At 34.0% G+C, this 273,189-nt stretch overlaps 7 protein-coding genes across 12 annotated transcripts; 3 read left to right on the top strand and 4 right to left on the bottom strand.

Annotated features, from left to right (window-relative positions):
- Positions 1-4,056: 4,056 nt before the first annotated feature.
- LOC105199877 (zinc finger protein 287) lies at positions 4,057-6,086 on the bottom strand. The gene is made up of 2 exons (XM_011167158.2): positions 5,154-6,086; positions 4,057-4,467 (listed from the first exon to the last, which is right to left on the bottom strand). Exons 1-2 carry the CDS (start codon positions 5,980-5,982, stop codon positions 4,187-4,189), a joined length of 1,110 nt encoding a protein of 369 aa, XP_011165460.2. The 5' UTR covers positions 5,983-6,086; the 3' UTR covers positions 4,057-4,186.
- Positions 6,087-18,722: 12,636 nt separating this feature from the next.
- Positions 18,723-24,928, bottom strand: LOC105199708 (zinc finger protein 699). The gene is made up of 4 exons (XM_011166909.3): positions 24,455-24,928; positions 23,516-23,649; positions 21,977-22,713; positions 18,723-21,329 (listed from the first exon to the last, which is right to left on the bottom strand). The coding sequence occupies exons 2-4, from the start codon at positions 23,618-23,620 to the stop codon at positions 20,948-20,950; spliced, it is 1,224 nt and encodes a 407-aa protein (XP_011165211.1). The 5' UTR covers positions 23,621-23,649; positions 24,455-24,928; the 3' UTR covers positions 18,723-20,947.
- Positions 24,929-25,687: 759 nt separating this feature from the next.
- LOC105199719 (exonuclease 3'-5' domain-containing protein 2) lies at positions 25,688-29,257 on the top strand. The gene is made up of 7 exons (XM_011166929.3): positions 25,688-26,551; positions 27,070-27,211; positions 27,293-27,592; positions 27,675-27,799; positions 27,876-28,294; positions 28,486-28,856; positions 28,941-29,257. The coding sequence occupies exons 1-7, from the start codon at positions 26,271-26,273 to the stop codon at positions 29,139-29,141; spliced, it is 1,839 nt and encodes a 612-aa protein (XP_011165231.1). The 5' UTR covers positions 25,688-26,270; the 3' UTR covers positions 29,142-29,257.
- A 47-nt stretch (positions 29,258-29,304) lies between these two features.
- LOC105199712 (mitochondrial import inner membrane translocase subunit Tim16) lies at positions 29,305-30,278 on the bottom strand. Its single transcript, XM_011166917.3, has one exon. It carries the CDS (start codon positions 29,957-29,959, stop codon positions 29,546-29,548), a length of 414 nt encoding a protein of 137 aa, XP_011165219.2. The 5' UTR covers positions 29,960-30,278; the 3' UTR covers positions 29,305-29,545.
- A 589-nt stretch (positions 30,279-30,867) lies between these two features.
- Positions 30,868-74,915, top strand: LOC105199727 (attractin-like protein 1). Of its 2 annotated transcripts, none has more exons than XM_011166941.3 (12): positions 30,868-31,814; positions 58,526-58,873; positions 60,449-60,630; positions 61,215-61,609; positions 61,914-62,512; positions 62,594-63,077; positions 63,428-63,836; positions 64,029-64,172; positions 64,273-64,422; positions 64,520-64,907; positions 65,108-65,345; positions 65,571-74,915. In XM_011166941.3, the coding sequence occupies exons 1-12, from the start codon at positions 31,390-31,392 to the stop codon at positions 65,814-65,816; spliced, it is 4,008 nt and encodes a 1,335-aa protein (XP_011165243.1). In that variant the 5' UTR covers positions 30,868-31,389; the 3' UTR covers positions 65,817-74,915. The 2 variants fall into 2 exon arrangements, with proteins under 2 accessions (XP_011165243.1, XP_011165248.1); XM_011166946.3 differs by having other exon boundaries at positions 30,869-31,814; positions 65,129-65,345.
- Positions 74,916-86,216: 11,301 nt separating this feature from the next.
- LOC105199739 (octopamine receptor Oamb) lies at positions 86,217-260,922 on the top strand. 5 transcript variants are annotated; one of them, XM_039458168.1, is made up of 12 exons: positions 86,217-86,615; positions 92,299-92,341; positions 235,861-236,339; positions 243,059-244,740; positions 251,384-251,521; positions 251,960-252,058; positions 252,197-252,324; positions 253,355-253,492; positions 255,010-255,292; positions 256,795-256,956; positions 258,083-258,396; positions 260,182-260,922. In XM_039458168.1, the coding sequence occupies exons 4-12, from the start codon at positions 244,480-244,482 to the stop codon at positions 260,294-260,296; spliced, it is 1,638 nt and encodes a 545-aa protein (XP_039314102.1). In that variant the 5' UTR covers positions 86,217-86,615; positions 92,299-92,341; positions 235,861-236,339; positions 243,059-244,479; the 3' UTR covers positions 260,297-260,922. The 5 variants fall into 5 exon arrangements, with proteins under 5 accessions (XP_039314102.1, XP_025990751.1, XP_025990750.1 ...); XM_026134966.2 differs by lacking the exon at positions 92,299-92,341; XM_026134965.2 differs by lacking the exons at positions 86,217-86,615; positions 92,299-92,341 and adding an exon at positions 106,597-108,400.
- Positions 260,923-264,922: 4,000 nt separating this feature from the next.
- LOC105193419 (facilitated trehalose transporter Tret1) lies at positions 264,923-270,650 on the bottom strand. Its single transcript, XM_026134976.2, has 6 exons — positions 270,314-270,650; positions 269,493-269,754; positions 267,684-267,844; positions 266,893-267,168; positions 266,101-266,345; positions 264,923-265,870 (listed from the first exon to the last, which is right to left on the bottom strand). The coding sequence occupies exons 1-6, from the start codon at positions 270,396-270,398 to the stop codon at positions 265,484-265,486; spliced, it is 1,416 nt and encodes a 471-aa protein (XP_025990761.1). The 5' UTR covers positions 270,399-270,650; the 3' UTR covers positions 264,923-265,483.
- Positions 270,651-273,189: the final 2,539 nt, after the last annotated feature.

Genomic DNA, 273,189 nt, shown 5'->3' with positions numbered 1-273,189 from the left:
CAAAATGATTATTTTATAAAATAATAGTTACGAAATGTATTATGCATCAATTACAAATCAGTATTTACAATTAAGTGATCTTTGGCAGTTCAAAAGAACAATCAACAAAAACTGCCCCTTACTATCAACATGACAGATAAAAAAATTTATGAAAATATATATTTTATATAAATCTAATTTAAAAACTGCCAAACTGTGTCAACAAATATCTAATATATATTAAAACATTGTCTTATTAACTGTATTAACTCTTTTGTTATAATTGCATAGAAGAATATTTAATATCATTAATTTTTAGAAATATAGGATTCGCAAAACAGATCAAATTATACTATGGAACTTTTTTGAAAATTCAAGAAGAAAATATTTGCAGCAAGATCATAAATTTTCGTCTGTTTATTTATTTGTTGCGTTGATATTGAGAGACCGTTTTCGTTAATTTAGACTATCAATTAATTGTAAATAACTGATGTATAACACATTTAATCAGTTTTGTAACTGTTATTCCGTAAAAATTTGTAATCTATTGAAAAACTAAATTATAAGCAAAAAACAGAAGCAACACAAATTCGAATTAAATATATAAAATATTTCTGAAGAAATCAATTACATCCCTTTTTTTAACTCTTCGATTCGATGAGTGAGCATATTATCCTTTCATACTTCCCTCGGAATCACAGATTCATACGTAACCGCGTAACATACCATAAAAACGTATTGTAATGAAAAAAAAGGCGGAAAAAGAGCACGGAGACAGAGACGCGTGTGCGTTTCCGAGGGCGAAAGGGCGCAACCCACCGTTCCTCTCCCTACGTCCTTTACAGTGCGTCGCATAAACGAGCAAGGGGATTCTCTATTACACGAGGGGTTGCAATCGGCGAGACTGGTGACGCCATCTTGAATTTAATCGCCGGGAAAATGGTGGTGGTCTCGAGGCAACGTTGACGGACGAATATCGTTGCCTGATTTAAATAACTGATTTAAAATATGAGCTCATACTCTTATATGAAAAATGAGATGCATAGATTTATCAAGAAAATATTGCAATTATTCTAGAATTTGTACAATATTATAATATTAACAAACATAACAAATACACTATAAATTATTAATAATTCCACCACTAATATTATAATTAATTATAAAAATATGTAAGATTAAGAGGACAAAACACAAATTGAATTATTATACACAACTTGAGCAATTTTTACAATAATAAAATACTGCTCATTTAATAATAAAAAAATTAATGCATTATAATTTTTATATTTTGTGTAAAGAGAATTTAAGAATATTTATTATCACTAAAATATAACAAACACGTATAAAATGAGTCCTAAATGAGATTAAACACTTATATGATTTATAAATATTTATTTCAACAATAAATCCCTCAAGTATATAACAAATACAATGTATAAAAATAATAAATATATATAAAATATGCATATTAAATATGCATTGTTAAAATATATTCAGTCTTTGAATATTTACACCTTACATATACAATTTTACATATATATTTACATATGTAACATATAAAAATACCACTACAGCTATCCTATTGAAGTCATATAAAAAGTTGTATATATATTATTTATTACTATTAGTTGTACAAGGCAAGATACGAGGAAAAAAGGACCTGGAAGACAAAAACGTCTTGACTGAAAAATTTAAGGCAATTGTGACAAAACATCCTTAAAATTGTTTAGAGTCATATTTGATAAAACAATAATTACCAAGATGATTGCCAACATGATTCGTTGAGAGAACATAACGCTAGAAGAAAATAAGAGAAAATATATATCACGTACATATTACGAGTATATACACTGTGTTATACAAATATATACACTGTATTTTGAAAGAGAAAGAGTAAAACATAAAATAGAAAAGTGTTTCTTAGGTTGGAATAAAATCGAAATGGATTTTTCTCTACGTTAAATTAGTTGCAAGTTAACTAAATTGCGAATGAAGATATAAGATAAATTAGATTATATAGAAATAAGCGAGTATAAAACAAAAGTTTTGTAAACCAATTGAAAAATAATAAAGACTATATGCGTAAACATTGTGCTAAATAAGTATTTGTATAATATTATTTGATGTCAAATTGGGTAAACCTCTGAATCAGTATAAAAACGATCGACTCGTAGTTCAGCAATTCGCGAATTTGATCCATGTATATCTCGAGTTTATATGAAATTGAGTGATGAAATGCAGAAATAAATGAGATAAATAATAAATTACAATCTGTTTCTCGAAAATTCATATTTTAAGATGAAAATGAACGTTAGATTGGATCACGATGAAATCGCAGTGACAGAAATGTGTTATCCGACTTATATTACTGTAAAATTCGGACATTACTTATCCTAACTTATATCTACATTCACAACTTATCTAATTTACAACGTTGCAAAATATTTGATTGTTCCCATTTTTCCTTTCTTTGTCGTAAAAATTTGTCGTAATAAACTCGGAGATTATTGAGTTTCTCGCGTGTCTAAATTCGCCATTTAATAAATCCTCTTTCTAACTGGCGTAAAACTTTTAGAAATTTTCTAAGTGTTGGAAAATATCCAGATAACGCATTTATTCGATGAACATTCTATTTAAATATTTGTCAAGAATAGTAAAGTATTCCAAAAATATATTAAAAGGTATTTTATAAATTTATAGAATACATAGAATAATGAAAATAGAACCGTAGTTATTAAATCATCGATCATTTAGAAATCAGATACTTATGCGAATATAACATATAATGATAGAAAAAAATAAGAATTTTAAAATATGTATATGCGTTTATCACACACATACATATAATAAAAATATAATTATAATTACAATTTATGTATATTTATATGTATTTGTACTATTTACGAAATATAAATTTATGACAAAAAAATATTTAAATTGTCATCCTATATCACAATTCTTTTTATTTTTAATATATATGTATGATAAAATATACTTTAACGTTCTTATCGTTTAATTCTACTTTATATTTCAAGATTTATTTTTACATTTGATCGATGATGTAATAATATTAGTAACTGACCTTACTAATATTATTACATATCAACTTGTACGGATAATATAAAATTGGATAAATATATTAAACTCGAGAAAAAAGGCCGATAACTATCAGAGCAGAAACTTAGTACTCAAATAGTATTTTTTATGTAATTTTATATACGTTTTCTGATTCTCCGAACTGCGCGGCGTTACTTTCAATCTTATAGATGTTTGTGAGCATCAAATATTATTACATTATCAGTTTAAACGATATATTGTGAGGACTCTCCGACAATTGCAATTTTCGACCAATGTTCTATTTGTATCAATAATAATTTGTTTAAAAATTAAAATTATATCAATTTGTGCTTCATTCATTTATATTTATACGCAACAATAATCCATGGCACGGCTATTTTGCGACTCCTTGCGGTAAATTGAAAGATGCAAATTCAATCCAAATACTAAGAAAGAATGTGATTTCGTCAATTTACAAGTATTTTTTTTTCTTTTTTTGCTTTAACAATTACTTAGTCTTGCAATCAAGATGGACGAAGCACTTTGTCTCTTGAGTTTCTGAATTTCTAATGAGACTCCGTGGAAGCTCACGACATTATTAAATATTTATCATCGAAATTCACGGTACAACGATTTAAAGAAGAATCCAAATCTTCTTCGGAAGCCATATGTATTTTTAATATTAAAAAAGATTAAAACTTGCGCTTCCTTAACTGCTGTATTATTAACACTAAGAAAGATTAAAGCATGTGCCATTAATTGGACTTAACTTTCATTTACTCGATATTTTCTTGTAATTATCAATTTAATATTCGTTATATTACTTTTCTCTAATTTAACAGCTGCGCTTCCAAGACCGAAAGTAACGGCGCGCAGTTAAAAAAATCAAAAAATATGTACAAAGCTATATTAAAAAAAACTTTTTTATAAACAAAAATATTCTGATATACATATACTTATATAGATGATTCTTTGATAATTTCAAAAAAGTATATTTAATGCGACGTAGAAGATTCATAAAATATTCTGTTGTATTCTGTGTTATCTGGATATAATAGTACGTGTTTATATTGTAAACATAACAAAAATTAAATTTGTTTATTGTCAAAGTGATCGCTGTACTCGATTTTCTATCGAAAATCCAACGTCAGATCTGATAGAAGTATGGCGAAAGTTCGGCAGTTTGTTGAAATGGATAACTTAAAGAAGCGATCATGCCTAACGCCGCCGTTGAAACGCGATACGAATCGCGTACCTCATGAGTCCTCATATGCTTCTTGAGATGATCCTTGCGCCCGAACCGTTTCTTGCAGAAGACGCAGGAGTAAGGTCGAACACCAGTGTGAATTCGTTTGTGCCGCGTCAATTCCTCGTTTCTGGTGAACCGTTTTCCGCAGGACTCAACGTCACACTTAAACGGTCTCTCACCTGGAATATACACGTTAATTCCTTACATTCCTACATATTATGTTCAAAACAAAATTTATTTTTTCGTACGACTGAATTTACTCGTAAAAATGATGTTTATTTGAGAATGATTCTCGATAATATTTTTTTCAAAAAAAAATTAAAAAACTAATCATGTACGTAATACAAATTCATTACGTAAAACAATAATTTATACAATTAATCAGAATGGCTGGATGTGAAAATTTTGTTCTCAAATAATCTCTTGAAAAACATCAATAAATATCTTTAAAATATGCAATTGTCCCCATAAAGATTATAGATATTTTTTAAAGTGTAAAAAAAATACAAAGATTAGATACAAAAGTTTCCACTATCTCCAGTGATTATACAGAAAGTAAAAAAAATATATGCAAAAATTTTACAATAATCAATCTTTATAAGAGTTCTTGTTTCTATTCCTCAAATACTTTTCATAATTAAAAAAATCTTCTAACTGCAATTTTGTAATATAAAAACGTAACTTGTCAAACTAAATTTAAAAACTCCATCTAACAAAACGTTATTAAAAAAAATGAATAAACAAAACTACATAAAAGTATCTTTTATCGTCTTTTAAGAAACATTTTCCAAGCTTGTTCTTTGTTCCTCTTGCTTAATTGAAACGGTATATAAATATATAAATTCTTTTGAAAAATTTTACTAACCAGTGTGTATGCGAATATGTCCGGTAAGCTGGCCACCGTTACTGAATGCCATGCTGCAGTGTGGGCAGCTGTGTTTCTTCGGCCGCATCTTCTTCATCTCTTTCGCGACAACGTCCTGTCGATGCACCAATTGCACCGCTTCTTCCATGGAATGATTGTAAAGGTTCAGAGGAAAGATTCCAGGATAAATTCCGGACTGAAATCCAGGCTGTACACCAGGATAGGAATGTATCCTGGAAACGTCTGGTATGCGTGATTCGGAGCTCCACGCTCCTGCGACATCTAAATTCGCAATCGTCATTGGATAAGCCCCAATAATCGAAGCAAAATCCTCCGACGGTCGAAATTCTTTGAGCGTCGACAGATAGCTCGACGAATTAGCGTCACTAGGACCGTCGAACTCGTCCGAGTCCCGAATGGGAATCATCGAATCCACTGGTTGCTGCGGCTGGAAGACACGTGAGTTGCTCCTCGCACCTTGCACGTGGCTGGCGGAGACGTCCTCATTTTCGAGGATTGGCGTGATTCTGGTCGCTACATCGTCGAGGGACTCGCTTCCCTTAATCCTCGTGCGACGATAATCGATTAAGGATGAAGAGGCCTCTGTTCTTGTTTCTTGGTTCAGGAAATTGCCGTCACAGTCGTCAGACGTTTCGGCGATGCTCGTCAAAGTTGTCGACGTTGTCGAGGACACGACCTGTTCGTCGTCTTCCTGCCTGCTGCATGACACGTTGTGGAGCGCGCCGTCAACGATGGCGATTCCGGAAGCTTTATTTATTTCTAAATCGTTCCATGGTCGGAATAAACCCGTGGTCTTCGGCTTGGACATTTTGAGAGGAATCAACGTTAACGTCGAGCACTTTGCTTTCTCTATCGCGTAAAACTTCACTGTCGTGCACGAACGGGACGATCGACACGACAGTAAGAGCTGTTCAATGGTAACTGAATACAAATCTAGGCTCACCCCGATCTTATACTTATAGAAATATCTCCCCCGGCCGATGGCCTTTTTGGGGGTCGAGCCAATCCACTTTAGGGATGGAGGAGGGAAGGTCCTTCGTAAAGCATCGGCTGCAGAAGGATGAAAGCATGGACGCCGTTGGCAGTAGGACCGTAGGTGGGTTTAGAGGGGCCTGTCGAGGGCTCGATGCGAGATACGCAGCCCCTTTGTAGAGAATTAATCGGTCGCTGCGGCCACGGGGCTCTCGCCCCTTTTGTCACGAGGGAGCACGAGTGCAGGCAGAGAGAGAGAAAGAGAGAGGGAGGGGAGGGGGAAGGGACGACACAAACGATCAGCGTGGAAAGTCAGCGCGGTTGGAGGAGCAGGCACAGCCGATGCAGAACCGATACGAACGATATCGAGGGGTCGCAAGGTTTACCATGGGCCCACCCCGTTCGCTCGAGCGTGTTGCTTTCTTCGAACTTTTCCGACGAGGCACGCCCGTGACACAAAATTTCGCATCGACGCCGATTGTTATTGGTCGCAGAAGGGTTGCAATCCCCGACAATTCTCGCACGAGCGTGGGAGATATTGCTAAAGATGAAACATTTCTCATCCAGTCGATGTTAACCCCAATGGTCATTGTCGTCATTTTTAATAATGCATGCTCTTATTCACTATACAATATAATGAATAACATTTAATAAACGATTTTTATTTACTCCATCAATGTGCTAGGTATTTTTAATATTAATAATGTGCACGCAGAAAAAAGTTTCTTCGAGTAAAAAAAATTTATGATTCAAAGAAATTTGTGTATTGTTATACGGTTAAAAAATATTTTTTTGATTTAAAAAAATTTTTTGCACGCTTCTTTAATTAGAAAAATAAAGAAGTAGTTTGAATATGCAATGCAAATGTTTTTTTTAAATAAAAGAAATATATTTTTAAAACCAGAAAAAAACAACTAAATTGTTTTTTATATTTCTGTCAGTACTTTCTTTGAATTAAATAATTATTCATCGAAATTAAACAAATAATTTGAATAAATAACTTATTTACTTTAATAAAAGCAAATAATGTTATTTCTCATAAATCAAATAAATTTTTATTTTTCTCAAAAGTATTTTTACTTCAACTTTGAAAAAAATTAAGATAAAGAAACGATGTCATCAATTTAAACATAACTTTTTTTCTAGGTGTAAAAAAATATATTAATATTAATTGTATAATTATAAATATTAATTATATTCACACAAATAGGTAAAAAACATCAACTAACAGTCAAAATTAAATGCCTAATATTACTTTATCTGTAAATCTTGGAAACATTTGCAACTTTTATAAATTGCGCGCCAAACACCTGTCGAACTGTAAAGTGTTGCAGCCAGTAATATCTTTATTAAATTGATATTATTTCTAGTCTCAGTTTGTATGATAGCGTTTCAAGTCCGACGGTGTTTGGCGGGCAATTTATAAAAACTGAAAATATAAGATTTATATCAAAGCTTTTTTACTTATTTGTGTGAATATACTTAAGCCGTTTAGTTCATTCATGCATACGTTATTAATATTATTGATAATATAAAAGAAAATTATAATAAAGGCAATTTTTACTTGTTATGTTATAAGATACAAATTAATAATAGACGCATTCAAATACATATTTATGAGTTGTATTGAATGTTTATATTTAATATGCGCTTGTTAATATATTATTATGTTTAAAGATCTCGCTTCGCAAGAGCACGTCATTGATTTATTGTAGCATTTGAGGAGGAGACAAAGAAATGAGAGAGTCGACCTTACTGCCTCAATAACAGATAGCCACCCCCGTTGATTCACTCACCCTCCTTTCAACTATCGGCTATTTCAATTCCATCGGTTGGCTCACTCTCGCTAACTGTGACGACACTCTTCTGTCAAAACGATATGTTTCTGTGAAATCGGCCGAATCGCTATTGATACCTTCGGCTCTCCTCTGCTCTCATCGTATTCATCACATCGTTGTTCTTTTTGCAAAGACCCTGTCACTTGAACTTTGCGCAATCGTACAATTTTCATAGTATAATGTATCACATAATTCTTATAATAATTTACAAGCTTTGTAAAATATGTATAAATGGAAATATGTATATATAAAACAGATCATCTCTCTGGAATTTTCTCTTTTTAATTAAGTTATTAATAAACGTAGCAAACGTTGTATGAAATTTATTTACTCAAAAATAAATAAATAAACGCAAGTTATGATGTGTATTAGTAAATTAAACTTCTTCTAAAATATACAGAAATATTAATTAATTACGAATATTAATTTTATATCCTCGGAAATATAGATTCGTCATGATTGTAGAGATGTTTATTTCAAATTTGTTTATAACTTGGATTTAAAAAAATCTTAAAAAAAAATTAATAATCTGTTACATTTATCTTTTTTCTTCTATGTCTTCTATTGTTTTTCTATTGTTTCTAAAATCTTTCAATGTAATAAGATAATTTATTACCGCACTTCCATGATTCAATGAGAAAGACTTCAATAATTAAAAACTAAAATTTTTGAATAACTTTTCTCCTTTCTTTATTTGCGTATGGTTTATTTGAATAGATGTCAACCCGATGATGGATTGATCAGACCTGAGAAGTTACTTGAATTTCCTTTTTACTAGCAGTTCCCGATTCGTCTTACTTATAGTGACGGATTTCACAACAGCCGGCTACTGTGTGTCAAGTTGAAGCTGCGTTTCTTGCGGTAATAAAAAAAAAAACCGCGAAGATACTGATTGTTGACTTAACGATCGTCCGTCGCGGGTTTCTGCTGATCAATGAAACTATTTCTACCTGCTTTCCGGAATCCGCGAACTATTTGCTGTATACGTGCAGACGTCAATATTTCTCAATGGATGTCATCAGTTGACATTTTATTACAAATATACGTTTACGCGAGATTGAATGATATTAGTTTTTCTCATAATATTGAATAACCTACGAATTCTATATAGACTCGTTCTTAAAAAAAAAAAAACAAGATAAACGATGCTGTTATCTAAATCATTTACTAATAGAGTTTACAAGCGTTCGATTCCATTTCGCTTTTATCAAACCAAATCTCTAATTTCAATCCAAAATCCAATATTAATCTCTCAATGTTTTGCAGCATACCATATGTCGGTGACTTCATCGAAAAACTAAGGAATAGCAGATATGGCTGTTTGAACGTTTTGTATTATATGAAACGGTATGTTAAGAGATCCATCAAACGAGCACATTTTGCAAGATAGTTTTACGCCTCATGCACTACAATTGCGAGAAATTGGTCTGCTCCGATTGAAATGGAAAAAAAAACATGAGCGATCGTGGGTGCATCTCTTTCGTTTCGTAATATCGTTTCCTGGCGTTTCATTGTATGTCCGTCAATGACCGATGATGGATCAGGCGACTACAAATATCGTACATTTCTGCCCAATCTCATCGAATTTATTGGGAGCACACTTTTTTTCGCAGATTGTTGCGGTTTAGAAAGATATTGTATTTACTGTAGTCGGCAAAAAACTCGGGTCGTACAAAAATATGGAGCATTGCGGCTGTCCGGCGGTCTTTGCACATGATATTTGATTATCGTACGCACTTCACAATGTCTTCTCATTGTTCTTGCAATTAAAGTGCAAAATATAAAACGCGTTAATATGCATAATTTTAATATTAATAGTCTCAATACTTATTTGCAGTGTTTTATTAGCTAGAATGTAGGCATTTATTCGCATCGCGTAAAATATAAAGTAAAAAAGAAAGAGAAACATATTTAAAATTGAACGTATTTATTCTAAACATTTATATTATAATTAAAAAATTATTGATACTTTGACATACTTATATACATATACGGGAAAAAAAGCCTATTGAGAAGATATTAACTCTAGAACGCCAGACTCTTTTTTTTGCTCACGCAGATGGCAGTCAGGATCTGTGAAATCCTGTCGGATGGTTTGATGTGCAATTCCGGTGTAAGTGTTATTAATTCGTAAATAGTTATTTTCCATGACAATTTCAAACAGAACAGAATAGAAACGTGTCATCAAAAGTTGAATTTCATTAATTTTAATTATTAAATTTACATTTCATTAATTAAAATTTTACTTTGATAGAAAGTTAGACTTTTTGACAGGATTTCTCAGACTCTTGACTAGCGTGCTAGAATTAATATTTGAGACTTCAGAAATCTTTTCTATTCTAATTGGAGTCTATCTTAATTAAGTTATAAATAATATAATTATGTATTATAATTATATATATTTAACAAATCAACATATTTGATGCTTTATGAAAAAAATGATTTTGCTAAAAGATTTCAAAATTTGACTGCGTGCAAGTCTCAAAATAATTTTGTTAGATCATAAAATAATTACAAAGATCGTTCAAGTATAAGGAATAATACTGCACAAATTTTAACATTCTAGCAACCAGCTTGAACATCCTATATAATTATATTTTGATGATCTAACAAAAAATTGTTTACAGATCTGTATCCAACTACTTACATTTTTAAATACTTTAGCAGAACTGTTCTTTTCGTATAATTACTCAAATAACAAAACGCACAAACCAGTGGATTCATGTGGATGCAAAGATAATTTCAACGATCTCTGAATAACATTTAAAGCGTTCACTAATGCAAGAAGAAATAATGTAAATATAAAATACATAAAAAAATATAAAAAGAAATGACAGATATACGAAATTTTGCCTCCAACCATTCGGTATGATACAGTAAAAACCGACGGAAATACAAACGGGTACACACGCACGGCAGCCCACGACACAAAGACAACTTGTCGCTGCGGTAAGGAGAAAAAAGCGGCATAAATCATTGGCGGGTACCCGACGATGAATCTCGCCGGGTTCATCCACGCGGAAGGGGCATAATCAAATTTCGCCCCTCCATGCGAGGGGCGGCAACTCTTGCGGTCGTGCACACTTTCAAGGCCTTTCTGTTTGCCAAGAGGGTGGGACCTGGTCGAGGGCTATTATGGGGCTCACCCTGGGCTCTCCGTGAATATTTCCCCCCCTGGAGAAGTATGGGGTGCGCTACTCCCAGAAAGTCATCCAGTCATTCGACCATCCAGCAGCAGCCACCAGACAATTGCGCGTGACGTGACGTGACGTGACGCGACACCACGCTCTTACGCCGAAGAAATGTTACTCTTCGTTAGCAAACAAATCACGTGCAAGAGAGCCTTAATTGTTTCTCATAAGGCAAATGTAGATGAGGAAGGTGAATAGAGTTTTCTTCTCATTAAACTTATCTTTTCTCATTAACATTTAATATACAAAGATGATTTTCTCGAGAAATATGTACGATTGTTTTAATTATTATTGTTATTCTTCGTCACGATCTATAAAGTATACTGCTCTTTATCCTTTTCACTTTTCCCGAGTACCGTGATACGATGCGTAACATGGTGTGTCATGATATGTCATACACATGAATTTTATTTCTGGGATGCTCATATATCATGTACATACAAATTCTGCATTTCATATATCTCTTTTAAAATTTACAGTACTTAAATTTTATAATAAGTATAATCTAATATATCGATTTTTCTGTGTGAAAAGCAAATCTTCACAAGAAACTTTTTAAATCTTATTATAAACGTCCGAGTTTAAATTATAAAAAAGAGAACAACTGGACAATGAAAATTAACATTACTTAATCTGGTGACATAGTTTTCGTAATTTGTTTCCGATTTTTTATTTGAAAAAAGCACGTTTTCTAATTCCTTAATGAGTAAAAATAAGGAACAAATAAAGGACAAATGTTTTTCCAGCGAAACGTTATAAATGGCCTTCAAAAAATTCGAGGTCTCAATTTAAAAAAGTCTTGCGCTCCGCAATAGATGAGTAAACTAAGGAAACAAGTGTTTCTCAGTGGTGGAACATTATAAATGATCTTGGAAAAACCTAGAAAAGTTCCTACAAATTGCACAATAGTTTTCTGTACATCTGTTCGACCAACATACATTTCGTAATTTCTTTTGTATAGAATTGTGAAAATTACCTTTTGCATCTCTCTCTAAGATGTTAAACTTTAACGGTCTGATATGAAGAGGAAGAAGAAGTAAACTGCAAAAAAGGATCAGGAGAACAAGAGAGAAAAGAAGAGACAGGAGATAACATTAATATTAGCTAGGGCTAAAGCAATCGTGACGCCTCCGTGCTAACATTCTCGCCGTCGATATCGATCGAAAAGTCGATGCGGTTTATCTCGCCGTCCATTAATCAAAGATCCAACTTCCGCGCGAGTGAATCCTGCGCCGTTCGAGAAGAGCTACAGGAGGAATAGATACTATAATAAAAGATCGTTCTGCCAGATGGCCCGTGCCCGGTACCAAAAGAGAGACTCTTTCTCCCTCTCCCTCGTCCTCACCCTCCTCCTGTCTTTTCTCTCGAGCATATTCCTCTTTCTTTGAGACCGACCTCAGTCTTTTCCTTCAGGATGAGCGGTCGTAAGCGGCCCGCTCCTGCGTTCATATTTTATCGAACATATGCGTGCATGATATAAAATCGTAATGTCTTCTTTTTTTATAATATTTCCGGAGAACCGTCTTGCATTCCCATCATATTACATATTTTTAACAAATTTATATGAAATGTGACAAATGTTTCATTTTGATGACAAGAACTATAATAGAAAATACTTTATTTTGCAAATATGATTGAACGCAAGATGTCACAAGGGCGTTATATATGGATCAGTATAATGAATATTCGTCCAATTGCGCTTTCTTTAAATATTACTTTCTTCATTTACTTTAAAAGTTATGTACTATATGGTAAAAAATTAAAATATTATTATTATATCGTATTATTATATTAATTCATTATATTATTATATTATTTAATAATATTTACATAATATAATTAATTAATATTACATTATTTTATCTCGTTAACAGGCGATGTACGTGTCACCCCTGTCACTTATAGCTGTTTCTATTTTGCACCATCACAAAACCGAATGTTTTCCATGCGAAAACATCAATGTTGAATTGAGAATACGCGCTCCCCGACGGCAACTGACGGTCATTTTGGCGCATGAATTGCACATTTGTGATAGAACAACCTTTTCGAAAAATGTTGGAAAGTTCCGTAAAAATTTGCTTCTCAGAATTTTCCGAAGGTCTCTTATAATGTTTCATCAGGAAATTACTTGTTTCCACAATTTGGAAAATACGTGCCTTTTCTTCAATAAGTGAAAAGAAAACTATAAAAATACAATATCTCATTACAGTTTAGGTAACAACTTATTACGACTTTATAAAGGATGAAGAAAAGAAATAATAACAATGATTATACTTTTGTGCAAAAGTACAGTTTTCAAATCTGCATATTAATATTAATTTTTGCCTAAAATATTCTTCTCGATCAACTTGCGGAATAAACTACTTGCTATATAAAGTACATTAGTTACTAAATGGAATTAAATTGAGAGATAGTCTCCAGACCTACGTTTCGAAATCTATTTTCAAGAACTGTCCATGGCGAATTACGTAATTCGTCACACAACGACCCTATGTCACTTTTAAACTTCTGATTTCAAATCCCGTGTATACGCACACCTCGACGCTTAGATGGAATGGACCATAGCGAATTAAAAAGCCAAACTTTTTCAGAGATGTCTGACGTCTTGCTAGCCGTTACTCTAAACGTAACAAAGCGTTGCTAAATACTATCTCGTATTCTATAATACGAAGAGCGACAGCGGGATCTGATAATCTTTTCGAGTTTGTAAAGAAATGATAAAATCATAAACAAACCACAAGAATAATCAGTGTTATCATTTATTCATAATAAATTATATTTTAAAAATAACATCCTGTGTGTAAACGTAAAAGTGTGTGATCGCCTTTATGTCTAATAAATCTTCTTAATAATCTCATAAAAATGTTTTATTGCTCTCTGTATAATAGATTCTAATTTTACTTTAATTTTGAAATTTATATATGTATTAATATATTATTTTAGAATTGAACGTATTACAATTTTCTTTTAAATACATTTTTCTTAAAATATTTTCATTCATGCTAGCAAATTTAGGAATTAGATCAAAATTTACTAAATAAAATAAAAGTTCTTTATGAGATTGAAAGAAATTGTTAGATGTAACGTTTAGAATGTTATTTAACGTAACTTATTTATTGAAACTTAATTTATTATAAATAAATGACAATATTAAAAGATTATTCTTGTGTTTTGTTAATTACTTAATATTTTCTTTTATTAGAATAGAACTAGCAATAGTTATGAAAATAATCACAAGCGCTATGATTGAAATATTCGTTAATAATAGCATTCGTCATTTTTACGAATTTGATTTTTAAATTTTGGAAACATATTTTTGAAGTGTACTTTTGATTTATGCAAAAAGTAAAAAATTGATTTTTTTTACCTGTTATACTAGACTATTCTCTTAATCATTCCAATACAATTGGATATCAATTAAAAGTGATAATAATCGTTTTCAATAATCGTTCTTCCGTTTTCAAATTTATTCCAATATTTGCGGACATTTTCGTAAACTTTTGAGTACCTCGTTTATGCGTCTTTAATCTAGACATTATTATGCAAAATATTAATAAAGAATAAAATAAAACCTTCAAAGGCGAGCTTTAATCGAAACTAACATGACTGCTTCAGAGCTCATTACTCCAAGTCTCGTATATGCTCAAAATATCTATTTCTCATTTTCGTTATTAATCACATTATCTTAGGTAATTTGAGAAACGCAACACTTCTCTTATCTAAGATAAAGACGAAGATAATATGCATTATAATAAACTAGATAAAGATAAGATAAAACTTTTTCCTTATCTAGATTATCATTTAGATAATTTTATATAGGTGATGGCAAGCACTGATCATACATTTCGTTAAAATATTTTATGCATTATCAATTCCATACTGTTTCATAATTAAAAACTGCATTTATCTTAATGTACGAACACTTCTTTATTCTGAAATTTTTTTATTCGCCCCTCACTTTCAGTATGAAATAGAGTAAATGCATCGAGAGACACAAGCATTAATCAAAAAGAAATAAAAAATTGTTTTTATATTTATGAAACAATAAAAATGAGTCATCGCTATTGGATGCCATGTGTATCTAATTTGTGCATCAGTGAAATTTACATAAATCCCCGGGTAACGAGAGCTCGATCAATCCGCGGGACCTTCCAATTTTCACCGTCTCGCAAGAACCGACGGCAATCGGATTACTACGCGCTTGAAACTTAAATTCGGCGAGACGAAAGTCAAGAGCATACAACGGGGTTGCACACGAGCCACGCCCCGTGGCTGCGAATCCTCCGGTACAAAACGATCGGATCTCTGTCTTGCCGAAACGACAGGGAAACGGCGAGAGAGACGTTGGCCGTGTGGCGGCCGCGGCGTATCAATTCGAGCTCCCCTTTTTCCACAAGTAAATTTGACGTTGGCCAAATAAACACATTGAGGCCGGCTACGTTTGAAGTGGTCCCCGTTGACAGTGGGCGACCCGTGAACATCGGCGCGATTGTTCCGCAGCGGGTTGCCGTCGTCGGCACCTTTTGGGCCCCCAGGCAGCGGGGGCGGGTTTTCCCTTCTCCCCCAGGTGCCCCTTACGCGCTGCCGGTTGACTTCTGGACGTTCCTTTCGTTTGTAAAAATCGAGATCATTCTGTGCGCGTTTCAGTCAGAGCATCGCGGCAATCTCAAAGGATCTCCATTATCGCCATTCGTTCGCACATGCATTCGTTCATTCATTCGCGGTCGTGTCCCTCTTCACAGTCCCGAGTCTCTATTATCGCCCGCACTTGTCACTCCGGTCGATATTCGAAAGCGAAAAATAGGCGAGTAATTCAATCCGCAACACACTGCCGCCAGTGTGCGAATAATTAGGAATCGCTTAAGCAGCCTTTCGAATAGCTTTCTATTGTTTTAGAAAAAGGATTACTGACTTGTTTGCGTAAAAAAAAATCTCGGAAAAATGCTATCTTTTAGACATTAAAATTAAAGAAAAATAGTCTAAAGACCAAGATTTAAGTTTTTAATAATGATCTGATTACGATTGATGTAAACTTTTTCAATTTCATGGAATGATTTCTAAAATCCCTCTACTTATTCAACATATATGCGTGTTTTAACCCTTCGTTGCAGTGTCCTCTGCAAAGAACGCCTCTTCTTCATCACAGTTTTTGCATGTTTTATGTACCAGTAAACGGAAATAGATTAAAAATTATAATTCATTTTAATTCATTTGAATACATTTTGGATTAAAAAATAGCAATTAAGTCATTTGAATCCTATATGGATTAAAATGGATTGAATAACCTGCAAAAACTCCTTTTAAATTGAAAGAAGAATGGAACTCACTTCATTTCAATCCCGTTTCATGAATTAAAATGGATTCAAGGAATTCTTGAACTTTAATTGGATAGAGATGGATCAGTATAGTCATTACCGAATTTAAATTCTTGATCCCTTTTATCCATTTCTATTCATTTTTAATTTTTTGAATCCATTTTTGTTTGCTGGAAATATATTATGATTTATTAATGTAACAAGTAAAAAAATGAGATAAAATTATAAGCAAATTGCAAAAAGTATAAATTATGGTCTAACTCAATAACGCAGCTGCCTACTTTGCTGACTCGTGGATAACTTTCAACGACATCACACCTAACGCATATGCTCGATTACGATTTCTGCATTCGAATGGCGCAATACAGGGGACACTCCGTCTTACTTCGCTACTATCGCCTATCTTGCTCCACCTTCCCCTGTTTGATAATTGATCTATATTACGTAATTGGCATCATTATGCTTCTAAGATTTGTGTATAAATATGAATAACAAAAATATGTAATTATTTTGCATTAACTATAAATTAAAAACAAAATATCAGTCAAAATTAGCATATTTTTTACAAACAATTCATGAGATGAAAATAATAATAAACATATATATCTTCAAAATCTCTATTAATTATTGTCGAGATCGCTGATATCAAATCTGCATTAAAATCTTAAATGACAGATTCAAAATAGCAACCAAAATGATTATCATCGAGACATATTGAATAATGATGTTAATAAAATTTTATACACAAATAAGTGAGATAAATAAATAAATAAATGTAAAAATAATTGAGGCAAAAAAAATGGTTTTAAGAAATGAAATCACGCTTATAGGATAGTTTTTGACTTCCTTTTTTCTTGTATTTCAAAAAGGTATTTAAAGTATCAAAAATTTTATATAAAAGTTTGATAACAGAAATGTCTATTTAACTATAACACATTAGCAACATATCGAAAAAAATTATTCAAACAAATTTACCTCTTTGTAATCCTTTATATGAAAGAATATCTATTACATATCTTTTGTATTTCTTATATTTTCAATAGTTCTCAAAATATAATATCAAAAAAGTCAAGTCTTTACATAAAGAATAATTTTGTCTTTTAAAACTTTTCCGACTCATATATTTCAATATAGCCGCCATATTGAATTCGCCAATTTAATTTTTAAAATTTTGACTTCCGATTTGTAACAAGCGATCCCAAAAATTCTCATTAAAATTCAGCAAAATACGTTCAATAGAAACATTTGTGCAACAAAGGATTAAGATAGAATAGGTACATTTAAATTAAACACATCAGAACAAAATCTAGCTTTGTAAATTTTTTGTGAAAAAAATAGAAACGTGTCTATTTTATTATGAAGATTGTATTTCTTTCTTTGTTATTTAAATAATTAAAAATAATTAAAAACTAATATCGTTAAACATTGTCGAGCTTAATTTTAAAAACACGGTTTTTTTGCGGTGACCACTGCTGCTCCCATAAAACTCATTTAAAAGCTGAATGACACAAGATTTATAAAGTTGAAATAAATCTAGTATTCAACATAAACGTTTTTCGAAATGTTATGTTGAAATATTATGTTTAAACAAAATAGCAGCTAATAAAAATCAAATATCGATTTATCAAAAATTTCGTTTGGATTTTCGGTTGCAAAAAAAGCATTATATAAAAATAAATCCTACTACTTAGAGTCAAAAACTAATTTATATAGTGTCTACAGAGAGTATGTAAAACTGCAAATCACTCGGTTAAGCCAGCTTCAACATATAATGGTCACGCGTTTTAAAAACGAGAATTTTAATAACAACCATTCTTAATTCTTTCTTAACGAAATTTAAATGACAAAGAGAAAAATACAATCTTCACAATGAAACAAATCCGACTTTTTAATCTCTTTCCATTTTCACATAAAAAATTCACAAAGTAAGGTTTAGCTTTAACGCGTCTAGGATGATCTATGTTTCCTTAAGATATGTAACAATACATTTTAAAGTAAATAAGCTAATTTTATATATTATATTATTTTATAAATTATATAATTACCAAAATTACTGACTCGCACAATACTCTTCCCTTTTATTTATTTTTATTATCGTCTTCCCATTATTTCGAAAATTCAAGCAGCAAAAATTACCTTTCTTTTTGGCAAGCAAAATAACTGTTTTCGACAAGTAACAAAAATTCTTACATGTATAGTATTTTTAATAAGAATATCCAGAAATATCAATAAGTTTAGACATGATATAATATTTGTTTATTGAATAGAATAATGTACACTATGTATGTTCTAAACTATTATTTCACGTATACAACATGCACACGTTAAAAAATATTAACCAGTGATGTAGTAAGGAAAGATAACGCCCGAAGCATTCCCTCTTCCCTGCCTCTTATGCTTTCTTTACTATACTGTTGATGGTAATCATTAATAAACTAATTATCAAATGTTTATTGATCTTAAGATCAATTTCTTTTCTTTTTGCTATAGTAGAAATAAGTTTCGTTTTGTAATGCGGACTTTGAGGTTTTACAATTTTATTTACTCCTCTTTTGCCCAAGCAGCAAAGATAAGGAGTTACTCACTCATGAAATCAGTTAAGCCATCCTTAAAATAAATCCATCCATCCATCCATTAAAATAAATTTGAAATCAGACATCAGTTAAAATTACTTCAACATATCAAATCTTTAAAAAATTAAATTGAAATCACATAATTAACCCTCAGTAGCATACTATATTCGATATTTTGCAACACATGGGTGTACATACGTCACCCGACCATTTTCAATTGTCTATATCTTGGTATCTAATGCATAGAATTTGAATTTTTTTTAAATCAATATGACAGAAGGTTAAAAAAAAACTAAATAGGTGTGAAAATCGAGAAGTTGAATATGTTCGAAATATTTAAAAGGGAAGGAGTAAACGATTTATGGGTATACGACATTCAATGTGTCAGCTGAGGGTTAAACATGAAATTCCAAATTTTTGTTTGTAACTAGTATTGCACCGTAAAATTTGCGTTCTTACTAAAACGACATACGAGTGAGATCACCCCTCTGTCCTCTTCGCCGCTACTAAATGTAATCATTAAAAATAAAAAAAAATGTAATTTTTCTCTAACACATAAATTTGATATTTACAGAAGTATATTTTTTCCTTCTTCTGATCTCATAATTAATCCTTAATCATATTGATAGAGTACCTTTGTACTCCATCAGTGTAATTTAAGATTAAAATTATATTTTAAACTTGTAATTACATACAAAGAAAATTCTATCGAGAAAATTTACTTATTACAATAATCTATAAAAATCAAAATTCCTGAAAATCTTATACATCTCAATTATATTCTGAAATAAGCGTCGTACCAGCAAATAAAATTTGCTGCGTAACAGCAAATAAAAATTATTTTGTCATGAAGAAAGTCACTTAGGCATAAACTAATAATTTGAAAAGAACACGTAGAGCAATTTATATTTGCATATTTAATATCTAATACCCGATTTCTTCACACCTCTCGATAGCTATCTTCCAGATAAAGATACTAAATAACTAAAAATTCATTTTCTTCATTGAAACCTCTGGTTAAATTTTTCTCTGGTGAAAATTTTTCTCAGAATTTTTCATGTAATTTTTCACAATTTCTTTATAATTTTATAACTTTCTCAAATTTTTTGTACAAATTGAAACATTTTTCAGAAATACTCAGAAAATTTATCTTTTCTCCGAATATTATAAAATATCCTAAAATTTCTAAAACTTTTTGTTCTATAATTTCTAATAAAATGTTATAAAATCTACAAAAATTAATAGTTAAAAGAAATTTATAACATGAGAAATCTTAGAATATTTCACAATTTGCATGTATGATAAATTCTGAGAGATGTAGACTTTTGGAATATTTCGAAGTATTTTTGAAAAATGTTTCAATTTGTATAAAAATTATGAAAAAAATTTTCATCAGAAATATGTTTAACGAATAGCTTATCATAATATTAGTTTTTGACACAAAATGTTAAAATTTTAATAGAAATTATAATATGCTCTAAAAAATATATTATAGATAAAGTAATCAAGAGGTAAAAAAATTGGGCATAAGGAGCAAACATCAAGTGTGTAAGTTTTCGTAGCATCACATTACTAAAGTTCCGTAGCGTTATACAATTACTAAAATGTATCCTATGAAAATAGGTAAGCTCTTTAAACATTATATGTAAAAACTTTGGACATGTAATGTTTAAAGAACTTATCAATTTGTATAGGATACATTTTAATAATTGTGTAACGCTACAGAACTTTAGTTATACAATGAACGTTATACAATGTAATGTTATACAATTACTAAAATGTGTCCTACACTATGTAATGTCACATGTGAAAACTTTTTAAAGAAGTGTTTAGGAGAAATATCAATGATAAAGTGTCAAAATAAAATGTGTCACTTATGTGTTACTATGCCGATACAGAATGCGTCTTTAAGTGTATGTTCAAAGTAGTTCTATTAATAAAGGCTTTTGAGCAAATTGGGCAAGGATACGCGCGTGACAAATGATGCTTTAAGTGCTCGCTGAACTGCACACTGTCCTTGAAGTTCTTCTTACATATGTTACATTTCAGATCTTCCCCAGAATCCTCCAAGTGAGTCCGTGTATGCATGTTAACTTCATCAATGTTGTCACACTGTTTCGAGCACACCCGACAAGTGAACTTCACTGGTTGGAGAATACCTATTTGATTCCCGGTTAAAGGATTCGGTACAGGTATTATATTTTTGGTTTGGTTTGTAATGTTACATGTAAAACCCTCTTCCTTTGCATGAGAATTTATGTGATTCCTGTAAGATCAATAATATTACAGTATAATAATAATAATAATAATAATAATAATAATAATAATAATAATATATTAATCTTAATTATCATTTATCATTACACAATGATTTATTAAGTAGTACAACAAAGCAAACTATTTTATAATTTTAATCTGGCCATCAGTTTGCAGAATTTGTAAAATTTCTCGGAAATGGCCTTACTTTTTCAAACTTTCGTCAAAAAATACTTTAGGTCTCAAGGCATAATGGGCCAAATTGATTAACTGTTAAGATATCAAAATCAATAAAATCTTTGAACAAACATAAAGCTGAGAGAGTCATTAAATTAAAGTCATCCAGTAAATTTTGAGCTTATAAAATTTATATAAAAATTATTAGGTCTTGAAATTTATTATTAGGCATCTTTATGTTTGACATTTTCATCAGTCCTAATTTCACTTATTATTGCTTTTATAAAAAAGTTTTCTCAATTATAACGATTTTTCGCTACACTACTAATATCCAATGCAAAGCGTTTATTACATTAATTAACTGTTTTGTATATTACATAACACATTATGTATTATTTGTAATGATGCTTTATACGTAATATTTACAATATAATTTTCTTAAAAAATTATTATTCTTTTTATAGAAATATATAAACTTACCTGTAAGATTCTGCTTGTGAAAAACCAATATTGCAGCTGAGACAGAAATAATCATATTGTTTAGGGGCTATTGGAGGTAGAGGAGAAACCTGAATGACGTTCTGTACACATATTTTAGGATGTTCTGCCAAACAATGCTGCTTAATACCATCCTTCACATCGAATACCATATGACACTGATGACATTTGTATGGATTTTGTGGATCGGTACTAACGTGCAGTCTTACATGCTTATCATATGCTAATTGATTAGTACATTCTGTCTGACATATATCACACTTAAAATGCTTTTTGACATGTTCTTGTAAAGATTGTGAATTAGGAAAAGTTTTATTACATTTGGTGCAAAGGAAATTCTTGATTTCTCCTGTCTGCACGATGTAATATTTATCACATACTTCACATTGAAATGCTGGTTTTGATTGATACATACATTTCTTCAATTTGCACAAACCCTGAGGACAGGGTTTCATACGCAACGACCGATGTTTTATTGCCGTACCACTTTCGTTCGTTCCTGTGTTTATCGTGCTCTTAAATTTGATCAAAGGCATTATTTTTTTACACTTCGGGGCTGGTTTGCCTCGTATCTTGTCAATTTGTATTATCAGACGATATGTCTTTGCATTTGCCTGAGAATTCCCATGTGTCATAGAAGTTGATAAAGTGGAACCGTTTATAGCTGTTACTTGATTCATTGACTGAGTGTCTTTATTTCCGCTAAACAAATCTTCGATCTGCAATATAACATAGGAATATAAATGTACATCTATGATTTATTAGCGTTTTCTAAATGTATGCTAACTAAATAAGTAAAAATAAATAAAGATGTGTTAATCAAGGTTTCTTGACACCAAATTGAATCAAATCAAATCATAATGAATTCATCGCAAGAAAAAACAAATCTTTCAAGCCAAAATTCTGATAGATAGAGGAAAGTATTAAAACATAATGGAGATTACTTTCATAATTAAATTATACTGGTATGATTCAATATTAAACGTTGAATTTCATAAAAAATAGTGGATTATTTATTTACACCTAATAGATAATAAAAAAGATTACTGTGTAATAGAATATTAATTACACAAGTTATTTTAAATATCATTTTCTAAAAGTGTCAAGGGTATGTAATCATGGTTGTGCTTAAATTAAATTAAAATAACATCACAGTATTAAATTGATAAATCAATTTAATAATATTAATGTCAACAAGCATTTATAAAATCTTCCCATCCTAAAATACTATAAAGAACTGTTCTGATTTAATTTAAAAACTGCATTTCAAAATTAAGAGTACCAAAGTGCATTTCAAAGAACTAGAAAATAATAAATATACATAAAATCACATATAAAATATTACTCAAGCACTAAGATCCGCTCTAATCATCTACCTTTTTCCAATTTTAATTGATTCTATTAAATTAAAAGTAAAAACAGTTTCATATACTATTCAAAGATATTAATTTCATATTCAATCAAATCTTATCTTATTCAATTTATGTTCAAAAAGTTTGCTATCTTTAAAAATAAGCTTACATTCTCTTGCATGGATGGACTCAGTGGTGGTGTCACTAAAGCAGGTGAATGTTCATCTAATTTCTTTCGTTTCAATGATACTTTCATTGGTGTTGCCTGTGACATATTCTTCGCCTTTTGTTCTTTCAAAGATTCTACAAATTACATATATATTACATTTTATTACAATATTAGACAATAAAAATTTTATTTTTGTAAAAATAAAGATATAGTTTAGAACAATTGTAAGATACTTCTATAAATGATCTTAATATAAACAGTTTTACTATCAAATTGTACTATGTATACAGTGGAATTTCATTAAAACCACAAACCAAAAAAAGATCGAAAGAAAACAAAATCTTAATGGGCTTAATAGATTTTTGATAAAAACAAGAAAAGTTGTCTAATAAAAATGACCATGGCAACCATTTGACTGTGTGTTGTAGTAAAGCTACCTGGAACTGGGAATGCTATCTATAGTAATTTATTGCTGCTCAATTTGCAACTTGTTTTGGTATCATTATGTTAGAATACAATAATCTGAATGGTCTCAAACAACATTCCACTCAATATTTTGTGACAACTTAATACCAATTAATAACTTTTATAGACTATATTATTTATATAGCTGTATGAAGACATATTTAGATATCTTGATCTTTTTACAGTTATCACTAATTGAAAATAACATTCATATTGTTAAAATCGTCACACAGTTACAAAAGTTTCCTAAATTGCTTAAAGCTAATAGACACACAAGCTGCAATTGAATCTAGCAATAATGCATTAGCATAGATAGAAGCCAATTCCATGCCATTATTTAGGCACTATGGCACTTGAGCCAGATTATCATAGTCATTTTTCTTCTTTCGACGACCTTTTAATAAATGGATAATGAAATATCTAAAGAATAGTTGTCAATATTTTTGTAAGATGTTCCTGACTGAGCTTACTAACCTCCTTTATCGAATAGAGTGGGAAATGTGGGAATGGCGGTGGTCTTCAAGTCTCCGGACGTGGTAAATTGATTCTTCTCAAAATGAAGCTCGCAAAGGTGCCGGATTTTCTTATCGCTGGACGCTAAATTGCAGTTACGAAGCCACTGACTTTTCCTCCCAGTATTCAACAAAGAAACTGAACGATTATACCAGAGCGTTGATCGTTATAGAGGAATCACTCACAGATCGTTCTCCGGGAAAGGAAAGAATCTAATCGGATTGCCCTTTATTCTCGTATTCTTAGTAGAAGAACAGTCGTTGACTACGCAGGATATCATTATACCACAGAAAAGATCTCACAAACGCTATCTCATCATCGGAGATTATGCATAAATAACTGTAAATAACGCTCATAACCTATAAACGAAATTGGAAATTGGTATTTGGAAATTTTGGAATAATAGAGTCCGCGCAGAAAGAAACAAGGAATTAGCAAGCGAAGTAGATGAGAAACCACACAAAAGTACAATATAAGGCCGCTATTTCATGTGTCGTGCGACAAGGCTTTCCAAGCTAGTTGATTGGTTACAGGACAAAGAGATCCAAGAATTTCTTTATTCCACAGCCAATCAACAGACTTGAAAAGACTTCTCGTACGATACATGAAAACTCGGCCTAAAGATATCTCAAGCGCGTATAATAATTATTGATATAATAGTCCCATAATATTAAAATAATATTAAAAAATATTGAATATTTTTGAAATATTATTTTAATATTATTTTAATTTTTAATAATATTTGTATAATATTCTAGGGAATACTCCAAATATAATGTGAATCAACTAAATTTAATATTTTATTTTTATAAATTAAGTTTATATAAAATTAAAAGAAATTTTGTTTTTTATGTGGGAATGCAATTTTTTATATTTTTTTTCTTTTACATAAATTTTTAGCTTGAAAATAAGATTAATAAATTAAAGTTTATATGTTTCAAAAATAACTAATTTAAAAATTAAAAATTAAACCATTTAAAATTATCTAAGTTAAATTAAAAGCCAATAACTTTTTGACTTTATTATTTAAATTTAACCTTTTAATTAATTATTATCTTACCAATTAAAAAAATTTTTCAGATTTACGAGCCAGTTGTCCAAATTTGAACTTTCGATTCGAGAATCTACACGTTATTCTCGACCGCAGGAATCGATTCTCAGGAATCGAAAGAGAGAAAGAAATTGAGATCGAAAGAGAAGTCATTGTACCGCACAAGTTCCGCGATACCGGCTGATACCGGCAGAATTTATTGGTGAGATAAACGTGCTTGAGCGCGAGTCGTTTAATTAGTCGTGCGTGATACCCGTAGCCGCGTACGCCGGTCGTCCTTTTAGCTGCGGGGTCCCTTGAACCTCGTTCGCGTTTCAATGGGATCGGAGCTGGTCACCGAAATGATTCTTTTATACGGAGCATTTTCGAGCAAGAGCGACCGCGACTTCAGATAATCGTAGATTTATCTAGTCGGATGATTCCGCGCCGTGTTGCGCCAAAGTTTTTTATATTAATGCTTTCGAGACGAATCTGAGAGTTTATCGCTGTGATCGATTAACGTACCGAACTGCTGCTGTCTGAAATCGTTGCAATCGTGTCGGGTCCGACTGATCTCGACGAGCGGTCAGACACTTTAGAATTGTAAAACACATAGACGACGAGTAGTTCGCGTGCGTGTGTGTAAATATATATCGCGTAACGCAGGAATTGTACATATAACGTTGATTTTTTATAATCGAATTTTTTGCGCGTCTTAAGCGTCTCTTTCCCCCTCCTTTTTGATTAATGATTCCCGCACGTAACAAAATGTTTCTCGTTTGCGTGACCGTGGGACTCGTCTTTCTGGCGTCGAAGTACCGCAACAACGTGCTTCGTAGCGTCAAACATCTATATAAAAATATAAAAAATCGAGATAGCAGTAATAAAGCCAAGCGCAATGAGCAAGATACCGATAGTAATAATAATGAGGGTATTCGTGACAAGAAGGAGATTAAACTTGTACTCGACAAGATTATTCTGGCAGACTCTCCGGAGAAATGCGATTACGCCGTACAGCGTATTCGTTGGTAAGCATTATTATTAATTTTATCGCTTTTCTAACAATATTCCCAGCACGAGCACAGGAATCCTAAGGCATTTCAACAGCTATACATCTTCGTGTCTCGTGATTTTCCACAACCAGTGGAAACTATTTTCATAATTGTTTACATTTTTTCTGAAGAGAACCGTACTCGTTGTATTTGAAAGACAACATATATTAGGTGTCCTTGGGATTCTCCAAGAAAGATCTAGATTTCGTATTATACTTACACTTGCTAGCAAAATAACAATCATTATTATATGAAAGAAAATATTTCTTAGAATTTTCTTTCTGCAATAAAATAAATTTAATAAGAGAATTTGTCTATACATTAGACAAATTTATTTTTCATTCTTATAATATAAATTTGCACTGCTGCTGCATTGATTGTTTCTCAAATTTATGAAGCATGTTTTTTAAGAAAAGTAATAATTAAAAAAGTAAACATTATTTATGATCTCTTTTTAGGGCAATGTTACTAATTTGTTGCACTTTTCTTTCTAGTGATCTGTCTGATGGTATCCTAGGTTTTGATTGCGAATGGGTCAAAGAAGGACCCGTCTCTTTGTTACAACTGGCTACTAACAATGGAGTAGTTGCTTTGTTTCGCATTGGGAAAATTGGCTATATTCCATTTAAACTCAAGGTAACACTTTGCGAAAAGTTTGTAACTAGAAATTGTCTGTAATTAGACAAAACACTGAGTTTCATGCAATATTTGTTTCAGGAATTATTAGCTACTAAGCACATTCTTAAAGTTGGAGTTTCTTCGTTTGAAGATGGACAGAAGCTTGTAAAAGACTATGGATGTAGAGTTAATGGAACTCTTGATTTAAGAACTTTAGCCGACAGTCTTAATTTACCAAGCCGGAAGAGTTTAGCTGCCATGTGCGAACAGTATCTTAACATTGAGATGGACAAACTAATAGAAGTCAGGTGCGGTGACTGGGATGCTAGCACCTTGTCTGACGATCAAGTTGCATATGCTGCTTGTGATGCGCTTGCATCTGTTATCATTTATCATAAAGTAAGAAAATTTGAAATGCCTTTTCTATATAGTTATTGTAACGATTGTAAGTTATACTTCTCATATCCGAATTTTATTGCAGATAATGGAAAAAAATAAAGAAAAGTATTCATTTTGGCAAAGATTAGGGATGTTCTTATATAATATATTAAGTAGTGATATAAATGTGCGGATTCATGGTGTACCTGCTACAACAGTCGATACGAGGTATGCAAATTTAATATAGTTAAAAAGTTTATGTACGTGAAAAAGAAATAAACAAATAAATATTCATCTGTTTAAGGTTCAAGGTTCAGCGATCACCAAAAGCGGACAGTGTTACTAATGATAATATTTTAAATACTAAGAATAAATCAGTAGCTAGAGTAGTAGATCAAAACACTAACAACGAACATAAGAATACGATACCTACAAGAATCAAACCTTTATATCATAATTGTTATTTACAAGCCCCCGATGGAGATATATTGTGTACATGCGATCGCAAGAAAGCGGAATGGTATATTACGAAAAATTTAGGGAAACTTGTGGAGACAGATCCATATACAGTGAGATTAAATTTCGAACCGTCCGGCCGAGCATTAGGAGAAGTTGGACAATATTATACACAAGTGAAGCTTAATCAATGTGTAGTCTGTGGATCCAACGAGAAATTCATTAGGAAAAATGTCGTACCGCGAGAATATCGGAAGTACTTTCCATGTGAGTATTTGAAAAAAAAATCATTTATTTGTATAATATATTAAAAATAACAAAAAAGATTTTTTCATTAATAACATGCCAGTATAAAAAAAATAATATAATAAAACAAATAACAATAGTAAAATAACAAATATAAAAATTTTTTCTTCCATGTATATTTATAATCTAAAATATTGAATGTACTTTTTCAGTGGTAATGAAGGCACATCAATCTCATGATGTATTGCTATTATGCCCTTCCTGTCATGAAATCAGCAATAACCATGATCTGCAGCTCAGAAGAAAGTTAGCAGACATGTGTGACGCACCATTAATTGGACCGATGACACACGTACGAGACAACTACTTGCACAACCGCCGGAAACTGCTTTCAGCTGTCAAGGCCTTGAAGGAAAAATTAACATTACCTCAACGGCAACGTGAAGAGTATGAGAAGTACATACTAGAGCACACAGGGCAGCAGAAAATTACACAAGATCTGCTTAACGCCTTGAACGAACAGCTGAAGAATGCGCTGACCCAGAAACCAATACCTACCAAGTATCAGCCACATGGCCTGAAGGTATAAATATTTTTTTAACTGTTAAGACAAATTTGTGAGATCTTTATACTCTTTGATTGAATCTTTATACTCTTTGTTCAACAGGTAGTACAATATTTTCAAATGCAAGAAAGTGGACTCATCGAGTTGGAACGTACGTGGAGAGAACATTTCCTCTACACAATGAATCCGAAGTACCTGCCAAGTTTATGGTCTGTACGTCACAATCAGGAGCGACTGACCATACGCCAGGCACAAAATAGAATTGATGCGGACGACGCAAAGGTGGCTGGATTAACGCAATAGCGCTAGAATTTGAACATGATAACTAAAAAGTCTCGTATAAGAGCGAGAACTTCTAAAGACTGTTATGTGAAATATATGAACCAATATATCTCCTGAATATATATACATAATATATACTTTTACTTTTATTTACCTCATGTAACATGATGCAACACACAAGTCATATTTCTCAGTACAAGAAACCTAAGTTTTATTCCCACAAAAGTCTTGGAATCGCTATGTACTCAAAATATACATTTCAGCTCAACATTTTCAAGATCATATTACATATTTACATAATGTTTGTGTTGGATTAAAATAACATCTCATGTTTTGAAACCATATTATAATCGATATCAGAAGCTATTATTTATTATGAAGTTATGTACACTTTATATAGAATTAATTTAGACTAGGGTCGAATCTCATGGCTGCCTGGGAGCTTCGTGACCGCTCGTCGAACCTTCTGGTGGTGGCGGTGTCGCCGTCCCTTTCTGATTTTTCACTTCCTCATCAATGCGCTCCTTGGCACGAACAATCTTGGATTGCAGGTAGAATGAGCCACCCTTTGATCGGTCATTAGCCTCCATGAGATGCTTGTAGTTTCGCTCGATCTGCTCCGTCTGGTCAAGACGCTCCACGTTCAAAATGCGAAGAGCCTCCTCCAGGGTGAGACCAGTCCTGGTGTTGGCGGCGACGTGCTGCGCACCCTGCCTGCCGCCGCCCGCCCGTCGCGCCGCCTCCTGGCTCGCCGCGATCTCCTGACGCAACGCGCGCGCAAACGCCTTGCCGACGACCTGCGTGCCCATCACGATGATCTGTATGAGGTACTTCGCCATGGCCTAACCTCACGTCACGCACGTTCGGCACCTCGACGCGCGGACGAACTGTCACGTCGGCGTTTTATAATTATCTGCCTCTTGCGTTTGAACGGTTGGCTCAGTCACCGTGTTCCAGGGTTATAGTCGTTTGCGCAATTCCGTACCCTTGATCACGCATCAACGACACGACGTCTCACCGGCCATGAGGAACTTAACCTAGTCGCTACGCATGGCAATCGTAACTTGCGCGCCTGTATCCTCAACGTTTAACAGGTCCGTTCCACAATATGTCGTATGTCGTTGTCGGACGTCGGGCGTGTATATTGGATCGCCATGTAAACCAATAGCAAGCTCAAATAATAATCCAGCGCGCATGCGTCCGACATGTCGCAAGTTGCAAGCCAACTTCAGCCAACTTCGCACAAGAGGGTTGGAGAAGAGTACTTATATGACATTTGTCGTAAGTACGTTCATTTCCATCAACATACATTAATTTTTAATCCGTTTGTTTATCCTTAGAATTAGAAAAAAATAAAAAAGAAGTTTAACCGAAATTAAAGTCTATTTATATTAACATAATATTAATGGACATACAACTGCGCTTACGATCACTTACGACTACATTTACTTTATTGTCCTCTACGATGCATATTTATAACAGCTTGGCTCTTCTCATCGCATGCTTATTGTCATAAGATTCGTAGTCAATAAAACGCGTCATCAGATTAGGATTAGAAATTCAAACTTTTCCTTTTCTTTTAATTGAACATATTTCATCTTTAAAGTAACATAAATGTCGAAAATTACTGTGATTTTGAGAAAAACAATAGCTTTATTTGCCCGATAGATTAAAAAAAAAATACATAAAAAACGTTTTTAAAAAACGTTTAAAAAATCCAAAATTTGATCGATAAAATATCAGCATCCTCTTTAATATAAGCTTGGATTTCTCAAAGTAGCAAGCCAGAGTAGCCGGACGACTGCGGACGACGACTCGCAGTCGCGGACGGACGGTGGCGGTCCCTCTCGAGAAAGTGATACCGTGCGACGGTGGTGGTGGTACTGGCAGCGGCGCTCGTCGCTCGCTCCCCCTCAAATTCGCCAGCAGGCAGCGTGTATGTGCTGGTCTGCTGGTGTGTGCCAGGACTGCGCCAGAGGCCAGGCGCCAGCGTGCGGCGCGTAGGCACGGCGTGCAGCGAGCGGAGCAGCGCGGAGCAGTAGCGAGTCGCCGTCGCGCGAGTTCGCCGTAGGGCGAGTCGAGTCGAGTCGAGTCGAGTCGAATCGAATCGAAGCGGGTCGCGCGAGGACAAGAGAACGGGACGAGCGAGAGCTTGATCCCGGTGTTCTGTCGTCGGTTCTTCGTACTCGTCGTCGTCGTCGTCCCGTATGCGCGTCCCTCGTCGGCGCGTCGCCGTCGGCCATTGTCCCTGACATGGAAGCCTATCAAAATGGCAGAGATCGTGCAGATGTTTTTGTTCCTATATAAGTCCAAGTACCGTCGGAAACGCCGTCGCGACAGCGACGGCGACGACGACGGTGGCGGCGGCGGTGGCGCGTGGCGCGGTCGCGACCGCGAGGAGGATCACGATCGGCGGTGGCGGTGTCGACGGTGCGGCCATGGCAGCGACAGCGGCAACGGCGGCGGCGGTAGCGCGACCGCGACGGTGCCGTGGGCGCCGTTCCTGCTTTGGGCGGCGCTCGTCTGCTGGGTGGTCCACGTAAGCGCCGCCGCCTCCGCCTCCTCGTCGTCGCCGACGCTGGACGCGGCCTGCGACCCCGACACCTGTGTCAACGGCGACTGTGTCAACGGCACCTGCGTGTGCCGCGAGGGCTGGCAGGGTGCGCACTGTCAATTCTGCGGCGGGAAAGTCAGGTAAGAGTTCATCCGTCAGCTTGGGAAACCGGGGGCTTGCGAATAATCTGTCTTGCTCCCTTCTCGAACTTTTCTGCCTCTATTTTTTATTTTTTATTTTTATTACGCTCCGCTCAGAGCGATGTTTCCGCGGCGCGCCGCGTGCCCCTTGGAGCGAAGCAATGTGCACTCCTCCGGGGGGGAACGGCGTCACCCGGATGCTCCGGGAAGAAACTACGTACGAACCCGTTTGCCTCTCGCACGCACATACATATGTACATACACGCGGCGGCGGCGGCGGCGGCGGTGTCGTCGTCGTCGTCGTCGTGTCAAGTGCAACGGGATCTCGCCGCTTTCTAGGTCGTCCTCGTCGCTTCGATCGCGCGTTCCGGGTGAGTGCGGGCGACGGAGGGATCCGTCCACCCCTCTCGTGCGATGTAATAAACCGACGTAAATAAACGCCTGCGTGCGTACGTGCGTTCGTGCGTGCGTACATGCGTACTTTCGGTCGCCTCCTCTTTCTCAAGAGGCGTACGTCCTCAGGAACACGCTCCTGTCGGCCGCGCCGCTCTCGACGGTCCTCCTCTCTCTCTCTCTCTCTCTCTCTCTCTCATTCTTTTTTCACACTTGCAATCGAATTTCTATTTGACCCGTCAAACGACTATTTGTTATCGTGTTTTGTTTGATCGCCACGAAAAGAGAAAGGAGATAGGTGTCTCAAGATAACGCACACGTCCAAAATCGGGACACGAGATATCTTCAAGATACGTTAAGGTCCTTGTACTTATGTAGATTAATTTTGATCTCGGTTTAACTAGAGATAGAAGACTTTCTATCTCTTTTTCTTAAAAAAAGATAAAAAGTAAGTTAAACCGAAATTAATTTACCCTGTTAAAAATTAATAGCGGAATTTAATGTAATATAACGGAAGCAATTTCAAGTAAGTATATTGAAATTACATTTAATGGCAACATTAAAATTACATTAAATGTTGTCAAGGTGTTAAATTTCATGTACACAAATATATTTTTAAGCTTCAGACACATTAAATTTAATAAACTCGTGTAACTTAAAAGTACATTGAATTTCATGATCTTTTTAACGGTGTACATTGATGCAACTGACACAGTGTATCATTTAAGCTTTTTCCGAATTTAAGCTTTTGTACACGTAGAAAGTAAGAATATAAAATAATAAAGTAAACTTAAAAACCGGGAAAGCCCAAAATTTGTTCATACATGTTACGAGTAATATAATTTTAAAAATTATAAAAAATCCTTTAATCCATTATTTAATCTAATTATCATAAAACTAAAGAATGATGTTGAATATTTGCATGCTAAATAAAAATACTTTTGTCTGGCTAGAATGAACAAATGACACACTGTGCGGCCCTAAGATTGTCCGCATAACACTGCCTGAGGACGTCTTTAAAGTATCTCAATGCACATCTTTATGTTGAGAGAACATTTTTTTAAATGAAAAAAAAAAAATACATTTTCTTAAAACCATATATGTTGATACAAGCATTTGTTTGTTCTGTTTAAATAAAAATATTTACTTTTAAGTAAATATAATTATTACCTTAAGTATATAATTTTGTATTTTAACATTTTTTTACATTTGAATAATTGTTTTACAAATAAATTATATACATTAGTATTATTAAACTTAATTAAATTATTTGCTGATTTACATAAATATTTCCATTAAAAAAATTTTTCACTTGACTGCAAATTAACAAGCTATTAGATTCCACCGAGTAAATAACTTTTTTATGTTAAGTAAAATTATTTATAAATATTGTTTCTCTCGGTGTAAGAGTATCTTGTGTTCCGGTTTTGGACACATTTGGAAATCATGTCGTTTGATCGTCGGGTTGATCGAACGGGTCATTGGTGACTCTGACCGAATGCCGTAAGAGGCGAGTCCGACAGTCTATCCAGATGAGGATTCGCGATTTGATTTGTGTGTCGGCTGACCAACCGACTGATCAATCAATCGTCGCCGGCGCTCAGCTCTCACTGTCGACGCGACGCGTCGGGGAAAGTGCTCTCCGTCGAGGATGCCGATTATGCCGCGCCGCGAATCTTCGCCCTGAAGAGGAAGAAAAATATTCCACCCTCGCACTCGCGGACGAAACATCGTGAAACTTGCTCATCGCGTTTGGAGATCATCCGCTTTCGTAGTAACTGTACGAGTATATGCGAATTCCAACGTTATCGCGAAAAGACATGGGGCGATCTTCCTTGCACTCGAGAAGGAAGAATCATTAGTTTCTCTTGACGTAACGAAGAATTTATCGCGTTTCGTTTTCCTATATTGATAGTGCGATCCAACGTTAAGTCGAGTTCCATCGCACTTCCACAAAATTTATAATCTAAACAAGAATAAAGTACATGTTTCTCCGACACGGAAATTTATTAATCTTGAATGTTTTTTTTTATAATATTAAATAAAATATAATATTTATATATTAATTCATAATATTTAAAAAATATATGTATATATTAATGTATTTTTATATTAAAATTTAATTGCAGTCCTTTAATATTTTAAGTTATCTATAAAACAAGTTGTTTTAAATGTTATAAAAATTAACGTTAAAAGAAATAAATTTGTTACATAATTCAATTAGAGTTATTTATATTTTAATTAAAAAAATTTTTTGAGGAACATGTATTTGTCGAGATAATATTTGTTTGCGTTTTATGAACAATAACGTTAAGAATAAGTATTTAGGACAAACCCGGATATTGATTCATTCAAATTTTTTGTAGGCTTTTACTATTTTCGCAATAACTAAAAAATTTTTCATATATTTGTATGTTGATAATAGTATTTTATATTTATATTTTTAGTTTTGTATTTTATATTTTAATAAAATAATTAAATTATTTTACATAGTAAATTTTTACACAAAAATTCAACAATCTCGGCTTTGCTTCGTTATATGTCCGATCATAAAGTATTTATTATAAACTGGAATTCCGTTTTGAAACTGACACTCGCGTTTTTTAAACGTTTGGAAATTGTTTTTCACGTCTGACCAGCGAGAAAATAGAATTCACAATTATACATTTGTTTCTTTTTTTTTACTAATCGAAAATTCATATTTATTTAGTTTTTATTTCTTCGTATTTTTTTTAGAAAGTGTAATCTGTATACATGTCAAAGACTAATAAATAATGGAATAAATGTACAAATTAATCTTTTCTCTACTATCATGGGTATTTCATGGATATTTCCGTCCGATTCTTGTTCGTATATATTTTACTCAACTTATGATTACTTTGGTTATTAAATTATATACTACATTGTCTAAAATAAAGTTTTGTTTTAAAAAGCTAAAAATACGTATATGTTTGTAAATTTTTAAAGGTTTTTTTAACCATTTTAAATCGGTGAAAAAACAAACAGATTCGAGATACTAAGAATGGTAGGAATTAGTTTCTACGCCGTTTTGAGCATGATATCGTAAGAATTAATAATAGTAAAAACGAAAATATAACAAGGTTCAGAAGATTAAAATTTAATAATTCAAATCAAGGAACTAAGAGAACCGCAAGATGTTGGTGAATATTCACATGTGCATATTACATTCATAATGTATTTATATACAATTTAACAAACGTTTCGATCTTCGAATTAAGTCGTCCTCAGTATCGCGCTAGTCAGCGGCAAACAAAAATTCAAGACAAAATGTACATACAACTTTGATCGTTGTCGTTACGTATCATTAGCAGAATCGCATATTGTGCATCCGAAAAATTGAACCATGTAATCAAAAGGTAAAAGTTATTACATATATGATACCCTGAATTTAAACGCTCGGTGGGAGAGTTAAAAGCATCGTCCATAAATGATGATAATTAAAAGAGACTCAGTTCTAATATTCGATGAAAATCAATAACAACTTAACGTGTGAATATGTTTACTGTTGAAATATAATAGAACGAGAGGTTACCTCTTTTTTTGCAATCATCCATCATGATCGGGTTATTTTTACTTAAATTTTAATTTTAATTAAAAAGTACATTAATACAACATACAAACTAATAATTTTTTAATTGAGAAATGAAAATTATCTGTTCAGAGGATCGCAAAAAAAAAACTAGATTACTACTCGTAGGTGAAGACAGACCCAGACATTTCATTCGTCTTCACATTACTTCAAAGTACTTTCACGTTTTGTGATTGCCGTACAATTATGAGAAGTTAACATATAAAACTCGAATAAAATGTCCTGGGCATTGGACAGATTTTACACTTGGACAACTCTTGACAGCTTCTGTTCAGAACCGCCGGATGTTCGTACGGAGTGGAAAATGTCAAAGGTACATTTCGTCCGATCGTCACGGCCCGTGAGCGTGCTCGGAGCGATCGGAGATATTCTGCGGATATATTCTTGGATATTCTTAGATACGTAATGAATATTGCGCGACGTGTGTCGGGAATATGTAGATATTAACGGATATATTCCGTACTTATTCCTCAGGCCCCTTCTTAAATGTTTATCTGATGCTCGAGGATGATTCAACGAATCACACGAACGTGTTTCGTCGAGTTCAGTCCAAATTCTCTTGAATATTTAATAGACGCTCGCATGCTTTGCGATGTTCGACTTCTCGATATATTTTAGCATTAGTGATGTTACCTAATAGCTTGAATAAATAAAGAGGAGACTTTCAGTTTCCAAGATTATAAGTAGCTCAAGAAAAAGTTGAAACTTTAATCGTTTAATTGTGGCGAAAGCATCTTGAATTACCAAGAATATTACAAGCTCAAAGTGTGCAAAAGCAATTCAAATGATTAGAAATAAAGGTCAATAAAGAGCAAAAATGTCTAAGACGTAAATATTAAGAGTATAATTGAACTTCAATCTTCTTGCATCATAAATTATATAAGATGTGGATGTACGTTTCGGGCTTATGTGCCCTTCTTTAGCATAAAATATTTAATCTTAAGATGAATAAGTATAACAATGGTTTTTCATCTTGAATTATTCGAAATTTAAAACATTTGAAATAACTATTTTCTTTTTTTCATACGTCGCTGCAGATAGTGTACATTAAATAAAGATGTTCGTGATAGCTACGAAATGTTGAAATAGTACCAATTAAATATACGGTTGATGTCATTAAAAATAATTAATACTTTTCTAAATATTTGGTATTATCAATCATACACTGACGAGAGAAAAAATAACTTAAAACAAAGAAATATAGAAATGATTTTTAATTGAGTATTTTTTTCTTTTAATGTTATTTCACTCAACATTTGATAATTATTACCAACCTTTTCAGCATAAGTACAATTAGAATACTTCGATTTTATCGATATTACATTTCGTATTACGCAGAAATTGCGGCAGAAGCACTTTCCTCCAGAGGTGAAAAATATATATGAATTCTCCGGTCCTCTTACCGGTTTGACGGTTTAGGTGAATATCAACTTTCGAGTTTCGCGATGTTTACCAGGAAAGTTCTCATCGAGGAGAACCGCTTAGTCAGTTGCACGCGAATACGATCGGACTTTCGCGTGAGATTTTCTACCCGTCTCGTCTCTGAGAAGCTAATCCCGGTTCGGAGCGTCGCGGTGTCGGTGACAATGATTAATAGACTTTGCGAACGTGAGAACAGATCGCAGAACCTCGTCATCTTCTATTTCACTTTACGTAACGGGTTACGATATGCAATTTCGATATCGCCGCGCGTAAAAGTTTTAACGACCAGTCGAAATACCCGCGAGGATCGAGTCGCGATGCGAACGATTTCAGATAAGCCATTAATATCTGCCGATACGTGCGTCATAAAAATGCATACAACAGGTTAGAGTGTTTTAGAAAAAAATTACTTTCTAAGGTATTTTTTTAAGCTGCTCTTCTTTTAACCTTCTGTGGTCCAGCCGAGGATTTTTCAAGACCCAGGCGAATTTTCAATTTTGAATTATTCTGCCTCAAATTCGGACACGTACAAAAAAAAAGTGAAAAACGTTTCGCGTCAAACAATTATAAAATTGTATTCTGGTTGGGTAGAAGAGTATACCAGAATTTTTACAGATTTTTTTCAGAACTCAAAAATTCTCTCTAAAACACCGTTAGGCACCAGTGACCCGATTAGACTAGGAAAGCAGCGTAGGAAAAAAACGCTGGACCACGAAAGACTAAGCTGAAGAATTCGGAAAGAATATAGGTTCGTGAAACAATCTCAATTGACATCAAATAAAACTCACAATTTGCAGATGATTTAATTCAAGAGAGAGAGAGAGAGAGAGAGAGAGCATACAATTACATGATAATTTACAATGAACATGCGGTTTTTCCGAACGTGTAGTATTAACTCGTTAACTCGTGCGTAGCGGAAAAGCAAAGCTTCGCTTCGAAATGACGAATTGTAATTAACGTGTAACTTCGAACGCCCATTTATCCGCCAATTATCGACAAACACCGCAAATCGATGAACAAATATACAAATAAAAGAAGCATGAGTGATGTTGTTCCCAGGGAATTTATTTCTTGTACATTTTAATGGATTAAGATTGCATAATGATAGGTGTAGCGAATTATAAAGATAATTTTTATCGCTTCGTAAGAAAAAGGCACTGATTTTTTTTTTCCAGTCGAGCACAGCATTCCCAACTATTAATTGATCGGTAAAAGCTACGTAGTAATAATTACTCGGTGATTTTCCGTCACACCTCGACCTTTACAATTCCGTCGTACAGGCTGTAAATTATATTCGGTGATTACACTTAATTTGATTTTCTTTCGGTGCGACGAATACATTGAGCGGTGTTCGTTTCACAGCATCGCGCCAACGACTTAGAAGCTATTAAGATAATTATTACGTATTATCTTTGAATCAATATCCTCGGAGTAATTTCATCTCATTTGGTAATTTAATGATTATAAGGATCTTCGGGAAATTCCGATAAACCTATATGTACGTAGGCTGCCGCCTATTTCATCTGTAAATTAACGTTAAATGTGAAAAAAAAGTACAAAGTCAACGTTTACCAGGCAATATCACGCTCGGTGCTATTTATCGTTGACAAACGTCGTTAGTAAACAAACTTCCTATCTCTATTACATGCAGTTAAACTTCCACTTGGAACATATCGTGTAATCCTAAAATTGTTCCACTTCGCTTGTGCTTTCCGAATAACTACGTCGCGGTCGGTAGCGACACGATAATATCGCGAAATTATTCATTAGTAATATCGCATTAAGCTACGAATTTAATTAGAGTCGTGCGTGCCCGCGAATGAACGGCGGTCCGAATTGTTTTAACCCGCTTGAACCGTCGACATTAATTTCGTATCTCTTCTCGTGATTTTCACGCCTCGCCTCGCGGCCGTTTCTATAATACAGCCCTGCACGAAGTATGGAATTTTGGCGACGTGCACGGAATATCAAAGTTAGTTCAAAATTTTTTACCTTTCGTGGCACAAATTCTTGTCAGATACAGACTCTTCGTCTCGGATTTTACCTACTTTGGCACGTTGTCTCATTTCTTTTTTAAATTACCTAAAAGAACCTCGAAGCCAACGAAAAAAGTACGTCGATTTTAAATGACATATTTGTAAAATTTTGGCAAACAATTTTCGAAGTTTTATAAAGAAGCAAATATTATTATTTTTTGAATTTTACTGCAAATAAGAAACGTTTTTATGTGTTGAAACTATTTGTGTTTCGTGCACGTTCTTGTTATATAATCGATATCTTTCATTATTCATTAAAAAGTTTTGTCGACTGAATGAACACATTATATTGTGTCATTCATTAAAAAAAAAAAAATCAATTACGAATAACTTTCCATTTTTATTAGACACTACAATGTTATTATTACGTATTATACTGAAATAACGTCAAAACTTTATAGTCATTGAAAAGAATACATCGATTTTAAATGACATACATGTCAAATTTTGGCAAACACAATTTTCGATTTTTATAAAGAGGCAAATATCAGTACTTATTAAATTTTATTGCAAATAAGAAACATCTAAAAGTTCGTATTTATGTGTTGAAACTATTTGTGGTTCGTGTACTTTCTTGTTATGTAATCGATATCTTTCATTATTCATTAAAAAGTTTGTCGACTAAAAAGATCAGTAACGAATATACTTTCCATCTTTATTAGATACTGCAATGTTATTATTTATATAAGAACATTCTTTTATCCAGTGACGTTACTGCGACGCGAGCTCGTTATAAATTTTCTTTGTAATAAGATTATTTCTAGTTAATGCTACGAATGTCTCTTGCGTCGTTCCTACTTTTGTCGTCAGTTGTAATTTTGTTGTCTTGCTCCTGAAGCTTGCACTTTGTCTCTCAATTTCCAACCTTATCCTGCGCGCATCGATTTTGTTATCGCGGGGAAGGCGTTTTGTTTCATACCACGTGTTACATTATGCATAACTCTACCTACTCATGCGCTATCTTCTCTACGAGCTCTCGCTCTTGTCCAAGCACGTGCAACGGCTTATGTACAAATATAGTAGCGCTGCATGTAGCGGGCTTAGGCGTGCTACGAGCACGATTAGTATCTCAGAAAGTACTAACAAGGGGCTCTAGGTATGTCTCTCGAAAACTTTGGAAAGTTTGATATTGAGATATAAAATTTAATATTGTCAAAGTGTAAGATTCAGATGCCAGTGGGTCAGAAAGTTGGAGTCACAAGGTTTTTGAAGTTGGAATGACTGCATGCGTGAGATATCACAACGAATGATCGAAGCTTCATAAAATCAATCTAACTCTTTCAAATTTGCAATTTTTATTAAATAGTACATATTTAAGAAATAATTAATGTATTTTGATTTGTTTAATAATTAATTTTACTTTATTTTTATAATAAATTATAAAGCAGAACAGAGAGAAAGAGAGAGATATTGGGACAAGTACTTCTTCTATATTTTAATATCGAACTTTCTAAAATTCGCGAGACATATATCTGGATCTCCCCTTGCTTAGAAAGATCAGAAAGTGCTTAAAATAAAAGTCGTAAATTGCAATAAGATGGAAGTTAATTTCGAATAAAGTAGCAAGACAGCTTAATCGAGTCAAAAGAATTTAATTTTCCTACGTAGTCCATTTATAAAGTGTCTTGTTCTAAAATTAATGTATCACGAGAGAAATTGATATGTCATGCTATGTATGTTTCGCTTTGTTATGCACGATACGATTCGTCACGCGGCTTAATTTTTTTCTTTAATAATATATGACGACTCATGGAATTGCCGCTCATTTGAATACTCACGCATAGCGATGTTGGAATTAATATTTAAACGTTCTGCCGTTGGCCATTTTTGATTGGCTATTTTATTAAATCCCACATATTTATATGAATTCTTAATAATACGGCAAATATGGGGGACACAGTAAAATTAGTTTTCTGCGATAGGTTTTGTATGTCCACCGTGTTTCCAACTTTCAACATTGACTCTTTATTATTAAATGTTAAATTAACCAAAGTCCGTTTGAAGTTAATTGGAAAAGTGTATGCTGTTCCAAAAAGCCAGTTCACTAAAAATATTATAACTTGCAATTGCATGTAAATTAATATATTGACAATAATAAGAATAATAAATATAAAAATATATATATTGCCCTTTTGTTGGTCTGTTTTAAACCTTCATGCGTTAATATTCAAGAGAAACAGTGGTAGTTCTAATGCATTCTATAGATTGATTGATATAATTGATACACACGCGATTATTTATTTAATTATATACAGAATGCTCTGACTTATCAAAGATATTTTATTTTAGAAACAGATTTTTTGATAGGTTTGACCTAAATTTTACTTTTAATTAATATTCCGTGTAGATTTGCATGAGATATTCTATCCAAAAAAGATCTTTTAATAAATAAAATATTTTTAGTACAAGAATTAATTATATCTTCTGTATGCGTGCGCGAGATGAATTCAGTAACACGAAACAAGTGAAGTTTGGATCAATATAAAGGCGGATAATTTACTTTATAACATAAATACATGATGAATTTTTTTTCCTATCTGTCACGAGAAAAGTAGCATTCTACAAACATCCCAGCAAGAATTATAGTGCAACTGCTATTGAATATTTTATAAAAATACAGTAATATATATTCAAGCTTCAACCGAATTGCATTTGTTATTTGCGTTATCTATGTATTTATTTTATCATTTACCTTCGTTCAATGTCATTCTGCTCGTTATCTATAAATATAAAGCGAGCTGATATATTTAGAAATACTTTGTCGGTACGATTCGCTGTAAGGCACCGACTATTATGAAATACGATACATGTCTAAACAAAAGGAAAAACTATTTTATTTATTTATTTTTTTTAAACCTACATGACAATGTTGAAACCGGATGTCTGGAGATGACGGGAATATGCTGCGAAAGTACAGATGATTATACCGCGCGTGTCGAGTCATTAAATTTTACGATGAGACGTACGCGTCGTCTCAACTTGTACCTAATAACGTATTAACATCTTACAATTGAATCATTTAGATAACTACAGATTCTTCAGAAGTTTTTTTTTTCATTTCTTCACAATTCATTCACGAAGCACTGGTCAAAAATTCGAAACTGGAGCCCAATGGACGCGGGTGGTTAAATTCCGTTTGCGAATTCTGTTTGAGCTTTGTCGGTTATAGTCATGTTCGTCAAAACTGTTACATCTCTCGCGAGGCGGATGGACTCCGGGCGAAATTGGAAAGCGTTCCAAATGTCACTTCGGCCATAAAGTCTTCCTTTCTGATCGCGACGCGAGCCTTTTGTCCATTGATACCCAATCTCCACATCTGTTCATAACGAAATCGATCAAGTTCCGAAATGAGCCCTGGGTACATAGCGCTGGGTTTTCAGCTGAGTTTCCTCTCGGATATTGCACTGAGCGAGGAACTGTATCCTTTCGCAGCTGGAAAATCGTTACTGCTAGACAAAACTTTCAGCGCAAGCTTTTATTTTATCGTAATTTCAAGTTTCGAAGTTTTTTTTTCCACTTGCATTAATTTATGATTTATAAACAAACAACAGAGACTAACTTTTCCACTATTCCCTCTGATGCGATTTGAGAAAGAGTTTTAATTAAAATCAGAGAAGGGACTGGCATAACGCATTCAGCAAATTCTTCATTTAGTATTTAGATTTTTCATCTTTTATCGACTTTTTTCGGCGGAATTATCCGCGCGCGCTAAAACAAAAACGCATTTTCTTTTTCACGGGGATTGGTATAAAAATAGAACGGCGATTCTTTTTCGATCGAGAAATGCGGGTTCGTTATTCCTCGTGGCCGCAGTATGCTAAATTAAATTATCGCCGCGAGCATTGTCACTCGTATTCTCTTTTTTTTTTGCCGCGTGGAATGCAGCCGATCTGCGCGGAAAAGTTACGTAGTTGCATTTCAATGCGTTTATTGATGCGTTCGAAGCGTATGTCAATACGTTTATCGACGAGTCTGTTACGTTTGTTCGTGCAACGAACCGACTCGCCGTTAATCCGAGTGCTTCCAGTTTAAATGGGAGATCATCTCCCTTTTTTTTTCATTCGAATGCAGGCGGGATCCTTCAAACGGCGTCGCTTTTTACGTCGTTTGTCGACTCCCATCTTACTCGACTCTTGACAAACATTGATGTTAAAGTCAAAGAGAACGAGATTAGTTGATGAATATTCCATGAGATTATTCTTCAAAACTTCACTGCGCTAAAAGGCGCATAATCTTTTTAAAAAACGAAAAAAAATATATTAGAGGAAAATAACGCTTTGCGATATTTTCAAGATACTTTTTGCTTTGGCATCTGCATTGAAAAATTTTTTGAAAAACTAAAATATAATTCGATATGACAAACTAAACATTGAGTTGATTCAACAATTAATCAATTGCCCAAAGAAAAAGTATAATTCATGTCGAATATAATTTTAAAAGCTCGGAAAAACTGGAGCTTTTAAATTTTTTCGCGGACTTTCTCGGCTCCTTTTTCAAGGGAAGCAAAATTTATTAGAAAAATTTACCTTCCTATAAGTTTTTGGAAAAATTTATTTACAACTAAGGAAATACGCGGAAAAATTGGAAAAATAGTTCTTTTCCGAAGTTTTACAATTATGTCAATCATTCAATTTTTTAAAATAAAAAATTAACTAAACTAATTTAATATTTAGTTGAAAATATTGAACTAAATATTTTAGTTCTTCAAGAAAATTTTTTTTTAGTGTGTTACAAAAACGTAATTCGTGTTCAAATCGATTGTATATTCAAGTTATGTATACATACAAGCAAAATTTTAAAAATAAAAATATAAAAAAATATATTTCAAAAATAGAACGCTAATAAAAATAAGTAAGATATAGAGGAGACTGGAGTTTATCGAATTGTGTTTCAAATAGGATCTCTTGAATTTAAATGGATATGGTCAAGTAGATTTGCGTGCTATTTATAATGTAAATCTTAAATCAATTATCTTTCAAAATTTTTTACACCTTTTACACAATAATTAAAAAAGATTTTCTATTTTTTTAAAAAAGTTTCGCACGATAGCTGAAAATACACGTTCATGTTATAATAACTCTTTGTCATAACATTCATAGAATAGACGTGATAGTGTATTTTCAGTGCAAAACTTGTTTCAAAAATAGAAAATCCTTGTTAATTACTGCGTAAAAGATGTAAAATTTTGAAAGGCAATTGAATTAAGATAATTAAGGAGAGTCGAATTCAAAAATATAAAAAATATTTTGTGATACCTTCCACGGTTTATAGTAAAATTTGTTCTAAAGTTTGAATATTCTCGTGTCTAATTCGGACCTTTTTTTAAGTGTCCAAATCGAACTTATCCAAAAACAGTCTTTTGGATGGCACTCGATTATCCACATCCACTAATTAATTTATTTTATATAAAATTTTCTGATTAGTGATACGGTAGAAAATGTATGTAGACCTCGACAGATAAATGGATGTATGCTGTCACATTGTGCGCTAACGGAGCTCTTTTGGAAATTTAAAAAAAAAAAACCATTTTGATTGATCACGCTGTCATGTAAGCTATTGCTTTAGAAGAAATGACGAAACAAACGCATCAAGTAGAAAAAAATAAAATATCAAAATCAAAGCACAGAAAAAAGCCAAATAATTCATAGAAGAAGCAAGATTTGCTACAACTTTATAGCACTGGTGACCATACCTAGTCCTAGAAATGTAAAATTAATAAAATATCATGAGTCATCAGATTCAGAATAAATTGAATCTATCGATTTCAATTGAAATTACATAAACTGTCACAAATTGTTTGTTCTGAATAAAATTTGCATTTGTGACTGTCAATTGTTTGTTTTTACTCAGTTAACAAAAAAATACATTAAAATCTTGAAAAAACTACAAAATTCTATCTAAAAATCGACAAAAATAGAGGATCGGAAAAAGCATATTTATATGCACTAGAGTTCAACCAAAGTGAAAAATAATCAAAATGATAGTCTGAAGCAAAAATGAAAGAGATTAAATTATCTTTTCAATAGCATCTTCAGTTTAACGATCGGACTTTATTTGCGCCTCATAAAGAGCGAAAACTGTAAATAAGTCCGATGTACCCTTCTCTCCCCTATAGTTAAAATCCCGAAAATAATAAGATTAATATTATTAAGATAATCTGCATTGCCATTCCGAATTTATTGTTCAACGATATAATAACGACGTCAATATTGCTCTGCATTGTTGCTCAAATTGCTGAGAGTCAAATACTCCAATATATCGTCCTCGCAATGCGTAATCGCAATACATAAATTCCAATCATGTCCAAATTACATACACAATCGAAATTCTGGAAACGGATTGTTAACATGTACAAAATATTAGTTATATATATAATTGGAATTCTAAAAAAAAAAATAGGATAATAACGTTATCAAGATAACGCTGTTATCAAGACATCGCCATTCCGAATTTGTTCTCCAGCGATGTGATCGCGGCATGCACGTTTGGCTGCGGATTGCTGGATATTGCTTAAATTGCTGGGAGTCAAATACTTCGATATCGGCCTCGCAATATGCGCGACAATTAAATGAGCGCACATTCCGCTGACGCGAAGCAACTTTTATTGCTTCTCGGGAAGGGGCATTTTTACCATGGAGAACTTGATTTTATCCGGCGCGCCGTTTATTTCGCTCACGAGTGCAATACGACACGGACCAGTTCACCGCGAGTGTCCAAATTGAGATCTCGAGCTCGGTTTCCGATGCTGATGAAAGATATACCTACGCGAAAAGGAACGTTATGCCGTTCATCTCGTTTCTTGTTCGCGCACGAGAATCAATGAAGGATCGATAACGCAGCGAGCTCTGCGGTTTCAATTCCGAACGACGAGCGTCCTAATCTCAAGTAAAAGGCTGATCCTCTTCCGGCGCTCCTCGCCGCCTATCCCCGCGAGCGAGAAGGAAATCTTTCACGCAGTTCTTATACGGAGACGTCATTATCCGGCGTCTGCTTCTGCGACGCGACGTCTGAATTACGCGCGCCGCGACCGCCGCGCCGGTCGACGCTAATAAAAACCGGATTGAAAACCGGTAGAATTTGCGATAATTTTTATGGACTAGCCTCTCTCGACGTCTGGTACGCGGTCGTGCCACCTTCGCAATTTTCACGACGTAAATTTCGCAAGACTCGTCGCGGAAAAATGAAAATGAGACACGGCGGGAACGTCCTCAAAAGAATTTCAAGTCGATGGCGTCCTTCCCATGAAAATTTAAGTAACTTTTACGGCGTGGCGCAACTTCTTAATCTACGATCTAAAGTGATCTACTTAAGATCCATTAAAGGGATGATAAAAGTGATGAGTAACTTGCTAATTAAGCCTTTGATGAAAATTTTGTGGATGGTGAATGTGAGTCACGCAAACAGTACAAATCCTCTTAATTTTTGATGACTTTGTGACGCCACTGCTAATAAAAATGAATGAAATTGAACGTATGTGCAAACGCACGAAAAGAGATTTGTTAGAACTAGAAGAACTTTACTGATTCAGCAGATTTATAGCCGTGATATACGGACTGTCAGTTTTCTATATTAAAATAGCAAAGCTGAATAAAAGCGATTATAATTAATCAAGTAGTAACGCAGCAAATTTGTTAATAGAACAAGTCAGCTTTCTGCAACGTCAATTAAATACATGGATTAAAATTATTAACAAAACGTATTACGACGACACATAATTATTGCTACACTGAAAGAACGATTTTGTTGAAAATATAAATATGAAAGTAATTATGTTGGCTCATTAAAATAATTACATTGATAATGCAACACAGAAATTATGTCTGAAAGCAATGAATAAATTGTAAGAGCAACTAATTTTCTGCTGCAATGAAAATTGCTAGTGTAACAAGTTTCTTCATTACAATGAAAGAACGATTTTGTTAATAATACAGATGTGCAAATAATTATGTTGGATCATTAAAATAATTGCATTGCAGTGAAAAAAGGATTTGGTAACTTCACCAAATTTGGTAATAATTTGCTAACTTGCTTTCAGATATAGTTTCTTCGTCGCATTATCAAATCTTCTTAGTTATAGATGTTGAACTCGTGCAGCAAGCTCTTTGCTGAATTACCCAATCTATTTTTCTTCCGTGCGAGATTGAGATTTTATGCAGAATTTGAAGTAATATTTCTATTTCGTATAAATACATGTCACAGGATTGAAACGTGTATGAACTTATTTTCAGATGTCACGTCAATTTTTTATTAGAGCATATTCCATTTCTGGAAAAGATTGGAAACCTTGTCACACTCATAAAATATATATTCGCACTTTATTATTTATGTCACGTTAATGGAACACTGTCGTAGAAAATGTCAGAAGACGAATTAAAAATAATGTAAGATATTAAAAATATTAACGGCTGTTATATTTAGTCTGTCACCTATTTTTTTATAATTGTTATGCTTTTCTGAATTTGCAAAGTTTTGCTGTTTCAATTGTAAGATGATCGAAACGCGTGTTCGCGTTAAAAATTTTATCTAGAGCTTAAAGTAAACGTGAGAAGTTGGCCTTTGAAATTGCACGATAAACAAACGACTGTAATGAAGTTGAGCTTGAAATACAATATAATGGCTTCACTTCATCACGTTACAACACTTTGCAGCAAACTCAACATTATCGCGCCGATGAAAAATTCTAGTTACGTAAGAGATCTTGTCGGGTCTGTTCTTTTCAGTTGCACCTTTCCCTGTGCGTTTGTTGCCTTTTCTCTTTAAACGAGCGCACATTCGTTATACACACAGAATATATTACAAAGCAAAAGAGGAACAAGACAGTTACGATATCTTTCCTCGCGCATATTCGAATCGGTCTGAGTAGATGGGTCCAACTCAATAAAACCTTGTGTTTTATTGCATTGAATCCATTAAAAAAAAACTCGTACAAAAATGAAATTATTTTTCCGATTTTTTAGAGAATTAAAAAAATTGTTCAATTTATTTTTAATCATAATATTTTCATTCTTCTTCAAATATTAATTATAATTTAAAAGATCTATTTTTTTATTTTTTTAAATAAATTTACAAAAAATTTATTATAAAGTAAATGTATGAAATTACGCCACTTTAAGCAAGAATTAATTTTTGACAAATTTTATATTTGAAAAAATATAAAATGTTATTAGGCAAGACTATGAATTTTACTTAAATTTAATATTGTAAATTAACTAAAACATATATAACAGTTAAAAATGAACAAAAATATTTTTATGTACAAAAGAATTAAAATCCAAAATTATTTCATTTTATTATTTCACCGGTTACATTTACGTAATAACAATTTAAAAATAAACTTGGGTGTGGATAATAGTTAAAAGTGACAGATTTTTGACATGGGTTTTCGAAAACCGCTTTTCACGAAAAATTACGTTTATTTACTTTGATGGGGTCATTACTTACACATTGACGACTGCTTTCCGATAATGTTTAGACACTTTCAGTCAGCTATGCTTTACTACGGGCACAAAAAGCTGCGAAATTTGGGTCAGTGACGTAATTCCATACATTTTACCTTACATAATAAACATTTTGAAAACTCATGCATGGCCATTTTTTGTAAAAAAATGAATTAAATAATAAATAATCGAATCCGAAGACTAGTCTGTTTGGCATGAATGCTTTTTATAGATAGCTTTTATAGACTAGATATATATACATTTATTATACTCATTAAGAAATTAAATCAAATAAGTTAAAGACAGATATTCGATTCAGATTAAATCAAATAAATTAAATTGAAATTAATTCATAATAGAATTGTCAATTGAATAGTGAATTTTGTTAATCATTAGTGGACTATAAAAAGTAAAACAAAACCCTAAAAATCCACTGGACTAGTCTTTAAAAAAAAAAAAAGAAACCAAGTTTTTTCAAACCCTGATTCGAATCCTATCTTTTCAATTCCGAATCGTTATGAGAAAGCTCTTGATGTTTTTCTCATGCTTGCGAAATTTAATATAGACAAATGAAATTTAATCGTTCGCGAGACTTCGTTGCATGACAGGTATGCATAACGTATGTCATCTTTTTTTACTCTCTTTTGTACTTTCCAATGACGTCTGCCTTTTTTTTTCTGTTTTATTGAGAGAGACAATCTTCTCCAGTAATTTCTTTATTTGAATACCTCTAATAAATTCTCCGAGTCATTCCGGTGCATGACGTGCAAATGGATGCAATTTAACGGCTGTGACATCGTTGTTCTGTCCTTCATCAATGCCGAATCGAAATCAAATTGTTTTCTTTTCTGCCAATCACGAGGCGACTTTAGTACGTGCTAAGTACTTCTCTTATTAAAGTAAAGATCTTTTTTAAAGATATCTCTCTCTCTCTCTCTCTCTCTTTTAATAATAATAATCGTCGGATTGACGAAATGAAACATGAGGTTAGCAGGACTACGTCAGTCACAGAGGTTTTTAGTGCTGAATAATAATTTTTAATTTTTACAATCTCCAACTTATTAAAACTGCGTGCTGCATATTACGTAATATTAATACTTTCGAAGCATCTATAAGATTTCCTCTTCTCCTCCCTGCCCGAAAAAACTGTAAAGAATTTTATTGCGAAAAAATAACACCTCAGCCAGGTGTTATTCGAACTTTTGGATCTCTCAGCATTCCGTGCGAGCGTCCTACTAATTCGATTACCAAGGTTTATTTTTAATTCTTTTAGTGCTATGAATACCTTTTAACAAATGGATGTTGCATGCGCGGAACACTCTATCCCTGTCCGTGATGTAGGTATTTCAGTTTCTATTTATTACTTTTACTTATTCTCTTAAGGCCGGACATGTTTACACGTGTACAACAATGAAAGGATTAATTCTCTCTCAATCCCGTTCTTAGGTCTTATTCGATCGTCCCACCTCCGTCAACCGTGTTGTTACGCAAACAAGAGATTCAAAAGGACTTTCATAGAGATTCATGGACAGTGTGTCTCATGGCAACACATTATTTTGAGTTCCCGTTCCGGATTTAGCTGTACTTTATTTTAATCTTCTCACCGTGACGAAGATTGGAAGTGCACTAAATGTAGTTATATTAATGTCGCGCACATTTCACGTTATCTTAATTTTATGAATTGGGACATCCGAGTCTCCTCCGAATACTAATAATTCACTGAATGATTAACGTATTTATCATTTCGCGTTTTATTCGGTCGAGCTGCACGTTCCGTGTTCAAAATTTCATGTTTCCAATTAAGCCGGAATCATTGTGATGCCGAGCAATATCTCTTATTGATGTCACTGACATTAATAACTCGCTAGTATACTAATGCTTTCTATGAACTGCTCGTTTTTACTCATTAATTTGTAATATCGTGACAGAGTCGCGTTTTCCGTAAGACTAATCAATATTGATTGATTGAGAGAGAGAGAGAGAGAGAGAGAGAGAGAGAGAGAGAGAGAGAGAGAGAGAGAGAGATATGCTTCCGCGATTATGTGTTTGCACAATTCGAAATTTTATACAGCCGGGAAGTAATTTAAAAATCGATTTTAAAGTCAATTTTTTTCTTCGTACTGGAAAGAGCAAATATTGATATATAGATATAAGGAAGCGAATTCATTCGCACGCGTTGATCGTATCTTTCAAATTCGCGCCGCTTGCATCGTTCGACTTGGAATAAAGAATGAACCGGCCGGGTCGTCGAACTTGACATCGAACATGATTCATCCAATTTTATTAATCATCATAAAGAAATGCGATGCTGCGTTCGCGAGAGCGGAACCACTTCTGATCGCGATGTTTACGAGGTGCTCTTAATAAGACGCGGAATTTCATCGCGCTCTTGTGCATCGCTCCGATAACGCTTTAAATCGCTGCGTTCGATAAGAATCTGAAGCACTTCGCGTCGATCCGCTTGTAATTCTTATCGTAGATAAGATAATAATCCCATTACAATTGTACAGATCGTATCTGTGCTATTGAGTTGTATCGTAAATCAATTCAAATCTAAAAATTGTTTTCTCTTTTTACCGAGCTCTCGCTCGTTTTCGTTTCGCTCACTTTCCCTCCCAGAGAAACAAATTTTTCTCTCACGAAGATTTAATCGGGCGCTTATCTTATCTTTCGAAATACCAAATATACGCGTTTGCCCCAATTACTTTACGCCGCGGAGAAGGAAGGTATTTGACCTCCTGTCAATCGGGGCTGGGTTATTTACGGCGATCCATCCGTTCTTTCATCTGCGCTTTAAATCAGCAGTCGCGTGCTTTATCGCGTACGATATGATAATTTCGCGTTCTGGCATTCATCCCGATGCTCACATTGCAATAAGCAGTGTGGCAATTTCAGCAATTGCGATAATGATACGCGCTGCGCAATCCTCGACGAAGGCGTAATCAACAATCTCACTTATCCCGCCTTTGTTTTTTCTTTCTTTTCGGTTGCATATCTATTAGAGGAGTCATTTATCAAAGTTTCTAGCGAAATCATATGATTAATTGCGTTGCATTTTAACATGGTGGAAAAACGTGAGCTCTTAATTCCGAGCGGTAAAATTTACTTTGCTTTGTCTTAATACAAAACGCGATTAAACATAAAAATTAAACGATTTTGTTCTAGCCGAGAGTTCATTAATAACGATAATACAAAGGTAGTAGGATGAGTTTTAAATTGAAACACAAAGATGACATTATTAGTCACATTGTTGTTGTAAGGTGTGAAAGTTGCATCTTTTTAATGACTACTCTCAAATTTTCAATCGTACCTACGCTTAGTTTTGACAGTTGGTTGTATTATTTGTGTCAGTATATTCTTTAACGATGGAAAAAAGTCGAATACGTTTTTGCGCGATTACGTATTTGAATCTAAGAGGGAAAACTAGAAAGGAAAATCAAAGTTGGATTCTATTTACGGTATTCTCTACTCCTTCATTTTCCATGATTATAAAGTTTGAGTTGCCAAGGCCATACAAGAGCGTTTGATGACGAGCATCTGAAAAGTGCAACGATTGAGCAAATGGTCGACAAAGTGCATTAAATTGTAGTGGATGACCGAAAGTCAGAAAGATAGCGGATACCGCAGGTACATCTTTTGATCATGTATTCAAAATGTTACACGATGATACGAGAAGGCTGATTACGCGCGATGGATACTGTGTATGTTGACATTGTATCAAAAATGTATTCACCACGACACGATTAAACTGCATGCATGAATCGTGTGCCACGGGAATAAAAAGATTTGTTAAAACAACTAAGAACTTTACTAATTTAACAGATCCGAGGCGGTAATATACGGATTGCCAGTTTTCCGTGTTAAAGTAGTAAAGTTTTATAGCTGAATAAAGTTAGCAATTACAACTAATTATATTTGTTAAAATAGCGCAGCAAATTTGTTAATATAGCGAAACAACTTTCTGCGAAAATCAATTAAATATACATATAGATTAAAGTTTTTAATGAAACTGTTAGCTAAAATGGCGCATACTTTTGCTGCTGTAATGAAGAAAACTTGTTACATTAACAATTTTTATTGTAGCAAAGAACTAATTGCCCTAACAATTCAGTCATTGTTTTCAGACATAATTTCTTTGTTGAACTATCAAATCTCCTTAGTTGTAGTCGAACTCGCGCAGCAACCTTTGCTGAATCACTCAATCTACTTCTTCCGTGTACTACGAATTGCTTCCGCATCTCCCGCATTCGCTTGATCTAACCCTTGCGACTCTTTTTGTTTTCATGAGGAAAAAAACTCGCGATCAATGATGAAGCGATCGTCGCCGTAAACGAGGATTTGACCAAACCTATTTTACTGACGGAATAAAGGGACGGAGAAAAGAAGATCCATTGAGCTATAAGGAGACTATATTGAAAAGTAAAATGGATTTTATCAAGAAATGCAAATGTTCCATTCTTAAGCTCTACTTATCAAACACATAGTTTGTATTTATAAATATATAATACTGAGATAATTCAGTTTGTCGTTGATAAATGGAGCGAATACTTTGCGCAAATGGTGAGCAATCGTCGTTCGCAACGCAATGAATTATTCATTGAAGGAACATAGAGAGAAACGAAACCTGCTTATAAAGAAACGTAAAAGTCTCGCGAGCCGCTTTTATGTCTAGCGTGCCCTTCATATTTATTATTACCGCGTCTTCTTTCTCACTACAAACCGTAGCGGCCTTGCTACTAAGCTTCCACGATAAAGTCTTGATCTTGAAAAGAAGACGAACTTCTCGGCCGCGAAAATGATTAGATAAAAAGGCATCCTACGCTTCGTGCTATCCTTGAAATTATTTTCAGAAGCAGAGCGTTTTAAAGATTACCCGACGGCCTCGACGCTATGATAACGGTTATTGTTCTTGATGATAATTCCCGGTTCGTTTGTCCGTGAGAAAAATGACTTCTTCGCACTCTGGGTAGATATACTTGAGGATGTACGTGTCACATCTCAAAACATTACCATAAATATAATGATTTCATAGATTGTTCTATTATTATGTTTGAATATTTGTGTAAAATTTGAACACAATTCTTTTTATCGTTTTAAAATGTTGTTTAATTTTTAGTTTACTTTTGATTCTTATATAAAATTGTATTTTATTATTATACTTATTAGCTTTGATGAGGAAATAGTTTTACGAATTAAATCAAAATTTTTATATATACTTACAATAAAAGTTTAATAATTCGCGCAAAAGTTTCTTTGGATCCATTCATTCGTTTAAAAGTTATTTATTTAAAACTGTAACAAGATATGGTCATTTCGTTGTATAAATCATTATAAGCCAAAGTTTTCGTTGTATTCTTTGCAATTGCTTTTAGGATCAAAATTCCGAAATCAATCGTATTCACGATCAACTTTTTGTCGTTTAAAAAGAAAAGAATAAAAGAAAAGAATAAGAAACCTGCAATTTTTTTATTTCGATAATTTTTACCTAATATTGTAGAACCCGAAATATCCTTAACACTCTGCACACGATTGGACAGAAATGTCTTGTGCTTGTTTCTTTTGAAATATTACGAACACCTGGCCAAATAGCGGTCCCATTCTCTCCGTAAAAAAAGTTTAACATCGAGGCAGGTGCGCGGCTGGTCTCAATTCGCACATGTCTTTTATCCGGGACGTTTTGGAGAACTGTCTAAGTCACAAATGACCCTATTATATATGATTGCTAGTTTTATATTTGTAAATTTTTTTCTTTATTTTCAACTAATTTTCGGCAATATATTGTAAAGATTTCACGAGCTATTGAAAAAGAATTTAAGTAATAATTCAAGCTGAAATACAAGAATCGTTGCTATTATATTTGCGTTGGTTGTTATAAATAATATTTAAAAATGTTTCTTACAATTATTTTAAAGTTTTTGCAACGTCATATTAATACAAAAATACATTATTTAAAATATAAGTGTAATGTGCCTTTAATTTATACCTAATCGTGCACATTAAACTTTATTTTCTATTGGATAATTTAATTTTTTGAAGCTCAATTTTTTTTTTTTTGTAGTTTGGAATATCAACTTTGAAGCATAAAAGTATTTGTCCTTACGTCCCTTTTGTTTCAAAGTTAAGAATTCTTATATAAAAACGTGCATTTCTCTAATTTTACCTATTATGATTAATTATAACATTTATATACTATTTTTTTTAATTAACCGTAAAAATACTGTTCAGAAATGTTAATGTATACACTCAGAGAAAAGTTTATTCGAGCTAAAAAATATTTGTTTGAATCAAAGAAAGTCGTGCAATGTAAATCTTTTTCTAAATGACAGAAACATATTTTTAACTAGGACAACTAAATTATTTTTTACATTCCTGTCAGCACTTTCTTTTAATTACAAAATTATTTGTTCAAATTAAACCAATAATTTAATTTACTTTAAAAAGGACTTAAAACATTATTTTTTGAAATCAAGTAAATTTTTATTTTACTCAAAGGTATTTTCACTTCAACTTGAAAAAAATCAATTAAAAAAGATGATTTCATCAATTTAAACGACTTTACTCTACATGTAAGAATTCCTAAAAAAATTTTTTAATATTTGCAAAAATAATGAAAATTAACGCAATCACGAATGATCCAGTCGTGCACAGAAAGGTTGTCTAATTACATGTGTACAGAGTGTTAATAGAAATTGTTTGCGGAATAATACGGTCAAGGGTAAGATCGCGGCTAATTGCGAGAATTACGCGCGTAATGCCACCGTGCGCATCGCTACGCGGTATAAATACACTCGACGGACGTCGTAGCTCAGCGTCGGCGTGGCATTACCGTTTCTCGTGTCAATCATTCGCGACAGCGGATGCGCCTTCACGAGAATCGTTCTTTTTATTCCTATGGCATATTGTTATTCCTTCATCGTCGCCGCGTCTTCCTCTCGTCGCCGGTGTTGCCCGTGGTCGCGAAAGCGTGTGCGCGTTACTAAAGCGCAGGTATTTTTTTTTTTTTCATTCCGCGATGTGTCGCGCTGCTAATCAACTGTGCTCTCTCAATTAAATTTCGTTGTGTTTTTCTTTAATCGCACGACACGCATTTCAGCGACGCGAATTGTACGGCGCTGTGCTTTCAATTACATTTAATGCCTCTTTGTCTTCGATCAATGACATCGCTCACTCCAACATTTGACATTTCTAATAAAATCTTGATTGATTGAACATCGCGAAACCGGTTTTGTTATTTTAGTATAGCACTCTGACATTTCACAAGCTCGTTATAGGATCTCGTTACGTGTCTCTTTTGTATTCCGAAATCAATCGGTAATTGAAGCCGGGACTAGAATTAATATTAATCTTTGGAATTGATGGTTAGCCCATCGCGTCCTATTAACACTTACAAAAATAATTTCGACAAATTTAAATCGAATGTACTGTCGTAAGACAATTTAACTTTATATCTCAAGATATAAAGTTAAATTGTCTTACGACAGTACATTCGATTTAAATTTGTCGAAATTATTTTTGTAAGTGTTAATAGGACGCGATGGACTAACCACGGAAGAAGGAAAAAGTTTAATTGAAAGTATTGCGAATACCATAGAAAAAATAAATAAAATGCTGTAAGAGATTCTAAAGTTTCTGTCTTTCGCATCTTAAAGATCTACAGGACATTTCTCAAAACATTAAGAAAATTATGAAAAAATTAGAAATTATTTTATATTGCATTTGAAAGCAGTAGTAGGAAAATATTGGCGGCAATTTTCTAGCTGCTTAAAAAATTATTTCGATGAGAAGTAGACGTATGCTTTAATATATAATTAATAATGAATATATAATTAATAATGAAGTAAGAAATAATGAAAAAAATCTGAATTTTTTTATTTAAGTACTTTGAATATTCAAGATGATTTATGTAAAGTTTCATTGCGATGCAGAGATCAGTTCTGTAAAATAAAATTTATTTATTTATTTACAAAACAATTAGAAAATCATAATAAAACTTTGAATAATTCGTCTCGAATATTTAAAGTATAACTTACACAAAAAAATCGAGATTTTTCTTAATGTTGTAAAAAATAATTTAATTTTTGAAAAAAATAGAGCAAATAAATTATAAAAATATATTATTAAATAAAAATGTAATTTTCTCACAACTTCATACGTATATAGTTTATTTGAAGTGTTAATGTTAAACATATTTCGAAATTTTATTTACTTTGTAGGGACTGTATGTTCGATATATCTTTAAAGGCTAAGAATTTTTTTTTTCATTTTTCTTTAGACACAAACTTTAAACTTATTACTTTTTCATATAGCCTCTCGTTTAATTACGCCACGCCCGTTTCCGTATCTTTACATTCGAGCGCGGAAACGAGCAGGTGACTTGCAGCTTTAAGATGCGCCGCACTTTCTCCAAACGTGTTGAGGACGTCGAACATCATTTTTCATCTTTCCGACTTCCGGTTCCGCCTCACACCTCCGCGCCCCCCCCCCCCCGTTCATTATCGCTTGCGAACGCGATCGTCGGATAAAAAAAAATAGGGAGTAATTAATGAAGTTAACGCGTTGGGATCTCGTTGACGATGATGTACTCGCTTGATGTTGCTCTTCCGTGTCGCGTTCGTTGCATCCGCCCTGATCTGCATGTCGATGCAACACGACGCAACGATGTATACGCAACCGCTCGGATTATTCGGATTACGCCCCATTATACTCTATTCGTGTTTACAAGCGCGATATTGATTGAATTGATTTTAATTTTATTACACATTGTCAACAAGAACGGAGCGTGAGACGGAGGAAGAGGATTCTAATCATTTAAGGTCATGGCACACAGAAAAAATCGAGCAATAAAATTCAAGCAGTAAGCAAATCAGCAAATCATAATGATAACAAATTCAAACTGTTGAATTCCTTACTACTTATGTTTTACTGCTTAAGTAAGCTTCTTTATGTGCCATAATATTTACATTTAGAACACGCATCCTCTCTTTTTATTCTCTCTTAAAAACAATGCGTAAAATATTAGGATTTCAAATTTCAACTGCATAGTTTAATGTTGAACTTTTCACGTATTTTCCAAGATGCGTCATCTCTCTTCTTCGCATTATATTATTATATTTATAACTTATATTTATAACTTATTTACAGTTACAGTTATTTTTAACTGTTCATTGTAAGCTCATTAGCGTAATTACATCGAATCAGGAAATAATTATAGTAGATAATTATAAAAGACTGTCTGAAATATGACTTTTACGTACATTTTAACGATGTATGTACATATGCTAAATGCGTCTGCACCTTGTGTGTGTGTGTGTGCGTGCGTGCGCGTATGTGTGTGTGTGTGCGCGCGCGCGCGCGTGTGTGTGGTAATATAATAATATACGATAATATGAAAATCAAGCTACATCATAAGAAACAAAATGTGATTTTTACATTACAATATATGATGTCATATTATCATTTTATATTATTATATTTTCTTGCATTTTTTATCATAGCACTGTAAACAGTGGTTACTTCATGACTTAGTGTTCCTTTGAATACGAAGATTCTATTTCCATCCAATGCTTCCCAGTATCGATGCTGATTTATCGCGTTACGTCAGTACGTTACTTTCCAAATATCGTAGAATAAAGAATCACTCGAAAAGTTGCAGGCCTTAATTTTCACTTTTTCAAATTTTACTTTTGAGATTTATAGAGTATGAAAACAATGTCAATCATATCGTCTGTAGTTCGCTAGATAAAGCAAAATAATTAAATTTAATTGTCTTGTGTCGTTTATCGCTCGTATAATCGTGTCTTGTTCTTCCCGTAGATTATCGGAGAGTATTGGGAGCATTCACGACGGCTTTGGCAACTACACGGCGGACGTGAGGTGCTCCTGGTTGATCGAGAGCGACCCGAACACGAAGATACGGATGCACGTGGAGCAATTCGCGACGGAATGCGGCTGGGACCATCTGTACATCTATGACGGTGATAGCGTCGAGGCGCCACTGTTGGCTGTCTTCTCCGGCCTGATGCACAAGGATAGCTATCACATACGCCGCGTGCCGGAAGTAATAGCGGGATCCGGTAGCGCGTTGCTGCACTTTTATTCCGATGTCGCGTACAATATGAGCGGCTTTAACATTACGTATAAACTCAACGCTTGCCCGAGCAGGTGAGCACGCCGCTGACTGCGGTTTCCCTAATGACCAGTCCTTTACATTTTTTCAGCTGTCTCGGAGTATCGTTTATTTCTTAAAAGTATATATTCGTATTAATTTATTGAGGTTTTCTCTCGTTGGATAAACATTGAGAAACAGTTTAACGTGTTTGCCAAATATTTTTATATTATAAATCAGTATGTTAAAAAAAGATTTGTTAAAACAACTAAGAACTTCAGTAAATTCACAGCCGTAATAGGCGGACAGCTAGCTTTCTTAAAGTAGCAAAGTTTTATAGCTTAATAAAATTAGCGGTTATAATTTATCATAAGTGTTAAAATAGCACAGCAAATTTATTAATACAGCGAGACAACTTTCTACGAAAATCAATGAAATATATGGATTAAAATTTGTAATAAAACTGCTAGCTAAGACGGCGCATACTTCTACGCTGCTACAATGAAGAAAGCTTGTTACGTTAACAATTTTTATTGCAGCAAAGAACTAATCGCTCTAACAATTCATTCATTGTTTTTAGACATAATTTGTTATCCTATCAAATCTCCTTAGTTATAGGTGTTAAACTCATGCAGCAAACTATAGCTTTACTGAATTATCCAATCTATTTTGTACCGTGAAGGTACAGGTATAATTATAATTGATATCTTTCTTCGCAACATGATTTTCGCGTGGTAGAGCAAACGGTAAAGCGGATCGTTTTTACAGAGTTGTCCACAAGATTGATGTAAATTGATAAATCGTAACACGTTGGCCGATCCTAAAATGCAACCATTACGCAATGGCTTGTAGCCAATAAAAGCATAATCCGAAACATTATTTATGTGCTTTGCAGCGCTGTGTACGTCTGGTCACATCCAAATATAAGTGACTTTACATCGCGCGTCTGTTGAAAATGAATAACGCGGTTTTGCAAGATACGCAAGGTCAATCTGAAAGACGCGGAATAAAACGAGAAGATTACGCGGAGAGTGGCAACCGTCGATAACTCGTAATTGGGTCGCTGTCGACTTAGGAACTTTATCGAGCTTCCTCTACGAGCAGGAAATAACGCGCAACCTTATCTGCGTCACGTTTGATAACATTACCTACCGAAGTCAAAAGACGACCTCTGACAGAAAAGCTGCTTGAGCCTTTATCCGGAAGAGCAAGAATCATTTTTGCGAGATACATCTAGCATTCAGTCACCGGTTGTCGATTTGATTTTGGATATACAAGAGAACGATCTTTCTATATCGATATTGTTTTATTGTATATAAGCTTCCCAGGAAAAATTTGATTCCAGTTCCGTTAGAGAAATCCATCAACCAAGCTACTTCGTGTCACGATATACGGTTTTCCAAAATTGTTTGCTTTTCTATGTCACAACCATTCGAATCGAGAGCAATTCTCTTTTTCTGTAGGGAGAAATTAATAGAGGCAAACATTTATTGTGTAATCGAGTAAATAGCGCACGAGAGCATTTGTATTTACTTAACGACACCGTTAGCATCACGGTAGCATCGCGTCACTTTAAGACAAGATTGATTCAATGATAACTCATGTACGTACGTGCGCCTCTCTTCTTATAGGTATTCCCACATCGACTGCTCCGGTCACGGTGTGTGTATCGAAGGCACATGTACCTGCGATGCCATGTGGACCGGTGAGGCCTGCGACGTGCAAGTATGCCCGAACAATTGCTCGTCGCACGATGGGCATGGCGAGTGTGATCGCGAGAGTCATCACTGCCGCTGTTATCACGGCTTTAAAGGTAAAGAGATAACGAGGACATATGTAATGATTCGGTAATTTGATGATAAGATGCTAGAGATTATACTCTACAAATATCCAAAAGTATAACTAAATTGTTATAGTATAACATTTCAAAGTGTACAAGTAACAGTTTTCGATAACTAAGAAATGCATAAGATTGATGCATGGAAGATTTACGACAAATTAATGCATATAAAAACTGTAATATAGTAAAATCAAGATAGAGTAGTAAATATGTTCGAGATGATGTCCTTCCGATTATCCAATGTAAGATAATAGCGCTATTCTAATAGCATTTAATATCGCGATCGATCACGATATCTGATCTACTATCATCTCTTACATATCCATAACAGTCATAATGAAAGTTTATCAGCGTTATAATGAATATTACATGATACATACTCGTTTAATATATCTCTCAGCACAAATAAAGTGCGTCTTCGCGATCTTGTCAGTGGTAATATTTTACAAGCCGTTACGATTAATTTTTTCCGAGCCATTCAAACTCAAAACACATAAATATAGGTTGAGATAACAAAAAAACATTAAAATAAATTCGTTTACGCGCATTCTGTGTAGGTGCAGACTGTAGCCAAAGAGGCGAGCATGGATTTTGGGAGAGTGTAACGTACAAGGATCTGCCACCGGAAGGCTCGGCCAGTCATTGTTCCATCGTTTGGAAGGATTCGCTCTACGTGGTCGGCGGCGAAAGTTTCCATCGTGCCAAGATGATATATGTATATGATTATAACGGCAATGTTTGGGAGACACCTCACGTTGAGGGTCGAGTGCCGTTACCGCGGTACGCGCACTCGTGCGTGCTATTCGGCGACAAGATATTCATGTACGGTGGCGTCGTGCAGAACTCCACCGTAACCAACGAAGTCTGGGCGTTCGACGTGTCCGCCAAGGTCTGGGAAAACGTTACCGTGCACGACAATTGCCACAACAAGACGATATGTGGTCCACTGAAGGTGCGAGATCTATTTAATTCGAAGAATATAATAATATACTTAAGAGATTAATTTTGGATTTATAAGATAGGTATATATATTCATTACGGTCAATGTGATCTCAATTTAACAATGAATATTAATTTATCATAAATTAGTATTTATTGTTAAATCGAGTTAATAAAAAATTATTAGTTATTCGATACTTTTTGAACAGCATTAATATCTGTATTGCTTACTCCCACTTGAATCTTGCGTAATATCTTGATTATCTCTGTGAAGAGTATATAACATTAATTATACTCGTATATTATTGTTTTTGCAGGTAGCCGGGCACACCGCAACCCGGGTACAGAGTCACGGCAAAAAGGAGAAGATGGTTGTGATATTCGGCTATTCGCCTCAGTATGGTTACTTAAACACCGTCCAGGAGTACTCTTTGGGTACGCGCGAGTGGCAGATCGTCAAGACGACCGGGTTTCCCGTGAAGGGCGGCTACGGACACAGTTCCGCCTATGATCCCCTGACGAATCTTATTTACGTGTACGGTGGTTACGTGTCGGAGTCGCAAAGCACACATGTTTTATCCAGTCGGTTATACGCGTACCATACTAATTATAACGAATGGCGGATGCTTACGTCGGCACCGTCGGCACGTTTTTTTCATACGGCTACTTTTGTTACGGGCGGATTGATGTTGGTGTTCGGCGGTAATATGCACAACGACACACAGCAGTCGCATGGCGCGCGATGCTACTCGGCCGACATGCTTGGCTACGATGTGACGTGTGACACGTGGCATCAGTACACTATGCCCAGAGACATGAGCGATCTTCCGCGATATGGTCACAGCGCGACCGTCTTTGAGAAGTCGATGTATATCTACGGTGGCTTTGACGGTGAAATGCTCTCTGACATGTTGAGGTATTAATCTATCATGTATCTTGTTTCATACGGAAAAGATGTTTATCTATCTGCAGATATTGAAATCTTGTTATTGTATAGGTATACTCCCGGCAACTGCGATGATATAACGACTCAGAATCAGTGTCTGAATGTCAGGAGAGGCATAAAGTGCGTGTGGCACAAGCTGAGCAGTAAATGCCTACAGATTTCAAAGATACCGCAGCAATGGCTCAATCACGATTACGACGATCATGACAGCATATACACGAAATGCCTGGATAGCGAGTCACCCCGTGGTATGACGTCGCATGAAGAACTCTGTAAGCTTTTCACCGATTGTGTTACATGCGTGCAAACCTCGTACAATTGTGTATGGTGTGGTAAGAGTTGCTTACATAAAAAATGCCGGGATATTCCGAATATGCCGAATTTGCCCATCAAGGAACTGGATCAGTGTGATGCAAACACTGGTATCGAATGCCTGCAATTGCATACGTGTCATGCTTGCTCCAGCAATTCGCGTTGCATTTGGTCGTGGTCCAACGGACCTGACCGTTGCAAACCACAGTCGAAAATTCGAGAGGTGCGTGTGAAAACATATTTTAATTTTTACTGACTGTAGAAGATGGTAAAACGCGGAATATGAATTTTTTAAAAATAAACAATTGATTAGTTCCGGACTCTCGAAATTTAATTTTTTTTAAATAACTTCTTTCGAAATATTCTGCATAGTGATTAATTATACTTATATATTTTAATGAAGTATATATTTTATTATTTTAAGATTATTTTTATATTTATACTTTTTTAATATTTTAATGTTTTTAAATGTTTTAATAAAAATACTACATTTAATATTAATCTCATTTTCGCAACAATTTTGCAAGGAATTAACGATTAAATGCGTGACAATAAAATAACTTTTTGAAACAGGTGAGTGTATTAAACGACACGATTCAGGCGCAGCGTTTAACGATGGATACGTGTCGCAGTCCATGCGTGGAGTATACGTCGTGTCGCAACTGCACAGAATCCGACTGTATTTGGTGTCAAAATCAGGCCAAATGCGTAGATAAGAACGCGTACCCGGCCAGTTTTCCGTATGGGCAATGTCGCGAATGGACGACGATAGATTCCCGGTGTCGCGCTACAGAAACTGGTAGGGAATGGTGCAGCTTCTATTCGTCATGCGCCACTTGCCGATCGGATCCCGGTTGCGGCTGGTGCGACGACGGATCGGGTACCGGGAAAGGTTCGTGTATGCCTGGTGGAGCTCGTGGTCCCAGCAGCAGAAGCTCGAACATGTGTTCACTTGAACTTTGGTACTTCACAAGATGTCCAAGTAAGCGAGTTTTTCTGTTGAACCTTAGCTTCTTTTATGAAAAAAGCTTGATAATAACAACAACAACAATAATAATAACAGCAACAACAACAGCAATAATAATAACTATAATATACAGCAATAATATTTTTTGAATATTTAAAATATGTTGTTATATCGCTGTTACTAACTTGATTTTCTTGATTCTCACAGCTTGTCAATGTAATGGTCACAGTAAGTGTCTTCCAAATAGTAGCGTATGCATTCAGCCATGCGGAAACTTGACTTATGGACCACACTGCGATAAGTGTATCCCCGGCTATTACGGTAGCCCACTCAACGGAGCTACATGTCAGCGTATGTAATATCTTTTTCTACATACTATGTCATTATCATTTGCACTAGTCACGAATAAACAAAAAGACGTTTGAGTGACACTTGTGCGCTCTTATTATAGCTTGCTCCTGCAACAATCAAGGAACTCAATGCACAAGCGAGACGGGCAAATGTTTTTGCACAACTAAAGGTATTATCGGCGATCACTGTGAACGTTGTGACGTATCTGGTCTCTATCACGGAGATCCTACGAATAAAGGATCTTGTTTTTGTAAGTTAATTGATGAAATATGCTTTTTGCGTTATATTTTAATATCTTAATTGTAATTAAATTATTATTTTGATCACTCATGCATTTGCGATTTCAGATGATTTGGCTATTGACTATCAGTTTACGTTTAATCTGAGCAAAAAGGAGGATCGGCACTATCGAGCAATCAACTTCAAGAATTCGCCACCGAAAGCTGACATTGACGCCGAGTTCTCCATCACGTGCTCCGTGCTTGCCAAGATGAATGTGACCATCAAGAAAGTTAATAGTCAAGAAAAGCCACTGTTGCTCGGCGCAAATTGTACAACGACCATGTACAAGCACCGTTTCAGCAAAGCGGACTACAACTTCGGCAGCGAAGATAACAATACTCTCACTACATTCTACGTGTACGTCTATGACTTTCAACCGCCATTGTGGATCCAGATCTCGTTTTCCCAGTACTCCAAACTGAATCTACAACAGTTTTTCATTACATTCTGCACGTGAGTATCATAATTTGGACTTTGGATTGATTTACAATTTAAAATAAAGCGAGTTAAAATTATATTAAATCTCCAAGCGCAATGTGCAAAAAATAATCTTAACATAACGGATCTATTGGCTGCTTACGCTTTATTTTTTTAAAATTTTCCATACTCTCTTTGCCATGATGAACCTCAGGCAGTACTTACTTGTAAACTAGAGATTACATGACACCGCACAGGTGCTTCCTCGCTCTACTGCTAGTGGCTGCCATTCTCTGGAAGATCAAGCAAAAATATGATATGTATCGACGAAGACAAAGGCTCTTCCTGGAAATGGAGCAAATGGCTAGCAGGGCGTTCAGTCAAGTTCTGGTGGAAATCGAGAGACGTGATGTTGACAATTCGGATCCAGATCGCGGTGATGCCGACTTTACCAATTGTCGTAAAAAGAAGAAGGTAATTGTAAACATTTAAACTGTGCTCAATGAACTTATTTCTAATTTAACAATGAATAATTTTATAAAAACTGAATTTTTTCAGAGAAGGTTCTTATACATTTTCCAAAAAATTTAGAGAAAGACATTTTATATTTGTTCCTATGTAAATTTTTATATTTTGCAAATAGAATGTCAAATCGAATAAGATCTAACTATTCCTAATCGAATTTGTTTTTGCGTGCAGGATGCTCCTAGTCCGATCGCACTGGAGCCTTGTTGTGGCAACAGAGCAGCGGTTCTGTCTCTGCTAGTCAGATTGCCGACTGGCGGCGAGCCTTATACGCCAGCCGGGCAGAGCGCTGGTCTAGCCGTGGCGTCCGCTTTGGTAACGCTAGGCAGCCCGCGCCGACCATCTCAGGAATTAACGACGAAGGAGCCGAAAAAGACGAGGAAGTCCGCCAGCCAGCATCCGGACTCCACTTGCATTTAGCGGTAAATCGACAAAATATCGCGCGTTAGGATGTGACTATATGATAAGCCTTAGATTTGTTTCTGTGATCTTGCCCGCGCTTAATACGGCAGGACATTCATCTTCGAACTCTAAATGGAGTGAAGAAGTGCGAGCGATAATCGCGCCGAGATCGAAACGGGAAAACCATACGCGAAAATTTTACTCGTTGACGCGCGACTGATCGGTGAATCGAACAATTCGGTTATCTTGTCCGACGAATTGGGTGAGCGTGTAACGCTAGATATAGATGTATGCGCGACTTTCCTTATCGAGTAGAAGGAAACGCCTTTTTGGCCGAGGAGCGAATGGACTGCTCCGACCGGTTACGTCCGCTAATCATGGTAAGTAACATTTCTTTTAGACTTGAGCTGCATATTTTCATGCGCCGAAAGGGACGTCCATTGATCACTCGGCTAACATTCGGAACATAATCGAGTTTCTTTTTAAGGCTCTCGATTAACGATGTACAGTGTTGTATAGGTGGTTAGACGATTGTTTTTGTCGAAGAAGTTACGATACGACGTGTTGGTCGCGTGGATAAACTGGCCTCGTGCATATTCGAAAAGCTTTTATCCGCTGCATCTGTTTTAGAGAATTATTCATTCATAATTTAGAATATATTATATTATATATATATATATAATATATTTAATTATCATAAATCTAAGAAAACTACATAATCATCTCTTAAAAATTTAGAAGTTTATAAAATGAAGTGCCGCTTAAATCTGAAAAAATTAAATATATTTAATATATTTAATATATTTTTTTTTGTCATAAGTTCTTATATCTCTCTTTCTTGGCATGATTTCTACAGTGCAGTGGACAAAAAACATTGTAAATGCCATAAAAAAAGTTATTAAAAATAATTCATTAATGTTATTATGAAATGATTAAATTCAAAGAAGTACAACGCTTCGACGTAAGCTGTAAATAGGCTGTATTTTTGTCGGACTCGAACGAAAAAAATCCGATCATTAATAGTGAAGATAAAATGCGTATGAAAGTGGACGAAGGCCGGTGAGTACATCAGAGAATTCACTATTTATGCATCTATGTAGCAAATATGTGTAAGATTCATATTCTAAATCGATCGAGGTGAGTAGAGATAACAATTTGCAATCGGTACAGATTTATGGAACGTACAAACTGCATATCCAATTTTATGTGCATTTTGCATTAAAATATTGTGCCAAATTAGTATTTCTTTCTTCAGTATTAATGCAAATCATTTGTCGAGAGACACACTTTGGTCGACTAGAATCTTTGGCAGAGCCGAAGAGCTCTAGAGCGAAGGAACGAATATTTTCCTTTCGTTTGTTACCTCTATTCACTGTGATTGCAATCAGTTTTCGTCGTACGACCGAAAGTTTGCAGGATCCAAGATTTGACACCAGTTAACGGCGTAATATAATTAAAAATTTTTAAGAATTCGTGTCGGTCATACTCGAGATTTTAGCCTAGCAAACGAAAATCGAAACAATTTAACGTGGTCATTATAATAAGAATGTCATTCGAAATCTCATTTTTCTTTCACATACATGGCGCAAGTAACGGTGCTGATTATTTCGCACGGTTGGTTGCATGACTGTCTTTTTGAGCATTTAACTAATGTGTGTACGAGATTCGCATATTTTTGTTTTCTTTTTTTTAAAGGATTTATAAATCTCCGTTTATATTACATTTTTATTCCTTCATATTTGTGTATTACGGAGAAAAATAAATTAGTAATATATAGCGTATATATACTTCCATTTTTGATAGTAAATTTGCTACTTTGCTTCTTACTGTTTCAAATATGTGAAAATAAGTTGTAACGTTCGAAAACTTTACGAATTTTGTATACATCATTAACGAGAGGTAACGGTAGTGCATGGAGAAAGTTCCAGCGCACTCCGATTCATACGTGAAACGCGTTGAAGGTATATTAAGAAACCGGCACGGTTTTCTTTTTCTTCTTGAAACTTTCATGGTGATACAAGAAAGAGGAGTTATTAAAATTCATACACATACATACATATATTAGATATTCTTTCTATAAATACGTTATCTTGTGTTATGATAATTAAGCATTTTTTTTATTGTGGTGCGATGTTTATGTGTGTACTATATAAATATACATACATATATACATATATAAATATACATATGTGTGTATGCGTGTATATGTATGGCTTCGTATTTATATTATTGGTGCATATTTGAACGGACGAATAATATTAGGTGTACAAATTAATTTTCGGCCCTAACATTAAATCATATGCAGTATTTATTTAAACTTATTCCCGCCAAGTTCAGGGTTGTATAGACCATAAAACTGGAATATGTAAGTGACATGACTTCAAAAAATTCACTGTGAGTCTAATGAACATGATGGCGTCCGACAAGCAGCATATTAGGGACTGTTTGTTTTTTGCACTCCAGTTAAAAAAAATACCCCCTAAGGGTAAAGAAATAATTTATAAGACATTAAGGGAAGATGATGTATCTTACAGCACGTGTAAAAAACGATTTCAGAAGTTTCGGAATGGAAATTTTAACCTCGAGGATGATGAACGTGCCGGAAAACTAAGAAAGTTTGAAGACGGTGATTTGGAGCAGCTGCTGGCCGAAAATCCGTGCCAAACCCAATCAAATTTGATACTTTATCACTTACCCAATAGATGACAAAAATGTATAGATGTTACTAGAGATTATTTTTATGATTAAAAATGTATGTTGATTTTATATAAACGAATGTAATTTTCATTAAGAAGGACCGAGAATTAATTTATGCATCTAATAAATGACGATTTGTTATACGACTTGAAGTAACGCAAATGCAGTGCATTTTATTATGACGTTTAATACTCATATCTTTGTCTTTATATCGTTTAAACTATTAATTTATATAAAGACGTGGTCAAGAGAGACATATACATATATACATATAAATTAGAATCGCTTTCTTTTAAGCGATAAAATGCGCATTCTATTTCAAATATATTTTTCGTACCAAAGAAAGCTCTATAGATATGAATAAAATCGTTATTGCGCACGTAGAGGACTAGATAGCACCCAACACAATCAATCGATTATTATGTAACAATTAGAAATAAATTCGTAATTATTGGTCGCGTTTGAAAAATGATTTTTCGCCAACGGTAACGTACGTCTGATTATTATTTGTTGTCGAGTTTACTTTTTGATACAAACAGCTTTTGTACTCAAGTAGCGTGAGAAGTAATCTCGTTTAAGAGATATAATTGAAACTCTTCTCTTATGAGCGCCAAAAAAAAGATATTAAACATATTTTATTAAAATATATTTTATTGGATATATTATATTGCGAAATATTTTTTATTATATAATTTGTACAAACAAATGTGAGCGCCTTTGATTCTTTCGTTGCCACAGTACATGCAATTATTTATTATCGGCGGTTTCGATAGTTAACAAAATTATCATAAATTTAGACCCACACAGAGAGGATCGCTTTTACTCTTCGTGTGTCAGTAATTTCGGCAACGAAAGAATTAAGATTGAAACGCAAAAGTTCAAAGATATCGTTCATTTAGAATAAATTTCTCCAGTGCAAAAAGAGAAGTGCTCTGTAATTAGGAATATCGTTTAAATTCGTGATACTTTCAATGTCGTATAAATATCCGATGTTCTCAGTGATAAATTTAAATTATGGACGATGGTCCAACTGGCGCTCATATGTACACATATTTTTTTCTTTTAGTTCTTTTCTTAGGCTGTTCTTGAGAAATTTACCAGAGGAGGGTCGCTCTCGAGTGAAATCTTCACGATCTCCATCGAGATTCACTCTTGAAAAATAAAACTGTCAGACGAATGGTCGTTGAAAGTCTCTCTTTCCATTCTGCGCCAGATCTGAAAATTATCACCGTCGAGAGCCACCCTCGGAGGATAAAAATCTCGAGCGTACCGCCCCCGGCTTCGATTTTCTGTCTGTCGCGTTTGTCGTACCGTAACACTGCCAATGTAATATTCCTCCACTTCATTGATCTTTACAATCTGCTTCGTCTTCGACCCCGAGACGACGGCCGGGCTCCCTCCTCTTCCCGCGCCGATCGATCTCTGCGACTGATAACACGTGCGAACCATCGATATTCCGCAATCTCTTATCTCTCTTTCCAACGAAGATCGCGCACCATTGTTGTTCGCGATCGCGACGGGACTACCGCTCTTGAGGGGTTCTTTGACAAAGTTATATATAATATTTTATAATATTATATATATGTATATGTATAGAATGTGGAACGATTTTTTTAGTTGAACAAGTGAAGACGTGCTACATAAGTTCCAACATATTTCTTCAATAGGTCATATATTCGAAAGTAATAGAATAAAATAGTTAATTATATAATACAGCTATTAGAATTAAATCAATAAAAAGTTATTAGAAGGAAAGGAGAAAGGTCTATAAGGGCCACCTGGTTTTTTTCTTTTTTTTTAATTTATTGGCACGTATTGTTTTAATTCTAACATGTAAGAGCATTGGCATCAATACAAAGAAAAAATTGAGAAAACTCCAGAATGATTCCAGATTATTTTCCAATACGACTGCTGTGATTTGAAAGGTTTTTCGATCAGGTATTCAAAAAATTGATTTCCGAAATAAATATGATAACACTAAATACCTCCTTCGAGTTGGAATTATTCAAATTGAATATATAATTATTAAAGTCAAGATACAGGAGTTTGAACAAAATATGCATATACTCTTATAGACCTTTCCTCTTTGTAATAATTTGAACCGGAATACCCGATCGGTTCAGTCGCATACTATTATCCTCTAATTCTCGATAAAATGCCACGTAAGAGCAAATGAATATCGCGAAAGGTCCCGTTGCGGTCCATGAAGTCTCTTCGATTTTCTTCTTTCGACTCAAAGAAGGAAAAGGAGAACTGGGGGAGATCTCTCCTTCATCGCGAGAAACTCAATGAACATCTGCGGCCTTTCCGAGGCGAGATCTCTCCAGCTCTTCTAATCGTAAAACGTAGATCTTAAAGTTGGAAGGCTTACGACGATACAAAATATATCCATCCCTATGGATACTCGAGTCACCGATCTTAGCCGTTAAGGATTCTTAAGCGCCGGTATGTGAAACTCGAAAAGAAAGATGATGCTTTTTGCGAGCGGGAGACATCGCGATGCGCTGAAAGACGCGATGAAAATTCGAATTTGCAGAAGAAGAGAAAAATCGTTCTCGCATATATACACACCCACACACATACACATACACGTAGAACATACAAACACGCAGAGCCGAGAACACAGACGGGCGTATAATAAGAATACTTAATAATCTAACTAAATAAGTACACATATATAATTATGTATATTATACATAATTAAACGACGCGATTTTTCTAGGACACAATCGAAGATATTTATTTTTATTCGAGCGTAAGCATAAGGCACACAAACTATTTGATAGAAATCTGCAAGTCGACGGAACGATCTAAGTCTCTCTCGACGCGAATCTCGCAAGAATCTTAGAGAAAGCGGAACACGAAGCGAGCGTGTGTTTATGTAACGCGTATTATGTACACGATGTAAAATCTGAGACCATTAATTTCCATATACGATATTAGCGTTGCCTTGCTACTTTACATTGACACCGTCGTTAGAAAGAGCGAGATGTATCAAGTGTCAAAGCGATTTTGGAGACATCTTCACAGAAATTTCGTCCGTTACATTTTTCTTCCATCTCTCCGAAGACCACGTCGCGGCGTTTCTCGCCGAAAAAGTCCCGAGCTGTTCTGTGTGGACACTTGACAGTCTTTCGCGTGCTAAAGCCGCTCGAGCTTAATAACGATCATTTTCATCCTACATGTAAAGTTCATTACTTGTATATAACGTCATACGGAGGAACATTATTTTATTTCGAGCGATGTAGGAGAGAAAGCAACGAAGAAAGGCTTCCGAAACTATCGTATCTCAAAGGTATTAATCCGTTTTCGAATTGTGCGCACGAGAAGTTGGAAATAATCTTCGATTTTTGTTTTTTTTTAATCATTTAGTTTTTTAACTATTGCTCTCGGAAACGTCGCAAATAATTGAATAATTCGGACATTTTTAATCTCAAGATCGAACATCAAATGGTTCGAATCTTTCGAACTGGAAGTATATTCGAAATACTTGAATTCAGTTTCGAAAGTTCGAAATTATTATAAAATTGAAATTTTTCTTATATATATAGAAAAGAAAATACTCGTGAAAAATTGTTTTGTTGCTTTCAATGCATACTGCGTTTCCGATTTTCTTTACTGTTCAAACAGGTGTAACAAATTAACATTACAGATCACTTTAAGTTCGAACCTTGGTTCGAACTGTTCGAAATATTCGAGCTGATTGCTCATTCTTTTTTTACTTCGAACTATTCCAATAAATCGAACATACAATACGTTACAATACGTTCAAATCTTTTGTTTAAATTTAACCGATTGTTTTTAGGAGAAGTAACAACGTTGGTCGGTATATTTTTTGTCTATTCAGTTTACTTTTCTCAATATAAGAATATTTTTAGTCCCGAGAACTAGACTTTCCCGGCCAAGCTTGACGTGCCGTGTGTGCTGAACATTTGGATTATTTTTAGATTTGATACGTGTGGCTCGTATCTCTCTTTTTGCATTAAAAAGAAACTTAAAAAGAGGTTTAACTCTCGTTTCTCCATTTTCTTTCAAATCGGAGCATAGCATGCCGAGGGACGGAAGAGCCATCAAAATTTCTCAGTTGAAAAAACCGTATCGCGAGCATAGAATCTCTGGTTTAATTTTATATGTTTCATAATTCGCGTGCGGCACTTAAACGATCTGTCAAACGTAACTTTAAAAATATCAGTCAAGAGCTTCACGTGATTTATTTATTTTCGTTGCGGCCTCGATAAATTAAACATTGATTAAATCGAGCAAGCCCGTGTAGAAGCTTATTAAAGATGGTTTTATGTAACATAAGGTCTCATTTATTATTTATTAGAGATGTTATAACAAAGGTTTTCTTTTTTTAATCTGAGATCCCGATCATTACTTATCAGAAATGCCACAGAAAAGGTTTTCTTATTTTTATCTAATGAGACCCTTATCAGGATTTAATAAGAAAGTTTTAACTTCATAAATACTTATTTATTGGAGTTAATTTAAAAGGCCCAGAAAAGGATTTATGAATGTCATCACATGTAAAAGTCCTTATTTTTAAGACATAATAAGAACTTTTTATTTAAATCTTATTTTATAATAAGATTTATGTTATTTAAAGTAAAAAGCAATGAAAATCTGATTTAAAAAGAAAATTTTTTTTCTTACCATATAAGGGCCTTGTGAATAATTTGTTACATGTCATACAAAGCCTAGATTTATATTTAGGCTAATTGGGCTCTTACTAGAATCTTATTAACGTTTCTACACGGGACATTTACATTGCAAAATCGGATATTTCGTATCGATGATTTCATGTTGCGCACAAGTGTAAGGTATTCATTTGTATTATAGTTTATAGTTCTTATAAATATATAATATTCATATTCGCTTGTACGTATGAAGTTAAAGTCATCCGATTGTACGAAATAAAACTGCTTTAAAAATATATGTTGCACTATATGTTTTGGTCGAAGCGTCTTGAATTAGCTCAACCATTTAAATGCGTTTAGGAAGAAACGTACGTAACACGTGTGCGCACCATGCTTTCGATACGCTTGCGATAAAACCCAAATGTATACCAAATTTCTGTATTGTTGAAAGTTAAGCCAAGAGAAACCGATTGCGAGAACGGGAAACGTCGCGGATATATTTTTAGATCGGCGCGTATATGCATCGAACGGCACGAGAGGAGCGTGAACGATCGCGGCTTCGTACACGCACATACCTTATCATTCAATCACATATTCAGCTTTATCTAGTCTACAAAAGATGAGCGTGACCGCGTGCGAATGAATGGTTGCGATATCGGCGAGCTTTCCCTCGCGAAGTGCGACTTGCGAATTCATATGTATGTCGAACACGATGGAAGATTAGGAATCTTTTACTCTATATGAATTCTATACGAACGATCTCTCTTGTGATAGTAAATTTCTTCAAAAGAAGAAAAAAAGGATAAACAAGTGTTGCTTGACATCAATTCCAGAATCTTGTTCTGCGGAAATAATCGGGAAAATTTTGCCAAGAATTCCCCAAAGACTATTCAACGATTTTATATACCTCTGATTGGTTATTGTTTACAACAAACAGTAGAGGTGAAGAGTGAAAGATTCTTGCTTTCCGAAAGACATGCTTTTTTGGTGACAAAATTGAGTGTACGATCTAGATAAAAGAAATTATCTGCTCTTCGCGCCATCGGAAATCGACTGCGTCCTTTAGTCTTTTTCCTACGCTTTTCTCCTATAACCGCAAAGATAATTTTTCATAATTAGCAAGTCGAAAGTGAGAGGGGCATAAAAAGAAGGTGCTGTATAAAAAGAATTCCCTACTTTAGGAAAGCCGAATCTATGCAGGATTTGTGGGATTTTTAATAATTTTGTGTATTTCGTAGTAATGTAACTTATTTTTGTACGTCGCATTTTTTTTTTACATACCACGATGTGTATCACGTATAATCAAGGACTCTTAATCAAAGATTAAATTTAATTTATTGCACCATCGATTCATTCGCGAACAGCAGTGACGTTTGAAAATAGATTTCGTGACGAAATGAACAGTCACGCGTTAAAAGTCATGTTAGAAGAATAATTTGGATTGTCAAGAGAGTTGACGAACGACAGGATTTTCCTAGAGAACTTATCTTAAAGAATAAAAGAATTATCTTGAAGAAGAGAATCGAAAGCGAAAATGAGAGAGTGAGAGAAAGAGAGAATAAACGCGCGCGCGCGCGCGTGTGTGTGTGTGTGTGTGTACGAAAGTGTGCAAGATCGTGAATAGGCGACTTCAAATTATGCCCGTATTTTTGTGCTAGAAGTTAGAACGCGTAGAGAATTATTACGAACGCGTCGTGCGAGCGTGAGCAGACGAATGGTACATATTGTATTATATCAAATAAAACAGATATTGTTTAAATAAAATTGATATATATAAACTCAACCGTGCATGTCTGCGTGTGCTTATTTATCCCTGTCAAATGCGATGTGCTATTTTTCTCGAAAATCAGAGCAAGTGATTCTTGTTATTATGTTATATATTTGAATTCACGTATGGTATTTTAAAAATAAAGCCAAGAACCTTGAATGGAAAATATCGGGAAATATTGCAATAGCTTTTAATTATAAGAGATTAAAATTAACCAATATTTATTATTTATCGATCTGTTATCAGTTATTGGGTGCAAAATTAATTTTGTTTTATGTATAAATATTACACGCATTGTAGGCATTTGTCAATATTAAAAAATTCATCATTACACGGACAGAACAGTTTTGCTGAACTACAAATATAAAAAGAATTATGTTTAATTATAAAAAAATTGTATGGGATATTTAATTGAGTTGTTGAATTGAATTGAGAATATTGAAACTGTTTTCAGCAATATTATCATGCAAATTATTTTGATGGTCCCTAATGAAATTATTTTCTGATCTATTTCTAGCAAAATTTTTAGATGCTGCAATAAAATTGTTCTTTCCGTGTTTACAAGAAATTTTAATAATTACAAAAATTATTTCGTCTAATGGAAATTTAAATGAAAATTTGAGTTACTCAATTTAAATTATGAGATCTAATGTATTAAAAAACGAAGTTTATCTTTGTCTTGATCAATATGTGATAATTAATTTGTTACTATCATTTTTATATCTCGTGAAGTTATTTCATTTTAATAGGTCAAGAAAAGAATAATTTATGCTGCGATTATATATGAATACATATAAAATTACAATGTATCTGTTTTGTTAAATCAGGATTCGATACATTTCCATTAAATTGCTAAGTGATTTCGCTCCTAAGCCTATGATTTCGCTTCAGCGAAAACATTTATTATCTTAGAGTCTTAGACCATGGGTCAGTAAGCTAAGGCCTTTTGTATGTATTTCTGCAACCCATTTGATTATTATTATTACATTTTGAATTTCTCGAGGAATTTCTATAAAATTGTTTTGTCTCTTATTGTGTAAGTATCTACACAATATTTTTGATTTTGTTATTTCATCCAGCACAGTTTAAAATATTTATTATTTGATCTCAAACGGAAAAACTTTGCCAATCCTTGTTATAAACTATAAATCAACGAAATGATGCCGAGAGCGCACGGAGAAGTAGCAATTCATTAAAATTTGATACGTAAATATCAAAATATTCGACATTTACATATTATATTGATATTTCATATAGATATGTTGCTTATAAGTATTCGTATGCGCAGCGGTGAATACACAAGGTCGCCGGTCCATGTATTATTATTCGAATCGCGTGAGTTGCTTTGTTTATTACTGCATTGCTCGATCCAGACGTATGTGGCGCGATACATCGGAAAAAAGCTCCATTGTCGGACAATAATTATTGTCGATTGATTCTCGTGACAAAGAAGTCGCGTTTAAAGGCGATGGCTATCTCTCGAGGCAAATATCTCGCGGGAAGTGTTTGCCGCGTTATCTATATAAATTATTTAGATAATTATCTAAATAATCAATTAAAAAAAAACAGTTTAATATTATTTTTATCTAGGTTATGTCAATATATATTACTTTATTTTAGATAAAAACTGTTGCCTTTTCAAATTATCTAAGTAAACAATAACGAGAATGAACTAGTGCTTTTAATCTCGATCTCCAAAATTCCATTCATTTTTAAAAATTTTTTATTCAAATGAATAACAATAGGATTGCGTTTCAAAATTCACTGCTGGTACTGAAAATCTATGGTATACATAACCAGAGTTTTAGTACTGACAGTGTATGTATTCGTATATCGAAACCAGAAACGTAACCCAAATTGCCCAGATGATTAGTAGTGCAATATAAAAATTGCTCCAAAACTATAAACTTTGAAAACTTTTACAAAGAATTTTATTAATCATTGTACAATGTGAGTTATAGATATATTCGTCTTAATTTTTAATTTACTTTAATTTTTATTAATTCAAATCTAAAGACAAGCATTTTTTTGTCAGATTTAATTATGTGAAAAACTTTTATTTTTAAGAAATATTTAGAAATAAAAATATGAACAAATGATTCACACACTTTAAATTGTTTTGCTCAATATTATCTAAACATTATCTAGATGAAATTATATAAATTTATTTTTATCTAGATAAAGTAAAATTAAATCATCTTTCCTTTATCTAAAATACATTTACATATAATTTATTTGATTTTCATATAGATAATTTATCTAAGCGCTCGACACTGCTCGAGGAAATTTTATCTCTTCAACAGAATAAAATCGCGACGATGGAAATTACAAATTATTACTTTGTTACATTCAGATTAATTCTCTCTCTCTCTCTCTCTCTCTCTCTCTCTCTCTCTCTCTGACGCTTTTATTTGGATATGTATTTCACACCCCTTTCGATGTATGTATACAATTTATCCATCGTTTTCTCTTCAATTGGAATAAAATGCAAATCAAGTATTTGAAACAAAAAAAATCGATATATTGACAGTTTAACAGAATATTCGGTATTTATTTTGCAATGAGCTTGATTAAGGTCATCGTATAAAAAAAAAATACACACATAATAAGATTTAAACAGGATTAAGTAGTAACTAGTGAAAAAATTAAAAGTTAATAACTTTTAACTTATTGTTGGTAAAATTTGAATAATTGAATTTTTAATTTTGACTAGTTATTTGTGAAACACAAACTTTAATTTATTATTATTTTTTCTAAGTTAAACATTTATGACTTATGTAAAAAAAATTGTAAGAAAAAAAATACATTCCTACATAAAAAAAACGATACTTCTCTCGTATTTCATATAAACTTAATTTACAAATAAAATATTAAAAATTGGTTGATAATCCATATTGTAATAGTTTCGTATAATCTAACTTTACGAATTTCTAATTTAATATAAATAATTCTTTTCAAAATTAACTTTTAATAACTTAAGTTAATTTAATTTTAACGTTTTTAATTGCATTAATTTTTTGTTCATATAACTTTTAACATAACTAAATTAATTGTATAAGCCATTAATTTTAATTTAATCTAGTTAAAAAATTATGTTAACTTATCTCTAATTCTGGAAGTTAAATAGTAAGAAAAGCTATGTTTATTTTTACCAATATATCTTGTTATCTTTACAACTTACTCTTTATCTTTTTCTGAGAACTACAAAGAGATAAAAGATAAATTGAACCGAGATTAAAGTTAATTTATATTGGTGAAGATGAATGTCTCAGCCGGTCAATCACAGTAAAGAATTGTCAACAACGTACTATTAGCATTTTAAAATTCTCAACTACGACTGATCAATTTGTTTACCGTTCGAGTTCTATGTACCGTTTACGTTTTTCCGTATGTGACGGCCGTTAACTATTTCGTGGTGATGATAAATCGGCACTTTTCAATGTTTGTGCAGCGCGTTGTGTTACGAGCGAAATTCTACGTAATATTTAAAGTAAATAAAGAACTTTTACAATTCTTACAAACTATATTTAGAGCAAGTATTATGAAATAGATGTATGACAGCTACGAAAGGCGACTATAAAGATTAGCTAAAAAAAAAAAATTCCTCTGATTATGAGGGATTTTTATATAGAGATAGAAAACATTGTTTCCAATAATATAAAGTATTCAGTTACCAAATTGAAAATATCGATTGGTTTCCTAAAGAGAACTCTCTAAATCTAAATCAGTGGAATCGTATTTTGATTTGAGGTGCTATATTTATAAATTTGATCATCAGTGTGTCTTCACTGTTTTCCTGGTTTGATGAACTCTATTTCATCGAAGATCCAAATAAACTCAAAATAAAGCCTGATTGCTCAAGCCACAGTTATCTCAAAAGTATTTTTGACAAAAAATAAAACTAAATAAAGATTATAATTCACTTGTGAAACTTCACACTAGGATTGCTAGAACATAAAAAAAAATTGTTTCACAAATGAAATGAGTTCCTCGGTACAATAAGAAGGTCCATGTAGCACACTTTATCCCAGGGATATCCGACGGATGCTATTATAGGGTAATAACATGTCCCTGGACGATTTCAGTTATGTAGGAGATATATAAATGTTCGCACGTGTAAGAGCCTACGGACGCCTTGGTCGACATGTTCAAGAACTTCATGAGATATCACAAATATTTCAATACAGCATTCACTGTCGTACACATATTTGATATTGAATGATTTATATACATATATAATATATCTATATAAAAATATCCCGATGGAAAAAAGTCTACAAAATTCTAAAAAAAAGTAAAAAATATTACAAAATACAAAAAATAATTATCAGAATCTATGAAATTCTATACGCACTTTAAAACATTCTACAAAAATGTACATAAAAATGCTAGAATTGTAACACTTTTCTTAATTTTGTAGTTTTTTGTGCGTTCTTTAATAAATTTTTCAGTGACACTACATTAAACTATAATTAACACGTATCTGGTTTTTTTCTCGCTCATCCAATTTATAACGTTGTCAACGTTGCTTGACGTGAAAGATTGTACAGGGAGCGCCACTTCATGATAATCTATGAAATAATCTATGAAATTTGATGTTTATAGATACATATTTATGATAAATTAATTTAATATATGTTGGCTGCAGAAAGATAAAATATTTATAATTAAAATACATTTTTTTCATAAATAAAAATAAATAAATATAAAGTTTTATAAATAAATTTTTTATACGTATTATAAAGTTAGTTTTCACTGATTTTCACATATGCGGAATAGCATGTGGTATAAATTACGAGAAGACCAGTTTTTGCAATAAATATTTACTGTTTATTAACGTATATTTGTAAAGTCAGTTCAACAAGTTTTATAAATATTATTTCATAATCAATTACATTTTATTATAAAATATGTAATATCTTAGCAGAAATTTTTCCGCCAAGATATTTATAAAAAATAATATTTAAAGGATACGTGTTATGTGCTAGAAATAATCTGTTGATATTACAAAATTATATTATTTGGTACTATGCAAAGCTAAAAGATATGGTAGTATAACTTAAGATATTAATTAGATATCTTATGATTTCTTATAATATTTCACAATATCGTCTTAGATCATCCCGGATGCAATCTATTAGAATATCCGTGGTGGAATATCCGCCTTTGCCAATCTGGAACAATTTGGGATATCCCCAGAATAAAGTGTGCTGTGTGGGATTATATCATTTCTTTGCGTAAGAAAATATACATAAAATACTACTATATAAAGATTATCTTCATTCATAAAAATCAGCATATTTTGTCACTGAAAGATTATAGAGAATATATCACTGATTGATACAGTTATAAGTATCCAGCAAACACTAAATATAATATATACATGTGTTATGTTTATGTTATACTCGGTATTTGCTGGGTAAAGCACTGAAATCAGACTATTCACCGAATTTCTTCAATGAATAAAACATTGATTCTGATTTAGAGAGAAGGAAGAATTTGAGGATCGGTACATGTGTTGCAAGAAACTTGAAAACGTGACTCATAAAATGTTTGTGGGGACAGGAATTTTAGAAAAGGTTACAGATAAAGGTCATAAGTAAGTTATAACATAAAAAGGCAAACAAGCTCTTAAATAATAATCTAGGTAAATAGCGGGATCAAGGTTTATTGGGATTGGTTTATCAGGTCCGTCTCGAGGGGGAATTCACAACCCAAAATTTTGTACACCAATGCCGATTTTTGGCATTGCTGTAAAACACTGCCGACATTTTTGTACACTGCCGACAATGCTTATTGTTAGTCAATGCCTACAATGCCGTCAATCCTATATTAAAATTAAGGCAATGCCATGCAATTATGAACACTACCGCGTGCCCATTATCATACGCCAATGCCTGCACAAGAATTCTAAAGCTTTCCCGAAGTATTCTACACAATTATACAAAAAACTTCCAAAAATTTTATTTACGAACTGTATCTATACATTTTAATGTAATTGCACATTATTATGTGCTGTCTTATGCATATAACTTCAAACAATGGAACACTAAAAATAATAATAAAAATAATCAAAATAATGACCTTGATATTGTATTTGTTTGTAATCAAAATAAATTTTAAACATTCTTCTTTAAAAATTCTATACATTTTACTGTAATTGCACATTATTATGTGATGTCTTATGCATAGGTATACCTAACTTCAAACAATAGAATACTAAAAATAACAATGTCTGTTAAGTTAGCACCCCCACCACAAAAAATCGAAACGCCACTTATGCCAAAATTAAGTGCTTTTTATGTGCTAATTATGTACCCTATTTGAAATTTTTGTGCTCGAGCGGTTTAGCAGGAAAATGAGATTGAAGGTGGGGGTGCCAGCTTAACGTTAAGCCAGCACCAACTCATATAAATAATTAATAAAATAAAAAAATAAATACACTAGAATTAAGTGCTTTTTATGTGCTTTCCAACGATATATAAATAAATGTTCGTACTCAATCTCTTCGACCAGAAAATCGTCCCGAAAGTACGAATACACATTAACGGTACAAGAGTAAAGTACCAGAAAGAAAGCAATTCTGAAACTGATTATAGGCTTAAAATATTCTCCTATTTATGTGCTTTCGAAATATGCAAGACCAGATTTTTGTGCTCAACCACGTGATCGAAAAACCGACCCTGAAGTGAGCACCCCACCGTTCAGGTACAAGAGTAAACTACCAGAAAGAAAGCAATTATAAAATTGATTATAGGCTTAAAATATTCTTTTATTTATGTACTTTCGGAATATGCAAGAAAAAATTTTTGTGCTCAACCCCATGATCGAAAAACCGACTCTGAAGTGAGCTCACCACTCCCCAACCACTGACGACAATGCCGTCAATATTATAGGTCACTGCTTACTTTTTTCGGCAGTCCACTGCCGAAATTTTGTACACCAATGCCGGCTGTGAATTTCCCCTCGGTCCGTCTAATATGGTTGTAACATTGTTCTCTCTTAATTTAAATCAGTGAAATTTTCACTGATTCCATCAGAGACTCAATATTTCACTAAACAATCAGTGAACTATGACAAATTCACTGATGAAATAGTGAAATCCCGCCAAAATGCGTTTATCCGATTATAAATGCGTTTGTCCGGCGGTATAAGGTCGACTTTGATTTTGTACTCTATTTGACAAGTGGTGTATGTCCAGTTTGTGTTTTACATCATGAACTCATAGCCCCGAGGTAAGTATTAATATGCACATTAATAATAGTCGATTAATGCTGAAGACGTAACTACTGTGAGTAATTATACAGGTTATTGGAAACTCACTGATTTAGACAGTGACGAGGCAATGTCACTGGTACAAACAGTGAGTATTCACTGATTCGCAGTGGTATACTTATAACTGCAGCAAACAGTGAATATGCACTGCAAATCAGTGAGTTTTCACTGATTTAAATTAAGAGAGTTTGTCAAGTGAAAATCGTTCGGAAAGAATTTAAGAAAATTTTACAATGGAAACGTATTGCGGTACGTAATAGCTGTTTACGTACGCAGTTGCGTCTTGTTTACGTTCGCGAGGCGCATGGCTGGCCGAGCTGCATTGCTCCGCGGAACGCGACAGGACGCGGATTGGGGGAAGGCGCTGTCGTTCGACCATTCAATTAGTCAGCAGTTGCGAAAATCACCGATTGGTCGTTCCGCGTGATCGATCGAGTCTTACGATTAATGAATCGCGGGTGTGCCGAAGCGGTGGCTATCTAATTGTTCGCGAAGCAGATATTTCACGCGATCCTTTCTTATTTGAAGTAGAGCGAGAAGAAGTGAGAATTATTGCAGTTTTTCTCGGGCAACATCAGCGAGCGACAATTCTTAAAAGTATATTAATAAATCACCCTGCCTGCACCAGAAACAAGCACTGTGACGTGCAGCGACGGTCTTAAAACTGGTTTGAAACATGCTTGACATGTAGCTATCACGTAACTAACAACCAAATTTCTGATGACAGAAATGACCGACCAATTTTGATAAATCAAGATCGGTATTTACTGTTTTGTATACATAAAATTCTTGCTAGACAAAATGTACAGTTCTATTCGGTTAAAACATAATTAGAGAGAATGTTAATTAACACATGCAAATTATAATTTGGTTACCTCTTACAGCGATGTATGAAAGATGTATCATATATTTTCTGCGACTTTGTGACCAAAACATCGCGTCTCTGTTAGTTTCGTCCGGTGAAGGCAGGGCAATTTCGTGGTTTGGATAAAAACATATGTTCTAAAAGATTCGAACACATCGCTTCAAACAAACTTTTCATCGCTTAAAACGTGATGGTTCGCTTTCTTCACATTTACTACGTTTACACGGCCCCCGACTTACGCCGAAGTTATAATCGTCGCCGAAGTTATAATAAAGTCGTAATCTATCTTTTCATAATAAAGCTCACTTTATACAATTTATAATATGCGACAGAGAATTCAAGACAGAATTCTTTCTATAATTTTATATATCAAATTATGAATATAATTGTAAATGGGAAAAAATTGCTATACTACACGAATCATAATTTTATTTGAAATTATGTAATATTCGATTGTTTCTTTGACATAGTTGGGTTATTAAAAAATATAACGTGGTTATTAAGAAATACATGTAAGAAGCAGTAGGACAAAAATTACCTGTGGCAGTAGGTTAAGTTTATGTCATTTACAATTCATAGATATTTATATGCTGTGCTTTAATCATATGTCTTATGAATAATTCACGTGCCATTTGTAACTGCATAACGTGTAAAGTTAACAGAATTTTGTCTCGAATTTTATCGCAAATCATGACTCGTGTAAAGCGGGCTTAAAACATGCGTATCGCGGAATTTGCGAAATGACGTAATAAAAAATTATTATTGTACCGAATATTAAATTCTGTATATCAATCTCTTTCGCCTGTTTTTCCAAGTTACAGTTATAAAATTGTTTACTGGTTTACAATTTTTCACTCAACAACGTAACTATTGGCGAGAGTGTTACATAACAGTTATATTGTTGACAAGGCCGTAGCCAGAGGGGTGCCAGAGGGTGTCCGGCATCCTCCAACATTCTTTTGGTACCCTCTAAACAGAACAAATAACGACTAATATACCTTTACACAATCTTTCATTTTTTTTAATGTTGAGAGTTTATTATTGTATTTGTATGCATAAATGCAATGTAAAACGTTTTTTTTTTATTTATACGTAGATATAATATATTATTTTGTTTTTGTAATTTTCATATTGATATATTTTATTTTTTAGTTTTTTAAAAAGTCTTTAAATTAATATCCTAAAATATTATTTTGATTAAATTGTAAGCACCCTCTACTTTTCCCCAGGCACCCTCACAAAAATTCGTTCTAGCTACGGCTCTGATTGTTAAGTGGGAAATTATGACTAGTAGTTTCATAACTGTATTTTACAATAGTGTTTGCTGGGCTGTATCTTCGGACAAACCGCGCGTTGCATCGTAATTGCTCGATTTTCATACATGCATTTCGACTACGATAATCATGTGTCTTTTATTTATTTAAAAAACATTTCTTTATCTCTTAAGATAATCGGTCTTTAAATTTATTTATTTTTTCAATTTTATCTATTATTTTCACAATATTGCGGAAAATTCTTTTCTAATTAATTGCAAAATTCTAATTAATTCCCATGAGCGAATTTTTACAGAAACAATCAGTCACACACGTTCAAATATACTTGTCAAGTATACTCGCCAAGTCAACCGGAACGGTATGTATGTATTGTATTTGCGATAAATTCAGTTTTGTCATCTAGATGTCCCGATAGACTTTACATAAGCATGTTTATGCAAACGTGCATGTGCAGCTTGAAAGTAATTATGTGAAATATAATTGCCGGTAACCACTGCCACAAAATGATTAACGACCATCACATACGGAAAAACTTAAAAAAAAAAAAGCAAAATGTTTAGAATTTGAACAGTAAACAAGCTAATCAGTCGCGGTTGAGAATTTTAAAATGTTAATCGTACGTTGCCGACAATTTTTTACTATGATTAACCGGCTTAATGTCCGTTTTCACCAATGTAAATTAACTTTGATCTCGATTTAATTTACTCTTTATCTTTTTCTAGTTTTAAAAATTAGAAAAAGATAAAAAGTTAGTTAAACTGAGGTGAAAGTTAATCTACATTGTTGGAAATGAGTTTTCTATCTCAACCTTAAAGTCAATATAAATTGACTTTAACCTTAGTTCAATTTACCTTTTATCTTTTTCTACTTCTGAAAATTAGAAAAAGATAAAGAATATAGTTATAAAGATACCAAGGTATATTCCTAGACAACGTTATGACGTTTTAAAAACAACTAAAAGACATCTTAAATTAAAAGTTTTTTAAACATCTTTTTCTAATTAAAACTCTAGTCTTAGGCATCTTTTTAAAACGTTTTAAGAATTGATTTATTAGAAAATTAAGAGATTTTTTAAATAACAGATATGCGTGCCGTCTGAGTAGATAGAAGTGACATGCTGCTTACTATTTAAGTCTTAGTGTGTGTTTATGTTTTTCTGTGTGCGGTAGCCTTGATGCTCATCGCAAAAAAATATTAAATAATCGATTAAATTGTTGATATGCTTCTTTTTTTGTTGAAAATACATATTATTTCAATTGAAACATATTAATTAAAACTTTTGCTTTATAAAATAAAAATCCAATAATAGCAATAAAAAAAGCGATTGAGGGGCAATTATTTTATAAGAACAGCTTTTAAAAAAAATAAGTGTAAATAAAGTTATTTGCTCAATAAAAAGTTTTGTGCAATAGCATTATTAATATTAAGTTGATAATTAATTATGGATATGAAAGGAACAATTAAAAAGCACTACATTGGTGTATATTTCAACATGATTACTTTTATTCGCAATGCCAACTTTTGACTAGTTTGAATTAGCTCATCGTCGCTTCATTAACGCTTCGATTAACTTGAACAAGTCAATTTGACTTAAGTAAATCAAACATTTTTTTCATATTTTCTCAAATCGTATGCGAAAATGAAAATAATTGCAGTTTTGTTACCTACACGCAGGATTAGTGTTATTTTTGAACAATTTCATCGGTATAGTAACTAGTTAAAATGTTAAAAGTAAAAGAATAAAGTTAATTTTAAATGATTTAATTTTTAACTTTAACTAGTTATTTTTGAAATATGTAAACTTTAATTTCTTAACTTGCCTCTTAAGTTAAAAATTTCTCTGTGTACAACAACAAAAATTTAACTTTAACTTAATTTACTTAAAAAAATATATTAACTTACTTAATTCTGTCTACATGTTCCATAAACTTGACAAGTATGTTTGTAATACCTAAGTTTGTTGGAATGTGTGTGGCCGGCTATAACGCATATATGGAAATCAAAGGTTAACCATCTCGATTCAGCATTTTGACCTTACATTGATTTACGTCGTGTCGCGCGTTAAATTGGAGGAAATTGCCAATGTGAAGTTGTTGCTATCGAAACTTTTGGTCTTCAACGACACAGTAGAGCGAAACGATCTCGAATCGCAACGCATAACCTGCGCAATTAATCCTGTATTCGTTGCATTTCGATAATTAGAGTGCGAATGTGAAATCGTGTGTGTGAGTGCCATGGAAAAGCAGCTGCAAAGGATTTTGAGAGGAGCAGCCAGCTTAGGAAACGACGGGTGATCATGAGGTAAATAACCTAACCTATCATTTATTGTTATTTATGATGTTTACTTGTAATATACCAGTTATTTACTCGTGTGATATTAATTACTTGTGACATGTTTGCGTCGCGTATCGCATCAATTATTTTACGGTATTTTATCGCAGGGTATAAAATATATATATATTTTTTTTCAAATACTAAAACAGATATTATCTAATAAAATATTTTTGATATATATATACAGGGTGTCCCATTTAACTTGAGACAACTAAATATTTCGAAAAATAAGCATTGTACGAAAAAATGTCCCAAATAAACTTTTAACATTATCAAGGGGGACGTCTGCCTGTGTAAAAATTAACCCACCCCCACCGCCCCTTAGGGGTGGGGCGGGTGTCAACTTTGAAATTTCAAGTGGGAACCCCCATTTTTTATTGCAGATTCGGATTCCTTGGAAAAAAATACGTAAGTTTTGTCCGAGACATTTTTTCGAATCGTGATAGATGTAATCAGTAAAAATTAGTTTTTGCCATTTTCTCTCACCATCGGGGTGCTTTTATTTCGGTGAGTCCCCTCGCCTCTCACCATCGGGGTGCTTTATTTCGGTGAGTCCCCTCGCCTCTCACCATCGGGGTGCTTTATTTCGGTGAGTCCCCTCGCCTCTCACTATTCAATTACAATAAATGCTCGAAATGATGACCTTCCATTTCGATGGTGAGAGGCGAGGGGACTCACCGAAATAAAGTACCCCGATGGTGAGAGGCGAGGGGACTCACCGAAATAAAAGCACCCCGATGGTGAGAGAAAATGGCAAAAACTAATTTTTACTGATTACATCTATCACGATTCGAAAAAATGTCTCGGACAAAACTTACGTATTTTTTTCCAAGGAATCCGAATCTGCAATAAAAAATGGGGGTTCCCATTTGAAATTTCAAAGTTGACACCCGCCCCACCCCTAAGGGGCGGTGGGGGTGGGTTAATTTTTACACAGGCAGACGTCCCCCTTGATAATGTTAAAAGTTTATTTGGGACATTTTTTCGTACAATGCTTATTTTTCGAAATATTTAGTTGTCTCAAGTTAAATGGGACACCCTGTATATATATATATATATATATATTTTTTTTTTTTAACATAATGTATTTAAGTAGATATTAGATAAAAGAACATCATATTATTAATAATATTGTTAATAATAATAATATTGTTTGATTTGTTAATAACAATATTATTTAATTTGTTAACATTGTTATTAATAATATTATTAATCTGACAGTCATTGGAATTGTTAATAAGTTCATATCTATTCTGAGAAAAAATGTATTTAAAAACTATATCTAGTCCAGTACGATTAATCAAACATTTGATTGATTCAACAGGTATTTAGTTATACAAAAAGTTATACAAAAATTCAATATTTAGTTGCACGTATCGGAATAAATATTTTAATTCTTCAACAAAATTTTTTTTCTCAGTGTAATCCTCCGCACCGCTAAATTTAACTGCTTATTTAGATATCGCGGGTCGTTGGAAAAATGTTGTTTTATGAAGGGTTTTTGAGCGTGAGAAAATCTGAAAAAATTCTAGTATATTCTCCCATATAACACATGTTCCCTCGTGGAAACATCCATGGGGAGAAGAAGGGGGGGGGGGACATCTTTTAGATAAAATGTGTCATATAAATTTTTAATATTCAGAAAATATGATTTTACAATTATTTGATTCAACATAATTTTTGTAATGTACATATCTGAATTTGAGGCCGAATGATTCAAGATAAAAAAATCTGGGTCTTGAAAAACTCACATAATATCTGTAGAGAGATAAAGAAAGACTTGCTTATGAAATTATTCTATCCAATATTTATTTAAATCAATTAATATGAATTTATTTACATATTAAAGATGATATTTAATGAAATATTATTAAAACAAAATTATTTTGTCAAATATTTACTTAAATATGTAATTATGAATATATTCGCATGTTTAAGTAGATTTTATATTCACGTAATTATTTTACTTCATATTTATTTAAATGTGTAAATATGCATATATTCATATACGAGTATATTTAAATTAGTATTTAATCTTCGGAGGTCACACAGGGCTCTAAATGACTCACACTTTGATTTTGGAGAAATACATCCTCGAAGCATAACTCAAAATGGTATTAATGTCAGCATCTAATAACTTCAAGTATCCTTTACAAGTGTAGTGCTACTCAACTGAAAGAAAGCGTAGGTTCAAGTTTGGCAAGCATTAAAAGTTGACGCTAAGTCAAATTGTTCCATGTGTGATAAAGACGTTGTTTTTCGTGACTGAATAAATTTTTTGACTGCGCAAAATTTACTTATATAAAATACAAGTGTAACAACGTATAACAGCCGAAATTTTTTTTAAATTTAAATGACAGTTTATTCATATGTATTTCTAATTTTTAAAAAGTAATAAATATATGAATTTTTTATTGAGTTAATAACAGGTTTATAACAATTCATTTTCCTTAAACACAGGAAATAGTACCTGATAAATTAAGGTTTTATTAGAAGCGGCGTGTAAGTATTTTACAATTCATTAGTTATAATATGTTATAGTTTCATAATTTATTTAATAAGAGAAATGCGCTAATGACTATTATATTATTTGTATTTACTTTCGTATCAATTTTGTACTAATCTTTCATAATTCTATTGATAATTTTATATCACTTAAAACAGATTAAAAAGAAAAATTACGTATATAATCTGTTGACAAAAAATATGCTTGAAACACGAATAAATTGTGGCAGAGAATAATAACGTGTGAAATAAATTCCAATTGATTACAATATTTAAAAGAAAAACTACACGCGATAATTGGTATTGCATTTCTTATTAAAATCTCATATAATGTACGAGGTCACGCTAGCTGAACTCAGTATCTTATAATTTTAATTTTTCTCCAAAATCAGCATTACTATAGATTTTTCAGTTGTTAATTGTCTTCATTTCTTTTTAGACACAATATTATTTTTAACTTTTAAAATTACTCGAGCACATTAAAATTATTACAAAAAAATCTAATTTATATTTGCGTTAATTTCAAATCAATGGGGATCATCAACTACTTACGATGATTTTATACATACATGTAATAGGAGAAGATCATATCATTTAAAGAGTTAAGTATTTATACTGAGAAAAAAGATGTTAATTTGATTAAATTTTTCAACTTGATTGAATTTCTTCAGTTTTAAGTATTTACGTATTGAAATCAAATACAAATGGTTGAACTAAAAAAATCGAGTTGAAAAATTAAGTCCAGTTAACAACTTCTTAGTATACGTTATTCTAATCACTCACCGACACGACGCGCAGCAGCGGAGTCGTATAAGGCCTCGTTGATCTGTAACACACAAATACGAAATTTAGATTAGCGCTGGATAAACGATACAATTAACATTAAAAAACTAATGTAATGTTACTTACCACAGGGTTGCTCCGCCGTTGCCCGATACCCCCCGGGCCACGGCCTCCTCTCAGATTCCGTTTTTCGATGCACAACACTACACTCGCGACAAGAGATTATTATAATTACGATCGAGCGCTAATTATCGAAGCAACGCGCGACACACTTCGTGGACGGAACTCATTCGGCGAAGCGACATCATCACGTAGCGAAAGGGACACACGATCGCGCGAGGTTATGATCCAGAATGCGTAAATCGATATTCCGTCGGAACGTTATTTCACTGTCGCACACTGTCGAAAATTCAGAAGCACTGCGCGTACAAAGAAAGCTGTTCGACATCGATGATAGTACATGCACGAGCTGAAGCGCGATGCGTGGGCCGAACGGAGTTTGCGGTGATTCGCGCGGAGTGAATTAATCTTCATGCCGTCCCGCAACGAGAACGCGCGCGTCTCCGAGCGATTTCGCTGTCTCGCCCGAACGTTTGTCTCACTGCAGATCATTCACGAAAACTCGGACGTACATGCGTGCAAAAAGAACTCCGTTCTCCGCTCGCGACATGACGATGACGTCACACGAAGGAGTACACGTACGAACGGCACGAAGCACGCAGCGAGAGAGGCTCGTCGACCGTACCCAACACACTGGTTGTCAACAAACTTCACACCGACGCCATCCGTCGCCGCACGGTGCCCGGCGAACAGTCAACGTCTTAGGACGATCGTCACCTTACTACACACCGCTCGTAAACAATTGATTCGTACAAAGATACACGCGGCGAGATCGGAGTTCGTTAACGGACCACGCACGCCGAAATGCGTTGCGTAGCTGCTGTGCCGTCGCCGTCGGCCGATCGACTGCGCTGACCCGTCGCTCGCCGAAATACGCAACGTATCGCGACGACGGCTCCTCGTCGCATGATCGTCGGAATCGAGCTTCCTGCGGATCCACTTACCGCGATAAAAACCTAACGCGATCCGTCACACGTCTATCCGCGATGCCTCACTACTAGAGTGACGCCGCGCACCGCCGAATTGACACCGAGCAATGAGCGATTCCGTTATCGTCACGGTCGGTAACTTGTGCACTTTCCAGCAAGAATTTTTTCCAGGAAAAAAACCGCCGGCGTGCGCCTGCGCGGCGCCACTCTAGTAATTAGGCATCACGGGAGGCGGCGGGCGGACGCGTGGTAGATCGCGGATCGATTTCGTATCGAATTCATCGCGGTAGGTAGATCCACAGAAAGCTCGATTTCGACGAATCGTGCGACGAGGAACCGCCGCGATATGTTGCGTGTTTCGGCGAGCGACGGGCCAGCGCGCAGTCAGTCGATCGGCCGACGGCGACGGCACAGCAGCTACGCAACGCATTTCGGAGCGCGCGATCCCTGCGAACTCCGATCTCGGTTGTACACGTATGTACGAGTCGATTGTTTACGTACAGTGTTGCGTAGTAAGGTGACGATCGTCCTAAGACGTGTGTGTTGACCTCGCCGGGCACCGTGCGGCGACGGATGGCGTCGGTGTGAAGTTGTTGACAATCAGTGTGTTGGATACGGTCGACGAGGCTCTCTCGCTGCGTGCTTCGTGCCGTTCGTACGCGTACTCCTTCGTGTGTCGTCAGCGTTATGTCGCGAGCGGAGAGCGCAGAGTTCTCTTTGCACGTACGTCGAAGTTTTCGTGAGTAACCTGCAGTGAGACGAACGTTCGGACGAGACAGCGAAATCGCTCGGAGACGCGCGCGTTCTCGTTGCGGGACGGCATGAAGGTTAATTTACCCCGCGCGAATCACCGCAAACTCCGTTCGGCCCACGCATCGCGCTTCAGCTCGTGCATGTACTATCATCGACGTCGAACAGCTTTCTTTGTACGCGCAGCTGCTTCCGAGTTTTCGACAGTGTGCGACAGTGAAATAACGTTCCGACGGAATATCGATTTACGCATTCTGGATCATAACCTCGCGCGATCGTGTGTCCCTTTCGCTACGTGATGATGTCGCTTCGCCGAATGGGTTCCGTCCACGAAGTGTGTCGCGCGTTGCTTCGATAATTAGCGCGCGATCGTAATTAATCTCTTGTCGCGAGCGTTGTGTTGTGTTGTGCATCGAAAAACGGAATCTGAGAGGAGGCGGAGGCCCGGGGGGTATCGGGCAACAGCGGATCAACCCTGTGGTAAGGAACATGATATTGGTTTTTTAATGTTAATTGTATCGTTTATCCAGCGCTAATCTAGATTTCGTATTTGTGTGTTGCAGGTCAACGAGGCCTTATACGACTCCGCTGCCGCCCATCGTGTCGGTGAGTGATTAGAATAATGCATAGTGAGAAGTTATTAACTTGACTACATTTTTCAAGACGATTTTTTCGCTTCTATCATTTATGCATTTGATTTCAATACATAAATACTTGAACTGAGAAAATTCAATCAAGTTGAAAGTCAAATTAACATCTTTTTCTCAGTGTAAATACTTAACCCTTTAAATGATATGGTCTTCTACTATTACATATATAAATTCATCGTCAGTCGTCGATGATTCCCATTAATTTAAAATAAATGCAAATATAAATTAAATTTTTTTGTAATAATTTTATTGTGCTTGGGTAATATTAAAAGTTAAAAATAATATTTTGTCTCAGAAAAATAAAGACAAGACATTAACAGCTGAAAAATCTAGTAATGCTGATCTTACAATTAGAGAAAAATCAAAATTATATATACTGGTTCAATTAGCGTGACCTCGTGTGTTACGTAAAATTTTAATAAAAAATGCAATACCAATTACTGCGCGTGGTTTTTCTTTAAATATTGTAATCAACTGGAATCTATTTCACACCTTATCATTCCGTGCCGCAATTTATCCGTGTTTGAAACACATTTTTTGTGAATAAATTATATATGTATTTTAATTTGAAATCCGGTAAATATTTCATAAAACACAAGATCTCTTGTGCATACATATAAATTACTTCAAAGAATTACAGGTTACGATGAGATATTTAATTTGAAAGTGAAAAAAATAATGAAACTTTCTTTTAAATCTAAATTTTTCTCAGACGCACATAATTACGTCGATTATTAATTATTATTGGATATATGCAAGTCAAACTTGTGTGAGTTAAGTTCTTAAAGAAGTTGTCTCAACTCTGTGGTTTTATCTTGAAAATACGGAGAGACGAAAGTGCGTCCCTCCGTGCTTGTATCATTTTCATGATATTTGAGCCTCTCTCGAGGTAGGAAGATCTTGCATGGTTTACCGGGATTAGCTACAGAATACTTTGTCAACGATGGCTACTAAATTCACCTCCCTCTCGAAGAGCAAACTACTTAAGAGCGAGACGTCCCGAGACATTTATTTGCCGAGTAAATACGAGCCGGCAGCCGTCGGGTTATCGAAGAACCGAAACGTAATCCTCTATGTTCGATAATCACGGACATATCCTCACACGGTATCGCATACCGCACCACCCTCTGCGAAACACGTTAGACGATTTTGTCTAATCGCCAGTATAAATATGCCTTATCCCCCTACGGTCTCTCGCGTTACATTATCGATTATTTGCGGGTAAACGCATCATTAAAATCGTAGAAGCTGTAATTGGAGTAATTCAAGTCAAGATAAAAGCTATTGAGATATTAACAAAACGTACGATAATAGATTTACAATAAGAGCAATAAATGTTTTTGATGTATTAATCAGATTGAAAGCTATCTTGATGTTTTTTAATTAAAAATTTACTTGGGATTAATTTGATATTACAGTTTTTATCTTTTAATTTCGATAACAATACTTTAATATTTTACACACAATTATTTCTGCTTTCGCATAATTTTCTTTTCCATAAATTCAATCTTGTAGCCATAAGAAAGCTGAAACGTTTATTATAACATTGATTTAATCTATACGATCTTGATTGAAACATGATAATGAGAATAATTTATGCATGATTAATATATGTATATAACTATGTATAGTATAATTACATTGAAGTCAATATTCAACCTTCTGATTTTTTCTTAAAAAAATTCAACAAAAAATTTAGATAAAAAATATACTTTTAACACTCTTTTAATTTAAAACGCTTTAAACACATTTTTGGAAACACTGGAAACATCACGAAATCTCAAGTATCATATGTCAAGGTAATAATAAAAATAATGTTAATCATAAAATATGAATTTGATAAATCATCCCGTATAAAGAGAGTAACATGGCCCTTACGGAAACTGAAGCATTATTCAAAAGCAATCAGTGTTCAAATGCAGTCAGTAGGAAAGAAATTTTTCGATGAGGTATCGAGTTTTTAATGAATGATTTTATGAATTGATAAGAGTAAATAAGCGAAAAAGTTAACGAGAAAGAGAGAGAGAGAGAGCGACATTACGAGTTGCGACGACGCGCAACGTTTTAACGAAGCGTTTTGACTCAAAGTCGCTTGCATCTGCCGTCTCCCAGGGCTTGACAAACGGATTCACAGCTAATTGCTACGCGATTCCGTACAAATGTCTCGATATATTTCTTGCAGTGCGCTTTTCCTTAGTTCTGTCTTCGCATACAAATTGTGCTTTACTTCGTTGTTCCTAATCTGTCAAAGCGTAATATTGCATGCAAGACAATAATTCAAGTAATTGAAATCTTTCAGATCACTCTTTACGCAGATGCGGATACATTTCTCCCATTGCTGGCACGTAAATCCTTTTTGAACTTAATGAAATTAATTATCGTATTGCGCTATAATTTCTCTTTACAATTTCCCGGTTCTTTCATATTACTATCAAAAAGATTGCATACTGATCTTATTACCAGAGAACTGCCGATTTAATTAGAAAATACACGTAAAAAACGTGAAGTAATTTATAAAATACATTATTTGCAAATATATACACAGAAAGAACGACTTTGCTAAAGTATCTAAAAGTTTAGCTTGACACAGATCTAAAAATATTTTGTTGGACCATCAAAATAATATACAATTTAAGACACAAAAATATCTACTTGCTAGAAAATCGAAATTTTTCGCAGCGTTGTTTGTCATGCTTGAACATTTTTCATAATTGTTTTGACAGTCTAACAAAATTATTTTCAAATCAGCATCCAAGATAAGTGTATCCTACTATTCAATATGTCTACTTGTTTCTCAATAGTTACATGGTAAATTGAACAAATAACGCGAGTATATCGTGCAAGCTATCAACATGGCTTATTTGCAACGGTTGACTGATCAGTTTATGTATTTTGTTGTTGACAGTGAGGTCAAAAATAGAATTTTCTTTATTATCTTTCTCATGTTCTAATATTTCGTGATAAATGACACTTTTTGTAAAAATCTTTACTGCACCCATTTATTCAAATATTTGAAATTGTTCTATATTTTAAATTAATATTTGAAAATGTTTCCTACTTTGAAGCTGACCTTCCTACTTTGAATCAGTTTCTAATTTTGGACTCGGCCAAAAAATTAGAAAAAAAATCGCAATGCTTAGGTAGGCTACAAGGTACAGTTAGTTAGATTTTTAGATGTTTCAGCAAAATCGTTCTTTTCGTGTAGGAAGCGAATTACATTTTGATTAACGTGTGATTGAAACACGCTGCAGAAAATTGAATTTCCGAGATTGCCGTTGGCGTTATTAGTCATAGAATGCATTTTTGTCTTACCGTTTAAGAATTAATTAGACCAATGACTAGCCGAGGCAAGTGTGTAACGATCTAAATTTTAATTGCCAAAGTTATAGTATTTTAGCAGCATATCTTCACGGCCTACGACAGTCGAGTTGTATGGCAATATCGGGTGACTTTAATATCTGCCAAGCCCGTCCTCGGGCGCGATATTGCATACTACTACATATTTACGTAATATGCTATCTTCGTTGCAGCAAACAGACGAGTGCTGTACGCGCGCGTAAATTTCCGAAACATACCTAGCAACACAACTTACTAACGCGGGCTGTTTAATTAGAAATGTTAATTAATAGCGTAGAGCAATGTTCACTTGCTATTGAATGTAAAGTTTCAGGAACAGTGAAACTTTCTGCTGACTATTTCTTATGTTCAAATTTTTATCTTTTATATTATATTTATAATATATAATATATATTTATAATATATAATATATATATATATATATATATATATATATATATATTGCAATAAAATGGCACACGTGTATTGTGTGTGTGTGTGTGTGTGTGTGTGTGTGTGTGTATGTGTATTATGTAAAAACAATATTTTTGAATGAATAATATGGAGAAAAAGTTCTAAACGCTCAAATATTCAAAACGTTTAAATATAATTTCCATATCGTAAAATAATATTATACTAAATAATATTAATATACTAATATACTAATAATATATTAAATAATACTAAATACATTTTTGTACGTAAAAATAAATATCTATTTCGATTAAATATATTTCTATACAAAATATAAATATGCAATATATAAAAAATATTTTAATTGGAACAAAATCATTTGAGTACATCTGAAAGTTCCATTACGTGGAAAATTATCATTTAAATAGTTCAGTTTAAGTTCCTGCTGCAAAGAAACGGGCGGCTTATCTTGGAAGCATTTGTAAGTCCAATTTTGAAACATCATAAATTTCAATGAGACGTGGATTTCAAACGCTGCGGAGTATCGATTTTAGCCGCAGTTTCAAAACTAGATTTGCAATACTTTTAAAATAGATGACACAGATGTAATATTAACTAGATACATGACATATGTATGTAACACGGACTTGGATTAAGCTAAAAATCGTACGTGCTTTTTTAGCTATATGTATATAAGTACGCCGACATATAATAATGTATATGCTTCTAAGAGCAGCATATGGATGATATTTAACGGAGAACATGCACTTGTATTTTAAATTTGCGGTTTTTTCATATCAGAGACGGTAAAAGCGCGCAAGAAAAATTGCAAATTTTGATCTAACGCAAACGCGCGCGAGAGATGTATAAATCGAACTTTCTGCGAGAAATTTACTTTCATATTTTTGTGAAGAAAAAGAAGTGCTTTCGTTCGCGGCCGGCACAAAGAAAAATGAGAACCGTCAATCGTTTGCCAACATACTCGAGAGAAAAAGGAAAATTGTTGTACCGTTATGGTTTCATTAGTCAGAACGAATGGATTACTTTCATCGTGCAAAAATTATTATTTCTCAAAATAATAATAGAAGAATATAGACTGATATGTAAAAACACAACTAATTAACTCTCTAAATTTTTTGGAGTGGAATTTTATCTAAAAGAGTGGAATTCCACTCTAAAAGTGTGAAAGTTCTGCCACTCTTTATCAAGATTGGCAGGATTTTCACACTTTTAGAGTGGGATTCCACTCCAAAGAATTTAGAAAGAAAGATAAGTGTTGTTCGATTATATCTGGATTTTCGTGATATTTCTTATGTAATTTTATACATTTTTTTAAATTCATCAATTACGCATTCATTGAATTTCCAAATTGAAACACACTTTTAAGTTGAACAAGAATAATAATATCACGATATTAAATTGACGATTAATTTAATAATAATGACGATTACAAGTATTTATTATCCCCTTCCTCAATATACTGTAAAGAATTTGTCGCAAAATTTGTAACATGTCTCAATGATTGAAATGGCTAAGACACTTGTCTTGGAAAATTGGGAGATTCTTACTTAGGTATGATATTTCAAAATTTTTTACAATATTTAGGGAAAAGGGTAGTAAATGCTTGTTAACATCATTATTATTAAATTATTAATTTAATATCGTGGTATTACTATTCTCGTTCAACTTTATAACTGTATTTTAAGATCGAAAGCTTAGTCCACACCGAAAGAATAATTTTGTTGAAATATAGATCTGAAAATAATTATGTTGAACCATTTAAAAGATTGTATTGGTTGTTTAATTTGGTTGCAGCAACATTATTATATTTGGACGTCCTAACATAACTATTTATGTTAATTTAATATAAAGTTATTTTCTGATCTGTATTTATCTAAATTTTTAAATGTTGTTTATTCTTTCCATGCATCTATAACCAAATAAGGCCTATTTTTAATTATTCATTATTTTAAAGCAACTATTGCAGTTAGCGAATGTTAAGTATTTTTCTTTTACATTACTCTTTCAAAAATGCAAAAATAGGTACTGTATACAGTGCAGAATAGCATTTCATGCAGGTATTTTATCAAATGTTAGAGGAAAACTGCTGCAGAACGGAATCGTTCTTCCGCACATGGAAATGATATTGCTGAAGTATCTAAAAATTTAGCTGAATATAGGTCTGAACATAATTTTATTAGATCATCAAAATAATTATATAGGATGCTCAAGTTGGTTGATAGAATATTCCAACTGTTTGCATTGTTTATTATGCTTGAACTACCTTCATTTTGATAGTCTAACAACATTTTTTTTAGGTCCTATCTATTATTCAGCTAAATTTTCAGATATTTCAGAAAAACTCTTCTTTATTTGTATGATTTTTGCAATTAAAACTTTTTAAATTTACTTTCTGGGGAATTAAAAAAAAAATTTATAACAAATTAAAATGACAAAAATGACAATTTTCAGTGCTCAATAATTGTTTAGGTGAATTTATAAAAATTTACAAGATTTCCTTCCCCCCACCTCTCCAAAAATATTTATAGAAACTTTGTCCAGACAATAATTTATCTTCTTATGCTGAATAACTGTTGCTGAATCAATGTTAAAGTATTTTTCCGACACGTAGATGATATTGAATTTTAGTTTTCACTCACTGTCAGAATTCTATTCACCTCTCGCGATGAGAAACAAAATTCCGGTAAGTCAATTGAACGTGGAAGTGAATACAATTTCGATCGGGGAAAAAGTCAAAATAAACCGTGTTAATCGATGTGGAGAACCTTTACGGTTGACCGCAGAATTTTCATTCACGCGATATTTTCCAAACGCAAAGAAACGAATGCGGAAGGGAAATAAAAAGGAAGTGAATCGCGCTCGCCTGCATCCCGCGCTAAGCTCGAATCGTTCATCAGCTTTCGATACGGTCGCCGCGTTAGTAAGACCGACGAGAAAAAAAAACGAGAAAGTCGACGAGAGATGGAAACGCGCAACTGTCGTGCAAAGTGTTTGCAACATTGGCCATAAAGTAATTCCACGCAAAGCCAGGAAAACGAGGAAAATAGCCGTACATATAGTCGATACTAAGCTAGCTATCTGTTCGCATCAAGGCAATGACACTTTAAGCTCGCGATGGAATAGTCGAGATAATTTTATTTCCTTGAACAAACAAAAATCTTCAGTACTTTTTAAAGATTTTATTTTTTTAATTTTACTTAATATACATCAATTTTTGATACATATAATAAATCAAAGAAAATAAACTAAATGGAATCGAAAACGTTTCCTTGACGCAAAGAAAAAAGGAAAATATATTTAAAGTATAAAAAGATAAACAAGTTGAACTCAACCGATCGCAAAATTGCTAAAAACTATACGATGAGCAGTTCGTTCGTTCAGAAAATGATGTAACTTTCGAAGCCATTCTGCAAAACGTCAAAAAGATAAACGGAGATACGTGAGAAAGGAAATAGAGTGTGTGCGCAAAGAACTGCACCTGTGATACGATGGTGTATTACTTCGTGATGTTTTTAGTACGGGCATATTAACTTTGTCAAATCGTAAAATTTTACAATTTCATCATTCGCGTGTCTCTATCACGAGATAATGTCGAGGAGATAGGCATGACTTCGCATAAAATTGACTGAAGATTAAGTTTGTCACGTATTTTAGGAAAGATTTTATTTTCAGGTGTCTTTATATGATTCAAATGCATGTTTTAGCATTTACATTTATGTAATATTTTATTTTATTTAACTGCTGCTAATTATTTAGGAATCATTTTAATTTTGCATATTTTTTGCTAAGTAATTTAATTGTGAAGAAATAACTGTCACTGAAGGAAAAAAGTAAAATAAATTTGATGCAAATCAATCCAAAAAATGTAAGTTCTATGGTCAATTAATAATTGAGCAATATAATAAATCTTACATGAACGTGAAAAGCAACTGATATATATCTTTAAAACAATTATATTCACCCACACACAAGTTAAATAATTCTAAAAAATGGAAATAAAAGAAAAGTAAAAAAAATCGTTATCCCAAAATTCGCATCAGTAATGTCGAATTGTGCGAACATCGCATGAATATATGTATTGTATACGCTTTTTTGTTTAAAACTGAACAATATGTGCATACTGCGTGAACTTTGTATGTGTATATGTGTATTGAAAGGTTCATCGTAAAAGTCGGGGAAAACCAATATACCATTACGCACCTACGTACATACGTATCGCTCGTGTACCACGTAGTTTTTCCAGTCGGGATAAACCCATTGTTCCCGTTGGTGCTACAAATGGAATGAATTTTTTAAACAATGAAACAACGGCTAATAGCATGCGTTAATTATCGCGCGAAAATTACATCCGCGGAACGAGTCAGGTTTATTATTATTTACCTTCTCTCTCGACTCATCACTTTCTTGCCATAACAATTAACAATTTCATTCTATTACATCATTAATTAAATATCGCGTAAAGAAATTTGTTCGCGTATATACATATTCTTGCTTTGATTTAAGATATTACACAGTAAAAAATAAAATCCCAAAAAGTCCACTGTAAATTTTAAATTAAAATAACTCAAAAGTTAAGTTAAAATTTTAGCTTAACTTTTGAGTTATTTTAACTTAAAATTTAGAGTGGACTTTCTGGGACATAAAAAAGTGTTAAATTAGCATTTTATTTTTTACAGAGTACAAAATATCTTAGTTTTATAAATTTAAAATCTACCTTCACATTCGCAATGATAAAGTCATAGTTACGCGAACAATAATGTCGAGAGAAGTTCAAGATGAATAATAGAGGTGGAGTTTATTTTTATTGAGTTTTGCGAATAAAAGAGAAAATTCACGCGTTCTTTAAATTAGCAAACATTTATTAAATTTCATTTTACGTTATTCAGAATTAATAATTATCCATGCTGACGTCACGATGCATATCGCGCCGATAGCACATAGAAAAGACCAATTTCCTGATACGCCCGATTTTTAAATCGATTCCGCTTTATGCGCATCGAAACGTACCGTTTTCAATACCACGCGACCTATGACCTATAACGCAAGAGCGATGTCCACCTGTCCTGGACATGTACGGGTTTCATTGCGGTCCTGTTCGAAGCAAGTCACCGTAAGCCGAAATAATGGCGGTGTGAATCAAGGGAACACCCGAGCTTCTCCTTGCGTTTTAGGATAATCCTGTTTGTTAAACTATAGCGATCAATTCCACCGTGGTGGAAATGTAAATTTGGTTAACTACAAAAATAATATATCGTGTAATTAAATCACTAACACGTTGCTCAATTTGAGACCGCAATGTTTTACTTGTTCCGATAACCATCATCTCGATAACACGTTACGATAATATTGACAAAATCATTTATTTGTTACTTCACAAATGTAAGGTAAATGAGTATAGCACACATTGCTGAATTTTTATGTATATCTGTATACATGTTCAAATTATGATACGAGACAAGAATTGGGATTTACAAACCAGTATATTTATATTAATTATGTTAATTAACAGTTATGCCAATCTAGTTTAACAATGGTTTCAAGACTCAATTAATGCTTACATCTTTTATGTCTAATGGAAAATACGAATTTTCATAATTATCATTGAGATTTTCCGAGGTCGAGGAGTATTTAATTAATTTAATGCATTTTCATTAACTCTATTGTCTTGTACTACACCACTTATCAAAACTGCACGATGAAGCTATATTCAAATATTAAATTTAACGGAGATACAAAAGCATCAATAATAATTAACGATTGCGGTATGTCCGATAATTAATTAGTTAGAAATGTCAATGATCATTGATTCATACACTTGTTACTTTGACATATCGCATAGTTGTGTTTTAATGATATGTTTTAATGATCCGTAAAAATGTTAAATATTAAATTATACGCCTCCCCAACAAATGCTATTTTGTTAAACACTCGTTAACCTTTTACATTTATTATTATTTATAATTAATACTATAACAATATTAATGTAATGTAATTAATAACGCAAAACTGACTGAGAATAATCAATAGCGCATAGTTGTTAAAAGTAATTACATTTTAAATCTGTTGCTGTTACTACGTAACATAAATTTAATATTATTAAATGTTTTTACAAGCGATAAAAGAAAGAATCTAATAATATTGAAAGTTTACATATTAATAATAATTGCCAATGGGAGCCAAACGTGGTTATCAGAGCGTATCAACAAAAAACAATGGTACTTATAAATTATAGATAAATTGTATATTATTATATATAGTAACTATAATTTATATATAGAACTATGTTTTTTTTTATCGTTACGCATTAATAATCACGTTTGGCTCGCATTAGTAATTATATTTAATATTTTAATTTGTTTGTAGGAGTTAATGTTTCTGTTTAATTTTTATTAAAGTTTATGTTATATTACGATAGTCTACATAATACAGGCATTTTAATGTTTATACTTTTTATGCATGCTTGAGCGTAACGTTTGCATGAATATTCTCCGATAAAATTTCTGAGGCGATTTTTTAACAATGAAAATTTTCTTAGAGAGACTTCGCACTTTTGCGTAACTTTCAAATTTACAAGATAAAACATCTTGCTAACTAGGTAGCTCTGTGTAAACTTCAAATTAAATTTTTATTAAAGTAGACAAGCTCTTGAAAGTTACTGAAGTGTAAAGTTTGACTACCCATTTGCAATCCCGAAGTAATCAATATTTTTGCATTTTTTTTTTATAATAACTGTACACATATCGAACTTGTATCCTGTTAATATCGTACAGATACTGTTTCTACTTCTGTACGGCCTTGTACGCTTTTCATTTTCATACTTTTCTTTCGATTTACAACGTAAACACGTTTTTCTCTCTTTTATTTAATCTAGTTTTTATTCTCCCTCTCTCTTTCTCTCTCTCCTCTCTTTTTCAGCTACTTTTTTTTAGAGTAACAGCTCGCGGTGCGCTTGTAGATCTGTATATAACTAGACTTATCGTATATGTACGTATTGAAAATCGATGCACTAGGAAAAAGAAAGAGAGAAATAAAATGGGGTGGGGGGGGGGCAATATTATAAAAGTAGAAGCGCCATTAAGCAATTATTTTTTCAACCGCGATGCATGATGTCGCGATAGCCTGCTCTCTTTTTTTTATCAATCTCTGTCTTTTCGGGGAGTTGTCTCACTAATCACCTTTGTTTTAAGGAAATTAAAGCGCAGGGTCATACGCTATAAAATAACAAGACATGTATTGTTTCATGATTCACATGTATTAAATTTCACATGTATTGTTTTATGACGTTTTGCATTAAATGATATTTTGACGAAATATCGGCGTCGTGTTGTCACATTCTCTTTGAATAGCACTTCGCTTCTTTTTCGCGTATTACGTCAGCAAGCCATTTAAACGCTCTATCGAATCGCGTGTGTAAATGTACAGATATTCTCCCAGTGAAGAGTTGCCATTGACCTCCGCTATTGAATGAATGATAGATTGAATTTTCGAAAATAAAGTTTTACAGCTTCGAATTCTTCCATTTCTTATCGTGACGAACATAATTAAATTGCTGACATTATAATCATATTACAATCGTATGAGCCATTTGACTTATTTATTTTGCATTTTTTTTTAACGCGATATCTCGATAGGCACTTTTCAATTTACATAAAATGTTATTACATTTATGCTAAAACCTGCTGTGTTATCTTAGTACTTCTTAATACTGGAATTGCTAAAATAAAATGACTGGTTTGTAATTTAAAAACAATTACCAAAATTTTTAACAATGCATTTTCTGAAATTTTTATGCCTTTTCTTACAATATCTATAGACATATTTTTTACAATATCTATAATTAAATTGATCATATTAATCTCTCTTAATGTTGTCTCTTATTCGAAATTTTCAATCACAATAGTTTATTCGATAAATTTATTGCAATTCTACTGTTAATCTATAATTTACATTATATGTATTATAAATTTTTAATACTGCAATCTATATGCGGGAGGATGATGTGTACAGTTGCATTACTCTGCGATATTTTCTCTTTAAATAAATATATAATTTTTTAATAAAACATTCGGTTTTTATTAAATATTATTAATTTTTTAATTTGTTTGTAGTGGGGTTACGTTACATTACAGCTCTCTTTGAACTGTTATGAAGTGTAATTACATTTTTATAAATAACGTTCTAGTAATAAATATTTTATAACTTTAAATTTAGAATCGATTCATTAATGTGATTGATTTATGTAATCATTAAGTTTTTAATTTAAAATATTTAAAATATTAAAATTATTAAAATTATTGTACAAAATGTAAACATAGGTTCGTAATATTATTTTCTCTTAAATAACAGAAGTTAATCGTCGATAGTTCTAATGTAAAATTTCACTTCTGTAAATTCACACTGAAAAAATAAGATACATATTTTTCTCTTTTTAAATATTATGTGAGATGTCATGACATCTTATTTGTCATGCTATATTAAACCACGAAAGCAAGTTATGTCAGGCAGACATATCCACGCAGCACTGAAGCTTTCAATAACATTTCAAAAACATTACAACATTGCTAATGGACATTTTAAAGACATACAGTATCAATATTTCACCGAAATGTTCTAGCAATGCTGTGGAAATATTATAAAATTCTCAGAATATACACTGTTAAAAATTGGCTGCAAAATTTAATGTAATATAACGGAAGCAAATGACAAATATTACATTAAATGTATATTAAATTAAAGGTTTTCAATGTGCATTTAATGTAAATTTAATGTTGTCAAAAGTGCCCTAAATTTTATGCATATGCTTTTATAGTTATAGATACGTTAAATTTAATGTGTAACTTAAAAATATATTTTTGAATTTCAGAATATTTTTAACAGTGTGTATTAAAACGTGCATGGAATATGCCCTGATATGAGTATAACTTTGTATGAGAAAATACAGAACATTGTATAGCAGGTTCCATTCTTATATAAAAATTTAATAACGATTTTTAATGTACAAGATACTTCATATTTTAATGGATAAGTTTTGAGAATATATTAAAATATTCAAGAAAGATGAGAACAAAATTTTTTATAGTTGCATAAATTCATAATCTTTCATTCGAGTTTTGGAAGCAAAAAAATTAGAAACTTATACAATCAAAACGAGTTTTCTCTTATCTCTTTTGGATGTCTTTATGTATTATATATGTATGTGTGTGTGTGTATTCTCAAAGTTTATCTATTAAATAACGAAAATACAACAAGCTTGTTAAATGCAAAGCAATAAATCAAGAGATAAACGGCCAAGAGATTAACGCGAATAACAATAAGATATTTATTTGTATAAATTATTTGAGATCAATTTAAATTAAATACAATATGTTTTGGTTTAACTGAGCTCTCTTTAGTATTTATAATAAGTGATTAAATGTCATTTTATGAACATTTTGCAAAGGTTGAGAATAATATAAACGGTTGTTCAATAAATTTACATTTGAATGATTTCCGACATGATCTCTGACTTGTCCGCTCGTACATATATTAATTATAAAAATGTCGCATATATTATAAAATTTGCATTTACTTATAAAATTCGAAATTTTATCAAATATTAGTTTATAGAACAATTGTTTATACTATTCTCGACTTTTGCAAAATGTTCACAAAATACATTTGATTACTTATTATGAACATTAAAGAGAGCTAAGTTAAATCGAAACATGTTTGTATTTAAGTTAAATCGATCTCAAATAATTTATACAAATAAACATGTTATTGCTGCTTATTAATTTGTCATTTATCTCTTGATTTATCTATCAAATTTAAAAAGTTTTGCAATATTTACAGTAACGCGTTTTAATTTAACAAATACATTGCATAACATTACTGTAGTCTTACATCGTTATATTTAAGAGCGAACATTTCAACGTTGCCGCACGCTTGCAATAACATTTCAGAAACATTTCGCAACTTTCATGCAATATTATGTTTTAGCATAAAGTTTATGCAATGTTTCGGTGCTGTACGGGTAAAACCAGAGTTGTGTCGTATATTTTAAGATTATGGATTTTTTACGTAAACAAATACGTGATGTTTATACGAATTTTTTTCATGTACACAATACAAACATGTAAAATATGTAAACTATTATAAATTAGATAATACGGAGTACAATACAGAAGAAAGTAATTAGGTTTTAAAATTATTAATATCTTTGATTTTAATGTATTAACAATGAAAATATTTATGATTAATATTTTTACTATTTAATATTAATATTTTTAATAAATAATAAGAGCAACAACATTTAATATTAAAAGTTAAAGAAATACAGAAAATAAAGTGTTAAATTTTCTTTATATTACAATAACCGTAGGTTATAGTTTAACAAATAACATTATGATTTTATACATAATTTACGTAGTCTGCACAGTTTATGTTGTTGACGCGTAATATAGACTATTTATACCCCAGATAGCAATTTTCTTTGTCGTCATTTTAACGTCAAAATAACATCTTTCACAACATTTTGATTTTAAAATGATTACAAATAACATTAGCTTGCTACCTCGAATTTTACGTGTTAACGCACAAATCTGATTGCAATCAATCATCGAACGACGAGCTCCCGGCGATCATCCTTAAAAAAAATATTAAAACCGGCGATTTATTGTCACGAGACAACAATTATTGTTCATTGACAACACTTTCTTGAATGGAATTGGCCTAGGTGTGTGTGTGTGTGTATGTATGTGTGGGGGAGGTGGGTGTATGTGCGGCATACAGAACACGACCTATCCTGCCGTCGATAAAATCCCTTGATAGTGGCGGCCGGTGGCAGTCCAACGTCGGCCGTCGCTGCGAACGGATATGTTGTCGTCGCCGCCGTTTGCCCGTCGTTTCTCGTTCGCCACGCGGATAAACGATCGGGAATCGGGAAGGAGCGCGACAAATCTTTCGCCGTGAATGTAAACTTTTGCGGGCGCGGTTTCGCTGGACCACGCCGTGGTTTTTCCGCGCGCGATCTTCGACGATCGATCTTTAAATTTCTGAAACGATCTCCGACGAAAAAAGAAAAAAATAAATAAATAAACAAGACAGTGGTGGCCGATTGAACGCGTCGCACGTGCGTGCGATGACGTGTGATTTGACAGCGCCTCTCCGTTCGACGTCTCGTCAGCTTTCTAAATTGGTATTCCCTTCCGTCGCGCGTGATCGAGAAGATCCGAGTAGATCGAGAGCGCGAAGCTAATCGGCGCGGAGACTCTTCGTGGCTCTGCCAAAAGTCTCCCAGCGGGGAAAAAAAGTGTTTTGCGAAGATCGAAGCGCGCGCACTTGACCGTGATTCGCGTCCGCTCTATATTGTAATACCGCGAGCGATATTTTATTCCGCGTGTCTCGACGCGTCTCCGGTTATCTCCGCGAGCGATAAACCGAAGGCTTTCGGCCGACCTGCGCGTACTGCACTGGATGTTGCATATGCAACAAAAGGCGCGCGATGCACGCCGACGACAGTGGCCGACGTCGTTTATCTCGGGCGCGTTAACGCACTTCGCGTAGTAGTGCGCTGCTCGCCGCCCGCGGCGACGCACACGGGCGGATAGGGGTGCTCTGGCGGAAAAAAGCGATCGATGGCGTCGATCTCTCGACGCGACCGCGATCGACGGATCGAATGACCGGCTGATTGACTGACTGACTGACTATCTGGCTGGTTAGCGGAGCGATCGGGCGCGCCGCGCCACTCGCGTCCGGTTTCTACGAAGATACAAGAGTCTGGATGCTGTGCTGTAACCGGAGCTGAAAGCCACGCACGCCGCCGGTTCTGTAAAGAGGCAGAGTTACAGCGTGGTAGCAGAGTAACAAGGGTATCGCGTCGATTCCTTCTCGGCGACAACAACCGAGATATCGCGCCCGCAGTGTCTCTTTCCCCCGATTAACGAGCGGCATCCAAAAAGCTCTCCGAGAGCGACCAAGCGAAGCTGACCGACTAACTGTGCGGGATAAACGCGTTCTCATTTGCGAAACGTTCGCATCCGCGCGAGGTACGCGATTTGGCAACATTATTGGCGAAGCGGGAAATCAATGGTGATGATACGACTGGCGACTTCTCTCCCCCCCTTCCAATTATAAACTCGAGAGAGAGAGAGAGAGAGAGAGAGAGAGAGACGGGATACGGCTAAAGGGCCGGAAGAAGATGCGCTAATTAACTGTAACTGTCGGTTCTAGTGCCGCCTCGTGGAAATCGCGACTCCGCCGAGTGGTAAGTTTGAATTTCTATTGGTTTCGTTAGAGTGCGCTTTCGAGTAATATGCGGCCGCATCTGAAAGGGAAACGCTGTAACGGGAAATTACTTTCTCGAGAGCGCACGGAATGAAAGGGTTGGCCCGGTTACTCCGGGAAGGGACGTGTCCCCCGCGTCGCAGGGCGTTATAAAGTTGTAGGATTCTCAAGTGTTTTCGTGAAAAAAAAAAAAGTTCAAGCGAGTTATTGAGTTGTATTAATTAGCGTTCGTATCTTTACAACGCGAAATTACGGCGATACAAAAAGTGCACTATCTCCTGATTTTTGTAACACGAGTGCGATTCTGAGACAATACGCCTATAAATGGTGACAAAATAGTTATCACGAAATTCGTAGTTGAATTATTCAGCTATTTTTAATAACAGCATTGAGAAGATTACGTTAAGTAAGAATTTCGAATAATGACTATTAAATATGCTTACTTTCGTATTGTATGAGAGAAGAAGTACTTGCTTTTTAATATGCTTTTTCTTCATTAAGCGTTTCGATTTTATTTTCTGTTTTATTTATTGAAGAACAAAAAGATGGAATAATTCCTCCTTCTGAAAAGACTAAAATAGATATATTCGATCTTAGTAAACGCAAAACGGCAAGTAATTATTAAGACTTAGCCGGGAAGTGATTGTCGGACGTTCATAGAGTCTCCCTAAGGTTGATTGGCCCCTTTATTGACGACATAATCGAATGAATTACGCGACCGTTGGCGGGGTACCGTTTGTGGCAATACGACGTATTGATTTCCGGAACTTCAGCGGCGTAAAACTTAACTCGATAGTATCTTGCTAACTAAATTATTCATTGAGAAATTAAACTGAGTTACAAAACATTTAATGAATAAATAGTAATTAGTTTTTTAAGAGTCAATTGTCTTTAAAGTTTTGTTGAAAAAAAGTTAACTTGATATTGCTATGAAATGAGTTGAGGTAATTTCATGGAATAAAAATCATTCGAAAGTATGAAATAATTGAACGATACATAGAAAACCGATCGAAGGATCTGCTATTTAAAAGTGAAGTTGTGAATCACGATCGAGGCGCCTTAGGGTAACTCCGGTGAATTAGATATGATCATGTCTTGGCAATTTTAATTCTTTTTTCTTGGATCGTACTTCTAACTTTTTTTAGTAGACAGTATAAAGTTTCTAATGGTATAGTTCATTTTTCTTAAACATATTAAATTATATCTGTTGAGTTTTAAATATACAGATGCAGATCGGTGTTATCCTATATTCGTGCACTGAGAGAAAAAATATCGTAATACGAAAAAAAATTTACATAAGGATGTATGGATCATATCTCAAAACATTACCAAAAATATTAAAATTTTATAGAATATTCTAGTATTACAGTTGAGTATCTGTGTAAAATTTGAGCAAAATTTACTTACTGATTTAAAAGTTATTTAATTGTATGTCGATTCTTATATGTAAAATCGTGCTTTACAGTACTTATTTACAAATTTGATGGAGAAGTAGCATTACTAATTAAATCCTAATTTTTACAACATACTAATAAAATTGTAATAAACATGCGTGCAAAAATTTATTTACATCTACTTACTCATTTAAAAGTTACTTATTTAAAATTGCAGCAAAATATAGTAATGTTTGTTGCAAAAACCATTATAAATTAATTTTTTATTGCTTTTGTCTTTGTAGCTAGTTTCAGAGCCAAAATTCAAGCATTCGGGGCCAAAATTTTTTGTTGTTGACTATAAAAATACAAAAATTTACTCGGTGGGATAAACTAATAGTTTATTTACTTGCAATCAAGTTAAACACTTTTTAATGGAAATATTTATGTAAAAAAATAAATAAATAATTTTTAATGTAGCATTTTTTCTTTTATTTCTACTGTATTTACTGCTAGATTTTTTTTATATTTAAGATAACCAGATTTTTTAATCTAAGAAAACATTTTAATTAAATTGAATGGTATTATTAGCTAATTTGTAAAATTATCATTTAAATATAAAAAATATAAAAACACAATATTAGATATTTATTGTAATATATTTATTTATTTAAAAGTAAATTTTTTAATTTAAACGGATTTAATAAATGCATAAAAAATATAATTAAAAATTTTTTTTATTGAAAAAGTTTTTTTCTCTCTGTGTGCTGTATCGTCAATTGCTGTTCTAAAACTATTTTATTTTACAATATTTGGTTCACTCTGTCTTTATTTATTTCTTTATTTATTTCTTTATTTATTTCTTAATTAGGAAATCAGAACATGAAAAAATCAGAGATTAAGTTAATTTTTGTTTGCGCATAATAACTGTATTGACGTTACCTTTTACTCTTAAATCACGCTTGGGGTCGACGGCAATTCTGTTGGTCCCTCTCGCGATGCATCGCAACGAAATTACTGTCTGTCAGTGGGGTCGATCACCTTTTTCCCAATATTAACCGATTTAGAAAGCACTGAAGCGGCCAACAGCTAAAAGCGCAGCCGACCTCGAATTCTGTTTCTCCTTTTCACGGTGTGCCTTTTTTCTCTTTTATTATATATATGCAATATTCTCTTTAATTTGACGAACATTTTATTTCCTTAATTTAGAGCATTGGTAAAATAATATATATATAGTTTATCATTATTCTCATATTTATTGCATTTAACGCTTATTATATCTTAATTTTTTATGGATTTATGCTGTTTTGATTACATCAGAAAAGAAAGAGATGTGATCGAAAACGCATAAATCCATATAAAATTAAGATGCGTTGATTGCCAATGAATATGAGAATGATAATAAATTTCTTTGCAGCATGGAGATATTATATTTGACATAGAAGGAAACTTTTCGCATTAATAAAACTAATATTTTTCTTACATATTTGATTCAACGTGTAAAAACTGGAAAAGGATTCAATCTATTTAATTCAACATTTAATAACTGAAAAGTATGTGTACGTGTGTGTGCGTATGAATCTAACATATCCCTCCGATATTCTATATTTGTACAATTTTGCCCGCGCGTTTTTCCGACTGTCTTCAAAGAAAACGAAGAGGGAAGGGGAAGGACACCACAGGCTGCGTTACACCTACGCAGCTCCGAATTACTGACGCGAGTCTTTTAGGAACACACGATATTGTACCGTATTTTTCGGATGTCGCCACCTCCCTTTGCGCCCGCTAATAAATACGTTAACTTACGAGATGGTAAATGGTAAATAGTTGGCGTGCGTCGCAGTATCCCTGACCTAAAGTAACATTATTTGCGGTCAGCCGAATTTAACTCGGAGCGCAGAGAGACATGTGCTTTCATCTTTGCGTTGATCGCGCTTCTTTCGCAATTTACTCTGTAAATAACAAGGGCATATTTGATTTAGATCAAAGCGCTGCCAGCCTATCGATCCTCATTCTTTGGGAGGTCGAGCGAACGAAAGTTCGTAGCATCCTTGGATTTCTGGACGCGTACACAATACTGCCCAATTTAATGATTGAGATTTGAAAGTGCAACGAAGATGCTGTCTGCATCTCCGTTTCGCATTGTCGCCGGGAAACAATGGATGATATTCGCTAGCGCGAGTTGGCCCTCTTTCGTTCTCTCTTACCCGTCAATCCTGTATTTTCCTCTCCGGCGAATGCCTTGCGCCTTGGTGTCTAAGAGATCGCTCGCCTGGAAACCACCCTTCCGAGCCCACTCGTCCGCGACAACGCGAGATTTAATGAACGGGATAACTCACGCGAGAAGTATCTCATTGAACGCCATCAGTGGGTGGCTCGGCAGACGTTTTTGAAAATTGTTTTATTTTAGGTAGAGCGCATTTAAATCAGCGACGGCGGTTGAGCTTAAAAATCGCGTTACATTTGAACGTAAAAACAAAGAAATAAGTTTCTTTTTATGAAAAAATGTTGTTACAAAAATTTTATGAAAAGTGTTTCATTGTCGAATCGCTTAATATCTATATTTAGCGCGAAGCAACGAGAAATCGATAAGTCAAAACTCGTACATATAGGTCATGTTGTTTCTTAAACTGCAGCAAGTGCGCAATCATAAGACGTGTGAACACGAAATATGGATCTTCGACGTTATTTATCACAATTTCAAGCGTCTTACTCTCAAGCATTTATTATTCAGCGTTACACATTTTTCGCTGTTTCATAATATATTTTTGAATACTTGAGAAGAGATTATTCGATGCATATAGTAAAATTGCAAGCTATTATTAAGTTCGCATTAGGAAAAGCGACGCAAGGAGAATCAGCGGGATCGGTAAAGCAGCGACAAAGCGTTGTTAATAAAAAGACTGCTCTGTCTGCACTGTACTACTACTAAACCTTACAAAGACCGGTGATATCATTAAATCGATTGCTGAATAATGTCATTGGTCTCCTTTCTCACTTCGTGCCTTTATATTAAATAGCGAGGCAAGTCTTTTTGTACGTGGTGAAAAAGGTAAAAGTGGATCCTCGGGAGATGCAATTCACACGTTTCTTTTGTATTTTAACCAGCGCTTTCCAGTACATTCTCATCGCAATAAATGGCAATCGATCTGGATTGATATCTCTTTTAAAAGCCACTTATAAAGCACAAAATGTTAATTTGATAAATTAATTAATTCTGATACATCTAGGTATTTACCATTTTTAAATCTTCATAAATTCGGAGCTTAACTTTGTTTTCAGAAGCACACGAATAATCTCCATTGGTGTCTCTCACTGATCTATTTAATCTCTTTTCGGTAACGATTATTTAAAGTGTGTTAGAGAGAAAGAATTTCAAGACGTGTTAAGAGTAGAATATTTAAGTAGGAACGAGAAAAAAAATTTTGTCTTTATTACTGAAGAGGTTGATTCATAAATTGGAAACTTCAATGTAGCTAATTTGCTACTAGTTGCAAATATATGTAAAGATTATATCTTTGATAGAGGACTATAAATTAGATAGTTATTAAATTTGTAATTTTATTCGCAAATTATTAATCTTGAAAACAAAAGTGAAATCATTTTTGATTATAGTAATACGAATATTTATTTTCTGCAATTTTTCGAAATGTCTTACAGGCAAATTGCTTTGACAATCTTTGACAATTTTTTATGACAAACTGAATAAATATACGAAAGTGAAGTTTTGAAGAATATTTATACAATATATAAAGATTAGAAAAAAATATTTTTATTAATAAATACATAAATATATAATTGAAGTATACTATATTTTTTTGTGGTCATTGTTTTAGAATATCTAAATAGCGAGCACACATACATACGATGAATTTGATTCTGTATTACTCTTAAATCAATAAAATTTTTATTTTTAATAATTACCTATAACTAAAAATTTATAATATTGTTTGTTTGTTACTATTTATGGAAATTGCAAAGCAGTAATAAATAGCCTGTTATTTTCAAGGATATGTGTGATTCGTGCAATAGCAACAATGTTAGATTGATCAATTGCAATTTTCGACACGCGATTTGTACAATCCTTTAGCGTTATTTAATGCAGAGGTCGACGTTGTTCTGCGTTCTTTTTTTTCACTTTCTTTCTCTCTCTGCCAATATATAATATATTACATGCATATTTTACAACATTATAACGCGCGAAAAAATTGCGTACAAAAATAAAACCCGGTTAAACAGGTAAACGTGCTCGCAATAGATTATTCGCGGTCGATGCATTTCGCCCATTCTTCTCGCGAAAAGAAACGCGCGTGGGAGTTTTTTTACTCGATAAATCACATGTTTGCGACAGTAGCGAGCCCGAAGGTTTTATTGCGTGCGAATATCCAAGACTATGCGAGGTTGTCATGAATGACGGATGTAGCGTGCCGATGATTTTTATCGCGGCACGTGCGCTGTTGATAATTTACATGTGTGTAAAGAAAAGATACACGATACAGCGACGATGCGTAATGCATAATGTACGCATTGAAGTGTTTCACATTCTATGCAACTTTTGTTGTAATTTCAAAGCTGTCGACCGTAAGTCATAATGTGACATAATGTGACATCTTTTATTCTTTATTTAATTCCCAAATAAAAGCTTTCTCGAAAAAGAGAGACAGAAGAATCGGAATTCGGACTACCGATTGTCAAGACGTTTAAAATTGCATAAACACTAAAATGTCGTGAAATGAAACTGGAGACTGCTTTGGGATTTTCATTGAAATTGACAAAAGTTATTGATAAAAGAAGACAGGTTGAGAAATATAATGCGAAGAACCGACGACGTGCTATATATCTTCGCTATTGTGATAAATTGTGCTTAAGATTGCATCCGCGAGTATTATTAAGTGTATTGACTATGTGCATTTTTTTGTTGTTGTTATCTTGTCATAATTATCGGGAAGAGATAGGCACAAGAGAAAACAAAATGGAATTTACGACGAAGCAGCTTATATTACTCGCAAACTCCACAAAGTCCAGTGACTTTTAATCATCTGATGCAGTCGTTTCTTCCACGGCGAAATGAACGTGAGTGTAATTACTCGTAGCAACGTAGCAGCAAGCCGAATTACAGACACGGTTTCCTTTAAGCCGACTCTCATTTATCCTTCCTTCGAGCGCGTCTTTCAAATTTCAGCTGAAGCAATTTCATATGGCAGTTTCCACGAAAAGCGTTTTTTCGTGCGGAGAAATAAATAGTAGATTCACTTTACGATCTCTTTTTTTCGAATATTTATATCAGCGTGACGTATATAAAAATGATATACGAGACGTGCACTAAACTGACGATTTCTACGAATTTTTATTAGCGAGAAATTAAATTTTTGTCATTATGATAATATTGCAGCAGAAAAACAAATCCTATTTCTCGAAAAAAGAGAAAATTTACGAAAGTTAATAATCGACCGTTGAGAATGTGATTGCGAGACATTTTTTTGTCGCTAAGAATTCGTATCGATTAGAGAAAATGAACGTTACGTAAGTGAAAGGTGCTATAATTTGGCCAAATTCAATGGACACGTCGCGTCGACCAATTCACTAGATAACTGATTCTGCGTGGTGCAATCAAGTGGAACACGCTGATATACAGCAGCAGTATTCTTTTTTTTTTAGAGAAAAGCCACTATTGATTCACTTGGTCAGTCGTGTTAAAAGATAAGCTCGCGTACATATCGCTTTTACTACACAATTCTTAAATAGACGCCGCAAAAATAGATTCCAACTAACGAGCGCTTCGTATTTAGCTTGTCGTAACGTAATTAGGATTGCATCGAGAATAATGCAGTCCCATTTTAATCAGTCTAATCTCGTTAAGCGAAAGTTCATTTAATTTCAAGTACGCGCCCCTATATAAAATACTACACGCGATTAATAACGGAAAAGAACGGAAATTGAATAAGAATCAATTGAAATGTCAATCAGCCATTGTATGAATGTTAAGAAATTAGCTCTCTGTTGCATGCATAGCTAACGATGGAACATGCGTTTATATTTGTTGTTTCAATGTGAATGATTTATATTTGCGGAAGGCGAACAACGCTTTTATTAAATATATTATTTTATTAGATATATATAATTAAAATTTTTACCTCTGCTTAAATTAATATGAAATATGCATTAACATATTAATATTTTTAAAAAATTTCTTGTTATTTATTTATTTATTTATTTGGAGACAGAGAAAGGGAGGCAAAGAGGGAAAAGATGTATGTAATATAAAAACATGTATCTACTGCAAACTTATGCTCTCTGCATTAAAATAATGATATGCAAGTATCAGTACTGCATAATTGGACATTCTCTTTGCCAAGGAAATTTCATAAAATTAAGCGTTGTTCTCCGTGCGTGTATGGTCGAAAATAACCATAAATAAACCTTCCACGAAAGCTCCAGGTTAATTAAATTTGAGGATAGCTTGCATTAATTATCGGTGTGGAAAGAAGCTTTTGAGACACATACGTCGGGCTCTGGTCCGCGCATCGGGAGCCAAAATTCTATAACCTTATGGCGTGATACAGCAAAATTTATAAAGTTGAGCCGCAGCGATAAGTTGTTGTTAATTAACTGTGCAACATATCATGTTTCTTATAGCGGTGTTTATAATTAGATCACACAAACAAATATCAAAATATTATATTGCTGAAAATGTGATGGTTGTACTCGAATTTAATTACAATTAAAATAAATTAGCTTTATTTCGTAACAACTAACAACAACAAAAAAAAAATATATATATCTTTTTATTATAATATAATTTAATTGAATGAATATTCGCATATCACACATTTGCCATTGATAAATGACATTGTTACATTCCTCGTGGTTTTTTGTAATTTGTACAAAAATGATGCAATAATTTTTTTTTATTAAATTGCACAGTCACTTTACTACAGAATTTTGTATACTAGTATTATGTTATACGCATAAGCTTTATTAGAGCAAGTTGTCTTCACCACTAGGTTTATAAAGAAAGTCAGTTTTATTTCACTCTTTTACCATTCCTTCTTTTATTTGTTCTCGTCACAAAATTACTTCGTAACATACGAAGGTGCGGCTTAGTGATAACGAACAAAGTAACAGTCACTCGGTCTAGTTGTAAATTCTGAGGTCACATCTGGTTAGCTTCTTTCACCGTTTAAGCTCATTTCAGTTCTTCTTGGGCGCCCCCAGCCTGCGTTATACGCCATCGTCTTCTTCTCGGATGTTACACAAGTACGTGGAGCGAAAGCCGCCCTAGAGTTACTTTTATTTTCTCTTCTACTTCTGTTTCGCGTCGGGTTTAGCCCGGCGTCCAAACAAGTGCCGCGGATTACGTACATCTATTTTCACATGAGCACAGGAACTCGCAGAACACGTGCCGTGCTAATCCTTAAACAACCGCGTGGGTGCCGACTCTACTTCCTTCTCGTAAATTTACGGCGAATAATAAATTGCAAACGAGACATTTACGACTGTTATAACAGTATCTCCGAATATTCCTATAAATTAGGATCTTTCAATAAAATATACTTTTTTGTGTATCGATAATCGATCACGACAAATCTCTTTTTTTAAGAATCTTTTTTTAAGAATCAACGATTTAAAACTTATAATTATATGTATGATTTATATGAGACATTCTTTTCTATATTGAATCTCTATCAAAATTTAAGATTGATCTTTTAAAAAACTCCAATTATTTTTTAAAAATAGTTTAAAACATTTTTCCAATTTAGATAAAAATTTTCTTTTATAAAATAATCTGTACAGATATAGAACCAAACTTAAATAGAAACGAAAGAAATATTCTGAAGATATTTTATGTTGATTCAAATAAAGAGATTTTAAAAAAAGATTGAACGAAATTGTCTTTGAAGATTTAAATTGCTGTTACAAGAGGGCATTATGTACTACTTGTCTGCCTGCGACAGTATTTTGTTTATTTATCCGTACACCGCGCGACGTGAGAAGAGAAATCTGAACTTGTCAGAGGAGCATCTCTATGCGAATAATCGATTTTCTTTCATCGCCGAACGAGATCGGAAATCGCTCTTGTACGATATGAGTTGCACGGGCACCGATGACGAACTTAATTGGATTTAATCTCGATTTAAGCATCTGCTTCGAGCAGAGCACGCCAACGTTCAATCCAACAATAGAATCGCTTTTGGCCTCGCGTATGTACACGTGCCAGTCATTTTCAGGCGGCGACGACATCCCGCGAAAAGAATCTGCCCTAAAGCGGCTCGAGGACAATCTGTATATACTGACAAGTTGTTTGAAATAGTTATTTAAAAACTTTCGAGACATAAGAAACGTTACAACGCTAAATTCAATTAAAAGCTGTCTTTCTTTTTAATAGACACACTGGTGCAAATATCAACAATCAATTGTTTCAATAGAATTTTATGGCGATTAAAAAATAAAAATAAAGATAGAGGAGGAAGCTATGTTAGTATATATAAAATAAGCGACAGTTTATTTTTCTTTGAACGAAGTAATTACCTGAGCAAATGCACAAGTTGTGTGTCTATTATTAACTAAATAAGTTATTTAGATTTTGACAAATTAATTATCTTTTCCTTGTAATTAAATTTATTTGATTGAATTACACGTTAAAATCAGAAAGTGAAGGCAAAATACATTTAACGGTTTAATAAAATTTATTGTGAGCAATCAAACACATCACTTTGCCACATAGGCGCGTAAAAATTGCCTTTAGTTTTTGATTTTCTCTCATATAAAATACATATGTATTTATAATAATGGTTTAGTTGCAGGAGTTAATGGTCCATTAAATTATAAAGCCAATATCGAAGAGATATTGGGTCGGATCTGCTATGAATAATTCAATTCTTATTTGCTACACTGGACTCAATTTAACTTGGAACAACGCGTTTGAAGTTTCACGATATTCCGTCGAACTCTTCGTGCGCGACGTTCCGTACGAATCCATGGCGGCTAAATGATTCGACCATCGTTGAATTTAATTTCGCGGAGATCGTTAAGAACGACGGCGAGCGTTTAAACTCTCTCCTAACGTTTTCTTAATTTTGCGACCGCCCGACCGATCTCGAAGTCCGAAATTTTTACCTCTCACGTCGCGCAAAGATGAAATTCTTACAGAGAGGTAAGTTCTCGCAAATTGCCGGGAACAAAAGTTTAAAGGTCTCGATTTGTCTTTCAGCGTGTGAGAGAACATTTCCTCCGTGTTAAATTAGTTCGTGAAACATTAATTGAGTATGCCGTTGGCATTCACGCGCGCGTTTACTATAGGGGCCGCCTCTTAATGTGTAATGCCACCCATCCGCGAGACTTCCTGAACTTGGCATTTAAATCTTAGCTGATTAGTCTTAATTTTTCACTTGTTCAATATGTTTTTTTTTATAAATTTCGATTATTTTTCAACGGTTTTATTATCTTTACACAGACTAGCTAGCTTTCTATTATCTTATTTAATTTCTTAAAAACAAATAGAGGAAAAGGAGATACTATTACTACTGTGGACTTAAGGCTACTTCTATTGTTTCCGTTATTAAGTGACGAATTCTAACAATTATGGATTTATTTGTTTAGTAGCCCGGCGTTTTTTCACTAGCGATAATATGCCAATACACAATAACAATTGTTATGAGACATTGTTATAAGGCATTTTTATTTTTGATCACTTCAAAACTTTTTCAAGATACACTTTAGCACTTAACACATATTTTCTTATTGTTTTTAAACTTGAACATATTTTCACACGAATGTATAGCATTTTTTTGTTAATTAATTTTTTATTTGGCTATATATATTTTTTGAGTTATGCAAAGTTAAATGATAACATGGGATTTTGTTAATATTTTTTTAACAAAATTTTTATATTGAAATAATTTTTTGATAAATTGTCATTTTAAAGGGCGGTGTTCAAAAACATTAGAGATATTATTTTACGCTTGTTATTTAATGTTAAACAATGATAAAATATTTTAATGATATCTCTGTTTTCGATCGCAAATTCTAATCAGGAAAATTTTAAACGATGGAAAATTAAAAATATGTAATTTTGTAACCAAATATTGTCTTGTTAAACTAAAGCTTTTAAATTTTTTAAATTTATTTTTGGGCTAGCCATATTTCCATCACTTTTCCTCTTCTATTGATTATGTAGTGTGTCACATTTTTATAAATCACGTCCTAAGTAATAAATATTTTATTACTTTGAGCCTAGAATCTGGAAGCTAAACAACACTTTGATAAATAATAATAATCGTTTAAATTTTAATATAAAATATTGATAATTAACAAAGTTATTCAATAAAATGAAAATGGGTATTATATTACTCCTTTCTGCTCTATATCATGTTACAAGGATTTCTTTACGAAACTCACGCTGAAAATGATCGTAGCACAGCGTTGTAATTCGAATAATTTTCTCTGATTTATTAATATATACTACACATATTTTATATTTTAATGTACAATAAGATATAAAAAATATGATTATTTTATGTTACTGTATATTAAAATTTCAATAATTTTAAAGCATGTTAAACAATTTATCATTTTTTATTGCTTTAAATAAGTAGAATAAACGCCAAATGGCGATAAACATACAGGGTATTTCGAAATTCGCGAATGAAAATACTAATAAGAAATTTCTTGAAAAATTAAATACAAAGAAGATTATTTATAGATTTTCGTTTCAAGAAGTAGTTTTTGAGATGTGAAAGCTTAAAGCTCAATCAGAGATTACGTTTTGACGATTGCTTGTCATGCGATTATTTGCGCAGTAGTTTAGTGACTCACAAACATGCGACTATCTAAACAAAGTTGCCAGATTGAAAAATTTTGCTTCAAATTTGGGTTTTGTTATTATCACGAAGGATTTTTTGGAAGGATAAAAAATTTATATCAATGTTTAGTAGAAGAAAATATAAATTTAAAGCATTTCTATAGTACTTTTATATCTATAGTATTTTTATTCTCTCAAAAAATCTTCCGTGATAATAAAAAATCCAAATTTAGGAGAAAATTCTTCAATCCAGCAACTCTGTCTAAACGTAGTTTTGTGAATGGCCAGCTTTAAACCTTTTTATTTTAAAAACCTATTTGAAATAAAAATTTATAATAAGCTATTTACTTAATTTTTCAAGAATGTCCTTTACAAAAATATTTTACCGTTTTTGCACTTACATGGACAATATTTAGCTCGTTTATTTTTATGCCAATTTCTTGCACTTTCAAGCATGCTCAGACTATTGCGAAGGAACATGACGAGTATACTCAAGTATGCTAGTATGAATAGACTGCCCATTTTCAATACTCGTTTTTCAGACTCTGATAAGTGATGACACGTTAATACGGCCCTCTTTACCTACAAGAGGAGGACCAAGTAGAATATTCACGAACTTCGCTTAACTTTAAATATGTTTCTGTACTTACTCTTCTCCATTTCTTCATGGGTAAGTAGCACGACGATGTAACATTCAAGTATTCGCGAGAAATTTGCATCAAAAGTTTCTAGCTATGTTCTTTCGATGTCTCTTGTCTTTTTATTATGTAATGATTATAATCTTTGCTGAATTATGCTAGTTCAAAATGTAAGTCCTTGTGAGTGCTGAAGGAGTATTTTGTACTCGTAACTGAATATACGCTTTTACATCTTTTATATACAGCATATTTTTACCCCTCAAAAATAAGTATGCGTTAGTACTATTCGAATATACTCGTATGCAACCCGCTTTAACCACTCATTTTCCCGAAAAAATTCCTGTTTGCGACCTAAAAACGGGGTCATATTCATTGAGCCGAATGCACGTTTTCACTACTCAAACTAACCGTTCTCGCGGGCTAAAAATGGTGAAATATTTTTGTAAAGGTTTCTTGCTACAAATAGTAGCTTGATATAAAACTTTGAAATATAAAATTAAATGTTAAATCATTAAATTATTATATACAATAAATATTATCATACACGATAAATATTATTATTCACAATAAAATAAAAAATATTTGTATTTATCTACTTGAGTAATCTAAAATGACAGTTTATATAAAACAAAAATTATAACACACGAAAAATAAATTTAAGTACGAAGAAAGCCACAATATTGTGGCACAATATTTGCTGTTATAACATATTTTGCTATAACTGAAACAACTTCTAGTCACTTGAATAAAGTGTTATTTTTAAAACATAAATTCTTATTCGGTGTCATCATACATGGTAAAATTTGTAACAAATTTTGTGGTGGAATATAATAAAAAATTCTGTCCGCAATTCCGATTCAATAAATTAAATGATCCAACCGTGTTATCATATAAGAGACGGAGACATACAGCATCATGTGCAATGTGCACGTTTACATGGGAAGCCGCGATTATCGAAAAGATGAATTCGTAACGATTCGAAAATGAAAGTAGGAAAAATCCACCGCCGAGCACATCTGCGTCCCGTGATTGCGATCGGCGGTAGACTCAACCTCTCACGAGAGCTCACCTGAATTTCGTATCGCGTGTTACCGCGGCATGAGTATCGTGAGAGAACAAAGCGAAAGCTGCCAAGATAGGCTAAACGTGACTCACGAAGAACGAAACGTATCGCGGTATTCGCAGGTGCCCGCTCAAGCGTACGGAAATGGTTGCAAAGCAAGAATTTCCGTATAGATACGAGATGCGGCGCGGTATCCGAGCGTGATCTCCAAAGGCACTTCGCTTCTGGAGCTTTTGGCAAAAATCCCGCTCGAGAATCCACGAGACGTTTACAGTCATTTTTCGACGATATTCTGACATTATAAGATCACCTCACACGAACGATTCGCGTTCTATAAAATAATGCAACAGTTTCACTCGATTTAATAAATAAATTTAATTGTTTTACCAAATTGAGCGTTTTTGCAGTCTTATGAATTTTTTTAGCCATGCGAAACAACGTGATTAATTAACCATAACAAAGTAACAGATTTGGAACACGTTAGATAAATACTTGGTTAAAATAAAAATGATTAAACTGAAATAGCCATTAATTTGAAAAGTAAAAAGTTGAAGTGAGAGATGCTATGATTCTTCTTCTTTCGTAGATGGTAGATGCACTTTAACGTGTGAGCGGTGTATTAGATACTTACATAGAGATAGCACGCTAATTGTGTCATCGATTTGTAGCCTACATATATTATGAAGTGGCTCTGTTATTAAGCTAGTCGCTGACTTTTCATTTACCGAATACATTACATAGGTCGTATAAAAAGGTTACTTTTACATATTTTATGTATCGATACAGCTGTTCATAAATAAAAATCAATATATAGCCGGATCGATGTATATATAGTACATATCCCTATGCCCTTGTGCAAACAAGTTTCTAGTTAATTTAAACTAATTACGCACTAATTAAACCACAGAGAGAAGTTTGACTAATTTAATATATCATCGAGTTATGATCCATTATCGTGTAATTTTATTAACAATCTAATTTAACAGCTTTTTTTCTCTAAATTTCTGACAAATATTATTAATCTAACATATTTTTATATAATTCTCTCTCTTAATGTAACTTCATTTTATCTGTAATAAAATTTTTTGAATTTTCAACATTAAATATCTATTAGATATTCCATTCGAATGAAATTCTTTTATTAAGATAGCTAATTTTCACGTGCACATACACTTTTAGCAAGCGAAAAAGTTGAACGAATACGGTGAAAATGGAAAATTATAGGCGAGTTCGTCTAAAGGCTTACATAATTTAGAGCGAGGGAGATTGAACTTACAATACGCTCACACAAGATATACTCGTAAGATAAAACGAAGTTACATTTTGAAATTCGTTCGGGCTGTCGAGCATCTCTTAGCGGTGAGCGTGTGCAAATCTATTTCGCGAGGGGGTGTTGAAGGGCGGCACCGAGGTGTTTTTAAATGCACGCGAGAACCATAATATCGCGACCATGAAATCAAGCGCTCTATTCAGCCTCGGAACCGGAGTCTTTCAGTTAATGACGGTTTACTTGTAGCCGGCGACACGATCGGCGTCGTTGACGGCCGAGTTCGGCGTTATTTTAAAAATGTGAAGGCCGACAGTCTTAGAGATCGCCGATAATCTCACAGCGGTGGACATTATCGTCGAATAACGTGGTCTACGGTGAGTTTAAAAAATAAAGTTCGTGTTCAGGTGTTCGACTTTCCACAAGGGTATTCGATCCTTATCGGAGAGAACAATTTTACCAATTGGATAAATACATTATTTAATTTTTTCGTGACTTATAAGAAAAGTGTGAGACGTGTTACTCTACGCTTTACTTTTGTAAGTGGAACGGGTACTGAAAAAAAGTTGGCACGTAATTTTGCCGTTTGCTCACTCAATAGTTTAAGAGATATTAAATGATAAAATCAGTCGGACTACAAACGGACTAGAAACCCGAGGTCACAGGTTCAAATCAATATAGTGACCATTTTGTTTTTTACATTTTTCTATTTTGTTTACCTAAAAAATATGTTTTTTGCGTTATCTTCAATCAGAAGAACCCGTCTCACAAATTATTTATTTTAATATAACATGCATTGAAAAGGACTCAAAAGGGGAAACTAATAAAATTGAATAAACTAAGTTGTTAAAACATTTACAATTTTTTTACTCCAATATATAGATATATATAAATTATTATAAATATACACAATAATTCATGGACAAACGTGTTGGCTTTTATAAACTTTTTTTTAAATACTTGTTTTAATATAGGGGTGTGTCATTTTAATTTTCCTAGGCAGATATCTCGAAAACTACGCAAGATACGAAAAAAAGTTTCACACAAAAGTTACATGGCTTGGAAGGGGACATAAGACGGTACCATTAGTTTGACCTTGAGTGGCGTCTTTAAGGTCAGGTCAAGGTCACATTAATTTTTTAAAATAAAACATCCTTTTTTATAGCATATTCTTATAGTTGAAGTCGAGACATTTCCAAAACGTTATAACAAAGTATTTTTTCATTGAGTATTTTTCGAATTATAAGACTTTAAAGTTACAGTATCGTCGGCATTAGTATTATTTAAGGTGCAGCGCGTTGGAGATTGCCCGGCCGAATTATCTTTTTTGTGTTATGTATGTCAATCCGACACAAAAAGGTATGAATCTAAAATCAAACCAATGGTATCGTCTTATGTCCCTTTCCAGGCCATACAACTTTTGTTTGAAACATTTTTTTGTATCTCGAGTAGTTTTCGAGATATCTGCCTGGGGAGATTAAAACGACACACCCTGTACAAGCTGCTTTTAGATAAAAATTTGTTTAAAATAAATTTTTATATTTTTTAATTGAACCCCTAAGCTATTCTGTATAAAGTAAGCTTTTCTTTACATTAAACTTATCTAATTATTTTTCTAATTCTTTATCTTTTAGCATACACATTTTTATATATACATTTAGCTTAAACATTTTTTTAAACACGTTAATGTCATTATTAAGATTGTATTCCAATATTCACTATCGGTATTGAATAATTTACACTATATATATATATAGTGTAAATTATTCAATATTGATAGTGAATATCATGATAAGATGTATCAATATTCATATCGGTATTGAATAATTTACACTATATATATATATAGTGTAAATTATTCAATATTGATAGTGAATATCGGGATGAAAAGGGGAAGGAATGCGTAAGATGTAAAATATCGGAATATTTCTAGCCAATTAGTGTGATTTATTAAATGAATATAAAGATAATAAAGCTAAAGTAATAAAATAATAACTAAATTCGTTAGCGGTACTGCGAAAATATAACGTCTGCTTTCGTTACCTTTTTTTTGTAAAAATCTTTTGTGTCTGTAACAGTAATTGTAAATTTAATTTATATTATTACATATATTAGTTTATGTTTTTATATATATATTTATATAATTATATACATAATGTACAGTTAAAATGTCACGAATTTCAATGTTTTTGTAAGTTATACTTTAAATTTAATGTATTTATAACTAAAAAGCATGTGCATGAAATTTAGTGTACTTTTAATTAAACTTTTTTGACGTTAAATATTTTTAATGTATTTGCTTGAAATTTGCTTCCGTTATATTACATTAAATTCTACTGCCGATTTTTAACAGTGATATAAACACTTCTTTTAATTTAAAGATTATTATTCTTGAGTCTTTGTAGTTTTTTACCTTTTAACACATAGCGCAACTATTTGTGTTCGCTAACAAAACAAAGGTATCATCAACGCCCATCGCATCTATCCATATTTGCTTCGCATCATTGTTTAAGCAACGAATTCGCGTAATTATTTTATCGATACGCGACGTCGTATCGTCATAAATATTTTATGCAAGGGCAACTGTTTTAGGAACTTTCACATAACGGCTATGTACATGTATATACATATAAATGTATTGTATATTATATATATGTATATGTATATATAACAGTCGCTTATTTATAACTTCGTCAATTATTTGAAATGTTACTCCGTACACCACTTCGTTCATTTATTCTTTATTGCGGACATTGACATTTTGCGGCTTTTTACTTTGACTTTCGTACCGCGTTTGAAGCGTTTACATTCATACAAGAAAACATTCGCAAGCTTACGTCGTGTATTACACAATTACGTGCAAAATCTTTATATCGTCGTTTCGTAGATCAGAGTTAGGAATAATGTATGTCTTATAATGCACGTCAAATACTCATCTCTGTCCCCTTTGCTTCCAAGTCACACCGTAGCATTGGTTGTTCTCGGTCTACAGTATTGACATAGACAGCGATATTACCGTCGATCTCCTTACCGTACCGATGTAAATCGCCAGTACGAGCGTCTGGGATTTATGCTTTTCGCAGGCACGTACCAAAGTTTTCCTTCACACCGCCAACTAACTCGACTGCAGTGGATGCACTTGGCTTTCGCCGGCGGTCGTCCAAGTCTCATTTCATTCATGGCACGACCGCGTCCGTCCGTCCGTCCCGTCAGCTCCAATTTCTCTCCTTCTTCCTTCTGCTCCGCTTTCTGTTTCCCAACTTCTCTTCTCTCGCTCTTATATTCCACCTCGATTGCGAGTCTGCATTCATCTTCTTTTAGTATGTTTGTCTCCTCTCGTTTCTCTTTTTCTCTCTACTTCCCTTCCTACCCTCCCTTCTCTCTGTCTCTTTCTCTTGAGTTTCTTGAAATGTCACGCGTATATGGTCGCTAACACAGGACTTGGATTTCATCTGTATTCTTGAACTTCATCAGCGAACTTAAAAGCAAAAGGGGAACAAAAGCCTGGCCCGAGCTTTTGTATGTGTGCACAAGCGTGATTGCTTGACACGCAGGCTTCTATGAACAGAAGAAGAGAGGGCTTTTAGCTGTTGCTCATTCGAGCAGAGATGACGTAAGAATCCTTTTAATCCCTTTCCAAAGAATAGGTCGTCGATGACAGCGCGTCGATGTTTGAACGAGACAAATTTTCTTTCATTGTACGCGCGTCATTTTATTACTCTCTTTTTTTTATGTGCGAAGTTTAATAAGCACATTTCTTTTAAACGAAATCTGTTTCGCTTGATTTTTCAACTTTTGAACTGCATCAATTGATACAATATTGATACAATTCTAACTCTGTTCTTTTTTAAATACATTGCCATCGTTCTCGTTAATTGTATCAATCAATAAAAATCTTTTAAAATTTTCTTTTTTGCTAATTGCTGTCTACTCCTTTATTCTTTCGTATCATTTTTTTCATCTTACTCCGTTTTGTCATTTCAATTCTTTCATTTTACTCTTACTTCGAGCATCTTGTAACACACGCAGAAATTAGACATTTTTATTTAATTTCTTATTTTATAGATATTGTTCATAGATATAGCGCTTTCTCTCTTATATTTTATAAAAGAATAAATTTTGTATTTCAAAGCATAAATAAGCGTTTATATTTTTTTAAATCTTTTTCTATTACTAATTTATATCAATCGTATTTGCCAACTGATACGGCGATTTTATTGAACGACCGCGTTTGCCACTAGAACCAATTAAAACTTTCTTGTTCACAAGGCGGAAGGTGGATAGTCAATTCTGCCGCTTAATGCAACCCGCTTTTGTCTTGCAGTTACAAATTGAAAGAACCAATACCGCTGTAGTATGAAGCTTAGAACAAGAAAGAAGCTTAGTGTTCATTGCGTTCATTATTTCTGCCGATGCGCAGTTTAACAAAAATTCTTTACTGTTTTTCTTTCAAAGATTATAATTTGCAGAATGTTTCTTACATTAAAAAAAAAATCATATGATATTAGTAGTTTAATACATTTTTAATTGTTTTGAATCTTAAGCTACCCCAAACTTATTCGCTCACTTTAGTCCAATTTCAATGCAATTTTATGTACATTTTAATAACGTTATTGACTCTAAATTAAATTAGTGAATAGGATTTTTTCAAAAGTTTTAGATTATAAATACATTTTTTTCCCGTGATTATAACAAGATTTTTATTTTCTTTGAAACGGAACGATGGAAAATCTTTCTAGAAATTAATCGACGCTTGCTGATAGCACGTTTCAGGCAAAAAGAAAATTATTCACACTGAATAATGCAATAATATTTGCATTTTATATCCTGTGAAAGTCCTTTCGAATCTTATGATTACTTTAATAATAATGATTCAATATGAAGATAAAAGAATGAACGACCAAAATGGTTGGTAAAATTACGAATAGTTGGTTAATTTTTTCGGCGAAACAACATCCATCACTTAAATCACGTCGTTCTCAAATAGTTTAAATACCATTGGCAGTGGACATTGTTCTGCCGGTTAGGGTAACCAAGGCTGTTAGTGGGTCGTTAGTCGTTGGGTAGTTTGAGCGCGCGATGGTCAATGTAAGAGGAAGGGATGAGCGACGAGCACATACCAACACGGAATTCTGGTTTCTCGAACCCGGATGCTGAGGGGTTGCGCAGACGGCGACCCGTGGGGTAAGACTCGTGGCTGGTTGGCTTCGTGGTAGTCGTGCAAAGTCCTTGGTATGCCGCATGAACACTCTGAATATTGGTTACGTACGTGCCTGACCTACCGCAACCAGCCGGATATGTCACTTCCGGTTGCGCGCCGATTTCATTGCACTGTCCCCCTAAAATTCGACAAACCCACCCTCTCTCTCCCTCTCTCTCTCTTTGCATTTATATATGTACATATATATATCCTTATTCCCTTTATCCCTGATAGCCTTCAGTTCTATCAGAGACGTTTCTACTGCATGAATCGGTCGATCGACGTCGAGCTTATCGACGATGCAAATTGGCGCTGAGAAACTAATATTAAATTATCTACCCTTGCAAATTGGATAGTAAAATATTAATATTTAGCTGCTTTCATCAGTGAAATTATTGTAGCTGCATGTGAGGATTAATATTACACGAAATGCCATGCGCTGCATAATTTACACAGAAATTTTTAATTAAAATAATTTCTATTTTCCTGTACTTTAGTATGATACATATTTCGTATAAAGGCTCTTAAAACAAAAATTCATTTATCAAAAGAAGCGAGCGCACATTCACTTTCATTTAATTTGTTGTTTTTTTTTTTTTCCATCTCTTCAGGAGGGTGAATTTACGGAAATAATGGTTCAGTGAGAGATACAGAAGTAGACGACTCATAGTCGTGCCATCGGAGAAGTGCACGGTCACGTCCATTAAATCCCGAGTGGTCGAAATGAAATAAAAGCGCGTTTTAACACATGGCGCTCCTCTTTCAGGATTCTCGAAAAATATGTTGCGCGGTGGATCCGCGGAGATCCGAGAGAAGGGCGATTCGTCTTGGCGAATCACGTGAGTTATCCAAGTGAGAACAGAAACTGTTATCGAACTGTTATTTCTGCGCCAGGCACTTTCCTCCGCTCTTCTTGCGACGAGCCCCATTCCCGGTTTCCACACCGTTTGTCTCCCTTTTGCTTCCTTAGCGCGGCGTCAGACATTAATTTTTATTATAGCCGGCTTGTCTTACGCGCGCCGATGATAACGTCGGATTGATCGATTTCGGGTACACCGCTCCCACTTCCGCGCTCATAAATTATTATATCTTCGCGCGCTCACTCTGCCGCACATCACGTATGGCGGATACATATCATCCTGACGATTGTTTCGCGTGTCCCGTTCGTTTAAATCCGATAATTTTTCGCCGCTCGGAAGCTTTAACGTATTGACGTTCCCATCAGCCGGGGATCTCATCCTATCTGCACGTTGATTTCATATTTCAAAATGATTTTAAATTTTTCGCTGGACGAATTTTCACATTCGAGAAAATTGCAACCGATTCTTCTTTCCAGCAGACATTTGCCGAAGAACATTTTTCTACTTTTCTACCTTTAGTTACATATTTAAAGTATTAATAATTCAAAGTCTCAAAGTAGAAGTGCAAATGCATATAAAATCAAGCGAACAAAAGGTTGAAGAAATAAGATTTTATTTCTTTTATTAAGGAAAAGTTGCTGAATGCGTGCCAGTCTTCTTAAAGACTGCATCTGTTCAATTTTTTATATTTTTACTATATGTAAGCAACATTTAGTGACAAAAATAAAAAGTAAATAAGAAATGTAGACAAAAATTCAACAAGTTTTATTTTGTTTTGTGCATGTTATCAACATTTAAAAAAAACAGATACATTTGATATAAATTTTTCATCAATTTGTATAGCTAATAATAATGCAATTATGCAATTTTATTTTGAATTGTTATATTTTCATAAAAGAAAGTTTGTAAAATATTTTGCATTTATTGTATAGACATATTTACAATTACCATAAAAATTAAATCGATATTTTATAAACACTGTCAAGCTTCCTAATTCATGCCACCACAAATTTTACTATAAGAAATGATAGGAAATGACTAATGCAAAATTGATAACTGATTAATAATAAAACTATTAATTGCTATGAATAAAAATATGTCAATTACAAAAATAAATTCATATTAATTTTATTTCAGTGCTCTTACTGTTTCATTGTTATTAATTATTGAATATTTGATCTCTTTTTTGATTAATTATTAATAAAATAAATATTAGTTAATGGTTATTATATATTTTTAATTATTTTAAGTCAATAAATTTGGAATGTTCGAAGACAGTACGATTTAAGAGATCACAAGTAGACGACTGGTATTCTAAGTCACACTTTTCGCAGAATGTTACAGAAAAACTTGTAAATTAAATTATTATTACTGAAAAGTTTAATAAGTAATAATAAATGACTAAAGCATCAAGCTACAATTTCGAACTTTGATTTGCATTCAAAACAACACCAAATGCGAAATATAATAAAAACTAGCTTAGGTGGTACGCATTTGGCAACTCTTCCCTATATTGTCGTCGATTTCTGTCTAGATTGAGTTCCGGAGTATAATAATAAATCATGTTACACAATATTATCATATTATAGCCTTGTTAATGAAAAGTTGAGTCCTAAATTAATTAAAAGCATCACAAAGGAAAATTAGTAGTTTGGCAACAACCTGTGAAGCATATTGCCTGACTAACGGGTGCGCATGGATGAATTGCACGATGCTGAAGGTGATACCGGTAATTTATTGCGCTTCTGTCTGATTTTCCTTGTACTCACGTTTGCAACGCGTCTCTGTCTCGCTGTAACAGAATTGTTTGCAATGGCGAATGCTTATTAGATCCTTTGAAACTTAGGTTGGAGTGTGAAGTGATGCGCTTCGGGTATATATATTACTTTCAAACTTTGCACAATAGCCTTCGCGCATATATGATGTTGAGAAGGCCCCTTTTGGTGCGCATTAGACGCGCAGCGTTACTTGGCTATGGTTTACAGTGCGGTTGTTGAAAACATGAATAATAATATTACTTGCAAAATATGTGGTTTTCCGTAATGCACAGAACTGTTCAAACTAAATAAACATGTCGTACACGTAATGTGGCCGCTGCCAGTTTTGTGATCTAATTCGTTCATGTTTATGCGAATTTATTTTCATCTGCGATAAAAATTATATATAAAAGTTTTTAACGATCGCGTATATTTTTAACGAGGACATATTAATAATAATATTATGTAAAAGAATTTTACCATTTTTTATTTTATTTTAAATCAAAGTAAATATTACGGGTTTATATGAGTCGATTTTTAAAACATTGAGCGCGTTTCCATTATTTTATGGAGTCGTTAAATAATTGGCTATCAACATCAACGTTGCATGCAATCATAAGTACTTACTTGAATAGCTGTTTAAGTTCATAATTTAGCACCATTACTTATGTATATTTTGGAAAGTTCCATGAAAATCCCTTAATTCTCACTAGCAACTATCTTAATCAGACTGAATATCCACCGTTTCCGCCAGAGAATTTCTACAGAGAAATAGAAATTCATTTCTAGTTTGCTCAGGAGTCCATTATTAAATTTTAACGCACTTGAAAACGCGGCATCCCGTATATTATATGTGTATTGTAACTGATACGAGGAAAATGGACGAGAAGCTTTGACATAAGTCACAAGTCAAGAGAAAGCTCTCTTCGAGAGTTTTCTTTCGCAGAGAGAGAGAGAGAGAGAGAGAAACGAATTACTTTTTTCGGCCGTCGTCCATCATACGGTGAATCAGCGATGTGCTCGCGAATTTTTTCTTTTTGTCTGTTAGCGGTGCTTCTGGTATATCGTGAGAGCATCCGCGCAGCTGATCGTGAAATTGAAGCGTAAATCCCGAGAATTTAAAACGCACGAGATATTTCTTTACGCAAATAGGCGTACGTGATGATTTCGGCAGCATTATAATACGGAACGTGGAAAGCAATGATATTTGGATAAAGCCGCTAATCTTTCTCTCATCGAAAGCAATTTGTATTTTCGTCGTGTTTATCCGGGGAATCGATAGGACATGATCCTCGCGTAGGAGCGAAAAGGTGAAAAGTGAAAATTTTACGCGGATTTGCCGCTGAGCTTCACCGCAGCAGCGGCGTGAAACGATAATATCTGATCTGAACGTGATATTTTCGAAATAGCGAAAAAGTTGCCCGTGTTCCACTCACACCCGTAAAATGTTGTACGAAAATAGAAAATGACACGCCTTCTGATATACAATCCGCTAGAACATTGCGGAGATATACTAGCTCGACGATCGCACAAATTTGGAATTTTTTTATTACCCGTCCTATCTCCGGCGTGTCATCAATTTATCGCTCACGGGATTTACGATACGCTTCAGATACACCGTTAAAATGTCGTGAAATTCAATGTATTTTAAAGTTATACATTAAATTTAATGTACCTATAACTGAAAAGCGTGCGCATGAAATTTAGTGCACCTCTGACCAACATTAAGCTCGCATTGCGCGCACGTTAAATGTTTTTAATGTGTACCCGTTTAAAATTTGCTTCTGTTACATGACATTAAATTCTACTGTCGATTTTTAACAGTGGCTCACGATTATTGGAAAACGGGAATTTTTTTTGCAAGGTTGATGAGGATCGATCCGAGAGTCGCCGCGGAAGGCTGTTATATAGAGGGCTTAATATTTCGCTGTCTTAATAACGCGGATTTTTATCACTAATCGCTTTTGCACCTACATTTGATAATATCGTTAAAGCAAATGTCCGGCAATGTTTCTCTGATTAAAGTTCTTTCATTAAAACGGAGTTCGATCGATTAAACGTAATTTCCTCCTGCGAACTTTTCTCGCGCCCGTTTACTTCATTTCTTTGCAAATTAACGTCCGCGCTCACAACGGCTGATTTAAAAGCACCCGTATTCGCAGCTTTAGAAGTAACCGTACGATTATTTCATAACGAGCAAGTTTCTTGCGTGCTAACAAGGGAAACACTGTTTTTTTACATTGTGCTTATAAAGAGAAGGAATTGTTTGTGTTTCTTTTTTTTCGCTGCTTGTTTCGATCCACGATGCCAACTTTGTTTTAATAACAGCATAAAATTAAAAGGTAACATTTAGATTGAAAATTCTTTTGCTCCGACTTGCTTCATTCTTCCTTCTTTCAAGCCGCGTTTCTTAATTTAAAGATCAGCGAATCCGCGAAAAACAATTATGTGGTTACTTCAATTTGACGTTTGGGGGATAAAAGAGAAATTAAACTACAGCCGGTAGTCTTCCATTTGTAGCAAGTCCGCGTTTCTTTCTTCTACCTTCAATTTTCTTTCGTCTCTCTTGAAATTTTTAATTTCCTATCTTCAGTTTCATCTCGTTCACTTTACGTTATTGTTTACAAGCCGACGTATAGTTCATTCCCTCTCAGTAATTACGGCACATAGAACGTAAGATTTACCCCCAGGATAAACGGATGCTTTTCTTTTTTCCTCTTTTCTTGAATTAACCGATTGTAAAAAAAAAGTAGGAAATCCACTATCTGATCTCGGATTATTCTCTTACCACCAGTGTTTGCTGTTATCTATATAAAATTATCCAGATAATTACCTAGGTAAAGAAGTAGCTTTATCTTATCTTTATCTGGATTATTATAATGTATCTTCATTTTTATTTAAGAAGGAAAAGGACAGAAGCGTCCCCCTTCGATTTTGACGATCTCTAATATATTATAGTACTGATCCAAATAAGGGATTTGTTTATACGTGATTGTTTGCACTTTTAGGGAGTAAAACATCCCTTTGAAGAAAATCGATTGTTTTTTCTTTCAAAGCGTACATCGTCAAAACAATAAGAGATACAGAAAAATGTTTTAAATAAAAGTTGAATGGCTTGAAGAGTACTTTACAACAGTGATAAAAATTTTTTTTTAATTTTTTAATAAAAGAAAACTAAAAAAAATTTTATTACTCTTACAAAGTACTCTTCAAGCCATTTTTTAATTAAAAAAAATTGAAAACATTTTTTTATTATTGTTATAAAGTACTTTTATTGTTTCGACGGTATAAAAAAAACTAACATAAAGAAAATTCAGTCGAAACTTTCATTGGAATCACGCGGATTCTCTGTGATCGTTAAGATTTAAAATTAAATCATTTTTATCTTATCTAAGTTATTATATTTACACATGTTTATTTTACTTTATCTAGATAATTTTTAATTATCTAGCACAATACTTCTTATCACGTGTCTCAACATCTACCTCTCTTTTCCTTTCTCCGCTTTACGTATCGCGCATAGTATTCAGAGACAGGAGAGACTTAGCCGTCAGGATGTTGCAGTATAAATTTTACTTTACGTGGTCGTCATCTGCCATCATTTCCTGCCCATTATCGTGTCTGATGTGCGAGCTTCGCGTACATACGCTCCTACCAGGCGCTGCATCAGTATCTGCCATCGCATGCCGGCATGTTGACATTCTCGTCGGTCCGTGGCGTAGTACGTGCGAGTTGCGATAGCTGTACACGGGATGCACCTTGGGAACCTACGGAGCCCCGGATACATACGCCACGAGTTCTCGGAACGTACCATTCGGTTTACCGTGTGCGATCCGTTACGTCATTTCCCGCGTTCCTTGGCTTTCGGCTCCTAACTCGAGGACGTGAATACTTGACGACGATATAAATCCGACCTCTCTCTTTCCGCAAACGAAAAGGAGAAGCCGTACGTACACAGGCTAAGAGGCAAAAACGACGATCGTAAGATGCAAGCAGAAAAAAAGGTCCTTTGAGACAGAAAGATCAAAAGTCTTTATCACTTTATGACTTTCTCACAAATCCATCAACCTAAATAGCTAACGTGAATCAACGTGGATATTACAGTTATAGAGACCTTACAGGATCAATAATACTGTCGATAATATTGTCAGTACTAACAGAATACTGACAATACTGTTGAACGTGTGAATAATATTGATGGATTGATGTAGTAGAATATTGACAGTGATTCAAATTTCTTGATTCTCGAGCATCAGTATTGCTGTGTAAGGATGTCGACACTAATACTGACTGTGTAAAGAGGACGTGTCAATATTTTCGTCAGCCTAGTTTCACAATCATGAATAATATAATCGCACAAATAATCTCAGATTGAAAAATATTGGTGCCACTCTGTCGATATTACTGATCAGTAGTATTGATTTGTGTGCGGTCCGTATTAGGATCGAGTCGTCAAGTCCATCGTTCGCACGGTCCACAATTGAATTATGAAATTAAATATCCCTGGGCTCTTAATTAATTATGAAGTTAATTTACTCGAGCTACGAATTATCTTTGAGAAAATTTGCCACGAGCGGGAAACCATATTCCATTTGAATTCATCACGGATAATAAGAATTCTACGTTTTGCTCGTCGAGCGACGAGCTTGCCGCACGGCACCGAGACAACGTTTCGACATTTTCGCGACTTTCTCTTTTTCTTCTCATCTCCGCACGGAATGCCGTTTCACTTATCTCTCTCGCGCTCGACGAAACATCGTATTTCGAAATTCCGACGCGCGTTAATTCCATGCAGCCGCATTGACGTCGCGCATTGTGACGACGGAACAAGGAGAATTCGAGCTTCCTGCGGTCCTCGTAACAGTTAGCGCATCGCGACGCGCCCGTAATTTCGTTGCGCTTTCCCGTCGAATCTCCATTTTTGAAGTAAAGCGTGCAATAAATCCCCGCCGGTCTTCTTACAGTGTAACGGGTATTTATGAGCGGTACGGGATTAGAGCGCGTTCCTCCCGTTGCGTTATATCCGCGCGATAAGAGCCCGAGGCCCCCCTCCCTTAGCCCTTTCTTACGCCGCGAGAACGCAGTAAATTCTTTGTGCTTTCATCTCACGACTCGAATTTCGCGAAGAACTCTACCCAGAGGGATCATCCCCGTCCGTAAGTTCGCATCGGATGAATGTGCTCGCTCGCTCGCTGCAATATTCTCATCTGCTTAGGCGACGGGCACGGAGATAAGCCGATGTTTCCAGTTCCCCGTGTCTTAAAGGAACCTCTTACGCCGAGGAGGAAGTTATGACGAAATGCTTCAAGACATCCATGCCGACAAACGAAAGTATCATTTGCGACGTCGTATACAGAATGCTCTGGACTGAGCGCGCTTCCCAGCAAACGTGACAACATATTAACTCCCAGTTGACACACTATATTGGATTCGATATTTTGCCGCATAGCATGGATGTACGTTACCCAATCATTTTCAATTGCGTATATCTCGATGCCTAATGCACAGAATCTGAACAATTTTTTTTCTTTAATCAGTACGTCAGAAAGTAAAAAAAAGAAACATTAAATAGGCGAAAATCGAAATATTCAGAAAAAAAGGAACGAATTTGTTAATGCTAAGTATTTGTGTAAGATATCTTAAAGATACTACACAATATTGGGTGCTAGGCCATATAGGATACACTTATCTTGGGTATTTTTATATTTGCTGGCGTCAAGTGACCAACAATGTACGTCCTTTTGACGTAATTTTAATCGTTTTAATTATGGTCTATTATTATATTTATATTTAGATTTGTCATATGTAGTGATGTAATTAGCAACATAAATTACATCACTATATTATATATAATTACCATATAACTAATTGTATATAGTAATGTAGTATGAAAGGTAGAAGATTCTAGCTATATTTTGTCAATATATTCTCTAAATCTTAAAAGCAATCAATGTAGCATTCACTGAAAGACAGTAATGTGATTTCAATGCTACGCTTACAACTACGTTAGTCAGTGATGCACCGTTTTTCAATGATAATACTTTGATTTTGAGTGGAAGTACCCCTTTTTTAACCGAGATTATTGGAAGACAGTGAACAGTGATGATCATGGTTATAAATATAGCAAATCAGTAAGATGTCACTGATTCCGATTTAGAAATTATGTTTTTAATAACGTTAACTTTTAGATCGGTATTGGATTTATTGTAATTCCCTTAGAAAATTCCCGAAATATTGTACTTCTATCTTGGAAATAACCTAATAATATAATGGGGAATCCTCCGTAGCGTCTACATTTAGACTTTCCGGCGGTCTAAAGGTTAATTAAAATTATTTAAACGAGTAACAAAAAAATTATTCCAGATGCTATTTCGCATATGTGAAAACTGTAACTTTTTGTTTACATTTGTAAAAAAAATATTTTTTTATCTTTTTGATAACTATTGATACTATTAAACTGATCCATTATGTATGTGTTTATCAAATGTTCATAGATCATCACGAAGTGTCAGTTTTCATAAATTACGGACGTCTAGTGTAATATAGAAGGTGCCATAAAATAATAGAAAAGGAAAAAAATTAGTTGGCCAAAACTCGAACAGCGAAACAAAAAGATAATAATAATAAAATTAACTCACATGTAAATAAATGGTTAATCTAACCGGGATATGCGCACGAGTAAAGAAAACAATATCTATTATATTATTACCAAATAAATAATATAAAACTAATAATAAGTTACGAATAAAAATACTCTCTGTAACGTGAACAGAAAACACAACAACAGAATTAAAAAGTAATATAATAAGATTAGAAAAAACAATTTAATAAGAATAAATACAATATTATATAGTCTCTTTATTAGAAAGACTTTTGAAGTATCATGAACAATATGAATAACGGACAAATAAATATAAATATAAGAATTTTAAGAAACATAAAAATAATAGTAATAAATATAATTAATTCTGTAAGAAGATCAAAGAAGAGCATCTTTCTTGAATTTAATATACTTCGATGTTGTATTGTTAAACAAAACAAAATTAAATAAAAATCATGTAATAAAGTCTGAAATTCACAATATAATGATTGTAACAAAACATACCCAAAGGAGATACAGCCATAATAATAAAAAAATTTATAAAATGCAACAAAATAAAAATATCGGAAAAACAGAAGAAGAAAAAATATTAGGATATACTTTAATTAAACTCGACATCGCAACAGATAAAAAGCATTGTGTATAATTGCAGCATATGCTAGATGCAGACATAAAAAAAAATGTATACTAGAAATTAAAGAAACATTTTTGTTTTTTAAACTAAATAAATCAGAAAAACTGATATATAATAGCAGGAGATCTAAATGCAAAACACATTAATTAGAGAAATCTAAATAATAATCTATAGCATTCAAAAACCGACTCGAAAATAACATGACATAAAATACAAAATAAGATTATTAAGCATTAAAGTTCTTCGTCCCAAACGGTAATTCTTTTATAGACATATTTCTAGCCGACTTGACCAATGTTTCATATTGACGAAAACTATCTAGACAGTCTAGATCTAGACATCTTACGATAATGATCACAATGCAGTCAGATTTCATGTATTTTTTAATATATGTATAATGAAAACTCCAACCTGGAACTAGAACTTAACGATGTAAAACATAAATATAACTTAACCCTTAAACACATCACTGGATCTGGGAAACCCTGTATGAAATTTCGATCGTTTGCTGTATGAAGAGGGAATATGAAAGTTTGGGTTGGGAAGGGGGGAGTTAGAAGTCTCCTCTATCGATTGCCTCGTTGACCAGCTTTGAGCTCAACTAGAATTCAAACAGCGCGGAAGTAAAGTTCCTTTGCCATCATATTTTCTTTATTACAGAATTATACTTTTTGAAAGGAATAATGTCATAACTTTTTCTTAAAAGTATAATTTTTTAGTTTTAAAACGTTGTATTAAAAGTCTTTTGCGAAGATATGATTTAATTTAAAAAACGAATTTTTTACAAATCTTTATTTTCACTTATGGATTCTTCTTAATAACCTGATATAGATCGTATTTTTCGGCAGTGCCGTTTATTCAGTTACATTTCTGAGACTCTGAACTTTTATTTAAGAAAAAAGTTTGTTGGAAAATTGATTGAACCTGAAGTTATGACTTCTCAAAGTTGCATAGATCTGCCAGACTCATCTGTTGTGTTGACACTAGATTAAGTTTAAGAGTTAAAAAAAGTAAACTGAAAAAAGTAATAAAACACTAAAGGACATGATTGCAAATAAATAAAATTCCAAATATTAAAAAAAATTACATAAAAAATAAATGAATGTCTTTAAACTTTTGGAGATAAAATACTGAAAAATAAAAAAAAAGAATTTAATACACATTTACATAAATAAGAAATTACAAAAATTATAAAATTAAAAAAAACCAAAATATCAAAAATACACTACCTTCAAAGGAAATGACTAAATTAATGGAAAACTTGAAAGAAAAATTAAATACTATGAGAATGGAATTAAAAATGGAATTCATACCTCTATTATTAAATATTGGAAAAATGAAATTATGAACATATGTAAAAAAAAACCAACAAAAATGTTTTCACATCTAAACAGCATAAAAAAAATTAATATCACAAGAGGGAGAGAAAGAGAGAAGATTAATCACTTTAAAAATCCTATCCAACTCTCCAATTCTAAATAACGCGAAAATAGATATAAATCAATTAGAAAAAGACGAAAACAAGAATATTCTCATTAATGCACCATAAGATAAATTAAACATTATAGGTGTACACTTTGCTAGTATAAACAACAGAATTTATACTAGACAACAGTAAGCAGCTTAATGATATAATAAATAAAGTTAAATCTTTCAAGGATCTAATTAAAACAAAAAGAATAAATAATGTTACAATATGTAGTTTTATTAACAATAAACGTAGCAGATTATCTTAATTTCCAAAATGTACACATAATCTATTTTACGAACGCATGCGTTTTAAATAAAAAATCAGAAAAATTAAATAACGACAAATCATTCAATTTAGATAAAATATAGTGTTAAAAAGTATACCTACAAATTTAATTTACAATTACACAAAAATATCTTTCAACTCGATTGCTGAGATATTTATAATAACATTAAAAATCGAACCATTTTTAAAAAAGATTATATGTCATCTAAGCTCTCTTTTGCTATGAAAATGCAAAAATGGATATGATCTAAAAAGTTGAGAAAGAACATTTTGTACAGTACATTTGATTTTTCTTTTGCATTTCAGATTGTCTATTCTGACATCTTGCTCGTCCGTTAGCATGCCCTATTTTTTTATTAGCCAAATAAATTATACCAACGCCAAAAGTTTCGTGTTTGCGATTTGCTAACTGGCAGATATAAAAGTTGTAGCATTGGAAATATACAGAACGAATATTCTAGAATGGGGTCGCAAAATTTTTGTGTGCATTTCTCAATTAATTTAAAATTGATTTTTCCATCAAACAATGTTTTGAAATATTTTCTTAAATAGAAGTTTTCTAGCTTAAATTCAAATTATCAGTTGCTTAAATTTTTTACAAGGTGAATAATTTATGCGTATATGTAGGTATGGTAGTATGATAATGAAAAACACATGATATTTCGAAACTCAATTATTCATTGTACGAGGATTTTTATATTGCATGAATGGTCGGTTATTTGAAGGGATTTAAATCGAGACTTGGATAATGTCACTATATCTCTTTAATAATGCAACATAAAAGCTCAGCTTCCAAGCGCAAGACGATATTATTGGGATTATCGCAACGAAGAGATTTACCACATTGTTCATCGTTCTCATACATTTATATGTATATTGAATATACGTCCAATTCCTTTTTCATCTACATTTTATTACAAAACAAATTACTTGATAATTGTTATATATATATATATATATATATATATATATATATATATATGTAATTTTTATTATATATAGTTTTTTATAATTTATTATAAAAATCCAAGATACGATAGAGACAGATATTTAAATTAGGAATGCATTAAATAATGTTAAATATTGTGCAAGGGAAATTATTTGTTAAATATGGTTCTGACAATGCACGTGCATTATATTTCGAAACGGTGCTCGGTTATCCATTGCATTTTTATATTGCATATACAGACGATTACTTGAGAGAATTTAAGTTGGGATTTTGATAATCATATTAAATTATGTCAATTATATTAATGTGTAATATATGTATATTATATTACATTATTATTGTATTAAAAATTTACATGTATGTAGATATCAAACTTTGGATAATAACTAGTTAAAAAATTTAAAGTTAAAGAAAAAGTTAAAAAGTTGGTAACTAGTTTTTTTTTAAACTTTAAATTCATTCACTTTTTTTACATTAATTTTTATCTTTAAATGTTAATATTTATTTTTTATGAAATTTTACATATTAGACACAATTAATTTAGAGTTTAATATTGAGTTTAATATTGAGCTTAAAGCATTATTTTAATAATAAATAAATTTGTATAAGATTAAATCCTATATTATACATTAGATTATATTTTATATCATATTATTAACAATTTAATTATTATAACATGTAAACTGTAAAAGTAAAAATACATGTATAAGAAAACAATATCTTTTTTTAAATGAAAAATTTATTTGATGATTTATACCAGAATTGTTTTATTATTTAAATTAATACCGAGGGGGAATTCACAACCCAAAATTTTGTACACCAATGCCGATTTTTGGCATTGCTGTAAAACACTGCCGACATTTTTGTACACTGCCGACAATGCTTATTGTTAGTCAATGCCTACAATGCCGTCAATTCTATATTAAAATTAAGGCAATGCCATGCAATTATGAACACTACCGCGTGCCCATTATCATACGCCAACGCCTGCACAAGAATTCTAAAGCTTTCCCGAAGTATTCAAAAATTTTTGTGCTCATCCCCATGATCGAAAAACCGACTCTGAAGTGAGCTCACCACTCCCCAACCACTGACGACAATGCCGTCAATATTATAGGTCACTGCTTACTTTTTTCGGCAGTCCACTGCCGAAATTTTGTACACCAATGCCGGCTGTGAATTTCCCCTCGATTAATACACTTTTAAAAAATTACAATATTCTAATTTAATATAAGCAATGATTTTCAAAATTAACTTTTACTTTAACTTTAATTTAATTTAATCTTAACGTAATTTTAACCGAGTTTATTTTTTATTTATGTAACTTTTAACGTAACTAAATTAATTTTATATGCCATTAACTTTAACTTAACTTAGTTAAAAGAATATATTATACAAACTTAACCAGACCTGATAGATATGTATAGTATCTTTCTTGACCATTGACATTTTTGCTTTTCCTCGCGCATTGTGCAATATTTCTTGAACGTTTTAGTAAGTTTTTCTCTTTTAGAGTGGCACCGACATACATTTGTCATGTTTTTCGTATCATTTGCGCATGAAAAACTACAAATAGCGACCGTCATGCGACATTGCTGAAAAGGATTCTCCGCTTGTCTCATTATACTCTACTCCTCTTTAATCTTTTTTTACTCTTAACGTCATTTTATCGAGTTTTTCGCGTATCGCATTGCTTCCGTTTCTTTCTCGCAATAAAACCGTGACGATATTATGCGACACAAATAATAAATCTTATCTGCAGTGTTTTTTATTCCACATGTTTAAAGCATTTTTATTTTATCGTTTGTTTCTTCATATTTAATTATGTTTTTTTTATGTAGTATATTTACTTCATAATTGAATAATAAAGTTGTAAATGTTTATATGTATTTTTACGTCTTTGAAAAAAAAACACGATTCCATACTTTTCTGTTAAAAAAATTTATTTTGAAAATTCTATGAAACATTTTGATAAAATAGATGTTTTTAATTGATTGTAAGCCGTGTTATGTCGAAGTAATGTATTTGTTTCATACAATGATGCTATTTTATATAACGATTTACTGTCCGTATGTATATATTTAGGAGACCTTTGAATCTGTCGACATTTCAGTTTACAACTCGCGCGAAGAGAGACTCTCGAGAAATTCGAGTCGCTGGGAAAATTAATCTTTGCTGCCGTCGTATCCCCGCCGTTAGGATGTAACGCGATAATCCCTTCACACGTTCTTGGATTTGTGGGATTAAGTCCGTGTTCTCATTTTCCGTGCCTTTGAGTAATGAAAGGGTACACTTGATCTCGCTAAAGCTTAAACCAACAATTTATATATGCTTTCTAAAAAAAAAATTGCGGGAAGTTTATTAAGCCTCTTCCCCTTTATCATACTAGCCACACAATCACTGCCTAATTTTCAATTTGTTTTAATTTTTTCTGTCAATTTATAAGTCCTGTGACTTACAAAAAATAAAATCCCTACGCAGTGAATAATTACACGCGAACGTATAATTGAAAGACTCATTTATCTGAATAAATTTCTCTGTTTTTTGAAACATTATTTGAAACACAAATTTGAAAAGAACGTGTTTATTGTTATTTTAAATCAAATCATTCTAATAATTAGCACTATTGTACTTTATTATCGTGCAAGACAAACTAATTGTACAAACACGAAAAATCGATATTTCTCCTTTGGTGCGTGTACACGGTGGTGATGAGGCAAAGCCAGCGTGCACTATTATTTCTACCTGTGAGATAACTTTGACGGTTATGTAAAACCACCTGTTGATGATTTCATACATGTAGCCTATATTTTTGCTTTCGAATGACGTACATTTTTTTACATTGAAACAGCTTTATATTGTCGAGATCTTATTTATACGATACATAAATGACTGATGAATATAATTTCAAGATTTTAAAATGCATTTTGTAAGCGCAAAATTAAAGGTAATTAACAAAAATTTTTTTGCAAAATAATTTTAACACAAATATTAATTTTAATCTAAAAAAATTGTTTACTATCTAACAAAGTGGTTTACGATGTAATAATTTTGAGCATAATTTTAATATTAGTATTTATTTCTTTTTTCTTCTTTTTTTTGAAGCGCAAGCATTATATTTTAAATTTTATTTTAAATTTACACACACACACACACACATACACAAATTGCACAAAAATGTAGAACAAATTTAATAATGGTTATCTATTTATTCATAAATGTTTTCTACGTGCGATCATTTATATCATCTTTAGACAGAATTTTTTGATTTGTATATTTTTTACGTGCTTTCCACTTATGTCGAAAAAACAAGTTATGAATTAGCGATTTTGTTTCAAATTGTTTCACTATGTAGTCGTATGAGTGGCTACCGGAATTTCACAGAGCGCGCTTGGTATAACGCGATGGTTCTCGATAATTCATGGAGCGATAGCTCGCTCGGTCTTTTATCCGTGCACGCTCCGGGACACGAACGAATCCCGATTCAGCGAAAAATTTGACATGATGCCATAGAAGGGGAGGGAGGGGGGATGGGGGTTGTGCGCACTCGACCGGATCTGGAGCGTCCGATACGATACGATCGATTTGAAGAAGTCGCAGGAAGGTTACATATTTCTCGACGGTGATCGAAGAGAAGTGGTTTTTGTAGGATTAAAAAGACGGTGGAATAAAATGGATATCTCCATCATTTTTATGATGCGGTTGATATTTTTCTTTCGGCGATGCATAGAAAAAGTCCAGATGTACTCGTACACCGTTTGTGAGATCCGCAACGAGTCGTGAAAATTGCAAGTGAAAAAAAAAATAAAAAATAAAAAATGAAATTTTAACACGACTGGCTAAGTTAATATATCTTTTAACTAAATTAAGTTGAAGTTAATGGTTTATAAAATTAATATAATTACGTTAAAAGTTACGTGAACAAAAAATTAATTCAATTAAGAGTTATGCTAAAATTAAGTTACATTAAAAGTTAATTTCAAAAAAACATTATTTATATTTAATTAGAAATTTGTAATTTTTTAAAGTTAGATTACTTGAAGCATTTATAATACAGAGGATCAAATAAATTTTCATATTTGATTTCTATAAATTTAGTTTATATGATATAATAAAGAAATATTGTTTCTCATGTACGAATGTATCTTTTTTTTCTTTTACACAGATAAATTTTTAACTTTGAACAAAGTTAATAAATTTAAGTTTGTGTTTTAAAAATAACTAATAATAAAAATAAAAAATTAAATTATTTAAAATTAATTAAATTAAAAGTTATTAAAACTTTTTAACTTTATTATTTAAGGATAATTCGAAATTAAGTTTGACCTATAAGAGTCGACACGAGGTGTTATTTGTGCAATTAAAATTTATTGACACTTAGACGTCACACAAGACGGTTATATTTATACGCGGACTTAAGAGCCGTTAACAAACCTGTCTTTGTTTTCATCTAATTGCTACTCCAAACTATTGACTCATGAAGTTTTACGCACGCGTATCTGCACTGTTTCGCTGCACCGTTTTCTTATTAACTAACACTCCGTCACTATGAAGAAATCACACTGCGTTAAATTTTGATGGCTGATTTACAGTGTACAGTAATGCACTAAAGAGAACTCGAACTGTGAGTCGAAACGTCTGTCTTTTTGTAACAAATGACTTTGTAAAATTAACCAGCGTCTAATGCATGTCCTTTACCATCACGTCTAAGTATCAATAAATTTTAATTGCACAAATAACACCTTGTGCCAACTCTTATAGGTCAAACTTAATTTCGAATTATCCTTAAGTCTATATTTATCTACTCTTGTTTATTATTTAACTTTTAACTTTTTAATTATTACCCTAAATTACAGATTGAAAGTACGTTGCCTTTAAGTGTCGGGAGTAAATTCTCCTTTCGATAAATTTCTTATTTCTTGAACATCACACACGTATTGAGTGTTTCCACACATTGAATGTTTTTTTTTTTTAAATTAAACGAAAAATTAAATATTTTATTATTAGTATTAATATCAATCATTATTTTATTAATTGTTTTGAAGAAAAACTATATTAATTGAATTAATTCAAATATGGTACTCAAAGTAATTCCAATTTATAGTGTACTATTTATTTGGTAACGCGCGCTAAGTAACCGAAAATTTCTGTATGTCTAATATATGTATAATCTTATTGAGCTAGATTATTCAACATTTTTTAATCTCATTCAAAGCGGCTTTGCGAGAGGATAAATGAACAAAATGAATAATAAACTTTCTGCGATGTTGGACACGCGACATGATCATTTCGTCAAAATGAGTAACGCAGGGAATTGTCGAGTTACTTTAAACCATCAGATAAGGCTTGAAAAATCGTCTTTTGCGTAAAGAAACGCTCGGCGAAAATTCACCTGGATAAGGTCACTTTGACCTAATGGTAGCTTGCCGAATTAAGACGTGCTTGAGTAAAGGCGTTTTTTTTCTAGTGTATCTCATTTTTCATTGTAACAATAAGTCTTTCAGAATAATTCTTGGCATTTAATTTCCGTCTTCTTTCATTCGCAACATTTTTCTACAGAATATAATTTTCTTTCTTAGTAAAATTTAAGTATCATACATATTATATCGTGTGTGTGTATCTTTTCGAGAGCGCGTGCTTTTACTGTCGAAACAACATGTGATACATCTTTTTCGTATGCGGCCTCCTTTTTTTCACGACCGAAGGGAGTTAAAAATGACGAAGGGAGAGTCTCTCAATTTTTTTTTCACATTTTGTCAATGTTGTCATTTAATCTACCGTACTTGTCGTGAAAAAACAATGCTGATTATTCTTTGCATGTGTAACGCGAATATGGTCATTTAATAAACGCAAATCTCATTATACATATATTAACGTGTATGAATTAAATAAACGTAATTATTTTGAATGTCGTGCAATGCTGCCGCGACACATTAAATCGTTGCAAATCATTTGCGCCATAGTGGTAATGAAATATTCACTTTCAGTTATTTAAATATTGATTGAAACTCATCCGTTTTAATCGCTTCAATTTGATATATCGTACGGAAACGGAGAATTCAATTTACAAATAAATAAATTGTTCCCGTTTAATATTTCCGTTTTAACCCTTTAGTTTATATTGCAAAATGTGTTATTCGCGGAATTTCGCGTAATGCCATTAGTATCATTTCCATTCGGTTCTCGGAACAATTCTTTTTTATCAAATTTACAATCAAATCCCTTATCAACAATCTGAAAAATTGAATTACACATCCTGACGAGACCCAATATTTATCCAATATTTCCGCGTGCGTTGGCGTAATCCCTCAATTTTTTGCGAAATGCCAAATAATTCTTTTTTAATTTTTTTTTATACATTCCACGTTTAATCCTTACGGCGCGCGACGGGGACGCGAACGGACGTATCACGAAACGCGAATTACAGTTAATCAGTTTCATAAAATACAACGGGAAAAACAGCGGGAATAACCGGCGCGTTGTTATTATCCTGAATAATGGTGGATATTTCTGGCTGTTTTTAATAATAACATCCCTCCCTGTCGCCGGGAGTGACAGAACGAATTATGATGGTCGCTGTAAAACGAGGAGAATTACCATAATCGCGATCTTCCGTAAACTTGCCCGCGACGTAAAGTAATTTAAAAGCTAGCACTTTGTGTTGCGCGCGCTATTCCGCGGTCGACGTACCGAGACGAATAAGTTCCCGCCCTCTGTTTTACGCTTTCATTATACGACGACACTTTTGCTTTATCTTTAGCATTTTATAGCTGATCCCTGATCCGATTATGTCGTCGCGCTATTGTGTTGCTGACAATTTTCCGATCCCGCCTTAAATTGTAAGAATCCCTCTTCCGATCTTGATATAATTATCCTTTCTGGTCACAGTCAAAAGTAATCGGGTCACGGTATAATCGAAAATTTTATGAACGTTATCGAAACGTGACGCTTACGTAATTACTAATATGAGTCGCAATACAACTTAGTGTTATCGATCCTTCCAATTAATTCTGCACGCGGTTATTGGATCCAGAACTCCTATATGTTCAATTTCCGCAGAAAAATTAAAATTAACTTATACCCACAGAAAAATTTTCTGAGTTCAATGCTATTACTCTTCTACGTATCATAAAATAAGATTCATATAGAGACAGCGATAACTATCTCATTGGGAAGGAAATATTACATTCTTAATTGGAAAAATTCTTAAATGTAGAATAAAATAATTTTGCTATCTCATTAATTTTCTCAGACAGATTTAGATTAGACAATAGACATTTGTGGCGAATCTTATAATACTTTTAATTTAACAATAGATTGATCTGAAAAAAATTTGAAAAATTTTCTTTGTGATAAAATATCACGAAGGGAGTTGTTCACTTCTTAAGTACACCTATAGAAAAGATTCTGGATTCAATGCTATTATTCTTCGACGTATCATAAAATAAGATTAATACAGAGACAACCGGCATTAGAAAAGAAATATTATATTCTTAAATGGAAAAATTCTTAAATCTAGAATAAAATGATCTTGGTACTGTCTCATTAATTTTCTCAGACAGGTTTAGATTAGACAATGAAAATTTTTGTGGTGAATCTCATAATACTCTTAATTTAACAATAGATTGATCTGAAGAAATTTGAGAAATGTTTTTTCTGATAAAGTATTACTAAGGGAATTGCTCACTTCATAAGTACACTCATAGAAAAGACTTTTGGATTCAATGTTATTACTCTTCTATGTATTATAAAATAAGATTGATATAGGGACAATTATAATTATTGTTGGGAATGGAATATTTTATTCTTAAATGGAAAAATTCTTATATCCAGAATAAAATGATCTTGGTGCTATCCCATCGATTTGCTCAGACAGATTTATATTATAATAGATAATGGAAATTTGTACGAATCTCATAATATTCTTCATTTAACAATACATTGATCTGAGGAAAATTTGAAGAATTTTTTTTTATAAAATACCACGAATAGGGATCACGAAGAGAAGTGCTTTCGTTATTTAATTCAAGTGGAGGAATTATAAACCTCATCTTAATATTACTTTATTTTTATATTGTAGAAGGTTGCAATCAGATTAACTACATCAAGAATATGTTTAGCCTTATTATTAGAAATCTTTTCCGAGAGAGCAACAGCTGATTTTTAAAAGTCTGGCAAACATGCGGCGAGCATTTGGAGAAACTTGTGAATGTATATAAATTCACTTAGAACCACTAAAAAAAAAAAAAACTCCGCTTTCGATCTTAATTTAAATGTGTTGATACACTTCGTGGTTATAGTAGGATCGATTATAAATACGCTGAGAAAAGAAACTTGTTGAGAAACTCAAACATTTAATCCGATACGTTCAACTTGACACTGGATTGTTTCTGAATAATTATATATAGTTGTATAAAAAAGGTACAGTTCTTTCATGTTAATTAACATTTTTTAGTCAAGAATGAACTGAACCAATTCAATATTTAATTGAACTGGTTTAATCGAACTTAATATTTTCTCATTAAACTTTTTTAAGCATTACAGTTATTCAGAAATTGTCCAATATTCTAACGTTTTTAATGTTTGAGTTTTAATTGTTTAACTATTTCTGATTTTGAAAGAAAGAAAGGGGGGGACAACGTACTTCGCTCTTCGTGAAATCGAAACTCCATTGCATATGCAAGCGGGCGACGAGCATATTTCTCTGTCACATTTAGCTTATGTCAGTACGCTCTAATTTATAACCTCGAGATTATGTCACGTTAGAACGAGCAGCCCCAGAACGATTAATTATCTGATCAAATGATACTTGATCGGGAAAATCAAGCTCGATTTTATATTTCTATCTTGCGTCATCAGATACTGTAATTGCGATGGTTTCATGTGACGGATCATCGCAATAAATAATAAATGCAATCTTGTTTTCTGCAAGAGCGTCGCGGCGTCGCTTTGATCTGCAACCAATTTCGATCCTGTTAATTGGCATTTAACTGCAGTTCCATTAGCAAAATCGATGTGACCCTCGACGTAAGTACTCGAAAGCATGTTCCATTACTGAAATCGACCCTTTTGTCTCTACACTGCGCGATTAATGAAGCCTTTCAACGAGGATCGAATATCCCTTGCACTATCGTCGCGCTCCATAAAAAAATTGATATATCGCCAAAACGGCATTACGCTTTCAAACGCGAAAGATTAATCGCGGCCATATCTCCTAATTACAGTCATACTTTACCGGGGAAATAAGACCATTAATTTTTGAATAAATATTTTTTCCGCAACGCGCTACACATATTATTTACATTTTGATTGTTCCAACCACTATCGTTTTATCGGCGACCCTTTTAATCTCACGCGAAACTGCATCTGGCGCAATGACAAATATATCGACGCGATAAAAGCACGATAAAGGCCGTATCATACAGCGTGCACGAGCTTTTAACGCACCCTCTAATCTACTGCTCTCTCCGTTATTTCGCGTCGCGTATGTATAGCACGTTGCGCCGCGAGAAAATGGGAAATGCGAAGCTCGTAAGAAAAATATATATCCTTGACTGAGAAACTAAACGGCCTCTTATCGGAGATTCATTCGATACTTGTCATGCGACGTAGAAGCAATGCGTTTACGTACCGCAACTTCTTTCACTGTTTCTCCCGCGCGTGGAAACGCTTATTTTTCTCTATCTACTCGTCAAATTCACGTGGTTTACGATCGATTCGGTCAACGTAAACGCTGGTGTCAAAACGGAGCGGTTACCTTGTGCCTCATGTATTATGTAATACACGTGCAATATTTGTATGCGTCAACAAAACACACATGCATATGCAAGTGCAATAGACATGCGATATAACAATTGTTTCATTTTTATCCGTAACAAAGTATTTATCGGTCATTGTCGTTAAAGCTACACAGAGAGATACCGGATAAGCTATTGGAAATTATCGAGACGAAAAAAAAAAATTAAATTGCGATTGCAAACGAACTAATAAAACGATGCGTTCAGAGAAAAAAGCCACATCAGCAACTAAAAAGAGGACAAATAGCTCTTCAATTATAATGTATTATAAAGTTGTAATAGGAATAATAAGTTAAACAAATTTAGAAAATTTAATATACCCCACTCGTTAAATAATTATCGAAAAATAATAACACAAATTAGGCGACGAAAAAATTGAGCTTGTTCAGATTGGGAACCCGAGATTCTTCGTTCGCATTCCTAAAACTAGGGTACGTCATGCTGTCATAATTATTTTGATTGTATATAAATATTTAATCGGTCTTACCATCCTACCTATACAAAATAGTCTCAACAAAAAATATATTTCTTGGTTTATTCAAGGTATTGTTATTTCTTATCCGATATCTTTCTCGTTTCAACTCATAAAAATTATTATTAAATAATGAGAATATATATTTCTTGATAAAACTATACAAAATTTCTTCATGTAAGCGAATTGTGTTTATTTAACGTTTATATTTTTGTTCCAATATTTATATTTTTGAAATAAAAATATTCTTTTTTCTGTTTAATTGAATCGCTATTTTATTATCAATGATAGTGAACATAAATTATTGTAATAATTATTTTTTTAGTATTATATTTATCCGGGAAAAATTTTTTATTTATAATCATATATGAAATATGTCCATATATAAATATATATAATTATATATAATCGTGCAAATAAATATATAATTGTTTATAAAAAATTTTTCTCGGGTTACATATGTCCATATATAATTATACATAACTTATGTATAATTATATTTAATTATATATAATTATATATGATTATTTTTTTTCCGGATAGTACCTATGCTACTTTGGTTACTTCGTAGATATTTAGATTTCCTAATTGTCACATTTCTAGTTGCCAAAAGTCTTTCGTTTTCTCTCAATATAGTCTGTTTACTCGTAATTAAAAGACATTTCGGAAGTAGTAAATTTATCATTTTTTGAACTCCGTGTATAAATCTACATACACACATTAAAAAATAACAGTCCTCAGTGTCAGTGCATATTAAATTAATATTCGCTATCTCTTCTTCCTACTCTTTTTTTCTTCTTGTCACTTCTGAGGAGATTAATCTTAAGTATTCGGTTACGTATTCCCGAGAGAAAAGTTTCTGACGTAATTCGGACTTCTGTATAAATGGGGAAGGACTTTCCCTCTCCCGCTCGGTCCTAAGCGCCGTCGCCGCCGCCGTCGCGCCGCGCCGCGCGGAAAAAGACACTTGCCACTTCGGGCGCGAACTTGCCTTAACGGGCGTGGTACGACACGCTACCTGGCGCGTCTTCCCCAGGGATCAATGTAATCCCCCGTTCTCCTTAAGATAAACAGATTTGGAAGTGGATGGAGTGGCGAGGAAGGGGTGAAGAGGAGAGGGAGGAGGATAAGTCGGAGTTACAAGTAGCTGTAGCCAGTTAGTTATATTCGGTACGGGAACGAAGCTAACGCGCGCGTTCCGTTTCGATTGATCGAAACCTTCCGCTCGTACTTCGAAACTTGGCTAAGGGTTATGTACGTGATAAGTCAAGCATACATCTCTCGCTTTCTCTCTCTCTCTCTCTCTCGATGGAATTCCGAACTGTTTCGAACAGGGGAGGGAAGGAAAGACAGACAGTAGTATATATCTGACGGTATAGTTGCTTGAAATCATCGACCATGGTCGAATCCGCATCGCCGCGGAATTCCTGGTCTAGCGGTCGGTTACTTCCGCTTAAAATATCCGAACGCGATAACTCGGCGCCGTGTTCAAGTACATCGCGGTAGCGCGCGTCGGTTATAACTGTCGGAGGCCCTCGAGCGAGCCCGAACGAGCCCTCATCCGAAAATATTCGTTGCATTGCGGATCATGCGAGGAGAGGTGGAGCGTGCCGAGAGGGCGGGCGCGGAGCCTCTAACGAAATTCCAAACTTCTCAAGCGATATCTCTCGTTATAATAGTCTCCTTATAACAGATAATGATTCCGCAAGCCGCGTACGTCCCGCAAATGTTCTAATTAATCAAGTTTGGCGAGCGCCGCTTTCGCTCGTTCACTGATAATATCGCGACGCAATTTTGATCCCATAAGTTTTCGAGGAGACGGAAGCGCTACATCAAACGTTTGCCAAAAAGCGACGGCAATTCGCGTTAACCTTAATTGGCTAACTAAGTGGGATCAACGTACGAAAGAACGTTACACTCTTACAGCACAGATGCTGGAACGATACAGATTCCAAGGTATTTTGCAACCACTACGCGCTAATACTTTAATAGCGTATTCTGGTAATTAGAATTGAAAATTCTAATATGGATATATCCAGGCCACGTGCAAGGACAAAAATTAATATCAAATCAACAATTCATTGTTGCACATATAAGCAACAATATAAAATCTTCTTGGAAAAATTTAAAATTATAAACAAACGTAATTTGCTTACATGGAGAAAATTTTTCTCTTTGTGTAAGCAAATCATGTCTGTCTGAGATTGCAAATTCTTTCAGGAAGATTGTATATTCTTGCTTATTCATGAAACAATGAATTGTTGATTTAATACTGTTAAAAAAATGTTTTCTATGTAGTTTTCGAGTTATAAAAAAAAATGTATAAAAACATGTTCTCGCGTAAAGCTCATGCATCCGAACTTAATTGTGTTAGTATGCGTGTACTAATTATACCAACATGCATACCATTTTTGTTATTAGCTGCAAAGTTTTATAGAATAAATAACACAGTAGAAAGGGGTAATATAGCACTCATTTTTGTTTTATTGAACAACTTTGTTAATAATCAATGTTTTACATCGAAATTTGAACGATTATATTCGTCAAAGTATTGTTTAATAAATTTTAATAAATGAAATATTTATTACTTAGGACGTGATATAAAAATGTGACGCACTGCATAATCGGTGAAAGGGGAAAAGTGGTGGTAATATGGCTAGCCCAAAAATAATTTTTAAAAAAATTGATTTAAATTAAAAAACACATTATAATATTTAATAATTTTGTTACAAAATTATATATAAACATGCATTATAGATATTATTAAAAATATCATTTTATCTTTGTTTAACATTAAATAATAGATATACAATGATACCTCTAATGTTTCTGAACACCGTCCTCTAGAGTGACACTTAATTTATTGAAGAAATATTTCGATATAAAAATTTTGCTTAAAAAGCTTATTAACAAAACCCCACGTTATTGTTTAACTTGGCATAACTTGTAATGTGTACCTAAAACCAAATAAGAAGTTAAATAGTAAAAATAACACTCGGTAGTATATACATTTGTATAATAATACACTCAAGTTTAAAGGCAATGAGGAAATATGTATAATTATGTACTAAAATATACCTTAGAAAAGTTTCAAAGTTTTCAAAAGTAAAAGTGCCTTATAACTTATAACAATTATCAGCTATTGTGTATTGGCATATTAGCGCCATTGAAAAACGACGGGCTACTAAATGAATAATTCTATAAGCAATTGTTAGAATTCGTTACATAATAACGGAAGTAATAAAGATAGTCGTAATGTCCACAGTAATCATAACACCCTCTACTTCTCTATCGATTTTTATTTTCTAGTTGAGTTTATTTTTTTGTCTCTGACCTGCAGATATTATGTTCTTCACAATCAACCGAGCTAGATAAAATAATTACTAAAATAACAAATTTTAACTGTTGCTTATAAATTGTTTAGTACTTTTTCTAAATAAAAATTTGGATAAAATAATTTAAAATAAAATTGTACTACTTTATTTTAATAAAATAACAAAAATGTGGGTTTTAGAGCTGAGATAATTGTTATTACTAACAATTTTAATAACAATGATATAACAATGAACATAAAATCTGAATAATTGATTAATGTATTTTAAAAAAATAAATATATCTAATGTTAAACTGAAACTTAAAGAATTAAATACTTTATTTTATTTTATAAATTGAACGATTTGCTGCATAGGCTATCTCACATTTCATAGAAACGAAAAAAAAAAATGAATTCTAAAGTTGATCACTAACTTTAGAATTAATTTTCTCCGTCTTCACAACATGTGAGTTAGTTTATTGTTGCAGCAAGAATCCAAATATAAAAATTGTTAAATATTATTTCTTTATTTTTGACTTTTTGCAAGACTAAAGACGGTAATTTTAACAAAAATAATAGCAGGAGTCGTTACATTCTTGCGGTGATTTAATTTTATTAATTAAAATCCGATGCGATCTAACTCCTCTCTTAAAACACAAGAAATTGGAGAAGAACAATAATAGGAGAAATAATAATTTAATAACATAAATGTTGTTTTGATTGAAATGTAGATACATTTCTTCTAAGCATTATATTATTATTTTTAAGAATTTTTAAGAATTTTTAAGAACTATTCAATCGTAGTTAATTGCAAGGCATAGAATGAATTTGCTATTTATTTTGCAAAACATTTGGTATGAATAATAGATTTTGAATTGAATAATAGATAACGTTATTCATTGCATTCATCAGCGTACACAAGGTCACAGGTCATGCATTCTCACAAGTTGTTATTCGCATGCGGAAGACTATATTTCCGCATTATTCTCCGAAACGCGAAAGTGATAAATACTGTGCGAAATAATCGTGTTATATGAAAAATTAGTGATTGTCTGCGCTTTATTTTACAGTGAGATAAATCTCTCGTGGTTTCGATGCGACTGATACGCTCTCGACAAATGTCGAATTAAGTAAGTCGTGCAGTTAAAATTTGAAAGATTTCTTTTACACAATAATTGATTGCATGTACACTTATACGTACTTATAAATAAATATATATATTTATATTTATATATTTATATAGATATACATACACATTTCTGCTAAGGTAAAACATAGTCTTGTTACTTGTCGATGTAATTCTACGTTGCAGATGGGTGGCTCTTGTCTAGCATGATATTTTTGGATATTTTGTTTCTTGGAATATTGTTTGAGCGGAAGTAATAGAATAACCGATGGCGGAAAAAATATTGGTTCAATCGAGCGATGTAAAGAACGGACGGAGCACACCGTTGAGAAATAATGTGATCAAAAATGTACTTGGAGATTGCCAGGACATTTAATTAATGCGACGAAAATTATTTCTCGTCATGTATCACTGCTCATTCGTGCGCGTAACGGAACGCGCGAGGGGTATTGGTTAATATTTTTTTCAATTTGTCTTAATATTCCACACGTGACACAAGTGCTGAGCAATCAGGATTAAAAGTATCTTTTTAATGTTGTCGAACGCGCGTGCCGGAATAAAATGAATTAATTTGAAACAAAATAAATAATAATCATTTCTGCTTTACGCATATTTGATATTAATCTGCGTCGTCAATTAATAACTGAATATTATGCGGGATTATAAAACGGACAGATATCTTAAACAATATTCCAGATAAATGATAATCATTATGGCTTCTTACTCGGTATATAGATTTTTATTCAGTGTATTCGCTGTTTTTTTAGTTTTTTATATAAACTTGGTACTGTGGCATTTACATTTAGAGGTTACATAAAAGAATCTGGATCTAAATAAAATTTACATGTTTTTCCTTTGTTGAAATGATAAAGTTTCTATTTCTATCTCCTCTCTCTCTCTCTCTCTCTCTCTCTCTCTCTCTCTCCCTCTCTTTCTCTTTCTCTTTCATTTTGCATCGACAGTACAACTACGTTTCCCTCATCTGATATAATCTATTGTATATATACACCTTCGCAGTAGTAGTTCTCCATTGTTTCCCTAATCATCATAAAGTTTGCTATCTAATTCATACGCCGATACGAATACTCGACCCAACAAGTACTACTATTGTTCTCACCACCGTGTACATTATTTAATGCGCTATTCTCTTGTTCTCTTTAAATTAGACAACTATGACGATGAAATAGTATGACGTAAAGATGTATTTATAAGGAATGATAAGATTATTAATTGAAAGGGCATTGAGATAATATGAGATTATTGAAACATGAATTATTATTATTATATACCATATTATTCTATACGTGAGGACACATACACTTAGAGAAAAATTATGTTTAAATTAATGAAATTGTTTCTTTAGCTTGATCTTTTTTTAATTAAAGTGAAAATACCTTTGAGGAAAATAAAAATTTATTTGATTTTAAGAAATGACGTTATTATTAATCTTTTTTTAAATAAATTATTCGTTTAATTTAAACAAGACATTTTTTAATGCAAAGAAAGTACTGACAGAAATGTTTAGAGATAATTTAGTTGTTCTGGTTTAAAAAATGTATTTCTTTCATTTAAGACTTCCATTGCACAACCAAACTCTTTTTTTTAATTCTAATAAAAAGAACAATTACAAAATTTCTTTTAATCAAAAAAATTTTTTTCTAATCGCATAACAAAAATTTCTTTGATTTAAATAATTCTTTTTTTTACTTGAAGAAACTTTTCTATGGGTGTAACATATTACAATATATATAATACAATGCACATCGCTTATATATTTGGGTATTACGTGCGTACGAGCAGTATAAAAAGTAATATGTGATCATTAATATAGTTGAGATGAAAAAGAATATTGAGCTCGTAAAGTCGCTTTAATCACTTATTTTTGTCATGAAAACGCTTTTTTTTTAATTTTGAAAATTATTTTCTTTAGGGATTTTTTCTATTATATTATACTTAATGTTTAAAATGGACTTTTCGATGTAAAACTTTGATAAAATTTAAAAGAAATATCACTTTTAAATTTTATACATAATATATACACATTTATTAAAGAAACTTTCCGCGATACGATAAAAGAAAGTTTAAGACGTACTGCTGCAAACTGTGATGCATTATAGTGTCTTTTTTTTCATGTAATCGTATCATGACAAAAGAATGGAACTCAAACATTTTAGATAAAGTATAAAAAGAGATTATAAAAATTATTATAAAAGAGATTACTTTTGGAACTTAAAAGGACATAATAATAATCTCTATAATTAATAATCTCTGATTAAAGAGATTATTAATTATAGAGATTATTATTATTTATCCGGTTTATCGTTTATTTGTGAAACAATTTATTTTATAATTTTGAATCGCGAGAAAATACAAACTATATACATAGATAAATTTAAACAACAGTATTACGATTGTAATAAAATAATTTTTTTAGTAACGGCATACGCTGAATTATCATAATTTTGCACAAATAAAGTATTTCTATAAAAGTATTTTAATTTAAACTTCAACAGTAGAAATTAGATCGCTTTCACTTTTGTGCGCCTCAAAGAGCTTGGAGAATTAATTAACGCAGAAAATAATTGCCTGCTATCAACTTTATCAGTGTATCCGTAAGTATAACTCAAACAAAAGCAGTTACTATCGTGTTCTATTGTACGATGCATCCAATTCGAAAACATACTCGATTAATTCAATTCTTGATGAAAACTATGATGTCAGTGCGTTAATACGTTGAAAAATTGATTATGAATTTATTTTTATAGTTAATTATTTCAGATGCGTCAATTCTGATTCACGCGAGCAAAGTTACTGCGGAAACTGCACGTGAAGTCTAACAGTATACAAGATATCGTCTTTATGCATTCTTTGATATAGCTTATGGTATAAAAATTCAAAAACTGCGAAAGATAAAGAAGCGCGAGATCGAGATAAAACGGGAACATGCGGTTGACATCGTTGACTGTCGAAGAGAAACGAAAAATGCGCAGCAGTTGAAACAGATTGACGAGTGAAATCGGGAGGAAAGCGGAAAAAGAAAGAGGCCAGGAGAGACGAACAGAATCGAAAGTAATAGCGTTGAAGGTGGCCGGATAATTTCCGAGAACGGGGTATAACGAAGTAAATCTACGAAGTGTCTCTTTCCGGACGTACGCGCTAATGAGCCGGAGCCAAGAGAAAGAGGCTGACAGCAAATAAGTATAATTGAATATCAGACTAAAAGAGATAATTTCAAAGAATCTTGGAAATCATCCTTTTAGTCCGACATTTCAAAGATTTAATTGAAGATAATAAATTATATAATATATGTACGTATACATATATATAAAAGCTCGTAAAGTATATAATGGAATTAAGATATATACAATTAAAGATATAATTTGCACTTTATATTAATTTTTTAGAATGGAATTAAGTATGGACGCGGTTACCGAGGCGCATATTATTTTAGTTTAAGAATTTTTATTCAAGTAGATTAGTTGAAAGTTTTAACTCACTTGGAGTCATTTTCAACAACAATTTCGGCAAATTCCATCAGTGCTTGCACATCTTTAAATATTGGTAATGAAAAGAGCAATCTACTTGCGACCAAGGCTTAATTGCGTATTAATTACCAATTTATATGAGAGAGATATTTTCTGAGATCTTTTCTTCTAATGTCTCATTTTTTTTCGTCAGACAATGAAAAATGGCGTGCGCCACCGTCACTTAACCAAGAATTTACGGAGGGGAGGGGGGGGGTTTAGAAACGTGTCATTTCTCATGGAATCGCGTCGTCGCCACAAAACGTGTGCGTAATTACTTCGATGCGTCTTAATGCCTTGATATCATAATATCGCGAATGGGTCAGCAGAAAAACGCAGAAAATGTATCCATCAGCAGCAATGGGATCGGCTCAGGACAAAAGAAGCCGTGTAAGACAAAGCGTAGATAATGATAAAAAGTCGGAAAGACTACGGCCGAAGTGTCGATAACTTCAATAGTCGACAGAGAGATAGCTGCTTAGCTAGATAGCGAAGATATACAGAGCTCCCGTTGTTCTCGCGAACACTTCCACGCTACAATTTTTACTCTCACATTTGTGATTTTTTTCTTAATCCTCGTGTGATTGAAGACTATAAAAAAAACCTTTCTGTCTGATATACGAAACCATAACACGTCGAACGATCTCTCTAATCTGAGAGAAATGGTACTAAACTTTGCAACATCTTGTGAGGCCACAAAATTAGAAACGATTATGTCTCGATAAGCGTAAATGAAAATGCGATAATTCTTTAAGCCGAATTTGTATGTAGAAAATTATAACAAAACGCATGGATGGAAACAAACACCAATTTTGGAATAATTGCAAAAAAATTAAAGTCTTTCTCTTTAAAAAAATCATTCATTTTTTTAACGCAATAATTACAGCACTTGTTATTCCTTAAGATTCCTTATTTATTTCCTTAAAATTCCTTATTTATTTCTATTTAATGAAGTACAAATAAAATTATTAATTTTTTGGTATTTAATTTTTTTTTTTTTATTAAGGATGTATAGGACATTTCTCAAACCCTAAGACCATTAAGACTACTGTAATCTTAGCCAAAAACAATTGTACATGTAAAGAAATATTGTTACATTTATAAATTTTTTTTTACAACAGTTTATATTAATTACGGCTTTTCTCTTTTATGTAGTTAATATGTTTCTCCAATATTTCGAATAGTGTTTGCCGCTCATATCGTTTACAAGTTTACGTAACAAAGTACTAATCACGCTGCATTTGCGCGTTTGGTCTGTAGAGCTCCCCCAGATAGGATTATTCAACAAGCAGCGCGCAATTTATATCTAATACGACGAAAACGCGATAACAAGCAGACTAATGATTTACGTCGTAACGGTGAAGTTACAGACAGTTTCAGCTGTCAATTTCAATTGCGTAATTATGATTGCTCGTAGACCCTATCTTATCAGTTCCAATAAACTAGATTCCAATCAACTAAATTTCTCTTACTGCAAATGCGGATTTTTACACATTTATGTTAGAAGCCATGTAATTCTGTTATTCGTATATTTTTTAAGCAGTTTTATATATTATATGCATTTACTTTTGTGTTTTGAGCAATATTTGTAATTAACTGTTTGTCGTATTTTACGACCTTCTCTTTTAACACACGCTCGTTTCAATATTTTTTTTTTATTTCGAAGTCTATCGACATCCGCTTCATCGCGTAATTTTGCAATAGAAAGACCAGCCAGAAATGAATGCGTGATGCAGTTGAAAATAGATCGTCGGAAACTCGGGGAGTATCCCGAAATTGTCTCTCTGGTGCTTTCTGCTTCAAAGAATACGGAAAGAGAACAGAAACATCGAAACGAGGAACTTCGAATGATTGTGAAGATATTTTGAAAAATCGAAAAACCTCACGCGACAAAGTTAGTTTGCACTTTCGCTTGTCATTAATTTACAAAATTTTAACTCTAAAATATGTTTAATTGAGTGTACATAATGTTACTCCGCTTTATGCCATTTTCCTGCAATGGTAAATGAATCTACTTTTATGCAAAATGTTAAGCAATATTAAACTACGGATTCTCGCTTTTTGTTTTTAATTAAAATAAAATCCGTACATTGAGAGAAAAATACTTTTAATGAAAAAAATACATTTTTCTTAACCGAATATTTATTTTGATGCAAACATTTGTTTGTTTTCTTTAAAAATATTTACTTTTAAGTAAATAGACATATTACTTTAAATATATAACTTTGTATTTTTTTTATTTTTTACATTTATACAATGATTTTAAAAATAGGTAATAATATTGTTAAATTTAATTAAATTGTTTTTTTTTGTATTAAAAAATTTGAATATCTTGAATATAAAAACAGTAAGTATTTTCCAGAACTGCAAGAAAAAAATTACTTAATTAAAAAAAGTGTCTTCATTTTATTTACATAAGTATTTCAATTAAAAAATTTTTAATTTGACTGCAAGTAAATAAGCTACTAGGACCCACCAAGTAAATAACTTTTTGTTTTCATTTTTTTAGTGTACACTGAAAAAATTACTAATTTTTAATAAATATTTGTTTGTATATTTGCAAGAAAATATTTACTGAATGTAAATATATATTTATTTAAAAAGGATACCTAATTAGATTTAACTTGATTTTTTTATCGAGTAAATATTTATATACCGCAAATAAATATTTATTAAGATTTAGTAAATTTAAAAAATATTTTTTAGTGTAGAAATTATTTCTTTGCGTACAGTAAAAAATTTATGTTTCGATAAAAAAACCTGTACATCGAATAATAATGAACAATTAAGTACATACACAAAGTAACGAACATGCAAAAAGAGTCAGTTGATTTGTCGTTGGAGTTCAAGAAAATCGTAATACAGGAATGCTGACGAGTAAACGTAGAATAGATAATCGGTCGATTAAGGAAAATGCACCGAATCTCGGCGGCTATAAAGATTGCGATCGCTCGATGCAATAAATTGTGATCCGATAGTTCTAGTTGGAGCTTCGTTTCCCTTGGCGATTTATAGCTTCGTTTCGCTCTGCGCTGTAGATAACACAATGGAGGACGTCGCGTGTACTTTAACACAAAATTAATTGGGATTGTTGAAATTAATTGAGATTGACTAACGATCCGTACATATCGTGTGATTCACGACTCTAGAATAAAATGCTTGATGCTTGATAAATCTTGAAGTTAAGAGATTAAGTGTCGTAATTTGAAGTCACATTAAAGGGCCTTCCACTTTTTTTGCTTACACACAAAAACAAGATTATCTTTACGAATTTTTTTGGTAAAAATATGGGACGGATTAATTTTAAATTTTGTACGTTTATTCCATTTATCTTCAACATTGTATAAAGTAAAAATTGTTAAAAAATGTTAAATTGTTTAAAAGATATAAAATAATGAAAGCGTTTTTTAAAAAAATTTGGTACACGATAGTATGACTCAGAATGATTTAAAAAAAATTAAAGTTGCATTTTCTTTAATTAAAAATATAGACAGAGAATGAACTTTGGATATTTTACAAAATTATATATTGACAATATGGTGACGATATTATTTAACATTGAGTACTTTTGTCACAGTAAAAAAAATATTTATTTTTAAAAATTCGGGAATTTTAAGGTTTATTTCTTAGATAAGCATATACTAAAAATAAATGCCAAAGTAGAAATTATTTGGTGCAATAGTTTTTAAGATACAAATCAATGTAGTAAACATGCCAATAAAAGCTTAGAGTTGTAGTGTGTATATATAAATTGAATTCAAAAAGACAAATGTTTCAACCTTAGTTTTGGATCATCCTTAGTGTCGGAAGAATTAAATTACGTTAGAACTTCGTATTCCTTCGAAAGTCCAATGTAATTTAATTCGTCCGACATCGAGAATAATCCAAAACTAGAGTTGAAACGTTTATCTTTTTAAATTCAATTCAAACTTACACACACTATTCTACGTTAGTTTTTATTGACATTTTTACTTTGTTGACTTTAATCTTTAGATCTTCAATTAAGTTATGCATTAGTTTTTAAGATATTGTACACAAAAATGTTGAAAGTATAGTTTCGAAGAAAACGCGTTTAAAGTTTTATGTATAATTATTTTTAGATGCGACTATTTTTTACACATTGTTGAAAATATATAGAATAAATGTACAAAATTGGAAATTCATCACATAATTTTTACCAAAAAATTCGTAAAATATAGTCTTGTTTTCGTACGTAAAAAAAAGCCCTTTAACAGCTATAAGATTCAACTCAATTCTGTTAAGTTCATAACATTATTTTTATTATATATTTATCTTTTATTAAAGTCGAAAAATTTACATTTATAAATGTAAAATATACAATTTTTAGAAATGTATCATGTAACATACGTAATTAACGAAAGAAAACTGTAACAGAAACTGTAGGAGAAATCAGATATCATTTTTTATAACCGATACTCCCATGCTCATATTCTTGAGTATTATTGTACGCGTTTAAAGACTAGAAAAAAAACAAAATGTAGGTTTCATGGTTATGTAGAGAGGCATCTCCTTCATAAGGGGGATTCATCGTTATGTCGGAAGATTTGAAGTTTGCAATTCGGTCGCAAGTAACTCCATTTCGCAATCGTAAGCCCGTCGTTCGATTTCAGCTTAAGCGACAATGGGAGAAATAACGTCGGGATTCTCCCACGTATAACAAATATCGTCGGGCAGACAGGACAATTCGTCACGTTCCCCACTTGACGTCGAAAGGATATGGGTCATCGTGTAAGTCCGACTTCGATCCTTCGAAGGACATTACATCATCGTTCGCGAGCTTCGTCGCATGGGAGGATTTTAAGCGCTGCTGAGGAAACGCGCTACCTTAGGTACGAAAAAAAAGTCGCGAGCAAAGATTGCGAGTTATGTTCCACCGGTACAGCGCGAGAAGCGATTTGCCACGCGATTCCCGCAAACTGATTCGCTTTTTCATTGGATTTTCCAAACGCGACATTTCAGCAAAATTACAAATCCCTCGCGACGCGCTAAATGTCAAATGTCGCATTTATATCAGACCATAATTCGAAAGCATTACGTGCCTTCGAGTACATTCGGAAAGTCAAAGTTACGAGTCAAATTGTTTAAGATGCGCCAGCGCTCCTCGCACGATTACCTCATGTATGATAAACATACGTGTCTCTTCTGAAAGAAACTCTCTCTCTCTCTCTCTCTCTCTCTCTCTCTCTCTCTCTCTCTCTCTCTCTTTATTATGGAGAGAGGATTGCGAAATATAGCATACCGCCGACTTTACAGTTGAATGTAAAAGCAACGTGAAAATGTAATATCACGTATACGGCGCGCATTCTCGGTCGGCGGAAAGGGTCGTCACAGTTTAGGCAACGTCGTGATTTTACGACCGAGAAGACGAAAAACGTATGAATAAAAGAGGGATCGCGAGTGTTCCCATTTTTCCCGCCATAAAATGGATTTTCTCTGTTACAGAGGCGGAAGCCAATGCGCTTGCTTATCTGTGTCTTTGCTCGGTCACCGTAACATTTCACTCGGCAAGACGCGACACGCGCTTGTTTGTGCGAAAACCGCACCGGAATTAGGGACTCTACTCGAGTCCCGGCTCCGACACTGGCAAATGGTATTTGTAAACTACGGAAACGCGATACAGTGGCGTAACCTTGTATCAGTTATATGGTGTTTGTGGGTGTATAAGCAATCCGGCTTAAGCCGCGTGACATTAATTAATGACACAAATGCCATCCCGCCGGCGATCGGTAATCCTTTTGTCACGTTAGCATATCGCACAAAGTTACTTTCTAGATATAATACAAACGACAGAAAATCCTGCCGCACATGTCGACTGATTTAATCCCTCTAAAATTGAAAGAGCTAAAAGAGGGTTGCGGCACTTCGCTCGTGATTATAGATTGATGTGAATTGATATGAATGGTCCGGAAATAATTAACGCCTAATAGTTTGGTAAAGGTTAAAAAATCAAATCACAATGAACGTGGCGCGAATTTCGTATTACAATCGCCACGAATAATCTATTCTGAAAATATGAAGCGGACGTTGTACCCTAAATTGCTCCGCGTGATATTGTCCTATGCAAATATAATGACAGGGAGAGAGAGAGAAGAGAAAGAGGAGAGAGAGAAAGAGAGGAATGATAGACGTGATGTGATTATTCCATTCGTAATTGAGCTTTGCGAGGCAGTGGCATACCATCCAATTTTATATCCATTCACGCGCGCATATCATAAATTCACGCACGTATTTCCAATGTAAAATTTGCACTCGTTATCAAACTTTATTCTATACAAAAGTTGAAAGCGCCCACGCGCCGCGCACGCGCGCGGAAATTGACATGGACTATATGTTAACCCTCCAACTCTTCCGAATTTTTCGGGTTTACCAGATATCGGTGAGTTCCGGAGCTTCTCAGATTAATTATCCGGCGTGACCGCCTCCATCGTGGCGAGAAATTTATCGGTCTCTCCCGAATTACTCTTTACCCACGTCATGTTACCACAGCTAATAGGTATTCAATTCTAATAAGATATACGCCCCCGCTTACCCTGGAACGCTTAATTGCGTAATGTCGTGCGTAATGATTTCGTGCTTGATACTCGATAAATACATTCCTGACTTTTCAACCCTTAAGAAGATATATTTTCACGCAATTTGCCTTTTAATTAAAAAAACGTACGTTGTTGTTACGCGCATCATTACTTTACTGTCACTTTTTTCAATCTTATAGAGTGAAATTTTACACTTAAGAAATTGAAAATTGAGCTTGTGCAACAATTCGAGTGATTTGCCACTCTAACAAGAATAAAAAATCACTCCTATAGTCTTGATTCAGTCCTACAAGAATAAATTTGAATTTTTATATAATGACAAATCACTCGATAATTGCATAAGCTCAATTTTCACTCTGCGAGATTTAGAGAATAAATTTTTTTCTGAAATATCGGTCGATGTTGAAATTCTTACTTTTTGTTTGAAACAAAAGTATTATTCTCTTTCTTCTAATTATTCTTTACGTTTAAGTTTTATATGTCTAAAATATTACATTTGAAAAATAAGTTGGCTTTTCTCTCTCTTTTTCTCTTGAAGAAGACAACATAAACAAAAATACTGCTTTGAAGAATACACATTTAAAGTTTGTATTTGATCTTATAGAAAAATTTAGAGAGAGAGAGAGAGAGGAAGTAATTATAACTTTTAAATGGCTTTAATCTTAATAGCTCAATATTCCGTACAATGAGAAGGAAACCTTTGATCGTATTTCTTTTATCTCTTTTTACATCCTTTTCGGTTACATGTCGTTTTTTTTTAGCATATTAATCCGTGCGTACAATCCTATTCTTTATTTCTTCAGCTATTTCCTAACACATAATGACTGCGCTAGCGCGATGACTGGGATATGTGACGTGGATTTAAATATCCCTGTTAAGAACCGGGTTCGCATTCCCATCGACTCTGTGTATTCAGCCGAGTGATATTTGTGGACTCATCACCTCCTCCCTCCCGGTTATCGAGCTGACGCGTTCAAAGTTACGTGGGCGGTTGCTAAAGTTTCGTCTGGAGACGTTCCCACGTCCATTAGTCGCGAAAACCGAGAGCTTTCTCGTGGATTATACAGCTTCAGATTGAGCTTCGTTACATACTGACTCTCCGATAAATGACATTATACTTCGACTTATACTTCATGGCGCTTGACTAATCGAAGATGATAAGATTGTTCCTGATGTATGTACTGTATGTACATACATGTATCGAGTATCGATCACGCTCGACAAGAGCGATGAGAAGACAGTGATGTGTGCGCGATTGAATATTCCAGACTGTTTCGTTACTTTATTTACTTTGGAAGTCTTTAAGGGATTAATTAATGCCTTACGAAGCAATAATTATTATAATAAATGAGAGCTATTTTGTAATAATTTTATAAGAAATATTGATCTCTCTTTTTCTCTCATTTGAAAACAAACAGCGCCCGGGAAAAAAAATTTTATATGTAATTATATAGAATTATTCATCAAATATGTCCACATGTATTAAAATATATATTATACATATTTTACATATAATTATATATAACAAAATTTTTTCCCGGGCGGTTATTTATTATTTCAATTTATATAGATCACAAAAGTAGGAGATAAGAGATGTAAATATGCGAGTTTTTACTTTAACAATTTTTTTTATGTCGCATAATGAAATACCTTATCCGCGGTTGGCCTGAATCTGTAACGTTATAAAACAGTAAAATTGAGGATCGAGAATACTTGACACGTTATTCAGAGGTAGTCGTGAACGTCAAAGGCTGCTTTACAACCAATTAGCATTCTCCTTTAAGAAATTGCACACTGCGGGGCTCGTTCTTCGTTCGCCTAAGGGCAATTGAAATATTCGAGAGGTACATTGTTTTTTTTTTAACCAAAAAGAGAGAGAGAGAGAGAAATATGATATTCGCTACTAATATAATTAAATCATTTTAATTAACGTTTGTTAATTAAAATGATTTAATAAAAATGTATTTAACAACAAATTAAATAGTCTTGTACTCTCTTATGTGGTTTATTCAACAACTAATATTTACAAAGTATCTCAAAGCTTTTGATTTTAACTTTAATATGATCTCTTGTCGATTGCCGTTTTTTTTTACAACTCAATTTTAAATAAAATCTACTTGAATTTTCAGATAGACAACAAACTTTTACTGTTTGACTTTAATTGCATTTCAGAAATTTAACTTGTTTGAAAAGCTTTCTGTTTTCATACATTTATAAAATACTGAAGTTATTGCTACTTTGATATGTAGTATGGCGAAATATACATAACATAGTAACTGCAAATTTAATTAAAGTTAAAATGATGAGTTTTGAGACACTCTGTATTGAAAAAGATTTCAATTTGTAGTGAGACGAGTGACTTTGTGTCAGTGCGAGGTAAACTTTTGCTTCAATTTAATTCACTTTCGAGATTTCAATGTTGCATAGCGGTGCACTAAAAGACGCGATAACGAAGCATTCGAATGTCTTTGACCGGGAACAAATCCGAAGCAAGTCAGTTTAGAAATTAAAATATAAATGCTAATGAAATATTAAAAATTCAAAGGAATAATTAGAGACTATGAACAATTCGCATAGATGGCACTTATATTATTGCAAATAAGAGCAAGATTATCCTAAAGCCTTGATTCTCTTTATCGTGCTTTCCTTTTAATCCGTTTTCGTTTCTTTGGGAAGGGCAAGAAAATCAAACGCCGATTGCACTCGCTCGCTTGCTCGCCCGGCAAGAGATAATCTGCGCCGTTGTACCGGGCGTGCTATTTTAGGCGAAAGCTTTTAGGATAAGTCTTTCGGCAATGGAAATCACTCGAAGACAACAACATTGCATCTTACAGCGAAAAGCGGCACTAAGAAATGGATTCTAATTTTAATTAATTTTGGAGCTAAATTACAAATGTTCTCCATGAGAGAAATGTTTGATTCTCATTGTCACATATTTTGTATTTCAATATACCATAATTAAAATAATGATGTTTGGCAAACATTTATTTAAAAAGTATTTAAATAAATATTTTAATAAATATATATATATATTTTTTTTTTTTTTGAAAGGATAAATTAATATTCGAGAACAAAATTGTTTTAATATAAAATAATCTCAAAGCAAATATAAATATTGAGGAATTATAAATACTGTATTTACTGTGAATAAATCTTTATATAAATAAAGGAAGAAAAAATAGACTGTACTAATAAAGAAAAGCAGACCGTACAATATGTAAACATAAAACGTTTCAGTTTTATTTTTCCATCAATATTTGCTGCCAGTGTTTTCGCGATAACTCTGAATTATCTCTTGGAATAATCATGCAGGTAAACCACTTAAATACTATCGACTTGTCGACTTCCCTTCCCGCGATCTCCAGTACGTCTTCCGCGGCAGAGTGATCGATTGCTTTTCCAGTCCCGAGTGCGTTTTGCGCCGAAGGAAAACCTCCCCGCCCGGCGAGGCAAGACGTATGTATTCGCCGCGGAGTGCCGCATTAGTCGGGGTTAAAAACGTAAGTCGGAGAAAATGAAGGATCGACCGGGAGGATATATCCCGGAGGGTACGAACCTCGGGAATTTCTTGTACACGCATCTGCAATCCGGAATGCAGAGAAACGTCGATCCTTCCGTGTCGCCTTACCCTCGGCGCTCTCTCCCTCGCGCCTCGTATACATACATATGTGTATGTGTAGACGTGACCTCGAGAGGTCCTGGAAATATCTCAACGAGAGCCGAGATTGCACCATAAAAACATGCGTGGAATGCATTATGCGCGGGTTGCACGAGCGTCTATCCGGGAGGATAGACGACGCTCCCTATCTCAGATCGGATGTTTCCCTCGTCGCGAAAGTTTCTGCCCGGCGTCTCCGATTTGATCCTAAAAGACGCGAGAAATTAAGGGGCGGATATCTTAATACTGAGAAATTTCGAGGCAAGAGCTGGTAACAAAATTTATGACGGATATCTCGGAAATCGGTACCGCAAATTTCGATGTCGATGAAACGCAAGCTGCCCTCGTTACGGCAATCTTGGTCGACGCCGGTCGAAGGTAAAAATTTGTAGCCAAAGTTTCAAACAGCTGTGCTATAAATGTAAGTAATGATATATTGATCGCTCTGCATTATTTATATAGATAAGTGAATGTCATTGTACATAGATTGTAGATGACACAATTAGTGTTTTTTTACCCGGAAAAATTCTCGATAATCTTTTTTTCGAATTTTTATCTCACAGTTTTTGGATTTTTTTACTTTTTAGATAATATCACTTTTATTACGCTCTAAGATTTCTTTAAGAGCTTTAATAAGGAAGTAAATTGTTAATAAGGTCCACTGTCATTATCACAGTTATTTTTTTCCGCATTTTTCGAGAAAAACTACAGAGAAAAACAGAGAGAAATTTTTTTCTTCAATTTTGTTCTTCCAGAAAATTAAGAACACTAAATAAAATATTTAAACACAGCATAAACGTAACATATGAGTTTGGGAGATCCATGCAGTTTTGAAATGTCATAACTTTGGTTCCAACATTTTTCAACAAATTTTTTTTAACGAAAGTTTAGAGCCTCAGAAATGCAACTAAACAAACGGCATTGTCGAAAAATGATTTATTGTAAAGTTATTAAGGAAAATTCGTTAAGTGTGAAAATACATTCAGGGAAAAATATTAAATTTTTATAAATACTTATTTGAATAGTACTAATAAAATATTTATTAAACGTAAATATATATTTATTTAATACAAAAACCACTAATATAATTTAAGTATCTTTTTTTTCTTGTAGAATACATATTTATGTACCGTAAGTAAATATTTTATTAGTACTATTCTAATAAATATTTATTAAAATTTAACAATTTTTTCTCTCATTGTCAGTATAAAGATTTATAAAAAAATCAATTTTTTATACAGAAGAAATGGTTTTGCTGGAGTATCTAAAATTTAACTGGATGCAGATCTGAAAATAATTCTGTTTGACTATCAACATAATTATTTTGGATCACTCAAATTAGTTGGTGAAATATCAAAACTTTTTGCAGCATTGCTCATCATGCTTGAACGTCCGTCATAATTATTTTAATGACCCAAAAAGTTATTTTTAGATCTGTATCCAGTTAAATTTTTAGATACTTTAGCATAATTGTACTTTCCATATAAATTGAATCATATCTTTACAAAAGATTTTTAGTGTGGCGACATTAAAGATAAAGAGTGATGCTCTTAAGAAAAAATTATAACATTGTTCTTTGAAAAAGTATATTTATGTAACAAGGAAAAAATATGATGACAAAAAGTGTTACTTTCATGTTGTTTGAATTTTAGTTAAACTTTGACGCTAGTGTCGATCGATTGTGAAGACTCCACTCTCCCTCTAGCCAATCTCCTTCTCATTCTCTCTTAACACAGCAAACGATCCAAATTTCGTATGGGTCTTCCAAATGCTGTGTTTAAGTATTAATTTGTAACTGCATGATCTTATATTGATTACATACGTATAAATAAATAATGAAGTCATTTAGATAGATGTATGCATGAATATGATCGTAGATTATAAACTATTTGATGATCTTGAATAACTGTAAACATGATGATTATAATATGATTATAATATAAGTAATTAAAAATAATTAAAAACAATAAGCCGAAATGAATCCCCTGGTGATTCGAAATACCAATCGTTAATTGTTAAAAAGCACGCAATAAAACCGCATGCTGGCGGGTTAACCGCGGTTGCTGGCGCAAAATCAAACATTCCCGTCGTTCCCAAGGGTCTTCTCCATTATTTTCATTTTCGCGTATCTCGTTATTTATACTTTCGCGCACGGGATGCGGGGCCGGAAAGATTGGTCGCGTGCAAACTTTTGCGAGCATGTTTGCCGCTCGTCAGAAGTACCATTCGCTTTGTGTCATCAATTCCGTCGCTCTGCATATGGCTGGTGGACGGACGAGACGTTATTTAATTTTATGAAAGCGCGGTGGGATGGAATCGAGAGAGAGAGAGAGAGAGAGAGAGAGAGAGAGAGAGAGAGAAGTGGAAAAATCGTCGCGACGCGACGCGATGCCGCGCCGCGCCGCCCGGAGATTCCGTTTACCGGCGCGCCGGAATGATGCAGGGAAACCTGTTGAGGACAAGCGGATGTGTCGAATTGGAGTATATCAAACGGCGGGGATAATTGAATGTTGCTCTGAGCGTAATTAATTGCCGCAGCACACCGACGATAAACAGCGATAGCTAGCGTGGATCACTTTGCCCTAGTTCGAGGAGATCGGCGGAGCTCGAGTGTTGGACGGCAGTTATTATTTAATGCCCGTTCCGGCGATCCGGCCGAAATGACGAATAAATCGGGAATATAGAAGTGAATATCATCGCGTTATATCCAGATTGCGCGCTCAATCTGCCTGTAAATTGACGAGGCTAAATAAATATGTCGCTTTTACGTTCGGTTAGTGAGCGTACGTTCCCGTTTTAACGCTTTCCCTCGCCCTCCCCCGCAAATGCGGTGTATTTGTTTAATCCATTGTAACCCGTAGGCATTTTGAAATAACACGCCGATCTTGACTACGTCTACATTCGGAATGTTACCGCTGAAACATTTAGACGAGATTTCCAGTATGATAATTTAATGATCTCAATGTAACATCAAACTACACGTTTTTTATTTATGAATTAATCGACGAGGCAGTAATGTGTACAGTATAAATTATTTGCTGTAACATTATTTGCTTGTTACGTTTTTTTTTTTAATATAGTCATACACACACACACTGATACGCGTACACACGCGTGCGCGCGCGAGAAATTATTATCATTTTATTTATCATTTATCACTGATCTTCTCACAATTGACACATTCCTAGTTTTTTTTTATATACTTATTGTGAGAAAAAAGTTGTTAACTTGATTAAATTTTTCAACTTGATTAAATCTCTTTAGTTTATGTATTTAATTTAAATACATAAAATACAAGAGTTTTAGTTTAAGTATTTATATATTTAAGTTACTCCGTGTGTAAACCGGGAGTGGAAATTTTGACACTGTTTCTTACAAGGAATATTTCAAGTAGCTACAACATTGTTCTGTATTTTGCTACATAAAGGAAAACAATATAACATCTGCTTTTATAAACGTTTAAAATACAAAGTAAAGATGTAACACAATAAAAAAAATAATATTCCAATTTTTCACAACTGATTTATCAGAAGTGATAAAAGCGAGGGGGAATTCACAACCCAAAATTTTGTACACCAATGCCGATTTTTGGCATTGCTGTAAAACACTGCCGACATTTTTGTACACTGCCGACAATGCTTATTGTTAGTCAATGCCTACAATGCCGTCAATCCTATATTAAAATTAAGGCAATGCCATGCAATTATGAACACTACCGCGTGCCCATTATCATACGCCAATGCCTGCACAAGAATTCTAAAGCTTTCCCGAAGTATTCAAAAATTTTTGTGCTCAACCCCATGATCGACTCTGAAGTGAGCTCACCACTCCCCAACCACTGACGACAATGCCGTCAATATTATAGGTCACTGCTTACTTTTTTCGGCAGTCCACTGCCGAAATTTTGTACACCAATGCCGGCTGTGAATTTCCCCTCGGATAAAAGGGAGAAAAATGGTACTGGTGTAAATGATTTATATGAACGTTAGGTGTACGATTTAATTGTATGATTCAAGGAGAAGAAATGCTATTTTTTGATCAAAACAAGTATTTAATAATATTTGGTACTTAATAATATTTTTATAATAATTTTTTAAATATGTTTTTCAGTTTTATAAAATATATTTTAAGAAATAATATAGATATATTATTAAGCTTCTCTCTTTCTTTCTCTTGGAATTATCAATTTTATGATTATTTACTAAACTCTTACTATGTCTGTACTATATTCTTTGATTTTTCTAAGTTTTTTTTTTTTTTTTGGACACTTGTTTCTCTATTTATTTTGACTATGCATGATGAATTATATTCCATTTCTGTAGTTTTTGCTGTCTGCGATTGTTTTGTTCTGTAAAGCTATTTTTGCATTTTATTTTTATTCTATTTTTATTTCTATTATTCTTTTGTATATCTCAGTCTTGGTAATTTTCATACCTTATGCTGCTGACTATATCATAGTATTAGCGCTAAGAGGATATTATCCTAGGATGCTCAATAACTAACAATTCTCTCTCTTTGTCTCTCTCTCTCTCTCTCTTTCTCTTAGCCGAGCTAAAAATAGTATTCTCCATCTAGATTTATTCATCGGTATTATAATATTAACTTATTATTGGATATATATAAATTTTTAACTTGATAAAATTTGTGTAAAGTGTTTGATGAATCCAATGTATTTTCGATGGAATCGCTTTATCGAATTATCTCGATCATATATTTAGTAAGAAATACGTTATTAAAATTTTGATTACAGGGTGTCTCACAACCTGTAATCAAAATTTTAATAACGTATTTCTTACTTAAAAATAAGACGAAAATCTTAATACGAAAATGTCGAGGCTATAATACTTTTTAAATGAGAAGTATTTACAGTAGGCGAATTAGGTAGTTTAAAAATTGCGCGTTCAGTGACAGTATAATGACAGTGGGTGCTCTTGCACTTTTGTAAACTTGCTATTACATTGACGTAATTACGATGATATTGAAATGCTTTATTGATTGAATCATATTTAAATATAAATTAGTATATGCATTATACATGTCATAATCATTTAAAAATATTACAGAATATTAAAAATAATTATAATGAATTGTTAAAATTCACGAGATGTCAATGATTCACAAGATAGCCAACTTCAGAAAAGAGATATTTGTATATTATACAACTCGGCAATATTTAATGAAAAATGTGTTGATAAGAAAAAAAATAGATGTAGGAATATTGACTTTTTGTAAAATATTGATAATTGCTAACTTTCTTCATATAAGCAAGTTATCTTTTTTTAACAAAATTTAAAATGTTCTACAAATTTTATAAACTCTTTTATATAAAATAATCATTAAAATATTGAGAAATATTGAGAATCAAACCTTGTTATTTTTGCGCGAATCGTCACATCATGTATGTATTTTATTGCATTCTTCCAAAGAGCCTGCGATCACACTGCTAACGTTTCGGCTATAGTTTGAGCCATTTTTAAGGCGTAGTACAAAAAAATTTTCAAAAACGTGAAACAAAAGTTTTGGATAAAAATTTTTTTGTACTCTCAATAAATACTCTCTTAAATTGATGTAATTATTCGTGCAAAAATAACTGCGTTTGATTTTCAAGGTCTAATTAATCAATATTTTATTGATTATTTTATATAAGAGAGTTTGTAGAAACATTTTAAATTTTGTTAAAGAAAGATAGCTTACTTATATGAAAATATATTGTATAGTTTAAAAAATATATTTATTTCTATTCATTAATAAATTTCACATTAAAGTTAAGAAGAAAAGAATATATTTAGAAGAAAATAATAGTTTCATCAAATTAAGAAATGCGAATTTTTTAATAATATATCATTGTTTTTTTTATTATATTATAATAATAATTATTATAATCTTTATTGAATTGTGCGGTTTTAAAATGAACAATGTGTGAGGTAAACGAGTATTTTGTATTTTGTACTCGTATCTAAATACAAATTTTTACATCTCAAATTTACACGCAACATTCAAAAATACTCATAAGTTACTACTTATTATCACTATTCAGATATACTTGTATGCAACTATCTTTAATCACTCATGTTTCCGGAATAGTTCCTGTTGCGACCTAAAAACAGGGTCATACTCATTGAGCCAAATGCATTCTACTTAAACTAATCGTTCTCGAGAGCTAAAAAGGGTGAAATGTTTCTATGAGTGTTGCTTATATGTGTGTGTTACATATATAATAGTACATAAGTAAATACATATATAGTAGTATATAAGTAAAATTTTAGCAGTACGGCAATAGTTTGACAGTATTTGATTTGATCAACGTCTTACGGCAGATTGGCATCGACTGTGTTCATGTAAAACTCACGTTTTGCTGTCGAAGCCCCTAGGCATAACACGAGAGACAGAAATCGAGCAGATTTTCCGTGCGCGCGATATATGTATAGCGCTGGTACGACATGTCCCATATCTATTCTATTGCTTTTCTGCTGACGAGGCTTGCAACAGATACTTCGCAAAATTTGCTCCCGATGGATTTGCCTGTCTGGACAAATATTCTACCGTAATGCGACTGAAAATTTGGATTTCCCATGCGTAATTCTCCCCCGCACGCGATCACGCGGTCCTACCGACCGCGAAAATTCATGACTGATTTCGGGATAATCGTAATAATTCCTGTATTCATCGGTCCCCCGCGATCAGCCCGGGCGACATGGGACGTTACGCGACGTTCTAGCGGTGTTATGAATTATGCCCAGGTATTATAGTATATATGCGCCGACGAAGGAGTGACGAACGATTCGTTACCGTCTTCGCGATGACACCGCGATAGCCGTGACACGAGCAGCGTCCACGACTGGTACAAATCGCCGCGCCGGAGCAGATCCCCTCGCAAGATTACCGATATCCGGCCTGGATTCGTTCGAACACGTACGCGAGGAGAATATTCCTCGCGCGCGGCGCGGCAGGACACGGCGACGCGCAAATCGTTCGCGCGCGTAACGACTTTCCCGAAAATCTATTTGCACTCGTGATTAATCGATACGCAGCATCGATTTGCCGCAACTCTATCTAGCGCATAATGAAATTCTCCACTCCCGGGAATAGGCGTGACTTTTTATGACGTTGTTAACGGCTCCACGGACTGCGTTTTACAATCCATTTGTAGATCGTTCTTGTTACGTTGTGACATACTGCGTGTGACGGCCGGCCTTGTCTGTTGTCAATATCAGGAAAGCGTGTGCGTAATATTTCGTACGAATTATATGTAAAAAAAAGATCATAAATGGCGAGAAACAAACGTTTTATTTCGGTTATCCGATAAATTTGAATTTATTTATATTTATATAAAAATAATGCAGCAATGCGAATATGAGGTGTTTGACGGTAGTCAAATTATTTTTTTTTTTTTGCTAACTAATTAGTTTCGATGTAATAATTTCCTGTACTATGTCAAAAATTATGTTACGTTTTATAGTAGATTAAGTACCTATCCCAATAGGACAGCATTTATTAAATATGACGAAGTCTTGCATAAAAATTATAATTTGCAGGTAGGTATTTATGTAGGTATATTTACAAAAATAGATGCAGAAGTATTTTTATAAAATATTGATAATTGTTTACGTATATAATTTTGAAATAGTATTTTGCCGATTCATCTTAATGATATATTTACAAAATTAAGTATAAAAAATTATTTTACAATTTAAAAAATGTATTTTAGATATATGATATATAAAACATATAAAAATATAATTAATCCGTATACAAAAATTTTACAAAAATTTACAATTGTTCCTAAATTATAATATAGAAATATTGAAGCGTAAAATATTACGCATTCAGCATGGTAACATTTTAAATAAAGAAATAAACGATTTTTTAAATAATTGTAAAATACATCAAAGTTAGATTTGTTTAATTTCTGACAAATATTATTCAGATATTTTATTTTGATAAAATTCCTGCGTTATGATGTTTTATTTTAGCCAATTATTGCAAAAATTTCATCAATTCTTGATTATTGTGAAATATTCGCACAATGTGCTCATCGGGATGAATAATAAAACTTTAATCAATTTTTGTTTTAATTTTGATTAAACACTATGTTATCTATTTTTGATTTTCTTCCCCACCACACTAGGGTCTGTAACTTTGTCACGCTATATCTTTGAATAAAAAGCATACTTTTTAGCTCATAATATTAATGAAATTGATACTTTAGTGTCAGATAAAGACAATAAATAAAACCTAAATGAAAAATATTTTATTCTCGAATAATTAAAATTGTTTCAAGAAATTGCGTTGCAAAAATTTGCAAAAAATGAGTACTTCAAATAAAAATATCTTGAATTTTTTAATTTTAATTTGAAGCGAGAAACCAGTAGGATTTTTTAGTTGACCTTTTGGACTAATAAAAAAAACAATACCATATAAATCGCTTCAAAAAGTTTAATTATTTGAAGTATCAAAATGGACATTTTTGATAAATCAACAAGTAATGATTTTACAACCAATAAACAAAATTTTGTTATTTGAACCATATAAAATGGCAGGTAAAGGGTCATAACGAATAAATATTATTATTGTATATACATATAATTAAGGAGTACGGATCTTGAACAGAGTTCCATAAGTTTCACAATATTTGCGCGTGTTAGTATGCAAAAGATGAAGAAATATACGGCACGTAATAATGTTTGTACATTTTATTAAAATAATTTTTTTTAATTTTACAATTTTATGCCCTTACTGTTATACTATTTGGAACGTATATTATCAGTAAACCTACATTTAATAAAAAATAAATAGGTACTCGGAATGCCGAAAATTTACGAGTTAGGCACACGAGGGCACCAGAAACCCTTTTTAAACTTTCATGCACTCTCACGTTGAGAATAATGCAAAGAAAAAATACTTTTCCACACTTATCGTATCTATGGATGCAATATGAATAGTTAAAGTTTTTTTTTTTTTTACCTCAATCCTCAAGTCTCGAAATTATATTATAAAAAAGTTACAGCATTGTAAAAAAATGCATATGGTACGTCGTGTGGTAACCAAGGATTAAGGTTAATAAGGTTAATACAGAATGTTATCTACACTCGGAGAAAAATGCTTTATTTTAAGCTATTAGACATTTTATTTGTCTCTATTTCTCAAATATGTTTTAAAATTTAAAAATGTTTTAAACGGTGTTTAGATTTGAAATATTGAAAGAGCGCTGTTAAAGATATCAGCTTTAAACTTCTTTTTTTGAAAACTCATTAAAAATTTGGATACTGCAGAGTGTTGGTTTCGAGTTCAACAATCCATGTAAATTTTGTTCGTTTATTTTTGCTCTGGATTAATTCGCACTTGCTTAAATTTTGAGCACTGACCTCTCGAGCATTTAACAAAGGAAATAAAAGAAAAAAACGGTCGGAATGTCGGTACAGTTTGCAAATGTTACGGGGCTACGATCAAACGCCATAATTTGTCGGAAACAACGCGATCGACCGGCGGAATTCTCCGACTGTTTACCCTGCAAACGTCGCGTCCGGTTCCGACGGGACGAGGTTCGTCATTAGGCTAATTATTAATGCTACAGTGGGACAAGTCCGCAGTGTTATGTCCACAATGTGCGCGGAGACATAAGTAACGTTGGCAGCACGTTAATTCGGTCAACATCACGGTGCGATGGTGAGGATTTGCATAAGGCGAGCAAAAGTTCTCGAGCAGAACGATTGTGCGCACGGAACGTCGTTCATCATCGCTGCAGTTCACGCGGACGACGACGACGACGACGCCTGAATTTAACCCGCGGATGACACAAGTGCGTATGATTTTTATTCCACGTGAAATCTCGTTTCAAATAACGGACGGGGGAGAGATCTTTGATATTTTACATGTTTTAATGTCATACGTACTTTCATTACGTTTGCGGAAAAATCAGACTAAACGTCATACGTCAAATATCGCAGTAAATAAATACAACCTTTGACGTTACGCGGGTATTTTCATTTAGCTTGCATTTCGTTAAAATAGTAGGATTTCAGGAAATATGATACTTCGATTACACGCACATATACAGCGTACACATCAATGAAACGTATCAATGTTACAACTTTGAAAGCCCCAAATTTTTTTCCGCGTTGCATATTAAATACCGACGTCCCCGTGAAACGCGCATACATTCCGATGTTTAAATGATGATTTCGATATTTTTCAGCGGCATATACGCGTATTACCGGTGAAACCGAAAGAGCACACCTTTTTGAATGTTATTCATATTGAGTGTAATTCATATTCGGTCATACGTTGCGCAGCGGTTAATGCCTTTACGTCACCCCGTGAAAAATAATTTCGAATAATATTGGCGGATCTCTTATGCATGCATACTTTACGAAATGGATTTATTTCAAACGGATATATCCAAATGAGATCTTAAAATATTGACAAAGCAAATCCACGTGTCGAGTCATCGATCCACACGTGTCCACAGCGAAGTTGGCACGCCGGTACCAACTTCATCTTCGCCAATCTAAATATTATATTATAATTTGGAAACTTCGGCGAGCGAGGAAAAGTAGAGCCAACTAAAAAAAAAAAAAGAATGTATTGCCCAGTTCTCACGTGCCTGCATAGAGTAACGCATGCGAAGAGAATGTATTGTACTGTAAATTAATTTTTAAAGTGAGGAAAGCAATGCGGATTTTGTCCCCGATAATTACTGACGTGCGAATATCTCGCGCGCGTGGGGCGATAATAATATCTGTATTTTTTTCCGGATTACACACTATACGGTTACACACGTTGCTCGTGCGGAACTAAACTTCTCGCGCGAGAAGACATGAGTTAGTAGTTAGTTGCTTAATCAAAATTAGAACGTGAATGAGTAGCTTTGTCACTGAGAGAGGTAAATGCCGCGGTCGTTTCCGGGAAACCGGCAACAAACTTTAGAATCCGTCATCATCCATCGAGTGGCGGATTATTTCCAGGTACTTACATTATGAAATTGAATTGATGCTCTGATCGACGTAGGTACCTTGACCCCACGAGTGGAGCGAGCTGTTTGTATCATGGGCGAAATGTCGTGTTGCTTTTTTGCTTTTTTATTCGATGGTTAAAGTTGATAAAAGTAGATTTATAATGCACAGTTTGCAAGGAAGGAGGAAATATCAAATATGTGTTTAATGTTATAAAAATATAACTGGTTTGCAACTTTGTTTTAATTATTTTGAATCAAACAAGGTGTTTCCTACAGATTTTAATTAAATGTTTACAAAAAAAATAGCTCGATATATAAAAAAAGTAGTTTTAACCTATTTGTTAAATATTTAACAAAAATTTGTAATTTTTAACTTTAAGATTAAAAAGCGAATTAGATTATCGAGCCTTTTAATTAAAAATTTAGCTATCTCGACATTATTATAATAAGTTCTCTTTGATATTTTTCAATGAAATCTGCGCATTATTGCATAAAAGTGTTTAAAATAAAAATGTTGGTACTGTATAAATATAATTTATAATTTAAGGGTCCGATACATAAAACGTAAATTTAATCTACATTCAATATTTGACAAATGTAAGTATAAACTAATACAAATTTTTAATTTTTAATTGTAATATAAAAGGTGAATTAGGATTTTATATCAGATCGTCCAGTTAAAGATCTAGTTTTCTCGTTATTATTATTACAGAGTTCTTTCTGATATTTTTAAATGGAATTTGCGCATTCTAGCACAAATGTTCTTTGCGTTACCGTAATAAGATATAAAGCCAGAGTGTTTACTACCGGAAAAAAACGGGAAAACCTAGAGTTTTCAGAGGATTTCTCTTTTACGCTTTAGAATCATGGATTTTCATAGGATTTTATTGATACTCAGGGAAATTTTTGTAATTTTACTTTTAAGTTTAAATCCTATCTCTCTTTTTCGGGAACAAAAACTATTCTTTGATTAATTTTGCTTGAATGCAAAATGTCGACAGTTAATTAACAATAAATGCAGCATATGCACGTACATCCACGTATATTAAAAAAATTAGTGACAATGGAAGATAATCTTTCTAATTCATTGTTTTAAATTGACATTGTATATTTAATTACCGTTTGAATTCTGTGAGCTAGACTCGATTGTATTGCGGCTAATTATATGCCATGTTTAGCGTTTTTATATTATCTTTTTTAGCATTTCCTCAAATTTAACAATCAAAACCGAAGTGACTTCTCTTTGTGATCGCATGATAAAGGAACAATCCTTATAGAAATAATAGAATATAAATTTATTTCAAGGGTGCATTAAAAAATCCCGAAATTTTTCCTTATTTTACAAAATTTTACAAATTTGAATAAACATCTTGGAAACAGATACGCGTATTAGTAAAACTTCGTTCATTATAATTCAAATGTCTCGTTGCACTACCTGTTTTAGCTGCTTTCAAATTAGAGTCTATAGCCTTGGCGCATCGCTCTGCCTAAGTACATACGCGATATCCTAGTAAATTCTCCGCGTTACCGTAATCTCATAAATTCATCCAGCGACGGTATCCATCCGGCGTTAACCGATTGTCAAAACTCTCGTAACTTCGTTTGCGGCGCATTGTATCTTGCTTACGGAGCGTTGCAACGTTTTATGAAACGCCACGTCGGCGAAGGGGAACTTTTCTGAAGTACCTTGGCTGCTCTCGAACGCGAACGACAGCGTTTCTGGAAGGACATCCCCTTTAGACTCCCGGCAAATCTCATCCCATATAATAGCGAATCATAACTTTTCAGCGAGTGTGTAGAGAGTAATTGCCGAGCTTATTCTTGTAAGCTATCAAAGTCACTCTTCCATCAATTTCGCGAGAGAAAGAGAGAGAGAGAGAGAGAGAGAGAGAAACCGAAGAAATCCAATGAACCGAGATTACGGTACCGGCCTGTTAAGAAGTCGATACGTCCGTGTGCGCGGAACATCTGCTTGTGGAACGGATTAAGAACATTGTAAGGTCCCTACTTCACGAAACTTTTATCATCTGCGTTTTATATCGCGAGTGGAGAGTTGAAATAACGAATTCGCGCTTAACAGTATCGTCGATTTGTTACAATAACTTCATTATCTCTTCACGAACCCTATAAGGATTCCGATGCAGTTTAAAATTAATGTTCTTTCGATTATCAAAGTGTAAAGCGATATAATTGTGATATAATTAACGGTAATCATGATACCCAGCAATAATGTATCGACGTGCTTTATTTGTTGAGGAACGCAGAGCATTTCGAGAAATGCAATATTTAGTAACAAATGCGCTAGTTTTAAAGTTAACTTCGAAATCAAGGTTAGCAGGTTGATACGTGCACGTGTCACGAATGGTATCGAAGTTTCCGAGAAGGATTACGAATGTATTAAACTGGTATTCGAAGCTTCCTTGGATCTCTCTTGGAACTTCCACATTACGTATTTCATAAGAAATGAGCTAAGATGTGTTACTTAATTCAGGTATTCACCGATCATTCCACATCTCGTTCCACTTTCATCCGCAAATAAAATTATTACGGCAGTCATGATTTTCAAAATATATTTCTCTAAAATCTTTTATCACTGTTACTCGTTAAATATGAAACATATATCATACATGAAATACATCCGTAAAATAATTAAAAGCGTTAGCGATAATACGTTCACCGTTGAAATCCAACGCGGGTGAATTTCTTGAATTCACCGTCCGTTATGTATTGGCATCTTAATACTTTTGTCTCGGTATTTATTTTGCTGTTTTCACACTGTATTCTCTCTTTTCTTATTTCTCGCGATATCGCTGAAACGGCGTATTACGAGTATTTTCCTTTTCTCTCAATTATTGATTGCATGCTCGAAAAACGTTTACAATGCGACTCGTCGTGAATGTAGAACCGAAGATCCGCAACGCCCACGTTGTTAACGTCATTGCGCCCCGTTTTAACGATTTACAGGATACCGCTTGAAAAATTTACTGATTTTCAGCCTGTGGTTCGTACATTGCCTCGCGTCGAGGAAGTTTCATCGGAAAGTCGATATTATCGCGTGACGCGGCGCGGCCGCACGCGACATTATCGATATTAATCTATAAGCGAATAATCGACGTGACTCAATTTACGTGACAATACAGCCGTAATTGCCGGAAAAACGTCACGCTAACGCGGAATTTACGCTACCGGCTGTCCATATTAGTTGCTTTATGCGGCAATTTTCATCTTTCGTCGAGCCGCTCACTATTCTTTACGCCCCGCACGCGATATTTGTAATCACACTCTTCTGCACGTGCACTTTACAGACAATACAAGCGTGCAAAATTTATGCCTCTTTACTTCCGCGCGTTCCAGACTAAAAGAACGAGCCGTGTGTCTATGAATATGTCGACACATTATTGAAATATTTTATGTGAAGAAATCTCTTAAACGAAAAGCGCGAGAGAACTAAGAATCTTTTTTTAAATTTTATGTAATTTCAGAAGCATATGAGAGACACATTGACAGTGACAAGTTAGATTTTCTTCAAGTGAGTCTAGATTTTTTTTCTGTCACTTCAGATAAACGAAAATGCAAATTTAAACAATTTCTTATTTAAGAAGCATTGTTAAACTGTAATAACATTTAAGGGATTACATTACCTTCTCGATGCTGAAAAATTATTGACTTTTGAAAATTTTTTTTTAGAAAAAGAAAGAATAATAAATAAATCTAATATCTGCAAAAAGCACATGTTTCATTGATTATTAATGTATTAAAAAATGATTTTTTTACATTATCTTGAATATTTTAAAATGACTTTTAGGTCGGTATTCATAGTCGATTCGTATATTTAAGACCGTCTTAAATACCATCTTAAGATGTCATCAATCAATCAGAGAGTCGTATTAGCATCTTAAGATGGCGATTATTTATCTTATTTAAGCATCTTATTTAAGATGATTTTGAAACAAGAATTGACTATGTATACCGACTATAAATACAAGACACCTCCAATCTTAACCTTCTAAAATTTTATAAAACAAACAAAAATAAGAAAAATGATTACGAGCCTTTAGAATAATTATGTTATGAAAGTCTGACGGGTCAAATTTTAAAATTGTATAAAAATTAAAAATTTATGTCGTTTAAAAAAAATTCGATTTTATTTACAAATTTTCGACCTCTAAATGTTTATAAAAATTGTTATAATAAAAAATTTAAAAAAAATGATCCGACAGATAATCGAAAATTGCATTTTATACAAATGAAGACGCGTTTTATCAAAAGAAATTAAAAATTGTTAAAGTTATCGCGCCAAGACTTTTGAAAAACATAGTTTTCGTGAAACGCGTTTAAAGTTCGATAAAGAAAATTCATGTAAATAATTTTTGGACAATTTCTCGCTTTTTTTATGTGTTAGACACTATAAAAAATAATTTAAGATTTTTTTAAATTTAACTTTTTTGAAAATTGAGAAGATGCAACCCCTTAAATTATTACTAAGTTGTTATATTTTTATTAATTATGAATTTTATTAAGATCTCTTTATGAGATTTCTAATATATTTATGTTAGATTTTGTATTTATGGCAGTGTATTTAACACATCAACTACGGTTGATCTTACATAACATTAATTTAGCATGTACATTTGTACATATTTCACTACATAAATAGCTCCTTTGATTACTAACATTGTTGTTTGCTCTACAGTTGGCATATCTATGAAAGTTTACTTCCTAGTAACGTTTAATTGAAACATTTCCATGCACTTCTGTACCGTCACGATCACAGTGTAAATTATTAACGTGTTGCACGCGAAATGTTTTGCATCATTAATTTTCATTATCACGTGCATCTTTCGACGATAGATTGAGCATGTGTAGCTGTGCTATTAATAATTACTGTTTGTAATTCGTTATGAGCTCGTACACGCGAGACAACGCGAGCGAATCATTTTGCTCTTCCCAATTAAATATTACGTAATTCTTTATTTATGTGTTCCAATAGGTTTACAACGTATTGTATAAATGAATACGTATCTGACGTTACTGACCTACCTAACTACGAAGTGACTCGACAACTTGGTTACGCAGCTTGTTTAATAGCACAATGCGGTTCATAGATGGAAATGTCGATTTTACTCAACTTTAAGCATTCTTCCTGTAAGATAACTCCGGTATATGCCTACCGTAATTTATCACGTGCTATTCACTGTGTTAAAAAAAAATGAACCTATACCAATAAAATTTTACAATGTCTCTTGCTATAAAAAAATTAGTAATATAAAATATTTATTTTCTAATTTTAAAATATTTATATTTGAAAAAAAATACTAAAAAAACCCTTGCATTTTTGTCGTAGATTCCATAGAATTGGAGGAAACAATTTTTTACATTCCCTACAACAATTATTTTACATCATGATTGCGCTTACTACGTTGCTATCGATTCAACACAATAGTAACTTGACATAAAGACACATAGCAGCGTGTAAATTACTCTCTCTTACTTCTTTTTGTGTTTTTCTGACTTCTATGTCATAAATCCTCACGCAACGTAAATAGCGGAGTTACCCTAGTAGTTGTAGTGCTTTATAATTAAAGATAAATTGATTTAACCGTTATCAGTATTTCCAATGAAATGTTACAATGTTTGACAATTCTGGCATCCTGGAGAATGTAAAGCTATTTAAATTTTAAATATATTCTAAATAAATTTAAGCACATAGAGTTATTAACATGTTATAATTAATATTATGACGTTTATAATTATCATTAATATTACGTTATTAAAATTTAGATATATTATAGAATATTATGTTATTATAGATATTGAATGTTAATGTTATTGTATAATGACATATATTCAAATTTATTTATATTATATTAATAATATTTAAATTTCATACAATAATATAATATTTCATATCTAAATTCTGTAATATCTAAGTTGATTTATTATAGCAGTATTTAAATATTACAATAGCATCTACATATATTTATATTATAATTATGAACTAATTTTAGATTTTTTGTATTATTTTTATTTTATAACATATAATAGATCTGTTCAGGTTGCTTGCACTTTTTGCATTTAGAATCTCCGCTTTCTCTCTCTCTTCAATTCCTGAATGTATACTTATTTCGTTTTAAGTAAAAACATTTTTTTGAGATTTTAAACAACACGAACAAATTAATTTATTAACGTTTGCTTCATCTTGTCTAATCAAATTCAAAGAATTCGCATCAACTTACCGCATCGATCTCGTCGTTAATGACTCGAGATCGAATTACAATTGATGTCACGTCGATGGTTGGCGAACAAAGAACTTATCGGTTTACGAATTATTTAATAGACTGACAAGACTGCGAGCACGCGCGTGGCAATTTCGAAAACTCGTTTAAATGCGCGCGACCGCTGCTGCACCACGATTATTATTTCCGACGTGGGCGCGCAATTTTTGCAATAGCAAACAATGCTTTCATTCGGGGAAAATTTGTCGGACGTGATATGTGGCCGTCAGTATTGTTCCATGATTCCGCAGTGATTAGCATTCATCGAACTGCCTCGAGATTTCGATTGCATACTTCTAACGCATCATTAGCGTGATACTCGTTTATACTCGCGTGAGAAAAATTAACATACATTTTCGTAATAAAATAAAGATTAATCTGTAACAGCACAATTTAAATCGAATAATGAAACTAATATACCAAATTATTTTGCGCGAGCGTAACAAAACTGTTGAATTTTCAGGCGATTCCGGGGCAGCAATTTGTGACGAATTTAACCAGCGCGCGATTCGCTGAGCGAAATATCGCGTTTATTAACGATCGCCAAGCCTCTATCCGACAGGCACGCCAGTGGTAAGGTTCATTATCGTCGAGTCAAACGCGACGATGTAACGCATGAATTCTATTACTCACGGGATTACTATGTAAATGGCGGGAAATTATACAGATCAGCCGGTAATTGCGTGTTGTTGAGCGTATTTTTCAAAGACAATCGTTGGGAGATACAGTAAATGTTTGTTATGTTACAAAAACGCATACATAATTAATGCTCGGCAGCAAAACGATGATGAGACGTAACGTCGGTGTAATATTCTTCTTCTCGTAATATAAGAGATCAATCTTATTCTGATATACACAGTAAAAAATAAAATATCCTAGAAAGTCCACGCTAAATTTTAAGTTAAATTAACTCGAAAGATAAGTTAAAATAACTCTTATTTTAAGTTATTTTAACTTGAATTTTGAGTAATTTGAAGTTAAAATTTAGAGTGGACTTTCTGGGACATGCAAATATGTTAAAATTAGATTTTCTTTTTTTTACTGTGTACGTATAGTGATGAATTGAAGATCGTTAGCGGAAAACGGACTGCTATAATACAATTGAGAACAGCGATGCAAAGATTTTAATAGACATTAATTTTATCATCTTTACACTCAGGTGAAATCGCAACGAGCTGGTAACACCGTTATTTCGGGCTGTACTTTTTTGGGGGTAATAAATCGCGAGTACACCGCGGGCACTAGTCATATATGCAGCGTGAGTAAATTTCCGAGAAGCGCAACAAGAAACTTTGCTGTAATTCAAACCTCGCTTGATTAACTTGCTCTTTGCGATGTCACCTGCAGAACGATCGCGCTGTGTACTATTTGAATAGAAATGGAAACCCTTTCTTAGTGGAATTATCATACTACAAATAAGAGTATTTATGCTGGATGAGGTCTAACTAATTTTTTTTTTTTATTTTATTTATATGGGAACATTGAAATACAGGATGATTGTTAAAACTTTAAAAGATTTTAAAGACTGACTCCTCACACTAACTTAAAACAAAAACTTTACGTGATCGTATATTTGATTTAATTTTAAAGATATAGGATGTGAAAGTTGTGAAAAAAGAATTTTTTTTTTCTTCTAAAAATTTCGCAAACCATTCGGATTATTTTCGTGTCATTCAAACGTGCAAAAAGTTTCATAAAAATAACTCTAGCGGTTTCCAACATTTTTGCAAAAATGCATTTTTTTCAACTTTGACATTTTATATCTTTGAAACCCACTTCAAACATATAATCATATGAAGTTTTCGTTTTGAATTGGTATGAGGAATCACTCCTTACAATTTTTTAGAGTACTTAATAAACACTCTGTATAGTGTATTTCAATATTTTATGTACAAAGAACGGTTAAGTATTACATATAATATATAAATTTAGCTAGATTATAATTGTAAAATACAATTTTAAAAATAACGTTTCTCATTATAGATTGTAAAATAATTATGTGGGACATTTAAACTGGTTGCTAAAATGTCAAAACTTTTGTAACATTATCCACCATGCTGGTACGTCCTACATAATTATCTTGATGATTTAATAAAACTACTTTCAGGTCTTTATTCGGCTAAATCTTTAGATGTTTTAGCAAAATTAATTTTTTGTAGAATTTTTACAAAATATATCTAATAAATTAAATGGATCTTATTTAGCTCAGATTTCTTATAACAGCGTATAAAATTTCTGATAAAGCGACATGTTATACTGTATAAGATAATTCCCATATCGTATTTTTAATGCTTCGAATAACGTCGAACAACTCTTTTAATGAATACGAGCCGCAAAATTGGAGTCCTGGAATCGTTGATGCATCTCGTACGAAAGCCCCAACTGTGAGATTATCCATCATCCAGTCGCGACTTAATAACCCCTTTTTGCAGGCAAATGGATTATACGAGTTACGAGTGGTGGTTCTCCGGAGCTGCGACAGTCTCGCAATTAAGCCAGTTTGTACCGGAAACGATTGTCGGTCGAGAGAGAGAGACATAGTTCAAAGTGCGGCTTTGCTTACTCTCTCGGTGGAAACGCGCGAAAAAGAGGGTCTACTACGGGCAAGAGGAGTCGGGTTAAAAGGGGCGAGGACGCGTCTACTGAATGTCAATAGGGCTTATTAAAGTCGACGCTGAGTCGGTGCACCAGTTGAGCTTTGCATGCGTTCGTTTTACGTCACACGAACGTACGCGGCACACGGAAAGAAAGAATGGATCAGCGATGCGAAATGCACACCATCCCATAACATGTGTATGTGTGTGTTCGTGTCTGTGTATTTCTGCAAGTACTCATTCCAGCTGGAACAGCTTTTCGAGTGTTTCATTATCACGCGATCGAGTAATGCTCGACGATAACCCGTGACGCTTATCGATCGTCCCGCCGCTTAATTTCACGCGTAATACGAGTTGTATGGACAGCCTAAACGAGATCTCCTGTATGCTGATACTTGTGCGAGAGACGCGTTGCGCACTCACGGAGAAAGAATTCGACAAATACGAATTTCAAGAGTTAATGACATTATCAATTATTGATGTATAATTTCGTGGAGGGCTCTTCTCGGCACGGTCCCGTTCGCTCGCAATATTTTCCCCCCAGCGATCGTTGCGTGCAATTCAATTTTCTCGCGATCTCCCACTTGTCGTTCGCTTTATTCATCACCGGCGCTCCGGCTGGAAAGCGTTCCTAATCGCGAGCGAGGAAATGAGGAACGCGGGAAGAGAGTACGGTCGCGTTCAATTAGCGCTTAACAATAATTACCATCTCTCTCAGGAGGTGGCAGCTATATTTTTTTTTTTTTTTTTTTGTGTGTGTGGAGAAAGACTCATTACGTCGCACAAACAACGTCGCCACTAGTGTTTCGCATGAGTCCAACGATAAACACATTACGAAACTAGTCTGTGAAGACTCGTAATTTTGATGTAAAGTGATTATGCGAATGGGATCTGGCCGGTCGCAGCGCGAGCGCGACGACGCGGCGGCGGCTTTTGCACTGGCAATGAGATGCAAAGCAGATTGTAAGACGTAAGAATGACTGTCGGAAGTGGCTCGTAATTTCGAGTGAGCAATAATCGAGCGATGCATGTTAAGCAGCCACGAGCACGTGCGCGTACGCGAATGATTTCGTTATATAAAAGTGGCTCTCGGAGTCCGGCTCGAGAGCACTCGCTTTTTTTTTAATTGCATAAGGGTTTTTTTTTATTTTCTTTTAGGGAATTTTATACGTGCTATTTTCATCTCTTGAAAGTATTTGCTTTACAGAGGCTTAAAACGGCGCTCCTTCTCTCTCACTCTTTCTCCCATCCACCATGCGTCCATATTCGCTTCTGTTATGAGAATAGTATTTCAGTCTGAATATATTAATGCAATATTCCCCGTTGAACAAGCCATAAGGCATCTATGAAACTTCATAGTTGCTCATAAAGTTAGAAATTTTTATCTTTTATTGATATTGGAAAGGACGTGTCGTATGATGTGAATAATACTTTTAATAACATTCCCTCGATCTTTTTATCGCCGGTTCTTTTTTTTTTTGTTTTTTTATCTTTCATTTGTACCCGGCAGTTAATCGGTAATACATCGAACACTATCTGCAAAAAAAGTTCATGTAAATTTCACGTCCCAGCGAGGTATTATCTCGCGCGGCGAGATTTCCGTTCAAACTGGGTATTTAATTAACGAAACATTTTGACATAAAAGCGGTACGCCCGTTGATTCCCGTTAAAACCAAAACCAGGTGTAATTAATTAAAGCGCGGTAAGATATTTTCTCACGCGCTACGCCCATCGTACGCAGCTCTGTCACATACGTTTCACTGAAATATATATTTAAATTTCTCTCTCTCTCTCTCTCTCTCTCTCTCTCTCTCTCTGTCATTCTTCCTTTCTCTCTGTGCGTATCGATTCACCGTTTTATGTACACATACCTACACAAGCCTTTGCCTCGCCGCGTACGCAAACGCGTCTCTGTGCGTACGCAAGCGTGCCCAATTCTTTTTCTTCTTTTTTTTTCAATCAACGATGCCATTGAATCGCAGACTTTTCAAACTCAACGACGCCTGGGCCTAAGTGGCCATCGCGCGCGCAACAATAGCGCGAGATGCGCTTTGAACGATCGACAAGACTCGTGCTTCTCGCGCAAGAGATCGCGATTCAATCTATTCGTCCAATTGTACGCGAGACGGCTGCGCGTGGACCCGCTGTGAAACGCCGCGCGAATACCGATATTTGCCAGTGACCAAACCGCATTCGGCGTTTCGCATAAATGCAGATGAGCCCTCATCCCGATCCTTTGTGCATTTCGCGCGCATATACGTATTGCGGATGCGTATGCGCGCATTGTGTGCGTATACGTGTGTGCGCGTGGTATAATTAAATCTCGGTCTATTTAGAGGAATCTACAAATCGCGGAACAAAGAGTGTGGTAAAGCGAAAAAAGACCCCGTACGATTATAGAACGGCGGGGTTGTGGATGCTGCGGGAGGCGGGGGGAGAGAAGGGCGAAAAAAAGATAGAGAGGAGGCGGCATGATGAATTACGGATGACAGTGCTTTGATTATGAAATTGCATGCAAAGCAGCTCTCTTTTAATATCTTTGACGATATGGGCTTTGTACAATATTGCTGGCGCTGCATTTTCTAAATATTACTTCTCGTTGAAAATGGAACTGCAGGGACTTATGATTGCCATTTCTGTGAACATTGATAATGATAGCAATATCATCAAATATATTACATCTCCGCAAATATTCAGATATAATGCCACGTAAAAGCGATTGATTTATTTTTTTCTACTTATACAAATCTGTCATTGTATTCAAACATTGTCGATCTATCATGTATAACAATTTAAGTCTGTCTCTCTCTCTCTTTCTCTCTTTCTCTCTCTGGGATGTTTTAAATCATCTATTGTATCGAAGAATAAATCGATGGTTTAAGCATTTTATATAATAAAATAGTGAGAAGTTTAAGTCTCAGATTTAAGCTTAGTTCCTATTATAAGTTTTTACTTAGACTTGTTCTTCATAACAATAAAAAGTTAATCCGCTCGTATTATAAGAACGATAAGTAGTATGAGGTTAAAAATGGAGTTTTGAGTACAATTTTAAATAATTTATTTGTGTATTACATTAATTCTACAACGGAATTTTTTGGACTAATTTGATCTTCTTCAGCCATCAACTATTTAAAAATTAAATTCACTATTGTGATCAATGTATTCTTACTAATATATTTGTTTTTTGCATCTATATGTCAAGAAATCAGGCAAATTTACGTTCCACTGTTTTTAATTTTCCGTTTTAGCCATTTTCCTTATGATTTAGCTTTAAAATCTTACGCAAACCAACTTGTATACATGCAAGCTATATAATCATATGCATAAAGAAAATTATTCAATTTCATTTTTCGCGCATTCTTATGATGGACCCTCTTCCCACACTGTTAAAAATTAACACAGCAAAATTTAATGTAATCTAACATGAACAAATTTTAAACAGGTACATTAAAAAAATGTAATATTGTCAAGTGTACTAAATTTCACGCGCCTGTTTTTCAATAATAGACATATTAAATTTAATGTACTTGTGCAATTTAAACATATAGAATTTTATAATATTTTTAATAGTAGAAACGCGGATGGGTCTTAAACCTGAAAACCTCAAGTTAACCAGAAAATAAAGAACCGAGTCCCAGAGTATAGAACAGAAATGTAATTTGAATTTGAACAGATTTATAATTGATAAAGACTCCTCGGTATGGGTAACAATACATCTTTACGTCGTCGAAGGAAGCTGTCCTTTGCGAATTGATACACATATTTAATGCGCGTAGGTAAGCACGATTCTCTCCAGGGCCGTTTATGTCATTCCATCATCTCCACGAATCGTTAAGTCGTGCTCCACGGACGGTAAGGGCAAGTCATCGATCATCATGTGATCATTCAAGGCAGTCCGGCACAGTGGTCTCTGTTACGGGCGAGATACGTCAAAGATCAACCACGACAAATGACATTAGTTCCCGCGGGATCCCCCGTTGCTGGGGTCACGCGAGAATTAGGGGCGACCGCTGGCGTCTTCGTTATTTTTGGTGATCCCGATGGCGCTATAACTTTCCTTTTCTCTTTTACGAACTGACACAAAGTGTACTCTTTTCATTTGTTAGTCCGACGTAAAGATCGAGCAATTGCGACGCGTCTTCTTTCACCCGTCTTCGGCGTAGGTGAAACTTATATATCCCCGATAGGCACGTTCTGCAAATATTGCACAATCAGTCATCATGAAGATTTCTTAATAATTGTGTTAGGATGACACGTTATAACGCAGCAGTTTTGTCGAAATAAAATAGTATTTATCAAAAATTAGAAATCTAAATTTGAGGTATAAATATTTTACAATTATTTAAAAATTGCAATATTTCTACATTATAATTTAGGAATTATTTTGTATTTTTTTAAACATGTATATAAATTAAAATTACATTTCTAAATGTTTTATATATAATACAACTAAAACAGTTTTTTAAATTATTAAACAAATTTTTAAAAAATTTAATTTTGCAAATATATCTACTATGATTTGTTCTATTGTTCTAATTTTGACAAAATACTACTTTGAAATCAGTTTTTATAGTCACACGGGGTCAATTTGAAGGTTTCAAGCTCTATATTTTTAAGATCATTTAAAAAAAAAATTTAATTTAAAAAGTTGACTTTTTTAGTAAAACATTTCTCAAAAATGTTTATCTCCGCAATTTTTTAAAATACGTTACAAAAAACGTATAACATTTTAGATTTTAATTGTAACGTATTTAAAAAATTACGAAAATAAAGATTTTTGAAAAATGAGTTTTTCTAAAGAAAATCGAGTTTTCTAACTTTTAATTTTTAATGTATTTCTATGTTCTACAATGTTTCAAATATACTCAGCCCTTTTTTACTTTAAATAACGAAAAACTAAATATGGCAACCTGTTAAATCCGTTGAGGTCATTTTGGCGTTGGTATAACCATTACGGAACTTTCGAGAGCAGTGAGCACGAAGGATTAATTGCGCAAACAGTTGTCAATATTTTATAAAAGCTTAATACTTCTACATTTATGTTTGTAAATATATCTGCATAATTGCAATTTATAATTTTTACATCAGATTTTATCTTATAATTTAATAAATGTCGTTTCAATAACTTGTCGATGTTTTCAACGTGAACCAATGTATATATCTCTATCGTTTATTAAATTTTCACCGATTTCAACATTACTTTAGCACAAGCGTATTTAATTTTTTTTATGCCAGCATTTAAAATGCTACCGTAGATAGAAAAATTATTCTATTTTATATGAAATAAATTTAATTATATTTTTAAATGCCACACGATTATGAAGGATACAAATAACTGGGATACGGCTCTTGACATTTATCACGCAATTAGAGAATTGAAATGCTCGATAGCTGCGTCCACTGTCATTTCTTTCGCGTGCTACAATTACTTCTTTCGCACTTAACGTCCATGGCAATTTTACGCGCCACTTTTGCAAATAGTTATTCCACGTGGCGGACATGCAAGAATGAAACTGCTATCACTTCGCGTTCATGAAGATAAACGAGCGTATCATGGCTCTCCGACCTATTCAAATATGCGATTCCGAGATGAAAGACCGTCTCAATTTCTCCCCGACACGCGTACGTCGTCGCGGCGCCTCTCTCTCTCTCTCTCTCTCACTTGGTTTCTTCTTATTATTTATCAAACTCAAAGAATATATTTTGCGCGCGTCGCAGCATTCAGTTACGGTGCGCCGTAAAGAAAACGTAAATTCATGATAAATATTGCTGTTTACGAACATCCCATTTCTACGTTCCATTTGAAACATGCATTTTGAAATATCAAGCTGCGAAATATCAAGAGGCACGGAGGCATGAAACATTTAACACGATGAATCATAATTCCATTCACATTTTTATTGGCAATGCCATAAATATAATTAAAGGAATATCGAAAAATGTCTGCAAAAGCACTTTGAGACGCTTTACTGCAATTACTCCGGCTACTTCGAAACTGTAAGTAAATTGCAACGTAAGTAAAGTCAGGAAGAAAGTGAGGCTCGAGCGCCATGCTAGAGGAAGTATATATTTGATGTACTCTTCAAATATTTGTTAAAAGTTTGATGCGCGCAGATGATGAGACTTACCGCAAATCTTATTATTGCCTTTTGCCCCCTCCCCCCTCCCTTTCTCTCTCTCTCTCTCTCTCTCGCTCTCTCTCTCTCTCTCTCTCTCTCTCTCTCGCGTCGCCGTTGTACGGCAAACTGTCCCAAGTCATAATCGTCTTTTTCGGGCTTCCCTCTTCTGCGTTGTCGCCTTTCGGAGAAATCTCATTTACACCACACCCCGGACCATTGCATGCACCACCACGATACAAGTACGCATTACACAGGGGTGCATAAAATTATACTTCTTATGCATTATACAGAGTAAAACTTCGCATGGGGGTGCATTGTAAATGAAACGCAAGTTTTATGTCACACTCTCGTTCTTTTAATTTTACATATCTTCGCGGTCCGAAGATTAATGGTGAGGGAAGGGATGAGAGGTGTAAAGGGCGCGTTTTATCGTTGAGATAGATTTAATTTTTAAGCAGTAGATAGATTTGAGTCTTCAAATATATTGCTTTAAAAATACTGCTCTTCACGAGATTTTAATTTTAAAATCTCATGCTTTGCATAATGCGCCCGTGCAGCACTCACAATCAGATCCAACGATCTGTGATTTATACAACCGCGTTGCATAATAAATATGTAGCGCTTTATCTTTTTATTTATAATTAGATAATTTCCGCCAAGGATTTTATTAAAAGTTAACACAGTTTGTGAACTTTGTTAGAATTACGCAGTTATTTACAACTGTGTAATTTCTACTAGAACTTTGGTTGAGAATTTGGTTAGAAAAACTTGTTGGAATATATGTTGCTAGATTGTAAATTGTAATTAATGACATTACAAATAAACGAGCAGATGAAGCTTGGATATTGCGGGGGAACGTTGTTAGCGGAAATCTTTTTTTGCGGCGAAAGAAAATGTCGAAATTGAGGTTTAACGAAGGCGAAACGTATAAGCGATTTTAATTATGCAACATTGTGTGCCGATGTTGACGTGTAAACGTAAATTTCACGACGACGCGGACAGGAAGATCAAGCAAGATGGAAGGAAGGAAGCCACCGAAAGGAAAAATATCCGGTCTTTCGCTTTGACTTTAAAATCGACCTTAAGTGCTTGCCGAAAGCGTTGAATTACGTTGTCGAGCGTCTAAGGAAATATTTTTCCCCGGAATAAAAATGTCGTCGCAGGATACATCGCGCGCGTTATTAGCGTGCGCTTATCGTGCACGATAATATTATTTCGCGATTCTTTTTAAACACATTATGGAGTTAATTACACCCTATCGATTTTCCGTGACGCCATTTAATTTGCGTGCACGCCGCCCTAGAGGGAATATAAACGTGTCATTCTCTGAATGCTACATCGTCGACTGTGGTTCAGTTAGTCTTCTTTTCTTTCTCTCTCCCTCCCTCTCTCTCTCTCTTTCTCTTTCTCTCTTTCTCTCTTTCTGTCTCTTTTTCCATTCTCTGATCACTTTAATTCTTCTCACGTAAAGTTCCAAGTCGCCGCGTCGTTACAATCGTCTCAAAGTAGAGAAGAATCGACACGGATAGAAGGCCAGTCTTTTCCGAGTAGAGGCCATCCAAGTGACCGACTTTGCGGAAAGAACACGCGAGTTTCTGAGCTCTGGCTTGCTCGCCTAAAGTATTTCACGAACGAGTGTTCTCTCCGATATCAATTAATCAGCAGCGGTCGCTCGAGCACGAGACGCGATTAACCGCAGAGTCTTCCTGCTTTTTACTTTTCGTTGGGCTCTGCTTTTTCCACGACCGGTTTAATGGCCGTGTTCCAAATTGGCACTTTGTCGTTAAGGAAGTACGAGGGATTTTAGATAGATGCACGACCTCCTTCGATGGCAAGTACCTTAAAGATCGAATAATAAAATTTGTTACCGAGACGCTTAGTAACATCCTGCAGCCTGTAAAAACTTGTTACGATGCCGTATTAAAGAATGAATTAAGGATCTGTAAAGATCGTTTATATGCTTTTGGACAAACACGAAATTTAAAAAGAAATTATAATATGAGTGAACGATTTTACAATTTCATGAATTTATATTTTTACTCACAAATATTCCGTCTCATTTCCATTTCCTTTGTCGTTTTGTCTTTTATTTCTTGTTCGTTTTTTTTTATTCACTTTTTTATTCAACCTACTTTGAAAACTTTTGTCTTTTATTATCAATCTCGCATGAAAACTATATTTTCCTGATGCTTTGTTCTCTTTCAAAGTTATATAATTGTTATAAGATTTGATTTTATTCTTCGACACACTCACTTTACATTTTTTAAATTGAACATAGATTAAAATTAGTTTAATAATGTAACATTATAAAATTAATAATGTAGGAAAATTCTTTGCTTTTTTAATTATTAACTCAGAAAATTAGTGCAAAATAGTTTAAAAATGATATGTAACAATAATTGTGATAACATTTAAATACTAGATTATTTGTACACTGAGAGAAAAAAGTTTGATGTTTGTAACTATAATTGATAAAATAATTATCATTAGCAGCTTCAGTTTTATTATTACTCCTCCAATATTAGCAGTGTTGCGTTTAGAGAATTTAAAATTATTTAAATAAAGATAGGATAAATTACATGTAAATATATCTTACACTTAAATCAGATAAAGATGATTTAATTTCAATTTATCTAGATAAAGGATAAAATTAAATATATGATTTTATCTAGATAATTTTTAGATAATATTGCTATTGAGCAAATCAATCTAGGTTATGAAAACAATATATCCACATTTTTATTTCCAAATCTTTATTTCTTAAAAACAAAAGTTTTTTAATCTGATAACATACTTTTTTAATTTGAATCAATATACAAATAAAAAGGTTAAGAGATAGAAGACTCACATAGTATAATGACTAACAAAATTCTTTGTAAAAGTTTTCTAATTTATAGTTACGGGGAAATTTTTACATTGCACTATCACTGATCTGTGCAATCTGGGCTGCGTTCCGATATACTACATTGCCAGTACTAAAAATCTAGTTCACGTTACATACTATAGATTTTTAGTGCTGGTAGTGAATTTTAGAACACAATCTACCACTTTGAAAAATTCTCCTGTTAAGAGAAGTGATAATTTGGAAGTTGAAGCTAAAAACAATACTTTATTTATTTGTTGTTTACATTATCTTAAATAATTTAAAAAAACATATTTCTTTACCTAAAATAAAGATGAAAATAATATATATTAATAATAATCCAAATAAAATAAAATAAAACTGTTTTTTTTCCTCTAAATTGTTATCTAAGTAATTTTATATAAATAACTTTAAACACTCAATGTAAACAATAATAATTTCATGTTTATGTTCTACCAACTTTGAAAAACATTTACTATAAATTATGATAATTTAAATATTAAATATTTGATATTATACAATAAAATAATAGATGGTAGAAATAAAATGAACATTTTATATTAAATACAATCACAATTGTAGTAATATAACTATGTTTTTAGCATTTGTTTATTATTTACATAATAATAATAACTAATAGCTATAATTTACACGATTTAAGCAGCTATAAAAGTATAAGTGGCATCAAAAATACATATCTATAAATTATAACTTGAATTATGTCAATTGCAGTCATTTTTTCTTTCTGTGTGCGAAATAATAAACAGTCCATAATCGCCAATATTTATTATTATTATTATTATTATTATTATTATTAAATATTATTAAATGAGGAAACTAGAGAAGAAAGATTATTGCTTAATGCGTTGGAAAAAGGAAGACGCCCGAAATTCTTACTCTTTTGACCCTATCCTGTAATGGAATCACGAAGTTCTACATGCCACGGGAGAAGTTCTCCTCATATTAACGTCATTTACCACACGCTAACCGCTGTTGCAGCGAATCGCGACGGTGTCATTTCCGACGCAGCGCAATCGCGAATGGCTGCAACGCAGTCGCGAATAGCTGCAGCGCATCGAACTGTCTCGATTCGCTTCGAGGATTCACGAAGTTTGCGTAAGGGTACAGGTAAGTTTGAGCTTTACTTATTCCATATGGTGCAATGCGAGTAATGTAATGTCTGCGCACCGCGTGGCATCGCACATTCGCCTGCATGCCCAGGATTGAAAGTTCGGACTTGAATCTCGCTCAAGGAATTTTGAAAATTTCTGTAACGACGGAAATGCGGATGTCCGGAGGTCGATTAAGGACGCAACGTAAGCCGAGCGAGGGAATGCGAGAGAAAAACGCAGGACGTGAAGCGTTCGCCAAGTTTTTCATACTTACCAATCGTTTAACATAGAAAGCAAATTTGATTTTTAAATCGCTTCTTGAAAGATGTATTTCCAAATACGGGGGTCTATAAAATCTGTTCCCATCTCTTGTATTTCGGTAACGGTACAAAATTGTTAAAAATTACGAACACATATATTCGATCATCTCGAGAAGCTCTTTTGAGTGGTTGAAAGGGAAGAGTAACATTTCGAAATGATGAGATACGTGTTTCGCGGTTTCTCGTAACTTTGAATCGTTCTCGAAATGTAAGACGTGGCAACAAACTTTATAAACATCCTGTATACGGTTGGTATTTGCTTCTCTAGAAACACACATCTTAAACTAGTCTGCAAACTTTTCGCAAAAACGTCGCACAAATGTCATTCGTATCTTTATTAAGCGGAATGTAGTTTAAAGCAGGAATAAAACGCGTGTTCTTTCATTTATCGCCAACCTTGTATTCTCGTTCACTTTTATCTTCCTTTCGCGTGGCTATTTTTCACAACTTCTGTTTTTTGGGGAAATTACAACGTCCGCTGTCGCTCCGATTTTTTATCACACATGTGGGGAAGCATAAAAATGATTTCCATTATATGTAGCAGTGCAAACAATCGAGGTTCGCACGCCTGATTTTTTATTTGTAATAAATAAAGGGCAGGCAGACAAACGCGAGAGAAAGAGAGGAAAAGTGTAATATTTTTTGGCAAAATAATGTTGACAGTCGAACTAAAAAATTTTCGTCCCGTGTGTTGTTGGCATTTTCGTTGTTTATTAAGGCTTTTGATATATACATGTATATTATATATATGTATCTATGTATACATTTAGAGAAAAATCATCAATACTGGCCCTATATTACTTTTGGATAATATTTTTTTGAACAAAAGCTAAAATTAAAGCTTCAAAAGCATAAATACAAACTAGAAAGTGATTTTTATCAGATGATAAAACTGTTTCTATACTATTTCGTATTTTGTAATAGTTTTAATGGTTTTGGAACATCTAAAAAGAGCATCTGAGGAATTGGGCCCCAAAACTGACACCTTAAGTAATAGCACTAATAACATAATTCAAACACGGCACAGTAATGGAGCAGTTAACTATAAAATAAATTGATAAACAAAATAGTAAAATATGTTTTTATATATTAAACAACAAAGTTTATAAAATTACAAAGTTAGAATTGAATCCTTCCATTGCACTTTATAGGCTTTTTTGGTACCTTATTAGTGTATGTGTGAATCCGTAGCTATTTTTCCTGCTTTAAGATACTAAAGAAAATGTGAAGAAATTCATAAAACATCCGTCAATATTGTAGTTGAAGATTTCGTAATTATTTTCTTTTCTCACACAGAAGTGATCCATTTTACGTTGCACAACGATTTTATATTTTATCAAATCGTATTACGAGGAAAATATGAAAGAGAAAAAATATAAATAGTTTTAGGAAGCTACAAACATGTAAAATGATCTAATATTATTTATAATATACTCACTATTGTTTCAATTATGCAATTTGCAAGAAAAAGTCGTGCAAATTTTATTTTCGTTTTTCAAGATTTTTGTTTTTAGCATGAATATATGAAATATGAATTTTTATTTCTTTAATCGTCTGATCAGCTCATGTTTTTGTCAGTATTAATATAGTTTAATGTTTAGTTTCCGAGAAATACGGTGGTACCGCTTGAGAAGGGTAGGCTAGTACTGACGACTTCCTTCTCTCTCTCTCTCTCTTTATATATATATATATATATATATATATATATATATATATATGCATAGAGAATTTAAAAAAATAATAAAATTAAAAGATAAAACTCTTTAATCGATTCCAAATTATCTTTCCTTTAATAAAGTTATGCCTGGAAATTTCAAGTTTGCTACGATATATTTAATGTCGAAAACTGTGAAAGAAAATTATGGAAAAAGATAACACTGGCTGAGCGGACTTGCAAATTTGTCATAGAATTTATAAAATAGGATATTATTTCGTTACCTCTCTGTACCTTTTGTACTGAAAATGTTCGAAGAGCCGTCTACGATTGGTGATAATCACGGAAGGTCGGTTTTCGAGTTTTAAAATTCCTCGAGCAATGTCTTCGCGATCTAATTTTCCTTGCCGCACACGCCCAGTAAAATACGCTGTGGAAATTTCTGCGCGGAACTAGAGCGGATTCGCGTAAAGTTTTATTTCGATAGTCTATCCCCCTCCGTTTGCAATGCGACGCGTATAGCGGAGCATCGACTAACGGCTCCTTCCCTTGTGAGATCCCACAATCGAGCGTAGCTGACGCAACGCTTGTATACAGACGCGAACAATCTGGCGATCCCAAATTATCTGTGCGAACACAAATAAACGCAATTTTTGGCTGTCCGTATTTGCGCCGCCAGACAGAACGGAGCCATGCTATTATCGCCTCCGGGAAAACACTGACCGTGGTGGCGGATCTCTCGTCGTTGAACCATGGCATTTCGACTCCCGAGTAATTTTGCCGTTTATTTCCCAGCCTTCTCCTCCCGAGGATCGGAAAATCATTCAAACGTGTCGAAGCTTAAGCTACCCTTCTGCGATGACTTCTGTAATTTGCTTCGGGAAATCAATGGAAATTAAAGTAGAAAACTCGAATCGACGATTTCCATCCGACCGTCCATTTCTATCGTTGTATACGGCTTTTAAAATAATGTACGTCTGAGCGAAATAACGTTCGTAAAAAATTGTAATGGTATAAAACTGGAAGCTGCATGAATAAAGAGATTTTAACTGAATTGCATGGCAGGAGATAGTAAAAATAGAATTTTCACCACTCTCTCGTACAAAATTATTTGGTATAAGAGTTTTCATCATAGAGTTATATAACGACACTGGCTATACTAAAATTGCTAGGTGTTACATTAAATATTTTTAACGCACGCGTGATTCTTTTTCATTCTCGAAATATGGAAAAGATATAACTTGTAGCTTTTGCCATTCAAAGAGGAAAAGATATACTATTAAATTTTTTTTTCACAAATTAGCATAATTAATATTTTCAGCGATAATTAATTTAAAAGATTTAAAATTTTATTAAATATCGTAAAATGAGATAACTTTGATCCAAGTTTTGAAAGTGTTTATCTCTTATTGTTGTTTAGCAGATTGTCCGATTTAATTTGGTATAAAAATGTTATATATAGTAATTAGTTAGAAATTATAACAACTTATTTATAATTCACGTCTTTGTCACGTGTAAACGAATAAGATCAAATAAATTGTGTTGACAACTGTCATAATATAACATTATAATTTTTATTGAGATATTTTTAATTAAAAATATCCAAATAAAAATTTTAAAGCTGTTATTACAGTTATTAATGCAATTTATTTTATCCTATTTATCTTAATGACTTATAGACATAATTAATCGATCCAAGGAACGTACTGCTCTCAAATTTGTAAAAATTGCACTCGGGATAAAATTACCTCAAGTCTTGGTAACATTGTCTGAAATTTTGAAAAATGTTTTTGAGGTCTTAAAAAAATTAAAGAAACTTAAAATAATAGCCCATTTGTTTCTTTATTCATTATAAACAAAAAAAGTTTTAGAAGTAATAATAGTTGGTTTCCGTTTGCCTTTATGTAATAGGTAGAAAAGAATTAAATGTTGGGCCAAGTATCCGTTTTACGGTACCAACTGATTCGAAGATAGAAATTCTTCGAAAACAGTCCAAAATTTCGTTGCAGCAGAAATACCGAATTTGCGGACATAATCGTAACGGCCGAGTAGCAATGTAATTAACGGAATTAGGCACATAACTGCGGTGCTTGCTTCGCTTTTGTCATGTACCAGGCTTCGGTGTACGTGGCATGTAGAAAATGACAAAGGACGAAGTATAATCACGAATCGCAGTGCGCGATCTTCAAATGTTTCTCATTAATATGCATGTACGTAATAAGTAGTAATCAATTATTGCGTAAACTAAATAATTACATCCATTTTTAACGAAGAGTGCATTGATCGACGCGAAAGTGTAATTAATAAAAAAGCCGAATGGATTAAATCTTTCACAGAAAAAAATTACCTTCAATTACATTTGTAAAAAGAAGAAGAAGAAGAGCCGGGATGAATTTCTTGATTTTTAATATTTATTTTCAATATATAATTTTGTTTGAAAGCATGTTATCTCGTTTAATATAAAAGAAGAAAATAAATCACGACATCATTTTATACGACGCGTTTAATTGTAGCTCGCATAATTACGGCATATGAGAGCCTGGTCAAGGATAAATTCGCGTATAAGCATGAAATATTTGTTGGTACACGATAATATCGCCGCGACGCTACGTCGCCGAGCGTCGCGGCGGCGTTTTCTTGTTCTAAGCGTATCCAAGCGCATCAATCTCTTTATCCTCTCTCTTGGCTCTCTTGGCCATTTTCCCTTGAAATCTCTCGCGGCTTCTTTCGCCCTCTCTCTTTCTCTTTCTTTCTCTTTCTCACCCGTCAACCTGGTGGCTTTATCAACGTTATTCACTGCGACCTACATACAAGTGCGCAACATAAATATTAACAGAATCCTGCGCGAGTTAAGATCGCACTTTGTGCTTGACGTTTGCTCTGACTATACGTGGTGCCAGCAGCCCTTGAAGTTCTAATTGACACTCGACCCAGGCCCGATACCTAAGGCCTGTAAGCTCCGCACTTATTGCCATCGCGCAATACATCCGCTGGAATTTGTTCAGACACCTTAGAGATGCATGCTCGCTTCGTTTGAGCGCGTGGGCGGAAAGCTTTGGTCTACTTTTCTTAACAAGCTTGAGCTTAATAATCGAAAACACGGATTTGCAAAGAAGGACCAGGGCTTAGAACAAAATATAGCTTTTGACAAGATCGCATCGAATTTTTCCTTTATATTTTATACTGGAAAGAGAAACAGAAAATAGTTTTATATATATACACAAGAATAATATTGATAAAAAACCGCTTTTGAGATTTTAGCGCGAGATTTTATTTTCAAAGAAATTTGGAGCATAAATCTTTTTTTTTTTTACATATGCCAAAAATATTCTAGAAGAAAATAGGACGGAACGAAATTATTCTCTCGGATTAGACTTTGCCTGCGGCATATATTATTCGTATATATGTATCTGTGCTGTCCTTTCGCTATTTTGACCCCCTCTCCCCCTCCCCTGCCCCCGGAAACTCGATCGACGTTTCCCTCGAGATATATTCACGATGGATCCCGTTTCCGGTGCATCAGCATGGTGCACGCCATGCGACCTTTACTTACATGAACTTTGACCGAGCGAATCGCAATATATTGCAGTGCCATTCGGTGCCGCGGTCACACATGAAGTTTTGTTTGTTAGTTCCTGAATATGCCCGCCCATCTCCGGCGCAGCGATTCGTGTGTGAACACCAATCTGTAAACTCCGACGTTCCCGCGAATACGAATATTGCTTAAGAGAAACACCCCTAACATACTAAATGGCACGAGCGTATAATAGAGTCCGATTCGAATTTTGATAAGATCCAAGTATAATAAACCAGGACTTTCCTAATTTGTTGGATGACAAAGCTACGTGTGCTTCAATTATTTTTAATTAATCTCTTAAACGGGACAAAGTAAAAAATAAATATTTTACACGTATGTAGATAGAAAGAGTTGTTAAATGCATCTCTTAACTAATGCGTAACTAGTCTCTTAATGCGTACTTATTTAATATTTTACATTTTTATTTTATTTTAAGCAATATTGATAAAAAAGTAGAAAAGTAAATAAGAAATAAATAATATAGACAAAACTTTAACAAGTTTTATTTTGTTTCGTGCATTCTATCAGCATTTAAAATAAATTAGGTACTTCTGATATAAATTTTTTATTAACTTATAGCTGATGAGATGATAATAACGTAATTATGCAATTTTACTTTGAATTGTTATATTTTCATATAAGAAACTTGTTGAATATTTTACTTTTATTGTATATACATATTTACAATTATCATAAAAATTAAATCGATATTTTTATAAACACAATCAAATTTCTTAATTCGTATCATCACAAATTTTATTATAAAAAATGATATTAATGTAAAATTGTTAAATGATAATAGTAAAACTAGTAAGTGGTATGAATAAAAATATGTCAATAACAAAAATAAATTTAAACCAGTTTTATTTCCGTGTTCTTACCTTTTTATTATTCTTATTTATTAATTATTAAATATTTTATCGTTTTTTTTTATTAATTATTAATAATAAAATAAGTATTAATTAATGTTTTCTTGTATTTTTAATTACTTTAATTCATAAATTCAATATTTTTGAAGATGTTATATATATAATTTAAAAGACCACAGGTACATTTTAGGCGATTGATTTTCTAAATTACATCCTTCACAGCATATTACAGTAACAAATTAATTTGGTATTACTGAAAGATTTAATATATAACAATAAGTGACTTAAACATCAAGCTATCTTTCATTCAAAACAGCACCAAATGCAAAATATTATATAATAAAAAAACAGCTCACGTGGAACGCATTTGGCAACTCTCTCCCAAGTACCAGTGTTAGTACTTGTTCGTAATATTTATTTATAATTTTGTAATGAATGCAAGACAAAGAGGTAAAGGGGAAAAAGGATGATTATGTTAGTGTAGAGCAAAAGGTTGGTCGCAAATTAGTGCATCTATTTATCCTGCAATGTCCCGTATATATGCATCTATAATATGTTACACGTACATATATTTTACGCATCGTCGTTTCGTACAATGTATATCTTGCAGCGGTGACTCAAACGCGCGCCTGTGTGATGCAAATTATAATTGTTTGCAATTACGGTGGCTGCGCTTCACCAATTAAAATGAATGCGACGTTTCGTGGGCGGTACCGCGAACACAGTTAACGTCGCCCTTTGATACATCGATACGTGCGGAAACGTACGGCGTGCGATTCGTACGGAGTACTTAGGTGTGGGCGGATTGCCCCAGAATTTCGTTAAGCGCAGTCGAATAAAAACTCCGACAGCCCTTTCCCCGCCCTACCTTCCATCGAGGCGTGGATATAGATAGAGGATCGCGAATGCTTTATCGCGTGCATTGCCGAGCACATGCACAACATAAATGCTCGCACGTTTAAATGCAGGATTAAGATACCGCTGTAAAATCAGGCGATTTGAATATCTCGCAGTCCAAGAATCTCCGAATTAAATCCGAAAATTGAAAATACAAACGCGCTGAATACGCATTCATTATTTTCGCTTTAAACGTGCAGCAGCAGTTTTGAACGAGCGAGAAGCTTTTTCCCGGTATTTCGACGCTTTAATTTAAATCTCGTCCGGATGTTTCTCACAGCATTAGATTTATTTCGCATTTTATGTACTATAATTAATAATCACTCTTCACAAATAACAGCATATCAACGTACATCCGACTAACACGGTATAATCCCAAATTGCGCAGAAGGTATTTTCGTCGAAATTCAATTATTTTGAAAAAGGGAATGCATTGGCTCAAAAACGCGAAAGCTAAATGACGAGGTGTTGACAAACCCAACGAGATTAGATATTAGATATCTGAAAAATTAGATATCTGAAAAAAATATACCGATCGATCAACTTCAATTCAATTCAGCTATTGCGCACATCTTCTCGTTTGCTGAAAGGTATTATAGATATAATTTTCTTTGATGAATTTTGTTTTTCTTAAATTAATCGTACGTACGTAATTGCATATACATGAATGTAATAGTTCACCCCAAATACTCTCTGGAAACACGATGAAAGATACAATATCGACGACGATATGTGCAAGTCAAAGAGGATACTACCCGCCCCGAATAATTTCCCGTATCAACGACCCTTATCGCTCCGGAACGGTCCGCAAACAGTTCGGCCGAACCGAGTAGGATCTTCCTTATAGCATGCCAGAGAAATTTTCTCGACGGCGGTCTTCGAACGAGCCGCAAAGTCCCTTCTGTCCTTTTATCGGCGGGATGCAGCTGGGGAATATGAAAATAATATTACCAATATCTCGAGTATATGTACACGTGTGTGCATGTGTGTGCATGTGTGTGCGTGTGTGTGCATGTGTGTGTGTGTGTGCGCGCGCGCGCGCGTGTGTGTGTGTGTGTGCGCGTGTGTGAGACGAGGCATGACGAAAAGTACAATTGCGAATCTGACGAACACGGAAACGAAGTCAAAATATCGAACGAGAAAAAGATACCTTGAACTTTCTATTATTAAAAGACTTCTCTTGAAAAATGCAGAGTAGTTTGGGTGGGTCTATGTAGAAACGATTATAATTGGTAAGTTTAAACATTGAAAAAAAAAATATTTATTGAAAAACTGAAATATTTAATAGTCTGATACGTTCAAATAAACATTGGGTTGATTCAACAATTATTTAGTTATACAAAAAAGGGTATAGTTCACTCATGTCAACGATTAACATTTTTTTTAAATAAAGAGTTAGTTAAACTAATTTAGTATTTAGTTGGACGTATCGATACTAAATATTTAAGGTTTAAAAAAGCTAGTTTTCTTAGTGAAATAGTAACAAATATGTCAATTTAAATATTTAAAATAATTTATGCAAACTTTCACTAGGTATGCACGATGCAGAGATTATTTGCTCTTTAAATTAACAAAATTTATTTGTGTTTATTTACAAAATAACTTCTGCATTATAACGAAGATTTGCATAAATTATCTTACATACTTGAAGTTTGAGACAGTCTCGCGCATATACACTGTCGTATCTCTTGATACGCAAATATACAATATTTTTCCTGCATATGATACATTCTTCAGTCAATAAAATCACATCATACTGTTGCAAATGTTTTTATTAAAACGTATTGTTTATATTAGTTTTATTTTCTTTTTGTTTTTATATTTAAATAAAGATTAAAATAAAAAAAATAAATTAAAGATTGTAATCATAAATTTATATTTTTATAAAATTATTTGCATATTTGTTCTTGGTATAATGTAAAATTATACATAGTTCGATAACGCGAAGAAAAAAACACGTTCAGGGAGTCCTGTATCCAGCAGTTATCAATAATTGTTTATTGTTAAAACAAACGACCATTGGTAGCGTTTTGAAAATCTTTCTCTGATTATTGTAATAACAATACGTAGGATATATATGTTAAAATTAATAACAGTTACGAATATATTGTAAAAGCACGACGCCCACGCAAGTGGTATTAAAGAGAATAATATTTTTGACCTCTGTCTGAATAAGAGATTGTTAGGGAGTGAAACTAAAAAAGTAGCCTTGCCGCCCCCACAGAGCTTCTGTTGAATAATTTACATATTATTTTCATCGTTTATTTCGTCTGTGCGAGAACTTCTTTGCGAGCTTGCTCTATGAGAGAGAAACGTTCCGCAATCTATTTTACGACATAAATTGTTCGTGTTAAATATAAAATGTTTAATATGTAAAAACCGAACAGGTTCCTTACCGAAACCGTCAATACTATTAACATTTTATTCGACACGCGACATAAGGAAAGCGCCCTTAAACGCGCCGTTCTCGCGTTATGAGCTCATGTTCTCTTTTCCTAGCCTTTCCCACCTCGATTTATTCACCCGCGTCTCAGGTCGAAATTAAGAGCTTTTCCTCGATCGTATACGTTTGTACAGTCCACGCGCTTCTCATGCCCGTCCTGAGATCTGACGATCCGCGAATGCGAGGGATACGCGCTGGCGGGACAGAGCAGGACACAATCGGGAGCCGGCGACGTGCCTGCGTCCTACATCGCGCATGCGGCTGCAATCGCACGAGAAGCCCGGATCCTCTCAGTGCGCTCGTCACTCGCGACGCGTCCGGGACGATTCTCTCTCGCTCCTCTCGATCGTCCCTCGGGACTTCGCCGGCTCTCTCTTCCTCTCTCTCTCTTTTCCTCTCTGCCTCTCTTCCTCTCTCTTTCGCTGTCCCTCCTTTTAATTTCGCGAATGTCGAGGAGACTGGACACGGGCGGGCGCTTGATTTTCAAATTCGTTTTTCAACGTGTTTTCCGTCGCCCGCGAAAGTGTCCTCGAATTTCGAAGGATTCTCTGGATCGCGAGAGATCGGCGGCGAAAATCCGCTGGGACGAAATCTCTCGAGGAACGGACGACGCGTGATCGAAGTTGAATTAAGCGAAAGAGACGGAAATCTCCAGGCGGAACGATCGCGATATCGATTGATCCGCGCCGGCAAGTTCGATGAGATAGATTTTCGAGTGACGCAAGTGTTGTGCTCATCGCTTTTAGTGATCCCGCAGATTGTCGTAGAAGGACAACAGTCAGAAGAATGCTGAGAGATGCAGCGGCAGTTTGCCGTTAAGTAAGTAAAATCAGCGAATTGTCGCGCGCGATGTCTGACCATTTTGTCCATTGACTACTTGCTCCGGTCGTTTATTCTCTTTCCTGGAAATTTGCTACGCGTGCTGTCAATCTTGACAATCGCATTCTCGCGAGGAAATCTGACTGAACTTTTTATTTAATCCGAGAACGATGTCAGCATGAACATACTGTAAATTAAAAAACGGTTTTTTGCCCGCTCGAGTGTAAAAAAATATTTTAAACAAAGCGCAAAAAAATATTTCAAATAGGTCAATAACGAGCATAATAAAAATATCGTGTTAAATACGTTGGATTAACTGTTTATTTAAAATTACCATAAATTAAAACGTTTCGACTTATCTCTCAGTCGTTATTAGCTAATTCTATCAATATCTAAATTTACACGATTATACATTGTTTGAAATAAATAAATAAATAAATAAATTGAATATATGATTTACTAGTGGAATAAAAGCAAAATTAAAAATCGTATCATATGCGAGTAACAAAAGCATATTTGAACGTTATCGTTAGCAAATAAATATAAAAATGAAAAATAAAAAATAAAAATAAAAGATAGCAAACCATATCAAAGGTCAAACACTGTTAACGTTATATAATATGCTGTACGATAAAATGCAGTTTTTTGCAAACCTTCTTTTAAATTTTACACTTAGTGCTTATTAAAGTTCCTGTTTGTGTTGAAATTTTAAAATTAGGCATAAATAACATGAGAAAATTTGCATTTGTGTGGAAATTTTGTATTTAGGTTTTCTTGCTAAATAAATTTATGCTTTTAGTCACGTTCTCTCTCTCTCTCTCTCTCTCTCTCTCTCTCTCTCCTTCTTGTTCCTCTTCTGTTTTTTTTTCAAATATTACATAAAATGAAAATGAAATATCTCAAGGCAAGGTTGAATTCTACTTTAACAGAGTGAAGAGAATTTAGTCAATATCGTTTCTATAGTTTGCACATCACAGTAAAAAGATTACTTTGCTCCTACGCTTCTTGAATTTATCTCCTTGAAAACTCAAACACGGTCTTATTACGGTGACTGCAGGCTACTTGTAGACGGTAACTCCCGTCGCGGGACCACGATGAAACGTTTTGTGAGTACCTATCGCGTTTTAGTAGCATTAAAAATAACCGCCGTTAAAAAGTAGCTGGACACAAGTTTTGTCGAGAACATGGTAGAACGTCAACGTCATTTTAATTTTTTTCAGCGTATAAGAAAATAATGTGCATTACTTTTTAAACGCATCAGTGTGAGCACCACAATGATTAAGCGATCTCTTACTAATTAAACTTACGTACCCTTGTTTCTACGAGTCAAAAATGTAATAATTAATGGAAACAAAAGTCTCAGTGTTTTTTCTTGTATGTATTAATATATCCACACTCAAAAAAAAAAGTCCAGCACCTGAAAACTTGAGCTTAAAGTCTCGATTATGTATTACAAAGTTATAACCACGACAATAAATAAGTTATATAAAACATAGTAATTATTTATTAGATAACTGTAAAATAATAGTAATATAAGTAAGCGACAAAAAATTAAGTTAAATATTCGAATTTGAGATCTTTCATTCTTACTGACAGCATTTAGGATGCTACATCACGACTGCTCATAATTATTCCAGTCATGCATTAGTACTTAATCAATGCTATATACCCACACAAAACAGTCCCGATAAAAAATGTATTATTGATACAAAAAGTGTAATCAATTAATTATTATGATATTATGCTTTTTATCTCAAAAAATAGTGTCTAAATTAAAAAAAATGTAATTGTCATATCTTATTTGTATAAAATCTACTGTGTAATAATATAATTGAGTCGCTATCAATTAATCGTGCACATAAATTGTTGCAATAACTACATTTTTTAAGTATTTATCATTTCTTCGGTTCTTATTACTTCGTAAAACTAGTAGCAGGTACTTAAATTTCAAAGTTGTCGAATTATAATTGCCAGAATTATCGGATAAGAATGAAAAATCCTAAATATGAGTCGGTTTAAATTTCTGTCACCTGCATTATTTATTTTTCTACAGTTTATCCAATAATTTTACTAAAAATAGTTAATATTATGGTAATTTCTTAATATAATTTATTATAATTTATTATTGTTTGTCTCGGTAGTCGGGTTGGTAAAACGTCCGCACGGAATGTTGGGAAATCCAGGTTCGAATCCTGGCTGAAGTATTATTTTTTCGTAATAAAATTATTTACAGTTTTTCCGGTGAGGAGGGATTTCATAAATGCTTTCGATGCATTAATATTAAGTATTCCGACTTCATGACTATGTTTCAAATCCGGAAAATGCGGCATGCAGTTTGAATAAGCTGGAGATTATAAAAATTAAAAATTATTATTATTCATCACTAAGAATCGCTATAAGTGATGTAGGTCTGTTAATCTTATATTTAACTCATTATTGTTTTATTACAATTTTGTAATACATAGTTGGGATGTTATTTGTTCACAAATTTACGGTTACTGATACAATTTTTTTCTCAGAGTATATCCTGAGAGAAAAAATTATCATGATGGCAATTGTAATGAGACAACTATACAAGTTTTATTAAATAGAAAAAAAGTTATGACATGTAATTAACTATGTTATAATAATTGCAACTAAGTTAATAATTGAGAGAATTAATAAAAAATAGTTGTAATAACTGCATAGAAAAAAAACAACTATATTAACTTACTTGCAATAACTGTAACGTAGTTCACTTAACTATATATTATTATTCTATTTATAAAACTCGTATAGCCGTCCCCTTTTAGTTGCCTCCGCTATAACTTTTTTTTCTCTTACAATCAGTGTACAAAGCGAAAATTGTCAACCATCCTCGGCATTGACTCTTCACTTGTCGTCTAATTCCACCTATTTTATTCTAATTTAATAATTACAGCGTAGTTTCAATTTCCGCGATTTTGTCGAACTAGAAAATTGACGTCGCGCAAATCAGAGGGTGCGGATTTATCTGCCGCGCATGTACCTTCCGGGCAAAACACGAGCCCGACTTTACTGCGCCAGCTTGCGGGAAGCAACTCCGGACAGCCGTAATTACTATCATGGAGTGCAACGATGACATCTGTCCTGAATTTCTTTCGCCGCTCTCTGTTATTCTTCTCGGAATTGTACAGAGTCCTTCGTAATTTAATCTTTGAAACGAAATGCGGGTAAAAAATTACCACACGCTACGCGACAATGACGCTAAAGCGAACAATGGACTGTTAAAATAACTTGCGCTGCGAAATATACACATTTATTTAAAATCGCAAATAAAGCGCCGCATCAAGAACCGTTCGGCGCAAGTTTTTACCGTACAAAAGCCAGATTTGCTTGGCCAACTGGAGACTTATCGCGTGTCTCTCTCCCGTAGGAGAGATTCGCGCCAGTCGTCGCGCTACCTGATAAATTCGAGGAATATCTGAAGTTTAATCATGAACTTCGTGAAAAACTTTGTACGTTCGTTCTCCGCGAGGTGAGAAATATCTCGGATTGGAGTCGGGAGAAAAAGATTCGCGCGCGCGCGCCCCTCGCCCGAATCTATTTTCCCCGTTTCCGTAAAGTGGCTCGCGTCTTCATTGCGTCGATCAAAACAAACTCGAGGGAATACAGCCGCGCGCGAGTCTTTACGCTTGAGAAACAAGTGGGAGCTGTTCTCCGACTGAAGTGCAGTAAAGAAAAAAAGGAAAGGAAAGGAAAGAATCTCGCGAAGGTGCGAACGCCAGGAATGATTAATGAGCGCGAACGTAGGCGCGATTTTTCCCCCGTTTGCGTTAAAGGAGGGAGGCGGGGGTAATATTCCGACGTTTATTTTGTCCCGCGGCCGTGTCGAATGACGAATTGTGATCGCCACGGTGAATATCGACGAGTCCTCAAATGGCACGTTAATCGCCGCGTTGATTCGCCGGAGGGAGCTCGGGTGGCTTGAGACGGCTCTGCGGGGAGGAGAAATATTGTCCTTGCGTGCGCGATACGATACGTATTCGATTAACGATGCGGCTTACGATAATACGCGGGAGAGTGAGCATACATTACGTGTTCTACATTATTAATTCTCTGTTCATCAATGATCGTATGCTCCGCCACGTGTATCAATTTGATTATATTCACCGATCAGTTCCACGTAACATATTGATTCAATTATTAAGCGAATCGGCGATCGGAAAGGTTTTCCGATTTTCGAGAGGCCCCATTGGTATTTTATTATCATCTCGTGACAAATGAGCAATTACCACTGTAATGAATAAATTCCATTCACAACTTGGTTGAATAGAGATTATCCGCTTATCGGTAGATACGTTTTGTTGTCCGAAGTCGGAAATGGAGTTTATTTATCATGCGCCGTTGGCGCAGTTATTGAGGCTCTCCTCTACAGTTGTAAGCGAAATCAGATAATTCATATCGCGCTGCCAGGAAGTTAATGTAAATTAGCGATTTGATTACGGCGTGTAAACCATTTTTTATTATCCGATGCGGAGTGCGAAGGATTAAAATCGGATTAGAGAACGGCCGCCGCTTTGCGTAATCGGCCCGAGGAAATTTCTGCGTTAATTTACATGCTGGCCAACAATTATTCGCGCAGCAGAGTAGAATCTGCCTGAATTCCGCGTAACACGGAATTTCTTATCCTTGGCGATTACCCCTGTTATCGATCACCCACCAATATACATACATAAGTCTTTTAATTGCTGACACCGATCTTTCGCGACCTCGAAGCGCCTCTGCGCTTTTGTTTGCCACATTTTTTATACACCTGCCCTTTACGCCTTTACATAAAAGTAAGGTAAAAAGTTTATTTTATAAAAGAAGCGTTACGAATATTTTGCAACGAGTTATATTTGCAATTTAAATTCTTTTAAAAGTTTCGTAATCTTTGAGAGCAAGTGTTTACTCTATCATTACATCAACTTTGAATAAAATCGCTCAAATTGCCATTACGAACGCGCGCGCACGTGTGCGCGCGAAGAAAAAGTTTAGGGATGGTTCAAAATTTGCGATATGTTTTACAATAACTTAAAATGTATTGTAAACGAAGAATGAAGCGATGAAAATAAGATAAACACCACGTCTATATATATATATATATTTTTTTTTTTTTTTTAGATTTTTCTAAGTCAATTCGAGTACGACAAGTACAATCGCTTTAAAATGTTACGTAACATGCAGTGTTGCTTGTTATCACGTGTAATTTAATTTATTTCTAACTGCATTTATTTCTTCTGTATTTAAAAATGAAATTCTTTACATGAGTTTCATATAATACTTTCAATAAATATTAAAGCTCTTTAATTTTATTCATAATTTTATCATACATGAAATGACTGATTGACTGTATCTCTCTCTCTCTCTTCTTCTTCTTCTTCTTTTTTGATAGCAATTCTTTCAAGTAAGAAATAATAAGACGTATCTACTGCGTGACGCTTTGTTCAGTAAGTTCTGAAGCCCAAATTACTTCCTTTTGGTCCTTGATAGGAAGTTCGTTCCGCCGGTTTGCTCCTCTATTCATCCCGATTCCGAGGTTACAACCGCGGAATGATAAGTAGAGCCTATCAATAGCCCATTGGGGTTCACCATCGCCCGGTATTTTTGGTTTCGTAAAAATATCTATTAATACCGGCGGATTTGTTCCTCTTGCGTAGCATCATCATTGCTTTATTGGTCTTACGCTTATGGGCGAAATCGCCGACGTTGAGGGGTGCGATTGTATGTATACGATAAACAAATGCTTTCAGAGGATTACGAGTAGCGCGATCGAGCAATCTCTTTCAGTTTTATTGCGTGCCTTTGCGATGGGAAAAAGCACGAATTTTACGAATATTTTCCGAGAGAACATCGCACTTTCCTTTAACGGATATTATTTTTGTTGCGCAAAAATTTATAGAGAAGTGTAGGTCTTGAATATAGAATTAAAATGGAGCTGACTTTACACCAGTAAAATTCCAATGTAAAAATGTCGCGAAATGTAAAATTTATCCTTCTATCTTATTCTAAGCAAATTATAATTATTCTAAAATACAGCCAACTTGCTGGCAAAATGTATTTATTAATCAAATGAATTCACGTCTTCACTTCAGATTTATGTCCTTTTCAAAGTAAATTGGGTGCAACATAAATATTAAAATAAGCAAATGCGTCCAATAGTGAGTTCTTTCCGAGGAATCCAAAAATTTAGTACTAAAAATAACGTACTATAATTACAACAATTAATAAAATTCTCGCTGAATTTACATGCTTCCATTATCAAATATGTGTAAAACAATTAAACTTCGTCAAGGTATTAAAAATTACAGAGAACGTTATCAGCAAATTATGTTGTAAACACTGATTTTTTTTTAACTGTATTTCGTATAGCAAAATATTTAGCTTAAAATGATATTTTTTTAATGAAAGTTTTTTTTTATGATTCTAACGCATATATTAAAATTACAATACAAAATTTAATTACAGAATTATTTAATATTAAATATTAAAATCGATATTGAGGAATAATCTAGAAAAGCATAAGCGTTTAAATTTAATCTCGCAAACGCGTTTTATTTTAATAAAACTTTAACTCGCGAGACTTTATTAATAAGATATTCGATGTTAAAAGTTTTTTTAAAAGTGGCAAAAAATAGCGATTTCTTTTCAAATTTTTATTAAGGAAAAATGCCGCGCTCGCGCGATTCTCAGCGCATTCCTGCTCTCGTCGAGACTTATTTCTTTTCTCCTGCCTTGCAGATACATCTTTCGCAATTTTTTCATTAAGAAAAAGCACGATAAAAATTCCCGTGGCTCTCCGCGCGCATCTTGTTAACGAAAATCGGACACTTTTCTCAGATTACTGTAATTCGCGTTATTATGATCAGCGAGATAACATGGGACAATTTCCCGTTTGCATATCCAGCGTGAATTATTGTCGTTTGACTAGTACATCTCCGTGGATATATCACCTTGCGGAGCAAATATTTTCACAGTGCGCAATTTCCTTCATTTGATAGGCAGGTGAAAGACCGTATGAGGAGACGGGAGGACGGAGAGTGCGCATGCAGAGCAAAATCGAGGGAACATCAGACGGAAATGGACGTTGGACGCAGGAAAGAGAGAGAATAGCGGCATTAAAATAGTCGATGGAATTGATCGGGGTTAAAAACGACTGCCTTCTTCAAAAATGCGTGCTTATAACAGAGTTTCGATTTTTCTTGATATTATAATCGTAGTTTCTGCATTTTTCTTAGGTTCAGTTTATCTTTGGATAAATTATGTGAAAAATTATGGCAAAATGTCTGTGTCTACACATAAACATGTAATAGATATATATTACACGTGTATCGATTAAATAATTTACATGGTTTATCCAGAGATGAAACAAAATAGGCTTTTAGTAATTTGAAACTCGGGAGGTTTTTGAAAATTACAGAAATTACAGCGTATACAATTGCCATTATTTAAACAATCAAGTGACATTATTCAAACTCTACATTGTAAATCGTATAAAGCGTTTTCTCGAACTTAGCGCTGCAAATCGGAATTAGCTGGATTAATTTATTTTTAATTAGCCTAACTTCAATTTTGCTGCGTAAATTGATAAATTTCTTAACGATAATTTCCTAATAAAAATTATTAATTTCTCTTTAGACAGACATGGCCGTTACATTTTTTATCGCAAAAATCGTCAGTGCAAGACGCTCCGAGAAACACAATTTTCTGCAATTTTTTCAAATGCATTTATTTCATCTGGCGACGCCTCGTTTACTGGAGTGTAGCGACATTTCTGTCATAACTAAGTAGTCTCATAAATTATTTTAATATCATGATTCTCTCTCGGCACGTCGGAGGCCGGAGTGTTTTATTCAGAAACGAGAGAAAAAGATGAAATTGAGACACGCGCGCGTCCGCCGGCGCGGCGTTGCGGAGAAACTTTTCTTTGAATCTCGTCTCGGATGGCGATGAGAGACGTGGGCGCACAAGCGATCGCATATTTCCATTTTATTTACCAGTACCGCAGAGACAATCTATTTCTCTAGTATATTACATGGTAAACATTTTAAAACGTCGGGAGAAGTTCTGCCGGAAATGAGAGCATTGAAAAAGAGACGACGTACGTGTTCTATTCGTAGGGACGTAAGAGAGACCGAAAGAAACACGTTGAACTATATCGCTTTCGAACTTCTGGACTGCAGTCTCCCAAATTTTCTAGTGACAGTATCTTTTAATGTTCCAAGACTAGCCCTGTCGCGTTGACACATCATTACGAACGTTTATGGAAAGAAAACGCTTTTTTTTTGCTGAAACGTGCAAAAATAGACATAGATCCGGAAATAATTTTTGTTAGAGCTTCAAAATGGTGTAGAATGTTCAAACTAATTGCTAGACTGTCAAAAATTTTTGCAGCATTCCTTATCACACACTGGAATGTTCATAATTATTTTAATGATTCTCAATAAAATTATTTTCAGGTTTGTATTTATCTATTTTTAAATACTTCACCAAAAACTGTTCTTTCCGCGTAGCTTTTTAATATTTATAAAATAAATTAACAAATTTAAGAGAATATAGATATAACTGATAAAATTTTTTAATGGGCAACACTCTCCAGATATATTTTATTTTAAAATAAAATTTAAAATGGAATTAAATAAAATTTAATATTATAAAATTGATTATGTATTAAATATACATATACTTATTAAATAAAATTTTAATATTATAATAATATTTAATTACATTACTCTACATTGAATAATTAGAGAATAGAGAATGTTTCCTTAAATTATGTAACGTTTAATAAATCTGGCAAACGCATTTCAAATGCGCACACTCGAATATTAATTTAGACATAAATATTACACATAAACGAGAGATTTTTTGTACCGAGTGAAAAAAACGAATATATATTGTACATTACAATAAAATATGAAACATTTTTTAAGTGCAAAGTGATAACGCCTGAATTGTTCAGCAGTCTGACCAATACAATGGTCATACTACTGAATCTCCAATGACGTAGCTTAAAAAATGAAATGAATCCTGCTTTGTACGCCGGTATCAAAATAATAACGAAAAACAGCTGTAAGCTATTGATATTGGTTGGTTGAATATTTGTCAACGGTAATAGATAAAAAAAACAACGCGAGAGAATCAACTGGGGGGACAAATATAGAAAATGTTGATTCGCGGAAAAATACAAATATATTACCGACGGGAGCGTTCTCGTTTATTATTGGTAAAACCGCGGCGAGAATACACGCATGACGAACTCATTATTTTACAGATTTATTCTGCTGATGCGTCGTCGAAAAATCATCATTGTTGGTTTTTACCGAAGATAAACGTGTGAAATAATTCAGAAAACCGTAATACATCGCGGTGAATGATGATTGAAGTAGACAGCGATAAAGAGCGGAAGAGAATTAAATATTGCGGCATGTTATGTACTGCGGACGAAAAGATCGATTATTACGAGCTCGATCAGTGTCTCTTTCGGCTCTTTCCCGTTCTCATTTTGTGATGGTAAAAGAAAAATATTTGCTTTCAGAACAAAATGTGACGTCTATAATGAATATGTAAAACGAAAGATATTGTTTAATACTGTCTGCAGTGAAAATTTTAAAAGATATAAAAAGAAGGAAAATGGATTTGTTGCTTCTTATTTACGACGCTGCACTGAATTATACATTCTAAGTTGAAAATAGAGAAAAATATTTCAGATTCTTTAGTAAAATCAGATTGATATTTTCGTAGAGAAAAAATTTAAAAATAGAAAACTTTTACAGAAAAACCTCTAGAAGAATACGAAAATAATTTCTGGTGTACTATTAGAAGAACTGCAGTTTTAGCATAATAATTTGTTCGTGTTCTTGTAGTCTTTTTTCATAAGGGAAGGATCGTATAATGGAAATATAATACTTTTCTGTCAATTTACTTTTTTTCCAGGACGCAAATAGATGGAACTTTGTTCCTCAATTAATTTTAGATCGATGCCGTGTGTTGTAAGCGGCAAAAATTGATATCGACAACTGTCCAAAGCGAAAAAAAAGACCCGGTTGTCAGATGCCCATTAAAAAACTAACGCGTCACGATGTAACGAAATTAGATAGATATATCATACTCGACACATCATCGATAACATTTTTCAAACTTGCCTCTCAATGTGATCTTATTTATATAATTCTATAAATATATAAGATTATATTTATGCTTCTAGGGAAGGAAATTACGTACGAGTTCGTCGTAACCAATTTACTATTACGCGTGTATCCGCAACGTGATGCGGAGATAGGAAAAATCTGCCTGGGCCTCGAGGTGGCGGGTCTCACGCAAAAAATTTGGCGTTTCCCTCTTTCTCACCGTGCTTCTCTACGAGAAGGAAACCGGTAACTTAATTTGTCGAAGGTAGATTAGAGGCTACCTTCGGATCTTACTGACAGCACCGTCAGCGAGGAGAGATTCGCCCGCGCTCACATCGTTTCATTCCTCACCGCTCGATCCGTAAAACTTTCTCCCTTGTCTCGCCCCAGTTTGTGAAAAAATCACCGGGGCGTGCGCGGATGGATCGTGGGTGGTTCACGGTTATTACAGTCCTCCGGACTATACATATCTTGGCAGCTGGCTGATTTCTATACTGCCGACGATTCTCGTCGGTGCTCGTTACCGGGAATCGCCTGTGATTCCGCATGCCGTTTATCCCTCACGGAGAAACCCCAACGCGAAAGTTATTTGTCGTAAGGGCGAGAGATCCGATCAATCATTATGCGTTTAAGTCTTTTTTTACCAAAATATTCAGTACCTTTTCAATTTTTGAAATGTACTGATCTAAATTAAATTTTCTCATAACGTTTCTTGAAGTTTCTTGATCTTTTTGGAGAATTATCTGTTAAGAACATGTTTCATATATCAAAACATAACCAAAAATATAAAAATTTTATAGAATATTTTAGTATTACGTTTGAGTATTTGTGTAAAATTGGAGCATACTTTACTTATTAGTTTAAAAGTTTTTTCTCGTTCACTCTTGATGTAGCATTATCAATTAAATCAAAATTTTTACGTGTACTAATAAAATTCTAATAAATAATTGTGTAAAAATTTATTTAGATCTACTTAAAAAGTTATTTATTTAAAAATGTAGCATAATATAACGATTTTTCTTGCAAAAACCATTATGAATTAAATTTTCATTGTTTTCTTCTTTGCTAGTTTCAGGATCAAAATTCGGGCAGCGACCAAATTTTTTTGTCGTTGATTGGGAAAAAAAAGAATAAATCTAAAGGAGCCTTCAGTTTTTAAACTTTGATAACTTTTAGCTTGTATTGTATGTATGCGTCAAACATTTGTATCTTAAATCTGTATACAGGGAAAGAACAATTTTACTGGAGTATTTAAAATTTTATCTTCTAACAGATCATAAAATAATTCTATGGTAAACTATCAAAATAATTTTGTAAGACGCTCAAATATGATAAGATTGCTGCAAACGATTTTGACATTTTAACCACGTTAGACATCCTATACAATTTTTTAAGTGATTCAACATAATTATTTTCAAATATTTTAGCAAAATTGATCTTTCTATGTATCACCGGAAAAGAGTACACCAGAATTTCATGCAAATACAGATCAAATAATAATAGACCTATTGTTATAGATCTGAAAATAAAACATTTCTTGAATATATATCTTCTTATTTTCTTCTGCCTTCTATATTTTTTTACCTTAACACATCACTTAAAACCATTTTCAAGTTCTGTAGTTAATGTTTTTGTTTTATTTAACAACTTTGTCCCTGCCGTTTTATTACTAGCTCATGCGGTAATGTCCAGCAAAAGAAAATGCTTCGGTTCTTCGTTTAGGAACGAAGGACGATATAAGTTACGATGAAATCCTTTGGTTATTTTATGTTAATGAATTGAAAATACGCGCAGGACACTGCTCGAAGCTGATTATGTGAGAAAATAATGTAGAGTGTAATTAATACGAATGGAATAATTTCTCGGGTGATATTTACTTTTTAACGTCGATGTTATTAATACGGCACTTAAGTGAGAAATTGGGTACCTTCGTATTTCATTAATGTTCTCTTTCTTGCAGTGTCTTACACTCTTTTTAATCACTTACCATATTGTAATCTAACCTTTCGCCTCTTTCTCTCTCTACCTTTCTCTCATTCTCTTTCTGCAGACTCTTATAGTCTGATTAAAACACTGGAAACGTAAAATCTCATTACAATTTTCTAGGAAATAAAAATTTAAAACGCGTGACATTTAGTTTTCCTCTTCTCTTTTATTATGAAAACGTAGTATTATAGAATATAATGTTATTAATTAAATCTAATCTTTTATACTTGGTATTTCAACGGTTTTGCTATTATAAAGAGCATGCATTATGATGTCATATTGATATTACATTGCAATGTGGACAAACTATATGTAATAAATGTAAAATAAGAGGAGGAATACAAAGGAAATAAGAGAGAATTATGCTTTTATTTAGCGAATTAAGAAAATGTATGGACAGGAGAATGCAAAAAATATTATCTCATTAGAAAGAGTTGAAGAGAATTTTATGTAAATTATATTATGTATAAAAACTATAAAATATCAATTATATATATTCAACTATCAATGAAATAAAACTGTATAATGTTAACGAGCAGTCGATTATCAATATTCTGAACTGGATTCCAAGAAGGTAAATGAGTTTTCTAGAAATACTGTTGCGTCACGGTTTCACCGTTGCAGGGGGAAATGCAGACTTGCAGAAATCACGAGGTTCGAAGCTCGTTACGGGTAAATATCGTTTCGTGCTGCAGGTATTTATCTTATTTCAAACCGTCAACCTCGTTTGCTCGGAGATATGTACATCCGGTTATATCTGCATTTACCTACTTAGCCAGGATTGACTTCGTTATGGATTTAGACGGGTTATGATTCTTAATAAGCATTTCAGATACTAGAAATTCAAGATTGAGAGCATTTATTGAGAGAGACAGAGAGAGAGAGAGAGAGAGAGACAGAAAAGGGAAGCGGAACGGAGAATATTTCAATAAAACGCGATTCTAGCGAGAATCTAAGGGAGGATGTAGAAAAGCGGTTAAGCCAACGAGCAATTTAGGCAGCGAACATATAACTATACGAAGATAAGGAAAGCGAATCCCCCTACTTGCTTTATAATATGGTTAACGAAGGATAAAGAAGCTCCAGATGCCGGGAATCGCGTGGGAAGAGATCTATTGCCGAGAATGCTATGGAAACGCGAAAAGGTCACGGGACCAAGCCCAAGGATTATGTTGCACATTTGTGAAAATTGGGAGTGTTATAAGTATAACGAAACGGCGAAATAACATTTGCTTTTTTGCTAAATAATTGACTGGTTCTTATCAAAAGGTACGTACTCGTTTTCAAGACTCGTCTTCGAATATTTATATTTATATTCCTTTTATGTATAAATGTATGTAATTCGAACAGTTTGTTTTATTTTCTATCGAATTAATTTTATCGCAATATAAAAAGCATGCTTCTTTAATAAACAAAAATAATTTTCTCTTTATCTCTCCGCTTTCTTTTCGCTTTAGAAGAGGTTTGATAAATATTAAATCAATTTTTTTCTGTCCGTTAAAAGTAAAATGAAAATAAATGTCTGTATTTTTAAAGGTTTATTTCGTTCTCTATCGAATTAATTTTATCGTAATATAAAAAGCATGTTTTTTTAATAAATAAAAATAATTTTTTCTTTCTCTTTTTCTCTCTTTTTTTCTAACTTTCTTTTTGCTTTAGAAGAGACTTAATAAATATTAAATCAATCAATCAATCTTTTTCTTTTAAAAGTAAAAATTTAAGTAAAAGAAAAATAAATATATATAATTCGAAAAGTTTGTTTTATTCTCTGCCGAACTAATTTTACAATAATATCTAAAAATATGCTTCTTTAATAAACAAAAATAATTTTCTTTTCCTTTATCATCTTCTCTTTTTCTCTCTTTCCCTCTCTCTCTCTCTCTCTCTCTGCTTTAGAAGAGGCCTAATAAATATCAAATTAATCAATCAATTTTCTTTCTTCATAAAAAAGTAAAACGAAAATGGAAATGTGAGGCATTTTATGTTTTAATGCAACAAGTGATGGCCATGTATATAACGACGGCTGTAGATATCGTTGTAACGTGTATCCTTCATTATCTCGGCCTTACATGGAGGGTATTAGAGGCCTTAAACCCTCTGGTTGATCAAAGTAGGAACAGACAGGAGAGTGAAATAGGATGCGCTTATAATAGCTGGAAGTTTGCGTAAATTGAGCAAGTTTCCGTAAATTAAGAGTACACGCGTACATACGTCTTCTAATCGATTGTTCCGCGGAATCATGAAAGGAGTCCATTAAACCTTATAGTTTTAATATGACATTTGTTCTATCTTTTTCCTAAATGAAATCTACGATCTACGCGTAGAAGGAGAGAGAAACAGGTAATACATAAAATTATATAAATGGATAAGATATACCTACTTTAGATATTGATTTAATACTTTTTACAGTACAAATGTGCGAATTGAATTCGCGGATTTGAAGTATTTTGTATATATATATTTTATTTACGATTCAACGTTAGCGGTACAATATTTTATTTCTAAAGTTTTCGAGTTCTCAAATAAAAATTGCCGCGGAGAAATGCGGAGGGAGCGACTACGGGAATTTTTATGCGATTGGCAATTCTCATCCTAAGATTGCGAGAAAACGCGACGCGCGAAATAGATTTTGTGAAAATCGCGATTTCGCGATCTCGCGGAGATCTCGTTAACAGACTCGATTATCATGGATAACGAAAGAGAGCGCCGTACGTCCGCGCTCCTTCCAAGGCGAAGTTTCGAGAATAACTTTACTACCTGCGGATCGGAAGGCGGAATCGGGTTCTGTGAAAGAGTTTGCACCCGGAATTTGAGAAAGATGAACTTCTCGTGCGGTATAATTCGATACACTCGCGGGGAGTCAGAAAACAGAGTTAGGAAATGGAACAGAATGGACATATCTTCCATGATAAGAGGAATATTGATCCATTCTTTTGTGTTCTCTTTACAACATCGATTTTATTGTTAAACATGTTTCTTCTTTAAATTTTTTTTATTTTTCCATCCTTTCTGTTCATAATAATCTTGTTCATAAAAATTTGTTTTTTTTTTATTTTAACATAAATTCTCCTTTAGTTGTAAAAAATAGATTTAATTTGTATTATAAGTATATTATTATTATTATATAATAGTTAAAAGTTCAGAATATTATAAAATTATTGTAAAAAAAATATACACTAACAATTAATATACGTTTATTGTTTATTAATCAATTAATAAACAACAATTTTAATATTGAAAATTATGAAGTCGTATTTTAAACATGCAGTTAATGCTACGTTAATGCTTTTATTTGAATAGTTTTTTAATTATCTTACGTCTCTTTTTCTCTTTTTTCCCGCCATGGTAATGTCAAATTATAATTTTAAATGATAGTCATTTTTCACGACCTCGTTATGTAAAATATCGAGAAGGATGGTAAATAAACTGAGTATATCAATTCCCATATTAATTTTCAGTCTAATTGACGGGCGATTGATTATTATTATTATGTTTGGAGCAACAATTAGCTGTGGCTATCTGCGAAACGGAATTGGATACGCTAATGTTTGCATATCGCGAATACGCGAATGATACGCTAAAGTTCGGTGGACTCGTTTCTAAGCCGTTTAATAATTCACCAACAAGGTAATGTCTACAAGTGGAGCAAACTATAATTACTGAACTATGTCGCCCGTTACAGCGTAATGCGACTTGTTCAATAACAATTATGCGGGCGATACATCCCGCCACATATTTGCGAGAAAATCGGACGGCAAAAGTTTAGCGTTAAATTCGTAAAGATGGCTACTAATACCGCTAACGGGAACGAGAGTAATAACTTCTCTCGAACGTGCGCGCTTTGTATACTAATTAAACTGCCATCCCGGCCACCATTTGTTGACGCGTTCGCGATTTAAGTTATACCGCCGTAAAATTAACATGGTGTTACCACGATGCGCGTTATTAATTTGTCACAGTTTCCCAAACCCTTTACATAATTATCGTGAATTATTTAGCGGAGCTTGCACAATATGAGAAATAAGTCTTCCGACATCGGAGCGAGACATTTTCACTTTGCACCAATGAGGCATCAATTATATAACAGCCGCTTGTCGCTCAATCATCGAACATCATGACATTCGATAATTCAGTTAGCTCTTGAGATTAATTATCCTATCGATCGCAGCAGCAATTACGTATTGCTTACTATATGAACTATTATGCCTCGCTGCGTCGTGATTGCACTCGATGCCACCGATTCAGTCTACTACATCGTGATAAAGACCGCCATTATCGCGACCTCAGTAATCATCTTACGAAATCTGATAATTTTTTTTTTTTCCAAGCTGTTTCTCGCCTCATTGCGATTCGTTAAGCGACAACTTTTAACGACATTTTTGTTTCACTCGTCAACTAACTGCGGTTGAAGAAGCAGTTGAATTCCATTATTCGAATCTCATTATGTCGCCTGTAACTTCCATTATCGCGCGATGCAAATGTAAAGAATGAGTATTACCCTTTTTTTCTCATTTTTATTTTATTATCCGTCAATCAGTGTGACAATATACGGCCAGAAATAATGATATAAGGTATCTCGTGAAGGTAGTAAAATAACACGTCAATTAATTTTGACGACAAAATTCGTCTATTCTTCAGCTTCTCTTAATAATCGCATTTTACGTAAGAATTTCCGTTCTCCGCGCGATTCAATTACGGGTTTTTTTAATTAACTTGCGCGAACTGATAACAAGACCAGATTATTCTCCGCGAACTCAAGATTCTCGAATTAGCGCGGATTTATTTCTCAAGAGTTTTCTCGGCATTATCTTTCCCCGTTCGGTGTATGTACGTGTGCGTGTCGCGTTTAAATAACAATATTACAATTATTCGTATACCTTTCGCGAATGCATCTCGAACGGTCGCTGACCGCCGCTCGATTAAGGTTCAATCGATCGCGCATCGATTAGGACGGAACGCCAACGCTCTCGGATGCGCTCTGGTGAATTTGCAGTTTACAGAACAGACGAGCGAGATCGTTAATAACATTTCCAGAGCTTGAGCTAACAACTGCTTGACCAGCCGTTCGCCGACTCGCCAGCTAACCTGCATGGCTTCATCTCCAGACGTCGTAACATTAACGTCTACCTCTTCCCCTGTGACTTGTGCTACTTCGCACTCTCGCAATTCGAGACGAGGCGAAACGAGCTCTCGCGGCAAGTTACTATCTACTATAATGCAGAACCACCGTAATTGCGCGCGCAATGAATAACCGCAGCGACTTTGAGCTGGATTAAAAGGCCGGATTATATTTGCTGGCGCAAAAATAATCGCACCAATTAAATTGTCCGCTAAATTGTCTTTGCAGCTTTATAATATACACAATCGACATTGTCGCGATATCCCCCGAATTATGGTGTGGTTTATACCCTGCGCCATTTTCCATTAGCTCGAACGGTACATTAGTGACACGCGCTAATAACAATCGTGGGAGTGATAATTGATTTCATGGTAATTCGATATATTTTATTAAACAACTGTTTTTGGTTAAATTAACAGGAGCAATCAGTAATATTAAAATCCGATTAAACGTTAAACAGCTGTTAATGAAATAAAGAAGAGTAATTTGCAATTAAAATTATCCTGCGAGATGTTAATTAACTGCGACGTTTAATAAACAGAATGATATTTCTTTTTTGAAATTTTCCAAGACGATTATTATAGGTATACCGCATTTTTATTCTATCAAAAATGTATTCTGTATCGATGTAATAAGTTCAGTGTTTATTTTCGCATTATATGCCATGCTGATATAAATTAATTAATTTTACCTTTTACTGCGAACTGCAAGAAACGTTGTTAATTGCATTTGTATCGGCGCAGGAGTTGTGTAACAGCGTACGCTAACGACGATCTCGTTTGACGAGGCAAATCCTTTCAGATTCTCGTTTAGTTGCAATTTAGGCTACATAAACTTTCGCCAAGACGCCACCAGTTTCTCCTCCCTCGTCGTCGTTTCTTTCGCGTCATTTCACCGAAGTTACACTTTCAATTGAATAAGCAACATTCGCTAGGTAAGCGAATATATTCTGTAATGGACCGAGGTCCAAGCCAGAGACAAATTCGAAAGGATCTATATCAGGTCTGCAACCTTTGCGAAAATATGTTTAAACTAATTGTAAGAGAAAAGTATTTGATATTTATGTCTAATTATATGGCAATATAATTGTGGTTCAATTTTTATAATTATTATTACTATAATGTCAATAACCTCGTGCAGTCAAGAGAACATTAAGGGCCACAAACAAGCAAAATAAAGTGTAATTTTTAAAGATAACATTTATTTCCGTTTAATCGTGTACTGAAAAAAAAAAATTTAGTACTTGTGACTTTAGTTGCGTAATAAACTAATTAAGGTTAGGAACTTTATTTTTATAGTTATTACTGCTATAAAGTTAGTAATAATAATCTTACGTTTATAGTTTTACTAGCTACAACAAGTTTAACTGTAAATTAGAATAATAAAACATGAAGATATAAATGATGAAAATAAAATTAACGTTTTTATGTAGCAAATGCAATTACAATTACACACATAACTATATTTTTAATAATTTTTTTTTTTTACGTGATAATAATAATTAATGGCTATAATTTGCGTAGTTAAAACTATTATAAATATATAACTGGCACCAAAAATGATCGAATTATAATTAAATTATGGTAATTGCATTTTTTTTCTTAGTCCACTCCGTCTCAATTAAGAAAAAATTTGCATCTTGATATCAATCGATTAAGTGGCTATTATTATTTTTTTTACTTTTTGTGATCTTAAATTTCTATTATTTTTAAGAGGAATGGTACTCTCTAAAATCTTTGGAATGGAATACCATTCTAAAAGTGTGAAAATTCTGCCAGTCTTGATAAAGAATGGAATTCCACTCTTTTAGATAAAATTCCACTCCAAAAAATTTAGAGAGTATATATGATATTAAAAAAAAAATGTTTTTCTGCTTATTTAAAAAAAATTGTTTTATTTTACTAAAAATTGAATTGTGATTAACAAACAATAAGGAAGTACATTATTTACTGAGTAACTGAATGATATATTTATTTCGTGGAATTAAAAACCAAATAATAATTTTAAAAAATGGTAGAAATATTTTATCATTACTGGCGAACAATAGTCGTTTATCAAAACCAGGATTGTGTGGTATATTTCAAAATTACATCTACATAGATTACTATACGTATAGTTTACATTGGATTACACGTAAAATGTAGACTATATTATATTACGCGTAAAAGCACAACCCTGATCAAAACAACGGTCATTTATTTTACGATGCTGCATATACAATCTATTATATTAATGAAAATATTTGTGTATCTCTCTTTTTTGCAAAATGCGTGAAACGCTGTTAATTGCATTTGTATGGTAATATCGATATAATATTTTTATATTAATCTAATAAAACTGTTTGTTGACGGGGATGTTCTCGGAAATTCTCTCAAGCACAGCTATGCGAAAAATATATTAACAAATGCAGCACGTGCTGCACAGAAAAAAAATTAATATCAACAATTTATTGTTTCGTTAAGCAAGAATATAAAATTGTAGAATAATTTATAGTCTTAAATAGACATAATTTGCTTAAGATTATCAAATTTTTTAAAGAAAATTTCATGAGATTTTATAAGATTCTTGCTTATATATGAAACAAAATGAATTGTTGATTTAATGCTAATTTTTTTTTTTTGGTGTAGTGTTACGCATCGAAGCTGTTTCAAGAATACACCACATTACGAAATATTTTTTTTTCAGAAGCATACGCGTCAATCATCCTCTGACCTCGATATTGATTTCTCGCCGCTGTACGTTTATTGTACTTGGCGCACCGAGATGCGCGCCAAGATTTTCCGAGCTTGACTCCTATTATTAATCATCGAAGTGTAATTTCGCGCGACCTATGCTCCTTCGGGAGAACAAACTTTCCTTTAGACTAAGAACGGAGAAAAAGAAAGAAATTCGACCGACACTTCGATCCCAATACCGAAGCCGCGCAGAATTTATGCCAGATCGAGAAAGCGAATCTTACGGAAAGATACGGGAGGGAAATTTATGTACGCCGTCGAAATGAATGCAAAGATACCGGCACGGCAGGGTAACGTCCTGGGGAAACTTTTCGCCGATGGATGTAGCAATTTAAAGTTTTCGGGCTCGTTAAATGGCCTCGGCGCGCTAGTTTGGCGCCGTCATGACTGCAATGAGGAGTTATGTCACGCGCCGATTAAAAGTCAATCTCGAGAGAGTTAGGGACAGTTCGAGTTAGTTTTAATTATGAAAATTGAATCGCGCCACTTTTTTCATGGATCGCTCGTCGATAAAGGATTGGTGTCCTTCGTACATAAATTACGACGATAATAAATGTGTCACCCGACTTGCAATTTAACAAGAAGATCCGACTCTTTAGATTTTTATAATAAATTATTTATTGAATTACAGCGCAACTAGGATAACTCTAGTATTTACGTCGCAGTATTCAGAAAAAGTAAAAAAAGAAATAAAAATAATTTGCTCGTAACTCCGTTATGATACATTAGTATTCTATGATTTTACTTTTTTTATTATCGATATTAACAAAACCATCGTGAATTGTTTCGTGAGCTGTCAATTTGTCAATGTTGAGTAACACTGCGATGTATTATAAGCTACGTGATTACTCTATATGGAGTGTAAAAGGCTAAGTGATTATTTCGTGATACGTGTAGAGGAACAGTAAAGAACGGACTGTACCACAATACAAGTGCTTAGCTGTTATATTCTTTGTTCAGCTTGATTATACCACTCATGAGCGGCCCTGTAACTCATCTCTTTTGATATTCGACAAAAACGCAAGAGTTTCTAAAAATGTTTCCATCAAACATAAGAAAATAACTACTTTGTTAAAATTTTTTATAAAAACATTTTTTTATTTATTGGTATACTTTATTTATCTTAAATATAGTAAATAATATTCAATAAATTGTCTTTTTGATAAATGCCAGACATACTGGAGTTATTCTCTATACATTTATTTTCAAAGTACATTTTAGCATTTAATTACACATACTTTTCTATTATTTTTAAACTTAAGTATATTGTCACACAAATGTATGCACACTTGATTGTTATTTTGTTATTTAACTTTTTATTCGGCTGTATACACATTTCCAGTTATGCAAAGTTAACCAATAACATGGGTTTTTATTAATATAACTTTTTAAGCGAAATATTTCTTCTATAAATCAATTGTCGCTATAGAGATCTGCGTTTAAAAACATTAGAGATATCGTTTTTGTTTAATGTTTAAGCAAGGATAAAATGGTATCTCTAACATTTCTGAACGCAGGAAAATTCTAAACAATGAAAAATTAAAAATATATAATTTTGTAACGGAATACTGTGTACTCTTTAAACTAAATCAATTTTTTAACTTTATCTTTGAACTAGCCATATTATCATTTTTCCTCTTTCATCGATTATGCAGTGCGTCACATTTTTATAAATCGCGTCCTAAGTAATAAATATTTCATCACTTTGAGTTTAGAATCTATTAAACAACACTTTGTCGAATATAATCGTTCAAGTTTTAACATAAAATATTAATTATTAACAAAGTTATTTAATAAAATGGATGCCATATTACCCTCTTCTCCTCTATTATATATTAAATTATTATGAGCAGATATGTTTGATTGCAATAGATGGAGTTCTCTGCAATATGCCTCTCTTTTTTCTCCTCTTGCGTTTTTGTTCCTGGTTACAAAGATGCTTTTCTTAATGCTTTGAAACTGACTTCTGTAAATATGAGAACGAATGAAAAAATTCGTGTATATACTAGACATACGCCGCGCCATGCACTTGCCTATAACCGTCCTCGTTCGCGCGCGCATTTTCTCATAAAGGGTCGTTCTTTTTACAGACCGATGTGCATGAATACGCGATGAACATGTACTCGACTACCCTGTAAAGCTTCTCATAGCTCGTAGATATTCTTTTCGCGCCATTCCAATTCGGGATGGGTTTATTCGAATATCTTTCCCTCGATATTGCATGTGTAAATTCTGTTTATTATTATTTCGCCGGAGTAGATTATTTGTTTCTGTTTTCATGCTATTAGTTGTGTCGTTTAATTTTATAAATAATACGCCATGAAAAAAAATTTCTGTGAAAATGCTGAAAAAGATTTGTATTTATGGATCTTTCATGTTGAAAATAAACTTCGTTCTTTAGTATGTTTTAATATTTAATGTTTGAAAAAAGTTATACTTATTAATTTAATACAGCGGAATGTATAAGGTAAATAATAAGTTTTAAAATGAGCAAAATTTCGTGAGAAGTTCATAGCGCAGAGGGTGGAAATTGTGGGCACAAGACGATGAGATTGAATGAAGGAAAATAACTTATGTATGACGCATATTTACGCATCCTTTATACGCGTATTTACACGAGAACAAAGAGCTAATTAATAGACGAAAATTCTCTACTAGCTGCAACTTTACGCATTTCGGTATTTCGATGCCGTATCTTCCATGCTTCACCATTCCGCCCGGCTGCAAACACACGTTATATGCCCGTTGTAGCGTGAACGTCTCTTTCTATTCTCTCCTGCCTTCTGTCTATCGTTTGATATTTCTCGCTCATAATCCCTTTGCCATACTTGCGAAAGTGTATCTCGCGCAGTAACAAAAGGGCAAATAGCCGCGCACTTAACGCTTTGTGCACGACACTGTCTTGTAATACTGATAGATATAATGAAATGGAGGAGCGAATAGCGGTCTCGGGTTCCTTTGTAACCTGTAATTAACGAGCACCGCTACATGGATTCAGGATAAAGTATAAGTTAAAATAGTATGTGAAGGAAGTAGATATAAAAAGAAATTCGCGCATTTTGCCCCTCGCGTACACTTCAATCGATTTTACTCCATTCCATAGATCATAATAGAGGTATTAAAAATTAAATATTTTTAGATCGTTAAACTATTGTAAAAAGCAATTCTAATAGTTGAAAGATATTCTGCTCGTCTGATTGCCTACAATCAGATGGTCGAGGCTGACAAATACATCATTAATATTTATCAGGCATTCTTCAGCAAGATATTTGATATACCATGTTTTAGATACTAAATGAGTGACTCGGTATAAGCACAGAAATCTACAATACGGACACCATTCTTACATGTGCAGTAACATCCTCTTTTCCTTTACTGTTACGTTCTCTTACGATGTAAATATAGTACTGTGCTTTATTTACATGTCTAGTTTGTATTCTAGCTTTAAAAAAAAAGATTTCAAAGTATTTTTAATTATATGATAAAAGACCATCAGAGTTGATTAAAAGCATCCTGCAAGCACGAATAGCGAAATTAATATACTTCTCACATTATATTGACGAAGTCATAACACTGATGACTTTTGTGCAGTTTTAATCTAGTCTCTATGCTCTACGTGAATTTGACGTACTACTCATCTCTGTACGCGAGTAATTCAAATCTGCATATAAAATGGGTGAAGTTCTTTGGGACTCGATATTTAAAAAAAAAAACGTATCATGAAATTAAAGATATAAAAAATATCGAAAATAAAATTGTTATTTAAACATGCAACATACATAGTGAAATGTAAAAGGTTCGAAGTAATAAAGCATCCAGATGAAACAAATTTTACAGAGGAGCAATCGGAAAAGGTCATGAATTAACTGCGAGATTTAATTTTCTTTATTCAGCTTTTGCGAGCAGCATTCTTTAATATATCTGAAAAGAATGCCAAAGAGGATGCTAATAATGGAAATGCTTTCCATTCGAGCTACTGGTGCTGATCAAATATCTGACATACAACGTGTTGCAGATTTTACACAATATACAAAACTTAAAAAAAAAAAGTAATCTCTTATACATCTGTAGGAGATATAAAAATTCACAAATATTTGCTTACGCCCAGGTGTAAGAATGAGCATGTTTGACGCGATCGATATATTTGAAATTATTGAAGATATATACTTTCTTTTGTGTGTCGCATTCCACCTTCCGAGAATTTCCAATGGATTACGTCAAACGTTTCTATTGAGCGGACGTTTCGCTCAGATGCACCAGGTGCACACCAATCGCAATTAGAAAAAGAATGAAAAAGAAACAGGACTATCTGAACCTGTAACCTACTTATAAACAAGACGACGACAAGAACGTACATTACAATAAAAGATATATTTTGTTCCATCATACACACAATATACAAGAGATATATTTTATTTCGTCGGCGCTATATTTTATCACGCAGCAAATACATTATAAATACGTTTGTGCCCGTGCCAGCAGAGTTACAAAATATTAAAATGCACAAATATGTACGCGTGTACCTCTGTATACAATGCGATAATATTTTGCTTTTGTACGTGCGATTAAATAAGTATAAAGTCAAAGGTTGATATTTAATAACGCGCGAATAAAAATATTGTCTGCAAAATTTATGTCGCTCGCAAACAAAAACGTTTGTTAACATGCGAAACGCTCGCGTTTTTTTTCCTTTTTTTTATTCCTTTAATTTTCGTCGAATCTATGTAATGTCTATGATATTCTCGGCTTCTACGACATTTTCGAGAGAGAAGTCATTTGCATTGCGTGAATTGAGGTTCTCAGAGAAGGTAGCGGCACACACGTGACGGCATTGAACGGAAATAGATCGATGACTTTCGTTCCCAGGATCCGCCAACGAGAAAATATTTCGTATTTGGTAGCCGTTGTCAAATCCCTGGCCTTCCTTTTTGCTCGCCCGGGCTTGTCCATTCATCTACGTTCAATTCCATCTAGTCTTTGAACCGAATTCCCTATCGGCTTCGCGCACACCGTTCCGCTCCTCGTACATCCGATCCGTTTGGTAGCATAGAGCTATCAAATTTAGAATTCCAGCAGATTCGAAAGTCATATGTAGCAATATTACATGTAGTAGCAATTTAGGTGATATTGAATTGCAATAAATACGGTTGTAGAGATAATGATTGGTAGAACTATATCGAATATTATATTAGAGTAATTTATTATAATAATTACATTAAATATTAATTAATCTTATCTATTCTTATCTGTAAAACGAGGGAAAAGGAAAATTGTCTACTTTTTAAAAAGCGAGAAGGACAGTATCGATTTAATAATCTTCGTCATTGATTCTGTAAAGCTCTCTAAGAATCGAATGGAAGAATATAATTTTATTGCTACAGAGCTACATTCAATTATTTTACTATCAGAAGGCTCGCGGAACGAGAGAGAGAGAGAGAGAGGGAGGGGAAAAGAAATCTTCCTTTTCGGCAGAATTTATTTCGTTAAATATGTAGGCGACGTAACGGTTGAATATGTTCCTGCAAGTGCAGTTATCTCGTCATTCGTGTTCGGGATTGAAGTCGTCGCCAATTGATAGTCAGCCCTTGCCGCATAGTAACAACGGGATTTTTCTCGTGCTTTCTCTTGCAGACGCTACCGTTCGGTGGGCGGAATGAACGCGAGGACGGAATAAATCATCGAGAAGTGCGTGTCCGTGGGATGCATTACGCGGCATTACCTCGAGAGGATCTCCGTCGTCAAGCCAGGATCGATCCGGTGAAATGATGCGATCGAAACGCATCAAGAAGGCGGCGCTGTTCAGATTGCTCAGGTACAGACAGTGCGCCAGATGCCGGAAGATAACTTAGCGCACAATTCGGGAGTATTCGGAGCGATCGGTCGACTCGGACAATAGGAGCGCGCCATACATACGAGAGCACACGAGACTGATCGCCATCGCGGCAATGATCGACGAGCGTAATTTCACTTCGCTGGCTGTGATTTTTACTCCCAGACTCCCCGACTCCAGAGGCTTAGCGCGTCGTGAAAGTCGCTAAGACTGAGTAGACCAGAGTAGACCCAGTGACCTCATCGAGGAACACGTGAGACCTGAAACATCATCCTGCGACGTAAGTTGTGACCGTCATCTCCGATTATATTAATCTACGTGTGTAAGAACGGTAAACATAATATATGCATTGTTGTGTGTAAACATTAATTACGGTCTAAGTCTCGCCTGCGAACTTCGTAAGCTCAACCATCCCGCCGAAGAATAATTAAAGCGAGCGGATCTCTCATCTTCGCGTGTCGCTTCCATCGCGTTCGCGTTTATTAGCGTCGTCGCAGGGCACGCCAGTTGAATACAAACGACGACGATGACGAGGACGAGAAACGTTTCCCGTCGTCGCGAAACCAACCGGTAGGATGCACGCGTGAAGCTCAGGTAACGATCACGCGCGTTACGAGAGCAACGGGAACAAAATACGGTCCTCCTTCTCTTTCCCTCTTCGCCGTCGCGCCGCGCCGCACCGGAGAGGCCGCTTTAGCCGCTATACTGCTTCGGCTGCACTTTTCACTCCCCCGCACCGAGCCACCCACGAGAGACGATCACGTAGTACCTACTCCGTAACCCACCGACTCTCTATCTCGTCGTCTTCGGCTTCAGCCAGCCGAGCGAGGGGTGCTCCTCCTCCCGTTACCAAATCGAATCCGACGGCAAGTTTTCCGTCGCTCGTTCCGCCCGAGAGATCGACGTTATTCCGACGGGAATTGAAAACAGCGCTGTCGCCTCTATTAGGCGCGATCGTCGACTGGCGTTCACTGCGAATTTTACCGGCTTCGAAACGATCCGTTGAGTGCCCTTTTCCTCGATCTCATTCCGCTTTCTCCCTCCCGATTCCTAGTTCGATAAAAAGCGACCGGGCGCGCTTCCACGAAGCTGTGGGCGAATCTTTCCGGTATATAAAATCGAAATCGATGAAGTCTCAACCACGATTCCTTTGCTCGTAACGCAAATTCTGGAGAATTCTGGAGAAACTTACAAAACTTTTTCGCGTAAAGAATTTTAAAACGGAAGATATCTCGCTTTCTAGAATTGGAGATGTGTCTCTCAGTTATGATAGTTACGATACCCGAGATTTTATGCTTCTAACGACCCGGAAAAAATTTTTTATAAGGTAAATTGGGGCATTATGGCCATAATCTGTAATTTCTTCAACAATTGCTGAATAGTGCATTTTTATAGTCATTCAGAAAGATAATCAATATTTACAGTAATTTATATGCGTACACTATTTGAAATAATCTCATTCTGAATATTATATAATATTTTTATTTTTGACTATCTGCAAAGTTTTACATGTGTCCTCTAAAAGCAGCTACGCTTTCTAAAACATCGAATAAATTACTGTTAAGCTACCATAATTAACGTTACGTATATAATAAAGGAACCTAAATTGTAACGTGACTTATAATTTGCACTTTTATTTTTACTAGTTATATATGAACGCACTACGATCATCTTTTTCTTACAATTCGGGAAAGATGGGCCACTTTGTTTTTTCATACATTGTTTTTCGTTAAATTGTAGAAATCTGTTTCTCTTCCTTACATTGAAAGAATTATAATTATTGTGTTATTACTGCAATATCAGATTTTAATTTTTATGTTACTATTACAATATTATAATTATAACTAAATCATATATAATTATATATACATTTAAGATAGATATATGTATATACGTGTTTATACTAAATATATAAAATATATAAAATATATAAAATTACAAGTTTTATTTATCACTTTAGAAAATTCATTCATTTTTTACTTTCATTTTTAACATAGAACGTGTATAGCCAATTGTCCCATAATATTATGGCCATCTTTCCCTTAAAAGTTTGATAAGATGACCAATGCATATGTTATAATATTTTGATAATATTATATTTTTAATAAGTGTTTTCTCTTTAAATTTAATAGTATTGTTAACTTTAAGCTTCGATGAAGTAATATATCAAACATTATTAAAAAATAATAAAAATACAAATGTGTTTTTTGCTTTTAAAAACTATGACCGTCTTACTCGAGTTCACCTTATAATTATATATATTTAAATAAATATATAATTATATATGATTATATATAATTATATATAGTTATACATACAAATTTTTTTCTCGGGTTATATATAAACAGACTTGGTATGTAATTACATATAATTACGTATGATTATATATAAAAAATTTTCTCTCGGGGAGCATTTCAATTTTGCCGAAGAAAAGTTGAAAGTTCGTAATGTACACTTAAATCAATTTCTAGCTTGTGCTCACTGCGGAAGATACATTCCCCTTATTGGCATCTTTGGGTCGCTTTGAACTTTTACATTTGACCACGTACGATTCATTCTACACGAACAGATTACGGTCGCGATTCCACGAATAAAAATTGTTTTCCTCTCAAATCTTTTTCTTCTCTCTCGACATTGAGCGATACCGGATCACAGCGATTTCCTTGTTGCTCGCTTTGCGAAAGTACATTTCCCGCTCAACTCGGCGACGAATATTTCACGATCTTTCGTTGAATGAAAATCCCTAAGCCCCAATTGCCGGCTCCTTTTGTGCCGAGAGAGAATCTCTATTACACGACGTGCGCGTATATAAACGGCCGCTCGTTAAGACGAAAAAAATCGGATTACTCTCGTCGTTCCATATTTTACGACTTTGGGGTCCGCGTTGAGAGAGAAAAGAGAGGGAGAGAGAGAGAGAGATAAAATAATTTCTCGTCTTATCGCACTTCGATTAAATTCCCTCAATTTTCGCCTCGCTTCCACGTTTCGCGTTTCCCCAGCTCTTTTCGCGAGAGAAAGATTCTCACCTATATCGACCTGGTTCCTTATAATCCCCCTGTGTGTACCCTTCGGCGGAACGTACGTCCTCCTTGTCAATCGCCTTCTGCTTCAATTCGTCTCGCTTCGACGCGAATTATGATTGTTCTGTCTACGTTCTTCGCGCTTCAGTTCATCCCTGTATCTCCCTGCTGGGGCGAGCGCGAGTGTATACGTATTGCCCTTAATAAACGGCGCAGTGGGACACGGGAGCGCGTTCATGTCCTAAGTCACGAAATCTCGATTCGGAATGCCCCGTGCGCGCTCGTCCCTCAGGATTACGCTCCCGGAGCAATAAATTTACCGTTACGTGGCCGGCCGGAAATTGCAACCTTCCCCGCGGCGTTGGTGCAACGCCCCTCTCTTCCTTCCCTTTCGCGGACTTCCATTCACACCGGCGTTACGCCGGAAAAAGGGCAAACGAGCCCGGTGTGGCTGACTCTTCGGCGACTTCCTGGAAGTACGATCACGTTCCGCTCCCCACGAGAATGGGCGAGAACGGTGAATTTCTGGTACAGTTTCTCGCGATCTCTCCCGCGATCGTTTGTCGACGTGTCGCGGAAACGCAGGGCGTATAGCGAGAACGATCGATACCGGGAATACTGAAAATTCCCAGAGCGTAGATTCCACGTAAATCAGTTTCGTTAAACGACTTCGCACACACACCGCCGCCGCCCACCCTTTTTTTGGACGTGGGTGGCGGCTGGGCGAGTGGATGGGTTTTATTCGCTATCAGGGACTCTCTCTCACGAAGCCGTACTTCCTGCGGGTAGTAGGAGTAGTTTCCGCGCAAAACAAACCGGCGGAAGATTTTATTTCTCCTTCTCGAGTACCGCGCGCGCGATTGCCGAGGAGACCGAAGGAGGAGAGACCACCGCCGGGAACTTGGAATCGTTTGACGGTCTCCGGAATTTCCGTGCTTCTCCCGCTTTTTCTTTCCGCCTGTGTTTTCCTCTTTCTCCACCTCGACAATCTTCACGAGCGACGCGTCCTACGCTGGATTTTGCTGCGAATAATTTTTCACGTTCAGTGACATTTCCCTAACTTCTCCGTTTCCTTCGCTCATTGATTTCCGCTGCATTACATGTTTTCCTCAAACTCGAATGAAATATCAGTTCAATGGGAATCCTGTCGAAGATGACTCGACAGCCTCTTTCGCATCTTGTAATTCGGATTCGCGAGAGTAACTGAACGAATCTTTAATTCAACCTCGGAATTTCCGCGCGCGAGAATATACCGAGCTAATCCGGCTGCGTCGATCGTCTGAAATTTTGCCTCCTCCTTCTCAGAAATCAAAGCCGATGTCTTCCTTTCTTTCTTTTTTTTTTCTTTAAGCAAGTAAATTAGGACGGCCAATGAACCGCCAATTATTTTTCCTCGCACCTTGTGCGAAAAAAGAAAGAGCGCTAAAACGCTACATGAATTTTCAATTACCCCTCTACGCGGTCGCATCGACAGTCTCGCGGGCTTTCTTTAATTACATCGCTTCTACGCGAGGATCTGATATCCCGAATGAATTTCCAACGATCCCTCTTGGTTTGGTCGCAATTTATTCCTCGAGTTGCGCAAAACGCCGGATGAATTTTCGATGAGTTTCACCGCTCTTTCTCTCTCTCTTTCTCTCTGCCATTGCTTTTCTGTTTTGCGGAAGTCCGACTGTTACACTTGCTCCCGACAACAGGATCTCAATAATACTGCTATGCTATCATTATGACGCTTAATCAGCGCTTTAAAGAAGCGCCGATAATCGACGAGCTTTTAATTAAGCAAATTTCCCAAAGCACGGATATTCGCCCGGTTCAGCGTCGGCATTTATCTCGCAATTTCTGCTCTAATTTCGCCGAAATATATCTTCAAAAAATCCTCCCCCCTCTCTCTCTCTCTCTCTCTCTCTCTCTCTCTCTCTTATGTGGGCCGAAAAATCGAGCGCAGCTCTCGGAAATTCAGTTTAAATAATCGCAAGATCACGTTAATTACCACCGGCTTTCAGCCTTAAGCGGTCGAATATCCGACAGCTTCTATTTTAATCATTGCGCGCAGTTATATATTTTTGCTAAAATGCCGAATAAAAATCCCGTTTTGATCCCGCTCCGCTTCTATCCCTCCGAAGCGCCGTACCTCGTCCGAATCATCCGCTCGAATTCGTCTCTCTGCCTTTTCACGTTTCGATTCCCATTCTGCTCTCGCCCCGATTCTCTCCTCCTTAATTGCCCTTCGTCCCCCTCCCAATTTTTCCGCGGCTCAATTCGCCTCCCTTTCAATCCAAACATTTAAAATGCTCGCTCGCTCGCGAGTAATAACTCTTGGCCTTTCGCCCCCTCTCCTTCCGCATCCTCTTCCGATATTTTCTTTTGACCGCTTGCACTTTTTAATTGTTTCTCTTTCTCTCTCTTTATTATCATTCTTCTGTGACTATCGCAGAGAAAATCTCAAAATTTTACAGAACCCTTTCGATTTCGTTGAACCAAATTACTTTATAACGATGATGATCTTTTTCCGCCGATGGCTGCAACGGAAATAATTTCAGACCGGCTCGAATTATTCCCAAGTGCCACTCAAACTTTCCTAATATCAGCAATTTCTGCTCTTCAATATTTAGGAAGCCTCCATGAAGGGTCGTTCAGTAATTTTTTTTCACTTGGCGCGACCAAAGTTCTAAATCACAGGGCAATGCCTCGCAAAGGGTCCTTTTCTTTGGGATGTATCCTGATTTTTAACAATGAAAAAAGAACGATGTGAGATAGTCGGGGGAGCGAACCTTTGAACGATTAGTCGCGAACTGAAACGCATCAAGTTCATTCGATGAACATATCTGTGGTGCAAGAAAAGGCTGCAGGGTACTGCTTCTTCTTCTGCGCGTGCCATACGTTTGTCAGTCGATCTTTTCTGCATATATCCGTAGATATGTAGGATCTATGGTTTTAACATCGATTCCGAATCTATTAGAAGAGACTTTTCTGGGCGAAGTTATTCTCTGTTATTGACCTTTGCCTTCCGAGAGGTGGCGATCGATTTCTAAATCGATTAAAAACCGATTTAGAATTATACAGTTCTGCAGTGAAGAAAAAAGTATTGTTGCATCACTTAGAAATCTGGTAGATTTAACCAATATGTCTGTTCAAAAACGGACGAATCAGAAATCTTATCGAAATTGTATAGCAAAATCCATCAAACGTTCTGATTATAATAACCAGAGTCCTACTGTAATAACCACAAATTCGCGTTTCATTCTGCTTGGTTTCACCAGAAACACTCAATCATACAAGTTTTGTTAATGTAATCAGATTATTTTTTTCAGTGTGGGTGAATTTGAACCCGGATCTTTAGCACAGAGAGCAAACTCTTCTTCTTCTTTGTCTACTTTGTTTTCTTTTTCTTCTTCTTCTTTGTCTTCTTTTTCTTCTTCTTCTTCTTCTTCTTTCTCTTTTTAAAGGCATAACATGTTAATTCCATTGATAATCGTCTTCATGAACAATGTGGGAGTGACTCTCTGTTGAAGATAACATCTAATTCTAGGGTGAGTCCATTTCTTTGGAGGTCTCCCTAGTGGGTGCTTTTCTGGTGATATTCCGTTTCTTGCAATTTTAGGACGGTCGTCATTCATTCCGTCTATATAGATATTCCACTCTTTTCTTCTGATTTTTATGAACTTTGTAACATTCTGTATTTCTCATTGCTTCCGTAATACCGGTTTGGTACTCTGTCAACCCTAAGTTGAGAGCAAACTCGCAACTCCTTATGCCACATCACAGCAGGCTACTGCGGGTTCCAATATATCAGCAGCGAGGGGAAAAGAGAGAGAGAGAAAGAGAAAGAGAAAAGGAGAAAAAGAAAGAAAAGAGACAAGGCGTGCGCTGCGACGACGATCAAAGAGAAACCGACGACGATCAAGCGAGCGTCAGTGCATTGTTAGAAGATATCAATTACAGTTTCCCTCTCCTTATCGCCGCTATTTTTTTTTAGGGAAACGTTAATGGATCTACAGATCGTGTGACAATACGGAGAAGATCGACGATGTTGACAGACGATTAAAGCAATTTCATCGAAACGGCTTTCGTCAAGGACCGTCTTCGACCTCCCGCGCATTGCATCAGCGAACTATTACCGCGCGCGATAGTGTTGAAGTATTCACATTCGTAGAATTGCACGTTTCATTCTATCGAATAGAGTATCAAGTCTAGCCACGTAGAATTCGGAACGAGGAGGACGCTTACACGTACTTGAGGAAGTTTCGTGGAAATTCGCGTTGAAGAGACGCGAACGGAGACACGATCGACCGACGACGTAGATCGTTCACTCGAAATTCGTGACGGAGGGAAAATGGAAACAGTGACGGTAAATGAGCCGCAAACATTCGAAACACAAACTCGATCGCAGCTCGCTAAATTCGATACCCTCGGCGCTGTCTAAAGCAACATCGTTTAAAGGCCGCGTAACGTCAGACAACAACCGAAGTGCAATGCGAACGACTGTGTGCACGCGGAGAGTGTTATCGATTATACGGGAATAACGTTTTGCCGGGAATAACACCATGCCGTGTTTGCAACCGCGAAACTAAAGCGCCGGATTGACTAGCGGGCAGTGTATGATCAAATGTATCGGCGAGCGTACATAACGTGCGGCATTAACAAATCCATCCGACCGTATAATTGTGAAAATATTGACGGAAATTACAAATAATTTCCAATAAACGAGGAAGAGAAAAAAACGCTGACGTAACGATTAACGCTACACCGATGACGTAGGAGCAAGAGTAATTAATTCGGCAAAATTTCACCGTCGTTTCTAAGAGAGTCCAGTGACAGACTTGAGAATAATTCAGAAACGGACTGCAATTCCCCTGTTTATCTTCTGTGTAACGCTGTCTTTTTTGATCGTTGAAGTTATAATAAGAAAAGTTGTATAACATAAATTACGTAGCGTAACGTCTTGGCAAATACTCGCGTAAGGTATAAATTAATCGAGAAATAATTAATTAAAAAATCAAACGTAACTAGTCGATAAATTAATACACGAAAGAAGTGTGATTGCTCTCGGGTTCAAGGACCATCGGTAAACATCGAGCTTCTTCAAGTTCTAGTCCTGCCGAGTCGAGTGAATCGATCGGCTGCAGTCGTAAAGTCTTCGGTTGTTATTTCTGATAGTGCGAGAGGATTGTGGTGCTCTGTGTGAAAACTGCAAAGATCACAATCCGTACGACCGTTCTGAGTACCGTTACATTTAAGTGTCACCGCGGAAGAAGAGCTTCAATATCTCGTTATGATCGCTCGAGATGCCTCGCGCGTCCTACCGCATCTCCCGTCGTCGTCATCGTGCCCGATATCCTCTGGAGTCCTTCGACAGGATCGCATGGGCGTACCCGAGGACCGCGAGAGTTAATTAAAATGCGAGAGCTGAACGCCACCGCATGCGCTGCTTTGTACGACGGCGTCGAGTGGTCAAGCCTGTGGAACGTGATTACCTTAATCGTCTTGGCGATCGTCGATGTCATGGTGGTGATAGGTAACGTCCTGGTCATTCTGGCCGTTTATTGCACCAGCAAGCTGAGGAACGTAACGAATATGTTCATCGTGAGCCTGGCGGTCGCCGATCTGATGGTCGGCGTCGCTGTCCTGCCATTCAGCGCGACCTGGGAGGTCTATAAGGTAAGATCTTTTTTCAATGCGTTAATTGGGAACGGAGTAACGAAGAGAAATTAGATGTGAAGCGAAAACGGAGATAGCGTTGAGATTAATACATTCAATTCTCTATATATTAAGGTGCGATTTTTCTTACCTCTCCTTGCATCATGTATTTTCGAAAAACAACGTGAAAAATAAATTTTGGTGACAAGCAGAAATTTTTTTATGAATATCTATCCCTGCTAAAAAATTGAAAAAAGATTTTCTGTAATATATCATAATTATTTTTAAGAAACAATTGTTATGAAGCATATTAAACCGATCGTTAATTGAAATAAAATTTAAAAAGAATAAAAGTTGTTTCTGGATTTTTTAGCGCAGAGGTAGACATTTATTTAAAAATTTCTGCTTATCACCAAAATTTATCATTTTTTATGTCTTTTCTGAAAATACACGATTACGTTATAAATAAATTAATAATAAGAAAATACATGAATACATTAAAATACATTACACATCACGATGCCAATTTTATGTTGGATGCCTATTTTATTCCAAATAGGTACCATTTAGTTTGCTTACTAAATGGTAATTATTTTCCACGTGACTTGAGGTGCTTTTAGTAAGCTTAAGAATGTCGTGTATATATGTACTTTGATTTTACCAAAAATATTGAAGAAACAATTAAGATATTATTAGATAATGGTTATTCTTTCTTATTTATTTTTTCTACAAAAACAATAATAAAATTATTATTTTATTATTGTTTTTGTTTATTTATTATATATGTATATGAGGTGTCCCGAAATTCACGAATCAAAATACAATACCAAGAACGTTAAGCAAAATAATTATTTATAAATTTTTACTTAAAATAGTAATTTTTTTTTATATAAAATTTAAAACTTGTTAATTAAAGATTTAGACGCCTGTCATGCGGTCATTAATACTACCATACGCGAAACTTACGGACATGTGACTGTCTAAATGTAATTTGTGATACCAGGTTTAAATTGTTATATCTCAAAAATTATTGTTAAAATACTAATACTTAAAATAAACTTAACAAACAACTATTATTTAATAAAAATAATTGGGTGGTTTTGAATATTAAAAACAGCTTGAACGAAAAAAGAATAAGCCAACCTGGATTATACATGCTAATATTATTTATAATGATCAACAATATATGGATTTAAATAATAAATGTTTTGACCTCATTATTAAGTCATCATCTGTGTTATAATTAGAGAATACTTTTAATTGTGTTATGTCGTAATGAATATCAATTTAATTGTTACACATGTCGAAATTAGACAAAATTGAAAAGTAAACCTCGAGACGCATTAAAAATTAATGTTCCGGATATAAATGGATCTAAGTAGTACCTCTGAATAATATCGGAATATAATCGGGATATAAACGTACTGTTTTCTTTCGGAGTAAAACTTTCCAGAGCGATCAGACCGCGTGTAAAATTAAAATATTGTATGGAGACCAAACTGTCTATGTTTTTTTTTTTCAATATATATAATCGTGTAAACAAAATTATATTCTATTAAAATATATTATTTTTCTAGTAAATATTAAAAAAGAGAAGAAAAGCAATGTAACAAACAAAAAAAAAGCAGCGTTCAATAAAAATCATTTTTCGGGTCACAAAGATTCGATCGCGCTTTATTAAAGCGGCGCATCATGTTTTGCGCTTTATATTGCCTTGTCACTGTTGCATCTTGAATCGACGGCATTCACTTTGTCGCAATCAATAGTGCATTTTTCACACAACAGCCGGGTACAATAGCATCAATCGCAGCGGCATTATGACGTATCGATACAACGACGAGTAGTTGCCTACCAGCGAAATTTCATCTACTGGGACATTCACTAACGCACGGTTTTCGACAGGATCGATTTACCCTCATAGTTTGGACAAAGCGCCGAATTCTGTCTCACGCAATATCCGCTTGTTGTCACACTGGCGAGGTGTATTTTACAGGTGGTGGATGCGCATTGTTTACAAAAAATATTAGTATTTCGACGAAACGTACGCGAATGTAATACTTGAAAGCGCAGCCTCTTCAATATTTGAAGCTGCAGTTTCGATTTTAATTTGAAAACCACTCTGGAAAAAGTTTGGTAATAATAGCCAAGCTTAGATGGAAGTTATTAAGTTGATTTGATAAAACAATTTCAATTAAATGTTCTGTATCAATGTAATAAAACATTATAAACCATAACAACAACAACATAACAACCGCCACCAAAACCACAACTATCACAAACACTTTCACAAATACCTTCACAACTACCCCCATCACAACAATTATCATCACTATGACTATCGCCACCATCGCCGGTATTGCTATTTTTGCAACCGTAATTCGCAATCGCGTACCGTAACAGCGTATCACAACGCAACCGCATAGAACCGTAACCGCAGAGCAAACACAAAAAATCACAACTGCAGAAAACCGCAACCGCGGAAAACCGCAGACCGTAAAAAACCGCAAACCGCACGAAACCGCAAACTGGAAAAAATCATAAGCGGCGAAAGACTATAAACCACGGAAAACCGCAAGCCGCATAACCGCCACAATCGCAAATTGTAGAAAACCGCAGTGGTTGTGATTTTCTCGGTTAGCGATTTTTTGTGGTTTTCTGCTGTTTGTGTTGAAACTGATAGGACAATGTAAAGCGCAAAACATGATAGCTTTAATACGATCGAGTAAATCTCGATCAAATTTTTGTGACACAAAAAATAATATATATTGAACGCTATCTTTTTATTGTTATTTTGCATTTTACCTCTCTTGTTAATTATTCTCTTAATATAACCAAATATTCAGTAATATTCTACTGTTTGATAAACATTCAGCAATTGATTACTTACTTTGAATATAATTATTAAGTATCACTAAATATTTGTTTATAATTAAATAATTACTAAATATTTAATCAAACTTTTAATTAAATTATTTTATCTTCATTATTATTACGAAACTTTCTTTCAGTGTACAATTTAAGAATCTTGTTTGTGTTCAACAAATACATAATTTATTTTGCATTTTTGAACGTCAGAGTTGTCAATCTCAGCTCTTCTGTTTAAGATTTTTACTATTACAATATAATTAATCGATTGGATAGATCTATCTGATGGTGTTATTCCCGATCTTTATTGCAACATTTTTACATAATATACCTTTTGTGCTACAAAACAATTTTTGTACAGATTTTCCATTATTTTCTAATCAGTTAAGATGTTTCTGTATGCTCGATATATATTTTTTATTAAAAAGAAATTGTCACACATGAAGAAAGTGATACATCCAATGCACGATTTCCTTCTTTTTTCCGAGAATATCGCATCGTTAATCGCAAAACACTCTCGTTTCTCTTTCACTTATCTTTTTCTCACGACACGACGAGGTAATTCCTTTGGCGTATCTCCTAGGGACTCGTTACGCTACTCCTTTGAGCTTTGTCTCTTTTTTTTTTTTTTTTTTTTAATACGATTAAGAAATATCGCGGAAAGAAACGTGCGGTGGAACATTTTATCTTGAAGTCGCCGAACGCGAGCAAAACCGATTTAAGAGAAAGATGCAACAGTTTATTGGCTTTTCCCTTTGGTTCTTCTAGCCTGGATTTCCACGTGTCTATAATATTCACGTGTGCATACACGTGCGAGTGTTCACCAGAAATCTGGAAACGGGTCGGTGGACAGTGGATGGAGTATAGAAGCAATGTGAATCTCTTTTAGCCGAGAATGAGGTGCTCCATTTAACTGGAGTTTACACGATACAGCACAGTTAATTCATCGCGCACTTACGTCTCTTTCTCCGAAAGGTCTTTCCTCCTCCTCGCTTCTTTCTTCCGGAAAAATTGGTCGAGTGACGCGGCATACAGAGTCTTCCGAGCGCAAAAAAAAAACAATAAACATCCTCGATGTAGAGAGACGCCTAGTATATATTTGCGGTTATATTTCAATGGGAAACTTAAATAACTTTATTCGCAGATCCAAAGTCAGATATTGATTGCTGCAGGAAGACACAGCGGCATGGATGCTAAATAAGAAATTGAATGTGCTGCATAGATTTGCAATGTTGAATAAAAAATAAAAATAGATATCGGAGTATTGGAAAGTAAAAATAAATATTGGCATTTTTTAGTATTCAGTTAGTTTATGCTAATGTCAATCGAACGCCATCAGAAACAAAGAAAGAGGAAGAGATAAATGTTATAAGCAAAATGCTTACTATATTAATTTAATTTTTTTCTCTCGTTCGAAATTCAACGCCTCGGGACATCGTTTAATTAACGTCCCACGAGTATGCTGATAGGACGTATCTGTGTATACTGTCTAGTAATTATATGAGATAAAATTGGCTTTAATTAAATAATGTGCTGTCAGGAGAGTTTGAGAACAAAGATAAAAAATGGAGATAAAAAGATAAAACGGTGGATATAGAGAAGTACACATGAGTATATATTTAAACACACTTCTACAGTTGCGTGAAAAATAACAGTAATTAATAAAATTTTTCTTTTGTCACTTGTCCTTAGTTACTAGTAACACTGAAGATTTTATGGAAATCTCTTAGAAATAATTTACTAACATGAAAACGCTAAGAATGTTCATCACATTTGTCATTTTTCTTTGCAAATATCTTCAAATTTTATTTTTGCTATAATATTATTGTATAGAACGTTTTGAATTTAATTAGCAAAGTTTCTTCGAAAAGTGATAAAATCTCTTTTTCGACAACTTATAATAAATTATCATCTAAAAAGCTTTCTCGAAAGCGAAAAATTTTGAAAATCCTATGATTAAGTCGCGGGAAATGGAGCGAGCAATTAGTAAGTTAAAAAAATTAGCAAACGGATGCGGGAGCACCGATTTAGTTGTAATTTGTCGGTGGCCGTGTACAATGAGAGCTACAATAATCAGACTGTAAATAATGAAGGTTAATTACTGAATTCCGATATCGGTAATACGCGTAACATCACGGACCAAAGCCAATTCTGAACAGGTGGTTGTAGTCCCGTAGAGATGCGCGTCGCTGTATTGTTCGTCATTATACGGATGCGTCGTGCATGCAACGTGAACGTGGAGATGCGCGCATGCTGCATGCAGTACCTGAAATTCCATTGTACGTGGTTACATTATGAATCACTGTCCGACCTGAATGGGAATTGATCCGACGATTGACACGTGCCGACCTCGCGTCTTATCTACTCGCTAGGTTTTGCGAGTAACAAGATACGCATCGCTGTCAATTACACGCATGAACTAACCCGCCTATCAGCGATAAGCTTCGCCCTATTTCGATACTCGGTGTACGGACGGTTATTTTTGTCTAAATTTTGAGTGTTACATTTGACAATTCAGCTTTTTACACACATTAAGACCCATATTCTCTACTCACTTTTATCGCTGAAAGCTCTTAAGCTTATAGTAAACTATATGCTTAAAAGCTTTTTTATCGATAAAAAAGAATAAAAGTAATTCGAGAATGCAGACTAAATACCTGAAAAATTATTGGAATATATTAGTAAACTGTATTACAGTAAAATCAATTTTACATTTGAAGTTAATCCTGCTGTTTTGTTTGGCTCTATTCGTTCCAAAACGTTCAAAATAAAAAAATAAGAACTTATAAAAAGAAATAAAATAAATCTGTTTTTTTACCAGTATTTTATTTAAGAAATTTTTTAATGATTTCCTCTGTTAATATATAAGATCTCTTTTCTGTGAAAATTCGTTATTTCTTTCTGTTCTTCGACACATATAGAAGCCTCGTGATTCTGATTGAGAATCGACAGGTCATTTTTTTCTAATCTTTTTGACCTTCAATTTTTAACATATTTATAATTTATGTTAATAATTTATCTCCTTTTTAGATTTAGTACGATCTGATTAACAATATTAATTTAACATCGAAGACTAATCATTATAATTGATTATCCCACGACTGTTCCTGGTTCTCATCTACAAAAAAGAGTGCTTTGAAATATTTGAAATTTTTTCTTATCTCATACTCATTTTTTATCTTTGAACTTCTTTTAACGTCCGACATTTATCTACATTAATTTTACAAGTTTATCGTGGACATGACAAACTGCTATTTCTTTTAATTATCTATTATACTTTGGTATTTCGGTCATTCTGAAAAATAGAAGATGTCACATCAGTATCAGTTTGTCTTAAATGCTACTGTATTATTAAATTAGTTTTTATTTATGTCATTTATTTACCGCCGAAGAAGACTCTGTGCAGCTCAAAACGCACGGTTATATTAAAAGATATTATTGTTATCTTAATTTGATAAATGTACACATATATCAGTTCCTTATTTATATAAAAAGTTATCGTTGTTAATTTGATTCAAATTTATTAAATACACACATATTTGATGTTAAATAAATTTGTTGTTAGGTAAATTTTCTCGTTATTAGGACTATTGATTTTAGATTATTGTTTACTTTTTTATTTTTTAAAACTTTTGTATTGATCTCGAAACGATATGGAAGTACATAGAAAATTCGAACGGAACAGCAGGATTAAATAAAGAATAAAGCTTTCGTTATTGTTCGCGCCGAACAGCGGAAGATTCTTTGCCATTGACGTATTGTATTGAACATATTTCTTTCAACATCTTTCTCTCGAAAGGTTTGGATATACGGTAACCTCTGGTGCTCCGTGTGGCTGGCGGTCGACGTTTGGATGTGCACAGCGTCGATATTGAATTTATGCGCCATCAGCTTGGATAGGTACTTGGCTGTGACCAGGCCAGTCAGTTATCCTCAGGCAAGTACCCTTCAGCATTCGTGAAAACGATTATCTCTAGAAGATCAGACGCGCTTTACGCGCGTCAATGCAACCACTCAATTCGACGAGAGATGAAGTGAAATTAGAAATAAATTTTATAGAAAGATCTTAGAATCACTTAAAAATTTATATCCCTGTTGTTCAAAATACTCCCTCTGCAATGCTCTACTTCGGAGCGTCGATCTTTCGTATTTTAGAAAATTGAGACAACAGAATAACAGAAGCGTAAATCCTTGTGCGCGGCGAAAAATGAAGAAAACGAACGTATAATTGAAGAAATGCGAATTCCCTCTTCTGAAGCGAACGCGATTATGCGGACTAATCGCATTATCTCCTTATCTTTGCGATTATTGCATCCCTGACGCGCATCTCCTCGTTAATAGTGTCTCTTTTCTTTTTTCATTTCCGTAAATCCAGCTTATGTCGACGAAGAGGGCTAGACTGCTGGTTGCCACCGTTTGGGTTTCGAGCTTCGTTATCTGTTTTCCGCCTCTAGTGGGCTGGAAGGACAAACGGGTGCGTACCAGCCGCGGCTAATCCGCCTTCGTACTGTAATTTCGGGACGATTTTCAATCGTCGTCCGATCGACCCCAGCCGAGCCATTTTGTCCGCGCACGCGTTTTTCTTTTTAATCGCTTTCCTCTGTTCTTGCAGTCGCACACCACGTACAATGACACGTTTCCCCTCTACGGCCCGTCCAACACCACCACTATACTCGTGCCGATGAAGCCGTGCCCATGGATCTGCGAGCTGACCAACGACGCCGGCTACGTCGTTTACAGGTGAGTCCCCCAAGGCCTCTTGGACCCTCATTACATACATATTGGATTATGGCGCGTAGTAGCGAGAAATTACGCGACACTTGTGCCTTTATGCATCATTACATCGGAATAAATTGGCTTTCCGTCGTCCGGCGAAATAGCACGGTGCTGTAAAAATAATGAAACAGCCGAGAAAATTTTAATGCCTTTTTAAATGTCTTCTTTCTCCTATTAAAGAAACATTATATTATTTGATTTACCTGGGGGAAATTAAATTATTTTAACGTGCGCTGCGAAAATAAATTAGAATATTATAATTGAATTTTAAATCGTGTTTATATTTAAATATGTTATATTTACATGTAACTTATTAAATAATTAATATGTGCAATTATATATAATATATATAATGTTATAATATTTAAATAAAAAATTTGAGTAATAAGTGCACGTATTAACATTTAACGTGTGGGAACCTGAAAAGGAACTTAAAAATATAATTGAAAATTATGATAACTTTGAAGACAACAATCACGTTAACTAAAAATGTTAATTTTTAAGCAGAGATGTAGCAGCTCAGAGATATAAAATCTTCATTTTAAAAACGGATAAGCCGCTCGAGAGATGAATAGATTTATAGCTCGACACAAATAGTGTGTGCAACATTAGCTCTTGAATTAAATCCCAAGTTTCCTAAGACTCTGTAGATAAGACTACGTCAATACGAACGATTTTTATTTCTATATCGTTATATCGTATTATGCGCGTCGATCAAGGTCGATTGATATACGCACTGTGCAGTGCCGATCAATAAGCTAATAATTCGTAAACGCCTGATGGGTTTCAAGTGTTTGCCAACGACTCATGTTTCTCGATTGGATCAACTTGTCCATTATTAGAGCCAATAATCGAATTAATATTTCCGATAGTCTGGTCGAACTGCGCGCGAACTAGCTACGCGTAAAAGTTGTTCAATATGTTATTGCAAAATGGAGATAACCGCGATTATCACCAGCGTGACGATAATCGCAATCGCACTATCGTGTTGCAGCGCCCTAGGCTCCTTCTACATACCGATGCTGGTGATGCTATTTTTTTATTGGCGAATCTACCTCGCTGCGGTTTCCACGACGAAGGCCATTAATCAAGGTTTTCGAACAACAAAAGCCTCGAAAATGTTTGGCACCAGGTAAATCCTCGCGCTAGCTTTTTTCCGAAACTTCCGTCTACTACGGACTAGTGAATTTATTTTTTATAAACCCGTAATCGATTTTTGTCATACATTTATTCGTATTGCTTTTATACGTACAATGTAAATACCGTACGATGTCTATCATCTCTCGCGTAAATTGCTTTTTTTTTATCTACACGAAGAGAACAGTTTTGCTAAATCATCTAAAAATTTATTTAGATACAGATGTATAAATAATTTTGTTTCACCAGTAATTATAAAAAAAGTTCAAAAGCATAATGAGTAATGCTCTAAAAAAACTGTTGACATTCGAGCAATCAGTTCAAGCACCTTACATAATTTAATTTGATGGAACGAAACTATAATTTTCAGTTTTCAGACAAGTTTTTTATATCCTTTAGCAAAACCGTTCTTTCGATGTACTTAACCGAACTCAGACACTAATTACATTGGCCGACACCATTTTAGCCTTTAAGTGCAGCACGAAAATATTTCTGATAGATTTTGATGTATTGATTATGAATGTGATCCCAAAAATATTACGTCAAGTTTTTGAGATATTCTAACTTAAAGGTGCAAAAAATAAAGCATTTGATCATTTTTAACGACTCACAAAATGTCTAATAATTTTTTTTAGCATCCAGGCAGATGTTACATTAAAGTATGATTCTTACCCTTCCCAACGCATATTCGATTACTATAATCCGACTTTTTTTTCTCCGAAATAAAGCAAATTAAATTTTTCTTGTTTTTCAACGTCAAGTGTCAATCTTTGTACCCATCAACTTTTATATCTCATATTTTTTTCTCAAATCCAATCTTTCTTCGACATATTTAAGAATTCTTGTATTTTCTTCATGTAGGTGTATCTTCTCGCGTTGAAAACCAAAAATTTCAATTATTTATTCTGTCTCAGCAAAAAAAAGTCGGATCAGAGCAATTGACTATGCGTTGGAAAGAGAAAGAATAACATTTTAATATAAAATCCGCCTGGATGTTGAAATAAAATTGTTGGACATTTTGTAAGTTATTGTAAATAGCCAAAAACCTCATTTTTTTTACCTCTAGGTCAGAATATCTCAAAAACTTAACATGATACGATATTTTCGTGGCCACATTCGTAATCAGCGCATAAAAATCTATCAGAAACAACTTTGTTTGTTTTAAGGCCAAAAAAAAGATTGAATTTTTATCGACCAACGTTCTATCACTACACATTTTTCATATTGTGTACAAGACAAATTGTTATGTCTTCTTATTATTCCATTTCTACGAAATAACGCTGCAAATAAATTTTTCTGCATTTTAATACACTTTTCTTTGTCTTCTCGAATCGTTGTTTCGCTCATGAGTCTGCGGTTGAGCTTCTTCTTTACGCGAGAGAGAGAGAGAGAGAGAGAGAGAGAGAGAGAGAGAGAGAGGAAGCCTTTTTATGGAAGCTTCATTATGCCGCTGACAGGCATAATAGAGTACGCCTATGCGGCAGCACGACGCATTTTCCTATTCTTATGCAGGTTCGACGAACAAAGACTGACCTTACGAATACACCGTGGCCGCGGTAGCGTCCACAACGGCAGCAACAACGGCAACTCGAGGAGCCCGGACTCGAGCAGCCGCAGCTCCGTCAAGCGGGAGAAGATCAAGATCTCGGTCTCCTATCCCAGCACCGAGACGCTCAACACGAAGTGCAACACCCTCGAGAGAACGCCGTCGAGATGTTCGCAAATGTCGGTTCATTATAGCAACGGGCAGACGCAGACGCAGCTTTGTCCGACCTCGCGAAACACGCACCTTAAGGTAAATTAGATTTTAATTAACTGCATTCGCGCAGCTCTCTCTCTGGGGACGCAATTAACCGTTCGATATGTGCGGCTTCTTTTTTTTTAATTTTTTCACTTTTTTTCCATTTTTCTCCTTTTTTTAAATAACGGTATCCTCTCTGTCGCAAAATTACAATTTTGTCGTACAGTTTTAACACTTCTGTGGCACAAAAAGCATTTTGAAACAAAAGATTTTTACCTATATATTTTTCATTACTGTGTAATTATAACGTAATAACGTGAAGTCCGATCGGGAGAGTGGAATTTACAGCTCTCGCCGTTTGGAATGATGTCGAACATGCGTAAATTTCAACATTTCACAGCCGCCCTACTGATGGTGACATTTTGTCGCTGCAATTTCGAGCGCACACGCTTTTTATTGGCGACTAATCGACGGCATTTTGCAAAATGAAACGAATCAAGGATCACTTTTTCGTTCAATAAAACCGAGGCACTCGTTCGATCGGACGAGGGGGTATCGAGCCGTATAAATTCACTCTTTTTTTCCTCTTTTTCCCTCGCTGTTTTGTTTCACGAGGATCTCCGAGCTTTTATTTGCCGTTTTAAATCGCCGATCGTGATTATTCTCCCGCATGCGAGTCCGTATCGCGCGGATTTACAGACGAACGAAACGAAGCAGGATATGGACACGCAGCCGTTCCGTTGAGGGCTTTCATGTTATGTAATAATCGCTGATATCGATAAATAAATAAATATATATGTGTGCGGAGTGTCCCATTTTTTATGGTAACAGTGAAATGTCACGGAAAGGAAGCATTAAAAAAAAAAAAAGTGTTTTAAACGAAAGTTGCATGAAGACTTTTCAAATCATGGTAAAATCAATTTTTAAAAACATTTTTGATTACTTTTTACTAGAACATTTTTTTTTAATGTTTTCTTTTCACTGTTTTCATTAAAACAGGGGACGCTTTGTATATTTAGGAAGGAAAGAAAAATATATTTTATTCGCTTTTACTTTGGCAGACGTGAATAATTTATCAGTGATATTGCGCTGTTTTTTGTAGACCAGCACAAATTAAATTCCCGTTTTTATAAGCATATTTTCGGAAACGCGAGCACCAAATAAAGATTTACAAGCAATAGAGGTATAAAACAACGACAAGAATGTCTTTGTGCTCTCGCACATAAGCGTGAATAATTAAATTTCAATCTCTGGAAAATTCTACAAATCGCGTTGTGCCGCTGTTATCTGATTTACGTTTTCGTTCCGTCCGTAAGAAAAGGTACGGGGACGTACGAAAACGTTCAGCCAAATATGATCGCGATGCCTTTGACAATGGTGACTCTGCACGCTGCTCGTCATGAAAGAACGGCCGTTTTACGGCGTCCGTAAATCTCGCGCGAAAGTGAATCTACATTTATAGGCGCGCGTGATACGTATGTGTGCACGTGTGTACGTGTGTGTTGTGCGTGCGTGTGCCGGAGTCGTAAAGGCCGACTTGTTAAATCCCCTTTCAGGTCGGTGGTGTCAATAGGGTCGGCAGCAGCAAAAGACCGAGCAGACGGAGCAGCTGTGAGAGTCAGGTGACCGGCGACGAGTTGTCGCTGCGCGAGATGACGCCGAGCAACGAGGAGAAGCCGCGAGTGATGAAGCTGGGCAAGAGAAACATAAAAGCCCAAGTGCGTCTCTCACGTCGGCTCGTTTTTACGGCTTTCACACACCTTGACTTTTCGGACAGCATTTTTCTTTTTTCAAACACTTATCAGTAATCTATGAAAACGAACGGGCAACGTTCGATAATTTTGTAAGATTTCGTACGAAATTTCTTTCTGTCTCGGTCGACTTAGTGATAACGACTTAGAGGTATAGATTATGCCGGAATTAATTGGTCGGAATCGCGTAGAGTTAATGGTTAAAATAAATGCGTATTGTAAGAGATTTAATATTCTTTTTTTTGCTAAAATAGCAGAGAAATGCATATTACAAGGGAGTTCGTATCTTCTACTTCTCGAAATGTTTTAATAAAGTAGAAGATATTTAAAAAGATTATGTTGATTTAGCTGAATACAAATTTGAAAATAATTTTGTTGACCCGTTACAGTGAACATGTATCGAATCGGTCCTTAGTCCTGTTTGTTGCTTTTGTTGCAATATGTCAACACCGGCAGATGCTACACCGGCGAATTATATATTGAAAAAAATGACAAGAGCTATCTATAAAAAATAGTTGGCGCTTCGATTTATTTACAATGTTGTTCAGTGTCAGCAAAAATGTCTTAAAAAAAAAAAGAATATTTTGATCGGAAAGAAACAAAAATAGTAGATGTAAAAACATTCATTTCCAAGTGATTTATTTTGGACATTTTCAATTCTTTTTACAGCATCTACCATTTTTGTTCCTCTCCCAAACTCGTATATTATAATACTATACAATTATTATGATTTTAGACTTTTTTGTTAATACAGCGTAGCACTGTAAATAACTTGAATGATACCAACTTTTTCTTATGGATAACTCTTGGCGTCAATTTCCAGCAATATATAATTTGTAGTATCTGCAGTGTACCGTGACAAATGCAACGTCATCTCTTCAAGAAAGTCCAAGCGCAACAAAGGCCTTTTGCCTTACTTAAAAAAGAAAAGCTCAACAGTGACGATGAATGCTGCAAAAAATTTGGACATTCTACCAATCAGTTTGAACGTCCTTCATAATTATTTTCAGAGTCCAACAAAATTATTTTCAGCAATTGTGCTATGTCTAGCAAAATTTTCAAGTACTTCAGCAAAACCGTTTCTTTCATGCAGGTGAAGAGATTTCGCATGGAGACGAAGGCGGCGAAGACCCTGGGCATCATCGTTGGCGGCTTCATATTGTGCTGGCTGCCCTTTTTCACCATGTATCTAGTGCGCGCATTCTACCCGAATCACATCCATCCAACCGTCTTCAGCGTGCTATTTTGGCTAGGATATTGCAATTCCGCGATAAATCCGTGTATCTACGCCCTCTTCAGCAAGGACTTCCGCTTCGCTTTCAAGAGAATCATCTGTTGCAAGTGCTCCTGCATACAACGCGCCAACACCCTGCGACGTGGCAGTGACGGCAGCCAACTGGCAATGAGGTCAGTGTTACAATTTGTATTACAAAGTGGACACGTGTAATTTATTTTTACACGGTTGCACGTTCTCGCGTCGTATAAACTTAAGTCGACGTTACGATTTGTGTTGCAAAGTGCGTGGTGCGACATTGCATTTTGCAATCTGTTTTTTACGCGATCGCGCTTTCGTAAAAAAGGAGCTTAAAAGCTTAAAAGAATCATACAATCTCATATATTTTAAACTCAGAGTTCCTTGTTATACGTCAGTTTATGGCGTATCAATTTTTTATCGTCCGTATTCGTTGAATTTAAACGCAAAGAAAGTTATTTTATATGATCGTAAAAAAAAATCTTTAAATTCTATCACGTTTTATGTATCGTAAACAACGATATATCAGCGATTTCTATATGGGAATCAATGTTTTCATCCGGTTGTATAAATGTATTTTTTTCGGATTGTAAAATGCGCGACCATTTTCATGACTCGGGCCTATTATAAAATAGCCAATTTTAGTTAAATCGTAGAGGTGTGCAAATAGTTCGAACTCAAATCGAATTACAACGGATCCAATTTACTTTCGAATCTGAAGAGCTCGAATTCGAATAATTAGAGAATTTCAAATCATCGATGAATCGATTTCAAATCGATCGTCTATTTTGTTTCATTTTTATTTATACGAGTATCTCCCACGTGACTAACTTGCATTAGCATGTATCAATTCTCGTGCCTATTTGTTTGTTCGATTTCCAAAACTTTTCTATCGTTCCTAAATCTTATAAACTACTCAAAAATTTAAGTACACAATGGACAAACATTTTCATAAATGTGCTACATTTCATATGTTTGTGTTATGATTCTTTAGAATTTAGATAATAAAATTGAAATTATTCCACATTTCCATATTTTCCTAATGAAATGCACTAAAATATTATACTATCACTTTAACAGTAACATTTTAATTTATAAGATATGTATTCAATGTTCATTTATTAGTTTAATACCCTCACATATCTAGTATCTATTATAAATTTTTATAATAAGTTATTAGCATGTCATTTTTTAAGGATAAATAATCAAAGGGCTAGTGAGAATGTTGCGCGGTACTCAGTATTTTTTTCTTGTTTTCAAACCACCAACTTTATTTTAAATCCAAGTGAACGTTTCGATGTCGTTTTAGAATATCTTCCTGATATCAATTCATTGACACGTAGTTTGATAACCGATGAATAAAAACGCGTTTGTTAAAGAATGTTCATTATAACAATGCAAAAAAGTATATACAATTCTGCTGATGTCAATTTGTATAAAATTTGTTAACGTCAGTGAAAATGGAAAATCCGCAATACCAGTTAAAATGAACTGTTTCGTAGTTGACGAACAAATGACAAACATCATTGTCTAAAATTATTTTAGAAAATTCTTACGATTAATTTTTTGTCTATTAAAAAGAATATCTGCAACGTCATTGAAAATACTTTATTGCGTTTAAATTAGCACGTAATGTAGATCCGGGTAAAATTTGATTGGAATTCGATTCGTACGCGAATCAGAGAGAGGAGAGATGAAAATTTCGGATTCCTCTCAATTCGATTCCGAAGATGCCATCAAAGATTCGATTCGGTTCAATTCGACCTCATAAATGCTTGATTCGCACGCCTGTACTAAATCAAGTTAAAGAAGAGTTTGCGGACCGTAAGCTCTAATTAACAGAAGACGCTTACCGGTGATTTTTCATAAGAAATTCACGGAACGATAATCGCACCCTCAGAGGCGCGTCTCACGGGAACGATTCTGCGTGTGTCTTGTAGGAACGAGCGAAGCCCGAGCTACTCGATTCGCATGGCACAGCACGGGACCTCCATCGACGACTCGGATCCGGATCCGTCGTTGGAGGCGACCCACTCGCAGAGCGAGTCCAGATGATTGTAGCGACACGTCCGAGCTGGCACGCAGCGCGTCACCTTCAATCCGCGATCCTCCAAAGCGAGGATATTTTCCTTCTGATGACGGCGGTGCTCCGATGAGGACCGCGCACGATAACGTCCTCGCGGCCTCCTCGACGCTTGGTGTGCCAACGTAAATCAGTTTCATCATTCTGCCATCAGACTGACGTTGCGTCAGCGTTTCGCGTAAATGAGACATTCGGCGAAGCTGGAAATGCCCGGACTCTATCTCCGTCTCGCCGCGAATGCACGAAATCGGTAACAGGCGGGTAACAAGCGACAAGTAACGTGCCACTTGCCTAACTTGTCTCGTTACTCTCTGTCGTTGAAAAGAAAAAAAAAAAATAACCCCCGACTGCTCGGCTTGTCCACGTAATCTCGCTACAACGGTGGCTTTACGCCAGGTCAACAGGGTAGTTGTAAAAGTCGGGTAGTTTCTCGAGTGAGGTGAGCAAATAATTTGTTCGCTTGATCTACTTCCCCACTAAATCGCGTGATCTCGCTGTAACGAGTTTGCACGAAGCGGGGGCGGTACGGTAAATCAAGTAGCGGACTGCTCTCCTCGCTCTCCTGTCATCTATCGTTGCTGGAAGAAGAAAAAGAAAAGAGGGAAAAAGAGAGAAAAACGCGAACCAGATGCCGCGCGATTTGCCTTTGCGCTGTAATTGCGGCGATGTCGACGGAATGGCAGGTAAAGCCTTGCGATGCGCGAGTAGACACTCGGAATTGGATTTTAGCGCGACGGACGCTGGAACGCGGCGCTTCATATCTGCAAGAAGCGATGGAAAAAGGGAAGAAGAGGAAACAACCGACCTCCCTACGCTGATCTCTTCACACACGCGCGCGCTTCGTTCGCGAGAATCGCGCATCACGGCGCTTCGCTTCGATTTGTACTTTCGGATTACGCGAGGAGCTTCGCACAATTTGTCCTTCATAAACGATCGTCCTCTTGCGTCCGGTAGACGCAGCGAGTCACCGTACACGGTTAATATGTTCATGTATCCCGCGCAGGTCATCGGAGAATAATCGATCGTTTACTAGACCTAATAATGATAACAGTTCAACAAAGAAAATGACTTTTTTTTAATACCAAAATGAAATTAATTATTTCCTATAGTCTTTCGAGTGCTGAAAAAAACGAATCTGTCTTCCAAATTACTCCATCACATCACAGTCTTGAAACATTCGTAATTAAAAATCTATTTTCACGTATAATTTGTTATTGTACAATATTACTACGATATGTGACGAACTGAAAAAAGTTTTATTGTAATCAAAATTAAATATGTTGTTGAGTTTTAGTCTTAACAAAAAAAACTTATTATTTTTCAGCTATGGTTAATAAAATATTCATGATTAAGAATGCAGTATGCGTGAAAAAAAAATTTTGCTAAAATTCAAACAAAATTTCATTTTTAATTAATTCTGCCATTTTGAAATCATCAATTTTAAAATTAGATGCGTATTCATGAAAGGTTTCTATATAAATTTTTGCAAAAATTAAAACATTTTAAATTTTGTTATTTATCATATCAAATTTTGAACATCGAATTCCTGTGCAACCTAACAAATCTTTAAATTTATGAAAATATAATTAAAAATTACTTTATAAATTGTTAGTGATTTAATTCTCAACTTTTTTCGCAATAGATCCATAATATTTAATCATGAATATCTTATTAAGAATTAGACATTTATCAAAATATTCAGAAACTTGTGAAAAAATTACAGATTGTTTTAAGGTGCATTTGAAAATAGTAGAAAAAAATTTGACAGCGATACTCTATCTGGATAAAAAATTATTTCAATAAGAAGAATGAAATAAGAAATAATGAAAAAATATACGAATTTTTTTTATTAAAATACCTTAAATATTCAAGATGATTTATATAAAGTTTCATTGCCATGTAGAGATCAGTTCTGTAAATAAACGAAATTTATTTATTTATTCATTTACAAAATAACTAAACAGACAATCACGATAAAACTTCATATGAATCATTTTGAATACTTAAAGTACGTACTTACATAAAAAAAATCAAGATTTTTCTTAACGTTGTAAAAAATAATTTAATTTTTAATAACAAATCAAGTTAATGAACGGTAAGAAAATGTTATTAAATAAAAATATAATGTTATTCAGACAATTTTTATATGTATAGTTTATGAAATGTTAACATTAAACACATTTCCAAATTTTATTTTACTTTGCAAGGACTATATATCTGATACATCATTAATCATAGCCGATACCAGAAATTCCTTTTAAGGGTTGAAAGTCTTAACAACACACTTAATCTTAATCGTAATAAAACTCTAGCACATCACATCTCGCAATTATAATACGACAAAGTTGAAAATAAACATTTTTGCAACTTTAACTGCAAATTTCTCAAAATTCTGACGTGATGAAGCAGTTTGAAAATCGAATTGGTATTTAATATAAAAAAAAAAAGGACAGGAAATGATTAAGCCCATTCTGGCTTTTTTTTTTTAACTATGTAATCTCCGATAATTTCGAATAATATATATATATACGCAATCGGTGTGCCTTCTTTTGTCATCCCGTAATAGAGTGCACCGTTTTCGCGACGAGAGAGAAAGTTAATCCGCTCTCTCCGCACGCAGAGCCGCGTTTTGCAATGTTATACATTTATTCGTTCCGATATACGATACGACTTCGCGCAAGCGAATCACACTATGCGAATTACACGTGTAGCTTCTAGTCTCCCTAATCCCCTTCCCGGTATCGCGCGGGCGATCGGGTCGACCGATCGACTAATTCGCTCTTGATCGTCCGCGAGGTGTCTGCGCGCATTGCGCCACGCATTCGTCCCACGTTCGCTGTCGGACGATTCGAAGGACTTGAGAATCGTCGCGAGAATCGTTCTCAAGCCGGGAAAGGAAGTAAGAGTTGGACAATCGCCTTCTCCCATTGCGATCGGGAACGAGTGCGTCCGACAGACGTAACGAGCGACGCAGACCCTTCTTATGTACATATCGGTATATCTATGTGTACGCAACATGTTAAGTACCTATGTCGTTATATCTTCTATATGAACCGCGTGCACGCTCGCATAAATCGGCGTTCCTCCCTCCCCCTCTCTCTCTCTCTCTCTCTCTCTCTCTCTCTCTCTCTCTCTCTCTCTCTCTCTCTCTTCCTCACTTCTTCAATTCTCCACTGTCTGTTTTCTTTTCATTGGAGCGATTCTCCGGAATCTGGAATAGGATCGCAACTATTCGATGCCATCGATCCATACGTTTCTTTCTATCCCGCGTGTATCGATTGTAACATTTGTATCATGTTGTTGTCTGCCGCGTTTGTGAAACGCACACGTTTTACTTTGTATAATGGAGCAATATCGCGCGAATATTGTTGAACGACTCTACGTCCAAATGTTCTCGCAAAAGAGATTCGACATCTCGTCCTCGCAGAACCCTTTCCGATCCACTCCCACCTCTCATATTGTTGTCATAGCTTTGCGTAATTGTAATTCGATTCGGGGGCGGCGAGACGACCGATCGATTTAAAGAAAAAAAAAAAAAAAATGCGTGATTCATGTATTATGTGATATATCGTATAAATAAGCAAAAAGATCGGATGGAAATAAATATGTGAGTACGTATAAACGCAGGTCCGTCTTTTTTCGCAATCCGCATTACACGCGCAAGGGAAGTTCAGCGGCGAAGCACAACCCCGTTCTACGGTACGTATTAAATCAATACTACTGAAAATTTAAAAAGGAGAAAACAATAGAATCCTCTGTTTTATAACGTGTAATTTTTTTATAAACTATAGTCATCTTAAGAATATAATAGATCGTTTAAATACATCACCGAAAGAATTACCCTCGATACGAAAGTATTTTCTGATAATTACATGTAATTATCAGAGGATATTTAATCGTGAAGATTCCTCTTTACCCGCACGAAAAGAATAGTTTTGCAAAAATATTTAAAAATTGAACTACACTGAGAAAAATTTTTTTTTAGTGAAAAAAATTATATTTCCTTACAATCGTATATTTTAATGCAAACATTTGTTTATTCTGTTTAAGTAAAAATATTTACTTTTAAATAAATATGTATATAGATATTACATTGAGTACATAATTTTGTATTTTTACATTCAAATGATTTTGCAAATATACTAATAATATTAAATTTAAACTAAACTTTTTTTTAGATTAAAAAAATCTGATTATTGTGAGTATAAAAATAGTCTAACAGTAAATATTTTTTAAAACTACAAGAAAAAGTCACTCAAATAAAAATGATTTCTTCATATTATTTACGTAAATATTTTAATAAAAAATTTTTTAACTTGTATGCAAGTAAAAAAAAAGCTATTGGAATCCATCAAATAAATAATTTTTTACTCGTTAAACAACAATTTTATGTCAGTCAATTTATCTCTTCTTGTGTGAATACACTATTTTCTTTTTTATTCATTATTGATATGCATAGCGTTATTCTTAGGCAAAACTTACATAATTTTAATATGACGGTTCTAAACTTTTTCATTCAACGGCGCGGACCACCACTACATATGTTTAATTTCCGCTGACATCACATGAATATATAAGATTTAGCAATATTTTTGTACTGAAGATGATCCAAATCGAGGCTCGAAACGTTTACTTGTAACATTTGATTGTAATTATATACATAAATTACACACGAATATCTAATGTTGGCTCTATCGGCATCGATTTACACTTTGATTTACGTCTTCAGAGCCTTTCCTCACTTAATTTTTAAATAATTTTTTGTTGCAAGATATTTTTTCTCTCAATGTAGATATAGATTTGTGAAAATAATTTTTTGTTGAACGTAAAAATAATTTTGTAACACGCTCAAGTAAAGCACGTCAAGTAAAGCTGCAAAAATATTTTTATTTTGAAATTTTAGCAACTATTTTAAGTATTCTATATAATTATTTTAATGGGCTAATAAAAAATTGTTTTCAGATTTTTACCTTGTTGATTTTTCAGACAACTTTAGCAAAACCATTCTTTCTGTAACTTTGAAATCATACTTTTCGATATTAAGTAATAATTATGCACGCTTGACCTATAGTTTTATAAAATATTCCTCATATAAACGAATCACAACCATATTTTTACAACTGAGCATTTCTATTCAGTCATTATTTTATCATGTTTCATCATGTTGCCACCGCTGCTGTCTCCATCGGATTTCTTATTTCTATCCCGTACAACTCTATCTGAATCTCTTCGGCGCTTCTGCCCTCCGTCTCCGGCACCATCACGGAAATGAATATGGTTCCAAATAAACTTATTATGCCGAATGTGGCAAACGTTGAGGAGAGTCCCATGAGATCTAACATGTTCAGGAAGCACTTGGTCACCAGAAAAGCTAGTGTCCAGTTGGACATCCAGTTGACTGCGCTTGCCACGTTCTTCATGTTGCTCGTAAACAACTCGCCGACCATCAACCACGAAATTGGCCAGATGCCGATGTTGAAAATGATGAGGAATACCGCGAACGAGAGCAGAGGGATCCAGGAGAAGCTTGAGAGATCGTACGAGTTCTGTAAGAACCGAGAGAGAAGCTCGCAATATAATTCAAAAATTTCTAATTAATTAGAATTAAATTAATTAAATTAATAATGAAGAAAGAAAGTTGCAGAAACATGAAATTTTAGATTTACGGTTGAAAATTATTATCCAAGATTACTAATATTTTTAATCGAATATTCAAAAAATAATAAATTGGCTACTAAGATTTGATTAATATATGATTAATTAATAATTCTTTTACCCGGAAATGAAAATATCCCGATAACGTGAACATGCAAACGGCCATCACTGACACACTGATAAATAATAGTAGTTTTCTGTCAGCACGTTCGATCAAAACGGTCGAAAAATAGGCTGCGATTACTTGTACTACACCGACGATCACCAACGACGTGGATGAACTCAGAATCGAGTTCCAATCGTCAAAGAACCTAGCGTAGAATATCAGAATATAAACGCCGGACAGTTGCTGAAAAAACATTAGACCTAGAAAAAAAATTATTAGACATTAAACAATTAGACATTTTATATATATAAATCCCTCGTGCTAAAAATGCTGTATATCCCAAACAAATAAGATGTACAAGACAAATTAAACAAAAAAAAAAAAAAAATATAAGAGTTAAGCTACTAGCTTAATCCTTGTATTTTTTAATAATAGCTAAATCTTTTACACTCTCTACGATAATATCATTTTGCGTAGATTATAATATATGATTGTGCTACGTTACAAATCGATTCAACTCACTATGATATTGTTAATATTAACGGTAAAAAAATGAAACCACAGCACTATTAATATGACATGAAAGTACATAACAGAGTGATTGCGTGTAAACTAATTCCTATTTATTTTGGTTTTAGCGGCGTAAATTGGAGTTAATCAAGTAATTAATAATTAATACTAATATGACATAAACGCACATGACAGAGTGATTGCGTACAAACTGTTTTTATTCCTATTTATTATTATTTTAGTGGAGTTACGTTAATATTCAACTAATTAATAATTAAATTAAATATTTTTGTTTACCCAGTGTGATGTACATTGCTTTCTGATAATTTCTCAAGTCAAAAATACTAGGCCTGGCCTCTCGCATTTCCGAGGCACGAAGCTCGAGCCTGACCAATTCCGTCTCGGGACTGTAGCGAGGCCCCCTAAAGTGTTTCAGCACATCACTCGCCTCATTCTTGCGACCCTGCATGACCAACCACGCCGGTGATTCCGGTACGAATGGGAAGGAGATCAAAAGCAAAGCGGGCACCACGGAACAAAGTATGGCAATGACGTGCAGGCTATCGGTAAAAGCTGCAAACGTATGTAAATGTCACTGCGCTTATCATTTCAGGAAAGTTGTTGCCTAGCAGTTGTACCCCAGAACTCTCGCGACTTGAATTTTATCTATCATTGCAAACACCATCAAACTATGTACAGTAATGTCAAGTTCTTTATAATAGCGTCTTCCTCTAATTCTGTGTCATTTGATATCTGACGTTACAGGCATTTAGACGAAGCGCTACGTTCACAGGTTGTGTCGAACTAAAATTAGACGACGAAACGAATTTATTTATAAATTTACTACAGGTGAATTCAATTTTATACATCTTTATAAAATTTCTAAAATTATTGTTATTAATTATTTTATATCAGTTCTGTTAATTGGTTATTGATGCAATAAGATACAGTAATGTACATTTGACTTGTTAATTAATGTATTTTTGATTTTAATTGTAGGTTCTCTTGCGCGATATCCAGGGCATATGATAATCAGTGCTATATTTAAATTAATAATTGCTATATTTTAAATTAAAACGTTTCTTTACCAGTAGCATATCCGAAGAGAATTCCGGCGGTAATCTGTAATTGAAAAATAGTGCCAGGCATTCCCCTAATGCTTCGCTCGGCAATCTCAGAAGCGTACATGGGAACAACGACGGATGCTGCGCCGCATGCTGCTCCCGCAACAAACCGAGCCAGGAAAATCCTTTTGATGGAAAAACGCGATTACGTAAGAAGAAACGTAAGTAGAAAATCAATAAAACCGTTCAGTAAAATTACTATCGCTGGCTGGAAACGCAGCCGATGCAATTGATGGATAAAACATTCGTGACGGATGGCGGACTTCGATGAAAGATTTCATTCACTAATTATTTAGAATAATCATTTTCTTCTGCACCATTTCATAAATTAACGATGATAACGTTGCAAATAAGATTTAGGCGTATATTAATCTTTAATTTGGTGTAACATGAAATTTTAGTATTTTTTCTTTACAGGCACACAAATAAAAACATTTCTTTAGATTTAACATTTCTTTTTTTTAATTGAAAGAAAATTATACATTAAAATAGTCTAACCAAATGTCTGTTTGAACTAAAAACTGTAATAACTTTGAACTTTTTAAATATAATGTAAGGTGAAATCGAATGATATTTATTTATTTATCGAATAATATTTATTTATTTATTTTTCTTAATACTTTACTAATCTTGCTTATAGAAAACACTATTTAACTTTAATAACCCTACTTGCAAAATAACATTATACAGAGGCAAATACTACAATATGTAGAATGTTTACAGGCAAACGTTATCAAATGATAAGCCACATGCTTATAAAAATAAAGCAAACTTTATTAGAAGCATTTATTCTTAATAAACAAACTTTAATGAAATCTATTTTTTGGAAACGAACAAAACAAATTACTTCTCTAATGTTAGAATTGGAAAAGATTAAAGATGATCTGAGCTGCAACTCATTTCAGAAACACTGAATCTGAATAACAACATATGTAAGTGCTTACACGTTGCTATTAGCCAAAACGCGAAAATTTACTGAACGTTAAAAGGCGAAACATGATTACAATGATAATTCCAAGCATAAAATTAATTAAAACGTAACGTTCTTATTTCAATCAAACATATTATTCGGAGAAGTGCTTTATTTCATTGAATATTAATATTTAGCGTAAAGAAAACGTTATTTCTTCGAAAAATATTGTTTCAAACAATTATGTTTTCTTCTGCCAAACAATGTGGTTTATTGTAATAAAACTAAAAAGTTTGTTTATCCAACCCAATAAATTTTTTTTAATATATTGATTCAGTGAAATAAATGTAAAACAAATAGAAATACTGAATGAAAAAAAGAAACGTTTTCTCTTGTGCAGCAAAAAAGATACTCTAGCGTTTCGCATAAGGTATTCTTTACATCTTTTTGCATTTTTCAAATCCTTTCGTATGCAATATAATTTTACATACGTAATTTTACGAAATATACTTACTTACACCGAGAAAAATGTCCAGAGAATAACGATCGGATTATCCCGTTAAAATGTAACAAAGGGATATTTCCGATTATTTAGATCGGAATGCCCAGAAATAAAGGATAATTTGTTTAAAAAATAACTATCCGTCATTTTTTAAACGGATTATCCGTTTATTTCTGCACGTTCCAATCTAAATAATCGGAAATATTCTTTTGTTACTTTTTAATGGGATACCTAATCCGATCATTATTCTTCGGACATTTTTCTCAGTGTACATATTTTTTCATTATTATTGGTACAAGTATCTGCGAACGAATTCGGACGCAAAGTCACGCCATAAAAAGCTTATAGCGAGCATTCTTACCATATCTTACTCCGCGCGAATCCGATAATGTACCAGCAGAAAAATAAGGGCACGGTCGCCGCCCAAATCGTCCTCTTCCGACCAAATCTATCCGCCAACATCCCCGCCGGGATAACGGCGGGAACTGCACCGAGGGGGAGCAAGGAAGAAATCCAGGAGACCTCCTGATCGCTGACAGGCAGCGTGTCGCTCACATTGTAAAGTGGCAAGGCGGACGACGTCCACGACAAGTACGTGCCGATCGAGAACGCGGCGAATGTCGCTAAGCGATAACAGAAAGTAAATGTCAGGCGCATTTCATCTCGTGAAATTTCTCTTGAGGAATATTCTATTTGATCTATCTCGAGAAATATTTTATCTTCGGCAAAAATTCGCGCGCGCTGTCTCGAGAAAAGTCTCTTCCTCCTCTCGCGCTACTCTTGATATTCTCCGCTTGGAGATATCCCACGGGCACGCAGCAACGCGAAGTTAAATTACAGTCAAAAGATGTCTATCGAGAGAGTTTTAACGAGAGAAAGAGACAAACTTTCGATTAAATTAAGAGACGCGAAGATTAATGCTGGCAATCGCGCGTGACAGTTCGAGTTTTTTTTTTTTTCTTCTTCAAAGTCGCCTCGATGACTCCCAAAAGGCTACGAAGATGAGAACCGATTTACATTTTTTTTTTCCTTATAATTGTTGAAACCTCTTTGTTCCCTCTAAGCATCCATCAATTTTTCCAACTATTCTCGCGTTTATTAATTATTCATGCGTAAATGCAGCCGCATCTCAATATCGCGCGAGTTCGCGAAAGGATTAAGCACCCACTCGCGAAAACTCACCCACAAGCACGCCCACGTATTGCGCGCATTTTGAAGTCGGTTGCTCGCACGACGATCTCTCATCGCTCTGTGCAATTAAAGCCATTGTGCAGTCGCGGAAGAATCGCTTTAGTCACTTAAAACACTTCGCGAAAAACAAATAGTGCTCCGCACCGGTGCGCGCGCGCCAACGCGAGGGTCGAGTCAGCGACATTGAACCGGGGAAAAGGAGGAACATGACACAGTCCGTCGAATACCACAGACTGCCCGTCCTAATTCGTGTTCTCTCGCCACGAAACCTTATCAGCGTCTATACCGATATCGACGATTCGATGTTGCAACTCACGCGCTGACGTAATGATCAGAGTCGAGTTCTGCACCATCAGAAGTAATTTGTATGCTATTATTCGTAATATTGTTATCAAATATATCTGCTCTCTCAAAACAGATTTCAAATAACAAGGCTAAAAATATTCTTAATATAAAAAATAGAGAAGTATTTTGGATGTAGCAGACATTTGGTCTCTGCAAAATAAAATTTGGATATGTGTTAATATTAACACTTCCAAATTATATACATATAAAAGTTGTGTGCGTAAAATTACATTTTTATTTATTAATGTATTTTTAGTATTAAGAAAACGGTATAAAGAAAAATCAATTTTTTTGTATGTACTTTAATTATTGAAGATAATTTGTACAAAGTTTTATTGTGATTGTCTGTTTAATTATTTTAAAATAAAAAAAATAAGTACATATTATTTTACAGAACTAATCTTTGCATCGCAATGAAGCTTTACATAAATTATCTAGAATATTTAAAATACTTAACTAAAAAAATTTTTAATACTTAAATAAAAAGATCTTTTTTATTATTTTTTATTTTATTATTTTACTATTAATTATATTTTCATTAGAGAATATGTCTATTACTTATTAACATAACTTTTTATCCCGATAGAAAATTGCTGCTAAATTTTTTTTACTACTTTCACATAATCTGTAATTTTTTCATAATTTTCTTAGTTTTGAGAAATGTCCACACATCTTTAAGATTAAGGTCTATAATTCTTCTTCTTCTCAAATTAAATAAAAATTTGCTCGATGTTGTAACGCATGATGATTAATCGCTACGAAGTTCGAGATATCACCGATAGCAGACCGTGCGATCAAACACTCTTTCGAAAGATTCGCATGCGATGCATTAATTTTATATATATATATATATATATATATATGCATTAATTATATATATATATATATATATATATATATATATATATATAATTAATGCATCTACGGAAACTCAATCAGTAACCTTTGATTACGCGTGCAACGTAAATCCTTATGTACCTGATGAATCATTTAACTAAATATAAAACAAAATATTTTTGTAACAACGAAATATTACTTATATGTATGTTATTTTTAAACAATAGAATGGTATAGAGAAATAGGTCGATAAACGAACAATTAAAAGGATTTAACAATATATTATAATTTTATCATACAGTATTGAGCTGTAATAAAAAGAACGTTTCGACTTTTACTATCATCCTCAGCCTAATAACAATTTAATAATAATTTATGTAATATTAACTTGAACGTAATATAAATTTGAAAATATAGAATATCAAGATACTTTTGGTACTTATAAAGCGAGCAGCTCTCTTTGCGCTATGTTAGTAGGAAGAACGTTCTTCAAATTTGCCTCAAATCAATCTATTATAAGATTTACCACAAATTTCCATAGTGTAATTTACATCTGTCTGAGAACATTAATAAAATAGCACCAAAATCACTTCACTCTAAATAATCTAGGTTTAAGAATAGGAATATAATATTCCTTTCCCAATGATAATTATGATTGTCTCTATATCAATTTTATTTTATGAATTTCTCTTACACGTTTCTCTCCAAACTATGTTTTTCAAGTTGATCGACACGACTCTTCAAAAACTATTGAATCCATCGACTTTAACGTTTGCATGTATATAAAATACATGTTTATGACATAAAAAAGGTAATAGCATTGAATCCAGAAATTTTTTCTGTAGGTATTTATTAAATATAAAACATATATATTTACTTCTCAATGCTTTCACAATCTTGTTTATAAAAACGGCATTTTACTTTAACAGCCTTGCAAAAAAACGTTGTACATAGAAAAAAATATCACAATGTACGTCAGAAGTAATTTGTATGTATGCTATTATTTGTATTATTATATCTTTGCGGTATTTTATACGTCTCTCAGAATCAAGCGACGATAATTGTGTGCGGATAAAGTTCATCTGCCACTATTCAGGCAGCGTTTACGTCGCTTTGAACACGCGGCGTTTCTCACGTCGGCATTCAACACAGCCGTTTCCGTTTTCACGACGCGCTCGGCTGAGCCAAAACGCGTAAGAGGTGTGTTGTTCCACGAATACAAGTATATTATTCAATCCTTTCGCGAGAGCAGAAGCACTGAAACTTGACATTTCGATAATTCATCCCGGAACATTACCGGAATCTCTACAAACGTAATTTCTGCATGTCTAGAAGACGATCTATTACCTCAATATTTGAAATTCCAAGGTACGAGGAGACCTTAAAAGAGAGAATGTGAATGCCGAGTGAATATAATGTGAAAATAATAAAATTTAAGGGAATGTTCTAATCTCTCTAGAACTTAGAGAAACTAATTTTTTTTTCTTTTTTACAGATATCTTTTTTTTCATATTTAGAGTTTCGAAAATAAATCGTTAAATTAGTATTTATAAAATCACGAAGATATAATATTTTCAAGTTGTGGCGTACAGACCCGCACTAGGTTTATTGCGCACTAGGTTTGTTTAAAGACACCTTTTATCAAGCTGATACTTTATCATATAATAGTCTTTCTGTTTTTTTCT

The sequence above is a fragment of the Solenopsis invicta genome, chromosome 16 (assembly GCF_016802725.1).
Source record: "Solenopsis invicta isolate M01_SB chromosome 16, UNIL_Sinv_3.0, whole genome shotgun sequence".
NCBI classification, from domain to species: Eukaryota; Metazoa; Arthropoda; class Insecta; order Hymenoptera; family Formicidae; genus Solenopsis; species Solenopsis invicta.
This window is presented reverse-complemented; position numbering and strand designations above follow the sequence as displayed.

Bases quoted from the DNA above. Each gene is read 5' to 3' on its own strand.
- LOC105199712 (XM_011166917.3), bottom strand. From the start codon at position 29,959: ATGGCGAAGTACCTCATACAGATCATCGTGATGGGCACGCAGGTCGTC.
- LOC105199877 (XM_011167158.2), bottom strand. From the start codon at position 5,982: ATGTCCAAGCCGAAGACCACGGGTTTATTCCGACCATGGAACGATTTA. The intron at 4,468-5,153 runs GTTAGTAAAATT...TGTATATTCCAG, and splicing joins ACATATTCGCATACACACTG to GTGAGAGACCGTTTAAGTGT.
- LOC105199727 (XM_011166941.3), top strand. From the start codon at position 31,390: ATGGCAGAGATCGTGCAGATGTTTTTGTTCCTATATAAGTCCAAGTAC. The intron at 64,173-64,272 runs GTATGTAATATC...CTCTTATTATAG, and splicing joins CAACGGAGCTACATGTCAGC to CTTGCTCCTGCAACAATCAA. The intron at 65,346-65,570 runs GTAATTGTAAAC...TTTTGCGTGCAG, and splicing joins ATTGTCGTAAAAAGAAGAAG to GATGCTCCTAGTCCGATCGC.
- LOC105199739 (XM_026134966.2), top strand. From the start codon at position 244,480: ATGCGAGAGCTGAACGCCACCGCATGCGCTGCTTTGTACGACGGCGTC. The intron at 252,059-252,196 runs GTGCGTACCAGC...CTGTTCTTGCAG, and splicing joins TGGGCTGGAAGGACAAACGG to TCGCACACCACGTACAATGA. The intron at 253,493-255,009 runs GTAAATCCTCGC...ATTCTTATGCAG, and splicing joins TCGAAAATGTTTGGCACCAG to GTTCGACGAACAAAGACTGA.
- LOC105193419 (XM_026134976.2), bottom strand. From the start codon at position 270,398: ATGGCTTTAATTGCACAGAGCGATGAGAGATCGTCGTGCGAGCAACCG. The intron at 269,755-270,313 runs GTGAGTTTTCGC...GTTATCGCTTAG, and splicing joins ATACGTGGGCGTGCTTGTGG to CGACATTCGCCGCGTTCTCG. The intron at 267,169-267,683 runs GTAAAGAAACGT...ATACGTTTGCAG, and splicing joins TCTCTTCGGATATGCTACTG to CTTTTACCGATAGCCTGCAC.
- LOC105199708 (XM_011166909.3), bottom strand. From the start codon at position 23,620: ATGTCACAGGCAACACCAATGAAAGTATCATTGAAACGAAAGAAATTA. The intron at 22,714-23,515 runs GTAAGCTTATTT...GTTATATTGCAG, and splicing joins GTCCATCCATGCAAGAGAAT to ATCGAAGATTTGTTTAGCGG. The intron at 21,330-21,976 runs GTAAGTTTATAT...TTGATCTTACAG, and splicing joins TCACAAGCAGAATCTTACAG to GAATCACATAAATTCTCATG.
- LOC105199719 (XM_011166929.3), top strand. From the start codon at position 26,271: ATGATTCCCGCACGTAACAAAATGTTTCTCGTTTGCGTGACCGTGGGA. The intron at 27,800-27,875 runs GTATGCAAATTT...CATCTGTTTAAG, and splicing joins GCTACAACAGTCGATACGAG to GTTCAAGGTTCAGCGATCAC. The intron at 28,857-28,940 runs GTATAAATATTT...TTTGTTCAACAG, and splicing joins ATCAGCCACATGGCCTGAAG to GTAGTACAATATTTTCAAAT.